This window comes from Mixophyes fleayi, chromosome 9 (assembly GCF_038048845.1).
Source record: "Mixophyes fleayi isolate aMixFle1 chromosome 9, aMixFle1.hap1, whole genome shotgun sequence".
Taxonomy (NCBI): Eukaryota; Metazoa; Chordata; class Amphibia; order Anura; family Limnodynastidae; genus Mixophyes; species Mixophyes fleayi.
Genome location: NC_134410.1, coordinates 112,047,563 through 112,335,920, shown reverse-complemented (window position 1 = coordinate 112,335,920; position 288,358 = coordinate 112,047,563). Strand labels below are relative to the sequence as shown.

The 288,358-nt window shown below is 41.4% G+C and overlaps 2 protein-coding genes across 9 annotated transcripts; one reads left to right on the top strand and one right to left on the bottom strand.

Annotated features, from left to right (window-relative positions):
- Positions 1 to 18,352: 18,352 nt before the first annotated feature.
- Positions 18,353 to 28,439, top strand: CCNQ (cyclin Q). The gene is made up of 6 exons (XM_075184959.1): positions 18,353 to 18,482; positions 19,316 to 19,411; positions 20,855 to 21,038; positions 23,201 to 23,333; positions 24,846 to 25,073; positions 27,206 to 28,439. Exons 1-6 carry the CDS (start codon positions 18,386 to 18,388, stop codon positions 27,293 to 27,295), a joined length of 828 nt encoding a protein of 275 aa, XP_075041060.1. The 5' UTR covers positions 18,353 to 18,385; the 3' UTR covers positions 27,296 to 28,439.
- A 17,792-nt stretch (positions 28,440 to 46,231) lies between these two features.
- ATP2B3 (ATPase plasma membrane Ca2+ transporting 3) lies at positions 46,232 to 266,111 on the bottom strand. 8 transcript variants are annotated; one of them, XM_075184951.1, is made up of 24 exons: positions 266,061 to 266,111; positions 265,914 to 265,980; positions 203,812 to 204,031; positions 198,066 to 198,406; positions 145,446 to 145,643; positions 136,770 to 137,027; positions 135,153 to 135,278; positions 131,586 to 131,711; positions 126,304 to 126,375; positions 123,322 to 123,363; positions 113,379 to 113,543; positions 101,803 to 102,017; positions 94,282 to 94,524; positions 90,785 to 91,026; positions 85,863 to 86,097; positions 83,955 to 84,134; positions 83,032 to 83,119; positions 79,018 to 79,124; positions 77,073 to 77,264; positions 69,863 to 70,076; positions 69,545 to 69,756; positions 67,549 to 67,656; positions 61,231 to 61,413; positions 46,232 to 49,230 (listed from the first exon to the last, which is right to left on the bottom strand). In XM_075184951.1, the coding sequence occupies exons 4-24, from the start codon at positions 198,265 to 198,267 to the stop codon at positions 48,910 to 48,912; spliced, it is 3,729 nt and encodes a 1,242-aa protein (XP_075041052.1). In that variant the 5' UTR covers positions 198,268 to 198,406; positions 203,812 to 204,031; positions 265,914 to 265,980; positions 266,061 to 266,111; the 3' UTR covers positions 46,232 to 48,909. The 8 variants fall into 8 exon arrangements, with proteins under 8 accessions (XP_075041052.1, XP_075041053.1, XP_075041054.1 ...); XM_075184955.1 differs by adding an exon at positions 55,334 to 55,487 and having other exon boundaries at positions 49,077 to 49,230; positions 265,914 to 266,096; XM_075184956.1 differs by lacking the exon at positions 126,304 to 126,375 and adding an exon at positions 55,334 to 55,487 and having other exon boundaries at positions 49,077 to 49,230; positions 265,914 to 266,095.
- Positions 266,112 to 288,358: the final 22,247 nt, after the last annotated feature.

The window sequence follows — 288,358 nt, the reverse complement described above, 5'->3', positions numbered from 1 at the left end:
CCACATGCTGCATGTGAAATCCATATGAAGCAATGAAATTGTTCTTTAACTGGTTCAATCATCTAACACTTCGTCACGTGTGACTCAATGTTCCCATCTCTAGATATTTTTAGGCATGCCGTTAAAAACCATACTCATAAGGAGAAACTAATCTAGAGATAGTGCAAAATACTTGCATTGTACATTTTTGTAAATCTAGGAATAATATTTCAACCTGTGAAACAGAAACATAACTAAAACTCTAAATGAACCAATTAATTTCTAAAACGTCAAAAGCATGTAAAGTATATTCCACTTAGAGATGCAATATGCACGTCTGTAAAGGTGGCGACTTTAGTTACAAAGCGTAGACAATTTTTCATTTTTAAAACAGAAAGGAAAGTAGCTCAATCAATTTATAGGCTAAACAGCAGGTGCTTTAAAGGGTGGGGTTATCCTGAAAGGAGCAAATACAGAGAAAAATCCCCCAGCACACTGCTCTTAACCAGTCACAAAGCTTCTACTTGTACATAACAATTCATGGAGAGTGCTGGTTCTATAATGCCATATTGTGGTTCTTAGTAACTTAGCTCTCAATTGACAAACACATATATGTATGAGATGAGAGTCAATGAGCATGGACAACACGGTGGCTTAGTGGTGAGCACTTCTGTCTTACAGCACTGAGGTCATGAGTTCAATTCCCGATCCTGGCCTTATCTGTTTGGAGTTTGTACGTTCTTCCTGTGTTTGTGTGGGTTTCCTCCGGGTGCTCCGGATTCCTCCCACACTCCAAAAACATACTGGTAGATTAATTGGCTGCTATCAAATTGATCCTAGTCTCTCTCTATGTCTTCTGTCTGTGTGTATATTAGGGCATTTAGACTGTAAGCTTCAATGGGGCAGGGACTGATGTGAATGAGTTCTCTGTACAGCGCTGCGGAATTAGTGGTGTTATATAAATAAATGGTGATGATGATGATGATGAGAGTCCCAAAAATAGGGACTCTGATTGATTAGAATTAGGACCACCCTATAAGCAGAAGCGCCATGAAGTGGCTGGTGGCTTAGCATACATTTGCAAATGTGTGTAACGAAGAATTTTTCATTTTAGTTATGTTTTTGTTTCACAGGTTGAAATATTATTCCTAAAGACAGACAGAGAAGTAAGAGTCTCCCCCCTCTCCAAGGCTTCCAGAGAGGAACACTGCGCTCCTCTACATCTAGTAATCTCCCCGCTGACCACGGACACTGCAGAGAGGAGGCTATATAAATAAATGTTAGTAACAATAATAATAATAATAATAATAATAACAATAATAATAATATTTCAGACTAAACCTATCCGATTTTGCCTCTTGTCTGTTTAACTTGTTTAAATTGGAAGAAATAGAGTTCATTGAAGATTTAAGCAAAACTGGTAAAAGGGTTTTTAGTATAAAGGAAGAAAGGAACTGATTTATTGCAGAACTATGGGGGGTGGAAGTGTGCGTACCGATATTTGTCGATTGTAGAGTTTTCCTTAAAAGTCTTCAAATAAATGTGCTGTAATCTTATAATCCTTATGAATTCTACCATTTTATTTTGATTCCTGTTATATGGGTACTAGCCCTCTTTGCTTTAGTAAATGTAGCTAAAAGCTTTCCACACTTATTGTTCTTTTCATAAAAGCATTTCTTCCAAGCTTTAAAGATTTTTTTGGCATTAGATTGCAACAATAATTTAATTTGTTTCCTTAGCTTGTCTAATTGTAGGAACATCGAGCTGCCTGCTACATCTATGGGCTTTCCCTAAGCGGAGAATAATCTCCTCTGATTTCTTCACTTCTTTGTCACTATTTCTTGTTTTTGTTAGCTCACCCTAATCATACATTTCTGCAATGTTCCCAATGTTCTACAATATCAGGATTGTCATTTATTTCCAAGAATTTTTGTATTGCCTTAAATCATCATCGTCATCATCAACACTTATTTATATAGCGCCAGCAAATTCCGTAGCTCTTTACAATTGGGAACAAGCATTAATAAAACAATACTGGGTAAGACATACAGACAGAGAGGTAAGAGGGCCCTGCTCGCAAGCTTACAATCTATGGGACATCTCCGGAAACCCTAGTGTCATGGTCGCAAGAGTGTTGGACCTTTGAGATCTGCCTAGCTTGGCTCTGTTCTACCCAGTGGTGCGGAATCTAACGAAGCAGATGGTTTTCGCCAGGGACCTCCGCAAGGAGGTATGGACATTGCGGCCTCTGCCTCGCAGGTCGCGGTTCTCAGAATGAGTGCAGGAGAGATCAAATAGGAGAACCCTGATGACAAGGAATGATGGAAGGACAGGTGACCGGTGGTAATGGATAAGAAGAGGTGATGAGCTGCCGTTACCACTGTGAACCATGGAGCAGGGATACAAAGGAGCAATGCTCTGCAGACAGGGTTGTTACCACTGAGGACAGTGGAGCAGAATACAAAGAAGCGATGCTCTGCATAAAGGTTTTAACCAGTGAGGGCAGTGAAGCAGCATACAAAGGAGCAATGCTCTGCAGACAGATTGTTACCACTGAAGACAGGGGAGCAGAATACAAAGGAGCAATGCTCTGCAGGTAGGATGTTACCACTGAGGACAGTGGCGCAGGCTACAAAGGCATGATGCTCTGCAGACAGGTTTTAACCAGTGAGGGAAGTGAAGCAGCATACAAAGGAGCGATGCTCTGCAGACATGTTATTACCATGGAGGGCAGTGGAACAGGATACAAAGGAGCGATGCTCTGCATATACAGAGTTGGAGAACACAGGATACCTGGAATGCAGAGGATCACTTGGAGCCACGTCTGTTATAGCTGGAAGCTAAAGACAAAGAACAGGCACCTTAGGGAGGTAAGCAGTGGCCTTAAATAGTGGTCTTAAATCCTCTAGTAATGAGAGGATAGGAAGAAGCTGGGGGAAACAGAAGAGATATAAGGATCGACTTGGCGCATACGCAGACCCGAGAAGCAAGATGACGGCCATCAGGGATCAATCACGGCACACAGCGCCAGGTGGAACGGGCAGGTAAGCGCACCAGTCCCCAACTAGCGGGACCGGAGTGTGACACCTAGAGGCTTTTAGAAGCGTATCGTCCAGCTTACACTGCCATTCTTTGCATGGGCAAACTGAGTGCCAACGAAATCAGAGTGTGGTCCAAGCATATAATACTCACCTCAAAGTTGATGTTCCACTAAAACCATCAAAGTGGGATGAGACCGGTATTTAGGATATCTCCTAACAGCACGAGGCGTAATGAAATAACTGCTTGAGCTCAGGCCTACTTCATGGTCACTACCATCACTCTCACTCACTTCCCTGTAATTTGATCTGTATTAATGTTTTATCTGTATATTTGTTTATTCCGTATGTTTGGTCTTTGTATTTTGCTCTTCATGATGTATACAAAGAGCAGTGATCCATTACATGATTCATGAACGACGCGGCTGACCTTTTTTGGCGCCTTATAAATAAAAGATAATAATAAATAATAATAATAATAATAACTGTGCATGGGAACTAGATAGGAAAGAATGTTGGTTACTAGTAGTTTGCATCAAGTATACAAGTGACAATATGGGAATGAAGCCCTTCTCTTAATAAAACATCTACCCAATTGAACTGTGGTCATCTGTTTCATAGAAAAGGTTAAATGGTCATGAATCACAACTCTCTTTTTTCTTTATTCGCTACTTAAATGGGTTTAAGGATAATCCTTATACTCAGGTTTCGGTTCAGAGCCCCTGTTAAAGTGTGTGTCTTGAATAAAGATTAGTCTCCCTTAAGACAACTTACACTCAGAGAATGCCTCTTCGAAGGCATAGTAAGTCCATTATTATTGTTTGGAGCTTAGCTGTTGTTATTAACTGCTTTCCAGATAATTGGTGATAAAACTTAATCGCACCATAATAGGAAAACAGGAAACCACTTGATTCAAAACTACAATGTTTAAATAAAGAATCAAAACATGTTTTATATAAGGTGGTATACCACCTACTCTCTAATTAATTGAATTCACAGGAATCGGACACAGGTATGCTGAACCATTTAACTGTTTATTAACAGTTGTCAGGTTGGTAAAACAGTTCCAACGCTGGTTCAGCAATTGTATCCAGAAACAGTTCACAAAAATCCCCACCACCTACATCTGGCTAGACATAACGTATCTGTCTGCAAGCCGGCCACTTACTGGCATCGGTGATCCCACCCACATATACAGTGTCTTTATCCTCCACCCCAAGCACTACAAACAAATCACAGCAAACCAATCACACCCATATGGAACACCTGTGAGTGTGTGTGTGCTAAGAGAGGAACCTAGGGAAAACTTAACCCTGTCTGCAGCCTGCTGCTGCAAACTAACTGTGTTCCTACCTTTTCCCTTATAGGGGAACTGTGACAAATATCCCTCTTTGCCACAATATATATATGTGTATATATATATATATATATATATATATATATATATATATATATATATATATATATATATATATATATAGTGGAGAGATAACGCTCTGGGTTGAAAAAAAGGTTCGAGACCCATTATCCAGACACAAGGCTATTGAGGGCTTTACGAGTCAAATATTCAACACGATTAGCAAGGTAAAAAATACTTAAGAAATGCGGCATCCAGAACATTAAACGTAGAGTATGAATTATCTCCAATTACTACTGTCCCCTTCAAAGAAAATAAAATTGTCCTAGGTGGTCTAGTGCTTGGGAATAAAGAATAATGCAGCGTTCAGGCCATATGGAATCACGTTTCTTATATCTGGAAATGGGGCTGTTAGTGAGATGTCATAGCAGGGAATTTTAAGACTGTGTACAGGACAATCAATGTGTAAGTTGTCTCTGCTTTGAAAAGTCATAAAATGTGCTGGGATGTTGGGATTCTAGGTGGAAGGCACCTTGATTCCTAGATTGGAGCAGGAGAGTGTCACGTAGAGAGGGGGGAAGCTCTGTCTGCAACAAGTTACCCCAAAGATTCTTTTAAGATCAATTTTATTATAGAGTACTAGGTATGAAGATGTGGAAAGCAAAGGGAATGTAATTTTCTTAAGTACATCAGGGTTACTCTGATAGGAATTATAATTACTAACGATAATTATCACTTTGCATTGCCACAATTATGGTAAATAACCAATGCTGCCCCTTTTTCCCTTCATATAATAAATTACGAAAAAAACTACCCTTAGATACTCAACATGTTTGAATTGTTATTGTTTACTAGTTTAAACAGCTACACAGTCAACCACTCAATACTCTCAATGTGTAGGCTAATTATTGGTAACATTTATACATTTTTACAAATGTTCCGAGATCCTCTGATTTTAATTAGCCTGTTCTAGTAGAGTTCTGCCGTCCATTCTTTCTTGCACAACTCTGTGGCATTGGGCCAGTCTCTCTTTAGTGGAATGACTAAGGAGAAGTATGGAGGTGGTAAGGTTCACCTGTACAGAACTTGCAAAAATTAGAATATTTTTAATATTAAAATTAAGAAAATAAAATTAGAATACGTCATATGCAGCAGTGTTTAGTTAATGTGTTGACATGTAACTGTCTGGCCAACTGGATTCTGGCTTTGAGGCCCAGGAAATCACGTGCTCCGGAAATGGGTGGAGCTTAAAGAAAGTCCTGTTCTAGAACCTTGCGTTACTCCTGTAGTCCTGATGTGATCATGGTAGGTCTCTCTCCTTCTCAGGAAGGATGTCTGTTCTATCTTCACTCTTTCCATACTATATCTCTACTCACTCATCTCTGTATGTTCCCTTTAGACCTAGTGTTTAGCTCAGAATATCCCCCCTTAGACCATCCTTGAACTGATTATCTTCCTCCCTCCTGTCATTCTCTGTCCCAATATACTCCTCTATCATCTGACGCTCTCTTTACCTCTGTAACTACTCGATGCTCTACCCCCTCTATGGACCTATAACTCGTGTACCAAATCTTTGGCATGGTACTTGAACACAGGTTCTGATTATTCTCCGGTTCCCTCCACCCTGCACTGGGGTCCACGGCTTGCTAGTTCCACCTTTCAGCCTCTGGCTATAGTAGGTACAAAAGAAACCTCTCCTGGCAAGATTATAAATGCAAGCTGTCTAAGCCACATTGGTCATTACTGTTCTCGGCCACTGTTAGACCGCAAGTCTCAGATGTGGGCATATATGTTGTCATGCACAGTACAAATTTTCAGACTTTACACAACACAGACAAGTGTATGTCGAACAGAGCATCAATCTGCACAATGTATCAAGTGGTTAAGGGGGACAGTGAAGTCACAATACATTGTCGTGCTGCAGCCTTCTCATTTTGCCCTTTTGTAAATGACCTTTTTTGAGTTTATAATTCCTTATGTTCACTAACTGACTGTAAAGTGTTCACTAAACACATTTTCTTGTATGGGCAAAAGCGATTTACAGTTGTAGCCAAAGTGGAAGAATGTCTTGAGTCATGAAGGTGAACTGTGTGAAATAATGCATGTAATTGTTCTGCAGCTGTTGCTTGGTGACATTGCAGATGTACTGTCATTTACCGAGAAGGGCAGAGAGGTAAGGATAACAGGTGTCATGAGCTTAATTCAAGAACAGACTTCAATCACACCGTGTTCCACAAATTAGCACAAGCAACGTGAGCAAAATGACTGGACGCTATTTAACAATGTAACAGCTGAATAATCTTCTATGTTGCCTTTTAATAATAAAGTCCAATAAAAGTGCTCTTTGCTTAAATAGTGCATGTTCGGTGAACTTTATAAGTATGTTGTTTTATAGGAAAAGTTTTCAGTTCTTTTTAAACTCTACCTCGCCTGCTCTTTAACTGCAGACTTACTTTACTCTCTTCCTCAAGCCACTTTAAAAAGTATGCCCCGCACTAACAGTGTAGGCGTCTATTCTGCGCTTCCAACCGATATTCATGAGAATGTAACCTACAAATTCACTGAAAACGGTGACATCACGGTATTAATGGGCTTTCTTCTCATATTTATTCAGTGCATAAAACAGTGCACTTTGCAAAGTGTAAAAGGCCTATGGACGTCCTACCTACTAAGTATTTCCCCTTTCATTGAATAAAAGTTTTCAGTGTTTCTCCCAAAAAATATTGCCCAGTTTAGCCCGCATCTATTGTAATGTAAAAAATTGTAAATAAAGCTTTCTGTATGAGGCCAGTCCAAGAGTCATACGGCCAGATCTCCTCCGATTTAGACGCCTACGTGAGTGGCCATATTGATCAATCATACTGTCGCTCAACTGTCTTCATACTAATGAAAGCTAAAATCTGATTGGTTGCTCTTTACCCAATGAGGCAAATAACATTCAAGACACCAATAGTAGTAATGAATGAACCCCTTACTTGCAGTCTGTCTGGTAGACTAGACTCCAAAGGAATAGCATCTCTAGTGGTTAATTGCCATATAACTAAGTTTAATATTTGAGTAAGTGTACCAAGCAGCAACTTTGATCACAGAACCTTTCAGTCATGGGGGCAGATTCGATTAACCGCAGTGTTCCTGTGCACTTTTACCATTACTATGGTAGAAATAGCCGCTACTTTTTCCTTGCACCTCTATGGGGCGCAAGGAAAAATTAGCAGATATTTCTGTAAAATTATCTGCTGCAAAGTGTCTGCAGCATGGTCGCGAAACACTTTGCGGCTAATTGAATTCCCCCCATGGAAGTACTTTAAAAAAAAAAAACAACAACAAAAAAACAACAACATACAAATAACAAAATGTTATGTGTTAAGAAGCTCCAAAGTTCCGCTAGTGTTGAGCTACACTTCTCTAGCACTAGGCCTAAGCACCTACCCAGGTATAGAAATGCTTTGGAAGTAGTGAGAATTTGCGTTTCCATAGAGGTAAGTGGGTGAAATACAGAGGAAAAGCAAATTAAAAATTAGCATAAAAACCCTAACAGTAATCTTACATCAAAATTAAACTGAATGTGGGAGAAGGAAAATACGTAACAGGTGAAAACCATTGATTAAAAGTACATTTCACCATAAGTTAATGGATTACTTTAGGCTACTCCCCAGCAGAATAGTTACTTATACAGACATCTGGTCATGTGGTCTCTTGTTATTTACAATGTTGGCCAATTACTCTTAGCTTAATCTAGGGAAAGAGAGGGTGGAATTGTCAGCACAGAATAGGACATGGGGGCTACACCCAAATGCATTAATACTGTGGCAGAGTAAATTAAATAACACAAGGCACCTGGGAATGTGAACACATTTAAATGTAGACACAGTGTTCCGTATTTAATGCCATCCTTCTTTATCATGCTACCTCTACACCTAACATTTATCAGCACTTAAGCCTGTTTTTCTGTTCGTGTCTACTGCACGGTTCCCTTCAATATGACCCGTATCATAAAATTACGCTTTTCATTATTATTAAATATAAGTGCTATTTTCTAAACTTGTATTGGGTTAAATAAAGATTTTATTCTTTCAAGAAAAAAAAAATTGGAAAAATTGTTTAATATTGGTATGTAGTCGTTGTACAATTTGAGTTTGTTGCACTTGGTACATGTAAGGTTTGTTTTATTATCATTTTTTGATGGACAAAATCTTCATCTGGCTCCAGCTCTCTCCGCAGATGTTCTAGGTTGAGGATCATGAGTAGTTGAAGGTCTATTCTTCACAATTTTACATGATTCGTCCATCCGTGGCGTATATTGGAAATACGGGGCTCGATGAGTGCTTTTCCAAGCTCTTCCAAAAATATACTCCTCTAAGCTTCTCATCCTTCCATTTGGGTTTTATGGAAGTCCAGAGGACAAAGGCATTGTCTGCAGTTACATCAATGATAAAATATTATCAGTGGCCATGGGCTCGTTTTTCACAAGTTGATCTAGGGCAGGGGTGTCCAACCTTTTAGCTTCCCTGGGCCACATTGGAAGACGACGAGTTGGTTTGGGCCGCACATAAGATACACTAACAATAACGATAGCTGATCATCCAAAAAACCATAGAAAACATAGATATATATATATAAAAAATCACTTTTTTTTCAAATCCCCCTAAACTTACCTTTCAATCGCCCTGTTCAAAAAATCCTCTCTAGTTATTATACTATAATCACTTTTTGTATTCTTTTGATGCAATATCAATAAAGTGCATTTAAGCCAGGCATTGTATATCAGGGTGCCCTGACCAGGCCTGCGGTACCTGACATATACATCACTGTGACCCCAAATTGTGACCTGTTTTGCTAATTACAACACTATGTTAGTTAAGGGATAACAACTTATAATGGGCCAAAGAGAATAATATATAATGCCCCATTAGTATTACAAGTAGAAGTATGTAGCAGGGAGATAAGGCCCATGATGCTCCAGGACCAGGTGACTTTTATTTACTGGTCAGCGTCCCTTGAAATAATAAAAAAAATCCCCCTTAACTTACCTTTTAATCGGCTTGTTCTCCTGTCCTCTTCTCTCCTTTTCTCCAATTCTGTGCTGCCGATTGTTCTTCTCACGCGGGTGTCTCCTCTGTGCTGCGCTCCGCAATGGATGTTGGGCGTGATGACATCACGCCCTACATTCACTGCGAGCACCGCACAGAGGAAGAGACAAGGGAGGGAGCCGGAGTGCCAGCTGACGTGACCGCAAGGTAAGTATTTTATTTTGCAGGATTTTTTTTTTCCCACTAACAGTGCTGCCCCCTTGCCACAACCAAAACTCCTTCTGGGCCACATTTACAGGCGTGCTGGGCCACATGCAGCCCGCGGGTTGGACAGCCCTGATCTAGGGTATCCATTGTGCCTTTTATTATATTATAGCCCAAAATTATTTTATTATTATCTTATTTTTTTCCAGAACATAATTCACTACCATTGTGTTTTCAGTGTAATAAAAAGATGAACGATGCACCTGCTTATTTGTGATGTCATATTTTTCACATTTGCAAATACAAAGACAGAAAATAAACTCACTAGACCTCAATACTAAGCTTTTTAAACTATTGAAGAACAGAGCTATAAGTTGTTGTTTTTTCTCAGTTCTGCAGAGTGGTGCTCACTGAGCATCTCCCGCAAAGGTAGCAGTACCCGGCTTTGTCAGCTTGTAGGAGACAGGACGATTTCATGTGCTACAAATAACTTGCCAACACCTGCCCTTGTATTCTATAGTCTTAATTGCCTAGAGAGTTCTGAACCTGAATGTGACTCAAGCAGGGTGTTAACTGAAGTTGAGTGGATGGCTGCCAAGGCTTGTCCAATTAGCTTCAATCAACACTGTGTTTGAGTCATAGCCAGTTTAAAAATTAATCTGTCTGTTATGCTTGTAAAATACATTATGTACAGGTGTCCCATCCCCTGGTACGTCCATGTAACCCCTGTTTGTATTAATTAGGGAGCCAGTTTTTGGGCAGTCAAAAGTGACTAGCATCTCATTTCTTACCAAAACGAGTCTTCTGTGGGGGTTTCCATATTGCCTGCTCCATCACTAATAAATAAAAGATTTTCATGATGAGCAGAACATAAAAACGGACACTCACATACCCAAAGACATTTGAATTTCAAACAACATTTTCCAAAGTAAACGACTGCAGTTTATGTGACCCTACAAAACAAATAATTCTACCTAGGATTATTTTGTTCCCGGGGCACAGAGATTTGTGATTACACCCCTCCCATGATTTTGTGCCACACCCCCTCTTCACCATTGTATGCCAACTGTGGCATTTATATATGTTATATACTTTGTTTCCAACATTGTTTAGGAATAGTGTAGGGCAGCACAGTGGCCTAGTGGTTAGCACTTCTGCCTCACAGCACTGGGGTCATGAGTTCGATTCCCGACCATGGACTTATCTGTGTGGAGTTTGTATGTTCTCCCTGTGTTTGCGTGGGTTTCCTCCGGGTGCTCCGGTTTCCTCCCACACGCCAAAAAACATACTGGTAGGTTAATTGGCTGCTAACAAAATTGACCCCAGTCTCTCCCTCTCTGTTTATCTGTATCCCTTTCTGTCTGTGTGTGTGTGTGCATGTTAGGGAATTTAGACTGTAAGCTCCAATGGGGCAGGGACTGATGTGAGTGAGTTCTCTGTACAGCGCTGCGGAATTAGTGGCGCTATATAAATAGATGATGATGATGATGAATATGGAAATGCTGGTAAATGTTGAAATAGAACTGAGTAATTATAGACTTTGATCTAAGTAGAAGCTTAAATGTACTAATATGATCAGCTGACCCATTCTGGGACTATATAAGTAGGGTTCCGTTGCAATATGGCTCATTCACTTGTTTGACTTTGGCCCCTTTAGACGTCCGAGCAGATGATATGCGTTGGGGCGTCCTAAAATTTGCTTTGTGGAAGTTTCTGGACTTTCTTGGTGAACTTCAGCCTCCTATTCCCCAATGCCCGGGGGCAGGAGGAATATGATATCTGGTAAAGGATTTCACTATAAACCCAGTTAAGCTAAATACACTTTTTAATGATGAATATTTATTTCTAGAAACCAGCACACACACACCCCCCTTACACCTCTGTTGAATGCCATTATTTTCTCCCATTTCTAGGCTTGTATACAATAACCTAAACCTCACAAGGCAGGTCTGATCTAATCCCTTGTTAAACTACTTCAATTCTATAGAAATATTCCATAACAGTTCTATATGATATTGCTGTATAGATGAAATAGGAGCAGACGGCACTGGGAAATGAAGAACCAGAAGTATCTAGAATGCTTCCTCTGGTCCAATTTGTGATTTAACCACATCCATTTTAAATTCTAACATTCTCATTGTCACGATCAGCACTCTCCTGAGCCTGGGTGACAAAGGGTTAATCAAAAACAACCACCTGGTCTGTCTAAAATGATTAAATCCATACCTATCTATGTCACACACTAGCTTTGACTTACCAATTATGCCACCACCAAGATTTTTTGTGAAGAGCTGACACTCTTGTTCAGGAAGCCTTTGGTTCTCCCTTAAAACTAATCTATCACAATTGACTTGAATCAGTTACCATGAACAACAATGTTCACTCCTGTTTCAGCTCTGTAGCGTTTTGACCAACTGTTGTGTGATTTCGTAAGAATGCAGAGACCTGAACTTATTAAGTGTAATTTAATATGGAAAATACATCTACAATGCTTAAGATAAAACAAATAATCAAACTTACATAGAAAAGTATAATGCAATGGCTTCTTGTAAAATAAAACAGATAAACACAGAATTGATAAGACTCACATATGAACAAGTTTCTGTTGCTGGGAGAAGCAGAAAATGGGACACTCTTCAATATCAGATTGACTCCCCAAAAGTGAACAATTCCTTAGAGTTACAGGACAGTTTTAAACCATGCTGCAGGGCCTACAGCCCCCCTTCCTGTGATGTCAGAAATAAAAGTCTGTGTAAATGCAAATTAGAGTTTTAAGACTCCTGGTGAAAATACCTTTTTCAGTCAAGTTTTATTTATCCTGTCCTAACTTCTCACTTGAATGGCTTACAAATATAATTGTACCTCCACACAAGAGGTCATAAGATTCCCTTCACCTGCATACCACATGCCTCCTGTAAGTACGATATTGGAGAAAATATGATAGGACATTTTCCTGTGACTCTATTCAGCTACACAGCTCCTCTGAGCCACATTAAGCTATTACTAGGACTTAATTCACAGAACACATATTTTGTCACGGGCACTAGGAGTCTTTACCCAGGGATCACCAGATGATGGACTTACCAGAGCAGTATAGGTGGTAATATGGTACTCTGGTAGCGGGGTGATCACGGAACAGGAGACAGCAGATGGTAGAGAATGCTCGTGGAAAGTCTATGACTAGCAGCACTGGTAATAAATAGATAACTGTACACGAGGAACTGGATGGACAAGGAAACGTGAGGGTAGTCAGTGGTCTGCGGATAGCAAGTTGTACCACTGCTATAGTGAGGAGGAATGTCCAGAAGTAACGAGGAGGTGATGAGAGTCAGCGGTCTGCGTATAGCAAGTTGTACCACTGCTATGTGAAAGGATACTGGAAACTGGTGAGTCAGGAAACAGGGAACAGTGGTCTGCCACTAGCAAGTTGTACCACTGAATATATATGTGAGGAGGAGCACAGGGAGATAAATGCAATGCAGAGTATACACGGGCACACTGAACTTGATCCTACGATGATATGCACAAAATAGTAATAACTGAGCAGCACTGCACTAATATACAAAGTCACAAGAACTATCCAGGCTAAAAGGTAACACAGTCAAATGATGGTAATAGTCTCAGTGGATAGCAAACTCCAGAGGAGAACAACTCAGTCCAGCAAGGTATGCAATACACCAGCACAGTCAATGAGAAGTATGCATACCGTGGTTCAGGAGAGCAGGCTGTCAGAGAGAGGTGCAGTGATACCTGAACGGCTGGAGGCCGGCAGGATACGAAGTTCCAGGAGAGTGGAAGCGGTAACCAAGTAGGTGCAGCGCACAGGTAGGTAGCCCAGCAAGGATGGAAACAATACTCAGGAAGCAGTAGTATATTGAACTGGACACCTGAAGAACACAGGAGGGTAGAGGTGGTCTAGCCGAGATGAAAGCAGCGGAGCATTGATCCAATGCAGACAGGCGAGTTGACACAAACAGGAACACTGTAGAAGCACGGAGAGCGGATCAGCTGGCTGCAGACACGAGGAGTACTGGAGGGTTGCGATGAGTAGGACACTGCAGATACACGGAGGCAGCGGATAGGAATCGGCTGGTGCAGTCACGATGAAACACGGGAGAGTAGAGGTGAGCAGGATACTGTGGAACACGGAGGCAGCGGATAGGAATCAGCTGGTGCAGTCACGATGAAACACGGGTGAGTAGAGGTGAGCAGGATACTGTAGAACACGGAGGCAGCGGATAGGAATCAGCTGAGCAGTCACGATGAAACACAGGAGAGTTGAAGTGGACTGGAAACTGTAGAAGCACGGAGGCAGCGGATAGGAATCAGCTGAGGTAGTCACGATGAAACACAGGAGAGTTGAAGTGGTCTGGAAACCACAAACGAACAACAGGAATCAGCTGGGCTGAATACACGAGGAAACACAGGAACACCTTCAGAGGCTCATGGGGAATGAGACTCCAAGATCAGGCAACAAGGAATAGACAACAGGTGCTTTAAATAGGGAGTGTTGCCTGATTAGCCAATTAACTAAAAGGAACAGGTACTGAAGGTTTGAAAGGGCTGCACATGCGCAGACCCTCAGGATGGTGGACGGCCACGGTTCCTAAACACACGAGAAGTAGCACTCACAGTCCGGTGAGTGACATATTTGCAGTTTTGTATGCCTAGAAATTAGCTGGCACTTGACACTAATACTTTTGGGACTTTCTAGTCCCTAATGGGATCTAATTCCTATATGAATATGTGACATGATGTGTGATATTTGATACATTTATGCAGGCTGATCATCTTCAGATATGTACACTATTGCTTCTTTTTTTGCTATTTAGCATTTTTATTGATTATTAAAAAATCTGTGTAATACGAATAAATAATATGTATTACTGGTTAATGTGGCTTCATTCATTTAACATATCTTTATAATTGTGTATTGGGAGTGCCTAGGTGTTTTTGTCTGCTGTATTTGGTATGACCGCGATTTCCATTTGCAACTGATAATTAGTCAGACCTAGCCTCATGCATTAGCAATGGTCAGAAATAAAGCATAAATCCACTGTAAATAAGGTTATAGTGGTCAGTCACAACATTATATTTATGATGTTATACACAATCAGGTACAGATTAATTAAACAGTAATGTTTAAATATCCTAACACCAATACATTGCACCTATCATCTATGCACAGTGGGGGCAGTCGTTTTATGGGCTGAACCAACAATCATGGGAGTGTAGTGCTCTGTGCTGTCACTGGCTTCCAGAAATATATAGGTTTCATTCCATTAAATATTCATTCAGCCCACAATAAGTCTGCTTCCACTATGAGCAGACAACAGGTACAGCTTAAATAACTACTGGATAAAGTTTTTTTTGTTTTGTTCTTTTAACTTAGCTGTAATGGGATGTAGTACATATTTGCTATTAGAGGAATTAATGCTGTGTTTAGATTCCATAACCATGTATCATCATTTATATAGCGCCACGAATTCTGCAGCGCTGTGCAGAGAATATCTATCATACACATCAGCCCCTGCCCCACTGGAGCTTACAGTCTAAAGGGTAAATTTATCAAGCTGCAGGTATGAAAAGTGGAGATGTTGCCTATAGCAACCAATCAGATTCTAGTTATCATTTATTTATTACATTCTACAAAATGACAGCTGGAATCTGATTGGTTGCTATAGGCAACATCTCTACTTTTTCATAATTGCAGCATGATAAATTTACCCCTAAATTCTCTCCCACACACACACACACACACACACAGACAGACACACACAGACACACACACAGACTAGGGTTAATTCAGCAACCAATTAACCTACCAGTATGTTTTTGGAGTGTGAGAGGAAACCGGAGCACCCGGAGGAAACCACGCAAACACAGGGAGAACATACAAACTCCTCACAGATAAGGTCTGGGAAACAAACTCATGACAAATCCAGGATTGCTGCCCAGTTACACCACTGCCTTCAAAGTTAGGCAAAATGTATCAATAATGCAGTGGCCAATCCTAAAGAGCTGCCAACAGGTCATGTTTTCAGGGTGTGCAGTGCACAAGGACCCATGAGTCAGCAGAGCCCTGCACCAGTCATTGGACCCACCTTGCACCGATGGGACCTCACTAACTGTTGCCTTTATCCAGCAGGGTTGGTCAGAAAAAATGACTAAACAGCGCTTCTCATTTAACCAACACTCTGATGTGTGTCTAATGTAAGCTAATGAGGGTTGAAGAGGGAGGAAGGAGGGACATGGGATAAATAATAGAGGTGGGGGTATGAAATGAGGCAGTGTGGGTGAGGGAGATAGTGAGATGTCTGCATTATATTGCAGATCTGGGTTACAGAAGATGCAGTCGTGGGGTGAGAAGCGATATCTGGGTTAGTGAGCAGTGACAGTTATCCACCAGCTTATTATTTACTGCCGACTGTCCTGATTCAGATGGGATGGTCCCAATTTTGCGGAACCGTCCAGCATAGTTAGGATTTGTTGTGAAGTATGTCCCATTTCATGCTGCTCCCCCATATGACTCATGCCAAATTCATACCACTCACCCATGAGGGGTCAGAGTGCAGCACTGCACACGCTGCTGCTCCATGATGTAAACCAGGCCTGGCCAACCTGTGGCTCTCCAGGTGTTGTGAAACTACAAGTCCCAGCATACACTGTCAGCTATTGTCTGGCAAAGCATGCTGGGTTTGTAGTTTCACAACACCTGGAGAGCCACAGGTTGGCCAGGCCTTATGTAGATGGTCTGTGCAGAGCTCCAGTGATATCAGCAATGGGAGTCAACAGCGCACTGCACAGAGATCTTTCCTGCATGGATCAAGCAGAGGCGAGAGCTGCTGTGAAGACCAGAATCTTTCTCCACTGGACAAAGTAGGAACTTGTTGGGGGCAGGGGCTCGCAGCACAAATGACAAGCAGAGAATATTTGGAAATCTCATGTGAAAAGTGGCAAAGGCAAGTCACATATGCACCAACTCTCCTCGTCACATATTTCCTCACCATTCTCCCCTTGTCACATATTCATACCTACCAACAGTTCCATTTTGATGGGCAGATGTGCGTGGTTTTGAAGGGGTGTTTTTAGAAGAGGCCTAGCACTTCCAGACTGCCGGGTAAACCCTGGGAGATGTGGCATGCTCCCAATGGGATGTGGCACAGCACCGGAGCAACATGGCCATTCCCCTTATGCTGTCCCAACTCTTCATTCAAAATTTTTGGGAGGCCGACATATGGTGGATGCACTAATCATACAAAACAGGCCCACTAATTTGTTAACACACCCTGATTGAAGAGCAATTTTAGTATATATATATATATATATATATATATATATATATATATATATATATATATATATATATATATATATATATTTATTTTTTTTTTTAATTAACTGTAAAACCCAAAATTATTTGACTAAACTGCTAACTAAAATGGGGAACTCCTCCCCAACCATGCTTTGCCCACCACCCACAGTTTGTTTAAATAAACCCATTCCGTAAAATTAAATATTCCTGATTAGCTTATTTATTCACTTAGCTGTACATACCAGTGGCTCACTTGTGTTGCTCTGTATATAGGGCTGTCAGATGGGTCTATTTACTAACATGCTGCAATAAGGCAGATACCCCCTCCTCCCCCCTCAACGCCATTTATTAATGAAATATCGCTGGAGCAACTAAGCAAAACTCAGCTACCTCTGTGATACTTTTCCCGAGCAATAAAGGTTAACTTACCGGTTTCCCAGGCCAGTCTGAGGGTATGATATGCGCATGGCCTTTCAGTTCCACTAATAAAAAAATAAATGAATTGTAAAATAAAATCTAAAGAAAAAAAGAAATACAAATAATTTAAAAACATTGACCATTGAAAAAATGTTTTACTCAAATAAAGTATTTTCTGATTCTTTTTCTTCTGTTATAACCATCCTGAGACACTAACAGAATAAGTATCTTGGATTCCCTGTAAGTTATTTCCAGTTGTGGCCCCTTGAAGTATAGGGTGAAGCCTTATTTTAGACAAAAACATTTTTGTTGGCCCTATGGTTTAAAAACCAGGACAAACACATCTGAAGGTTTGCTCTGTTAATAATACCCACTCCATACTTCCTTTTTGGTCCCAATAAGGTAAAACAGGTTTAAGTAATTTGGGTTCCCCATGCAGTTAAATCATGTATAAATAAGCACTGTGGGTTAAAGTCCTTATAATTTCTAGATTATTTATCAAGTGCACAGTGAGAGCAAAGTCTGTACCCAAACTGGTAATAAAAAATACAGTTGTTCTTCTCCCAGTGAAATATTTTCAATACATTGAGGACAATCTTTCAACCCTATTCTAATCTAAACCCACCTTGTCCAAGGCTACAAAGTACTCCAGAGATGAACAACTCTAGTTGCTGTAGAACTACAAATCCAAGCATGCCTGGCAGCCAACAGATTACCTCAGAGGAGGTAACATACGGGTCTACAACCCCAATAGTATTGTATATATGAGCCACAGCCATACCAGCTTGTTGCTTAAATTTGGCTCTATACAAGCACTGCAACTGAAGACATTTTTCATCATTTATACTGTACCATTTATAACCCCCTTCTAAAAAGCCGCTTAAACATCGCCAGCCAATCAGAGGTCTTATCCCATGCTCAGCTATAGGCCCGTTCTTTACACATTACCTATTGGGTCTGATCGCAGGCATGGGCGTGGCTACATCAGCCCTGACACTAGAGCACCGATAGACATCCGGTGCAAGCGGTCTCCATTGCGTGGTAAATGGCATGTGAACTCTCTTCTGTCTCTGGGAATGAAGCGCTGGAAAGTGTCCGTCCTTCCCGCAGCTCTCGTCTAGTCACAGCACCCTGTGTATCAGGTATATAGACCATACAGGGAACGTGTGACGCTTCAGCTGCTGTAGGACTACTAGTCCCATAATGCCTTGCCAGCTTGGGGACGGGTACACTGGCAGTGAGTGGTCTCTCAGCAGCTGAAGAGCTACAGGTTTGGTTTCCTAATCCCCCATAAACTGCAACCTTAATGTACACATCAAAATACACTAACTTATATTTATCTATTAATATTTTCTATAGAATGTTTGGTTAATAAGCATTAAGACTTAACAGATCTACTGCTTACTGTGTTCAGTAATTATGTGTTAAGTACCTCCATGTCCCATGCTTGCAGCCTTATGATAATATTTATTTGGCTGCAGACATACACTTTAACTTACTGTCCTGTAATTTCTCACATGGTTGCCAACCATTATTTTACAAAAATTATAGTACATTTTATAATCCATTTGTAAGGAAAAGTGTCTGTAAAAATGCAGTCTTCCTGATGCTACTATAATGTATATATAAGAGGTAAAATCGTTATATTGATATGCTGCTCATTATATTGATATGCTGCAGACTTGTTAACCTGTTTCCTAAGCTTCAGATCCTCTAGATGCTGTTGTAGCTTTCACATTTGAGAACATGCAGTATAACAATAGTATGTTTGTAAACAAATGCTTTCATTTTCAGTAAAGTAGGGAAAGAATAAGACTTAACATGCTGTGAAAATACTGATATTTGCTAAAACACTTTAAAAGTGACACCAGGAAAAAAAAAAAAAAAAGAATTGCACCTAGATCATTTTAATGGCTGTGGCATCATTGGGAAAAAATGTAGAAATCATACTCTTTAATCCTTTTTTTTTTTTAAGGAGTTGGAAAGATGGAGGTGGAGTCCAGCTCTGCTGCGCCATCCGATAAAGCCGTAAAAACACACTTTAAAGTGACGAGATTTATTATGGAGACAGGTGAGCTCTTTAGTATGTTGTATAGCAGTGCTTTTTAAAGACAAGATATAGGGGAATATAATTGTGCATATATTTGGTCCCTGCCGTGCTCATTCATCACAAATGCAATAGACCAGATGAGACAGCCTTATACAGACATGACCAGAGTCTGTCCACAAAATAATCACTTTGCTTGAGAATTATAAGACCACAATTGATCCATCGTTTTTGAGCATGTTTGTAAAATAGCCAAGCGTGTGACCTATATAGAAAACAGTAAGGCAAAAGGAACATTGCGCACGTACCTACAGTGTTTGGTCAATCAGGGTTACAAGCATGTCTTTTGTTTCCGGTGAAACGTTTTCAGGTCATTTCAGGTGGCAAGGAGTTAAAGAGTTGTGACCACAAAGTTCAAATATCAATCTTTTATTGCCAACAAGTAAAAATATAATAATCATACACTTAACTTCGGTAGTTCTCTTAGTAATATGTTTAATCAGCAATTATCTAGCTGATATATGTATATAGACCTATCCCTGCTTTGCCTTGGTTACATCAGCATTTCATAATACACACAATAAAAGTACCAGAACAATAAAATGGAGTTTAGCGGCCATTTTGCTTGACCTGTCACACCAATAAATGGTCTGAACAATTCCCTGATGCTTGTGTGGCCAGCATCACCTGTTTGATGACACTTCTGGAGGATGTGTCATTTTAGTCTTCCTTCTTTGGTTACGTTGGTTTGTTTTTTTTTAAATGAGCATCTTTATTTCTCCTTACTTTTGGTCTTCATCCCTCTCACTGCAAATGGAGGGTTAGGTATACTATGGATGGAGATGATATGGGAGCGGAGCTGGAAAACTTGGGCTTGTGAAATGGTATTGGTTGTGCAATCCTAGATTAATACTACAATATAGTGAGAGGTCATTTGTTTTATTGTAACCTGGAACTCAGATCACCATTCGGATATTATACAGATTCTTCATTCTATGCTTCAATTCTGTCCGTACATTTCAAACCCCCCAGCCCCGGCAGGACAAGATGGGATTCCTAAATTTCACCTTCCAGCTGGGTTTGCGCCTAATCCGTATGCATGTTTGGTATTCCAGTATTTGGGAGCATTAGTTGTTTAAATGTTGTGATAACCTTCTGGTGTTGCACTAATGGGTTCAGAGTAGTTATGGGAAGATTCACTAAGATTATATTTTGGTAGCTGTTTTTGCCTAATTTCCCCTTATAATGTATTAAAATAGAATATATTTGTTTCAGTATGTTGCCAAAAAATTAAAAAAGTTACTATGATGTACAAAGTAATATTGTCCTTATACATAACAAAACTGCTATGTAGAGTGGTGACATTGTGCTAGTACGGTGTTCATCAGAAGTATGACCACTGCAATGTGATGTTTCATCACTGATCGTTTCTGTATCTAGCACTCATTGTAATGTCTTCTGTTGCAGGTGTTAAGCTGGGGATGCAGTCCATCCCTGTAGCCACTGCCTGTACTATTTACCACAAGTTTTTCCATGAGACCAGACTGGAGGACTATGACCCATATCTGGTAGCCATGTCTGCAATTTACCTGGCTGGGAAGGTAGAGGAGCAACACCTGAGGACAAGGGACATCATTAACGTCTGTCACAGGTGAGGACTAACCATTCTCATATATTCTGTTCCATAGACTTCCTTCCTATAGAAGCTAGTATGTTTTTTTGAGATCAAAGAGTGGGTGGAGCTGACAACACTGCAGTAGTCAAGGGAGCTTTTATGTTTTAGACAAATCGGCAGCTGTGTTGATATTCTCTTTCCCAAGTTAGGAAAGGGGGCCGTGGTTTAAAAATAAGCCTGTAGGAAAAATTCATTTTACTTCTACGTCTTTCAGAATAAGAACAAATACTGAGATTGACGCCAGAATAAATAAATTTATAATGCACCAGTTTTTTTTTTTGTTTTTTTTTTAATCGTAGATACATAATGGGATAGTGCACTCTGCACTGTAAATTGCAAGTCACCTAGGAGTTCAGTCAGTAGTTACTAATATTTATTAATATGGTACCATCATATTTCATAGCGCTTTACAAATGACCATTTAATGGCACAAAGCAACAGGCCGTTTAAACAGACCATGGATCTCCGAGGTGACAGCTAATATGCGCAGTAATCTACGGTACTGGGTTACTTATAGTGGACACTGAAGTGATGACATTAGAACTCATCATATATACTCCTTTACTGGAGGTTACACATAGGTTGGCGTAGCTTATGTGTTGTAAGGCTATCCTCACTTGCCCTGCATTGGTCATTGAATACACACCCAATAAACAGGATTTCTTTGTTACCACAGTGCACACACCACAAGCAGCATATTTTGTAGAATCGTATTAACCATAATACCCAAAGCAAAATAAACAGACTTGTCTATATGTCTTTACTATGAAAATAACACTATCTTTTAGATTGTGTCTGTAGAAATATAGAAAGGACATGCCAAAACTCAGAGGTTTTAATTATCATTACCTCCATCTGTACTAAGCAGTCTTCTGTGTGCTGGAGTAAATGCAGATTTATTCACAGAAATGTCACTTTTTGGAAACGTAAGGATTTCTATATCATACAAAGTGCAGGGAATACATGCACATAACTGCGGCATAGAAACAAAGAATTTGGCGGAAGATAAGAACCGCTTGGCCCATCTAGTCCGTCCATTTCTTAACCTATGGTAACCTCAATCCCAATTTGATCCTTAGTACTGTGTAAGGATATCCTTATGTCTACCCCAAGCATGTTTAAATCACTCTAATGTATTAGCCTCTACCACCTCTGATGGGAGGCTATTCCACTTATCCACTACTCTGTGAGGTAATTTTTTCTCTGAACCTACTCCCCTCCAGTGTCAGTGCATGTCCATGTGTTCTAATACTTCTCTTCCTTTGTAGAATGTTTCCCTCCTGCACCTTGTTCTAACCATTGATATATTTGAAAGTTTCTATCATGTCCCCCCGTTCCCTTCTGTGTTCTACACATTTGGATTCATGTTCGCACAGCGGCACATTTTTTAAATTCCAGGGGAATGCAGAGTTTTAGGGGTGCCACGCTCAAGGATAGCACAGAGTCTTGGCATATTAGTTGGTGAGAGGGCTTTTTAGGTAGAACAAAGACAATGCATCTACCATAAAAGCTGAAATGTAAAAATCAGTGCTCCCTCCAAATACCTGTGGCTTAGAACACAACCCAATACTGATATTATAACAAGGGTTCTGGCGGTGTACTTTTAGTCAAAGAGTATACCTGGAGGTGAATGTATCAAGCTGCGAGATTCCGGGGCAGGTTTGTAGAATGTACTAAATAAATGACAGCTAGAATCTGATTGGTTGCTATAGGCAACATCTCCACTTTTCAAACCCGCCTGAAACTCGCAGCTTGATACATTTACCCCCCTGATGGTAATTGTGGATGGCATTATAGAGCTGTGTTCAAAGAACAAATGCTGTAGTAAAGGTATCACAGCCTGTGAAACACAGGGACATTTTATGAGTGGTGTAAAGGAAAAAAAAGCTTTTATAACCAGATTTTAACTCCTTTCTCTAGGGTAGTTTAGAAAATGAGAGCGAACGCCTGGCTGCTTTGGATACCTTTTTACTTTATATTTTCATAAATGTTCCTCGTTTTTCTAAAGACACTTTTTAATCTACAAATAATGGCTTGGATTCCAGGAAAAATCTTCTTGACAGATGGTTCTTCCGCAGTGTAAAAAGCAAAGTGTGACTACTATGTAAGTAATTTGTTTCTCTGTGTTCACCGGGCAGGTATCTGAATCCAGGAAGCGATCCGCTGGAAGTAGACTCCAAGTTCTGGGAGCTGCGGGACAGTATTGTACACTGTGAATTACTAATGCTCAGGCTGTTACATTTCCGTGTCTCCTTCACCCATCCGCACAAAGTGAGTGATTCAGAACAATCTGCTCCTATTTAATAGCAATGCACAATCGGGCCGTGGCCTGTAAACATATATAACAGCATGACTACCTATGTTCCAATAAAGTAATACCGCATGCTTAAGGGTAATATACCTGGGTAGTTCACTTCCACTTGTGACTCGTTGTAAGGTGTATTAAATGTAACATAGATACCCACTGAATTACTGGATGAAACCCATGAACACTTCACAAGATCTATATTCAATTCATTGTCTGCCATCAGTTACGTAAAATATTTTTATATTTATAGATGATTAGTAGATGTATATTTCTGCTTTTCTTATTATTTATACTTTTTTTTTTTCATTTTTCTTAGCATTTTAGCTTTAAAAATGTTTTGCAGAATCTTTTAAATAAGCGGCTACATCTACCCCATAGAATATTTGACACTTTAAAATTTGTAGTGGTGTTTGTTGAGCCTTGTTTCATGTGATATTTTTTTTTCTTATCTTGGTTATGTAGAAGATCTGTTCATTTTATATATTTTATTTTACGCTAGGATCAGCGGTGCTTATTGCAGGCTCTGTTAGTGCTGTGGGTGAGAGGGCATCACCTATGATTCAATTAAGCCTTCTGTACATATGTAGCCTTCAAATAAAGGCTATGACTCACTTTAATCGACACACTTCACCTACATACAGTGTAAACTGCAGCTTTATGGACTAAACCAGTATTCATAAGGCAGTGCAGCCTATAAATTCACAAGGAACTAATTTGCTTTGAGTCTCAGCGATGTGATTGCAGCCTTTCAATTCATGGGGGATTAATGTCCTCAATGTCGTTTCAGCCACATAATTAATATGTGCTTTTTTTTTAACCGTCTCTTTTCTATTTATGGTGGTATTTTCCATCTATTGTCACTGGCTCTAGTATGCAAATGAGGGGGAGGAGACAATCGACAGCACAGGGGCAGCATTAAGAGGTGTTTGCCACCACAGTGTTATGAAGATGTTGATAAGAAAATTAATTGGTTTTAAAATAGTTATGTAGAAAAGTCATCATTTTAATCTCATGACGGTACCAGTGTTTTCTTATGTGGGAAAGACAAACCAACGAAGCAAATATGTCTCGTTGGTTGTGTATTGAGCACGTTTGTTGGGTATTTCAAGACAATAATACTATAGGACACACAAACTACACAAAAGTCAGATATAATACAATCAAGAAGAGCTTCACAGTGGAGAGCACAAGGATTACAGTAAACTAAAAAGCCTTCAACTTTTGAGAATCCATATTATAGCCAATCCAAACGCGCCATATCCTCAAAATCATCACTATAGGTACCATAGCGATGCCTCGCCGATATCACTGGCTCCCAGTGACTGGAAGGGCGACTTTCTCATGCATGTTTATTCACCTCACAAAATGGCTGCCGCTACTTTACCTCAGCCAATCGTGTGGCTCATTTAATATATGGTTTGAATCATTTTGGGTTGGTTATGACTTCACGTGTGTTTTTGTTTTTTTTCCTGCAGTATTTGCTACATTACCTTGTTTCTTTAAAGAACTGGATGAATCGCCACAGCTGGGAACGCAATCCGATCGCTACGGCATCTTGGGCCCTGCTCAGGGACAGCTACCACGGGGACATTTGCCTGCGCTATGAAGCACAGCATATTGCTGTGGCTGTAATATACTTTGCTTTGCAGTGCTACGGGGTGGACGTTCCTGGTAATGAAAGTGCAGAAAATCAGTGGTGGAAGGTAAGGACCATATAGGTGCTATCAATATTTATAACTTGCCCATCTTATCCACAGCAAATACAGAATATGCATGAGCAGGGACGTTTGGGGGATTTGGTTTAAGGAATAAACTATTGAGCTTCATCATCAAGGAAAAAAGTTTTGTTTTATCTCCCAAAATATTACATACGAAAGTTAAGCAAGATGAGTGATTAGCAAAGCTCTCAGAATATCCTTCAAGTGTTAGTTTAACCAGATGAACTGATATTTGGTATATTTTTAAAGCACATATGTGGTATACCTATACAAGCTGGGTGTTGCTATATGAGATATGAGGTGCTTTTCTCTGGTCGCACTTGTCTGGTGAAAAAATGGCATTTTTAAAAAAAAAAAAAAATTTGGACTAATTTCTGATGTATTGTAACAAAAAGCCAGCAGGTCATTATTTTATGGTCAATGCAGAAAGCAGCAGGGCAGCCGTTCCATTTAATACTCCTGGACAGGGCCAGATCTGGGGGTAAATGTATCAAGCTGCAAGCTTCTGGCAGGTTTGAAAAGTGGAGATGTTGCCTTTAGCAACCAATCAGATTCTAGTTATTTTGTAGAATGCACTAAACAAATGATAACTACAATTTGATTGGTTGCTATAGGCAACTTCTCTACTTTTCAAACCTGCCAGAAACTCGCAGCTTGATACATTTACCCCCTGGTGTTTTGGTAGACAATAAGGGACTTATATGTCCCAGGACATGCTGGAAAACAAGAGGTAACTTAATGTATTTCTTTCTAGCAAACCATTTTATAAATAAAATGAAAGAATACTTATTGCATCCATGTTATCGCATGTATAGGTTTCAATGTGAGTTGTGATAAAGAATAAAGAAGATTATATATAACTGTACAGAATTCTCTGGATGCTGTTTACCAGTACACAGTGGCCTCTCAGAGTATGATAATGGAGCAGACAGACACGGTTGATAACTAGGTTGACAGCTAGGTTATTTTGCCCTAGAGTGTTTTATATAAATTTTATTTAAAATGCCGTCTAATAATGACACCGTTATTATTCCAAGGCTGATTAACTGGAGTTATACTGCCGTTTAAAAATGACATGTGTTTCTGTGACACAAACAATCACTACCTGCAAACGGCGAAGGTGACTTCTCGCTGTTAAAATAAGTAGCTGCATCCAGGTTGAAATAACGAACCTCTGCTTCTATCTCTAAACCTGTAGCCCATGTGTAATGTGATTTATTGGTAGTGACAAATTGATATTTTGCAGCTGAAGTCGATCTGTCCTTCCAAGACGGGATCTTGATGTCTTTTAAAATATAAGGCTTTAGGCTCAACCACTGTTTGTTTTATAAAGAAATAAAGTTTTATAATTACCTCTTTATATCCTCTCACCGCATCTACTTTTTACTATCTTACTTTTACAACGGTAGAATATAAATAAGGAATATTTCCCTTTTGGAATTAAGGAATTGGCGGTTAGGCCTCTACCCACCGATGTTAACAGGGGCAAACACAGGATTTGTAGAGGGGGGTTTCCACACAACACCGCCAGTGGGCGTGATCAGCATGCATGGGGGTGTGGCTATAATTTTAGACAGTGCTTGGCTGCTCTCCAACTCTTCCTATCCCCATAATATACATGGGCAATGCTGCATGCACTACTGTTAGGTGCACGCAGCTCTCCCTTTTCAAGCAGAGCCGTGTGAAGCGGGAGCAGGGTCCAGCCACTTCAATTATACAGTGCCCCAGGCTTGGAGGGGGGTTTCCAGGCACTAAGAACCCTCCCCCCCCCTGGTTTGCCTATAATTAATTACACATGCTTTTTACTAGCCTTTTTAGTGTTGCTATAAACACTAGCACTGTTACTAGTATTGCGATGGTCTTCTGTTTCCGTTCTGGTATTTGGAACCTATCCATGTGTGTTTATCATGGGTAAAACAATTTGGGGGAGCCTAGCTGAAGCACCAAATGAGTGTACGCCATACGTTAGTTTCCAACAAATATCAAACACATTTGCGTCTGATATGTTTATTCACTAGTGCTAAAAGGGCCACACCAATGGGTAACCAGGCTTTACGGTGTGTTTTGTTATGTCAACATCAAATCACATATATATATATATTTTTGTTTGTTTCTAGGTTTTCAGCGAAGATCTTACAAGAGCAATCATTGATAACATAATATCAGACCTGATACAGATATATACTATAGACACCGAAATACCTTGACTTCGCTGGGGTCACTTTTTTTTTTTTTATGCCTTGGACCTACCTGGACTGTATGGAGACAAGGGGCGAATTCCATTCTTGTATCAAATTTTGTTTGCAAGAGCTATTGAGTCTATTTTGTCATCTTTGTTTACGCCACTTGATTTCTGACTTTTTAGTAACATGTTTGTTATATTTATTTCCAAAATGGATTTTTTTGTAGCGCACAAAGGACATCATGGAAGACATTCTTAGTTTTGGGTATTGTGACCATGTGAGGGGAACAGGTGCCATCTCCTGGGGTAGATGGCAGCAAAACAGCAGCAATCAGTTACATGAATGCAGGGTTTTTGGTGTAACTGGCCTCAACCAGTTTAAGTAGCAGAAACAAAGTAAACAAAACATAAATAAAAACCTTGCCTGTCCGGCACTTACTTAAACATTTGTGGAGACCCTCTCTCCTGTGCAGGACCTTGTGTCCCAGACACATACAAAACACAGTAATATAGTTGCTTACTACAGCAGTGTCTCTCAGGAGGCATCCAAGGACTGAGACAGATTGAGGCAGAGCTGCAGCCTTTTGCAGCCATCACTCAGGTGCAGCTCCTAATTAGTCTGCTGTGAAGCTGCAGACCAGAAGACCTGGACTTGGGCTTTGTATGGAGCCCACCCTGCTATCTTCCTACAAAACACCAGGGACCCTTACCAGTTTTTTCTGAAGCCGAAGACTCTTTTGGAATCTCCTTCCAATACAAATCAATCTCCCTGGGTTTAAAAGCATGTAAATCAGACGGTCTGGGACATGGATACCTGCCAATCAAGCACGTGTCTGTCACAGTATATTTTGTTACACAAAGGAATAAACATGGATATATTCTCTCAATGCAGTGGTGATTTGACACTAATATTGTATCTTGACTTTAATGGTTCACATTTAAATGATGTGGGTCATTGAAATAAATGGTATCTGCATTTTAGGCATTTAAAACTTGTGGGAACATGCTAGGACAAGTCAGTGTTGTCCTCATTACTCTAACCATGTGTTAACTTTATTTAAAATGCTTGTTTGTCGTTCGATGAACTATTTTATCCATGTGCGTTTATCGTGTACTTTCATTGGAAACTGTTTTGCTTGTTATATAAATTAATTCTCATATAGCAGAAATGATTGTCTCCATGTAAACAAGTTCTTACCTTTTGTAGAACACAACTGCTTTGTAAAGGCCCGCCAATGTGGTGTCTTTATAACCATACCACCTCTTCATTGACATCACCCCTGGGCTTCCCCTGACCTAAAGTGAACGTAATCATTTACTCACAGTGGGCCTGATTCGTTAAGGAAAAGTTAAGCAAAAAATTGAGTAAGTTTTCTGGACAAAACCATGTTACAATGCAGGAGGTGCAAATGATTTTTTTTTATTTTGCACATAAGGAAAATACTGGCTAGTTTTTCATGTAGCACACAAATACTTGATAGCTTATTTGTACACTGAAATTTAAAGTTGATCTAGGACATTCCCTACTCCAACTATAAATCTACCCTCACATTTTAAGTTTACCTCCCCCTCCAATGCAACATGGTTTTGCCTTGCTTACTTATGCTTAACTTTTAATGAATTAGGCCCAGTGTGGCCAGCCAGTTTGTGAGCGAACATGAACACAGTGCTTCAGGGTTGTCACTAATTTTTCTTGAATAGATAAACTACCTTCAGTGTTGGATTGGGTATGTAGGCCTTGCAGAGACCAATGTACAAACTGATAATATTTTGAATATATTTAATGTGAAAGATATTTTATACCACAAATACACAATTATCTGCAGTATGGTCTTTGAAACTTGGTTTAATGATAGAGGGTTTTCTTGTATTGATCATACTATAGAAATTGTTGGAAAGTTGAACGCTAATCTCAGCGTACGTAATTCAGCCCGTTAAATCAAGTAAGTATTAAAAGCTGCGGATTCTAAGACGCTTTATAAATAAACATGATGATGTTATAAGCGGTCAGATGAGCTGTGAAAGGAAGTCATGAATGTCATATAATATTCTTTTGATTATTTGTTTAGAAACTGAGACTGTGAAAAATATGTAAAAACAAATAAACGTGTAATAACTGAAATATAGATTTACTGAAAATGTAAATGGATAAAAGGCAAATTAGTTGTGATATAAAACATTAAAAAGTGGAAAACACCTACAAGACCTACTATGGGTCCCTAAGCCTTGGCGTCCATCTCCATCTGAACTCCATAGACTTATAAAGGACGCGCTACTAGTGTGGGATAAGGCTTTGAAGTCTACAGGAATTATGACCCACCTCTAACCTCTCTATTCTAGCCCTGACAAAGCTCATTCCAGATCTTCACCTTAATACATGGTTCGCTAAAGGGGTCACCACTGTTAAATCATTGTTTTCAGACCAAACTAGATTATCCTTTTCGCAACTACAGGAACAGTTCCATATAGTAAACCAGGACTTTTATAAATATCTGCAGGTCCGACATTCGTTAACCTCACTACGATCTCAACGGCTCTCCCTACAGCAGCCTCCTTCACACATCCATGCTAGACTAACGACCGGGGCAAATAGGGCAGCCATCTCTTTCTGGTATACATTCCTCACCTCTGGGGGTGAACTAGTGAAGCTCCCATTTCAATGTGCCTGGGAAAGAGACCTTGGCTTAGTACTAGACGAGAATCAATGGGACCAAATCTTTCAAAATACACATAGAATGTCTAAGTGTTTGAACCACTCCGAGATGTTCTATAAATTACTCCATAGACTATACCTGACCCCTGATAGGCTCCATAAGATGTGGCCAGCACAATCTAAAACTTGTTGGTGGAACTGTGGTGGGACGGGAAATATCACGTACACGTTCTGGAGATGCCCCATTGCCAATAGTCTGTGGACTGCAGTATATGCAGTAGCCCAGGTTATTCAGACCTCAATTCCTTTTACCCCAGAGGTGGCACTTCTACAGTTATTTTCACCGCAGTTTTCCTTGGGAGAGCGATATGTTGCTGGTCATATATTTATAGCAACTAGGGCAGTGATTGCCCAAGCAAAGGTAATATTTAAAACTCAATTAAGTTGTGATATGGAAACTTTAGGCATCCCATACTCTTCCGCTGAATCCTCACCTCATATGATTTGGTTCATATGGAACGATTATATAACTCAGCGCTTGGCCCCTCAAGATACTGTTAATGCACCAATATCTCCCTCGTAGTAATAGCTCAACATGAGTAAATGTGATGATAACATGTATAATGCCATAGGACCACCAAAGTATACAATGTAAATGTTGGAACCATTTGTGTGTGCGTTCACCTCACCCTTCCTAACTCCCCTCCTTTCCTTCTCCGCCCTTTTACTCAATTTTTGATTTATTTTCATTTATACTATGTAAACTGTAAATTACAATAAAAATTATTATTGATAAATAAAAAAAAGTGAAAAACAGCGAGTAGTCTATTAATTCTCTATGTGGGGAAAACCGTACAATGGACTATGGTCCTTTGGTTTGGCCTCTCACTTCAAACATCTTAATGCACGGCACAATCCAATCTAAAGCTTGTATGTATAAAACTTACTTAAAATGTTATTGTTTATTTATAAAACTAACAAGGTTCAATGACATGAGACTGAAAGATAAAGATTGCCAAAGGAGTTCACAACTTAAGAGGTGTGGGGAACAATTGATGCATAAGATAGCGGAATAAAAGATGTAACTGTTGTTGGGCAAAGTGTCAGGCTACTGGAAGTCAGAAGCATTATCAGCCACCAATATTAAAGTAGTCATTGGCCTGTGCATTTTCTGGTCATGTGATTGGTTTGAAATGAGGAGTGACAGCGGAAGACTGCAGCTGCTGCCACCAAAGAGGCCAGAAATATCACCAAAGGAGGAGTTCGGCTGCCCATTGGTGCTTCGTCTATCACGTCGTCCAGAGGAGGGTGCATAGCTATAGTCCTGTAAAGATTGTGGCTGTGGCCATTTTTATTTAGGAAGTGCCTCAGTGTAAAATCCCTGCACAATCTACCAGGAGACACTTATATGTCCACTGAGTGAATGACAAGGGACAAGCCCACCTTCTGATTTGTGCCCACTGAACACATGACAAGGGACAAGCCCACTTTCTGATTTGTGCCCACTGAGCACATGACAATGGACACGTCCACTTTCTGATTTGTGCCCACTGAACACATGACAATGGACACGTCCACTTTCTGATTTGTGCCCACTGAGCACATGACAATGGACATGCCCACCTTCTGCTTTGTGCCCACTGAACTTACATTTTCTCATGATTATTATCAGTGTCTATAATACAGACATAAAACCATAAATAATATATAAATAAGTGGTGGCTGTTTGTTACTCCTTACTGGCTGTTTCTATTTGATGTTTTAGTTATTCATCCTGGAAAAAAAATATCAAGATAAAAAATCAGGTATGATGACGATGAAGAGAATTGTGTTGCTGCGGAGGAGAAGAGGTTGAACATGTCAGAAGAAAGGAAGAAAAAATATGGGACATCTTTAGTACTTTGTTATTTGCAAGAGTCGGGAATACAAATGGAAGCAAGAACATAGTCAGAACCTTAGGGGCAGGCCCATATCCTTCAGGAATGTGGCCTATGTTATTATTTTAATCCCAACTGAAACAAAGTTAACATGCAATGGAGATAAAGACATTGTGACAGTGAGAGGAAGGTGCAGTGGACAGAAGAGACATAGGCAGCAGACATGGAACAAGAGGTCAGCAAACAAGAGATGTGAAGAAGAGAAAGGAAGTAAGTATGAGGTAAAGGAGAAGGGAAGACTTCCTGAGGCAAACAGACAGCCAGTAGAAGAGACAATGGAGAAGATATTTAAGACCATGGATAAAGCTAGTAGTATGATATGGGAGGGCAAAGTGAAAAATAAGAAAAACACAATGGAAACCTCAATGCTGGAAGTGGGGGAGAGCCCCAACACTTTGGAAACGGCAAGCTTTGTAGGACAAATAGCTGAGCGCGAGGAATGTTTTATGTGTGTGTAGTCAGTATTAAGTCTGAGGGGTATATTTACTAAACTGCGGGTTTGAAAAAGTGGAGATGTTGCCTATAGCAACCAATCAGATTCTAGCTGTCATTTTGTAGAATGTACTAAATAAATGATAACTAGAATCTGATTGGTTGCTATAGGCAACATCTCCACTTTTTCAAACCTGCAGTTTAGTAAATCTAGCCCTGAGGTGTGTGGTGTGTGCAGAGAGTACTAGTGTAAGGGGCACAGACCAACAGAGGGGCCCACTGTGACCTTCATGCCCTGCTCTGTTATATTACTCTTATCAATATCAAACACAGCCTCATCACTGCCAGAACATGTAAAGTTCTCTTAGCACATGAAACCAGCACCCATAGTTTTATTAAGAGCTTGCCCCTGGGTGTTCATTTTCTATCTATATACAGTAGATCATTATTAAGAACTGTGGTTAAATTTACTGAAGACCTAAATAATCTTGCAAGTTAAAAATATGGACACCGCCGCGGCTCGCTCTCTGCTCTGCCCCGCGTCCCGTACGTCTCCTTGACGACCTGGACGTCACTTCCGGGTCCAGCCCAACCGTTGCTAGGGCAACGGTCGGATGCCAATCCCTGCAGTGCCGCGTCCCAGGAAACGGAGGGCAGCCGGATACGTGCGCAACTAATTCACTAGCCTGTGGGCTAATTAATGTCCTCGTTGTTTAGGCATACGCTGAGGGTGATTTCAGTGCTAGGCTCTGATTGGCCACATTCACTATTTAAGGCAGGGAGGGCTTAGCCTCCCTGACGGTTATAGCGTCCTAGTTCTGAACTGTTGCTGACCTGCTCTGGATATATGAATTACTGTTTACCCGTTCTGACCCCCTGCCTGTTTCTTGGACCTTGCCTGTTTGCCTGTGACCCTGACCTCTGGCGAGTTATCTGACTATTCTACCGTGCTAGTGACCCCTGACCTCAGCTTATGTTTGACCATCCATTACCATCTCTGCTGCCTCCAGGCCTGCCGCTGCGGTACTGTATAACGAACCTACACTACATTGGAGCGAACTCCTGGGGGCATCCGAGTACCTGTGAGCGCGTCTACCTCTACGGGAAAGACGGCTGCTATAGGTGAAGACCGCCGTCTGTCAGTTCTGCAGGTTCGTTATCTGACCAGGCAGCCTAACAAGTACTTCATTAAATGATGATGGAATATAAAAAAAGGTTGCATTATTATTGCTAATATTTCATTGAGTGCAATCACTTCTTGCTTTAAAGTTAAAATATACCATCAAGTCAATATAGTAACAATAGTAGCACAATATTTTCAGGTCGCTTTCTAGTCATGTCTTATGGAACATAAAGGTAAGAGTTGTGTGGCTGGATCGCTTATGAATAACTTATTGAATAAATATATTTAAATTATTAGCGCAGTGCGCTAATTTATATCATTGCAAATGTCACTGAAATCCATGAGAACCTCCTTGTGCTCTGAATCCTGTCCATGACAATGTGATTGTAATATATATGTGGACCTCTTTGATTGTACTACAGTGTCATTGTCTGCAAGAAAGAGGAACCTGCAGCAGGTTGATAATCCTTTATCTTGGATACCGTATTTCCCCATGTATAAGACGCACCTTTTTCCCCAAAATTTTGGTTCTAATAACTGGGTGCGTCTTATACAGGGGTAGTAGCACTTACCCTGTCAGATGACTCCTCTGTCCGGTAAAGTCTTCTCTCTGTCTGATCCTGATGCTGGAAACCCGATTAAGGTCCCCTCTTCGATGTCCGGATGTCCTTTCAGGACCTCAAGGTCCTGAAAGAATTGTCAAGGTCCTGAAAGGGCATACGGACATCGCAGACAGGACCTTAATCGGGTTTCCAGCATCAGGATCAGACAGAGAGAAGACAGAAGACTTTACCGGACAGAGGAATCATCTGACAGGGTAATTCAGAATTCACTATAGCGTTGTCTCTCCTCTGTATAAGCTGCACAAATACTCTGTGAAAAAATTGAGGATAATGTTTATCCTCAATTTTTTCACATGATTTATATAGGTGCGTCTTATACAGTGGAGCGTCATATACATGGGGAAATAAGGTATATTAAAGTGACCAGGAAATATTTGAGAGGTTAAGCAACAAACTTGTATTTAAACTAATGTTATCAAAGTGTTAACATTTTCCACGTTGTAAGGAATGAATTTGCTAAACACTTTAGACCTGATTCAGAGTAGAACGCAAGCGTAGGCGTAACTTGCAATTGAAAAAGTCTCACGTAAGGGAATTTTATACAAATTCCTGAAAGTCTGTATAACTCCCAAATCAGCAGCTTTTACAAAGCAGCAAATTTCCTAAATCCGTTTCAATCTGGCTATCGAATAAACCATTTACTGGTAATAACCCTATTAATTATCTGTAATGAAATTTAGTGGGAAAACAACATGGTTGGTTGGTGCAACATTCTTAGATTTTACAAAATCTTTTGACCCTATAAACAACCAATGTGTCCCAGACCAGTGTATGTCAATCTCTGGCTCTATCTCCAGCCTCATCGATACCTATGGGCTCCCTCAAGGCTCTGTTCCAGGGTACTGCAGTCTTCCACATGTATATATGACTTTCCCACAGTTCATAATCCAGCTTTTATGTATATTGAGGCAGATGATACATACGATCTTGTATGTGTATCACAAAAATTGTACTGACGTTAAAAACGTACTGCATTCTCATTTCTCACAGATGGAATATTGCACCAATTATACATGCCAAATCGTTACAAAATAAGCTCCGCCCCGATCTACCCCAAATGATAATTGTGGACACAGCTACACCCATTTATGTATAAGCCCCACCCCCTTTTAGTCTGGAAATCAGGACAGTTGGGATGTATGAAAATTTCAAACCGAAAACAAACTGTATTTAAACGCTGATAAAACACCATCCATGTTACAGAGGGTAAACTTGGGAAGTGTATTACACCTATCAATGATTAAGAGCACACTCCATACTAATCTGACATCAGTGTAAAAAATATAAATATTTGGGTTTATGGTTTGATCATAAGCTTTTGTTTGGTTTGCATACAGACACCCTGGCATCCAAACAGAGCTTGTTGTATAGAAATAGTCCCATGGACAGAAAGTGCATCGCACAACTGATGCTAAAACCTATTATAAACTATGGGGATGTAGTTTATGATACAGCCCCCAAAATTCACTTTTGAAAGCTTGATACATTTTATAACTCAATCTGCCGTTTTGCCTGCGCAACTTCATAACCCACCATTGTGACCTGTTATGAGATCTATGCTGATTCTTCCTGGAATCCAGACTGATTATTCCTGGAATCCAGACTGATTCTTCCATATGCACATGGCTGATTTATCCTTCAAAAGTTTTCTGTATCAATTACCCAAATACATGCACAGACTTCTTACCCCGGCAGAATTCAGCACTTACCAGCTAAGAGTTACATCCAGAAGCCAATGGTTCCTAATTTCAACAAGAAATCTGCCCATCTCTGTCTGCTCCCACCTAGCTCCCAATTTCTGGAATCAACAACCTGAGTCACTTAAATCTGCCACCTGTCTGAGATCTTTCAAAACCTCTGCCACTCGGTTCTGTAAGAAAGTCTGTGATTGTAATGCTTAATGTTCTCTACCTGTAACCATGTCACAACTGTATATAGATGTACCCAAAACATACCTCAAAACTAAAGGTGAGTATCGGGGGATGGGGGGATTTGATTCAGAGAGATGTACAGTAGGAGCCTTGTGGGGTGTTCAATACCTAAAACATTGCTAAGTTTTGCTTGCACCTCTATATAAATAAAAGACTGATTACAGGACTTTATATATGAGATTTCTCTATGCAAATTTAGAGAAGTATTATATTCTGTGCTTATAATATATTGATGTATGAAGCTAGGGTACAAATGTATTGGCATTTCATACAGCTGTTTCACCTCAGGCCCCTCCTACTGATTCAATGATGTAATGTTGCATTTTGACCTCATCTGGTGATGTCACTATGAAGTGGGAACATTATATAGGTGAAGCAGAGTCTAGTTACCAGTCACTAGTGTTTGCTTATGCTAGCGTGTATCGTATGTACTTCCCAAGTGACAGTATGCAGTCAAAGAAGGACTGGGAGACGCTGATTGCCCTGCGGAACACCTCCAAGGGAAAACTGAAATACCATACAGACTGGAATCCAGAGGAGTTGGATCGATTGATTGGCAAAAAGGAAGTGGATCATCACATCTCCAAAAAGTTAATGAAGAAGGAAGAAATGTCGCTAAAATTGAAACAGCAAAAATTCACACAAGCAAAAGGAATGAATAATTTTTTTGAAGAACGACAGTGGATGGTAATTAAGGATGAACACCACAGACGGAAGACGGATATAACTGACCGGTTTGGTAGGACATTTACTAAAATGTCCGAAAAGCAGCTGACACAGTATAAGGAAATGATGGCAATCCAACAGAGAGAACAGAAACAACAAGTTAAAGCACAACTGAAGAAGGGCCTGAAGAAGACCTTAGAGCACCATCAGATATTGAAGAACGTGGTTCATTACAGAGCAAAGCTCTTCAGCAGCCAGGATCCTGGGAGCATATTAGAGCGCTCAGTGCTGGAGATGCAGATGTTGGCCAGTGCTATAGGGCAGGAGGCGGGTGCTGCTGAGAGGAGGCGGAAAGCTGAAGAGATGAGAAGATGGTATATATAAAGGTATTGTCGCTCTAGATTTATTTAAAAGTACTATTAACTCTTTAATACCCAATCAATATTTAAATTAATTTACTAAATGTTCTATTTCTACAGATATCAGGTGCAAAACAAAGAGAAATAGAGAAAGAATGTCACGTCGCCGGGACCCTCTTGCCTGCGTCCCGGCCGTCGCTATGGCGACCGGGACGTCACTTTGCGTTTGCGGTACTGGCTGCTGGGGTTCCTAACAAAGAAGCTGTGTTTGGCTGTCACAAATACATTTAATTGAAATAAAAAGCAGCAAAATGTCTAATGATAAACTCAATAAAATATTTTATGTGATTCTAAAATTGTTGTGTGTGCACTTCGATCATTTATTTCTCACGTTCTTTGATCAGAGTTAGAGGGTTATTACACCTTGAATATATTTTATGTTCCCCTTAGTTATTATTCTGATTTAGATCTCCCTGCCAATAATCAGTAACATACCATACATAGGTTCTGATAATGACATACTGTCCTTATGATTCCCGGTCACTCATATATCTCGTTTATTCCCTTCAGATCAGTGACTTGTTTAAATTGATATCTCTAGAAGTACTCAAATGTCCTTTGATCTGCATTAAATCTTTATATGGCAGTGCAATAATACTCCCTCTAATATCTTAGAAGAGATTACTGCCGGTTAAAATACCCGTCTCTCTGCGTCAGTTTCAATGACGGGGGTGATTTGCTAACTGCCTATTTCAGCACTAACTAAAGGTTTGGGCAGTATTGTTTTAAAAGTCAATCAGATTAAGCTGGCAGGACATCGTTCTTGGTTCAGCATATTGTATAGTATAAATTATAATTATGATCAGTATTAAAGTAATTTCATAGTTTTTCAATAAGCATTGTCTGAGCGATTGCTTGTGTTTTCAAAGCACAAAATGTAATTTATTTAGCAGATGCAAAATTTAGCAGTTCAATACATAATTATAATACAGTACAGCCAATATCAAATACATACATACCGCGCCCGCATGCGCTCGCTGAGCTGCGCTCCACTGGTACCAGCTTACAGTACTTCACTCCATTTCGCTGTTAGCTTTTTCGAGGCGAACAATAAAGCAGCCCCCATCCTTTCCAATCCATTAAAATGAATGAATATATATAATTAATAAATTAATAAAGAAATAATGTATGAATTTATATATACATGTACTTATCCACATATAAAAAATAAAAATTATGCATGGTGTAGTTATCTGTATATATATTCTGCATTTATGGGTGTATGTCTGTGTGTCTCTATATGAGTGTATATGTGTATGCATATACATAGGTTCAGTGTTATAAAGGTCAGAATGAATGGAGTTATTGATGTTTTAATGTGGAAATAAAATAAATGTCATAATGCATGCCGGTGCTGATGACGTGTATCCGGTGAGTGTGACGCACGCAATGCATTTTCTCGACACAACCCGCAATGGGTCATTTTAGCACTGGGCCGACTCCTTAGACACAGAGCAGGGTCCACACACTCCAATGAGGCATTTACATGCTCGCCTCTCTTAGCTGGATATCATCAAACCTCACTAATCATGCTGCCGCACATTTTGAGTCTCAGGGTGGTCCATGGGTAAATAGTCTATTACATCCCTAATAATAGGTATCTGGATAGAGGCTTATAAATCTTCCCCAGAGTCGGATGATAGGCTTTTTTTTATATTTTGCAGTGGCCTACATAGAAATTGGATCCACGGCCGGCTAGAACATGCTTCGTTCTCTCCAGAAGTCCTTTTACTTATGAGAAGGAATGATTATCATGTCTGTATGGCAACCGCTGGGTTTTTACAGATGTAGCAATCGGTTCGGCTTTTATGAGACCCAGTAGAGTCTATGTGCTAGCAATGAGATGACGTTTTCTACACATGGGCGGTCCTCACCATGGGCAAACTGAGGTATTCAGCTTTGCGCCATTAGCACTAAGGTGTTTGAATTGAGTGGAATATTTCATATGCTTACATCTACATACGCACCCCTCTTTACTTTATCTCTTGACAATCATTCTGTACTTTTCTTAAGCATATTGCAAGGCTCACACTTACACTATGTGGTTTTACACAGACGAGTTTAAAAGTGCATTTAACATCATTTATTTACGTCATTCATTTTTAAAGTGTGGGTATCGGAGGCAGGTAGACTAGGTCCCGTCTGTTTAATGACTCGCTGGTTATGGGGCATTTCTAGTCTACAAGACTGAGACTATGCATGGGGCTTTTATACGTAGACTCAGGTCTAGCTTTGACCCCACGAGCCAGTGAACGTCTTTTTTTGCTCCCTTAACCTACAGGTACCCTAGACTGAATTTTATTTTGGGGGAGTGTTGTGCCATGATTTCAGGTGGTGCCATTAAAACGTGAGCATGCCCAAGTTCAGTTCACTTTACCCACTACACCACGCATGTAGAGTAGTAGCACTACCTTCAGGGGTTTACCAGGCTTACGGTTTTCCTGAGCAGGTACCGAAGGCTGTCGAGCTCATTAGTTAACATTCCAAGGCCCTTTAATGATTTGCTGCAACACAGGATTTAACTGGTGCTGATGTCGGCATTGCAGACATGTTTCCTGGGGTTATGCCACCTATACTGATTTCGTTCAGGTATCTTTTATAACATACAGTTGTGCATATAATGTTAGACTGGGTAGCGTTCTGAGGTGCTAATTTGACCCACAGCAATATATATGCTCGCTTGCATTTGCTGGCCCGTTAAATTAAATGATACATGCCGATTCAGTGTTCCTACCTAAATTTCAATTCAATTTTTATCGAAACGTTCCTTGGAATACATGAGTCTAGACCTGGCCTGTTACGGCACCCACTCCTTTAGGTTCGGGGCGACTATTGCCGCAACGAGGTGGGAGCTTCCATCGCAGCCATGAAACACCTGGGTAGATGGAAGTCAGAAGCCCATACAACCTACATGCGACCTAGGTGATGCAATGTTTCATGCAATTTTCCTCCCCTCTCCCTCCTTCGGCAACCCAGGGTTTGGCTGCTCATCACTTTTAGCGAGGGTATGAAGGAATTTTTCCCCTTTTTCTCCTCGGATCAAGGCCTGATTAGTGGTGAGCCTCCGGGGTTTTATGGGTTTTCACCTTCATATCGGTTACCGCACCCCCAACCATGATCCCTGCTGTTCCTTTCCCGTGGGACCTGTATGTTGGTGGCGGACGGTACCTGGACGGCTTTGATGGCGCTCTGATGTACATTACTCTGTTTGCTTCTAGGAAATCGTGTGAAGATACATATATGGGTGATCGGACACTCATATGTGCACTGGGCGTCCAGGCACCTGACAACTGGTCTGCATTGGCGCGCCCTGTAGTGAGATGGAAAGGTAGGAAGGGTTTTAGATTTCCGGCCCTTATGCCTTTCTTATCGTTAGAGATGGAAAAGGCTGGTCTCCTGGACATATTGGTCCCTCATTTAGCGGGTAACAACCTGGGGAATGGTAAGTACCTTGAGTTAATCATATGCTGGTCAGACGTAAAACCCAGGCTCACCTGGCGAGGTCAGATATCGGCCCCCATGATGCGGGGAGTCATTAAGAAACTGAACGGGTCCACGGGACACGTGGTATGGCCATTAGGAGGTTTATGCATTAATCACCCCTTCATCACCTCTGACCAGAAACACCTATATAGAGCGGATGGCGTCCACCTCACAGGGGAGGGTTTATATTTTTTTATAAAGCAGATTTATTGGAGGTTGAGGGTGGTAACGAGGTCACTTGGTGCGCTGATGGCCGTTAGAGGACTACAGCTTTGGCAGAAGGGTACTTGTGAGTCGGCGACTAATTCATACAGTGCTATCACTGATTGGCCGCAAGTCACTGCCCTCTTTGAAGTACTTTGGCTCTTAGTCCCTTTGTGAGGGCGACACCTTGTCCTGCTTTGTGTGGGCACGTCATTGTGAGTCCAGAGGAGGTGTAGTCATGACGACCCAAGATTTAGCACCAGCCAATAGCAAAGGATTAAATCCTCGGTCCAGTTAGTGTCAGAAGGCCATACACTGTTTGGTTCTACTATTAGTTGTAGCTTACTTACAACTTGCATTCTCTGCCACCATGTCTTGTTTAAAATAAACTGCAATCTATTAATTTTCCAACAAATCTGGTGTCCATGTTTTTATTTTAGCATTGGTTTAGTTAAGACTTAAAGTGGGAGTGAGGTTTGGTGCAGTGAAAATGATGCATCTACATTCTGCAGTATATGATGTACTTGTGTAACCTTGTGTTGACTGTGCTACATAGAAAGATAATGAGATGGTGGGAAGAGGGAAATGTCTGGTTAATCCAAGAGGGGACAAAGAAGAAAGCCCTACCTTGTGTTTCAGAGACTAATTCCCTCCTGAGTGTGGACACAGTTATACATGAAGGTTCTGTATAACAGACTGAACAGGCTTCTGCCTAACTAGGTCCACTAGGATCAGGTGGGGTTTGTCCCACCCAGGGAGACAAGTGAACATTCTTTAGGAGCTCTTAGTTTAACTAAAAATGCTAAATGTTATGGTCTCCCTATAGCTTACATCCAACATGGAGAAACCAGAATTATAGACTAATAGAACCACTTGGAAAGTAGAAGTTGGGTTATGCTTATAGAGGCATAAGGTTTTAGGCATAAGGTTTAGGCTAAGTCTAACCTTTTGGTCAGAGAAGATGCTAAAGTCTGGCTGCTCTCCATGTCTCCTAACCAGGCTTATCTTGTGGTTCTAGGACTCAATTATTACATATGGGGTTTTCTCCCCTCCCACCTCGCCTCAACTATCACTTACTGGTGTTAGTCATTTTCCTCCAAACAGGGAATAGAACAGAGGGCTCACTCCTGCTCCATCACATTCTAGAAGGTAATGCTTATGTCTCTGACCTGAAGGAAATATTTGGCATACATCCACTGGATCATATAAGATATACTCATTTGCAACATTATTTATCTTATCTTGTAAACCATCCACAGGGAAATGAAAAGTTGTCCATTTTCAAATTATTATGTCCCACAAACTGTGCCTCTAAACACTGCCTATAACATTACAATGTATTCCAAGCTCATGAGTCCTTAGGATAGTCAGCATACATCTATGATTGGGAAAAATAAATGGGTATTACTTTTTTGGCTTTCCAGAAGCAGAGGGTCCCTTACCTTGACCATGTATCCCCCATTTAATAACAGCGCCACCTACTGTCCCTCCAGTGTAGTCACTCAAATAACATTAAAGGCTAGATTTACTAAGAATCGTGTTTAGTGGTGGTTTGAAACCGCCACCCATCGCCGGCGGTTTATTGGTTCAAACCGCCGCATTTGCTATAGGGCGGCTTGAGGCTTCAATTTAAAACGACTGGCGATCTATGGCAGATTGAAAAAGCTAAACCGCCGGCGGTTTTGTCCAAACCGGTTTGGATGAAACCATCAAAAAGACAGGACAGGACAGTGTTAATACCTGCTTCAGAATGGCTTGATAGCTTAAATGTGCTGTTTGAACTATTTTGCCATTCAGAACATTGATAGTTTTTAGGTCATTGATGTTTTTACTTTGCATACCCATCTCAACCATTAATATGTTGTGCATATTGCTTGTACAGTCACTTCCCAAAGCAGACAGTTAGTTTGCTCAGCAGACAAAAAGTTGCATTTGTTAAAAAAATGCCACTACTGGGGGTAAATGTATGAACCTCCGATTTCTGCAAGTCGCCAGAAATCGGCAACTTTGCAGTGAAAATTTAAAGCGGCGATGGCTTGTAAAGGAAAACCATCGTCGCTTTAAATTTTACCTACACACAAGTTGCATGCTTTTTAAATACAGAATTTACGTCGAAGTTGCGTTCAGACATGAATTAGGCCCGTGTATTTACTTACTGTTTTGCCTAGTACAGAATGTTCCATAAGGTAGGCATAGTTTTATGCTATTTGCAACGAATTTGAGCAAACATACGAAGTTGTAACTCATATTTGCCTGAACTGTGACATTTTTACACCTGTACCTTACCACCAATGACATAAGGCTAGCCCCTTGCCATTAAACCATGCCCACAAGCCAATGTATTGTAAGACTATCTCAGTACATTATGGTGAATACGTTTTTGGAGTATAAAGGGTTTGTGAGACTGGGGCATGGGGAAGGGAACTTTATATAAGCTAAATAATATACTGTCATTATTTTTTTACATGCATTCGATAATGTTTTGCAAAACACAAAAAGGATGTAAACTTGGGTGGAAAACCCCCCCAACTAAAATAGTACACGCTGTGGGGGTTCTTGCACCCAAGTGTTTTCTGTGGAGGGATTGGTGGTCAACTCTGTAGCCAGTTATGAAGTGGGAGTATTTAATAATGTGTGGAAAAGTTGTTCTACTGATGGAATCATCTTCTCTCCAGCAAGATTTCAGTCACGCTAACCAACTCTCCCGGAATGTCTGGGAGACTCCCGAAATCCAGGTAGGTCTCACGGGAGAGCAGGCAAGTCTCCCACATCCTGCCAACTTTCTAGTGAAATGGGCAACCAAGTAATTTTGCCCCCCGCCACCCCACCCAGGGGCCAAATGTTGTGATTGACCATGCCCCATACCTTCTGCCCTCCCTCGACACCCTCTAACCGGCATCTCCCGGAGCTCCATCTATCAAAGTAGACAAGTATGATTTTAGGATTTAATTGGGCTGCTTGCCTTAATAGTCTCTGGGACCCAGCCCAGGCTAGCCCCAGTAACACGGTGCAGGATGAATATATGGATGTTCTAATTTGTACTAGAAGTATCCCCTTTGTTCTGGAGAGACTTGTAAGGGTATTTTTTCCATTAGTAAAATATGCAGACTCCCAATGTTATATCATACAGCAGCCATGCCCCTTTTATTCTTTAAATAGCAAGTTAACTACCTTTTAAGTCAGTTTTCGCAGCTGTCCTCCGACAAACCATTATCACCTTTCCAAAATCTCTCTGGACGGGAGTCCAGTATGGCTGCCAGTCACATACACACTCACAGCTCTTGGAATATCATGTGAGGTCAAAGGGAAGAGAAGGAGGGGAAGGACAGAGCTCAGAGGGGCGTTCCAAAGTCTCTCTGCTCACTACATCATGTGGTTGACATCTTAGTCACCGACACTGTGCATAATTATAAATTATTAATAGCATCCTGAAGACAAAAATTGAGGAAAAATTGTAATAACCATGATTCTTCTTACAGCCTGCCACAGTGTTTTATGTTAAAAAATACACTTCATATTTTTCATGGGGTTGCTACTTTAACCTCTCAGAATATTTCTCACTGTTGTCCATACTACCTTTCTTGACTTTAAAATCAAGAAGTATATTTACCCCTAAACTGTGGGTTTGAAAAAGTGGAGATGTTGCCTATAGCAACCAATCAGATTCTAGCTGTCATTTATTTATTGCATTCTACAAAATGACAGCTGGAATCTGATTGGTTGCTATAGGCAACATCTCCACTTTTCCAAACCCCCAGTTTAGTAAATATACCCCCAAGTCTGAATGTTGCCATCTGCAGCCTCAGCTGACATACCCATGTCCTTAAACTGTTATAACGTTAATAAAGTTTTAATTGTAGTTTTTGATTTAAGAAAACACAGCAATCCTCTTTAATTCTGTGTGTATTTTACTGTGTTAATTATGATCATTTAATCCATAAATTGTAGTAGTGTCTTCCAATAATTTACTGTTGAGATGGCAGACGAGAAAAATTTCAGAAAATGCCTGTGCCAAATTAATTCTCTCTAATTACTATTTCTAGAGAAACTTCACAAAATAAATAAATAAAACTGATCAAGCTACATTTCCTGCAGCTTGATCAGTTCTCCCAGGTGCAATCATCTGATATTTACTAAGGACCTGATTCAAGTCCGTATGTAAATTGTGCATAATTTCTGTGTTTAAAAAGAGTTGACAATTTCAGTTAAAAAAATAATTTTTAGTTAAAAAAAAAATATTGCCAACTTTTGCATAGTTTGGCCCATATTGAAGTCCATATGTTTCTTAAGATATGTTACAATTTGGGGTGGATATATGCTCTTTATAAATGCATACTTTTGGAAAGCGTAGCTACACATACAAGAATATGTATTATATTTACTACATACATATTTACAATGAATGCACGTCAGAACGCAAATCAAGAACAAAGTTAACTATAATTATTTTCAATATAATCCATATATTTAAGTATTTCTTTTTTACTTTCATCTATTTTAAAATAACTATCTAAATAAATAACTCTTTAATGCGTACAACGTATACAATGCGCACAGAAAATAATTCTTAATTGCGTACATTTGTTCTGCACTAGCTATTGAGACACATATGTGAAAAGTAGTTACCAAAGCCTTGCCAGGTCTTTCATTACTATCAACCAGCATCAACACCTGCCCTGTAGTAGGTGCAATAGATACAGCTGAAAACAAGCTAAATAAAGAATTGTAATTAGCCATATCTGCGTGAATAAGCCTAGAATGTACATGACCATCGTTAAGTCCACCCATTCCCTCCCTTGTTTCCCCTCTCAAATCATAAGAGGTTGTAAGTGTCAGGCGTGCGAGGATATGAATTTCTGGGCATGTGCAATGGGAAACCACGCAAAATACGCTGCTCAAGCGGGCGTACATCCTGATTTGAATCAGGCCCTAGATCTCTTATTAATTCTGCAAAATATATCTATTTTTCCTGGAGTGCAGCCCTTTTTCATAATGTTTGTAAACATTTGTCGAAAGGTGCAATTGTTCAAGGTTAAAAAATTATATATTTTACGGAATTGTTTAAATGTCCAATAAAACCTATAAATGTTCAACCACCCCAAATGTTATTGGATGCCCATGAATCCCTTTGGTTCTTGGGCAGAGGGTGTTTTGGAATAATGTATGTTGTAAAACACAATAGCTGGAGCTAATCATATTTTCACTAACCAGCCCTTATCCATTACAAAAAGACAGTTGTCAGCGCTTATCCTTTACACTGCATATCTGTGTGTGTCTAGCAAAATGGAAACATGAGGTATTAGTTCATATTTTGATCAAAACATTTAAGCCTGCATCCCAGCGTTAAGGGCACCTCATATGCAGCCCTTATCCATTACCTTGTAGATTGTATATTTCTATTACGTATGGTAAAAAAACATATTTTTCATGACCACAAAATATTATGTTTGTACGTATCGTTGAACCGAACAAAACACACATTATCAAAACTGAGCTTGTAGAATAGTTTCATATTTTTCTTTATACAGACAGAGTTTTTGCCTATTTAAATTTGAAATTTCGATACAGACTTGTTTATACTATACAGGGTGTTGTTCTTTCATATATAACTTTTTTGTTTTATAACAGGCAGGTAAAATTTTAACATTATGTAGCAATTTGAACAAAAAAAAAATCAGCCATTCAATACAGTATATGCTTCAGGGAGGCCTCCCAAAATGAGTGTTTAAGCCCCACCCTGAAAAAATGTACAAGCAATTTTTCTTTATTAAAAATAAAATAAAATAAAAAAACAGCATTAACATATTGCACTGCTCCCAACCCCCACCTACATCCCCCACCCAAGAAAATAATAAGCTAAGCACGCTTACAATTTGGCAGATTTATACAGCAGTAGTGGCTTTTTGTTATATTTTTTTTTTTGTGTTTTTTTATTTTTTTGGTTTTTAAATATATAATTCTTTGTATCATTTGTTCTATCAATATATCTACAATATTGAATGAAAAGAAGCCTGCAAATGAACAATATTACACATTTTTATATATTTTTTTTCAAATTAAACACCACTTTCTTTGTTTTTAAATATCTTTTGTTACACTCGTATGCTGAAAGAAACAAAGTTGCATCTTTTTTTACTTTGTTTTAGCTTTTTCTCTTTTTTTTTTGAGATTTTTATAATGGTATCATTTTTTTAAGCACTTACTTTGTTGCAAACTTTCAACATAAATGGCTTAAACCATTTAGAGCTGGTAGTTCTGAGTGTCACCATGGGTATTGCACAGATGTTAAAATTATAAAAAAAAAATCTTTAAAAGGAACCTGTCGTGATTTTTTTTGTAATTGAATATTTTGCTCCTGAAGTGCTACAGAAACAGACTTGTTTTTATTCACCTTGCATTAATTAGCAACTGCGAATTAAATTCCTTGTTTTTGTGCAATAACCCCGGAGCAGGAAAAAAAAGAAAGCTGGCATTTAAAATTCAGGATTTCCCATGGCTTATATTTAATGGAAAAAATATATATTTCAGTTCGAGGACGCATCCTTAAAAAAACAGTGGGGATGGAGGCTTAGCCTTACTCGCAAGCAGTAGAAGTTCTTTTTCATTTCAAAGCACTTAGTTACAGTCCACACTTTATGACCGTTGGGTCACATCAGCTGAAATTCCAATGAGTGTTGGGCAGGACGCTGTACAATGTATAACAATCTCCCCAGGAAATTGTTCCTTCAGCTTTATCACTGTCTCCATTGTCGTTTACAACCATATTTCATCTTCATTAATAGTTGCGATTAAATTAATTTTAAGTTTTGGGAGTTTTTACTATATATTCCAAAATCTTTTTTCATTGCAACAAAAAAAATGACTCCATATTGATATGTTCTTATTGCAGTGGTCATCTACCTCTCCAGACAACTAGGCACACAGATCTTATGTACTCTATTACCAAATTAAAGCAGATAATTCATGCAGAAAAAAAAAGGATTGAATAGACACAGATGATAATGATAAAATGCATTTTTTTTTACGCAAATGGTGTAGGGAGTCTAAAATTATTTAAAAATAGCAGAGATGTAAAAAATCCATGCAGTGTATGCTATAATACCTATAAGATTTTCTCATATTTCCTCTGCTATAATGTATAGTCTAATCTTGACTATTTCATGCTGTTTTAAGATGAATAAACAAGTGTCCTTAAAATGGTCTTACAGACAATTCTGCTATATATTTGCAGAAATAAATGAGATGATCATGTTTTCTTTAGAGGAAAGATTACGATTTTATATGATTACCAGATCAGAACTGTTTCTCGTCTAATAAATCCAATCCCTGATTTTTATTAAGAATTTGTGGGATTTGTATGTATGTAAATAAAGTTATTGCAGGATGTCATTAACAAAAAACTGTCTAGCTAATGAATTCGCTACATTCTTCATTCAGAGGTTAACCGTCCGACTACAAAATAAGAGGTAATGTTTTAGCACTTTCCCCATCTTCATGGATTGCTGCGCAGACAAAAAAAAATTAGAATAAATGTGCAAAAATTCTGAAAGACTTCACAACATAAATAAGAAAAAATGGCAACATTGGTGTAAGAAAATAATCGACTCTTGAACAATTTCAATCTAGTATTTACATTTGAGCTTTTCCTGAAAGCCCCAAATGTTTTCAGCTCGAACCGCAGGATTGAATTCTACATCTTTATTTGGTCCTGTTGGTTAAAGGCCAGTGTAGCAGATCACATAAGCATGGTGAGATTTTTATTATTTAGGGACACTTTTAAAAGGATGGACAGGACATTCTTTCCAAAACCATGCCCAAGTGGAGTAAAAATAACTTCACTGATGAACATTTTATTGTGTTTGTTTTATTGAAGGCTTTACAGGACTGGAGATTTTGCTGCTGGCTGCATAATATGAAGCAACTGATTAGCATGGATGCGTAAGATGGCCCCGGATTACTATAGTACCTTTTTTTCTTTTGTATGCAAGTATACAAATAAATAAAAGGGTTAGTCATACATTTTGGTCTCATTTAACCTTAGTGTTGTTTTGTGAGTACATTTATGCTATCTCAGCTGTAAATTTTGGCTTTGCTGACACAGCAGCAAAGGCGAAAAGTCCTACTGTCTTGCCGTTCTCATGGTTACCGGAGACTAGTTTGGAATTCTGTTAGAGAGACGTTTCCACGCTGTGCAAAGGACTTTCAGGATTGGAAGAGGCAGCCGACTTGCTGGTGTCTGTGGTCAGGTAAATGCCACTATCAATGGCATTGTTGTTCTTGTTGGGAGATGGGGGTGGAATGGACCACAGCACCTTGCCCGGAGGCTCCTCGTTGTCTTCTGCATCTGTATCATCAATAAGGGGTATGTTATGGATGTAATCGTTGATCAGGAACTCAGGTGTTGACATGAAATTGTGAATGGAGGTCTTGGATTCTGGTTTCTCTAGGCCTTCGTAGAGGGAACTACGGAATGCTTTCACCACCCGGATCTAGAAAGGTTTGGGTTAGGTTGATGCAAAGGGAAAACCCAATGACAAGACATGGGAAAGAAGTAATGGCAGAAGGAGTTGAGGGGGAAGTAAAGAAAGAAAGAAGTGTTAGTTTTTGTTTGCAGTTCAAATCAACATTTTCAGTCCACATTAATATGGGCATGTTCATTAATAATGGGAATAAATATATAAATATATATATATATATATATATATATATATATATATAAATAAATATATATCAGATTTTATTTTCGTACTGGACGAACAAGCGAAAATACTTGATATATTATTGTGGTCTGAAATATTTATTGACATATCACTAAGTTTGTCATGACTATTTAAATACTTAAATAATAAAATGCATATGACATATATGTATGTATATGTTTAAATATAACAGACATACATTTAGATGAAATAACACAAAAAGGAAATGGAACAAACAATTCATATGAGACAAGACTAACTAAATAGACTGTAAAAGGTACACCAATGCGTAACACTACTTAATAAAACATACATTCACTATAGACACTTGACAAATGCAGTAGCAGTGAAATGAAATGATAAGGGAAACTGCAAATGTGTAGAAAAAAAAATAGATGTAGATGATGTCTTACAAAATAATAAAAAAAATGTATTCATTGCTTTACTATTTGCCAGTGCATATTAAAAATTGATCAAACTATAACACTATGTTTTAATGTTTTAGTAACTAATTTATGTCTACATAAATTTATAAATTGACAGCTTGTAATGTGTTAAAAATAAAATTAAATACATTTTTAGTTAAAGGTTTTTGTTTAACACTTTGTTTTCTCTAAATTATTACTCAAATGGGACGGGGTGGTTAAACGTAACAAATTATGTTAAATGTAATATCTGCAGATTTAATTTGTTAATGCCTTTATTATTAAGAAAATGCCACAATTTCAATTATGCTTTTCATTATTATGTTTTTATGGTCTAAACCTTATTAGCTATTTATAACAGCAACATCTATAAATTATATTACCCAACTCATTAGAAGGTGAAGTGCAAAGTACATTATGATACAGATATTGTAAAATCTATTTTTTCTACTATTATAAATTAAATACATATTAAATCTTAAAATTTGAAGATCATTTTCTTTTGATACCTAATTTGTCTAATTATTAAAAATCAATAATTGCGGCACAATTTTTTTTAACACACCTTTTTCCATGTATTTCCATTATTATCATCATAAATCGAATAATAATATTATTAGATATAAATATAAATACACTTATATAATTAGCAGGAAACCCCAGAAAAAGTTGAAGGCCAGTGGGTTATGTTTATTTATATTGACTTTACCCATTTAATATTTGTTTATTACCATGATAGACCAATGTTTACCCAATCATTTTAATTTCATTAAACAATATACTATATTATTTATTTATAAATTATTTATTTTTAAAATTTAATTTAACTTGTTTCTTTGACTGAAAGTGTTTTTTAAAACTGACAACAAATATGAATATGTTATTAAATTATTTCACCTTAAATGTTTCATTGTTATCTTAAGTAATATAATAGAATAAAAATATCCAATTTTATGGAACTTTAATTATATGAACAATTTGTATTTGTAAATTATTTGTACAATTTACAATTTTGAAAAATGTACTGTATGGTCTATTTATAATTAGTTTAGGAATATATTTATGATCTAAGCCAAACATATATGTGCATTTTATTTATTCCAATTATTTTTAAATATTTTTCCCTATTATTTTTAAACATTTTGTTAAAATTAGGGAAATGTAACACATTAAAATAATATTTGACTATCTTTGCATATTCAAGGCAAAACATTTATCACTAGAGAGTCTTGGGTTACTCTTTGACAGTTTTAGACAACTTTCATCACTGCAGCTGTTGGTCAGAATGCTGGGAGGGATATGGCTGAACCACAGCTGGAGTGCCAAAAGTTGACTCTCAGTTTGGTGAGCTATTTACAGTACTGGCACCTTCTGCAATGGAGAGCTGAGTATCACTACATTCCAAAAAAAAAAACATGCTATAGAAAATACAAATGTTAAGAGCAGATGTGAACAGCATGAAGAGCCAATGAATGTTTTAAAAGAACCATTAAGATGATATAAAGGGAAATAAAATCAAGCTTTTCTGAATAATGGAAATGCACTCATGCTGCACTTGAGACCCAAAGGAAAGAGAACAAAAGGAGGGAAAAAGATCAAAATATTCTATCATGACTGTGTGCGGCGTGACTTTTAAAAATAAAACAACAAGAGGAGATTCAGCCCACACAGTGACACAGCCTTTACTGTCTGGAGTCAGTACTCCAATTCAATCATGCATTCTAGGCACAGTAAACATTCGAGTATTAAAGCCCATCGTTGCTGTATAAAGGGACTAGCTTTGATTGACCAGCCTTTTGTGGAACAAGGATTATAGCATGCAAGGATGTTTTGTGTTCTTCCATGCCTCAGGGTGGGAAGAAATGGAGACGGGGTAAAGGGTTTCGGGGAAAGGCCAATGAAACATAGAACAGAACACACCTATATTTGCCAGACAATTGATGATGATGATGAGAATAATGCAAGCCTACAAGCATAGCTTTTATTTATTTTTCTATATTTTTTGTGAATGTATGTCATCAACTCAATTTTTTTTTCCTTGCAAACCCCCACTATTTTTTACTTTTCTAATATTTTGCCATTGGGAACATTAGCTTAGACAACTCCCCAGTTAGCATGTTTGGTAAGACATCGGGGGTACTGACCAGTTGAGCTAGCCTAATGCCGCATACTATATAATGAGCACTGCCAAATTTTTAAAAGGAAATTATAAACAAGATTAAAGCTATCAAATTATCAAACAAGGCAGCTTCTGATACAATGTGATGCATTTAGATTTTTATTAGATTGCCCAACCTTTTTGTGGCTGAACAGCAATCTTAGATAATCTATACTTAATGTACTACAACCTGGTAATGTTATGAAAGGATTTTTCTTAGAAATTATTTTTAGAAACCTCAATAAATAGGTTTGATGTATTCAAAAGAGAGGTTTTGATGTATTGTAGGTTAAGATGGCTTTCAAAGAAATATATGGGTATGTCGTCATGACAGAAACAGGCAAAAAAGCTAAACGAAGAAATTGCACTTAATGATGAAACTAGGATGGCAAAAAACAAAAGAAAAAAAGAAAAAAAAAGAAAATAGGGGGGAAAACATTTCTTCTAGATCAAGCTCCATCTAGTGAAGACCTGAGTCCACCAATCCATTTGATGATTGAAATTCTGAGGGAGAAAAAGCTTGCTTTGTGCAGTAAAATTTGATAATGAAATGCAAAGAATTCTGGGAGCCCTTGGTCAAGATTTCATTTCAGGCTTTACTTCGAAATTTTACTACCATCATATTTTTTGGTTATATAACTGCATACATCCAACCTGCAGACATGTATAGGTTTTCTTTTGTATCAAAAAAGGCTAAAACATATTATAATAATATATAGTCCAAACAGGTTTTCTCTCGTATTGTAAAAACAGCTGGAACACAATAGGTTGACTAACCCTGCTCTAAATCAGTTGTATACCAATTTTAATGGAAAATTTAAAAAAATAAATAAAAAAAAATAGAATTTCTAAAATGTAAATAATAAGATTAATGAGAAATATAAAATACTTTTCCAATTGGCAACTTTGTTGGAAAAGTGGCATCCTGTTATTTTTAACATGGCAAAAATATTTACGCTAAAGGTAGCCTGGACAGATACGATGTCTACTTCAGCTATTAAATCAGTTTTAATAGGGTGTATCACTAAACTGAAAAATTTAGTAAAATTAATGAAATGGGAAGCTCTTTAAAGGAGATTTCCATTCCTGGACATAACCTTTGACTTTTGCCCAAACTGGCTTTTTAAGTAAGCATTCTATGGGATACCTTGATTACAGGCCCAAACTTGGGGAGTAGGGTTGGTAGTTTATTTTATATATTAATAACCAAAAAGAAATGGTCAGCACATCTGCAGTAGTTATCATTATTTTGTACATGAAATATTATACACTCACAGGTTTATTTAAATTCAAATGTTAGATTTATTCATATTTTATCACTATGATGTAAATTTTAAATTTATTATAATAAAAGACATGTCCAGTTACATTTCACATGTCCATTTTTCAGACTTGGTGCATCGTAGACTATACCAGACAATGGGATTACAAACATTTAAAAGGAAACAAGTGTTGAAGTACATGAACTTTTGCGCCAAAAGTGCTTTATTTGGAAATGTAAAAAAAATGCAATAAAAAGCTTCGTAGCAAATTAGGAAAAAATGTCTGAAATGATAAGTAAACTACAAGGGCTCCTTAGTGCAAGATGGCTTCCCAAGGAATCCTGATGGGAAAGAAAGTGTAGTTAATGGTTTTCTGCTGGTGTGAACATTCAGTGTTGTTAACGGCAAGTAGGAGAAACATCCTAAGCTGCAAAAGCAAGAAAGAAAAATGAAGTAATGTTTATATATCAGCATTCACTTTGGGCCCATACTCGAAGGTTTACTCTTTCCATATTGTGGTAACAATGTATGCCATATTCTCTTTTTGTGTGTGCATTGCTTTTATTTTTGCACTGTTTGATTGATTTAAATCTACCGTCTTGACTGACACACTGTATATTTGTATCACCGTTTTCTAAAACTACTTTATGTATAGAAAGCATTTCCATGGAAGAAAATGTGAATTTTCATATACACACAACACAAGGCCATGCAAGAAAGCCAAGTCATTTGATGTGTTGCAACCATTTGACACTCATATTTTTGGCCAATTTGTTTAAGAACATAGAAAGTAAAAGTTCTAAACAACCAACCACAAACACTAGAAGTCTTTCTGATCAAATACTTATTCACTAGATAGGTATTTAGTATAAAACAAAAAAACAAAAAGGATTAAAACTGTAGTACAAGATAAAAATGCATCAGTTGCAAATAGTTAAGGATTTTTAAAATATATATATATATATATATATATAGTTAGGGATGTAGATAATTCATTATTTACTATGCAAACAGTTCTTAATTACCAATATTTACTATTTACTTTTTAAAATAATGGATGTAATATTATGATAGTTCTCAGCCTTTTTCGTAAAGAAAATTTATTGTGATTCCTATTAATTTGTTCCTGCTGCTTACTTTAAATGTAACATGTTACAAAAAAAATAAAAAATTAAAGTAAATGCACCAAGAACATTTTTTAAGGGAAGGCCATCAATTAAAAGCCCTGCACCTGACAAGTAAAACCATGTCAGAATGGCACCATTAAAATTAAAATTTCTTTAAAAAATTACTACAATTTTTATTTAAATTTCATAATGATTTAATGGTATTCATATGAAAGTTTGATACCAGACACACTTTAATGTATATTTTTACACTGCATTTTTAAAATAATTTCTTACAAATGTCAAACTTTAGTTCCATTTTCTGATGGTGCTATGTTTCAGTACTATGTTTTTAAGTGATAACACATAAAAAAAAAAATAATTGTCATTTGTTGCAATATAAATCTTTTTCATTTTTTTTTGGGGGGAAATGGGCAGTATCCCCCTCATAATCTCTGCAATACTGAGGAAGGATTATCAATCTTGCAATAATATTTCACTTTTTTACATATTTTCCAAAAAGTCATGGGCAAACTGCATAATACATTAATGTACATGATTAGTGCTTGTTTTTATTTGGTACTACAGTTTTAATGTACAGGATAAAATGAAAACAAATATGGAAAAGAAAGCTGTACAGAAGCAGCAGCGGCTAGTTTGGTGGGTAGCAAGAACATAAAATATATTGCAAACAAACAAAGCGGAACTAAGTATCAAATAGAAGCATGGTACTATAGGCACACCAAATACTGAAGAGTAAAGGAGAATATGGCTTTGGAAATAATACACCACCTTGACTGAAAGAGACCAGACAAAGCAATAAACAAAGAAAAATCACGGTGAGCAGAAAATGCAAGACTGCAAAAAAGAAGATAAAATAACGTGTATAAAAGGTAGGTTTAATAAAATGTTACTGATGATCAGTAAGGAAATCGCACTCACTCCCAGCAGTGCTGGTGGCATTGGCGGCAGAGAGAATTACATGTGTGGGAGTAGAAATATTTGTTACATCATGGAGCTGGCTGAGGACCGAGGAACGCCGACGCACAGCACCCTGAAATGAACCGCTTCTCTTGAAGGTACTCACTACCTCCATCTGTGGGAGAGAAAATGAGATAGTTTCTTTTTCCTTTTATTATTGTTTTCATTTGAAATGTTTCTTCCTTGGGGACAGTTGAAAAATAAGAGAAGACCATTATTAACGTTGTAACAATGTAGGTATCTATGTAATGTAGGCTGTGGGCAGTGGTTGACAAGGACTGAATGTTGTAACTGGTTTTCACCAAGCAGATGAGCGAGAGATGTTCCTGAATGTGTGGATAGTGTCTTCCTAACTTGGATGTGGTTTGTAATGTGCAGAACTATGTCATAGTGTATTGTGAGCCTTAACTTAGACAAGAATTCTATATGTTTGTGTATATCAATAAATGGCTGAACGTGTAACCTGTTTAACTTTATAGACTATGCTTGTGCTATATAAATAACAGCAGTCCTCTAAGAAATCGTTTTAAAAATGTTAATTGACTGTGTAGGAACCCTTTTCACTCTTACTTTCATGTCTAACCTCGTCTGTCAAAATGACATTTGTCAACATTCACATTCGGAGACACATATTAGATAGTTAAAGTCAGCATCACTACAACAATAAGAAGAGATAAGATCGTTAAACTACTGCACTCTAGGCACAATATGCCACTTCTTTTTAGAAGAATAAACTTCTAGGTAATGCAAGGACTAAACACTTAGGTGACTAGGACGATATTCTGTATCAGTCAGAGGCGGAACTAGTGAGTTGTAGGCACAGGTGCAAATATTTGCTTTGGGCCCGGCACGCACACAAAAACGTATAGTATCTTTTTGGTTTATTTACTTTGAACTTCAAGTATTAGAAATATAAATATATAACATGTGCCCATTCTGTATCACACAGTGCCTCTGGCCCCCTTCTGCATTACGCTGTGCCCCTGACTTCCTTCTGTATCACATTGTGCCCCTTCTGTATCACACTGTGCCCCTTCTGTATCACACTGTGCCCCTTCTGTATCACACTGCACCTCTGGCCCCCTTCTGTATCACACTGTGCCTCTGGCCCCCTTCTGCATTAAGCTGTGCCCCTGACTTCCTTCTGTATCACACTGTGCCCCTTCTGTATCACACTGCACCTCTGGTCCCCTTCTGTATCACATTGTGCCTCTGGCCCCCTTCTGCATTACGCTGTGCCCCTGACTTCCTTCTGTATCACATTGTGCCCCTTCTGTATCACACTGCACCTCTGGTCCCCTTCTGTATCACATTGTGCCTCTGGCCCCCTTCTGCATTACGCTGTGCCCCTGACTTCCTTCTGTATCACATTGTGCCCCTTCTGTATTACACTGTGCCCCTTCTGTATCACATTGTGCACTTCTGTATCACACTGCACCTCTGGCCCCCTTCTGCATTACGCTGTGCCCCTTCTGTATTACACTGTGCCCCTTCTGTATTACACTGCGACCCTTCTGTATTAGACTGCGTCTCTGGCCCCCTTCTATCACACTGTGTTTTTCGCCCCCTTGTGTATCACACTGTGCCCCTTGTGTATCACACTGCGCCTCTGGCCCCCTTCTGTATCACACTGTGCCTCTGGCCCCTTCTGTATTACACTGTGCCCCTGACTTCCTTCTGTATCACATTGTGCCCCTTCTGTATCACACTGTGCCCCTTGTGTATCACACTGCGCCTCTGGCCACCTTCTGTATCACACTGTGCCTCTGGCCCCTTCTGTATTACACTGTGCCCCTGACTTCCTTCTGTATCACACTGTGGCCCTCCTGTATCACACTGCGCCTCTTGCCCCCTTCTGTATCACATTGTGCCCCTTCTGTATCACACTGTGCCCCTTCTGTATCACACTGTGCCCCTTGTGTATCACACTGCGCCTCTGGCCCCCTTCTGTATCACACTGTGCCCCTGACTTCCTTCTGTATCACATTGTGCCCCTTCTGTATCACACTGTGGCCCTCCTGTATCACACTGCGCCTCTGGCCCCCTTCTGTATCACATTGTGCCCCTTCTGTATCACACTGTGCCCCTTCTGTATCACACTGTGCCCTTGGCCCCCTTCTATATCACATTGTGCCTCTGGCCCCCTTTTGTATCACACTGTGCCCTTGGCCCCCTTCTATATCACATTGTGCCCCTTCTGTATTACACTGTGCCCCTTCTGTATCACACTGTGCCTCTGGCCCCCTTCTGTATCACACTGTGCCCTTGGCCCCCTTCTATATCACGTTGTGCCCCTTCTGTATTACACTGTGCCCCTTCTGTATCACACTGTGCCTCTGGCCCCCTTCTGATTCACACTGTGCCCCTTCTGTATCACACTGTGCCCTTGGCCCCCTTCTATATCACATTGTGCCTCTGGCCCCCTTTTGTATCACACTGTGCCCTTGGCCCCCTTCTATATCACATTGTGCCCCTTCTGTATTACACTGTGCCCCTTCTGTATCACACTGTGCCTCTGGCCCCCTTCTGTATCACACTGTGCCCTTGGCCCCCTTCTATATCACATTGTGCCCCTTCTGTATTACACTGTGCCCCTTCTGTATCACACTGTGCCCCTTCTGTATCACACTGTGCCTCTGGCCCCCTTCTGATTCACACTGTGCCCTTTCTGTATTACACTGTGCCTCTTCTGTATCACACTGTGCCTCTGGCCCCCTGACTATATCACATTGTGCCCCTTCTGTATTACACTGTGCCCCTTCTGCATCACAATGTGCCACTGGCCCCCTTCTGTATCACACTGTGCCCCTGGCCCCCTTCTGTATCACATTGTGCCCCTTCTGTATTACACTGTGCCCCTTTTGCATCACACTGTGCCTCCGCCCCCTTCTGTATCACATTGTGCCCATTTGTATTACACTGTGCTACTTCTGTATCACACTGTGCCCCTTCTGTATCACTGTGCCCCTTCTGTATCACACTGTGCCTCTGGCCCCCTTCTGTATCACACTTTGCCCTCCATCACAGTTTCCTTTTTATCACACTGTGCCCACTGCCTCTGTTCTTTTACTTACCATTTACTTTGCCCTCTTTCTTATCTTTCTCTTCTGTCTTCATGCTTGTGGCTCCTCTCTCCTCACTGAAAGTGCTGGATATGATGACGTCACGCCGACAGTCAGTGAGAAGGGAGCAGGGAGAGGTGAGCAGGGAGGAGGATACCAGTTCCCAGGCTCTGCCGGATCGGTAGGTATAATTTTATTTTTTAATAGACAGTGTGGCGGGCCCCGCTATCAGCATGGGCCCCGATGCCGTGTACTAGCTGCACTGCCGGTAGTTCCACCTCAGCACAAACCATTGTCATGCTCTAAATCCTCAGTTGATAAGCACTGACACAAATAACTTTAATATAAATGAAATTACCCAGAAGCCTATTCTCCTAAACTAGATTGGCTTATTTGCCTATTGGGAATAGCTTAAACGTCTCCATAACTCTTCTCATTGTTTCAATTCAGTTGTCTCTACACAGTATCACATGCTGACCTGAAAATCCTTTCCTGCACTGAAGAGTCTGAATAATGATGAAGCAGGCTGCATGCTGCTGGATTTTCTCTGTTTCTATGGAGTAGCTTAAATGACTCTTATTTCAGTGTGGGCACTCAACATGTTAAATAATAGAAAATCTATTTAAGTCCATAGCACCTACAAATAAGGAATGATTTACACTTCATATGAAAGTTTCAAGTTACTAGCTCCTCAAGAATTTATATGATGTATGCTCCTAACTAATGGCTCACCACATAAAACTGCAAACAAGTGCACTTTAAATGTAAACTAACAACACTATTGTCATTGTTCATTAAATGACACATATACTTGTATATTAATCATTTCTTAAAGGGTGACCCCTCTCAAAAACAGCTCCGGATACTTGTAACAAGTTTGTTGCTGCCATGTGACCGCTGTTGTTCATAACTGGCCTTCCACAATCATCTGTAACCATGAAAGCAAACTGTGGACTGCGCTGAACATGAAAATCAGTTATACGAAATGCACATATCAAATGTCAGCAACAATGTGTGTCTGAGTCTTCAACGGGTTATTTTAGTTATATGTCCTACATCAAGTATCAGGAGTCAGTTCTGGAAGTTGTAGCACCCAGCATAATGATTTAATTAGGCAACATCATTTTTGAGTGAAATGACCTTATAATGATTAAAATAGGGGTACACCGATCGATGTGAGATGCAACATTTAAATTGTTACCATTTTCTTCACTGTGCTCCATTACCTTATTATATAGCTTGCTGTTATGGCTGTCTACACCCAGGTCTGGTGATTAAATTATTTCCAGATATCAGAAAAGAGAAACTTTCTTTTAGATGCACATATAAGTAAATTTAATTATTGTAGATTGTTAACGTTTCTTTACTATTTTTTTTAATATGGGTTTGGATTTTGGAACAGTTGAAACATTGATGATCCACCAGTACTACTTCAGAAGCGTTCAGTGTTTTTCCACATGTCCGTTGTAGAGATAAAATGACACAAGATATACATATCAGTTTGTTTCTTTGGTAAAACAGTCTGAAAGTTAAAGGGAATCTATCACAAAATGCTGTACCCCATTTACATTCAAACACAGCTTTACCAGCACAGAGCCCTTTAGAAATTAAAACGTTGGCTTGGAACTGTAATTATGACCAAGTCTATATTCTGTGGCACAGTATTGGCAGTCTAGAATGCTATGAAGTCACTGGATCATCGGGGAAGAAGTCGGTGCGTATTGTCGCTTACCATCACATTTTTCTAACGATAACTACTTTTTGAAGAACATAAGTATCATAGATTTTTGTCACACTTGTCCCTATTCACACAAAAAAATTGTCTCTGACTGCTGTTGCTAAATCTTTTCTTGTTACTGTTAGCAACTGCAAGGTTAGGGGTTCCAAGAGAAATGAAAGCGTCAGACAGAGGTGTGTAAGTGAAGGAGGTTCCTGATAGGATGGCTGTGACCTCTGTTCATTCAAGTGTCACCTTTACTTAAACTCATACCTTGGAGGAGCCTGCAAAGACTATACAGTGTAATATAATTGTGTAGAGTTTTATCATAACTTCCATTACTGGAGGAAGGTAGTAAATAGTTGTACACCAAACTGCACTACAGGAACACCTACCTAGCCAGGCATAAAGGTTTGAGGAAAATCATTTCTTGTTTTTAACCTGATTTGGACACCAGGAGGTAAATATATGTAAGTCTGACGAGATTTGCCTTGAATTAGATTGACGTTTTAAATACGGCCTGCAAACTCAACGGAAATCAGTGATATGACAAACCCGGCCTTTCGTATATCTACCCCCAGATCCCAAAAATTGTTAGTGCGGGTGTTCTAATTATCATTGACTTCCAAGGCACTCGAGCTACGGACACGTTACTGATCTTTGGGTGCCAAATCATATTCACCATTTGTCCAACAAATTTTTACCAAATCTACTTAGAGATATGATGCTCTACTGTATTGGCTTCAATAACCCGGCTACATCGGTATGACTCAGGGCTAAATAAGGCTGACAATCATTTAAACCATGATAGATTCCCTTTATATGGTACAGAAGGGAAGAGTTTGCATTTCTGTTAACTAATCACATGTCTTGCTGTCCTTGCTGGTCAGTCTGGATAGAAAAGAAAAATTATCAGAACAAAACATTTGGATAATTAATGCATGCAAGGGCTTATCTCTCAAGCATTGTGAATAGATCATTAGCGAGGCATGCACTACAAATTCCCACTCCTGAGGACTTTCACAATAGCTGGTGACCATCAATGGCTCAAGGAGGCATCTTAAACCACAAAGCCATACCTGTGTTTGGATTCGGTTCAAGCCACGGAACCAAAGGATCTGACCGCGTCGGAGCTCTCGCTCTGCGTGATCGATTTCTTCTTCGTCCTCAGCCATCTCCTCATCTGTCATTTCGTCCTTCCCGGGCCCGTGCCCCGCTTCCTTCAAACATTTTAGATGGCTGGTGGGAACGGTCGAAATGAGCTAGACAAGAGAAAGACTGTCTGATATAGATGGCAAGTGTGACGCATCAAATTCTATTTACACATAGCTAATGTAGACAATCTAGTATATATATTTGAATAGTATATATATATATATATATATATATATATATATATATATATATAGTGTATCCCCTTACTGTAAAATACAAATTACATTAAGAGTCACCTCAAAGTATTGTAATTTCTAACATTTTACATTAGGGGGCTGATTATAGTAGGCAGTTAGCCTTTTACTAAAGCAGGGTTCACATCTACTATATCTATATGTATTTATGTACAATATGTATATAGGCCTGTACAACATTTGATATGAAGTTTGACAAGATGAGTAAAATGATATTTATAATATTACATTATACTACAACATTTGTACTATAACGTTTAAATTTGTACTATATCATTTTAACCACTTTAGCTTTACTTTTGTAATTCCCCATCCTAAATCCTTTGCTTGCCCTTGTTACTAGCCACAATTGTCTAGAAGTCAGCTTTGATCGTACAACTTTGCAGGCCTTGCTAAGCAGGACTACCTACATGGTGACTTAGAATATCCTAAAGACACCTGTGTTCCTTCCTTTGAGTTAGTGTAGATACAGCACCTCTGTGTTCCTTCCTATGAGTTAGTGTAGATACAGCACCTCTGTGCTCCTTCCTTTGAGTTAGTGTAGATACAGCACCTCTGTGCTCCTTCCTTTGAGTTAGTGTAGATACAGCACCTCTGTGTTCCTTCCTATGAGTTAGTGTAGATACAGCACCTCTGTGTTCCTTCCTATGAGTTAGTGTAGATACAGCACCTCTGTGTTCCTTCCTATGAGTTAGTGTAGATACAGCACCTCTGTGTTCCTTCCTATGAGTTAGTGTAGATACAGCACCTCTGTGTTCCTTCCTATGAGTTAGTGTAGATACAGCACCTCTGTGTTCCCTCCTATGAGTTAGTGTAGATACAGCACCTCTGTGTTCCTTCCTATGAGTTAGTGTAGATACAGCATCTCTGTGTTCCTTCCTATGAGTTAGTGTAGATACAGCACCTCTGTGTTCCTTCCTATGAGTTAGTGTAGATACAGCACCTCTGTGTTCCTTCCTATGAGTTAGTGTAGATACAGCACCTCTGTGTTCCCTCCTATGAGTTAGTGTAGATACAGCACCTCTGTGTTCCTTCCTATGAGTTAGTGTAGATACAGCATCTCTGTGTTCCTTCCTATGAGTAAGTGTAGATACAGCTCCTCTGTGTTCCTTCCTATGAGTTAGTGTAGATACAGCACCTCTGTGCTCCTTTCTATGAGTTAGTGTAGATACAGCACCTCTGTGTTCCCTCCTATGAGTTAGTGTAGATACAGCACCTCTGTGTTCCTTCCTATGAGTTAGTGTAGATACAGCATCTCTGTGTTCCTTCCTATGAGTTAGTGTAGATACAGCACCTCTGTGCTCCTTCCTATGAGTTAGTGTAGATACAGCACCTCTGTGTTCCTTCCTTTGAGTTAGTGTAGATACAGCACCTCTGTGTTCCTTCCTATGAGTTAGTGTAGATACAGCACCTCTGTGTTCCTTCCTATGAGTTAGTGTAGATACAGCACCTCTGTGTTCCTTCCTATGAGTTAGTGTAGATACAGCACCTCTGTGTTCCCTCCTATGAGTTAGTGTAGATACAGCACCTCTGTGTTCCTTCCTATGAGTTAGTGTAGATACAGCATCTCTGTGTTCCTTCCTATGAGTTAGTGTAGATACAGCTCCTCTGTGTTCCTTCCTATGAGTTAGTGTAGATAAAGCACCTCTGTGCTCCTTTCTATGAGTTAGTGTAGATACAGCACCTCTGTGTTCCCTCCTATGAGTTAGTGTAGATACAGCACCTCTGTGTTCCTTCCTATGAGTTAGTGTAGATACAGCATCTCTGTGTTCCTTCCTATGAGTTAGTGTAGATACAGCACCTCTGTGCTCCTTCCTATGAGTTAGTGTAGATACAGCACCTCTGTGTTCCTTCCTTTGAGTTAGTGTAGATACAGCACCTCTGTGCTCCTTCCTATGAGTTAGTGTAGATACAGCACCTCTGTGTTCCTTCCTATGAGTTAGTGTAGATACAGCAACTCTGTGTTCCCTCCTATGAGTTAGTGTAGATACAGCATCTCTGTGTTCCTTCCTATGAGTTAGTGTAGATACAGCACCTCTGTGCTCCTTCCTATGAGTTAGTGTAGATACAGCATCTCTGTGTTCCTTCCTATGAGTTAGTGTAGATACAGCCCCTCTGTGTTCCTTCCTATGAGATAGTGTAGATACAGCACCTCTGTGTTCCCTCCTATGAGTTAGTGTAGATACAGCTCCTCTGTGTTCCTTCCTATGAGTTAGTGTAGATACAGCATCTCTGTGTTCCTTCCTATGAGTTAGTGTAGATACAGCTCCTCTGTGTTCCTTCCTATGAGTTAGTGTAGATACAGCACCTCTGTGTTCCCTCCTATGAGTTAGTGTAGATACAGCTCCTCTGTGTTCCTTCCTATGAGTTAGTGTAGATACAGCATCTCTGTGTTCCTTCCTATGAGTTAGTGTAGATACAGCTCCTCTGTGTTCCTTCCTATGAGTTAGTGTAGATACAGCACCTCTGTGTTCCCTCCTATTAGTTAGTGTAGATACAGCTCCTCTGTGTTCCTTCCTTTGAGTTAGTGTAGATACAGCACCTCTGTGCTCCTTCCTTTGAGTTAGTGTAGATACAGCACCTCTGTGTTCCCTCCTATTAGTTAGTGTAGATACAGCTCCTCTGTGTTCCTTCCTTTGAGTTAGTGTAGATACAGCACCTCTGTGCTCCTTCCTTTGAGTTAGTGTAGATACAGCACCTCTGTGTTCCCTCCTATGAGTTAGTGTAGATACAGCACCTCTGTGTTCCTTCCTTTGAGTTAGTGTAGATACAGCTCCTCTGTGTTCCTTCCTATGAGTTAGTGTACATACAGCATCTCTGTGTTCCTTCCTATGAGTTAGTGTAGATACAGCACCTCTGTGCTCCTTCCTATGAGTTAGTGTAGATACAGCACCTCTGTGTTCCTTCCTATGAGTTAGTGTAGATACAGCACCTCTGTGTTCCCTCCTATGAGTTAGTGTAGATACAGCACCTCTGTGTTCCTTCCTATGAGTTAGTGTAGATACAGCATCTCTGTGTTCCTTCCTATGAGTTAGTGTAGATACAGCTCCTCTGTGTTCCTTCCTATGAGTTAGTGTAGATACAGCACCTCTGTGCTCCTTTCTATGAGTTAGTGTAGATACAGCACCTCTGTGTTCCCTCCTATGAGTTAGTGTAGATACAGCACCTCTGTGTTCCTTCCTATGAGTTAGTGTAGATACAGCACCTCTGTGTTCCTTCCTATGAGTTAGTGTAGATACAGCACCTCTGTGCTCCTTCCTATGAGTTAGTGTAGATACAGCACCTCTGTGTTCCTTCCTTTGAGTTAGTGTAGATACAGCACCTCTGTGTTCCTTCCTATGAGTTAGTGTAGATACAGCACCTCTGTGTTCCTTCCTATGAGTTAGTGTAGATACAGCACCTCTGTGTTCCTTCCTATGAGTTAGTGTAGATACAGCACCTCTGTGTTCCCTCCTATGAGTTAGTGTAGATACAGCACCTCTGTGTTCCTTCCTATGAGTTAGTGTAGATAAAGCACCTCTGTGCTCCTTTCTATGAGTTAGTGTAGATACAGCACCTCTGTGTTCCCTCCTATGAGTTAGTGTAGATACAGCACCTCTGTGTTCCTTCCTATGAGTTAGTGTAGATACAGCATCTCTCTGTTCCTTCCTATGAGTTAGTGTAGATACAGCACCTCTGTGCTCCTTCCTATGAGTTAGTGTAGATACAGCACCTCTGTGTTCCTTCCTTTGAGTTAGTGTAGATACAGCACCTCTGTGCTCCTTCCTATGAGTTAGTGTAGATACAGCACCTCTGTGTTCCTTCCTATGAGTTAGTGTAGATACAGCAACTCTGTGTTCCCTCCTATGAGTTAGTGTAGATACAGCATCTCTGTGTTCCTTCCTATGAGTTAGTGTAGATACAGCACCTCTGTGTTCCTTCCTATGAGTTAGTGTAGATACAGCATCTCTGTGTTCCTTCCTATGACTTAGTGTAGATACAGCATCTCTGTGTTTCTTCCTATGAGTTAGTGTAGATACAGCACCTCTGTGTTCCTTCCTATGAGTTAGTGTAGATACAGCACCTATGTGTTCCCTCCTATGAGTTAGTGTAGATACAGCATCTCTGTGTTCCTTCCTATGAGTTAGTGTAGATACAGCACCTCTGTGTTCCTTCCTATGAGTTAGTGTAGATACAGCATCTCTGTGTTCCTTCCTATGAGTTAGTGTAGATACAGCATCTCTGTGTTCCTTCCTATGAGTTAGTGTAGATACAGCACCTCTGTGTTCCTTCCTATGAGTTAGTGTAGATACAGCCCCTCTGTGTTCCTTCCTATGAGTTAGTGTAGATACAGCACCTCTGTGTTCCCTCCTATGAGTTAGTGTAGATACAGCTCCTCTGTGTTCCTTCCTATGAGTTAGTGTAGATACAGCACCTCTGTGTTCCTTCCTATGAGTTAGTGTAGATACAGCTCCTCTGTGTTCCTTCCTTTGAGTTAGTGTAGATACAGCACCTCTGTGCTCCTTCCTTTGAGTTAGTGTAGATACAGCACCTCTGTGTTCCCTCCTATGAGTTAGTGTAGATACAGCACCTCTGTGTTCCTTCCTTTGAGTTAGTGTAGATACAGCTCCTCTGTGTTCCTTCCTATGAGTTAGTGTAGATACAGCATCTCTGTGTTCCTTCCTATGAGTTAGTGTAGATACAGCATCTCTGTGTTCCTTCCTATGAGTTAGTGTAGATACAGCACCTCTGTGTTCCTTCCTTTGAGTTAGTGTAGATACAGCATCTCTGTGTTCCCTCCTATGAGTTAGTGTAGATACAGCACCTCTGTGCTCCTTCCTATGAGTTAGTGTAGATACAGCATCTCTGTGTTCCCTCCTATGAGTTAGTGTAGATACAGCACCTCTGTGTTCCTTCCTATGAGTTAGTGTAGATACAGCACCTCTGTGTTCCTTCCTAAGAGTTAGTGTAGATACAGCACCTCTGTGTTCCTTCCTATGAGTTAGTGTAGATACAGCACCTCTGTGTTCCTTCCTATGAGTTAGTGTAGATACAGCACCTCTGTGTTCCCTCCTAAGAGTTAGTGTAGATACAGCACCTCTGTGTTCCCTCCTATGAGTTAGTGTAGATACAGCACCTCTGTGTTCCTTCCTAAGAGTTAGTGTAGATACAGCACCTCTGTGTTCCCTCCTATGAGTTAGTGTAGATACAGCACCTCTGTGTTCCTTCCCATGAGTTAGTGTAGATACAGCACCTCTGTGCTCCTTCCTATGAGTTAGTGTAGATACAGCATCTCTGTGCTCCTTCCTATGAGTTAGTGTAGATACAGCACCTCTGTGTTCCTTCCTATGAGTTAGTGTAGATACAGCACCTCTGTGTTCCCTCCTATGAGTTAGTGTAGATCCAGCACCTCTGTGTTCCTTCCTATGAGTTAGTGTAGATCCAGCACCTCTGTGTTCCTTCCTATGAGTTAGTGTAGATACAGCATCTCTGTGTTCCTTCCTATGAGTTAGTGTAGATACAGCATCTCTGTGTTCCTTCCTATGAGTTAGTGTAGATACAGCACCTCTGTGTTCCCTCCTATGAGTTAGTGTAGATACAGCATCTCTGTGTTCCTTCCTATGAGTTAGTGTAGATAAAGCATCTATGTGTTCCTTCCTATGAGTTAGTGTAGATACAGCATCTATGTGTCCCAGAACCCATCCGGTTTAGTTGATTTATCGTTCCCTGTCAGGCAGCTGGTGGCTTGCTATCTGCCTCTCAGGCCTGCTACACAATACAGCCTTCATTGGCGTGTGCCACTTATATCAGGAAATGCCTCCAGGTGGATCTAGACACACCCCTGTGCGGGGCAGCAACTGTACCCGTCGGCTACACAGCACATGAGTGTATCTTGCATAATCCACATGAAATTATTTTTAAATAGTAGGCAAGGATGGGTTGCAGGTGTACATTAAAAGAAAGGAAAACAAGTCAGATGAGGGTGGCATTCATACAGTAATATTTCACCTGTCCCCAAACAAGCTCCCCCACTCCCACAAAGAGGCACCAGAGCCATTGCTGTGTGTTTAATGGCGAGCAGCTGAAGGGCTTCCCTCCGAACTGGACAATCAAAATCTAAAAGAAGGAGAAAAAAAAAACAGCCTTTGAGATTCGTCTAATATCGACTAACATGAAAAGCTCCTCAACCTAATAACAGTTTCATAATGTATATTTTAATGCAGCCATAAATCTATGGGAACACACAGCTGATATCAGGTTGCTGATACTTCTGACTTAGGACTGTATCCATACTTAGTTTTTGTTCTGCAAGTGCATGGATCATTTATCTTCATACTATGTACAAATGGTTCACAAAAGCATATATGTAAAATGGACTACGGACCCAGGTACACAGTTTGTGTTCCAGATATGCTTATATGATCCCTAGGGGTATTTTTTTACTAATCTGCGGGTTTGAAAAAGTGGAAACGTTGCCTATATTAACCAATCAGACTCTAGCTGTCATTTTGCAGAATGTATTAAATAAATGACAACTAGAATCTGATTGGTTGCTATAGGCAACAACTCCACTTTTTCAAACCCTCAGTTTAGTAAATAGACCCCCTAGATTTGCAGTAACAATGCTCCATCCGTGTTGTACCATGCACAGCAGACCACATACTTACATAGATTAACAGTTAAAAAGAGCCCTAAGACACTCATATTATATCAAATTATATTTGGTCAGGTGAGGAATTTGTAAAACCAAAACCAGAATAGAGAGGATTTACTGGAAAGGATCAAAGACTGATTTGCACTTTAAGGTGATTATCTTATCTAGCAGTGTAGTGACTATTTATTAAATAGAGCCAAGATATGTCAAGTGCAATAAAATGCTTCAACGCCTAAGAGGGTGAAACTAATCTGGCAATCTGAGTGCAGTCAACAGCACTGTGCAGCCCCCTAGTGGTTGAACTGTTCAGGTGACAGTCTGTACTATTCCATTGCTGACATACACACCCCCTCTGCATTTCTGTGCACTTTAGAGTTTTAAAGAATTAAGTTTAAAGTTACTTTGTACGCAAAGGCTGCAGAGGTTATGTTTTTTGAATAGGTAACATTTTTATTGCATTTTATAACTACAACAACAAATAATAACAATACAGCAAAACAGCTAAACCATCAAATCACATCCAGACGCAGCTCCTTTCACAGAAGAGGTGGAAATTACCAATATAATTTTTTTATTTCCTTCATTTTTACTTTTCTTCCTCCCTTTTATATAACCAGAAAAGTGCACCTGACCAACGCCTCCCGTGCATCTCTGCAGCCTAAGATTACTGTTATGATCTATTGCTGCAGAGATGCAGGAGCAACCTGGATGTTTGTCCCCATGCACAACCTTTCCTAGTATCCGAGCACCTAGGGCCAGGTGTACTGTGAATAGATCAACTGCAGGTCCGACCTTCACGAGCCCCATTCACTGTTTCCATATCTCCTGTCACTGCCAGCCTACATGTGCCTATGGTGACAATTAGTGGCTGCAATATTGTAATGGTGGTGGTAAGGGGTGTTTAGAGGGACATAGGCAAACCGAGAGGGGTTTTCCTAGTGCCTGGAAACCCCCTACAAGCCTGGGGCACTGTATAATTGAGGTGGCTGGGCCCTGCCCCCGCTTCACATGGCTCTGCTTGAAAAGGGAGAGCTGCACCTAACAGTAGTGCATGCAACATTGCCCATGTATATTATGGGGATAGGAAGAGTTGGAGAGCAGCCTAGAACTCTCTAAAATTATAGCCACGCCCCCATGCATGCTTGTCACACCCACTGGCGGCGTGGAAACCCCCTCTACAAATCCTGCGTTTGCCTCTGAGGGAGGGTTTCCTAACTAGCAGGGGGTTGAATAAAGGTGTCTATCCCCATAAATACATTACTGGTCCCCGTTTTTTTTTAATTGAACAGAATGCAAGAGAAATGAGTGATACCAACTCATTAGATGTCTTCTGCATTCATATTTTCTTACCTGGACTCCAAAAGTGCCCAACACTATGCTACAGAAAATTGGATTTGCAAAAATACCGTCAAAAACATTCCTCTCTCCATGGATTTTACGGGCATTTATTTCGTTAAATAACTGCATCATGACGAAGGTGTTAAAAATAATGGTGTAATGTTCAGAAGGGGGCGAGTGCAGTGGGGCATTTCTGCCGCTGTCAATATCAAAGATGATTTCACCTAGAGAGAAAACATAAGAAGATCTTTTTAGCGCTCAGCTCCTGCATCCAGGCGGAAATTCTATACTCGCCCCTCCATTGTCTGAACCAGCTTTATTGACACCTACCGACAAACAACAACGTAAAGATGATTACAAGCTGGTAGGCTGCGTGGCCGAGTATATTTTTCATCATGGTGCGAGATATGAGAGGCTTGTTTCTTCCGTAAGGTTTGCGTAGCAGCAGTGATTCCGTAGGAGGCTCTGTTGCTAGCGCCAGTGAGGCAAATGTGTCCATAATAAGATTGACCCAGAGCATCTGTACTGCTTTTAACGGTGAGTCCTAAATTCATGATACAAATTGAATAGTTAAGCAATACAATTATAATATCAATGTGTTATTATTATTTTTTTGTTATAGGCACCAAACAGCATTCAAAAGTCTTTGGGCTAGATTTACTAAGCTGCGGGTTTGAAAAAGTGGGGAAGTTGCCTATAGCAACCAATCAGATTCTAGATGTCATTTTGCAGAAAGCACTAAATAAATGAAAGCTAGAATCTGATTGGTTGCTATAGGGAACATCTCCACTTTTTCAAACCCGCAGCTTAGTAAATCTAGCCCTTTGTGTGTGAGCGAAAAAGACCAATCAGAAACCACAATCTCCGAGATTGTGGTTTCTGATTGGTCCTCCATAATGTGGGACACAGTACGGAAATTCAGGCACTGGTACAGTTGTTAAGGACCATTCCATAGCCACCAGGTTGGTGACTCCACCAACTATACAGGTCGACCCTGGCCCCCAGGCAGGCCTGTGCACTGGTACTTTGTACCTTCTGGCCCCCCTCTCATGGCCCCCGTGGCTCCTGGTCCCAGGAGAACACTGTACAGATCAGTCCCAAGGATCTCCTGAGAGCATGGATAATATCATTCATACATGGTATTGGAACTTACAGATGCCCCCACACCCAACATTTTTTTGCTTGCAATATGACCATGCTTGTTGCAATCTTACAATAACAGTTATATGTGTGGCACAGAAAAGGTCTTAAACTATGTAATCTCAATGACGAGATCTTTTGGAGACTTGATCATCCAAGTGCATCCATTTTTGGTCATCTAGTATGTGAAAACAATTATATGTCCATGTGTGTGTGGGCGGATCAAGCAATCCTAATGAAGCATAATGTTTTGGTACCTTTACCATTCACAGAAGGAGCCATGTTGTTATTAGCCTGAGTAGCATCTCCCAGACGTAAGGCCATGGACATGGAAAATCACTATATAGAATCCAGTATAGTGCTGAATATAGAAGGTCACTATTTTTAGTGATTAAAAGTTTATGACTTTGAAGTGGTAGATTTATTACAAGGATGATTACAACAGAAGCCTGGTCCTCTAGTCCAGTGTTTCCCAAACCCAGTCCTCAGGGCTCCCCAACAGTGCAGCTTTTCCATATCTCCTTGCTGGAGCACAGGTGTACTCATTACTGAGTGACACATTGTAACAGATCCACAGGTGGTCCTAATTATGTCACATGTTATCCAGAAAACCTGTTGTAGACGCCCTGAGGACTGGGTTTGGGAAACCCTGCCCTAGTCTGAACGGACCTACAACAAATTAATTTAGCCCTAGTGGTACAACTATGTACATGCAGAAGCTTCTATCCCTACCGGACAGCAGCAGTGCCCTCTGAACCCAGGTGACTAACTCAGTGGGTATCTCATATTTACTAAGTATGGGTCCGAGTTGAACAGAAGCCCATTAGCACCGCTGTAAAAACGCTCCTTGCAAAAAATTTGTTACACTTCGCATGCACACAACTTGCACACGTGATTAGAGTTGAGCGTATTTTATACTTATGGCCGGATGCAATTTTGCCTGTATGCAATTTTCCATTTAACTCTAAATCAGGCCCTATGTTTGAATATTTATGATTCCACTTGTTACATGTACGTTTTATTTTTGTGTCTGTTTAGATCCACTTTTAATAAATATCGTATTTGTTTATGCTGTAGAAGGAAATGTGTGCTTTAATACTTGATTAGCAGTGTGCTGCAGACATTAGATTTAATCTGCTGATTTAAAAAGCATTTGATTTAAGCTTACTGTACCATCCTGCAGAAAGGGGTTTTTGTTTTATCCCAGTGATCTTTATAATCACTTTATGTTGTTAACTACTGCCCTCTAGTGTACAAATCTAGAAATAGCATGCTGAAACGAGTGAACCTTGTACTACCATATATCCATTTACTATGAGGCTCATATTTTAAATGTTTGCCCCAAAGGATGCTTTTTGCTCCCTACCACCACCCTTGATCATTGCAGAGCTCCTTAGTTCCAACCTCCACTATGTCCAATATATTAAGGGCATTTAAGTTACATTTGAATGCACTTGATCCGCAAGTGGCCACAAGTGCAGGATCCAAAACATATGGATGGAAGCTTTGTGCATGACCAATAAGTATATCAAGCTGCAAGTTTCCGGGTTTAAAAAGTGGAGATGTTGCTTGTAGCAACCAATCAGATTCTAGTTATCATTTATTTAGTACATTCTACAAGATGACAGCTAGAAGCTGATTGGTTGCTATAGGCAAGATCTCCACTTTTCAAACCCGGCGAAAACTCGCATCTTGATACATTTACCCCCTAATCTCTTACTAAGGTCATATATGCACAAGTAACATGGAATCCTTTGTATAATTTGACTGGTGATTTGATATGAACCAAAGTATTTTGTATTTATTTATTTATTTGATTTAGGTGAAGTGAGCCTCAAATTAACACCTTTCAGTGCTTGATTCAAACTAATCCCCTCAATAGTTCACATACTTCTTTAGCAAAATTAATGTTGACTCTTCAATAACCTGGTGAGTTGTGCTGTAAATTATAACAACCAATTGGTTGCTATGGAACGACATACAAGACTGGTTACCATGGGTTACAGCACATTTGTGCACATAGCACCGTTTTACAAAGTAAGCCTGAATGTGTCCAATAAAGACATTGGGCTAGATTTACTAAACTGCGGGTTTGAAAAAGTGCAGATGTTGCCTATAGCAACCAATCAGATTCTAGCTGTCATTTCTTTAGTACATTCTGCAAAATGACAGCTAGAATCTGATTGGTTGCCACTTTTTCAAACCCGCAGTTTAGTAAATATACCCCATGGAGTGGTATAATTGTTTTCCTGTGTTATTTATTTATTTAATCAGGTTATCGTTATCTGCTATTAGGATTTAGGTCTCACACTGGTGAATTATAACAGGGCAGATGGAGCAACCAATTAGTAGGACTGCTCACTGCTCTGGCCTAGGGATGTGCAGTCGCCAGGGCCGTAACTAGGGCTGTGCGAGATGGACGGCCGCTCAGGGTGTAACACTGAAGGGGGGTCCAGTTTATGACTATTTTAGGTTCATTTGGTTAAAACCGAGGGCCAGGTGGGCAGCAGTTTCCTTCTCACCCCAGGTGCTGACATTTTAAGTTATGTTTCTGCCAGCCCACATTATACTTACAATCTAGTTGATGCTGAATGTTCCATGAACGGTACAGTATAATAACTATATATTACATGGTTCATATTTACAGCACAGCGTCACGGTGCCCTGCTAGCCTCAGGAGCTTACGATCTATCGCTTGAGTGACTATGAGAAAGCCACATCCATAAAGAGATACATTATTTATCTTAATCCCTATTCTCCAACTGCAGTGGCACGCATGCCATGTATACCCTCATCTTAAGCAATTAACCCTTTAAATGCAGCATGGCCAAGCTCAATAGTCTTGGCACTGCCCCCTATATGCATCACAGCACTGCAGGAGTTAAAGGCGGTGTAAAGGGGGCACTTCACAAACAGCTGGCAATAATAGGGTTAAATGTCAGGGGGGCACAGCCCTGGCACACTCATGTGCCCTCCCAGAGGCAACAACTGTCAAGGAGCCAGAGCAATGGCAGCCATGTGCCTGCCTGACTATGTCTGGGAGAACACCGCAGTTCGTGCAGATATGTCCTTGGCTCGTGAATTAGCAGAAGAGTAAGATGGATCAGGGGTGTTCTGCCACTGCCACTGCAATTAACTCTTTATTATCTAGAGAGAGAGCAGACATATTAGTGCAGACGCAAGTTTCCAAAACTACGTGCATCTCTAAATCAGTGTTTCTCAAACCCAATCCTCAGGGCCCCTAACAGTGCAGGTTTTCCTGGAGACAAGGGAAATAATTATACCACCTGTGGATCTGTTACAATGTGTCAGTCAGTAATGATTACACTTGTGCTAAAGCAAGGAGATATGGAAAACATGCACTGTTAGGGGTCCTGAGGACCAGGGTTAAGAAACACTGCTCTAAATCACCACCGCAAATGGTTGATCCACAGGAACATTAAGCAGATTTAAATGATACTGAGAAACATTGTGGCAGTAAGTACAGCTAAACCATCGGCATTCACAGTATGTCCAGGAAAAGTAGAGGAAAGATTTGTGTATCCTTCCATGGGGTATATTTATGACCCTTTGTATTTTCTAACCGTTAATTATCATTTCTAATCGCATTGATAAGAAATTAATTTATGTTGTAATTTAACAAAATTGTTCAGCTGGGACAGCGGCTCCTACAGGCACCTGCCCTGGTGAAGGGTCTATAGTAAAGTTAGCGCAATCACTTCACTTCCAGGTTCTGACCTGGCCTTTACACTGCGCATGCGCAGCCTTTACACTGCGCATGCGCAGACAATGGGTCCGCGCATGCGCAGTTCATGGGTCTGCGCATGCTCAGAATACAATTAGAGGTGAGAGCTAGGGGGAGGAGCAGGAAGATCCGAAGATCCTTCTCATTGTGATGCTCTCCCCATAGGTTAGAACGGCTACTGCCGTCTTCAGAGCTTCATAAACTGGTCCAGTCCGCAGCCCCATTCACAATTATGGGAACTGTGCTATTCTGAGATACTTATCTCTGATTCTCTGCGTTAGTCTTTTGTTATAAATGAAGGATACCAAAATATGCCTAAAGCATGCGGAAATGGTTTAAGCCTTAATAAATAGGCCCTAATAACCCAAATACTAAAATAGTGCTTTAAAAGTATGTACATTTGTCAGAAGTCACATTATCCTTACTTTATGTCCTTATTTTCACTGGAGAACACGCTGTGTTTATAATCCGCATATTTTCGGAAGTCCTGGTTAGCTAGAAATCAACTAATGCTTGGCCATCGTGCTCCCACGCAGTCCTAAAATGTTCTATTCAAAAGCCCATACAAAGGCTGCAATTATTTATATTGTAACGGCCGATAAAGGTTCAGCTGTAGCCGCCTGAGAACCAGCACTCAGCCTTCACAATACATACATTTTATACCCTGTAAAAAAGAACTAAATAAATATTATTGAAAAGTTCAGCTCACTTACTTGGCTCAAGCTGCTATCCAGATAACAACTCGCAGTTGTTATCTGGCTAGCAGCTTGAGTGCATGCTATCATCACCTACTGCAACCAAGCATTTCCTATCGTCACAATAACTGCTCTCAAAATAGTCCGCGCATTCCCGACCAGACTGCTAACACTCTAATCTTATATTATATTATTTTTCCTTTGTATTTTGCTTCATCGGATCAACGCAATTAGAATTATTAATGGTTGAACTCTAGGGACCTGTGTTTTTTTTCAACCATACTATGGAACTATGGATTTCTGTAATGTTAATATTAAGAATGAATGTGTAATAAATAGTCTTTGTTAGAAGATTTTATGGAGATGTTATTACTCCTGCTTACTTTACCACTAGTATCACCAAGACAGGTGAGTATTGCTATGAAGATAGGTGATTTTCTATCACCATGATAAGTGTCGATAGAAAATCTGTTTCATCGCTGGATATTAGTATTATCGTAGATATGTAAGGCACCACAGTGCTCCGCAGCACCGTACAGTAGGGAAAACATAACATACATAACACAGTGGTATACAAGGTAGAAAAATGTGGCTCAGAGTGGAGATTGGGATAGTTGTGGTATATTAGTGTGAATAGAGACGGGTTTTCAAAGAGCGTCTAAAGATTTGAAGGCTGTGGGAAAGTCTGATTGAGTGTGTTAGGGAACTCCATAAGTTGGGAGCAGCAAAGGAGAAGTCTTGTAGATGGGAGTGAAAGGTGGTTACCATAAATGAGACAAGGTGCAGCTCGGAGGTAGATCTGAGAGGGCGGGAGGGAGAGTATTTTGATATAAGATTTGAGATGCATGCAGGGGTAGTGTTGTTGAGGGCTTTGTAGGTAAGGGGGAGTAATCTGAATTTGATTCTGGAGGACACAGGGAGCCAAAGTAGGGATTTGCAAAGTGGTGCAGCAGATATGGAGCAGTGAGAGACGAAGATCAATCTTACAGCAGCATTTAGGATGGACTGAAGTGTGGATATGTGGGTGTCAGGAATGCCAGATAGCAGGTTGCAATAGTCAAGACGGGAGATGATGAGAGAATGGATAAGTGTTTTGGTAGCATGTTGAGTACGAAAATTGCGTATCCTGGCAATGTTTTTAAGGTGGAGTCGACAGGACTGGGAGAGAGTCTGGACGTGAGGAATAAAGCAGTGGGCTTGGGAGACTGAGGAAGTTGTGGTGTTATTGACAGTGAGAGAGATTTGAGGGCAGGTGGTGACTCTGGCAGGAGAGAAGATGAGCAGCTCTGTTTTGGACATGTTGAGCTTCAGGTAGCGTTGGGACATCCATGTGGAAATAGCAGAAAGACAGTTGGTTACATGAGATAATACAGAAAGGGAGAGGTCAGGGGAAGAGATATAGATTGGGTGATGGTACCGGAGGCCGCATGAATGAATTACTGCCCCAATTAAAAAAATAAAGGGCCAAGAACAGAGCCTTGTGAAATAAATAGACCCCTATATGTGAGAAAAATTCTAGCATTCTAGATTATTGATCCCTGTGTGAAAAGTCCCATACTCTTGTTTCATATATGTCCTCTTCTAGTTAGAATGTACATTCTCTCATCAGCAGGGCCCTCTAGCCTTTGTTTTCATGTCTGCATTTATTTTGTCTACCTCGTATGTCCCTGTTTTATGTATGTCCTGTTTTCCCCACTGTGTGGCGCTGCGGAGCACTGTGGCACCTTACAAATCAACAACAGTAATAATAATAATTTCTATAGGAAAAACAGATTGGGCCTATTTACAGCTAGTCTTTAGCTAATGCTGAATCAATCACCCTTCCAAGCAGACATAATATAATAATGTTTCCCCGTTTTCCTCGTGTCGGATCCGCTAGCAGGAGTATCACAGTAAGGCAGAGCAGTATTCCCCCGTTAACTGAGCCGCATTGTATTATTGGAAAGCAGAACACACTGACCTGAGTGATACAGGCCCCAGTAAATGCCACAATCACTGCTACCACGTTGACCGTCAGTTGAAATTGAAGAAATTTGGAGATGCTGTCGTAGACGTTGCGGCCCCACATTACAGCCTTGACTATGCTGGAGAAATTGTCGTCCGTTAAGATGATATCCGAAGCTTCCTTGGCGACATCAGTACCTGCCAATCCCTAGGTGGGGGATTTAAAAAAAAATTAAAACCTAAGTGATTGTTCTCTGATGATGACCTTTATTTACATCAACAAACACGAGTGTGACGTTGTAGGCTAATGAGCAAAAGTGTGCGTGTCTTTAAAGGAAACTATCATGTTTTTTTATGTATTATTTGTCGTTAATTTAATATTTAATGGTAAATAAATGTATCCAACATTTGTTTTTAATCTTGTCTATGGTGTAATATTAGATTTATTTTATACATGGAGCTAGAAAATGCAAATATAAAATACAGTATAGGGATTATTGTCTCTTATATATTAAGAGCCAACATATTACACAACATTGTTTAATATAAGGATCATAGCGTAACTTCACCGTACAAAATTTAAAAGCAACACACAACTTATTTGAATCTTATATCCCTTCGGGTACTTGACACGATAATTTGGCCACTATTCAAACACTACAACATGTACCTATCGGTTAGAAGATAACAATCTGGGGCCCGATTCATTAAGGATCTTAACTTAAGAAACTTCTTATTTCAGTCTCGTGGATAAAACCATGTTACAATGCAAGGGGTGCAAATTAGTATTCTGTTTTGCACATAAGTTAAATACTGACTGTTTTTTCATGTAGCACACAAATACTTGACAGCTTATTTGTACACTGAAATTTAAAGTTGATATTTGTGTGCTACATGAAAAAGAACAGTCAGTATTTAACTTATGTGAAAACAGAATACTAATTTGCACCCCTTGCATTGTAACATGGTTTTGTCCAGGAGACTGAAATAAGAAGTTTCTCAAGTTAAGATCCTTAATGAATCAGGCCCCTGTTTATGATATAGTGATAAGTGACAACAGAATATAGACTGGCACAGAATATTGTCTTTTTTAAAAATAATTAGTCAAAAGATGTAGAATAGCAAAATGTTAACTTTTCTGAAATGGTTTAGTTTTTACATGTAGGAATGAGGGAGTTGGGTCCATTAGATCGAGTACCAAAAATGAGGCAGACTGCCATCCAAATGCAATATCTAAAGAACAAAATTGTGAGCGCTGTACGATGACATAACAAGTTGATGTAAACAGATGAACTGCCAGCCTGGTCCTGTCTGATTCCAATGCAGCGCTGAGTGGTTCCCAGACACCTATCCATACATAGCTGGGCAGTACCAGTAAGGACACGGATAGACCGTGTAGACTACATAAGACTACTAATCAGAGAGCATCTACAGGGGTGTGTACAAGCTTTCTTCACAAATACCTGAATTTGCAATAAATTTATTATGTATTACACCTTTATTCAATTAATTAGCTGATATCTATCCAATGCACCATTGTTCTGTGTCCCCACTAAAGCGTGCCACAAAACCCATTAACGCTGGCCACACATAAGCTGACTGAAGGAATCATTGTCCAGTTTGGCAACACATGGAATAGCCAGGTTGGGCAAGACCCTGCCGATCTGATTGATGACCAAATAGGTGGGTCTGATCTAAGTTGTCCATCCACTCCAAGAACACATTTGCGCCCTTGTAGAGCAGTAGAAAGATGACTCTATACACAGGTCCATAGCAGTCATTGCCCAACTAGGTTTACGGGCATGTTTGATAACCATCCAAAAGATGATGGTCAGAACATAATCATTTAACGCCAATAGTTAGAAGATCATTTCAATTATTTTATGTTGTATGAATGCACAAACATCTTAGACATTATTCTACATATTCTGGATAAGCCAGCATTATAGATGTGGTATTACCATTGCAAACCCAACATCTGCTTTTTTAAGGGCTGGGCCGTCATTGGTGCCATCTCCTGTTACTGCCACAACTTGACGTTGTTCCCCAATTGTGCTGTCAATTATGCCTGAAAACAAAGCAAGATACAAGAGTTTATTCACAGGTGACTGAGACTTGCTGGGTTTAACTGTGTACAACAGTGACTAAACTGCTTTTCCTGAGCTAATCAAACACTAAGGTTTATTAAGACTGGGGTGGTCCCATACATGTTAATCCAAGATCCATTCACCTGGGCAGGGCTGCCTATCGAAATTATGGGCCATCTGACAATTTTTGATCCTAAGCCCACCTCAAATTGAGAAATTAGTTTAAAAAATGTCTCAACGTCTAACTAATAAAATAAATTTTGACAATAATTGTAATAATAGCAATGGGTCCCCTGAGATCATGGGTCCCCTGAGATCATAGGCCCTCTACGATCATGGCCCCCTGAGATCATGGCTCCCCTGAGATCATAGGCCCTCTACGATCATGGCCCCCTGAGATCATGGTCCTCTGAGATCATGGCCCCCTGAGATCATGGGCCCTCTGAGATCATGGCCCCCTGAGATCATATGCCCTCTTAGATCATGGCCCCCTGAGATCATGGGCCCTCTGAGATCATGGGCCCTCTGAGATCATGGCCCCCTGAGATCATGGGCCCTCTGAGATCATGGGCCCTCTGAGATCATGGCCCCCTGAGATCATGGGCCCTCTAAGATCATGGCCCCCTGAGATCATGGCTCCCTCAGATCATAGGCCCCCTGAGATCATGGCCCCCTGAGATCATGGGCCCTCTGAGATCATGGTCCCCTGAGATCATGGACCCGCTGAGATCATGGCCCCCTGGGATCATGGGCCCCCTCCCCCAACATGTGTCACGCATTCCTCCCCTGTGGACGGGCCTGCACTGGGGACTTCATCACCTTACAGCAGTGATGTCCGACTTTTTGAGTATTGAGGACCACCTTCTTTGGCCCTTCAAAAACAGTATGCTCAGTATGTACGTAATAGGTATACCCAGCGCATTGTGCAAAACATGGTGCAAGGTAAATTGAAAAAAATAAACATGTGAAGTAAATACTGTCCCATGTCCATCACCGCAGCCCAGTACCCAGCATAACTTACCTATGACCACCCTACATAGCTGTGTGCCCAGCACATCAGCTTCAGCACCACCACATGATGACGTGTGTCTGGCAGCCCTCTATGTATCCACCAACAGACCATTGGGCATCTGACACCTCAGTGATAATAAGTATTGTTTTTCTGCAGCCTTTTTTGGAGTAAAGACGTCTCAATACTTGTACATGGATTGGTGTGTTGACTACCTAGTATTTTTCTATAGCACTTGGATGGACTATATTAAACATTATTGGGCCGGGGACCCTACCTGGCTACTTTAATATATGTTGTGTAGTTCTTCTACTGTTTTGCAGGGTTATTTTATTGATGATTGTAAAGATTGTTGCTGTGTTTTTATATATATATCTATATATATATATATATATACACACACACAAAAATCAGGGATACTCTGCACTCTCCAAATACATAATCTTTGCTGTACTAACTACTTGTCCATATTAAAAACAGAGGATATTAGTTCCACATATTGCAATATATGTTAAGCTGACCAAAGTCTTCAAATTCTGGTTAGTCCTAACATGAGTTGGTCAGCTTAACATATATTGCAATATGTGGAACTAAGGTGGGAACCGGGAGTGGATTGATTTGACCTGGGATATATATTGGGTATTTGAAGAAGTGCAGTAACATCGGTGCTGTGGTTAGTCAAATTAGAAGTAAGGATATCCTATTAACTGCACTGATCATTATCATCATTATTAACATTTATTTATATAGCGCCCGCAGATTCCGTAGTGCTTCACAATTGGCAACAAACAGTAATAAAATGATACTGGGTAATACATACATACATAGAGAAATAGGGCAACCTAGGGTAATTAAGAGGGTGATAGAGGAATATTATAAGCTTGTCTGAAGAGGTGGGTTTTCAGAGAATGCTTGAAGTTTTGAAGACTAGAGGAAAGTCTTGTTGTGCGAGGGAGTGAATTCCATAAAGTGGGTGCAGCCTGAAAAAAGTCCTGTGACCGGGAATGGGAGGATGTGATGAGAGTGGAAGAGAGACGCAGATCTTGTGCATAACGGAGGTGCTGAGTTGGGAGATATTTTGAGACAAGTGAGGACATGTATGTTGGTGCAATTTTGTTGATGGCCTTGTATGTTAGTAGAAGTATTTTATATTGGATTCGTTGAAAATCAGTCAACCAATGTAGAGACTGACAGAGTGACTCGACAGACGAAAAACGGTTTGCACTTTGCAAGGAAAATCAATCTAGCTGCTGCATGCAAAATCGATTGTAGGGGTTTGAGTCTGATTTTGGGAAGCCCAGTAAGGAGGGAATTACAATAGTCAATGAGGGAGATGATGAGTGCATGAATTAAAGTTTTTTGCAGTGTCTTGTGTGAGATATGTGCGAATTCTGGAAATTTTTTTAGATGTATGCTGCATGATGTAAATATAGATTTGATGTGGGGAACAAAGGATAGTTGTGAATCAAGGATTACACCTAGGCAGCGAGCTTGCGGGGTGGAATTTATGTTTATGTTGTCAACAGAAATAGAAATGTCAGGCAGGACGCTTCTATTGTTGGGTGGGAATATTATTAATTCTGTTTTTGAAAGACTGAGTTTGAGTTGGCGAGAGGACATGGCAGAAAGATGAAATGGCAGAAAGACAGTCAGTAAAGCAGAAGGTGAGAGATCAGGAGAGGATAGATAAATTTGTGTATCATCCGCATAGAGATGATACTGAAATCAGTATCCTAGTTTTCCTAGAGAAGTGGTGTAGATAGAGAATAGCAGAGGACCTAGGACTGAGCCTTGTGGTACTCCAACTGATAAAGGAAGCGGAGTAGAGGTGGATCCAGAGAAATGACCACTGAATGAGCGATTAGAAAGGTAGGATGAGAACCAGGATAGGACAATGTCTTGAAGAACAATTTCGAATGCAGCAGAGAGATCCAGGAGAATTAGAAAAGAGTAATCACCTTTAGTGTTAGCTGTGATCAGATCCTCGACAACCATGGTCAGCGCAGTCTCTGTGGAGTGTTGAGAGCAAAAACCTGACTGAAGAGGATCCAACAGGTTGTTTGCAGAAAGGAAATGTGTGAGGCGAGTGTAGGCAATTCTCTCGAGAAGTTTGGAGGGGCATGGGAGCTGAGAGATGGGGCGGTAATTTGTCCCTCTGCTCAGACTTGTCCCGGGCCCTGCTGGTCAATAAAGTGCTAGCACTTTTTTTTTTGCATATTGATATATTGGATTTCATATTTATATTGGATCTGTTTTTTATTTTGAGTATTAAGTTCTCTATTGGATATGTTGCTTTTAATTGTTTTTATTAATTTTATTTTTGGGAAATGTTTCACAAAAGAATTGTAGTACTTACGTCTAACAGGCAGTTGTCACAGGCAGTTGTCACTGGTGCTAAGCCTCATGAGAGGCAACGCTACTAGGAACGGTAGGCTACAAGTATAATGTACAGGTCTGGCATCTGGAAACCCATTCACATGGAAGAAGCTGCTAGCTGCTTCTCCTTCATGTCAGCGTCCAGCGCTCTGTTGGGGGTGGCATGGGGGCATTAAAAACACTGGATGAGTCACTCATGTGTTTTAAGCTCCCTGTAACCATTGGCGCCTAAGGCAACTGCCTCGTTATCCTGATGATAGCACTAGCCCTGGAGGAACCCCTTATATGGAAAACCCTAAGTTCCACACATTCAGAATAATAGATCCTGAACATGTACAACCTAATAGATAGATAGATAAATGGGAAGACATACAGACAGAGATATAATAAAAATATATAAACATTTTAATCATATTATTTGTTATAATATTATTTCTTAATATTTTATTCTATACCGTATGTTACAATAAATTACTCTATAAGACCAGTCGATGTCTCTGTACCTTTTACCAGTGTGTGTTTATCCGTAGGTGAAGACCGGGCGAGGACCCGTAGCTTTGGCCAGATTTTATCCAGACGTTCCTGTTCTACCTAAGAAAAGTAAAACCATATGTAAAAATAACATAAAAATAAGACTCTACAGATTAATATAGACACAGTGTACAAATATAGGACATTGCTTATAATTTACACTATAACTGATTGCACTGTGGGTTCACATTAATGACAGTTATTAAAAAGTATAAAATTGGTAGAAATCATGAAGACGGACCGCTGTATGTTTATAAGTCATAGCAGATAATCAGACTTTGCTTTCATTAGCTTAATTAAAGCATAACTATGGGCTAGTAAAGAGCACTTGTTGACTACAGGATTGTCATGGCCAGCATCCCCAGATTACATTTGGTGGTATGCATGGCTATCCACAGGGGTCGAAATGTGGTGGGCGGGACCTTGACAACCTCCGGGATTGTCATGACAATTAGTAGCCACTTAACAGACAGTAGTTGTTTATTCTTTCATTGTTAAACTGGTGCCCGTACAAGCAACCAATTAGAGAGTCTTTGCTGCCACTGTACATCACCCTAATTGGTTTCTGCTGCTGGGAACTGTCCCCTGGGAGGAGGAGTTTGTATCTGCACAATGGTACAGAGTTGTCATTGAAACTTGTGGAGTGAAAAAAAATAATTTTAAATTTCCCACAAGTGTTGCACATACAGTATATATGTCCATATTAATAGTGCTCTTTTATATAAAGTCATTTGTAGAAAGAGTGCAGTGGTCCTTTAAACGCCTAGCTATAAATCCATCCCATAATAAATTGACCATATGGTGTTAACGACGGCACGGAATGTCACAGATGTTTCCCTATAGTAAATAGTGTGTATGTGGAATTATCCCTAGAACCTCAGACCGGAACACAAACCTCCCCTTTCTCGTTCCTGATACGTCGGTTGAACTCTTTTCCTTCCAAGCACAGGAAGTCCTCCCCTGGCTGGATAATGCCGCACTTGGCTGCGATGGCACGTGCTGTGTTGATATTATCCCCGGTGACCATTCGGACGGTGATCCCAGCGCGCTGACATTTACGTATTGCTTCGGGGACCTGTAGAATGTGCCAAAATATTCACCGCTTGTCATAAGAATGTTTTACTTCAGTTACACTTGTGAGACTATCGCTGATTCCTGACAATATCCAAATTCAATATTTCCCTAATTATAGAAATGTTACCAAGGTGTATACTCAGTAATGTTTACATACTTGATATCGCAAAAGTTATTTACAAATATTATATGTTATTTCTAACTCTCTATAAGAATAGTTTTATACACTTTTTGGGTATATCGAAGGGATCTTTTTAGATCTGTGGTTCTTACCGTACTTTGGTGGGGTAAAATTATGCCCATTGCTCAGTTTATCATTAACAATGATTTACCTTATACATTACTGTTGTCTACATTTAAAGCCCACTTGTCGCAATGCCACCTCTTTATAAAGGCTCCCTGTCTCTACAGATTATCTCCTGGAATATCACACTGCTGGCCACAAGCTGTATGTACCATATACTGCGTAATGGAGAGAAGGGTTCATGTGACTAAGATCAAGTGTAGTAATGTCCTAGGCGGGCGTGGTGACCCCTCCGATCATGGTCAGGCTAACATGGTCCTCTGGCCAGGGGCCGAGGTAGTGGAGAAAGCCTGAGGTCTATGCAGGGGCGGATCTAGAAAAAATTTCTACCCGGGGCGATTTAGGGGGGGGGCGATTTAGGCCCTGCCCCCTTTCTGCCATCTAAGGCTGCCGGCGGCTGCACACTATGTGCAGGTCCGTTCGGCAGTGACAATGTGCTGCCCGGCTGCTGTGATTGTGTTTAAAACACAATCAGAGCAGCCGGGCAGCACATTGTCACTGCCGAGCGGACCTGCACATAGTGTGCAGTCGCCGGCAGCAAGCCCCTATTAGGGGGGAGGCGATTGCCCCGATCGCCCATCCCCCCTGGATCCGCCACTGGGTCTATGTGCCTCCGGAGTGGTGGCTCAGGGGTGCCGTCAAAACACTGCGGGGGCAGGAACCTCACGTGAACGATTAGGGCACGGTGCACATTTTCTTTTGCCTCCTTTTGACTCAGCCTTATGGCTGGGTGGGGTAATTATTATAATAGCTCAGCTATGAGGATGGGGCCGTTAGCACTAATTAATTTATTTATCTCACCTCTTGGTTCGTCACCTGCACTTTTATTTTTGTGTTTTTTCCACTGGACGAAGGGGTGTGGTAAGCCCTAATGGACTCTGTACTCCACGATGATCAAGGGGGGGAGGGGGGGTGGTGCTGAGGCATCCCGATCAAGTGCATTATATTATTGTATAAAATACAATAAGAAACCGAGGAATTGTATCAGACAATTACTTTAAAATAGGATTAGTGATTGGTGTACTAGCTGGTACTACATTAATAGTTTGCAATAAGAGGATCGTGAGATCCACTCTAAATTACTGTGTGTTTGAAAAAAAGTGGACATGTTGCCTATAGCAACCAATCAGATTCTAGCTGTTATTTTGTAGAATGTACTAAACAAATGATAACTAGAACTTGATTGGTTGCTATAGGCAACATCTCCACTTTTCAAACCCAGAGTTTAGTAAATATAGCCCCAAGTGTCAACTATGTGGATATTTAAGGTGTTGCTCATAGTAACCAATCAAATGTTTGCTTTCATTTTGTAAATGGACTAGAAAAATGACATCTAGAATCTGGTTGCTATAAGCAACACCATCTTTTTTCTTTGAGCCAACTTGCATAAATGCCAATCAATGTCCTCTATTTTTCTAGGCCCACCTCGGGTCGCACAGGGTCTTCTATTCCCACCACAGCAATGCAAGTCAGGTCTCCCACAATCTCGTGTTCATTCTCCCACGCTGGCTCTGGAACACCCTGAAAATCTCGGTAGGCGATACAGATGGTACGCAGCCCGTCACATGCCATGGGCTCTATGACCTTTTTCACCATCTCATCCCGGTCTCGGGGCCGAAAAGTTCGGAGTTCACCAAGGCTGTTGAGCATGTTTGAACACCTAGCATAAGCAAAAAAAGTCATCATAATTAATGTAGAAGTCCACTATAATCACCTGTGTCACTCAGTGCATTAAACTGTTACAGATCTAAGAAAAAATACAACAGATCTAAGGAAGAACACACGTAGCCATAAAAAGACTGTTATTCTTGGTGTTGAGAGTACTGATCTTACACTGCTCTATCAACACTTGTTGTTCCACAGTTTTGCTTACCAATAGACACTGCTCTAGATAAGAAGCCAAAAGAGGACTTCATCACACTTGGCTCTACCACATGGGGGTAGATTTAAGAAGCCTTCTAAAAAGAAACGTGAAAGTGTTGCCTATAGCAACCAATCAAATTCCAGCTATCATTTATCTAGTGCATTCTAGAACATGATAGCTAGAATCTGATTGGTTGCTATGGGCAACACCTCCACATTTCCTTTTAGAAGGCTTAGTCAATCTACCCCATGGAGTGGAGTAATTAGCATTGGATGTTACAATGTGTTACACTGGCCAAAGCCTGCCCAAGTGTGCCTATATATCTGCCAAGGCACCTAGGTTTAGAGAGCAAGATGGAGTAGTGTGTGAGGTAGCAGGAGTCTGCACAGAGGTGAAAGGTTGGGTGGTGTGACGGTATTGTGCTTAATAGGACTAAATTTCTGCCTCTTTGTTGCACTGGGTAGTGATTTCTAGGTGCACTCCGAGCAATGAAGTAAAAAGTTCAACTCGCACAAAATTATTACATGTAATGAAGACAGTTCCAATATCCCTCACCCTCATGATCCGTGTAAGTCCTAAATGAGGCGAAACTGAGAACTACTTTAGGTAAAATACAGAAAAGTTAATTTTATTTAAGGGGTGCACCCCTTCAGAATTTCCCGCCTCTCCACACACAGAGGCGTACTTCTAGGCTGCTGAGAGGGGCGGCAGGTAAAACCAAGTTGCTTTGCGTTGCCATCGAGGGCATAAATGACCCCCGGTCACGGCAGCCATTTTGTGGACTGAACCAATATTCAGCCTAAGAAACTAGGATATCACTGAGGCACTGCCACTTCATCACTCCAGAATCATTCCATTTGTAACTAAAAAAAACAATGGGGAGCTGTATATATAAGAACAGTGTATTAAGATAAAAAAAATATATAATTTTCTTTATGTTTTCACCTTAGGCTTTTTGACCTTTATTGCTTCCCCTCTAAAAAAAATATCACATTTTCATTCCTTGGCTGTTGATTGAAAACCAGCATCTGTTGTGCAGTATCACAAAATAATCCCAACCATATAAATGCCTTTTATTGTCTGATCTGCCTCAGAAGATGTCCCCAATAATGCAGAACAGTGTTCGCAATATGCTTTGGTTGAAATTTATTTCCTCACAATATAACAAACTGTATGCTTCGTGCTTCCCCGCTGTCTTTAATTAAGCCTTCTCCACGGTCTCCAGAACTAGGAAATAAACTCATCCGGGTGTGTCAGAGCAGAGTATAAGAAATATAACTTTGTTTTCCAAAGAACGGATGCAAGTCACATATGGTCTGTGACTGTGACAGAGATAATCCACTGGCACGTCTATGATTTCCTACTGCCCAATCTGTGAAGCTGAAGGAACTTTCATTTTCTGTGCCAAATACCACATGCATAATATACTACCAGTCACTTGGAATGTATGAGATGGAGAGCCGTCTGTTTATGCAGAGTTTTGTACTCCTGACCTGTACACATGCTTTGTGCTTCCTCAACCAGTGATATCACTGATTAGAGAACTGACAGAGCTTAGAGAGCTGACAGGCTGCATTTCTATAAAATGGCTGGCTCCACAGTGGCTAAGTAATAGGTACACTTTATTCCACTGAGATAAATAGAAGCTCTCTATGTAGCTGTAAGGGAGAGGCATGGTCCGGCTTCCTGTTCCTATGCTGTGACCTCACACGGCAATATGATTCCTAGTGGCAGCACGGTGGCTAAGTGGTTAGCACTTCTGCCTTAGAGCACTGGGGTCATGTGTTCAATTCCTGACCATGGCCTTATCTGTGTGGAGTTTGTATGTTCTCCCTGTATTTGCGTGGGTTTCCTCCCACACTCCAAAAACATACTAGTAGGTCAATTGGCTTCTATCAAATTGACCCTAATCTGTGTCTGTCTGAGTGTGTGTATGTTAGGGGATTTAGACTGTAAGTCCCAATGGGGCAGGGACTGATGTGAGTGAGTTCTCTGTACAGCGCTATGGAATTAGTGGCGCTATATAAATAAATGGTGATGATGATGATAGTGGCTCCCAACATCAGGTAACATCAGGCATTTGCTACAAGAGGTGGCAAAGGGGATGGGTGGTAGAAAACCTCCCCTTTAAATCACATGTTACATTAATGTTATTGATGCCATCTAACACCCATTAAAATATTTTATTTTATAAACCCACTACTCTGCCATGAATATACTGTAGCTTAAACCCGTTTCTTCTGTCCTTGGTTACTTTACCCTATACCAAAACACTACGCCCCATACAATTACTGACAGTGCTACAGAGAGAAGCCAAAACAAGGAGTCTAGTTATCAATATTGGACGATATAGAGGATATCGCAGAGATAGAAAATCTTCTTTAGCCCCATCCATGAAAATGTCGCCAGGGCAGCCGAGCGATGCCCGTCTCCCCAGTGATAGTGGCAGTATGAGGACTCTTACTGCTTCACCAGCCAGTCCGGAGTCATTCTGTTCCAGATTCAGAAAAGTAAAAATAATACAATAAAATAAAAAATTGGAAAAGAGAGAAAACAAAACAAATAACTTTAATATAAAAAAACAAACAAAAAACTGTGGTCTGGAGTAATAAATTATATTTCCTTTGCTGGTCCCCGGCTATCGCCATAGATATAGGCGTACAACTTTGCCAGGGGCCATGGCGACAGTCTTTACCAAGAGGCTTTATAAATAGGGAGAAGCCCTAAATTCTTATTTCACCACTAGTAATCTACAATTGTCTCTGACAAGAAAAGAGCCACGGTAAAACATTATTGTTATTTATTCTTAAAAATATAACTTGTGTTTATATTGAAGAGCATAAACGCAAAATTATTTATTGTTCTGTGATTTACTACATTCACAGATGGCTAAATGCATCATTTTTATTCTCTCCCATTCCACAGAATAACAACCTGTAATTTCATTTTAATGTAGTAGACCTCTGTATAACCTCATTGATCTGTTCTAATCACCTTTGCTGAACTAATCTCAATATATGGAACTACTTGCTGGATTTGTTTGTTTTGGAAGCGGTGAAGTGAGTGGGAATCAAAACTGTAAGAATGTGAGATAACCCAGTGTTACTGCACAAATATTTCTAACAGTGGAAGCACAATTACTGGGGAAGGAGGAAGAAAACCATCATCCTTCTTCTACCTCTAAAGAAGCTGTACTCCTACTGTCATCACCACACTCCTTATCCAGTGTTCACAGGAAAAAGAACATAGTGTTTATTATATCAGTAATAGAGCTATTCCTCCTACTATTAACAGTTTTCCATATAGTTCTTTGGACACTGTTGATCACCCTCTCCTCTAACACACCCTTCACTCCTTTGGTCTTGGTGACACAATTCTTTCCTGGTTCACTTCCTTCCTATCGAACCGCTCCTTTTGTGTTTCTACCTCTGGCACATCCTCCCCTCCACTCCCACTATCTGTTGGGGTCCCACAAGGCTCTGGTCTTGGCCCATTACCATTTTCATTGTGCACCTCTTCTCTTGGAGCACTAATTCGGTCATTTGGCCTCCAACACCACTTCTACGCTGATGACACCCAAATCTATATCTCTTCCCCTCACCTCTCCCCTTCTGTACTATCTCGTGTAATCAACTGTCTTTCTGCTATCTCCACATGGATGTCCCAACGCTACCTAAAGCTCAACGTGTCCAAAACAGAACTTATTGTCTTCCCTCCTGCCAGAATCACCATCTGCCCTCAAATCTCCCTCACTGTCAATAACGCCACAATTTCCTGAGTCTCCCAAGCCCACTGCCTCGGTGTCACACTTGACTCCGCCCTCTGCTTTATTCCTCACATCCAGACTCTCTCCCAGTCCTGACGACTCCACCTTAAAAACATTAAACAGCCCTGTGGAGCATTGTGGCGCCTTATAAATCTACAATAATAATAATAAATTAGTTCCTGCTTACTGCGCAGCGCATTAGAGAATATTTAATCATCCACATCAGCCCCACTGGAGCTTACAATCTACACACAGACACATACATTAGGGTTAATTGCATTAGTAGTAGAAGAAGAAGTATGTATTTGGAGTGTGGGAGGAAACCCATGCGAACACGGGGAGAACGTACAAACTCCACACGCATAGGGTCCTGGTTGGATCCGAGCCCATGATCCCAGCACTGTGAGGCATCAATGCTAACTACTGCCCAATGGTGCTGCCCCTACAATCAATACAAAGTAATCTATGAATGGCTATTGGAATAAAGGCACTGGGATGAGAGGTAAGATATGCTGGGAGCAACGGGACACAGTGAGAACCTCGTTCCTGCATTCCTTATAATTCTGTTGCCCAAAGTTCTCAAACCTCGTGTTAGGATTAGCCCTGTATAACAAGATTTTAATTAATATTTCATTTCCAATAAAATAATTAGCAACATTTTATGTAGAGGGACTTTGAAACAAATCTGTTAATCTCTGATACAGTTTTAATACTCACTTTTTCAGCATGATCTCTGAAGCCCCCTTGCTGTACAGTCTGAATCCTCCATTAGGCAGGCACACGACGGTGCTCATAGACTTACGGACAGAGTTGAAGGTGTACACTTTATAGAGCGTCTCCTCAGGAGTCTGGTCTCGCACCAGCTGGTAGTCCCGTTGCAATTCCAGAACAAACCCAAGCAGGGCGCACTCAGTTTTATTGCCTACCTGCTGGGGAAGCGCTCCTTCTTTATCTGGAGGCTTGACAATGAAAGAAGACATGGAATCATTATAAACAATAATGACAACAAAGCTACTAAACCTTAAGTATCAGAGTCCGAACATCTAAAGGATAGCAATGGAAATATTTATTAAAATAACAGGTGACCCAACCACATTGAGGGCTGCCAATCCTCGACTGGGAATTACTTCCCCCTGATGTGGACATCTTGTTCTAGAATTGGAATTATTATTTATATCAATGATAAATACTGTATGTAGCTCATTTCTGTATGTAGCTCATTTCTCTGTGTAGCTCATTTCTGTATGTAGCTCATTTCTGTATGTAGCTCATTTCTGTATGTAACTCATTTCTGTATGTAGCTCATTTCTGTATGTAGCTCATTTCTGTATGTAGCTCATTTCTGTATGTAGCTCATTTCTGTATGTAGCTCATTTCTGTATGTAACCTATTTCTGTATGTAGCTCATTTTTGTATGTAGCTCATTTCTGTATGTAGCTCATTTCTCTATGTAACTCATTTCTGTATGTAGCTCATTTCTGTATGTAGCTCATTTCTGCATGTAACTCATTTCTGTATGTAACTCATTTCTGTATGTAGCTCATTTCTGTATGTAGCTCATTTCTCTATGTAACTCATTTCTGTATGTAGCTCCTTTCTGTATGTAGCTCATTTCTGTATGTAGCTCATTTCTGTATGTAGCTCATTTCTCTATGAAGCTCATTTCTCTATGTACCGGTAACTCATCTCTGATTGTAGCTCATTTCTTTATGAAGCTCATTTCTCTATGTAGCTCATTTCTGTATGTAGCTCATTTCTCTATGTAACTCATTTCTGTATATAGCTCATTTCTGTATGTAGCTCATTTTTCTATGTTACTCATTTCTGTATATAGCTCATTTCTGTATGTAGCTCATTTCTGTATGTAGCTCATTTCTGTATGTAACCTATTTCTGTATGTAGCTCATTTTTGTATGTAGCTCATTTCTGTATGTAGCTCATTTCTCTATGTAACTCATTTCTGTATGTAGCTAATTTCTGTATGTAGCTCATTTCTGCATGTAACTCATTTCTGTATGTAACTCATTTCTGTATGTAGCTCATTTCTGTATGTAGCTCATTTCTCTATGTAACTCATTTCTGTATGTAGCTCCTTTCTGTATGTAGCTCATTTCTGTATGTAGCTCATTTCTGTATGTAGCTCATTTCTCTATGAAGCTCATTTCTCTATGTACCGGTAACTCATCTCTGATTGTAGCTCATTTCTTTATGAAGCTCATTTCTCTATGTAGCTCATTTCTGTATGTAGCTCATTTCTCTATGTAACTCATTTCTGTATATAGCTCATTTCTGTATGTAGCTCATTTTTCTATGTTACTCATTTCTGTATATAGCTCATTTCTCTATGTAGCTCATTTCTCTATGTAGCTCATTTCTGTATGTTGCTCATTTCTTTAAGTAGCTAATTTCTTTATGTTGCTCATTTCTCTATATAACTCATTTCTGTATGTAGCTCATTTCTCTATGAAGCTCATTTCTCTATGAAGCTCATTTCTTCATGTAGCTCATTTCTGCATGTAGCTCATGTCTGTATGTAGCTCATTTGAAAGATTATGCATAATAATTAACAATATCTGAACTATAATCTTGACCCATAGTGAGTATTTATAACATCATGTACACCAAACTATATGTATGTAAATGTTTTTTTCTGGACGCATAATCATTTTTCATTTATTGTAAGCTGCGTTCCTACGGTATGTTTTCTTCATATTTCAATAATGAGTTTCTGGTGTTATCTCATAGTCAGCAGACTAGGAGAATTAAATGGCACGATCGACAGCAATTATGTACGCAAAAAAAGAGATCTCTGGAACATGTCCTTAGACTAACTCACTCCCAAAGGAACAACTGATCCATCTTTGTTGAGTTCGATCTAATTACATTATATGGACAAAAGTATTTGGACGCTTGACCATTACATCAACAGGGACTGTAATGACATTGTATTCAAATACATATACTTTAATATGGAGTTGGTCCCCCTTTTTCAGCGATAACAGCATCCACTCTTCTTGGAAGGCTTTCCATCAGATGTTGGATTGTTTCTGTGGGAATTTGAGCCCATTCATTCTGTAGAGCATTTATGAGATCAGGAACCGATGGACGAGAAGGTCTGGCTCGCAATCTCCAGTTCATCCCAAAGGTGTTCGATGGGGTTGAGGTCAGGGCTCTGTGTGGGCCAGTCAAGTTCTTCCGCACCAAACTCATCAAACCACGTCTTTGTAGTCCTTAATTTGTGCACTGGGGCACAGTCATGTTGGAATAGAAAAGGGCCTTCCCCAAACTGTCGACACAAAGTTATAAGCATAGCATTGTCCAAAATAACTTGGTATGCTGAAGCATTAAGATTGCCCTACACTGGAGATAAGGGGCCTAGCTCAAACCTTGAAAAACAGCCCCGTACCATTATCCCCCCTCCATCAAACTTCACAGTTGGCATAATGCAGTTAGACAGGTAACGTACTCCCGGCATCCGCCAAATCCTAACTCGCCCATCTGGCTGCCAAACAAGAGAGACGTGATTCGTAACTACACAGAACACGTTTCCACTGCTCCACAGTCCAGTGTCAGCGTGCTTTACACCACTCCATCCGATGCTTGGCATTGGCCTTAGTGATGTGAGGCTTGTATGCAGCTGCTCGGCCATGGAAACCCATTCCATTAAGCTCCCACTGCACAGTTTTTGTGCTTACATTAATGCCAGTGGAAGTTTGGAACTCTTCAGCTATGGAATCAGTACAGCGTTGGTGACTTTTACGCACCATGCGCCTTAGCAGTCGTTGACCCTGCTCTGTGATTATACGTGGTCTTCCGCTTTGTGGCTCAGCAGCTGTTGTTCCTAAACACTTCCACTTTCCAATAATATCACTTACAGTTGACTGTGGAGTATCCTGCAGGGATTAAATTTCACTGTCTTATTGCAGAGGTGGCACCATATCACAGTACCACACCTGAAGTCACTGAGCTCTTCAGAACGACCCATTTTGTATCACAAGTGTTTGCAAATGTAGACTGTATAGCTAGGTGCTTGATTTTATACACCTCTGGCAACGGGTCTGATTGAAACACCTCAATTCAATAATTAACAGGTGTGGCCAAATACTTTTGTCCACATAGTGTACGTCTGTTCAGCTGCTTGAAGTAAGGTTAGGCTTGGAGTCTAGTGCATGATAGTGAACCTCAAAATACACATAATTGACTATATAGCTTACTAGTATATTGGTGGTGTAGGCACAATTAATGGCAATGGCATTGACAAGCAGATCCAAGGCTTTGGAGTTGAGGCTGCTGGGATCCGGTCTCTCTTTAAAATGCACATCTCCGATGTAAGACTGTACGACTGTCATCCGGTTTGTTGTCAGAGTCCCTGTTTTATCAGAGCAGATGGCAGTGGCGTTGCCCATTGTCTCACAAGCATCCAGGTGCCGTACAAGGTTGTTGTCTTTCATCATTTTCTGAAAAGGAAAACACATTATTTTAAATATCTGAAAATGCCACTGGTCTGGACAAGAAAGGATGGAACAGCTGGAACAGACATATGAAGCGGTAACAAGCCCTTGCCACGTGATGTTTCCACAACACAATACTGGTCATATGTCTCTTACAGTGTGAGAAAGCACACGTCTCTTTTTTTTCTAACATACAGTATTGGTAACGGAATATCTATGTTGCTTAAATCTTTATTAAAGTGCTAACCTGGAAAACCTGAATAGTCCCCAGGTGCTGGGAAAAAACATTCAGCAGTGAAAGAATTCCTGAATATAAGCTGCCATTACATCTACAGATATGAGATGCCTCTTCCTTGTACAGTTGCTGTGAGGAGCACCGCTAAGCAATTTCATGAGAAGAAAAGTGCCAGAGGCAGTGTGGGAAATTACAGGAGTCATTTTAAATTAAACGAATATATTTAAGACGTGGTGCTCCAAATAATGTCCTAAATAATGTCACTGTCCTAAAAACCACAGTGCCCATGTCTGTATAAAGGGAAAGCAGTTTAATGCAGATGAGCCTGTTGTAATATTTTCTCCTACTTTAAAGGACCTATCACCTCCTTAAGGGGCTAGGAAAGGTTAGTAGTTTTGAGTCCACAGTAGGTTATAAGGAGTTAAGTTAGTCATAATAAGATGAGTGGTAGCAGGATTGAAGATCTCACTAAATGCATTTCTTGTCATATGTATGAACACTTGGAGCACTTGTTCCAAGGTATATACCTCTGTGAGAAATGTGAGCAATTGGTCTCTTTGGAAGCCCAAGTAACTGGTCTAAGGCAGACCATTGCAATACTGAGGGAGATTGCCAACCTGGAGCAGAGTTTACAGCTCACCGTTGAGACGTTAGCTGAGTTGAGTGGAGCAGAGACAGAGGAGGATGCACAGGTAGGCAGCTGGGTAATAGTTTCAAGGTGTAGCAGAGGACTGAGCAATCCCAGCAGATTTACCAGATTGGATGAAGATACTGTGGAAGGCAGTTCAGAATTGGTAGAGTTGGGTGAGACTGCTTCCACTGGCAACCAGGGGAACAGTCTCTCCAGCATATATGGGAACAAATTTACTCAGGGACCCAGGCAGATTGTGGTGGTTGGGATTCAATTATTAAGAATGTAGATAGGGCAATCTGTTACCGGGACCGTGCATGCCAAACAGTGTGTCGTCTCCCGGGTGCTCAGTTCGACATATTGCGGATCAGGTGGACAGATTGTTGGGAGGGGCTGGGAATGACCCAGCGGTTTTATGGTGCATGTTGGCACCAATGACCGAGAGGAATATGGGGTGTCCTAAAGAATTATTTCAGGAACCTGGGTTGCAAACTTTAGGCAAGGACATCCAAAGTAGTATTTTCAGAAATACTACTAGTTCCACGCACTAGTCCAGGGAGGCAGCAGGAGATTAGAGACGTTAATGCGTGACTAAGAGATGTGGAAGGAAGGGTTTGGATTCTTAGAGCACTGGGCTGATTTCTCAGTCAGATGCCATCTTTATTGTTGAGACAGATTGCACCTGAATGAGGAGGGGGCTGCTGTGCTAGAGGAGAGGATGGTTAGAAGGTCGGAGATTTTAAATTAGGCATCGGGGGGAGGGGCAAGTATTGCCGGGATAGACACTGAGGGATAGATTTACTAAACTGCGGGTTTGAAGAAGTGGAGCTGTTGCCTATAGCACCCAATCAGATTCTAGCTTTCATTTAGTAGAATGCACTAAATAAATGATAGCTAGAATATGATTGGTTGCTATAGGCAACATCTCCACTTTTTCAAATCCGCCGTTTAGTAAATATACCCGAGATTAGTAAAACGGAATTTAACAAGAGTCAAGGGGGTGGAGAGGGGGGAAAGGGAAGCATCACCGATAAGGAGAGGCCCTTGTTAAAACCAATAACAAAGCAAAAAGGAATACCGAAAGGATGCAATAGACTTAAGTGTATGCCTTCAAATGCAAGAAGCCTGACAGGTAAAATGGGGGCGTGAGAACTAGTAGCAATGAGTGAGCAATATGATGCTATAGGTATTACTAAGACATGGTGGGATGATACACAAGACTAGGCAGTCGACTTGGAGGGCTTCAGGAGAGATAGGGTAAATAAAAGTGGGGCAGGAGTATGTCTTTATATTAAGCCAGAGTTAAAACCAAGTATGCAGGAAGTTATTTACTAGAGTATTGGTGATAATATAGAGGCATTGTGGGTGGAAATATCCAGTGTCCCAAATAGTAGAGGAACCAACTAGAAACCAGAATATACTAGACCTAGTAATAACAAATAATGGACGTAATATCAAATATACAAGTAAGGAAGCACTTGGGAAACAGCGATCATAATATGGTCGCATTTGAAATTAGTTTCCAGAAACAATAGTATAGTGGATCAACTAGGACTTTAAACTTTAGAAAGGCAAATTTTAATCGGCTAAAGAGTCTATAAACTACATAGTCTCGGACACAGTTTTTGAAAGAAAAAAATACAGAAGAAAAATGGGGTGTCTTTAAAATGTTGTTGGAAACATACACTTATAAATTAATTCCTATGGGAAGCAAATTTAAAAAAATTAAGTCTATACCAATGTGGCTAAATAAAAAGGTAAGGGAAGAAATGCAAAGGAAGAAGCATGCATTTAAATTGTTTAAATCTGAAAGAACTGAGGAGTCCTTCCCTATCTACAAGGAATGTAATAAAACATGCAAAAAGGAAATTAGATTGGCTAAAATAGAAAATGAAAATGAAGAACAAGTTGCAAAAGAAAGTAAGACAAACCCTAAAATGTTCTTCAAGTATATAAATGGCAAAAGGATTAAAAAAGTCAATATAGGACACCTAAAAAGTGTGATGGGTGGATTGATTAATGATAATAAGGAAAAAGCAGAGGTATTAAACACTTTCTTTTTATTCAGTATTTACTAGAGAGGAACAAATGGTAGGAATAATACATAAAAATGGAAATGCCACCGTACTATTAAATAATACTTGGCTGACAAAGGCGACTGAATAAAGTTAAGATAAATAAAGCTCCAGGTCCAGGTGGCATACACCTAAGGGTTCTTAGGGAGCTAAACTGAGAAACAGCTAGACCACTATTTTTAATTTTCATACATTCAATTTCACCAGGCTCAGTACCAAGGGATTGGTGAATAGCAAATGTGGTGCCGTTGTTTAAAAAGGAAATGAGATCGCAAGCAGGAAATTATAGACCGGTAAGCCTGACATCAATAGTGGGGAAACTACTAGAAGGTATATTAAGGGATAGTAATCAGGATTGCTTGGTGAGCAATAAGATTATTAGTGGGAATCAGTATGGATTTGTGAGGGATAGGTCATGTCAAACTAATCTAATTAGTTTTACGAGGAAGTTAGTGTGAACTTAGACCATGGTAGTACAGTAGATTTGGCACAAGAGGTTGGTTTACAAAATAAAGGAACTGGGTCTAGAAAAAAAAAATTGTACTTGGGTCGAAAACTGGTTGGAGAAAAGGGAACAGAGAGTTGTGATAAATGGAACATATTCTAATTGGTCAAAAGTTTTAATTGGTGTACCTCAAGGGCCACACTGATGGTTTATGCAGATGATACTAAACTTTGTAAGGTAATAAAAGGAGAGAAAGATGTAGTTTCTCTACAGAGGGACTTGAATAAACCTGAGGATTGGACGGCCAAATAGAAGATGAAGTTTAACATAGATAAATGTAAAGTTATGCATTTCGAGATCAAAAACAAGCACGCCATATATAAATTAAATGGGATAATTTTAAGGGAATCTATAATGTGCAAAGATTTAGGAGTGCTTAGTAGACTTAGCAATAGTGCTCAATGTCAAGCAGCAGCTGCAAGGGCCAATAAAGTATTGGCATGCATAAAAAAAGGGCATAGATGCAAGGGAAGACGGTATAGTTTTGCCACTATAAAAATTGTTGTTAAGAACTCATCTTGAATATGCAGTACAGTTCCGGGCACCACTCTATAAAAAAGACATTTTGGAACAAGAAAGGGTTCAGAGAAGGGCCACAAAATTGATAAAGGTTATGGACACGCGGTCTCACCCTAAGGATTGGGGAGAGGAAGTTTCACAACCAGCAAAGGAAGGGGTTCTTTACAGTAAGGGCAGTCAAGATATGGAATTCACTGCCAGGGAAGGTTGTGATGGCAGATTCAATTGATATGTTATATGGTCCCTCATGTCTCCCTACCTGTTCTTCTGCTCCGTTTTTTGCATCAGCCTGCCTGGAGTTTCTGAAGTATTGGTATTTTTGTTTATTGTTTTGTACTGTTTCACCCTGTATAGTCGACTGTTTTGTACTGTGTACGGCGCCGCGGAAACCTTGTGGCGCCTAACAAATAAAGGATAATAATAATAATAATGGTCAAGAAAGGGTTAGACAAATTTTTAGCAGAAAAAGGTATCCAGGCTTACGGCAGTTAATTAAAATGAAGGACAGTAGTGGATCCAGGGAGAAATAAGACTGCAATATTGGGTTAAGGAGGGATTTTTCCCAATTGAAACAGATTGGTGGTTGCTTCATCTGAATTAATTTCAAATATAAGAGAGAGGGATCACAGGAAATCCAAAATGTGAATGTGATAGACTGGTGTCATTTTTCAACCTCGTCAACTATGTTGCTATGAATAGGCCAAAAACTGGAAACTTGTATTATGTACATTGATGGCATTATTGGAAGTAGTAATATATATTGTGCTAGTGGTTTTTAGTAGTTCAGGTCGAGATTTTGAAAAAAAATCATATATAAGGGCTCACGTTGAAAAAAATATTATATATTTTATATTGAGTCACCTGTATAGGTAACTGAAGAGCAGATCAGAACCACAGTTGAAAACAGCATACATATAAACTCCTCTTAAAACATGTATTCAGTTGACAAGGCAACAAGCTTTAATTATCCAGAGAACAGCCCCAGGACAGTGTAAGGATGGTGCAAATTCATATCATTGCCAAGTCATATTCCTCAGTTTTGTAGCTGTAGGGATAGGGGAAACTGGCAAAACTTTAGTGAACAATTCAGATCAGATCTTTGAACACCAGGTTGGGTGTCTGGTGTGGATGTGGGCTAGGTTAGATATATCTCAGGGATCTGGATTCTAACATTGGGTAAGGTACAGTACTTTTCATATTGTAATTATGTACACTTTAGGACTTTGGTGTAGGTGCAGGTTAGCACTCTGCAGCTAAGGTTTGGGGCAGGTCAACATTATGCAGATTAAGGATGAATGCTGGTCAGCATTCTGCAAGTCAAAATTACTTGCTATTTTGAAATCTGCAGATTAAAGTTTGGGTTAAGATTTTGCAGTTTAGGTTGAGTATAGGTCAAAACACTGCAGGTTAAGGTTGGTTGCAGGTCAGCACTATGCAGGTTAAAGTTGGTTGCAGAGCAGCACTCTACAGGTTAAAGTTGCTGCAGATGCACTCTGCAGGTTAAGGTTGGTTGCATATCAGCACTCTGCAGATTAAGGTTGGTTGTGTATAAGCACTCTGCAGGTTAAGGTTGGTTGCTGGTCAGCACTCTGCAGGTTAAAGTTGGTTGCAGATCAGCACTCTGCAGGTTAAGGTTGGTTGCAGATCAGCACTCTACAGGTTAAGGTTGGTTGCAGATCAGCACTCTGCAGGTTAAGGTTGGTTGCAGATCAGCACTCTGCAGGTTAAGGTTGGTTGCAGATCAGCACTCTGCAGATTAAGGTTGGTTGTGGATCAGCACTCTGCAGGTTAAGGTTGGTTGCGGGTCAGCACTCTGCAGGTTAAAGTTGGTTGCAGATCAGCACTCTGCAGGTTAATGTTGGTTGCGGGTCAGCACTCTGCAGGTTAAGGTTGGTTGCGGGTCAGCACTCTGCAGGTTAAGGTTGGTTGCGGGTTAGCACTCTGCAGGTTAAGGTTGGTTGCAGATCAGCACTCTGCAGGTTAAGGTTGGTTGCGCTCTACAGGTTACATTTGGGTAGAAATCAGCAACCTGCAGGTGAAGGATGGGTTCAGCACAGGATAGATCCAGGTCACGAACATTTTGCTGCTGAGCCAATTCACTGAAACATGTCATAAGCAGTACTATCTAGGTAGATCTTTGTGTACTAAAATCCCTGTCCTAAAATGTTTATTAAAATTGGCAATGATGTAACGTTTTCATTTCAACTTTTCAATAAGTATAAACTTATAAAGTTCAGAAATAAGAACAGATTGAGAGAACTTCATTCAATAAACAGAGTTAGAGGAATAATGGACATTATTCCATGGACAAAACTTTACAACCTGAAACTATTGGTAACTATGTATTAGATGGTTCTTGACAAATCACCTGAAAACTGAATATTTAACATAAGTAAAAATACAGGTACAGGATCCAATCATTCCCACATAATGCTTTCTTTGCTATAAATAAGATGTAATTTGCTCCTATTTCAACCCAGATTGTGTTTTGTTCGGCTTACCTTTGAGAACTGTGCAGGAAAAGGCATCGGTTATAACATGAAAATTTCCATTTCTTGAGCCAGTCTATTTCAACTTGGAATATTCTGGACCCAGGAAATGTCAACACATATAACAGTACCTAACTACTGTCCACTGACAGTTCTCTGTAGAACAACCACTCTTGTGAGGAAACACTAATGGGTGTGGCCTACTTAATGCATCCACACAGACTGACAGGAGGACTGAAAAGTATAAGAGCTGTTAAATTTTGCTAAAGAAATACATGAATTACAACTGATATCTGTAACCAATTTGTCTCAGGCGCATACCCTCAATACAGTAAAGAAACAACAATATTATTTTAAATTTGGGGCCTCCAATTGTTTAGTATAATACTGGTACATCCATAGATATGGCAAACACCATGCTTTCTATAAAATGGTGTACATTTAAAATGTTTCGTTTCTAATCAAAGTGCAAATTAGTTCATCTTCATTAAAAATGAAGATTTCCAATGGAAAGATCCCTAGTAATTTTGCAAATTAGGATTATTTTAGGATCAAGACCCTTCATTTTGGCAAGTTAGATCTTATCTAAAAAACAAACTGATTTATAATGTTTCTCAGAGAGAGCAAACCATTTGGAACGTGAAACTAATTTGTCCTTTCCCTTCCACTGGTTGAACGTAAAACAGATGTCTAAATGAAACAAGATTTCCAGCCATTCTATTGTAATTTAGACATTTTTGGGTCATGAGGTTTCCTATTGTCTAATACGGGCTAATAGAAAGATATTTTGGGGTTGTAAAATTGAGGTTTCCAAAGCTGCTACTGCTTACCTTGACAGAATAGGCTAGAGAGATGGTAACGGCTAGGGGCAGGCCCTCTGGCACAGCCACCACTAGGACAGTAACTCCAATGATGAAGAATTTGACAAAGTACTGCACGTAGACAGGGGTACACTCCGCTTGCCACACTTTGCCATCCACCACAAAGGTTTGAATCACAAAGTAGAGCACCAAGATGATAACTGTAATTGCTGACATCACCAGACCTGGTGGAGGAGGGGTGTTAAGGGGGTGGGAAGAAAGGACAGGAGTATAAGGAAAGAAGGGGAGGGAGTAAGTCAGAGAGGACAAACCAGGTTAATAAGGGACAGAGACAGAATACGGCAGCACACTGATTTCCGTTGCAAGTTTTACTTTACAACAGGGTTAAGCAAATCTGTGGTTGCAGCTACTCGTGGACTACGACGCCCAGTGGCCGGCAGAGCGTGCTGGTAGTTGTAGTTCACCTGGAAAAGCCACAGGTTGGCTAGCCCTGATTGAGTATGTTTATATAAATGTCATGTGTGAACATTGTACAAAATCAAGAAGAGTTAAAGGTGACATTGATATGTTTAAATAAAATGTTGATAAATGAGAGACAGGCATCGGTGCCCCCATCAGCTGTTGTTAAAATACTACCATCACCTTAAGGGTAGTGTCATACTGATGCTTTGTGCGCCACTGTTTGTGCAACCAAGTGCATTGACAGACTCAAAAATGCTGCATACACTATAAGACATTCATAGACCGTAAATGCTGCATATACTCTAAAACATTCATAGACCATAAATGCTGCATACACTCAAACATTCATAGACCGTAAATGCTGCATACACTCTAAAACATTCATAGACCGTAAATGCTGCATACACTGTAAAACACTCATAGACCGTAAATGCTGCATACACTGTAAAACACTCATAGACCGTAAATGCTGCATACACTGTAAAACATTCATAGACCGTAAATGCTGCATACACTGTAAAACATTCATAGACCGTAAATGCTGCATACACTGTAAAACATTCATAGACCGTAAATGCTGCATACACTGTAAAACATTCATAGACCGTAAATGCTGCATACACTGTAAAACATTCATAGACCGTAAATGCTGCATACACTGTAAAACATTCATAGACCGTAAATGCTGCATACACTGTAAAACATTCATAGACCGTAAATGCTGCATACACTGTAAAACATTCATAGACCGTAAATGCTGCATACACTGTAAAACATTTATAGACCGTAAATCAGGGGAGGGCTGCAAAATTTAGCCCGGGGGCCAAGACTCGACCCAGCAGCTTATTAGAAACATTTTAAAGGGAAAAAAATGCTGGTGGTCGAGTGACTCAGCCCAAGGTAGCCCACTATGAGACCGGCCTGGGTGAAGATACCCTCCTGCTCCCCAGCCATAAATGCTGCATGCACTTTAGAACACACAAACCAATGCTGCATACATACTACAGACACTGCTTACACTCACTAACACTCCATGGTCCTGATTCATCAAGGCACGTATCTGCGGAATCAGTGTGTACTGCACGCACAATCACTCTGCGCATACCCAGAACCAAACGCAACTAAACGCGCCAATGTTCACTGCATTTGCTACAACCTCCAATATTTGGGAGTGAACGGGGTGGGGAAGGGGCGTTCGCTCATAGTCAACGTACAGTAATGACGTGCAAAACGCCTGCACAGGCAGCCACATCTGAATCAAGCTTTGGGCATCTCAAAGGCACTTTTCTCCTGCCATATCTCTTGCTCCAGCTACAGAGCTAGTCTAAGTCCTGATCACTAGTGATGACAGTCTCGTATGCATGCTATAACATGTGTTTGCAACTGTAAAAAATTATTTTATGTCCAGTGGACATTAAAAACATCCTAACATTTTTAAGTTTTTATATTTATTTCAAATGTCCATGAATTCAATGGGAAAAATATATATATAAAAAAACTGTTTTGGTCTTTATCTGTTTCATCATTAATTTTTATTTTATTAACAAGTAACATTAATTCAAAAGTTGTTTTTTTTTGTTTTTTTTTCTTTTGAGAATATATACTCTACATAGGCATTGAATGTATCCTGCAGTGTCCTGTGTAGCAGAGCAGACCTATACCCGCATTCATCAGCGCATGTATCTTCAGATCCATGTCTTGTTAAATTCAGGAGTAGTCACGTTCCGCTCAGAATCCGTGTCCTGATGAATTAGGCCTCAAATGTTCTACATACACTCCATATGCTCTACAAACTCTTTCTACACTTTACAAAAACTCAAAGGGCCTGAGTCATTAAGGAGAGCAAAGCATAAAATAGTAGTAACTTTGCCCCTTGGCAAAACCATGTTGCATTGGAGGGGGAGGTAAATTTAAAGTGTGGGAATAGATTTATAGTTGGGATAGGGCATGTCCTAGATCAGCTTTAAATTTCAGTGTAAAAATAAATCTATCAAGTATTTGTGCGCTAGATGAAAAAACAGCCAGCCAGTATTTAACTTATGTGCAAAATAATAAACAAATTTTCACCCCTTGCATTGTAACATGGTTTGTCCCGAATCACATCTACTCCTTTTGTTTTGCCTTACTTTCCTTAATGACTCAGGCACAAAAACTCAATGCATGATGTGTACACTCCACAACTGCTGCGTATACTCTTCAAGGAAAACATTAAACAATGCTGGCTACACAAAGCTCCAGTCTGGCACTACTTTAAAGTTAATCTGTCAAGAAAAAATAGCTACGGTAACTTGATGTATGGATACCGTGAAGTACCATTAAAGCAGAAAATAGTCCACTTGGAGACACTGTTCGAGGTGTTGTAGGTCATCAACAGCTGAGGTACTTATAGTTGCCTATACATTTTAGATGTTTCATTAGAAAGAAAACATTAACAAATACTGTAAAAGAGGTCCTCTATTGAGATATCATTCACATAAAAATTGCAACAGTGAAATCTACGTTAGCTTGAACATGAAAAGTGCTTTTGTTAGGCCTATCGGAAAAAATAAGTAACTGACCTACAGAGAAAGCGCAATACAAGTTATTTCTTATTTCAGACTCTTCCCAGGCCTCACACAAGAAAAGAAGCATATTAGTTAAATTAAAGGGAGCAGGCAGACAGCTGTTTTATTTCAGGAACAAAATAGCTTTATACTGCAGACAATTGAGGGGTCAATTTCAAGATCTGATGGCTACTTTTCCCAGGGACCTCCTAGTGCACTGCCTGTAGACAGATATCTACCAAAGTGGACCTTCTAACCTTTGAAACGTCATCAGGTCATGTAGCAGCATCTTGCAAATGTAAAGTGGCCCTGTTACCTATACACAGTGGAGGCAGCCATTTTGTAGACGGGAGCAAAAACATGCCAACTTTGGAAGGCATCGTCCTTTTATTAGGTTGTAAAAGAAAAAATTTAATTGACCGATTTATTCTAAATTTTCATTACTCCATTTTTACAATAATTTTTCAACAAGAGAGTCACTTCTCTCAGAATTGATTTCCCCTCCATAGTCTTAAACATTTGGGTTCCACCAGTGTGGCGCCAGTTCATTTGCGTACTTAGTAATTTAGTTCTTTAATTTGTGGACCAGGATTGTTAATTGGGGCAGCAAATTATTTTGGCTGCTGGATTAGATGTTAAAAACTGGGATTACAAATACATATATATATATATATATATATATATATATAAGAAGGGAGGGATATATAGTGGAAGAAGAGAGAGCTGTGTAGGGATATATAGAGGAAGGAAAGAGAGCTGTGTAGGGATATATAGTGGAAGAAGGGAGAGCTGTGTAGGGATATATAGTGGAAGAAGGGAGAGCTGTGTAGGGATATATAGAGGAAGAAGGGAGAGCTGTGTAGGGATATATAGTGGAAGAAGAGAGAGCTGTGTAGGGATATATAGAGGAAGGAAAGAGAGCTGTGTAGGGATATATAGTGGAAGAAGGGAGAGCTGTGTAGGGATATATAGTGGAAGAAGGGAGAGCTGTGTAGGGATATATAGAGGAAGAAGGGAGAGCTGTGTAGGGATATATAGTGGAAGAAGAGAGAGCTGTGTAGGGATATATAGAGGAAGGAAAGAGAGCTGTGTAGGGATATATAGTGGAAGAAGGGAGAGCTGTGTAGGGATATATAGTAAAAAAAGGGAGAGCTGTGTAGGGATATATAGAGGAAGAAGGGAGAGCTGTGTAGGGATATATAGTGGAAGAAGGGAGAGCTGTGTAGGGATATATAGTGGAAGAAGGGAGAGCTGTGTAGGGATATATAGTGGAAGAAGGGAGAACTGTGTAGGGATATATAGTGGAAGAAGGGAGAGCTGTGTAGGGATATATAGTGGAAGAAGGGAGAGCTGTGTAGGGATATATAGTGGAAGAAGAGAGAGCTGTGTAGGGATATATAGTGGAAGAAGAGAGAGCTGTGTAAGGATATATAGAGGAAGGAAAGAGAGCTGTGTAGGGATATATAGTGGAAGAAGGGAGAGCTGTGTAGGGATATATAGTGGAAGAAGGGAGAGCTGTGTAGGGATATATAGAGGAAGAAGGGAGAGCTGTGTAGGGATATATAGTGGAAGAAGGGAGAGCTGTGTAGGGATATATAGTGGAAGAAGGGAGAACTGTGTAGGGATATATAGTGGAAGAAGGGAGAGCTGTGTAGGGATATATAGTGGAAGAAGGGAGAGCTGTGTAGCGATATATAGAGGAAGAAGGGAGAGCTGTGTAGGGATATATAGTGGAAGAAGGGAGAGCTGTGTAGGGATATATAGTGGAAGAAGGGAGAGCTGTGTAGGGATATATAGTGGAAGAAGAGAGAGCTGTGTAGGGATATATAGTGGAAGAAGGGAGAGCTGTGTAGGGATATATAGAGGAAGAAGGGAGAGCTGTGTAGGGATATATAGTGGAAGAAGGGAGAGCTGTGTAGGGATATATAGTGGAAGAAGAGAGAGCTGTGTAGGGATATATAGTGGAAGAAGAGAGAGCTGTGTAAGGATATATAGAGGAAGGAAAGAGAGCTGTGTAGGGATATATAGTGGAATAAGGGAGAGCTGTGTAGGGATATATAGTGGAAGAAGGGAGAGCTGTGTAGGGATATATACTGGAAGAAGAGAGAGCTGTGTAGGGATATATAGTGGAAGAAGGGAGAGCTGTGTAGGGATATATAGAGGAAGAAGGGAGAGCTGTGTAGTGATATATAGTGGAAGAAGAGAGAGCTGTGTAGGGATATATAGTGGAAGAAGGGAGAGCTGTGTAGGGATATATAGTGGAAGAAGAGAGAGCTGTGTAGGGATATATAGAGGAAGAAGGGAGAGCTGTGTAGGGATATATAGTGGAAGAAGAGAGAGCTGTGTAAGGATATACAGTGGAAGAAGAGAGAGCTGTGTAGGGATATATAGTGGAAGAAGGGAGAGCTGTGTAAGGATATACAGTGGAAGAAGAGAGAGCTGTGTAGGGATATATAGTGGAAGAAGGGAGAGCTGTGTAGTGATATATAGTGGAAGAAGGGAGAGCTGTGTAGGGATATATAGAGGAAGAAGGGAGAGCTGTGTAGGGATATATAGAGGAAGAAGGGAGAGCTGTGTAGGGATATATAGTGGAAGAAGAGAGAGCTGTGTAAGGATATACAGTGGAAGAAGAGAGAGCTGTGTAGGGATATATAGTGGAAGAAGGGAGAGCTGTGTAGGGATATATAGTGGAAGAAGGGAGAGCTGTGTAGTGATATATAGTGAAAGAAGGGAGAGCTGTGTAGGGATATATAGAGGAAGAAGAGAGAGCTGTGTAGGGATATATAGTGGAAGAAGGGAGAGCTGTGAAGGGATATATAGTGGAAGAAGGGAGAGCTGTGTAGGGATATATAGTGGAAGAAGAGAGAGCTGTGTAGGGATATATAGAGGAAGAAGGGAAAGCTGTGTAGGGATATATAGTGGAAGAAGGGAGAGCTGTGTAGTGATATATAGTGGAAGAAGGGAGAGCTGTGTAGGGATATATAGAGGAAGAAGAGAGAGCTGTGTAGGGATATATAGTGGAATAAGGGAGAGCTGTGAAGGGATATATAGTGGAAGAAGGGAGAGCTGTGTAGGGATATATAGTGGAAGAAGAGAGAGCTGTGTAGGGATATATAGAGGAAGAAGGGAGAGCTGTGTAGGGATATATAGTGGAAGAAGGGAGAGCTGTGTAGTAATATATAGTGGAAGAAGGGAGAGCTGTGTAGGGATATATAGTGGAAGAAGGGAGAGCTATGTAGGGATACATAGTGGAAGAAGGGAGAGCTATGTAGGGATACATAGTGGAAGAAGGGAGAGCTATGTAGGGATACATAGTGGAAGAAGGGAGAGCTGTGTAGGGATATATAGTGGAAGAAGGGAGAGCTGTGTAGGGTTATATAGTGGAAGAAGGGAGAGCTGTGTAGGGATATATAGTGGAAGAAGGGAGAGCTGTGTAGGGATATAAAGTGGAAGAAGAGAGAGCTGTGTAAGGATATATAGTGGAAGAAGGGAGAGCTGTGTAGGGATATATAGTGGAAGAAGGGAGAGCTGTGTAAGGATATATAGTGGAAGAAGGGAGAGCTGTGTAGGGATATATAGTGGAAGAAGAGAGAGCAGTGTAGGGATATATAGTGGAAGAAGGGAGAGCTGTGTAGGGATATATAGTGGAAGAAGGGAGAGCTGTGTAGGGATATATAGTGGAAGAAGAGAGAGCTGTGTAAGGATATATAGTGGAAGAAGGGAGAGCTGTGTAGAGATATATAGTGGAAGAAGGGAGAGCTGTGTAGGGATATATAGTGGAAGAAGAGAGAGCTGTGTAGGGATATACAGTGGAAGAAGAGAGAGCTGTATAGGGATATACAGTGGAAGAAGGGAGAGCTGTGTAGGGATATATAGTGGAAGAAGGGAGATCTGTGTAGGGATATATAGTAGAAGAAGGGAGAGCTGTGTAGGGATATATAGTGGAAGAAGAGAGAGCTGTGTAGGGATATATAGTGGAAGAAGAGAGAGCTGTGTAGGGATATATAGTGGAAGAAGGGAGAGCTGTGTAGGGATATATAGTGGAAGAAGAGAGACCTGTGTAGGGATATATAGTGGAAGAAGAGAGAGCTGTGTAGGGATATATAGTGGAAGAAGGGAGAGCTGTGTAGGGATATATAGTGGAAGAAGGGAGAGCTGTGTAGGGATATATAGTGGAAGAAGGGAGAGCTGTGTAGGGATATATAGTGGAAGAAGAGAGAGCTGTGTAAGGATATATAGTGGAAGAAGGGAGAGCTGTGTAGGTATATATAGTGGAAGAAGGGAGAGCTGTGTAAGGATATATAGTGGAAGAAGGGAGAGCTGTGTAAGGATATATAGTGGAAGAAGGTAGAGCTGTGTAGGGATATATAGTGGAAGAAGAGAGAGCTGTGTAGGGATATATAGTGGAAGAAGGGAGAGCTGTGTAGGGATATATAGTGGAAGAAGGGAGAGCTGTGTAGGGATATATAGTGGAAGAAGAGAGAGCTGTGTAAGGATATATAGTGGAAGAAGGGAGAGCTGTGTAGGGATATATAGTGGAAGAAGGGAGAGCTGTGTAAGGATATATAGTGGAAGAAGGGAGAGCTGTGTAGGGATATATAGTGGAAGAAGAGAGAGCTGTGTAGGGATATATAGTGGAAGAAGGGAGAGCTGTGTAGGGATATATAGTGGAAGAAGGGAGAGCTGTGTAGGGATATATAGTGGAAGAAGAGAGAGCTGTGTAGGGATATATAGTGGAAGAAGAGAGAGCTGTGTAGGGATATATAGTGGAAGAAGGGAGAGCTGTGTAGGGATATATAGTGGAAGAAGGGAGAGCTGTGTAGGGATATATAGTGGAAGAAGGGAGAGCTGTGTAGGAATATATAGTGGAAGAAGGGAGAGCTGTGTAGGGATATATAGTGGAAGAAGAGAGAGCTGTGTAAGGATATATAGTGGAAGAAGGGAGAGCTGTGTAGGGATATATAGTGGAAGAAGGGAGAGCTGTGTAGGAATATATAGTGGAAGAAGGGAGAGCTGTGTAGGGATATATAGTGGAAGAAGGGAGAGCTGTGTAGGGATATATAGTGGAAGAAGAGAGAGCTGTGTAGGGATATATAGTGGAAGAAGAGAGAGCTGTGTAGGGATATATAGTGGAAGAAGGGAGAGCTGTGTAGGGATATATAGTGGAAGAAGGGAGAGCTGTGTAGGGATATATAGTGGAAGAAGGGAGAGCTGTGTAGGGATATATAGTGGAAGAAGGGAGAGCTGTGTAGGGATATATAGTGGAAGAAGGGAGAGCTGTGTAGGGATATATAGTGGAAGAAGAGAGAGCTGTGTAGGGATATATAGAGGAAGAAGAGAGAGCTGTGTAGGGATACATAGTGGAAGAAGGGAGAGCTGTGTAGGGTTATATAGTGGAAGAAGGGAGAGCTGTGTAAGGATATATAGTGGAAGAAGAGAGAGCTGTGTAGGGATATATAGTGGAAGAAAAAAGAGCTGTGTAGGGATATATAGTGGAATAAGGGAGAGCTGTGTAGGGATATATAGTGGAAGAAGAGAGAGCTGTGTAGGGATATATAGTGGAAGAAGAGAGAGCTGTGTAGGGATATATAGTGGAATAAGGGAGAGCTGTGTAGGGATACATAGTGGAAGAAGGGAGAGCTGTGTAGGGTTATATAGTGGAAGAAGGGAGAGCTGTGTAAGGATATATAGTGGAAGAAGAGAGAGCTGTGTAGGGATATATAGTGGAAGAAGAGAGAGCTGTGTAGGGATATATAGTGGAATAAGGGAGAGCTGTGTAGGGATATATAGTGGAAGAAGAGAGAGCTGTGTAGGGATATATAGTGTAATAAGGGAGAGCTGTGTAGGGATATATAGTGGAAGAAGAGAGAGCTGTGTAGGGATATATAGTGGAAGAAGGGAGAGCTGTGTAGGGATATATAGAGGAAGAAGGGAGAGCTGTGTAGGGATATATAGTGGAAGAAGGGAGAGCTATGTAGGGATACATAGTGGAAGAAGGGAGAGCTGTGTAGGGATATATAGTGGAAGAAGGGAGAGCTGTGTAGGGTTATATAGTGGAAGAAGGGAGAGCTGTGTAGGGATATATAGTGGAAGAAGAGAGAGCTGTGTAGGGATATATAGAGGAAGAAGAGAGAGCTGTGTAGGGATACATAGTGGAAGAAGGGAGAGCTGTGTAAGGATATATAGTGGAAGAAGAGAGAGCTGTGTAGGGATATATAGTGGAAGAAGAGAGAGCTGTGTAGGGATATATAGTGGAATAAGGGAGAGCTGTGTAGGGATATATAGTGGAAGAAGAGAGAGCTGTGTAGGGATATATAGTGGAAGAAGGGAGAGCTGTGTAGAGATATATAGTGGAAGAAGGGAGAGCTGTGTAGGGATATATAGTGGAAGAAGGGAGAACTGTGTAGAGATATATAGTGGAAGAAGGGAGATCTGTGTATGGATACATAGTGGAAGAAGGGAGATCTGTGTAGGGATACATAGTGGAAGAAGAGAGAGCTGTGTATGGATACATTGTGGAAGAAGAGAGAGCTGTGTAGAGATATATAGTGGAAGAAGGGAGAGCTGTGTAGGGATATATAGTGGAAGAAGGGAGAACTGTGTAGAGATATATAGTGGAAGAAGGGAGATCTGTGTAGGGATACATAGTGGAAGAAGGGAGAGCTGTGTATGGATACATAGTGGAAGAAGGGAGAGCTGTGTAGGGATATGTGGGGAAACGAGGTTTTAATATCACCTCAATCTGTCAACTGCAGACTATAAAAACATATACCTTTTCTAGCTCTCTGGGTACCCATATTTCTCAGTCATATTTAGACTTGTGTATATTCTATTTTGAAAGTAGTAAAAGGTCTGCCAGCATGTATCGTTATCCGGCAGACTAGTCTATTGTTTCAGTCTAGGCAAAAGGGTTATTGTCCACCAGTCCTGTATGTACAGCACACCAGGGGTTCTCTTGTCTTTGTTTAAATGTGAGCTTGATGTTTAATTACAGAGGACTGCATTGTGTATTTAAATGTAAATGTGTCTGGATTGTGATCTCTCCTGTTTTAACAAACTGTTGTATAGCCACAAAACAATACTTGTCCCTAATTAAATCAGGAGTGACTGATCTGCTAACCCTTTGGCTGTATATTTACCTGTGAAAAGGTAATGACAGAAAAAAAACAATCAGGCAGGTCTTGAAATTGATGATGAGGTAATTTTTCAGCTTAAAAGAGAGCTCTAGAGAACAGCAAATTGGCATTCACCACCAAGTGATAGCTGAAGTCAGGCTGGCGTTGAGATATAGATCTCTGCCCCTGACAGGGAAGGGACAATTGGTCGCTGGAGTACTGCCATTGCCCTGAACTACCCCTCGAGGTCTTGGGGAGCCGTGTGTCCGCCGAAAGCGGAGTGACAGTGACTCAAGGCCGCTACCATTAATGGTAGCCTTAAAGGAGAGAGGGGGAGAAGCTTGAATTGATAGACAGCAGTTCCTGAGAGTGACTAGGATACTGGTGAGTTGTTTTCATTATACCCTGTATGTTGTGAAGATACCGGGCTTAACATAACCTTCTGCGCCGCACAGCTGGCCTACCCGGTACCTACCAAAGGTTCAAATAAGTTTATTTAACAAAATGGTAGCACAAAACAGCAATACACATATTTAAATAATAACTTGCAACAAATAACACTACAGTCTGGCACACCTTTCACTACTTTCAAAATAGAATATACACAAGTCTAAATATGACTGAGAAATATGGGGAATCAGAGGGCTAGAAAAAGTATATGTTTTTATAGTCTGCAGTTGACAGGTTGAGGTGATATTAATACCTCGTTTCCCAACATATCCCTACACAGCTCAACATAGCCTTCTGAGTGTTTTACCACTGCCACCTAGGGAAGGTTTGCAAACATAAATCATTTCCATTGTTCCATAACTCCTCATGAGATTGGAATCAGTAGAATACACATAGAAGAGTAAAGCATGGAAAGCTGCTGCAGAGGATCTTAATTGGGGCTTGCCATATCTTTCCTGTATGGAAGAGGTATTATATATCCATAATTAAAATATAAGAAAGTAGTTACATATCCCCATTAGGACATGTGTACTTTTCTGCCACACTGAATACACAAGTACCGTTCCTGGAACCTTTTTGAAATATAAAGAAGTCATTTTTGTACAAAGAAAACTTTCCTCTCCACCCTTTAAAACAGTAAACACAATTTCACTTTTCAATGTATGTAAAATTTCTTTGCAGTTATATGAATACAATTAGAAACAGTTCTTTTTATTGGTAGATCAGCTCAGGTGTATTCTATGGTTTGATTTAAAGTGGACTCATCACTTACTCACAGTGCAGAACAGCCTATCCATTCACTAAGAATTAGATGGCAACACTAGTCATGTGCCTCACATATCTGTGATGTCACTAGTTCGCAGAGAACTGATAGGCTGAATGGGAAGTCAGCTGACAAAATGGCTGCTTCCACTGTGCATGGGTGACAGGTCTATTTAGAAGGTCAGGGGTCTATAAATATGTGCACTGAATACATAACAGTCCAGATGACGAGCGTAGTAGTGCTCAATATTACCTGCTTTTCCTATTTGCACTGCCAGCTTGGTGAGTTTCCCTTGTAACACAGACTTCTCCTTTTTTGGGATGCTGGTCTTTTTCTTCTCCCTCTCCTCCATTTCCCCACCTTCCGCGCTCTTCAGTGGCTGCATCTCCATGGCAACTGCTCCATCCTGCTTTTTAGCTGGGAAGAGGAACCACAAAAATCCTGTCAACAATCCTGTCATCTCAGAGTGTAGACCAAAGGAGCAGTGGAATAAGTTCCCAGGATTTCTCAAAACTCCACTAACAAAAACCCTGGCATCTTAGGGGTAAATTTACTACACTGCGGGTTTGAAAAAGTGGAGATGTTGCCTATAGCAACCAATCAGATTCTAGCTGTCATTTTGTAGAATGTACTAAATAAATTATAACTAGAATCTGTTTGGTTGCCATAGGCAACATCTCCACTTTTTTCAAACCCGCAGTTTAGTGTTCAAGTGTAATTCTATGAAATATTCTGAATAATAAAAAAAGTTGCTGTTACCGTATTGGTAATCTTTTCTATACTAGGCTCTTTTTCTGCAAGTCACATGCATTTATTGTAAGGCTGATTTTTATTCTGTTCACACATATTATCCAAGGCGAGTGCCCAAGACTTGGTGCTTTTAAGGACAAGATACAGGACTGGAAACAATTTTATGCTGATTAATTTACTATGTGAAAGAAATTCAAGAGAACCCATCTATTTGGTATGATACCCCATGACCTAGATTAATGACGGCTACAAGACTTTGTAATGCAGGTGTTAACCAAACCTTAGCTCTCTGCCATTGATAAATTAGCACTCCTACAGAAATTTGGCAGGGCATGATGGCAATTTGAGATTCAATTTTCCCAAACATAAATCAGGATAGGGCATTTTACACTTGTATATGTAAACTGCCGGCAGGATAACGTTTTATGTTGGTTGCATCTGTAAATTAATTACCATGTTATTGAATTTATAGATCAGCAGGCGGTACTTGAGGGGTGATCTCACCCTATATATATGCTGCAGAGCACCTTAAGTGTGCTGTCCTGGATCTTCTATTCCTCCCACCTCAGGCTAGCATGTTATACATAGCAAATGCTGACCTTATGTGCACTAGTACCTTATTCCTTCAATGAACTCAAGCAGCCAATTAGAATTCGCTAAGCTTCAGTTACTGATTGTTGCTGGAATTCATTGACGAAAAAAGCATCCAGCACAGTCAATGACACTGTCGCTGCTTGCAGTTAGCAACCAGATCATCAGCAGAGAGCAAGAACAGACTGCTAGTGTCAAGGCAGATACTGTTTCTTCTGCTGTCAAATTCTATGGGGTTACTAAACTGCGGGTTTTAAAAAGTGGAGATGTTGCCTATAGCAACCAATCAGATTCTAGCTGTCATTTTGTAGAATGCACTAGATAAATGATAACTAGAATCTGATTGGTTGCTATAGGCAACATCTCCACTTTTTAAAACTCGCAGTAAATCTAGCCCTATGTTTCTATTATATGCCACTTTGTAGAATAGACTCTGCATTGTATACTGATCACTAGAATGTGCTCTGCATTATGTAAAGGTCACTAGAAAAGGATGTGCATTGTATATATATCAAATATTTGTTTCTGGCTGTCTTGAGAACCACTTTTTGCAGACTACGCACGCACCTTAGATAATATCTTTAACTCCCCAAATTAATCTCTTTAACTATTATTTGTAGAAGGAGAGATAAATGTTTGTGTAAGTTTAGAGTCAGCACGGAATGAGTGATACTTTAAGGATTACTGTTTTGTTGTTGTTTTGTAGCCTACACTATTGTAACTATTTCCCATTTCTCATGAAGGGAAAATGTTTATCATAATGGCCCACATGCATGCACAGCAGGGCTTGGGGTGGTGGACCGACACTGATGTGATGTGAACAATTCCTTGCCAGAATGTCACTAAAAACACATTTAATTAAATATTCTTACAGTGTTCAGTTCACACCTTGAAAAATACACTTAAAAATTTAAAAGTGCCTGTAGTAGACCTCTAGTGGGTGCGCTATGCAGTCAGACTGCATAGATTTCATTTTTCAACTGCAATCCTGCAAAACACCTATTAACAGAAGTCTCAGAATGAGCAGTAAGGGCGAAACAGAGAGGACAAGGACGAAGACTACAAAACAAGATGAGGAAAGCTTCTCAAGTAAGCAAAAAAAGAGGCACATACACAGAATGGGCGACAAAGAGGTTCAGCAATACAGAGGGAAATATGCACTAATGTGTGCTATGTATTCAACACAAAAAGACCACATTTAAAAAAAAAGAAAAAGTTATCTATTTTGTTACACAAAATAAACATTTTGTAATTGCACCTGAATAAAGCTTAAACCAGGGGCAGGGCAACACTTTTTTCAGGAGCTACCTTATTGGCCTTTGGGTGGCCTACAAGAGAACCATACTTTACCTTTGCACAGAAGCATCAGGTCTCATGGAAATATCATACCACAAAATGAAGTGTTCAATCACTAAAGCTGGGCACACACTACACTGTTTTCGTCCAATAATCGTCTCAAACAGCCGACATACGACCGCTCGTTCAAAAGTCGGGTCAGTGTGTACAGTTACACGATGGTCGAAAGTCTGCCCAAATGGATGATTGTCGCTTCATTTGGTTGGTCGTACCGTTTAATATTTTCGTTCCAATCGCGTTTCCGTTGTGTAGTGTGTATAAACTTCCGACCGATCCACAACAGTGAGTATGAAATTACAGTCATTGCTCACGACAACATGGCTGTAAAAAGTCGCTAACGGGACGTCCGCTCTTCCCTTTATCGTCCTAAACAAGGCTAGTGTGTATGCAGTCCATGGACCGAGCGATCGGACCATCCATCGCATGTAAAATCACTCTGCATAAAAAGTTTCTGTAGTGTGTACCCAGCTTTAGTAACCTATGGTCAGCTTGTCGAGCTGGGAAGACATCGCTTTCCAATCATGGAATAGTCTGCAATGGACTTTGTGAGTACACCATAGCTGGATCATCCAACAGGCAACCTAGACCAAGGGCCCTGTGGGTTCTATCTACCCTAACCTGTTTTTATGTTTTTTTTGCTTTACAAACTGAGAAGGATAAACCAGTACGTTGCTTTTTTCTCTCCTAAAGATGACGTTAAAGGCTCGCATACATTGCTAACGGCCTATCCCCACCTCTCCATGACTAACTCCACACCAACAGCGACTAAGACTATAGTGGCTTCTGCCTCCATTATATAGGAAGTGTGACTACTATTAAAAGATACTTTCAATGAACTATTAAAAAATTCATGCGCCACTTTAGTTTTTTTTTTCGTTTTAACCTTTCTGCTCTTCTAATTTGCGGAGGCACTTCCAGAGAGAGTAGACATGTATCATGATGTGTGATGGACCGACCGTGGAGACGTGCCAGTGTACTATTAAGGTGTTTAGCTTTGTGTGTGATCTTTGGTGGTATTGTAGGTCCAGATGCAAAAACGTATATTGGAAAGAGTATGACTGCACCTCAAAGTTTTGCTTGTCAACTCTCTTTGTTTTCTAATCAAAAACAATTGCTCGGTTCAGTCTTATTAAAGTTTTAAATATATAATGAGAGGGAACACAGAGACTGTCTTAATTACATGTCTCACAATCGTACATTTGAATTTGTCTATTATATTGCTTCTATAAATGCTCTTTTCCAGATAAAGTGTACCGCCTCCAAGGAGGAATAAAAAATCAAGTCCTTCTTCAGGGGGTAAAACATGCCATCTCCAGCCCCTAAAGCTCATTAAATATGTCTTCCTGGCAAGTTTTATATTTGCATGTGGATGCAATAGGAGGTGTGTGAGAGTGTCAGGCCTGTATCCAAGGATTCACTCGGTTTCACCCAGATTCTGCCAGAAGCTCAAAATTCTGAACCCCCCTGAAGACTCTGCCATACTGAAGTGCTAGCCTGGTCGATTCCCGTAAAAATGTGTATATATATATATATATATATATATATATATACACAAGTTAACCCGTGCATGATACTCATGCATTCTAGTCAAATCAAGCTACTTAAGGTGTTAAAAAGGTTCTTGTCATGCATTTGGGCCTAGCCCAGGCCTCCTCAGGGGAAGAGCGTTACTTCCCGACGCAAGCGCCCTTTTTTAACGTGGTTTTGTCCACATGTCACCACCTCATAATTTTTCTCCATCACCTCATCCTTCATCTTTAACGCCACATCCTTCATCAAGCTACTTAAGGTGTTAAAAACTCCCCACTGTCACCCCCGGCAACCACCAACCACTCCCAACTGTCACTTCTCCTTCAAGAAATATATAGGTCAGTGTATAACTCTGCCCAGCAGGTGGCGCTGCAGCTTGTTTTTTTGTTTTTTTTTCACACACGCCACTAGGCATTTATATAGTAGATATATATATATATATATATATATATGTATATATATATATATATATATATATATATACACACACACACACAGAAATATGACATCATAAAATGCCATCTGCGAGGTGGCTCAGCATTTTACATCATTGTAAGTGACTCTTAGTGATTGAAGTGGTCTTCAAGAACCATGGAGGCATGCAAAAACAAAATATGGTGCCCTTAAGGGTTAATACCACACTTGCCAACATGGGCAAGATGATTCCCGGGAGGTCCGGGTGCAGGTTGGTGTGTCTAGACGAGACTCAAAGAATCGTGTCGTTAGCCCCGCCCCCAAAACGGACATCACTACTCTGAACTAATAAAAGACAGGGGGTGGGGCCACGGTGCTAGGTCCATGACGTCACTAGGCCCCGCCCCCCTCCATTTAGTTTACACAGCCGGCCAGGATCAGGGAGAATTGCCTGCTCTCCCGGGAGTCCTACCAGAAATTCGGGAGTCTCCCGCAATGGCAACTATGGTTAATACAGAGCAAACAGGAGCACAGGATATGGAAGCAGGGATCAAGTTCTGAAATGTAAGACAGTTCTTTCACAGATAAAACTACTTTCTCAAGGTCATTATTAAAAAGAATTTTACATTTTTATAACAGTTCTTTTGTTTCCATAGCGCCGAGCTCCAATGTAGAAAAATCTCACTCCAATCTCTACAAATGTATCCAATGTTTTTACTGTACTGCCCTTTTTTTCTCTAAGCAAACCTACTTTAAGTCCCTTATATCCACTCAGTCAACCAACTTCCTTCATCTCTTGTCCACCTTCACCCCACTTCTCTGCCCACCACTGCCCATCTTTCCTGACTGCTTATGACTCTGCCACCTACTTCAAACTTCTGTCAAGGATTTTCCTCCCGCCAGATCCAGCATCCCACACTCACCTCCTCCTCCCCTTACCTACCCATCCTCAGCTATTGCGTTCTTGTTACTGGCACTTTGCCTTCCAAACAAGAAACCATTTCTTGACCCTACCTCTCTCTCCAGCTACCATCTAATGTCTTTCCTTTTGTTTGCTTCCAAACTACTTGAGTGGCTTTTGTACAACCGTCTGATCCACTTTTCATCCTATTGCTAAATCCTCAACTCTCTGCAATCAGGATTCTGCAATGTACAGTCATGGACAAAAGTTTTGAGAGTGACACAAGTATTGGTTTTCACAAAGTTTGCTGCTTCAGTGTTTTTAAATACAATAAAACCAAAAATTGCAATGGTCACCACACTTACTTAAAGAGATAATGCACTGCAGAGGGTTAAAAAGAATATAATTATTGATATTTAACACAGTTATCACATGCACAAATATACTTGTGCTCAAAATATAATAAACCACTATATAAACCACAATGATTGGTACAGTCGGTGCACTTACAAATGACCTAATAGCGCATATAAAAAACCAACAGCTGGAAAAAAATAAAAATATATAAAATGTAAAAAATGTAGAGATGGGATCCATCCAAAGTCCATGGCAAAGAGGGACTTTGAAATGAATTGCAATTCATCTGATCATTCTTCATGACAGTCTGGAGTATATGCAAATTGCAATCAAAAAAACTGAGGCAGCAGACTGTGAAAAATAATATTTGTGTCATTCCCAAAACTAGTGGCCATGACTGTACACTCCACTGTGACTGTCCTTACTAAAGTGACCAGCAATCTACTAACGGCTTAGTCGAAGGGTCACTTCTTCCTACTCATCCTCCTTCATCTCTTATTGCTACTGATACAGTCTTATGCTGGAAACCCTTCACTCCATTGGCCTTCGAGGCACTAGTCTCTCCTGGTTTACATCCTGCTTCTCTACATGAGTCTCTACTTCTGTCACATTCTCCCAGCCATTCTCTCTATCTGCTGGTGCCACTAAAAGCTGTTTTCAGCCCTCTGTTTTTCTCCTCTTATAACTCTTTTCTGGATGGACTAATACAGTCATTTGGCCTTCACTACCACCTCTATACAGATGGTACCCAAATCTACCACTCATCATTTTTTATCCTGTGTGTTAAATTGCTTCTCTGCTATGTCCACTGGGATGTCCCCAAACTATCTAAAGTGCAACATGCCCAAAATGGAGCTCATCTTCTTCCCTCCTCCCAGTGTCTCTACCCCTCCCTCCAGTCTCCCTCATGGTTGACAAGATCTCACTCTCCCCAGTTCTCCATGTCTGCTGCCTTGGTGGCATCCTCGACTCCAATCTAAGGTTTACTCCACACATTTAGTGCTGTCATATCACCGCCTTCATTGAAACATTGCCAGAATAAGCCCCTATCTCACTCTCGACATTACCAAAACCCTTATCAATTCTCTCACTATTTTCCATATTGACTACTGAAACCTCCTGCTATCTGGCTTTCCCCTCGCATTTCTATCCCCTCTGTAATTTGTCCTAAATTCTGCGGCGAGACAGATCTTCCTCTATTGTTGCTCCACATCCTCTGCACCACTCTGCAAATCTCTAAATTGGATCCTGTTAAATCCATAATTAAATTAAATTTACTCACCTTCAGCTTCAAAGCCCCCTCCCCCTCAGATGTCTATGACCTACTCATGCAGGACTCCCCATCTTGTCCTTTTAATCACTAAATCCCACTAGCTGCTCCTATTGTTAGAGCATAGCCCTATCTCTCTAGACCAGTGGATCCCAAACTTTCTCAGTTCGAGGCATCTTAGGGTCTTCATAATTTTTTCAAGGCACCCCTAATCCAAAATAATTGCCAAGTAGTCCACCACCTTGCTTATCACCGACCTGGCTGCAGCACCCCTGTGAGATCGCCTCTAAGCTCTCCGGCCAAGGCCCACTTTTCTCTCTGTTTCACGTCTGTACCTCTTACTTCAGCTCATATGTACTTGTTCTCTTTTTATATATAATTTGTATTTTTTATGATTTTTTTATTCTGACTATCTGGCTCTGCAGAGTTTTGTATCGACCTTACAAATAAACGCTCATAATGATTTGTATCAGTGGTCATAAACTGCTGTGAGAACATTTTGTCACTGGTACAGTACGTAACCTGGAGATGTGTGTTAGTCACCTAAGGAATGTACTTTAAGTACTGTGTGTCCAACCTGAATCTTTTAATACTATTTTAATATTTTTAAGCTGTAATTGCAAGCGTTCCACCAGGAAGTATGAACATTTTCAATTCTTCATATCCATTTTTAAGCTGCCAATGTGCCCTGCTGCGATTGTATTGTTGTCATACAATTATGCTGCTCAAAGGAGGCAGCTATTCGACCATCAGGCCTCTACCAAAACAACGCACCTGAAGAGTATAAATGCAGGCCCACAATAGAAGCCCTGTCATGCCTTATAGCTGTACCAGAACACACCCTGTTGTGTCTCATTCCTCGCTTATGAAGTGGGCAGGGAAGAATGGGTAGCCTGATTGGCTGAGGGCTTCCCTGCTGTGCTCAAACAATTGTTCAGAAATAAACATTTAGAAAGGGAAAAAAAAAAGCACAGCCCTAGTTTCATTCTGCAACTGTGAAGGGTTGATCAATAGTAGCCTATATTAAAATAATACACATAATACACTAATACAAATATGTAAATATATAATTACACACAGGATCAAAAATATATAAATTGATTATGCTACAATTTTTGATCCAAATGGAAGTGTGTGTTCTGCTTGCCGTGAGTGTCTTTCTGATAGGCTTTGTCTATAACAATAATGCAGCAATTACAATTAATATTCATTGTCACAGCCGCTGTCACAGAAAACGATGACGCACATTAAAAATATTGGTTTCTAACTGTGTCCAAGAGCGTGACACATTTTTATGCATACTTGTCTCCTTTGCCTACCGCACTCCCGGAGATGCGGAGGCAGTGGCGTATCCACCATGGCAGCAGGGTGTGCAGTGCACGTGGGCCAATGAGTCATGAGGACACCGCGCCAGCCACTTGACTTGTGGGCCCACCATGCACCCATGGGGTGGGCCTGTCGCCACCTTTTTTGTCCAGCCACAGTGAAAGACTTGTAGTTCATGCACCAGTACAGGCTAGGAGGCAGCTCCCAGTCACTCACAGAGAGCAGTCACTCACAGAGAGCAGTCACTCACAGGGAGCAGTCACTCACAGGGAGCAGTCACTCACAGGGAGCACTGCATTTTGATCTCATCGGTGACTGGAAGCCACCCCTTCACGTGATTCTGTGCAAAGATCCAGCTCCTTGCACCGATTCAGTCTGTCTGGATTGAAAACCATGCATGGACCATGGACAGCTGCATATTCGGTCCACCCCATATTATAACTTGGCACTGTTCACCACTCAGTGCGTACACAAGACACAAGATTGTGATTCAGTCTTTGTGTGTTCTTGTGTGAGTGGCTCTCAGTCCCTATGACACAATCCTTAAGTGCGCAAAGCTTTGAAAGGACGCTAGTAGAGGAGGGGAACGATTTTTATAGATGGAGAAGCTCTGCATTCTAAAACAATCACGTGACACTAACTTTACTGTAAACATTGTCGTTTTGATTTTTAAGACAAATTTGCATAATGTGTTGGCTTAAAGTAAAACACATTTTAGATTTTGCTATTCTGACCTATAATTGGTTTTCTGTAATGACGATGGGAAACTGAAAGAAAATCTGTCAAATATGGTCAAATTTGCCCCGTGTCTGATGGTTCATTGGTCAGGCTGAATGGCTGGTTCTGACCAGCCTGAAGTTCCTTGTTCCAGTTATCTGGTAGCACCATGTATGAATTAACCTGTATTATTGGATTGCCATAATCGGCATCTGTCCATGAATCATAATTTTATTGGACTGGATCATTACCAGATTGGCTGAACACACTATGATGATGGCCTAATTTAGTTGAAAGCTGACAAACTGGGCATCCTCTACGCATAAATTTGACTGAGCAATGCCATTCCGTAATGTATTTGTGAATTTACATTTCGTAGACTTTTTAGCCGATGAACAGGGCCGAAAAGTCATTCTGCTGTGTAGTGTTAAATATGATTTTTTTGTTAAGGCCTCATAAAGCCTTTGTTCAGCCATTTATTGTAACTTGCATAGAAATATTATTTGCTAAAAGAGATTATTCATTTTTCTGCTGATTTGCAGTCTTACAAGATGTGAGCCTATGGCCTTGAGGTTAAGCTGACATAGAGAACACCTGAAGAATCTATCAAGATATGAAAACAATAAGCAGTTTCATGTTCAGCTCGTAGTGTGGAAGCTGTGCCCTTGATGTTGGACATAGCATACCTCCAGCTCCCCTTGAGATAAAAATAATAGGCTCATCTGTCCTTAGAAGGGGGAGAAAGTAAACACCTCAAGAATACGTGAGATAGTTAATTAGTAGCGCTTCCCATAGACATTGTATGCATATGACGTAGGATTCATTTATTCAGTAGGCTATAAAAACTTGTATCTTTGTATCAATAAATTAGAGAATATTCCTTGTATACAGAACTTGGTCTGTGTCAATTAGAGGAACGGTCTTGTCCTTACAACGTGTTGCAGTTCTGTTGTAATTAACACTCTGAGCGTTTGGCACATTACCTTTGTTTTGAATATTCTCCACTGCCCCATCCTGCTGCTTTCCTACAAACAAAAAGAGGGATGACAAACACAACACATGAAAACAGACAAGACAGAGTGAGCACGGCAACAACACAGGAAGACACAACACAAGATGGGTAGCGGGATCAGCCAAAAGCAACACTAAACATGGAACCGTGAGGGACCGATGGAAAGGAGACGGAACACTGCCAAGTTCTAGCAATGACGGTCAAAGTGAACCAAACTCATCCCTGTTTTGAGCTTTTTCTTGATTTCATCTAAACCCGAATTTTATTGTCGTTTTCGCAGCTTAATACATACATACACAAAATCTTGTAACTTTTTTTTAGCATAGTTTCTAGAGTACTGTAGGAACCCTGGGAATTATTTCCACCACTTTCCTCTAACATCACGTAATCAGAAAATCAGAAAACAATTTAGAACTGTCAAATCAGGAAGCAAATTATGATCAGTAGTGCAACGGACAGGAGTCACATTGTATCTGTCAGTTTCTTCACGGAAATAATCGGTAGCAGAACCTATTTGCCTATCAATTCTGGGAATCTGTCATCTGCAAATGTGTTTAGTTTTCTGGACGGCCAACAATTTCTGCTTTTAATTGTTTAAAGAGCAATTCAGTAAAATAAATGCACAGTTATGGATCAATTGATAGCCCCTCGACACCCCAAACATTAGTGTTGTATAGGGGGACATTCCCGGTTCTGCTCGGCTATGACGGCCCTAACTCACTTCGCCATGAATTAACAAAATTGGAAGAACTCAGGATAGCTTTGGACCATTGAGGGGTAGCCCAATACAGCAGGGAAGTCTCCTCGAAGATGGGGGAAATCAAGGCAAGACGTTATTACTTAAAAGTATGACTTGACATCCGTCCCACACATGACCAATCCCGTCCCAGCTCTCTGTGCACACATGGGTTATTCCTACTATTGTACATGTTTAGGAGATAACCAGTCTCAAGAGTCATGTTCAAAGTAACATTTTTAAATAAAGTTGTTAGGATTTCACTTATGGTTTGGAAAGACTAAACTAGCTCAACTCCCCACCCTAACCCTACAGCTAAGGAAACTGACCAATATTACAAAAAAAAAAACCTAACCCTAACCACACAGTAAAAATTGTGTTTTCTCTGAAAATGACAGACAAGCTACCCTCTAGAGTGCAGCCTTCTCTCTTGTAAACACGTGCAGTGGTAAGAATGCCCTCAGGTGCATAGAGAGCACAGAAGCACATATGGGGGCAGCACAGTGGCGTAGTGGTTAGCACGTCTGCCTCACAGCACTGGGGTCATGAGTTCGATTCCCGACCATGGCCTTATCTGTGTGGAGTTTGTATGTTCTCCCTGTGTTTGCGTGGGTTTCCTCCGGGTGCTCCGGTTTCCTCCCACACTCCAAAAACATACTGGTAGGTTAATTGGCTGCAATCCAAAAAAAAAAAAAAAAAAAAAAAAAATTGACCCTAGTCTCTCTCTCTCTGTCTGTCTTTCTGTCTGTCTGTGTGTGAGTGTGTGTCTATAGTAGGGAATTTAGACTGTAAGCTCCAATGGGGCAGGGACTGATGTGAATGAGTTCTCTGTACAGCGCTGCGGAATTAGTGGCGCTATATAAATAAATGATGATGATGATGATGATGGGGGGCATTTCCTCTTTTCATATAACATAGGAACATTTAAGAGGTGTGATATAATAGTCCCTCCTGCTTCATTTAAGGCTGCCCATCAGATATGTTAATTTTGCCAGACCTCTCCATATGACTTCCTATACCTCACCGCTCCCACAAAGATAAGTTCTTCTGAATTCTATTTCAGCAATATAAACATTATTAAACTAAAATAATCAGTAATTTCAAACACAATTTTTTTTTTAAGTCAACTAGTTCAATTTAAATACAAAGTCTTATCTTTAAGGGCAAAAAAAAATCGTTGAATAGGATTTTATCTAATGTACAATGTTACGGGACTTAAACATCTACTACCTAACAATATATTTATGTAGACATTTCAAGAGCCTGCCAGAACTGAACGATATTTGAAACAGAGCAATGATCTGTGGCCGTTAATGATATGAAGATTTCCTATCGCTTACAGCGCCGCTTTCAATTTAAGCGCTGAAGACGCCAAACTCGCGGGTGTTGAAGAACCCGGAGCTTCATACATTTACCCCCAGGACAGTGACGCTCAGCTCCCCGGGCAACAGTGACCGGCCCCAGTAAGAGTATTCTTACCGTTTGCCAGGCCAGAACAGAGAGCCTATCCGCCCGGACTTCCAGTTCCAGATTCCATTTTAAAAATGTAAATAAAGTTATAGAATAGAAAAAAAAAAAAAAGTAAGAAAAAAAAAAAGAAACTTTTCCAATCTAATGTTTCTCCTTTTTAAAAAAATGAAAATAATGCTGTTAAATTTTAGGTGGATAGTATCATTTGGTTCTCTGTGCTATAGTGGCCTGTAGAGCTTAACTATACTTTGAATGTAGCTCTTGCCAGTGCTGAGTATAAATGAGTTTTATTATGGAAGAACACAAAACATATGGTCTCCCTTAAACAGTACATTTTATTTATTTTTGTCAAGATTGTTTTCTATGGCAATTCCGTTATCACACTTAGGTAACGTCACACATCTGTTTTTAAACCCAACCAAGATCTGCCTGTAAATGATGTCAAATAAGTAAGCAATTCAATTCTCCCCCAATATTTCAAGAGCTACTTCTGCTTGGTTAATATTAGTTTGCACATAAACTGACAAATGGAAATTGCTCGGCTAATCCTTATATTCTTCTTTTAGGGAATTGACGCCTAAATACAGGACAAAATGTAGTTTACGGGGTAAAGAGTCTGGTCTTATTGTACCCAAGGCAAGAAGCCTCCTTTGTGCTTGCCCGATGGACACCTTGTTCATGGAAACTATGACACATCCTGTTAGGACTAGAATTTTTTAGACACTTGGTTCCCTATGTAACACGTACCGTTCATGTAGCTGGATGTTAGGAAAGCGTTAGCGGCAGTGATATGGTGAGCTGAGACGGCAGATTTGGCAGCTAGGAAAAGACAGTTTAAACAAGGGGGAACATAGTGCAAATTGAAAGAAGTGGGATTGAGAGGCAAAGGAAGCGGAGGGTTCAATCAAGGTTGGAAATGTCCATGAGCAGATGAAGGAAGGAAAGAAGAGAAGGAGGTAAGAGAAACAAAAAATAAAAAAAAACAATGAAATGGGTTCTAAACATCAGTCAGGCCTTCAATGAGCATAAAAGCAGCAATACCACCACAAAACAAGATTAATATAATTGCAATAATTGAAAATAGAAACCTTTTTGTTTGTAATTCTAGGATAATAAGCGTTGCCCATTATTTAATAGTAATAGTACAATATCAGAATGTTCATAAAAATAAAATCTAGATACATCAGAAAACAATCTGAACATTGCAATAAAATACATTTGGTACTAAAAAGCTTGCTATGAATAATTTAAGGAGCAAGGATTGTAAAACCGAAAATAGAGAGCAATCAGTAAATCCTCGGCTGTACTGCTGCTTTTGACATATGCCGAAACTCAACAACATTGCACGGTTATGGCTAGGATCACAGGGACTGCTAGGGGCTACAATATCGTCCCAGTGGCAAACTCTGCATGGGTTAATGGAAAGGATATTGGTCAAGGGACATAGAAAGAAAAGATGCACCCTTTGATTTTTATGTCACAACGTGCATAAAACACTAGTGCTTTCTTTTATTTCTACATAATTGGCACAACTCAAAAACACATACAATTACAGCAAAATAAATGTTTTATATAACATGGAAAATGCGTCTCCATGTTCACAATCAACAAACATATAGCTTTGTATTGACATAGACTGTAATACCACAATAGGATAATATGTACTGAATTAGTCTTTAAAAAAATGCTACAATACTTGAATTATACATTCTAAAGCAATGTACACACATTAAAATGATACATAATATATATTCAAACACCCATTATGCTTTATCTGATTTTATACTTTCCTTACACTTATGTGTTCAAGGTCCCCTCAATCTCTAACATATTTAAATGGACCAATTTTCCAATTTTTTACAGTAGCCTGTCCTGTGCTTTACAACATAAATTTGCTGTATTTTGTACTTTTATACTTCAGTGAGCAGCTTTTATTGCTGCAAGTGTTCAGTAAATTGCAGTAATTTATGTTTTAGAAATGCAAAACTTACAAAATGCTGTGCACACAGTACATAGGGATATATATGTTTGGGTAAATGTGGATTATTAAACCCCCAAAGCTATAGCGAAACTGCCCTTGTTTATTTTCTGACCACTACATAAAGGGGAATTATACTCCCATGACCACTAAAAAAAAATAATGTATTTTTGGCTTCCAGGGAAAGCTAGCCTCTGTGCCATCCCAACTTCTTCATTAGACTTGTTATTTGTTAGAGCGGAGGAAGCAAATGTTTTTTTCTGGGTGAGAATGGGGATAGAAACAAGAAAACATTGTCTTTCCTTGCAGATTAATAGCACGGTAAGTGGGCCCATCACCTACGTAGATCGGAGGAAATCATTTTCACAAGAAATGTGCATTATGCTGTAATCATGTCAGTAGTTCTTACTAAAGTCATAGGCTACATTCTTATGAATACTCATATAGCCCAGTGGTGCTCAGCTTATTTTTTTTAGCTGAAACCCCAGGTTTCAGTTTGTCATTTTCTGGGTCTCCAAAAATATTCCTAAAAATGCAACCTATGAACGTATTTTGTAGCAAATGACTGACCGCAAAACGGACAATCTAATGACCCCAAAAACAGATTCCGGGACCCAATTAAGGGTCCCGATCTATACAACGTAGGTGTATGTTTGTATCGACTTTTATAAAGGCATTTTTTTCATTTATGTTTGGAACAATTGGTAAATCCACAATCATTTGTAAAAATATAATTGTTTTATGAACACACTAAGACGTTGGCGATAAAGCACATTGGCACATGCAGTATTGACGCAAAAACTGGACTATTCAGACTTAAAATTTGTGCTTTCTATGTTACACATAGAGCGATCAGTTTGCCCACAACATATAAAACATACATCTCAATGTTTGCAATGTGCTTTATAAACAAATTTAGTACCAAGCTACATTGATGGACTTCTGATGACATTGAAGACTGTTATTACAATATATCAGTTAAACATATCAAACATAAAAGGTTGATATTGCATATTCTTTTACAGTTATGTTGGCCACACTTGGGTAGATATGGCCGTCTGTCCCTATCTGCGAATGGCTGGTTCTACAGTATGACTGGCCACACAAGTTCCATAGACCTGTGAGGTTGGGACTTTGGTCAAATGACCAGATTGCAGGGAGGATAAATGATCAGACACACATGACAGATTTACCAACATGTCTAGAAAACAATAATACAATGGTAGGCCAATATGACTGGAATGACAAAGCCCATCCATGTGTGCCCAGCATTATCCTGAATTCTTAATGATCCTCCTCTTCCCCGCAGTCTGGTGCCACTCATCACTTCCGTACCTGCTTGGTCTCCAGGGGCAGGCTGGGCAGTGCCCGGGCCGGGCCCATAGTGGACTACCTTGGGCTGAGTCACTGGGCCACCTGCATTTTTTCCCTTTAAACAAGGCTGCCTCCTGGGCCAAAAATCACCAGCCCTCCCTTGTTTGTCTCCCTACTGCTCTGAACATGGTTTGAACTGTTCTCCAAATTGTGTATTGAGGGGAGGAAAGTAAAATAGCAAATCAAACAGCACCTGGCTGTGCGTGTTCTGTGCAATGAGAAAACCGCTGTTTGAATGGGGCGGAGGTGAATCATGTCGAGTTTTGTTTTAGGTGGAAAATTCAGTTTTGGGGTGAGTGCCACAAGTTATACATTACGGGCCTGATTCATCTTCGCATGTAAGCAGTCTCCATTGCGTTCCGTATCTGCAGTGAAGGTGCTCTCCAAACGCAAATTATACTTCCGACTGCCTACGACTTGAGGATGGAACAAGCAGGCCTGGCGCTCCCATTAGGCAAGGTTAGGCACTTGCCTAGGGCGCCGGGCTCTGGAGGGCGCCGATTTTTACAAAATGCCTAGGGCGCCATGGACCCTGGGAACAAGGGTGGGAAGGAGCAGACGTATGTAGCTAATATACAGTGAGTGTGTTGAGGTCAAGCGCACTCACATTCATCCGAGCCAAGCTCTGGGCATCTCAGAGCTCCGTGTTATTAGCTACAGGGCAGGTGTAAGTGCAGAATGATAGTGAACCACATGCCGGAACATGCCGAAACATGCAAGTAAGACAAACTGAAAAAATGCATTTTATGTACAGTACGGATTAAGAACATCCTGATTTATGTACTTCATGTAAAAAAATATATATATTTAAATCTATTGTTATTAATGATTATAGTATTAATAGTTGTTAATGTATTTATTTATTTTTCTCCAAGTGTTCTGATAGACCTCTATACTGCACGTATGCAGTGTATTCTGTCTGTCTGCATATGACAAGCCCTGTATTACAGAGCGTATTTATACCAGTATTCAAGTGGAAATGATTCTTGAGACCTGCTTGTACTTGAATACGAGCACAGGGACAGTTTATGTCCAATTTAAAAAAAATGCAAATTGCGCTCATATTGTGTTTGAAGGTGAATAAGACTCTATGGGGTAAATGTATCAAGCTGAGAGTTTTCCAGCAGGTTTGAAAAGCCAATCAGATTCTAGTTATCATTTATTTAGCACATTCTACAAAATGACAGCTAGAATCTGATTGGTTGCTATAGGCAACATCTCCACTTTTCAAACCTGCCGGAAAACTCTCACCTTGATACATTTACCCCCTATGTGTCTGATTTAGAATTGGACAGAAGTACATTTACAAAGTTTTAAAATCTCCATATTTTTGTGGCCAACTTGTAATGAGGTTCTTCATGGCTGTTTAAATGCTCTTTAATGTAATAGCTTTGCCCCTTTTATCATTATATCTCGGCTGAATACAGACAGTATTTATAATTCTGCACACTGTGGGGTTTATTCAAAAACATGGCACAAAAATAGAATTGATGTGCTGGAACCCAGATCAACCAATCAGATAACGACTTTCATCAGTCTGATTACACTTGATTGATGAAAGCTGATATGTGAGGGGTTGCTATGGGTTACAATACATCGTTGCTAATTGCACCACATTGTTAAAAGAGCCCCTCTAATGTATTTGTCTTTATAGTAGTAATGTTATATTCCATCCAAGCTGATACAATACCCACTAAGGTGTAATGTGGGTGTTAAGGTAGATGGAACTTTGCTTAATATAGAGGTCATGGGTTATTGGTTCCGAATGCTGTGAATTAACTTTACTCAAACTTTTACCTTTATGATTTTTATTTTGGCAAAAACAGATGTATTATTAAGATGTACGTGTGTATTATATTACTTAATAGGGATTCAAAATATGTTAAGAGAGAGGTACATGTCCATGCAGCTATGGCACAGCGAGTTAGGAGATTGCAAACTTCAGGTTTGAATTTATTTGTGAATTGTAACTTTTTTTTTTCCATTTGCAGAAACTTTTCATGTAATTTTTCAGATGAACTAAAAAATTGCGCATTGCAAAGTACACCGGTTGGCTAGACACAATGCGGTTATCTCAGGATGACGATAACACTGAAAGCCAAACTTTCTGCACAAACTGGACTAGTAAAGCAGTAAGTTGACCCTTACTGCTCCAAACCGGGGCCAGTTGACTATTACCCGGCTACGATATTTTTTTTTGTTAAACCCATGTAATGATCCCAAGCCCCTTATATGACTACAATAAATTGGTTCCTAGTGGCAGCACTAGCCTCTATGCCAGTGTTGGCTAACCTGTGACGCTCCAGGTGTTGTGAAACTACAAGTCCCAGCATACCCTTCCAGCAATAAGCTGCTATATATTGGCAAAGCATGCTGGGACTTGTAGTTTCACAAACACCTGGAGTGTCACAGGTTAGCGGCGAACACTGCTCTATGCAGTTAAATTTTATAAAAGTGCTTGGAAATCCACTATTTTATTTAAAATAAAAATAAAAAAATAGATATTTGTTTGGTGTTGAGTCACGTCTACCATGGTGCCATTTGCATATTCTCTCCGTAGCACTGGAAGCTCAGTGCACTATAGCGCTCATGCATGGAAACGTGGAAACTGCAAATTGAATTTTTAGATATGGAAACATGTATACACCAATTCAGCAAATTATTCCATGGCATTTACCTTTCTTGTCTTTCTTTTCTTCCTCCTCTCCACCAGCTCCAAGCAAGGTGAAAATGATCCCGGTTTGTGAGTTTACACCAACAGCTGTCACAACCATCCTGCCAGACCCTTCCATGACGTGGGTACCTGCCAATACATGAGTCATGAGTAAACTCTACTACACAGCACGGCCAGACCACAGTCCTTATCCACCTCCTGCCTGGTTCATGTAAGGTCTCAGCATTATGAATTACGGCACAGAGCTTATTACTAGGCTTGCCACAGTGACAGCAGTACAATTATGCTTTGTATGAGCTGGCCCAAGGAAGGGAGTAAGAAACAGGGTTCCAGGAGCCAGTTGTGGGGTATCACGTAGTGTCCATCTGCTACCTTGTTGTATCTAATCCCATTGTATCATTTAGACCGGGGCTCCTCACAATCTTTTATAACCCATTCTGGCTTATTTAATAAGGCCGGGGAACAGCTAAGTACAAAACACGTTCATACAGTTAGCAGGTAGCAGAATTCAGAGGGAACAACTTTAGGAGCTGCATTTGTTTGCTAAATATGCTCAGCACTTATATCCTGTTTACTCATAGGGCCTGAGTCATTAAGGAGAGCAAAGCAGAAAATAGGAGTAACTTTGCACCTGGGCAAAACCATGTTGCAATCGGAGGGGGAGGTCAATTTAAAATGAGGAGACAGATTTATATTTGAGAAAGAGCATGTCCTAGATCAACTTTAAATTTCAGTGTAAAAATAAAGCTATCAAGTATTTGTGTGCTAGATGGAAAAACAGTCAATATTTAACTTATGTGCAAAATAATAAACTAATTTGCACCCCTTGCATTGTAATATGGTTTATTCAGGAGCAAAGTTACTCCTTTTTTTTTTTGCTTTGCTCTCCTTAATGACTCAGGCCCATAGAGTCCACTTTAAATGTTTTCATTATGACATTTTCAGTGCTTATATGTTAATAAAGATGTGGCTTATACATTAAGTTTTACACTTGTTGCATACTCGTCGCTAGCAATTATCACTGTTAATAAATAAATTACTTTTTTAGTCCCCTTATTCTCTTAATGCCATCCGGAGATGTTGTGTTAACAGGACAGGCATTGTGGCATTTTTTTTTACCACTGCGATACTTAGGCAAAAGCGCAGAGAAACATACCCTGGTGAGAGCCAGAGCTACTTAACACTAGTTGGGTTACTGTCGGCAATAAGTGAGTTGCATCGGCAGATCTATACACCCTTAGTGAAATTACAGATGATTGGAATCAAGGTAAACCATGTCAGACCTTTTCCACCTTAAATGTAACCTTGCAACCAACAAAATTCAATTGCAATTTTTTTTATCTTATCCTACACGACTTATCTTGATTTAAGGCTTTACATCACAAACACCTGTAAAATTTTAACCAGCAAAAGGGCTGTCCGTCTTTTTATAAGTCGGCCCCTATATTTGAAAAGTCTACATTTAGCGCTTTAAGATATTTTAGCACTATTGATCGTTCACAGACACAGAAGAAAAACCTTGCACATGAATTGTCCTTTAAACTGCCCTATTTATAATTGCTATGTCACAATGGAAAAGACTATTAGGATGTGTGTACACCAGAGACATTCTTGCTATGAGGAGAGATCCTCACTTTGGAAGACAGAGAACCAAGGGGGAAGATGCCAATTATCACTTTATTAAGAAATGAAATAAAGTCTCATCTATGAAAACCAGCTTTTAACAATTCAAATGCGCACCAATCATAATACATCCCCCAGTTGTCAGTCACCGCCATCCATCAGACACTAGTGGGAATCTGGCAGGAGGTAACTGGTCTGTAAATGACTCTATCACTGCTTATTATCAGTGTATGGTAAATGCACAGGTGAGAGCAGGGATAGAGGAACCTCACATACACCACCAGGAAGGAGTGCATGGTATCAGGTCATTGCATATTCATTCTGTCAGGAGCAGTGGTGACTGGTAATTAGTATTATAAAAAAGGAAGTAAGATGCACAGGAACATATGTTTTTTTTTGCCCCCTGAGATGATAATATTGGAGGGAGCGGTGTGGCAAGAGAGCACTGGTGTAGTTAGTACGGTCAATGCAGTTAGCACGGTCATCCTATAAACACGATAACAGATCAGGAACGGAGGAAACTAGAAAATGCTCTACGTTGCCCTATCCCTGCTCTGTCATCTGCCTTGATAAGCTGTGTGCGAGCCAGATGTGTTTATCCATAAAGATAAATAATCTGTACATGAGTTTCCATCTCTCTGCTGTTCACCTGTCAAAAACAGAATGAAGGAGAGACAAATGTAAAGAACATTCATGTGCACAACCAGTTAGGATGCTCAGAAAATGAGTCTTGAGTCACAACCTTTGATATATCTATACAGGCCTGTCAAACCTCCCAAGCTTCGCTCCAACACTCTGATATATCTATACAGACCTGACAAACCTCCCAAGCCTCACTCCAACACCCTGCTCTATCTATACGGACCTGTCAAACCTCCCAAGCCTCACTCCAACACTCTGATATATCTATACAGACCTGTCAAACCTCCCAAGCCTCATTCCAACACTCTTATATATCTAGTCAAACCTCCCAAGCCTCACTCCAACACTCTGATATATCTATAGAGACCTGTCAAACCTCCCAAGCCTCACTCCAACACTCTGCTATATCTATACAGACCTGTCAAACATCCCAAACCTCACTCCAACACTCCTATATATCTATACAGACCTGTCAAACCTCTCCAGCTCCAACACTACTATTGGCATGAGGAGTGCAGAGTGTGGGAGGGAACATAAATATGTATATTTTAGATTTATAAAACCATTTATTAAACAGCACCTAGTGTACATTACATTTAAGTAAGGCTTCCTTTATAGACTATTTTCTTTGAGTTTCGCTCTACTTTCTGCTTTAAGTGTACATACCTACATATATTGCTTTAAGTGTACATACCTACCAACTGTTCTGATTTGAAGGGGCTGTCCCTCTGGCTCTCCAGCTGCCACCTTTGCCCCCATACTGGCAGGCATACCCCTGGTCACCATGGTGAGCTTGTGCCCCTCACACCTGATATTTGTGCATATGGCAAGTCAAAGGTCTTATTAAGGGAGGGTTTGGCCGATTTGGCCTGGGACCAATGTTGGGAGATATAAATGTCACCTACTCACAGTGGAGCCATCCATTTCTAGGGCTGAACCTAAATTCATAATAATACAGGATATCCATTTCCTAGTAACTAGTGACATCACTAAGGCACAAGGCATGAATTGACTCAGTCATGTGACTAGTTCCTAGCGAATCCAGATTCTGAATATTGGTTCATCCCACAAAATGGCTGCCTCCACTGTGAGCAGGAACCAGGTGCACTTTCAAGGCATAGCAGTTGCTGACAAGTCATATCTCTTAAGCTGCTGCTGACCCACAAGCCCATTGCATGAATTACATAACACTTAGAGAAACAAAGATTTACTTTCCACTCAATATAAAAAATTGTTAACATTCCAGAAACAATATAACAACAGTTCTAATTCTTGACATCCAGTGCGGCCTATAGGGGTCCTCACCGGAAAGCAGCATTGGGTCCTTTTCTACAGACTTGCGCACGTGGTCCGATTCTCCTGTCAATGAGCTCTCGTCAATTTTTAGATCGTTTCCCTGGATCAGAACTCCATCTGCGGGCAGCAGGTCGCCTGGAACATCAGAGAACATTAAAAATATGAATGACATTCACTTACTCCTGCAATATTAATGCAGCTCCCAGCACTGAGCTATAGGCATCTGTGAGTCACTACTACCGTGGGGAATCTTGCATAGTGGAATGTGTCACAGGGCAAAATGCTGCTTTGGAATTATTACAATTTCAAAGTCGCTGAAAGCGTGTTTGAAAACGTCCTCATTTTTAGTCAATCTTCCTCCATGTTCAAGATAAGAGCAAAGGGAATACCAGTCACTTTATCTACAACACCCCTAGCAGGAGAAACGTAAGCTGCAATACTACATCTATCCACTTTGAATTCTTTTTATTTATAAATCAGGAACACACCACGGAGGTTGTAGTTTTTACAACTTTCTTTATTAGTATTCTCTTTCTGTCTCAATTCATTTACTGACACTTTAGGATATTCTTGAATATTATCAGTTCCTTTTTTATTTCTTTTAATCTTAGTTTAAAAACAGTATGGTAAAGTATGACATTAGTCAGGTTTTCATTGGAGGTTGTCCTTGGCAATTTGATTGACAATTTGATTGTCCATGACCTTATACTCACTTATTCATGGGTTGAGAACTGGCTGGACTATGCTGCTGACAGTCTGGCATATCTAGAATCAAGGACAGTATCTCATTGCTTCAGAATCACGGAGACCACCAATGGCAGCTCTCTGTCAGTACTCATTTACAAGAGAGGGCAATTCATTGGATAGTAGGGTGTTGGTCTTCAATTTCATTTATGTCAAGGGTGCAAGACTCCAACTCATAAACTCTTTACTCTCTCCCATAATTCTCTCAGCTCTGCCAACATCTCTGTGGCTTTTATTTGTTGTTTTACATCTATACCGAATCAATCTGTCCACTATGACTCCTTAATGGTACATAAAGACGTGTGTGGCAGTTGCATGAAGCAAAGGATTCTAATTAATAGCCTAGTCCCAGGCACGGAATAGCTAAGGGTAGCACTATGTATTGAACCCACCATTCCCTACTCTAAGTAGGTATATTAGATGTCTACTTTGAGACATACCTGAAGTGCACATATCCTGTGCAGGGGCAGACGCAGAATTTGTAGAGCGGGGTATCCACACCACGCCACAAGTGGGCGTGACCAGCATGGATGGGGGAGTGGCTATCATTTTAGACAGTGCTTGGCTGCTCTCCAACTCTTTCTATCCCCATAATATACATGGGCAATGCTGCCTGCACTACTGTTAGGTGCACGCAGCTCTCACTTTTCAAGGAGAGCTGTGTGAAGCGGAGCAAGGTCCAGCCACCTCAATTATACAGAGTCCCAGGCTTGGAGGGGGGTTTACAGTCACTAGGAAACCCCCCGTCCCCTTCGGTTTGCATTTGCTGTGAAGTGAATACTTCACATGACTAATGTCTGTGACTTACTACTCTTAATAATATAACTAATAAATGACTAGGAAACAGTGACAACTCCGAAGCTTTAAAATGCCCGTCCTCACCATATTTTATCTGGGCGATGTCTCCCACGATGAGCTCAGCCACAGGGATCTGTATGACTTGTGCATTTCTGATGACAGAGAATCTTTGCTCTTGTTCAATGCGACTCTGCAGCCCCCGAAACTGCTTCTCCTTACTCCAGTCATTGAAGGCCGTTACCCACACCACACAAATGACAGATAACAATATGGCCGCTCCCTCGATCCACCCGGCTTCCGACTCTCCCTCATCGTGCCCTCCAGCTTCCACAGTCTGACAGTCTAAGAGAGATCAAGATAACACAAGACTTAAAAAAGCGTTTCTTAGCCAAACATCAATCAGTTTGTAGAATCTCATCACCAAAGAGTCTTTCTTTCAATTTACTGTAACTAGACCTTCAAATTAACTATTGTCTCTCCCCCACAGACACTAAAACCCTCATTATGGTCATTCTTTTATTCAACCATTGATTCCTTGGTGGTAATGATTTGACGGGTCTGTAGACCTGCGTTCCCATGAGGTTCTTCTGCCTCCCCAATATACTCTAACGTACTAAAAACACCAAAAATCTGCAGAAAACCATTGATTTTCACAAACCGCAGCTTGATACACCTCCCCCTAGGTGTTACTAATGTACATAATACGTATCAGAATATGTAAGCCTGATATATGAATTAGCAAAGAGAGTAGTTTACACGGTGTTCTTGGAGGTATTCCCTTCATGTGAGGGACTGTAAATCTTTCTCTTAGCTCAATTGAATCGTTTAAAAAACAAACAAAAAAGACAATCTATCCAACCCGACGGTCAAATCAATCAATAATGTGACTATTTTTTGGTGGAAATTTTTTATCCAAAAGGATCAGATTGAAGTTGAGTAAAGCGCGTGTATTGTAAATGTGCAATTAAAGCATAATGATCCTACAGCTGTCCTACATTGTGCTTCCACCAAAAATGTCTTTCTACTGTCAGGTCACTGATTTTTCAACAAGCAATCTTATAAAAAAATGGCAAAGCTTCCAACATTTAAGATTTCTAAATTGGGGCACGGCCACGACCCCTCCGAAAGAGGGACGTAGCTGTGTCACTTTAGGGACGTGTCCATGGCGTGACCACACCCTGGTGGTTCAAAAAAAAAAAAATGCTTTATTTATAAAATATATGGTAGCTATAATATATGCTGTATAATATCTACCCCTTCTCCCCTATACTTGATAAATAGGGTCCAAAGCTGCCCAGGTTATTGCCAGCGGTAACCTATAAAGGGTGCAGTGTAATTGCCGTAAAAACAACCGCTTTGGGAGTATCTCCTGTGCAGAGCACACTGGTAGAGTTATTTACTGCATTTATCTAAGGGGGAATATGCTCTCTGTCAATCATTTATTATGGTGTCCACTGGCTCGTCTACTTTATTGTATAAGCTGACACCACTTAACAATTCTTCTTACATATAACTGTAAGAATCCTCCTACCCCCCATAGGTTATACTAGTCCATCCTGTCTCTCTTCGGAACATGTGCGGAGGTGATTGTATGCACAGTGTAGTCCCATTTGGGTTGTCAGTCCGGAGTGGATGGAATCAAATGCGTATACCCCCCCTCAGAGTTTTGCTATGGGACTTGATGATCACATGTTACACCCCTGGACCTAACCAATACCATATCCCGTTTATATATCAGTACTATGATGCTTTACAGATAAATATAAATTAAATGTACAAAACCAAAGGAATACAAACAACCTGCAGACATTTAAGATACACAGGGAAAGAATGGACGATTCGTTTCCCCTTCGAGTTTACTGCCCTTGGCCTGCGAGTGTTCCCCCTTTCCCCAAATCCAGCTTGTGTACATGCCTGCTAGGGAGTAGGATAAACACTGAAATTGCAAAGTTGATGGGAAATTCCACAATGAACATTAAGGGGTATATTTACTAAACTGCGGGTTTGAAAAAAGTGGAGATGTTGCCTATAGCAACCAATCAGATTCTAGCTGTCATTTTGTAGAATGCACTAAAAAAATGACAGCTACAATCTGATTGGTTGCTATAGGCAACATCTCCACTTTTTCAAACCCGCAGTTTAGTAAATCTAGCCCTAAGTCAGTTGAGGATGACTAGCGCATAAGTGCATGTTTTACTGGTGTACAACCGCACACTGTATGTAGGTTTGTAGGTCACGCAAAGCAATAAGTGATGAAATATGCTGAGAATTTATCGCATTATTATGAACGAGATGTCTACCTTGTTGAGCTTGCAATTTTATGTCCTATTTCAGTCTTATTTATCATTATTTTTTTATTTTTTTTTAAATCTCTTTATCTTAGGTTTTAGAGAAAACAGAGAAAGGACAATTGGTTTCAAGTTATACAATTACGAAGAACAGTGTTATTTCGTTATTGACACTTGTAGTGGTTGTGACAAGTACATATTGTCCACAATAGAGGGATAATTTATAACAATCAAAATGCTGTTTGTGGGTTTTTGGGCCTGATTCATTAAGGATCTTAACTTGAGAAACTTCTTATTTCAGTCTCCTGGACAAAACCATGTTACAATGCAAGGGGTGCAAATTAGTATTCTATTTTGCACATAAGTTAAACACTGTCAGTTTTTTCATGTAGCACACCAATACTTGATAGCATATTTGTACACTGACATTTAAAGTTGACATTTGTGTGCTACATGAAAAAACTGACAGTATTTAACTTATGTGCAAAATAGAAAACTAATTTGCACCCCTTGCAAGAGGTCCCTCTACCTCTGACCTGTGCTTCACCTCCTCTCTGATAACCAGGGCCATCTTAACAACATTATGGGCCCCCGGGCAAAGCAGTGCACCGGGGCCCCTAGATATAGATATAGATATATACAGATACAGATATAGATATATAGATAGATAGATGTACTTGCTCAGTGACCCTTGAAGGTTTTTTTTTTGCAGGTTTTTTTCTTTTGCAGGATTATTTATTCTCATTAAGAGCCCTGCCTATGGGGCCCCCTTGCCCGTGGGGCCACCGGGCAGCTGCCCATCGTGGCCAATGGAAAAGATAGCCCTGCTGATAACACCTCAACTCCTGCCTCCGAGACTTCTCCCACGCTGCTCCCCACCTGTGAAACTCCCTACCCTGTCTGACCAGATTCTCGCCCAGTCTTCAATCTTTCAAACACTCTCTCAAAACCCTCCTCTTCATTATAGCCTATACTACCCCCACCTGATACTACTCCCCCTACTTGTTCTACCAGCTATAATTCCATCTCCACTCTGAGTCCCACTAGCTTCTATTATCTCAGCATTGCCCTCTCCTTCTAGACTGTAAGCTCTCATGAGCAGGGCCCTCTCCACCCTCTGCTTCAACTCTTTCATCAACTGTGAATATAATTGTCCTGTTTTTGCGTGTGACCTGTATTTGCATGATTTGGCATTGCCTTACAACAATGATGATGATGATTATCCATAACAAAATGGTTAAACTAAACTAAACTTGAAAGCTTATTTAATAATGTTTTAAATAGCGCAACAGACTATCACCCATGCACGGTGGCTAAGTGGTTAGCACTTCTGCCTTACAGCACTGGGGTCATGAGTTCAATTCCCAACCATGGCCTTATCTGTGAGGAGTTTGTATGTTCTCCCCGTGTTTGCGTGGGTTTCCTCCGGGTGCTCCGGTTTCCTCCCACACTCCAAAAACATACTGGTAGGTTAATTGGCAGCTAACAAATTGACCCTAGTCTGTGTGTGTATGTGTTAGGGAATTTAGATTGTAAGCTCCAATGGGGCAGGGACTGATGTGAGTGAGTTCTCTGTACAGCGCTGCGGAAATAGTGGCGCTATATAAATAAATGGTGATGATGATGATCACCCATAGCTGCCAATCATACATTAGCTTTCATTAACCTAATTTGCAGATCAAAACTAATATTTGATTGGCTGCTCTACCGTACTACACATTTGTACCACGCAATTAACTAACAGTTCTGGAAATACAACTGAACACAGGAGAAGGTTACTCAGGTGATGTATAGGACTAAATGAAGCATTCTGATTGGCTGTATGAGTCATGGGAATAGAGGTGATTAGACAAGGACCTGAAGGGGCCACTAAAATAAATTATGTTTAAGCAGAAAAAATGCTGCATCCTAATTCCCAAGACTCATTAAAGCTCAAGGGTCTCAATAATGAGAATTATATCAATAGTTTCCTGTCTCCAGATAGTAGTATATCACATTATTCTACATCTTTACGTCACTCTTGTCATATACATTCATGAGGTTTTAATGAGTTAGTATAGTTAGTAACCATGATTTACACATAGGCATGAATGGAAGATATTGATAACTAAAGGTTATTTTCGCTTTCGTTTTATATAGCTCCTCAGTAGACCATACAGACATTGACTTTTCAATTTATTAACATGAATGGGAGTTGTTGTAGTCATTTTATGATCTAGATAGAATTAAAACTCATTCTTAAGCTGGCCACACCCACTAAGATATGCTTGACCTGCTATTAAAGGGCCTGAGTCATTAAGGAGAGCAAAGCAAAAAAATGAGTAACTTTGCGCCTTGGCAAAACCATGTCGCATCGGAGGGGGAGATACATTTAAAATATGAGGATAGATTTATAGGTTGGATAGGATATGTCCTAGATCAACTTTAAAAGTCAGTGCAAAAATAAAGCTATCAAGTATTTGTGTGCTATATGAAAAAACAGCCAGTATTTATCTTATGTGCAAAATGATAAACTAATTTGCACCCCTTGCATTGTCACATGGTTTGTCCAGGGTCAAATTTACTCCTTTTTTTGCCTTGCTCTCTTTACTGGCTCAGGCCCAACATGTGTGAGGACAACAATCTGCCATTGTGTCTCACCGTACTTACCAACTTTTCATTTCTCCCCTCCAAGTCAGGTGGCAAATGCGGAAGGGTCTGTGGGCCTGTTGCCATTTGCGCCACTGCGCTACATGGGTGAGACTTAATGGCGCAAAGTGCATCATTAAACCCCGCCTCTGTGCCTGCTCTTCTGAGAGTACTCCATGGAATTTCCTTGTGGACATTTCCGGGAGATTAGGCAAGTATGTGTCTCACTAGCACAGATTTTGATTGGGCACCACTGAAAGCATGTGTGAGGAATGCATCTGCAACTAAAACTATGACAGTACACAATAATATTGTTCTACTCCAAGTATTCCTACATTCTTGAAGTAGCAGATGTTCTTCAACTAGGAACTATAGCGCACTGTTCAAGAACACACATAAATACGTAAAATAAGGAAAGCATCTTAAATCTTAAAGGCATAAAAAAAACTTGAATAAGAATTCAGTACACCAAAAAACAGCTTTATATTCTCTTAACCGTGGACTTCTCGGCTTATTGTCTGTATGTTTCTATTTAATACTTAACTAGCCACACACATAATTTTTAACTTTAACTTGTTCGTTGTTATAGCTCTAGTTTTGAAGTGGTCATGGACAGATCCACTAGCCAATCAGATCAACAGAATAACTATTTCAGGAGATGAATGTGGGAGGCACTCATGTGATTGAAATGAGGACAGGGCTGCATGTGACACAAGGGGAATGGAGGCAAGCTGGAAGTCAAAGACAGAGTTTGGAACGATCAGAGTCCTCTTACAGCACAGAGTATTAATGTGAATCTCCTGTCAAGCTGTTGTGGGAAGTTTGCGGTGTGTCAAATGCACCTTTGTATGAAAATGATTTTTTAACCCAAACATATTCATTTTTAAATTGCACTGTTTGGGTCCAAAACTAATGCTTAAATCAGTCAAAACTTGATTGGAAGAGCAATAAAGCCTGTCCACCATCACTTGTCCCTTGACCGCCCCTCTGTTGGTAATATCTCTAGTTTTGGCTAATGGCATGGGTATTTTAGAATAAAATGATCAATTATAGCTCCCTGAGCATGCAAACAGGCTACATTTTACTATCAAAGGGTAGGTCCACTGTTCCTCACAAGTAATCTATACCATCCTGCACACCAGTAAGCACTCCGTCCTCTTTTCAAACCTGGAACTGATAGCTGTCAAAATCGGCTTCAGCAATGGCGGCCAGGGCCGCCGAGAGGGGGGGGGGAGCGGGTACTAATTACCCGGGCCCGGCATGTCAGGGGGCCCGGCCCGGGCCCTTGCGCTGCTGATTTTTTTTAATTTTCAAATATTTTTTTTCAAAACGTTTTTTTTCCTTTTCTTTTTTTTTTTTTTTTTTTTTTTGGCAGGGGGGGGGGGGGGGGGGGCTCGGTCGTTGGTGGGGGGAGCAGGCTAGTTTAAAAAAAAAACAAAACATACTCACCTGATCGCGGAGCCGGCATCCCTCCTCTCTGCTGCTCTGTGCTCTATTCAGACTGTCTGAATGCTGGGTGTGATGTCATCATGTCATGCCCAGCATTCAGTCAGTCTGGAGCAATGGAGCACAGAGCAGCAGAGAAGACCAAGAGAGGAGAAAAGGTAAGTGAAGGGAGGAAAACGAGGGGGGCACAAAGGGGTTAAAAAACGGGGGGGCAGCATGACAGAGGGGTTAAAAAATAAGGGGGAGCACAGAGGGGTTAAAAAACGGGAAAGCAGCATGTCAAAGGGGTTAAAAACGGGAAAGCAGCATGTCAAAGGGGTTAAAAACGGGGAAGCAGCATGTCAGAGGGGTTAAAAACGGGGAAGCAGCATGTCAGAGGGGTTAAAAAATTAGGGGGAGCACAGAGGGGTTAAAAAACGGGAAAGCAGCATGTCAAAGGGGTTAAAAACGGGGAAGCAGCATGTCAAAGGGGTTAAAAACGGGGAAGCAGCATGTCAGAGGGGTTAAAAAATTAGGGGGAGCACAGAGGGGTTAAAAAACGGGAAAGCAGCATGTCAAAGGGGTTAAAAACGGGGAAGCAGCATGTCAGAGGGGTTAAAAAATGAGGGGGAGCACAGAGGGGTTAAAAAATGGGAAAGCAGCATGTCAGAGGGGTTAAAAAATGAGGGGGAGCACAGAGGGGTTAAAAAACGGGGAAGCAGCATGTCAGAGGGGTTAAAAAATGAGGGGGAGCACAGAGGGGTTAAAAAACGGGAAAGCAGCATGTCAGAGGGGTTAAAAAATGAGGGGGAGCACAGAGGGGTTAAAAAACGGGGAAGCAGCATGTCAGAGGGGTTAAAAAATGAGTGGGGGCACAGAGGGGTTAAAAAATGGGAAAGCAGCATGTCAGAGGGGTTAAAAATTGAGGGGGAGCACAGAGGGGTTAAAAAATGGGAAAGCAGCATGTCAGAGGGGTTAAAAACGGGGGGGGGCAGCATGACAGAGGGGGTGAAAAAATGAGAGGGGCACAGATGGGTTAAAAAACGGGGCAGTATGGCACAGTGGGGTTAATAAACAGGGGTCAGCATGGCACAGTGGGGTTAAAAAATGGTGGGCAGCATGGCACAGTGGGGTTACAAAGGGGGGGGAGGCATGGCACAGTGGGATTGAAAAAGGGGGGGAGCAGCATAGTATAGTCTGATGAAGGGGAGCCAGATGAAGGGGGCAAAAACAGCATGGAGGGCACAGTGTGATCATAAGGCATGGCGATGATGAAGGGGCACATTATTGTAATATTGGAGCTGGAGGAAGGCCTAATTATTAATCGTGGATGGTATTGATTTAACGCCAGGGTTGTTTGGAATTATCTAAATGTAGCTATTTTTTTCCAAATAGGGCCCCCAGCATTCCAGGATCCAGACAAGCCGCAACTAAAGAAACATGCAGCCACAGGTGGAGAAAGTGAGAAGAACAGGTAGGAGAGAGCAGGACAGTATGTGAAATGTTGTGATTCTAGTAGGGACAATACCAATTTTTGGTGAATGTTGTGCCCAATGTAAGGTGTAGGCCAAGACTGAACTGTTTGTGTACACACTGCATTGTTTGTATACTACACTGTGGTGGTAGATGTCCTGAAAGTCAGGAGTGCTTGAACATATGTGACGCTCCGGCGAATTGAGAGCCTAGTGGTTTTTATGTTAGCCACGCCCCAATGGCACGTTTGCCACGCCCCAAAATGCATGACCACACCTCCCAAAATTTTTGCACCGCCGTTTGGCTAGCTACGCCCCTGAATGCATGACCATACACCTAAATTTTTTTGCGCCGCCGTAAGGCGGCGCAAAAAATTTTTGGGGCTTATTTGACTATGAGGGGGGGCCCCATGAATTTGTTGTACCCGGGCCCTGAATTCTTCTTGGCAGCCCTGATGGCGGCTGAGCATCCCTTTAAAGCAGGACCATGCTTAACCATGCCGAGGCCTGACCAGGAAACTGCATCATTCTCCAGCGATGATTCTCAGGCAGCATAACATGACAATACTGTAAATGGGGAGCGCTGTGTACCATCAAACCATATAATTTCTGCTGTCAAAATACTGCATGCGGTTCCCTGACAGCGGGATCGCTATGGAATGTCATGTGATCAGTGTTCCGGAATCACGTTCATGATACGCTGACTAAGTAATTCACCTCTTCAGAAAGCTGAGCTACATCATTTTTTTCTTTGATAACTATTCTAAACTTTACGATTTCACATAATACAATTATATAAAAGAAATGCACACTAAACACTAAAGAATCCAATAATATAGCACTAAAACACTGAAAATGATCAATTATACTGAAGTGGGAAATAAACACATAGGAACATTATTTAACGTTAGGTACATCTCAGTAATTGGAAAGAGCGGTTCACGTACTCTCACTCTGATCTCCTGGCGGTGCATAGAATGAAAGGCCCAGGGACACGATGGCTGCGATTTCTAATATGATGAGAGTCACGTCCTGGAGTGCTTCCCAGACTAATTGCAGGAAGGTTTTGGGTTTTTTGGGAGGTATGAAGTTCACACCATATATTTGTATTCTCTTCTCAAAGTCTGCAACGTTCTCAGACAAACCTGCAAGCAAAAACAGAGAGAGGGGGGTAATGTAAATAAGCCAAGACCACAATAAATAGACATAATAGTAAGCTCTTTTTTTTAAACTGTAATTGCTAGGTCTCATGTTGATTAAAGCAAAGTCTGAGATGTCTTGTTCCAAATGTATTGTTTGGTAAATCAAAGCAAGTATTCTACCAGGATAACACAGATAAAAGGTGCCTAAAGGTGCACTTACACAGGGCGATCAATATGACCTATGAGAGGTTGGATCTATGTCAGATTTAGCTACACATGATGGCCATGTCATCATCGTCATCACCATTTATTTATATAGCGCCACTGATTCCACAGCGCTGTACAGAGAACTCATTCACATCTGTCCCTGCCCCTTTGGAGATTACAGTCTAAATTACCTAACATACATACACACACAGACAGAGAGAGAGAGACTACGGTCAATTTTGATAGCAGTCAATTAACCTACTAGTATGTTTTTTAGGAGTGTGGGAGAAAACCAAAGCACCCAGAGGAAACCTACGCAAACACGGGGAGAACATACAAACTCCACACAGATAAGGCCATAGTCGGGAATTGAACGCATGACCCCAGTGCTGTGAGGCAGAAGTGCTAACCACTTAGCCACCGTGCTGCCCGACCAAACTTACAAAAATATCTGTTTGTGATTTAATTCATAGCGGCTTACAGGATCTCTGGTTTCCAATCATGGGTTAAAAGCTGAGAGGGAGAAACTATATTACAATACTATCCCGTGGATTGTGTTTAAGTTCTTGCGCTCTACCCACTATGTATTTATGTACAGAGAGATCTAGTTGTGTGTTCTTAGCTACAAAATAGTGCCCATAAACAATTGATGGCACAGGTCATAAAAGCTAAAACCTCTGGGAGTCTCTCTTTAAGGTTATATCAATATAATCAATAATATCCAACAACAAACTCCCCACATTGTGGTTCTGAAATATCTCAGGACATCGCAACTGGGTTAAGTATGAATTAGGGGAAACAAGGTCTTTTTTTAGGATATTTTCTCAAATATCATACTTACATCATTCCTGTCTGGTATGTAAATGAAGGGAAACTTATGACCTGTTGTGAGGAGGTAATAGCACATTTGTAGGACATTCTGGTAAGAAGTTAGGCCAGTATGAAGAATCCTTAAGTAGACATTTTTTTTGAAAAGAGAGTCGTAACCTGATTTGTAAACTAGTAAATCTAACAGATTTGTTCACTTTTGAGAGTCAATTTCATATCAAGAAGTGTTCCAGTGAATTCATGGTTTCTCCGCAGGCAGAAATCCTTTTATTCGTGAGTGTACAATTTTTCTGTTGTTTTTATTTTACAAAAAATTAATTGTATGATATCTATGTATGTCATTTTGTTAACTGATTTGCATATTTAGCACCGTGGAATCATTTTCCATATTAAATCACACTTAATAAGTTCATGTCTCTGGGTTCTTACGAATTTATGTGTCATACTTAGCTTGGTATTAGAATGCTACATAGATGAAACAGATGAGATCATTTGGTTTATAATAACTCTGGGTCATTGGAGATTATTTGGTTTATGATAACTCTGTGTCACGACCAATTGTGGAAAAACAGGATTTCTACTATCAGACAGAATTAGCTTTGAGAAAAGATATTATGCAGGCCACTTGGCTTTTTGTGATGGAAAATTCCCTGGGAGCAATTCAAATTTAATGGTGCATTGATTAAAAAATACTCAGCATGTCTTGGGATCCCCGTCAAATATTGGGGGATTAGGGATACAGGGCTGAGTGGGTTCTATGGGAGGTACAGCAAGTTCTTGTACCAGCATAGAAGAATGGGGGATTGACAAAAACAAAACCAGACAACACAACAAAATACATGTTCAATTACCAGAATAATATATATCATCCTCACCATTTATTTATATAGCGCCACTAATTCCGCAGCGCTGTGCAGAGAACTCATTCACATCAGTCATAATAACTATAGTTTACTGTGCATATGGATAAGTTTGAAATCAAATACAATACTTTGTGAAAGTCAACTGAAAATCTACACAAAATGGCCCAAAAAAGTGTTTTGTTTTGTTTTTTATTTGAAATTGCAAGTGAAGTAAAAGCAATGCGTAGGGCTTTTTTTCTAAACACCACCAAGAAATACTTTGTGGTTCTTGCTTTGGCATCAATCCAAGTTTCCGAAACTGAAAAAAGAAGGATTCTACACCTAGGTTTTCATAATAAACTCTGCATTTGAAAATGATAATGCATTTTTTTTAAAGCAATGCATAAAATGTGTAGGAATAATATGAGTATCCCAACAAGGCGTAACATTTTTAAAAAATAACAACATACTCCTCTGAATGAGGTTACCCCAAAGATTATTGAAGCCAGGATGGGGGGAGATATGGGCATTATATCTGAACGTCTTAACACTTTCCGTAGAGTAGGGTGTTATTGTCTGGTCATCACCAGACAATAACTACTACAGGGGCCCATAACTTGAAAGAGGGGATTATCCTCTTTCAAATTTCTTGTCTCAATATATAAATCAGGTCCTATGATGTTATTTGTTTTATTACATAATGCCTTGTTCGCCTGGGAGAAAGCATTTTATCCAGCTTGCTATATTTAATGTGTGGTACAGAGGAAGCGGGCCCGCTGGTGCATAGTGCAGACTAAAAAGTTGACCCCACAGGCTGCCTGCTGAGCGGGATCGAGAAAGTCTGCCTGAGACCAAGCAGAGTCATAAACAGCAGCTTCAATAGAATGCTCTCTCATATGCAGGGATACAAGAAAGTAAGTTCAGAAGACTTGTGCCTGGTCCTCTATAAAAATATACTTGTCAACTTTTGTATTCTCCTCTGGGGATCTCCCAGAGGGAAGGTCACGTGGCCAGGGCAGGAAGGGCAAATTGCAAAATTTGGGCCCGAAATGTGATAACGTGGTCACTGAATTTTGAAACAAACTGCATCATTGAGGTCCTGGAAGTGGACAGGATCTGGAAGAAAGGTCTGCTCTCTCAGGGTCTGGGGGAGTTACCAGAAATTCATGAGTCTGCTGGATATTTTGGGAGGATAGGCAAGTATGTGTAAGTGATATTGGATAGGGACAGACTTTCCCAAAAATAAGAAAACATAGATTGAGCAACTTATAAGATCCTACTGTGCAATTTGTTTAGCGAAATAAAAAAGAAAAAGAAAAAACATATTAATCAGCATGGCTTCTAGCTCAAAGAAGAAGAGTCTGGTGTTGATAATCGTTTGCCTGTACCCTGTAATCATCTTTATGCTTTCAGTAGAGAATAATACCTCTTCTTAATGCTTTAAATGTCAGTATTTTAGGTACAGTACAGGTTTTCCCCTACTGTTTTGAACAGAGATCTATTTTAGACACTTTTGACAATAATGGAATTAAAAGAAAAAATGCAACCTACATTTTAAATGTCACAAACAAAGCATCCTTTTAGAGAGACTGACTTTCTGAAGATCGATCTAAGATAACGCATCAAATGCAGAACTGCAAACAGGCATTGAGCTGAATGGTCTTCAGGTAAAACTTTCCTGGGGCTGCCAATGTGGCCACTACTTCTCTTAACCACCAGCCAAATCGAAGCAGTTGCGTCAGTTTCAATGTTTTTTTTCTCCAACTGGATTACAAATAAAAGAAGAATTTCCCATTGAATTATGATGACTGTCTGGGGTTTATTTCTTTTTGTTATTGTGGAACTACATGCACTGGCAGACATTGACTATACTTCCCAATGGTCCCGAGGTCATCCCGAGTCGCAGAACGCAAAAGAGACGGGGCTTAACAGGAAAGCGGGTGGATTTTGCCCAAATTTGTCCATTTGTGGGTGGCATTTGGGCGGAAGACGGTGGGGCTTATTATGCCCCGCTTTTGGGATTCTAAATGTTGGGAGGTATGCATTGACTGGAGGGTATGCTGGAGCTTGCAGTGCACAATTGCAGGCAGTAGTCCCAAACAACAACACCTCGGGAGTTAGTGCTGTTTCAAAATTACATTGAAATTTTTCTTGTTTTGTGTCCAACAATCCCACTGATCGCAGCCCCTTATAACAAACATTTCTGACTTCGCTACCATAGCACTACTGATCATAAAGAAACAGATGCACCTGTAGCCCAATCCCTGTAATCTATAAGCAGCAGCAACGGAAAGGGGGAGGTTGGGTTTTGACCACACAAGTACCCGCCAGCCCGATATTGACAATCCCCAATCTAATGTATAAGTGTAAATGATTTGGATTAATTAGATAAAGGGACAAACAACAAATATATCTATATTATCTCAAGATAAATGTATCAATTCATAGATCTGTCCTTATGGAATATTTACAAAGGACATCACAGAGCAGCCGAGGGAACGATAATACTGTATTCTGCAGTGGTCCCCATTCTCTTTCTCTCTTCATCTGCAAAGTACGCTGAACCCAAGTTACACAATTAACAGGTTATCTCTGTTCTATCACACAATCATTTATTATACCCCTTATTAACAATGACAGTTTTGCACTACTCTTAAATACTTGTTAATGAAACTTTAGACATTATGGGGTCTATTTACAAAACTGCAATGAGCCAAAAAAATCTGCGGAGAACTGCTGCTTTCTCCAGAGAACGGCAATCGCAGCTCGTCTGTGATTTCTATTGTCTTCTCCTGTTTAACGCTGATCACTGCAGCCCCCGTAGACTTCTTTGGGGACTGCAATGTGGCCTAATTTAACAAGCGGTGAAAAGCTGACGCAGCTAACAGAGCAGTTTCTGTGCTTTTCGCAGCCAGCCTTTAAAAATGACATTAGCATTAGAGGCATTAGCTGCCTCTTTTCAATGGAGTCCTAGGGACTCCATCGCCAAAGGATAAGCTTCACTGCATCCAACTCCGAGCCCCATCCAGGGGCGCAAGCAGGATTTTAAAAGGAGGGGTTTCCCCCCGGTTTCTCCCCCCCCCCCCCCGAAAAAAAATAAATAGAGAGAGAGCTGCTGCACGTGCACAGCAGCTCCATTTCGGCGGCACTGTATTGTACTACAATATAGCACCGCCGCGGACGCTTCTTTGACAGTGCCGTGGCTGCTGTACAGTACAGTCCCGCTATGTAGGGGCACTGTTTAGCCCCCGATCTTCGCGGAGGGAAGGGGTTTCTGGAGAACCAGAAACCCCCCCTGCGTGCGCCCCTGCCATCACTGTACATATGTGCGACCTTGCCACGCATGCGCAGGAGCCACACAGGGAATGCAGTGATACAAAATGATTCTTACTGCCGCCCACTAGCCCCCAATGAAATAGACCCCTAGGGGTATATATACTAAACTGCGGGTTTGAAAAAGTGGAGATGTTTCTTACAGCAACCAATCATATTCTAGCTGTGTTTTGTAGAATGTACTAAATAAATGACAGCTAGAATATGATTGGTTGCTATAGGCAACATCTCCACTTTTTCAAACCCGCAATTTAGTAAATAGACCCATAAAGTTTACAATGTCCCAGCAGTTCTTCATCTAAACACTCGTTTCTACTCCAACAAAATAGTAACTAACATTTACTCCTACTTCCAACCATGCCACAAACTCCTAAATATTCATCACAACTCATCCCCACTAACCTATCGTTATACTTTCAGATATAAAATCACACTGGGGAATGACCTGTGGCAAACATGACTGCATTATATTGTATATTCTCTACTTGTGATGCCGTTTAAGCTGCGCGTTGACCTGGTGCTCATAAAAAAGTTGCAAAGGGCCATGACACAAGAAAATTATGAATTAGTGATCATGGCCTTTCAATCTTTCCGATGAACTCTGTGCCACATTCTCCTTGGGGATCAATTATCCACATTGTAATAACTTGGAAGCTACTTTCACCATCCAGCTAAACACAACTCTGACTAAGCGGACCATGAGTGTATTATAAGCATAATGTGTATGGAGCGTAAAGCAACAGAAAACAAGGCCCCGCCCTGTAATGTCATGCGCTCACTTCCTTGCAGGAATCTCTGGCTCAGTGAGTTGAGAGGTTGGGAGTTTAACAAAACAGGCAGGGAAAGCCAAGGACACAATATCATCATCATCACCATTTATTTATATAGCGCCACTAATTCCGCAGCGCTGTACAGAGAACTCACTCACATCAGTCCCACGCAAACACGTGGGAGAAAATACAAGCTCCACGCAGATAAGGCCATGGTTGGGAATTGAACTCATGACCCCAGTGCTGTGAGGCAGAAGTGCTAACCACTGAGCCACCGTGCTGCCCATATATACAGCTCTTCTCTCTACAAGCAAGGACAATGGAATAACTGCTAAACATACACTTTCATAGGATGTAGGTAAAGTCTGATTCACAGGTTATTAACTTGTGACCAAAACATGGACTAGTGCATAGATGCAAACTCTGATAATTGGATTTTGTCTCTCTATTTTATTACTTTGGTAATTATAACACTGCATGTCATTGATTTCTAAGTTTACTTACTCACAAGACAGGTATAAGGGAAAAGCAGACAGAGGGCTAGATTTACTAAGCTGCGGGTTTGAAAAAGTGGGGATGTTGCCTATAGCAACCAATCAGATTCTAGCTTTCATTTATTTAGTACCTTCTACAAAATGATAGGTAGAATCTGATTGGTTGCTATAGGCAACATCCCCACTTTTTCAAATCCGCAGCTTAGTAAATCTAGCCCAGAGTATCTCCAATAAATGTAGATCAGAATCCTCCCTGTGAGCATTGTCTTCTCTGTGTGCAAGCAGTAAAAGATGAGGCAGGTAGTCTTTTACTGTTTCGGGCAGGAGTCCCCCCTGCCATTTTTCTCAACCTAGAATTCTGCTATAAGTTTGATCCGCCCCGGAATTCTCCCTCGCTGCACCTCAACCACACCAAAGAGCAGAATGAATGGACACCGCCGTCGTCCCAGCACTATTTATATGAACTCTGCGAAACGCGTCATTTACAAATACGGCAGAAGCACTCTCTATGCTCACTAAATAAGACAAACTAGTGAACAACGCAATGCAATGTAATGACAATGTACACCCTGTGCTTTAAAGATGTTTTTGTGAATGTAAACAAGGGAAAATCCCATTCATACTGAGCATTACTAATATACCAATGCATTTCCATACTACAATGATCATCATCATTTATTTATATAGCGCCACTAATTCCGCAGCGCTGTACAGAGAACTCACTCACATCAGTCCCTGCCCCATTGGAGCTTACAGTCTAAATTCCCTAGCTCACACATACACACAGACAGACTATAGTCAATTTGTTAGCAGCCAATTAACCTACCAGTATGTCTTTGGGGTGTGGGAGGAAACCCACGCAAACATGGGGAGAACATACAAACTCCACACAGATAAGGCCATGGTTGGGAACTGAACGCATGACCCCAGTGCTGTAAGGCAGAAGTGCTAACCACTGAGCCACCATGCTGCCCACAATTTGTGCAGACCCTCTGCTGTTCGATTGGCTGATTTAACTTCGCCAGCTTGACGGGAGCAGTCAACCAGCCATGACAAAACATTGATAATAGTTTTGATGGTAATATTTGTTTCATAATAAATGTATCTTACTTTGGTTACATAAAGTGTGGGCTGCATCTGAATTAACTACAACGGCTCCTGCGATCCACTTGCTCAGTATATTCTACCAGGATGTTAGTATCATTAGATGTATTCTAATGTAACTCGGACATAGGTCTCTAGTTACCAGAACCCACAGTGAACATATTTCTAGTTTTTAGACATTATTTTGCACTCATAACTACTACACTATAAGGGAAATTCTTTACCCCCCCTCTGATTGCAACCATGGATACAGCAACAGACATATATAGTAAATGTGGGATGATTATAATGAGCTAAGTAATAGTTAGTGCATAATATTACTTGATAGTTCGTTGATCCTGGCAGGAGGGCTTCATTAGAAAGAAACTTTCAACTTAAAAATTCCCTCCCTTCTTTAATAATCAAGAATCTCTGATCATTAGTTCCTGTATCAAAATGAGGACGGTGGTTACGCAAACAGCAGTACTAAGGGTCTGAGAAAAATGCAAGAAATAATTCATGCACAATTTCTTGCACTTCTCTGACTTACGCTTCCAGCTGATTTTCTTTTGTTTTCATCCAATCAGAACCCCACATGAGGAAACTTGAATGAGTCCTTAATCTAAATGAATCCAGTAAGTGCCTTATGCCTCGTTACTAATTAACTGTCCACCGTAATATTGGTACCGCTCTTAACGGTAAGTAAACAACTGGTACGCTTTAAAGGGTATCAAAGAGTTAACATGTCAAATAAGCCAAGTCAAAAGCATTTGAACCTTCCTTATTACAATTCAATGCTTGTAGTCTTTAATTATATCAACCGTGCTACTGGACTAAGCAGTATAATGACATATAATACCGTCCATCACTTAGCTGGCTGCTATAATGACATGAAAATCTGGGATGGCAGTTTTTATACACAGCTTAAGTCATTGTGGCAATCACCCCGCCTGACAATGTCATATTTCTCTATGCCTGTGTTATCATTCTTTCACACTCTAAATAAGAGAGCTGGGTGACGCATTGACTTAATCGGATATTAAATCTCCATCATAGACTTTAACAAACTCTTTCTTTTCTTTCAAGTGTCTTGAGAATAATTACACCATAATCTTTTAGAGTGAATTAGTCATCCGCACATAAACAAAATAAGAATGTAAAACATTATTATACACTTAAACATGATAAAAGTAGGTGGTACAGATCTCTATTTACTGAATTGCCATGCAGCATACACTGAAGTAGCGAACAGAGCAGTTTCTATTGACTTGAGCGGGTGGACTTTATCAACAAGCAAAGGAGTTAAACTTGAGCTAGCCACATAGGAGGTAATGTAGTAGCCGATGTTGGGTAATTGGCTTGATATCACAGTATATGTGCCTGGAAATGACCTTGAAAGCAATAGGGTCCACATTAGGTCTGGTGAAAAATTATGATGACAGGTGTGATGTCATCTTCCAACCGCATCAAAAGGCCACAGTGATGGCAGAAGTAATCCAACCCAGTCCCAAGTAGAGACAAGTGAAATCGAGTCTCGTGGTGGAACAGGCGCTGGTGGTCTGAGGTTCTGCCGATGAAGTCTTTGAGTTCCGCTTGAGCGTCACCATTCCATGGAATGCCATTCCGCTCTACATTTGTACATTTCAGTCATTATATAGTCTATCAACAGAAGTGGAACCACATTGGTCAATTGGTTTTGCTGTGTGGTGTGATTGGAGTAGGACTAGGGACACTTCAAGCTAATTTCCAGCAGAAAAAAACATGTAAAACTTTATAGCCAAATGCAGAATAAGTCGGATATTTAGTGGAACAGATCTAAAAATGTTGCTCTCTAATCCCAGACAGTCAGATCTCTTCTGATTTGGCCATCACTGTATTTACCACTGTAAATGATAATCATGTAGCTTGGATAGGCGAAATATTATTTTCCTACAAAGCAAACTGCAGACATACCTGGCAACTGTCCAGACTTTGCCGAACAGTCCCGATTACTAAACGTCGCCTGTCATGGAAAGGGATGTGGCTTCAATGTAAAAGGGTATCTATCGTAAGGACAGATTGGGGGCCCGGACTCATGACTAGGACTCTTATCATTTTAATATGAAACACCCGGGGGTCTATTTATCAAGTCCTAAACCATGCGTAAACTGCTTTTCCCACATGGTTTATGCATTTTTATGTAAATTGTCTGTTTAAGAAAAGTCTAATGTAGGAGATGTTGCAGCTATCTCCTGCAATAGTCAAATTAACGCACAGAACCTTAGCACTTCTGCCTCACAGCACTGGGGTCATGAGTTCAATTCCCGACCATGGCATCATCTGTGAGGAGTTTGTATGTTCTCCCCGTGTTTGCATGGGTATTCTTCGGATGCTCCAATTTCCTCCCAAACTCCAAAAACATACTAGTAGATTAATTGGCTGCTAACAAATTGACCCTAGTATGTATGTGTGTGTGTTAGGGAATTTAGACTGTAAGCTCCAATGGGGCAGGGACTGATGTGAGTAAGTTCTCTGTACAGCGCTGCGGAATTAGTGGCACTATATAAATAAATGGTGATAATGACCCTAGTCTGTCTGCGTGTTTGTTAGGAAATTAGACTGTAAGCTCTATTGGGCAGGGACTAATGTGAGTGAGTTCTCTGTACAGCGCTGCGGAATTAGTGGCGCTATATATATAAATAAATGATGATAATGATGATGACTCACCCCATCAAACAATCATTTATTCTCATCTGCTGCCCAGGCATGTAATGCATATTTATCCCTGCTTGCTCCTGGAGTCCCTAGACATCACTCAAGAAGCACTGCTTAACCACAACAAACTAACCAAGGCATAATGCATATTTTAGATGAAGCTCAGTATTTATTCTACAACACTGATTACAGCTGCCTCTAATACATCAGTTAGCATAATGTATATCTCCTTACTTGACACCAATCTCAAGCCATCACTAACACCAAAAAGTCTCCTAGCAAACCACAGTAGTCCACAAGTACAATGCCTTTTAAATCTGTACAATTGCCACATTTCACTCTGTGCTGCGTTCTTAGCATATAGAGCCTATTGTGACCAATATAGTAAAACATTTGAAAGCGACTTGTGGCAAAGAAAGGTACATTTTAAACGATACTATAATAACGATTTAATGTCAAAGCCCTTTAATACATTGCAGACCTTTTCAGCACTGGAAGTGTGACTAATGGAAGCATTTAGTAAGGTCAGAATTGACTGTTCTTGCAGAGAGCTGTAGAGTCAAAGCTTCTTTTTTTTTCCTTTCTCACTGAGGAAAGGACTGACATGGGCAATGCAGACATAATCCCTCTTCACAACAACAACCCACTGCTTTGTATCACACTACTAAATTGCATTTAAATTGCATTTAGTAGAGAGTTATCTATAGCAAATGGGCTCTGCTTGATTTTCCATAACCCCATTAATGTTATAAATCTTATTAAGATGCTGAACTACATCCCCTAAACTTTTAGGGGTAAATTTATCAAGCTGCGGATGCGAAAAAGTAGAGATATTGCCTATAGCAACCAATTCTAACTGTCATTTTGTAGAATGTACTAAATAAATGATAACTAGAATCTGATTGGTTGCTATAGGCAACATCTCCACTTTTTCCAACCCGCAACTTGATAAATTTACCCCTTAGTGTCTTGTTGAATTATGTTCTGTCCATTTTAATAAAGAGGCAGGAAAAACTTTTGTATAGGAAGATAAGTGATCTCTCGAGTTAGATTTACCAACATTTCTAACAAGGAAAAATGGCGGTGTTACCCAGAGCAACAAATCAGATCCTAGCCATCATTTTCTAAAGAAATAGATACATTTGGGAGGTATTTCACTGCTGCTCTGCTTGGCAGTGACTGATAACGTGGCTATGTCCCGAAAGGCCTAAAATATGACAGAACAGGCAGAGAGGTGGTAGACACATGGGGGTTTATTTACTAAACTGCGGGTTTGAAAAAGTGGAGATATTGCCTATAGCAACCAATCAGATTCTAGCTGTCATTTTGCAGTATGTACGAAATAAATGATAACTAGAACCTGATTGGTTGCTATAGGCAGCATCTCCACTTGTTCAAACCCGCAATTTAGTAAATATATCCCATAGACTTGTTATAACCAGCACAAGAAAATATAAAAATAGATTAAAAATAGATTAAAATATATATATAAAAACAGACATTTAAAGGATGCATTTTTGTTAACAATCTCTATTTGTTATTGCTATGCTGCCGTGGAACAGGGATTGCGGCTGAGAAACTAGGGAAATAAGCTTCACATGCAAAGGGAGGCAGAAGTGTTAACGCCGGTAGTAGCTCTATGTTTTGTAGGGAGAAGCAATGAAAAGCCCCAACGCTGACGTAAAACGCCCGTTTTCACCAATAGGGCCCTTTTTTGCCTTGTGATAAATCGGCCCCTAGGTCTTGCATACAGTTATAAATAAGGAATGAAATTATAAAATATATGAGGTTACATTGTCTCTGTCTCTTTGATTCAATTATCCTCCTTCAGCTATAAGTACTTGTACAGACATTTAAACCTTGATGGTGTTGTCATAGTAACCAATCATGATATTGTGAGAGTAACATGCTATACGCTTATATCATGACTATATGACGTGGTCACATTTTTTTCGATGTAATGTATTTTCCGTTACCTAAGGATCTGCTCTTTGCCTCTACTCCATCAGAATAAACAATTGTTATCTGCCACACACTAACCATTAGGTTCTGGAGGAGGGAATACACTTACAACACAGTTGCATGTACCCACATGTAGGAATGGTAGTATACGGGGTGGAGCGTATAATGAGGCTATCTGGATAATTGTATGCATGCCTTGAAAGATTACTGTAATGAGATAATTTGCAATGTGTGTTTCTTTAATTATAAACTATTTAAAGCTCCCTGATTCTATACTTGCCATAGAAGGAGGTGTCAGAAGATTTAATTATATGGAAAGCATACTATTATTCTATCATTCCAATTATCCAATTATGCTATAATGAGACGTCTGAATGGGCCACTTGTGAAAAGCTTATGGGGGAATGTACAATGGCATGCAAGGTGTCTACAGATACCATTGTTTCATAAGATACACCTTTAAAATAATGCATCCCTGTCATTGGAATATATAATAGGGGTATATCTGATCTGGTATCAGAGGAGTCCAGTAGAAAGGATCTGGAACAAGCCAAGGTCAGTGCAGGCAGAAGGGGACTGTAGTTAAGCAAGTCGAAGTCAGGTCGTGGATAATCAAGTACAGAGGTAATCAAGGACAATACAATTTGGTACCCAGGTAATAGTGATAGGCGTAGCAAGGCAAGATCACAGGTACAACATGCAATAATCAGGCTAGGGAAGCAGGAAGCTGCTAGCTTTAAATAAGCCAGTGCTTCCCCTGATTGGCCACTGATTAGGAACAAGAGCTGCTCATTCCGTAATTACAAATTCCTGGGAATATCCTCTCAAGAACTGTAGTCCAAAGAATAATTGTCTCAGTTGAGACAGGAAAGGCAACTGACCAACAACACTGAGGGCTAGATTTACTAAGCTGCGGGTTTGAAAAAGTGGGGATGTTGCCTATAGCAACCAATCAGATTCTAGCTATAATTTTGTAGAAGGTACTAAATAAATGAAAGCTAGAATCTGATTGGTTGCTATAGGCAACATCCCCACTTTTTTAAACCCGCAGCTTAGTAAATCTAGCCCTGAATCTGTAGTTCAAGGCCCCAGCAGGTTCAGTTCCTGACAAGGGGCTATGTTGGCATCTTTGCCACGTCCAAGATGGTGCAGTTCAGGTTTCAGCTAATGACATTAGTGTTTACTATATTAACATCACAATAAAATATAAAATACAAGTTGTTTCATATCAAAAGAGCTAATAGTACACACTAAAATATCAGGGCTGATTTATCAATGGGTGAAAATCCTTATTGCTGGTGAAAACTTCAAATACATACAAGAGCTATATATAACATTGCTATTGCCTGTGATAAACGAACAGTGTGGTGTAGGGAAGACTATTTAACAAGTGTTGTGGTGGTACTTATACCTGTTCTCAGGATAATGGGGAGAAGGTGCTTACTGATAAATTGGATCCAAAGATACATGTTTCAGGAGCTTTATAAACCTAAAGTTATTTCAAGTTGAGGTGGAAGGATTTCTTCCTATGTACATCACACTTCCTGTCTTCAAATCTATGAAATGAGACTTCAGGGCACTTTATGTTTGGTTCTTTGAGGCTTTGCCCCACTGACTGACCATGACATGGCTTATATGCAGGGGTTAGCTGGTAAATTTTAGCCTGGGGGGGGGGGGGAGACTTGGCTCAGCAGCCTGTTAGCAACATTTTAAAAGGAATAAAATGCAAGTAGCCAAGTGACCAAGCCTAAGGTAGCCCAGTATGGGATTGGCCTGGGGCAGATGCACTACGCCCCCCCCTTCCATCCCAGCTAGCCCCTGCCAATATGCTTTTCTTTTGGAGTGGTTTATTTGTAATCTCCCAAACTTGTTGCTTTAGTGAGGCTTTCTGTGTAGTCCTTGCAGACATGAAAAGCTATCCTGCACTGAAGAAGTCAAATAAAGTGAAACAGGTTGTCTGTAGGTGTCGCCATAAGCCTGTGTCATGTTCTCAGAACCCAGGGGTCAGGGGCAAAGTAGAATTTGTAGAGGGGGGTTTCCACACCACGCCGCCAGTGGGCGTGACCAACATGCATGGGGGCGTGGTTATAATTTTAGACAGTGCTTGGCTGCTCTCCAACTCTTCCTATACCCATAATATATATGGGCAATGCTGCGTGCACTACTGTTAGGGGCACACAGCTCTCCCTTTTCAAGCAGAGCTGTGTGAAGCGGGAGCAGGGTCCAGCCACCTCAATTATACAGTGCCCCAGGCTTGGAGGGGGGTTTCCAAGCACTAGTAACCCCCCCCCCCCCTTGGTTTGCCTATGGGGGTGGAACATGGACTCAAAGTCTTACCAAGTAAGTGGTATGATACAGATGTCTATTCTCCTTGTAGAGTGGCTGATCTGAGGTGGCCTATGTGGGTAGGTAGCGAAGCCCCTCCAACACTACCTCAGTAAGTCAATTATTGGGATGGGCATTTCTTCCTTATGGTTGCTGGTAAAGAAAGTACTATCACCATAATGTGGAAGCCAATCTGATTGACACAATATTGACTGTTTATGGTTAAAATTGTATCAATATTGCAATACAATATACTTATATTTTAGTGAGGTAAATAAGTGTGACCAATTCTGTTCTCTCCAGAATTCAGCTGGAAGGGGTCAAAAGTTGACATGGTCTGAACAGATGTGTTCTTAGTGACAGCTGGACAAACGTATTTACCTTTAGGTTTAAGAAAGGTCAACGAGAAAGGTCAAGGCAAAAAAAGAAGGTGAAGTAAGACTTACGATGTCACCACATACACGTTAAACAATGCTGACGTATGCGTTTTTATATCAAGGTAGCCAACGTGAATTAGAAACTTGTTTATCATATTAGGAAACTGTAAATAAGAGTAAACATCATTACACTGTGTAACATACTTTGTTAAAAGGTATAAAAGCTTGTACTTGTCTGCACAAGGACACATTTATCTCTGCGCAAGAAGTGTTCGCATCTGGTAGCAAATGTATCAAGCTGAGAGTTTACTAGCAGGTTTGAAAAGTGGAGATGTTGCCTATAGCAACCAATCAGATTCTAGCTGTCATTTTGGAGAATGTACTAAATAAATGATAGCTAGAATCTGATTGGTTTTTCAAACCCGCCGGAAAACTCTCAGTTTGATACATTTACCCCCTGATGTGAATAGAATAAAGACTTCATATTTACTCCAGAAGACTTTGTAAGACTGGGTACACACTACAGAAGATTTCTCCTGATGCGATATCGTTAACCATTTTACCAACGAATGAAAGTCCCGATCAGCATGGCGATTCATGTGTACTCACTATACACACAAGATTTAGCTTCAGATCCGTGCTCTTCATAACTATTGGGCTGAAAAGTCTGTGACTCCACACTTCATAGAAATCTATGGACACTGCCGGTCCTGAGTGCTTACACACTGCAGGATTGGAACGACATTGTTCCATCGCTGAACGACATTTTTAGTTTGGTTTAAAACTCAAATGAAACGACGATCTGATGAGCTTTGGAACGATAAGTGTTCATTGTTGGAGCGTTCACACTAATGCGATATCGGGCCGACTGGTTATTTATCATCTGATTGGCCCGATAATTGGCTGTAAAAACCTGTAATGTGTACCCAGCCTAAGACTTCTTGCCTCACCAACCCCTATCATGCTAATTAACAACTATCCTCCTAAATGTTCATAGTTCTGCCTAGAAAAAATGTTCACAGGCCCATTCCGGTACTAACGCGTGCAGGGCTGCCAGTATAAACTGTGGGGCCCAGTACTAATTAATCTGGCAGGGCCCCCTCTCCCCATACATGTGCCGCCCTCCCTCTTCGCCCCCTATTCCTAATCACAGTACATTCCCCCCACTCCCCCATCACAGTAAATGTTCCCCTCCCCCAAAGTAAATGTTCCCCTCTCCCCTCCCCGCAATCACAGTTAATGTCCCCATCTCCCCCAATCACAGTTAATGTCCCCTCCCCTCCAATTACAGTTAATGTCCCCTCTTCTCTCTGCCCCTCTCCTATAAAATGAATACCTAATTAACTCACCTTCTTCTCCGCAATGTTGCAGCTCCGCCCCCCGGTCACTGATACACACGGTGCACAGTGAAAACGTCACTGCGGCACGCTCCCAGCCTATCAGCGTCTGGGAGGCGGAGCTGCAACATCGCGGAGAAGACGGAGCAGCACGGTCAGTCACGCTGAGAGGGGCCAGGACAGTCCAGGGTGCCCGGACAAACGGAGAGGTCTGTCCCGGCCCACTAGTCTGTCTGGGCCGCTCACAGCAGTACTGGCCGTACTCCCCTGATGGCAGCCCTGAATGTGCGCTCTCTCTCTTTCTATACTGCTTCGCAATAAATGTTCTAAAGTACGTTAGTTTATGCAAATCTTAAGTGTCCCACTTTGGCATCTGAAATGTTGTGAGGTATAGAATATGAGCCTTTTAACTGTTGGAATATATGTTCTGAGCCAAATTACATTCCTCGCAGTACAAAATGTGGCGAGAGTATTACAGTATAAAAACTCGCACATTCCATAGCTCCGTTCAACTGGAATTATAAGCTTTTAAGGATTGCGTCCTTCCTATAAATGTGACATGTACAGAACAACTCACCTACCGTGTGAGTGAATGAATACAGACCTACAATTAAACTAAATACTGTGCCCTGTTACACCCACAACCTCTCATTTTAACAGAGAAGGATTAATGGGTTTATGTGGAAAGGATAAAGATTTTATCCTGTAACGCAGAGTGAAGGTTTAGCATTTAGCTCAGTCTTTCTGAAAGGGACAATGCTGGTACAAAACATTTGATCTGTTTATCTGAGGGCGATACTTTTTTACTTGCTGCATGAAAGTTACCCGACCAATTTATAAACAATTTTGTCTAGATTATAAAATTCTAAATGTGTAATAATAATCTAGAGCAGCAGATCAGTTGTATGCGGGTGTGAACACAACCTTACCAAGGCTCAGTTATGAAGTGGGACAGTGCCTTGCACCATAGAGAGGTATAACTTGCTACAGGTATGTAGTAAACCGAAGAAGAAGGAGGAGAGTAGACACCTGAGTGATAATTAGCTGTAACAGGGTGGAGCGGTGGTTTTATGGTTTTTCGGGAGGGGTAAATGGGAAGAAGGGGTCAGGGGGTGAGGATTGGGGTGGGTTAGCTCAGGGGTAGGGAAGGGGCAGGGGGTAAGTTGTTCATTCAGGTAGTCCCGGGTTCAGGAGAATGATGCTTGTTGAACCATGGTGTCCACACCTCCCGAAATTTGGGTACAAAAGAGCGGTAATATTTACCTTAGAGGAGACAAACCAAATGCGATCAAGTAGTTCTGTACTGGAAAGTGAAGTGGGTTGCTTCCATGCCCCTGCAATAAGTAATTTGGACGCCTGACAAATGCGTTCTTTTTAGGTCAGGGGTCTACAAATGCCCCCTTTCTACGGGGGAGGGCCAAGATTGCTGCGTCTGCTGACGTTCATAAGTTCCTAGCTGAGTTTGGATTAGGTGTATAAGTGCACCCACATTGGCCCCCGCATGTAAAAATGAGATTTCGGTTTGAAGAATTACGACAAGAGAGGCCATAAGCCAAACGCACGTAAGATCATGTCTTTGTGTCTGTCTAAGCACTTACCTATTCGGGGTTAAGTCTCCTGCATACCCAGCCAATAACATCCACTGGGAGTGTCCAGGCCATATATTCTTACACCGGTGGCTGCTGGGTGTTTTCCTCCTGCACCAGATACCTACCTCCCTCCCACCCTACTAATGTCATGATTTTCCGTGCTTGAACTAACTCTCTCTTTTTCCCTGCACAGAGGAGGCACAGTTGGTAGGAGAGCGTCACAGTCAGCAACTAGTAAGCAAATGGATTGGCCAGCAAATGTATTGGCCACGGGTCACTGTCCCCTATAAAGCAACCAGACTCTTGCTAAACTGCGGATTTGAAAAATTGGAGATGTTACCTATAGCAACCAATTATATTCTAGCTGTCATTTTGTAGAACGTACTAAATAATTGATAACTAGAATCTGATTGGTCGCTATAGGCAACATCTCCACTTTTTCAAACCCGCAGTTTAGTAAATATACCCTTTGATCCTTTTGTGAGGAGGACCTCTAAGCATTGGCCAATAGCTAAGTATTTTTTCCTGGGTCAGTGGTGAAATGGTCTGACATTCCACCTGTATTGACTTTGCATTTAAGTGACTGACTGTCCTGCTCTCGCTGCCACAGTTTCAACAATTTGTATTATATGCTAGAAGGAGTCTGGGTGCATGAACAGAGGACATCAACACTCTGCAGTGTTCCTTAATATGCGAAGGGGCACACTCCCATTCTGACCCTGGCGAAGGACTTTTGTACCAGCACAGAACTGTTGGAGGGCAAGTCTTGTCCTATACTTTTAATAGGATCCGTTTGTGCCGGCATGTTATTCCAGGCACACTGTGAGTAACAAACTTCACACACATATTTGCCACCAGCAATAAAGACAATTCCCCTGCATATTGCACTGTTTAAAGTAAAAGAACAATAATAATATTTCACTAGAACAAGGAGACAACACCAGGCAGAGGTCGGTCAATTAAGGGCTGGTGCATAAATGGGGAATGGAGATGGGGGCTGGGGGGCAAAAAAAACAGCAAGAAAAATACAGGGGCTCTTCTTGGCCCCAGGAAATTGAGTAAAGGTAAATTGAGAATATATTAAGTCCATTAAAAGAAAACAATGTTCTTCTACATGTAAATGGATCTGTAGAACCACTTGAAAAACAGGCTTTCACATTGATTTCTCTGCCGTGAGCCTACATGACACAGGTATAAATAATTCATGATAGGTAGGATTATAGTAATCTCTGCTACTTTTATTTCTATTACCGGGGCCACAGGTGAATGAATGTAATAAAATCAAGCAGTCGTAGGGTTAACAGAGAGGTCAAGTAAATCTGAACACATATGAATTATGCATGATGGAGTCCATGTAGCCATACATGCAGAGCCGTAACTAGGGCTGTGCGGCAGGGGCGACCGCCCAGGGCGCAACGCTGAAGGGGGGCGCAATTTGGGAATATTTTAGGTTAATTTGATTAAAATTGAGGGCTAGGGGGGCGGCATTTGTCTTTCTCGCCCAGGGCGCTAGAATTCTAAGTTACGGCTCTGCATACATGTATGACAGTGTAGCCACCAGGGCCGGACTGGCCATCTGGCACTTCTGGCATTTGCCAGAAGGGCCGATGGCCGTGTGGGCCGGTCCGGCTCCTGGCGCTGTTGGATCCCGGCACTTTAAGTTTTGCACGGCCGCGCGACGTGACGTCATGCGCTGCCGCGCAGGAACTCTTGCAATCTGTGGTTCAGCTGTTGAGGACGGAGAGTGGATGCCAGCCAGCAGGCTGATTAGGTAAGTGGTTTCTTTTTATTTTAGTATTTTAATTCCGGGGGATAGGGACAGTTACTGGAGGGGGGAGTGGGGGATAAATGAACATAGCTGCAGGGGAAGGGTTGAGCTAGTGAACATAGCTGCAAGGGGGGGGGGAGAGTGAACATGGCTGCACGGGGAGGAGTGATATAGTGAACATGGCTGCAGGGGGGGGGGGGGAGAGAGGGAACATGGTTGCACGGGGAGGGGTGAGATAGTGAACATGGCTGCAGGGGGGGGGGAGAGTGAACATGGCTGCAGGGGGGGGAGAGTGAACATGGCTGCAGGGTGGGGGAGAGTGAACATGGCTGCACGGGGAGGGGTGATATAGTGAACATAAGTGCAGGGGGGGGAGAGTGAACATAGCTGAAGGGGGGGGAGAGTGAACATGGCTGCAGGGGGAGGGGTGGGATAGTGAACACAGCTGCAGGGGGGGAGTGAACATGGCTGCAAGGGGGGGGGGGTGATATAGTGAACATAGCTGCAGGGGGGGGGCAGAGTGAACATGGCTGCAGGGGGAGGGGTGAGATAGTGAACATAAGTGCAGGGGGGGGAGAGTGAACATAGCTGCAGGGGGGGAGTGAACATGGCTGCAAGGGGGGGGGGAGAGTGAACATGGCTGCAGGGGGGGGGGAGAGTGAACATGGCTGCAGGGGGAGGGGTGAGATAGTGAACATGGCTGCGGGGGGGGGGAGAGTGAACATGGCTGCAGGGGGGGGAGTAAGTGAAAATGTATGTTAATAGAGGGAGTGTGTGTGCTATGTTAATATAGTGTGTGTGTGTGTGTGGCCGCAGCAATTCAATTAGGCATGAGTGTGTGTGGCCGCAGCAATTCAATTAGGTGTGTGTGTGTGTGGCCGCAGTTTTTTAATTAGGCGTGTGTGTGGGTGGCCGCAGTATGTTAATATGGCGTGTGAGGGAAGGATCTTAATATAGTGTGGGAGGTAGGCTATTTAATGGTGGAGTGTAGGTAGGTGCTAATTATTTAAGGTGAGGTGAAGAAACCTTTAATTTCATGCCAGGGTGGTTTAAGGTTATCAATTGAATATGGGGCTGATTTTGGGGAGGAGGGCTATTTATTAAATGTGTATATGAATTATTTATTCTCGGGAACAGTTGTGGAAAATGGCTATGTTTATTAAACTTTAATGCTATTTAATTTATTGTAGGGACTGTTTGGAGGGAGGGAAATATGTTTTGAGTAAATTGGTATACTGTTAATTTAATGTTGGGGCTGGTTGGAGGGAAATAGGTCTACTTATTAAATGTGAATATAATTATTGTTGGAAATGGAGGGAGGCCTAATTATAAAATGTGAGTGCTACTGATTTAACACCAGGGCTGGTTGTAGTTTTCTAAATCTCATGTACCCATTTTTTTCAAAATAGGGCATCCAATATTCGAGGATCAAGACAAGCAGGAACTGAGCTAAAAAAATCAGCTGCTACAAGTGGTGAAAGAAACAAGACAGGTAGGAGAGAGCAGGACATTCTGCAAACTGTCCTGAATCTGATGGGACAGCCCTGAATTTGGGTGGCTGTCTCGCTTAGTCAGGATTTGGTCCGACTGCAAGGACAGTTGTGAGGTATGTCCTGCTTCACTACGTACTGCTTGTGAAGGCAGAGCTGTGTGCATCTAACAGTAGTGCACACAGTATTGCCTGTGTATTTGTCTAAAATGATAACCATGTTACCTAATAGGGGCCCTGCTGTCTTAAATACCCTTGGTCCCCCGAGCCTTAATCCAGCTCTGATTAGGGGAAGGGAACTGATAGCTGCTCCCAGTTCCCGGACAGGACACAGCCTGCAGAGCAAGCCGAGGAGCTCTAAGTATCACAAGATTTGGTAATCTCGTGAGACAAAGAGCTTCCCTACTCACTCTACAGGAAGTTCCCACCCTTATGGATGTCAGTAGCTCCAGAAGCATAGATAAGTACAGTCGGCTGGGGTGTCATAATGTGGCTGGGAGGGCAAGATAAATGTAATGTTTTATTACAATATATATATCAATGTGCCATGTTGACCACACCCCACCACAATGCGTCCACGGCCTTTTTGGTGCCGCCGCTGTGCAGTTTATTTGCTAATCGTCTATGGAGGGGCACCAAAAGTTCCCAAATTTCTCTTGCTGGTCCTGTACATACCATTAGCTGATACTGGTAAGCTCTATGCTACAAATAGAGAGTCAAGCTGTGACCTTTACAAAAAGTACTGTCATATTATTATCTGGAATAGAGGTGGGCCTGTGTGCTTTAAATGCCAGGGCTGATTTTTAGTCCCAGTCCGGCCCTGGTAGCCACAATGCATGCAGCATTCATCATCATCATCATCATCATCTATTTATATAGCGCCACTGATTCCGCAGCGCTGTACAGAGAACTCATTCACATCAGTCCCTGCCCCATTGGAGCTTACAGTCTAAATCCCCTAACATACACACACACACCAAGAGAGACTAAGGGCAATTTAATAGCAGTCAATTAACCTATCAGTATGTTTTTGGAGTGTGGGAGGAAACCCACGCAAACACGGAGAAAACATACAAACTCCACCCAGGTCGGGAATCGAACTCATGACCCCAATGGCGTGAGGCAGAAGTGCTAACCACTGAACCAACGTGCTGCCAATGCATTCACATGTATCAGGCTTGAAATGGCTCGGCTAAGCTAATACTGATATGAATGTAGTACGTATGTGATCAGCAGTCCACTGAAAAGCCAGAAGGGTAAATTATTCTATCGTTGGCGTTCTGTTCCAACCAGAATACACAAACTGTTTGCTACCACTCTCAATACGTGCAGGTCACAGACATGAGCACCTGTCAGACAGCAGCTCCCTCTCCATCATTTTACCAGGATGCCTTGAACAGATCTCTAATAATTAATTTAATTCTTGAACTGACGATTCTTCATTAGCAGCCTAGACACCTGCTACATCTTTTTTCCTTTTGTTTCCCCTTTTTTCCGTTCTCCCCTCCCAGTTACTTTCTTGTCGACTCCATCCTTTACATTTAAACCCCCCTTCCTTGTGTCAACCCTCCCACCTCTTATCCTAAATAAAAAAGGGTTCTATTCACGGCTTGCAGGTTTTATTTAAGTGTTTGCCGTGTACAATGCAACTGTGTATCTAGCAATTTATTTTCACATATTTTTAGCACCGCTGTTACATACCTCTCAACATGTCTGTCCCAGACAGCGGGAAAGGGGGCATGGCCAAGTCACGGTGGGGAGTGGCCAAGCAGCGAGAGCTGCTTAGCGCTGGTTGACCATTAGATCCCTCCCTTCCCCCAACACAAACCTCCCAACGAGTCATGGTAGTGCTTCATGTAGCATAGCCATGCCCTCTTCTCAAGGCATGGTCACCTAGTGGAGAGTTGGCTGTAGAAGGTCGATGAAACCATACATACTAAAAGTCAAACTTGAGATTTATTGAAATCCCTAGACTAGAAAATGGACCACTTTCCAACCACCGTATGGGAGGTACAGATTTAAAAGCCTACGATTTGGGATCTCATCTTCACAAAAATTATTCCAGAAAAGCCACATGAAATAATAGAGGTTTACATGGGGTGGAGGTAATCATTGAGGATATCCTGGTGCCTGGAAAAACAAGGCAGAATCCAGCCAAAACGCAAGTCGGACCACCAGAGATTTAGAACTTTGGGCACAACACTTAATGCATGTGTACAACTACAGAGACAGACAATGGTGTATCGCTCAGCTGCTTTAGCCAGATTTTGCTTCTAATTCCGGTTATAACGGATATTTTTAATCGACCATGGTAAGTGTTGTTATGAAAAAAACTCAGACTTCTCACCGCAACTAGCTGCAATCTGTATTTCTTTGATATCAGAAACGGTTCTGTGATTAATATGGATGCATCACAAGCAGGACTAGGGGCAGTGCGCATTCAAGAAGGCCAACCAGCCGCCTATACGTCACAAGCCGAGACATCCACGCAGTTTTGTTGGCTGTAGTAGCGGGATGTGATAAATGTCATCATTACATTTATGGTCACAGAACAGTGGATGAAACAGAATACAAGTCATTGAGTAACCCTAACCTACAAAGGATGATGCTGACAAGGCTACAAAGGTTGATCCAAATGATACCAGAAAAGTAACTTAAAGAGAAATGCAATAAATACATAAAGGGAGAAAAGGCAACAGGAGAAACAACAAAAGAACTTCAATAAAACTTCCAGGATACTGTCCACTATTGACCTAGGACGAAACTTTAGATGTAGAACAGATGGGAAAAAAACGACTAACAACAACTGTGGACAGGAAAAGATAAATGCCACAATCTTACTACGCTAGAACGCCAACTGTTAAACAGATACGGAGAAAAGGAATTCATCAAAGACAGATGTGACCACCAATGCTGCTCAAAGCAATGGAACAAGGGAAGACAAACAGGAATTGCCACAAGGGAACTTCTCTTTGCTCAAGTGAAACCAACCAGGTTCAGGAAAGTATCAAAGGGGACAACATCAAGGACACTTTCAAATGTGAACCAAGTATTTTCCATAAAGCAGCACACACTGACAACGACACTGCCACTGCCGCAGGTCAGGAGTCTGCATAGTGTTACGGTGCAGGAAAACCGTTCCTGCCAACAGAATGGGGAGAGATTATAGACAGCTAAAAAAAAGAACACTAATCAGAAAAATAAAAAAAAAGGAATAAAAGAAGATTTATTTTAAAAGGAGGGAGGTGTAATATATTTCACTGTAGCTCACTGGTATCTGCTGCGATCCTCTCAGAAGTAGCCTTGTTACTTAAAAATGCTGCTTCGGAGATATTTACCATGATATGAACCTCATTGAAGTTTCATATTTAGTGTTCTCCCCAGAAAATGTTTCCAGCCGGGTGACAGTAAGAAGCAGCCGGGTGCGGGCAGTTGTAATACTTTGATATAATAATGAAAAATGTTGGAGGTTATTGCCCACAGCTGCCAGGACTGGTCAGACTGGTGGTCAGTGGTCTAACACACACTGCTGGCTGTAGTGCTCACATAGTGCCTGTTCTAATAGGAAAAACAATGGTTTATTCTATTATAATTGGACTCTGTTGGGCTCCAAAAGCCGGATGGCAAGTAAAACAAGCTGGGTGGAGCACCTGAGAAATAGGTGCTGGGGAGAACCTATTTACCTACCTACCCCTACCTATATATATATATATATATATAAATCACTTTTTTTTAAATGTACTCGCTCAATCAAATCCCCCCCTTCACTTACCTTTCAATCGCCCTGTTCTCCTGTTCTCCGTTTTCACACCCTTCTTCTCATCCTTTTTCTTATTCTGTGTCTTCTGCTTCTTTGAATCCTCGCTGTCACTTATTTCTCCGTTGCTTCTCACGTTGTGGCTCCTCCATGCTGTGTTTCTCAATGATAATGTCTGGCATGATAATGTCAAGCCCGACACTCAGTGCAAGTGCAGCACGGAGGAGGGGAACAGGGAAGGAGCCGGATCGCCTACTGACCTGACCGCATGACCGCAAAAGGTAAGTTGTTATTTTTTTGCAGGAATTTTTTTTTTGCAGGTTTATTCTAATTAAGAGCCCTGCCTATGGGGTCCCCTTGTCCGTGGGGCCCCCGGGCATCGTGCCCAATGGAAAAGACAGCCCTGCTCCAAAATACAATTTCAACTCATAATTCAAAGACATTAAGTCACTAAAAAAAAACACTTTCAGCAAGAATATAGAATAATGAAATGAAAACTTGTTCCAGCAGATTACAATGAAGGCAATTGTGCTAAAGCGTAACTTCTCCATTTCAATCACACTGTTTTACTTCATTCATTTTCTTTTTTTGCATTTCATTCACAGAGAAGAGATACATGGGTGTGAAGGGTGAATGAATAATGGAATTCTGAATGTCCTCATTAGTGTGGCTCCGGTAGCCCCAGTCACCAGCATCTCAGGATCAGTGTTAATGACTGTGAGATAGCTAGAACTTAAGGGACCGAGTGACTCCCTGGTAAATTATAAATGTTATGTAGTTCTCAGTCCAGCCAAGGAAGGTGAGCCATCACCTAAAATATGCGGGGGCATCCTATCAACTTTTCTATTACATTTTTCTAGTTTCTAGAAAATACACCAGGGGGTATATTTACTAATCTGTGGGTTTGAAAAAGTGGAGATGTTGCCTATAGCAACTAGAGATGCTCAGGCTCGGTTCCTCGGAAACCGAACACACCCGAACTTAGGGGATCCGAGTACCAAGCCGAGTTGGGTCGGAACTCGGTACCGAGCCGACTCAGTAAAAAAAATGTAAATAAAAAGCTTGTACCTTTTTAAAGAAAAAAGAACCTCTTTAAAAAAAGGTGAAAGTTTACTGTAGAAAAACATAAAATTGCCAAGATACCATTCTACCCAAAATATTACCAGGCATACCAGCATCAGCTAGCTCCCTCCTCTTAGCTAGATTTCAGCACCTGCTGCAATCTAAACTGTCATCATATTCACCCTCATGATTGTGTACATCATACTCAAACAACACTAATTCATCCCCGCTGGAACTTACCATTACAGAAGTCTGTGTACTTGCCGATAATGGCCTTCCTCATGGAATTTGTAGTTCATTTGATGGCAGAGCTGTCACGATTTTTGGGCAATTCTTTTAGAGCAGAGCAAATGTCAAACTGTTGTGCTGACTCATCTGCATCACCAGTGAGTGTCTTGGGAAAGCTAAGTTTTTTTCTGAGAAGCAGTTGCCAGAGAAACTGAAGGAGGAGATGTCATTACAAGATGTTGATAGCTCTTGGATCCTGGCGAAGCGAATTAAGTCCTTAATCTACAATTACAATATAGCTAGTGGATTTGCTTAGTTTAATTTCCTCCTTCAATTTCTCTAGCTGCTTCTCAAAAAGTATAATTAAGGCAATCACTTGACTCAAGCTAACCGTGTCTGCACTCTCTTCACAGGTGACTACTTCGCTGGACTTAAGTACATTCCCCCTCAAATTCTTGTCTTCTTGCAGCTGCTGCATTCTCCTACATGCTGTTGCAGGATCCTGAAAATGACCCTAAATTTTTTGGTCATGACATTGTCATTTTTTAAGAAGTTCTGTACCACCAAGTACAAAACAGGAAATGTGATAGAATTCCCCCTGCTGTAATGCTCAAGCAATATTGGTGGCGTTATCAGAAATCACATATCCTCAGGAGATTCCAAGCAGGATTAGCCATGTTGCAATGACATCCCTTAGTTTTTGTAACAGATTGTAAGCTGTATGCCTCTTAGTGAAGCCGCTGATACACAGAGTAGCCTACTTTTGAAAAATGTGACATACTTGGATACATGCTGCTGCTGTTCCTGCTGGTGAAGGCGAATCACCAACCCAGTGGGCTGTCACAGTCATATAATCTTTAGTTTGCCCAGTTCCGTTTGTCCCCATATCTGTGGTTAAGTATACAGTGGGTAGAATGGCATTTTGTAGTCCAATAATTAAATTTTTTACGAACCTTCTGGTAGAGGTGAAGAATAGCTTTTCTAGTAAAATGATGTCGTGATCGAATTTGGTAACGGGGACACAAGAACTCAAGTAATTGTCTAACCCAAGCTGCATTAATAGTGAATAATGAATGCAGATCTAATACTAGCATAGTCCCCATGGCGTCTGTGATCCGGGTGACCGCTTTCTTACTTTCTTCCTCTAGCAAGTTTAACAGTCAATTGTTGTGAGCTACTAGTAGTCTTCTGGGTTGAAGATCCACCCCAAGCAGCAGCAGCAACGGGACTAATGCTCAATAATTCTTCAGAGGAATCATGGTTAGTGGAGGAGTCATCTAGCTTTAGCATCTTGGATGCAGGACTAACTCCCATCACTTGTGAGGATATTGATGATGAAGGTGTTGGGGGTGTATATTACAGGTGTTGGGATCTAGATGAGAGAAGGGAGCTAGCTGATGCTGGACTGCTTGCTGTTATTTTTTTAACACAATTTTCTGATTTTCCCAACAGCTTTCCATGAACCTGCTTCAAATGGCGTAACATGGATGAGGATCCTAGATGGTTAAGGTCCCTACCTCTACTGACTGCGGCTTTACAAACGCTACAAATGGCTAGACAACTGTTGTCAGGATTTGTGTAAAAATAACTGCACACATAACAGATTTTTGGTCTTATGCCCAGGCATGACAATGGCCTTTTTCTTATCACTGTCAAGAACTGCTGCAATCTTTGTTTGAAAGTGTATAAAAATAATATTGTGACCTGTGAGGTGATCGAAATTCACTGCAAATGACTTGAAATTGGTGTTATTGAGGTTAATAATAATAATAATGTAGGAACACAAAAAGAGCAAAATTATGTGATTTTAGCATATCTTTGCAATTTTTATAAAAAAGAAAACACAGATCCAAAACCAAAACCAAAACACACGAGGGTGATTTTGCCAAAATCAAAACCAAACCACAAAGCTAATCCAGATCCAAAACCAAAACCACTTCACAGGGGTCAGTGAGCATCTCTAATAGCAACCAATCAGATTCTAGTTATCATTTATCTAGTACATTCTACAAAATGACAGCTAGGATGTGATTGGTTGCTAAAGGCAACATCTCCACTTTTTCAAACCCGCAGTTTAGTAAATATACCCCTTAGGAATATATATCTACGAGAGCTTCTAAAAAGGAAAAGTGGAGGCATTGCCCAAGCAACCCGGTTGCTATAGGCAACATCTCCACATTTTTGAACCTGCAGTTTAGTAAATACACCCCTAGGGAGCATTAAGTAAGTACACTCTGTTAACCAAATTAAACCAACAATGTATAATAATTATAATAATAATAAATAATAACATGCAACACTTTATAGATTTGTATTTTGGTGTAGCTGCCTGTTTAAAAAAAATGCACACTGCAAACTCTGCTTCATGTCTTCATTAGAGCAGAGGGAGATACATTAATTAAAAGACGGAATTGTGGCACGAACATGATCTCTGTGCCAGTGAAAGTGAAAAGGAATTAAACAGAAAGCACTAAACGACATCCATCCAAATACCCATGAACCATCTTTGTGCAATCAACAATTTAATTTAACTGTGCCAATAATCAGCCAGGAATTGATGACATTAGTCAGAGGTTAGATCATTCCTGCACATACACAAAAAAACGCAATTTCTGCCTTCCCTCGGGTCAATTGGTGATTATGTTGTTAGCTGACTAGTGACTGTCAACCATGTTTTATGTAGAAAGAATACTTGTATTCTTACCATATTTTCGGTCCTTAACTCCGGTTCCACTGTTCAGTGCTTAGAAGTCTGTTTTCCGTTTCGTTCTCTTGTTTCTTCCCACAGACAGCAATCTAGGATAAAGTTGTGTGGAACCTTTGGAATGCAGGTGGACCACACTCTGCGTCCTGGTACAAAGGTCTGTAGAGTTTGAGGTTCCAAAGGCTCCACAAAGCTTCTTGCATAAAATGTTGGGATGGTATGTACTAGTTCAGCCTACAAAATCATTGCCTGCACTGTGAGTAGGTAACACTTACTGTTCAAGATAGGGCAGCACGGTGGCTCAGTGGTAAGCACTTTACCTCACAGCACTGGGGTCTTGAGTTCAATTCCCAACCATGGCCTTATCTGTGTGGAGTTTGTATATTCTCCCCGTATTTGCGTGGGTTTCCTCCGGGTGCTCCAGTTTCCTCCGACACTCCAAAAATATACTGGAAGGTTAATTGGCTGCTATCAAAATTGACCCTAGTCTCTCTCTCTAGCTGTGTGTGTGTGTGTGTGTATGTTAGGGAATTTAGACTGTAAGCTCCGATGGGGCAGGGACTGATGTGAGTGAGTTCTCTGTACAGCGCTGCGGAATTAGTGGCGCTATATAAATAGATGTTGATGATGATAGGTGAAACACCAAGCATCAGACAGGCTAGCCAAACAAACCAGGCTGGCTCTCAATGGTACAGCTGCTATCAGGGTTTAAGATTACGATTTGCTTTATTTGTTTTTGCAGAAAAAAATGCTATTTCATCAAACAATTGAAGTTCAACCTATAATCTTTTAAAGACAATGAAGAGCAATGTTATGTGTTAAAGGAGATTGGTTAAATCATACCTCCCATTTATCCTGTTTTCGAAGGGAGAGTCCCAATTTGTCCCGACTCGCAGAAGTTGGGAGATATGTCTCCAATTATGATAGTGAGTGGGTGCTGGACACAACAATGGCGGGTGCCTTTGCCGAGTACGGTAATTAAAGGGTGTTTTGCAAGGGGTTGGGGGATGGCCTATATTGTCATGACCTAATATGTTCCAATTTCTCATTCAGACAGTTTAGAGGCTGTGAAACCAAGTGGTGCGATTTTTGGACAGTTGCGATCCATCGTCTCCTACTGTGTACTGTCATCGATTTGCTACCTTACAGTTTATTGTCATTTGTTGTTCCCATGCACTGGTTAACATATATTTTTGTATGTCATGCGTATTTATCTTAATTGTTATATAAGATATTCTTCAATGTCGCCAGGTGGAGTGTTTGATCAGGTATAAGAGAGAACAAGTCTTTGTCAAACAATTATCATATAAATATATAATACTATCAAACTGTTGATGTTTAGCCAACAAAATCATTGTTATACAGTTCCCTGGATTAGACTCCTAAGGGTACATTTACTAAACTGTGGGTTTGAAAAAGTGGAGATGTTGCCTATAGCAACCAATCAGATTCTAGCTATCATTTTGTAGAATGTACTAAATAAATGATGACTAGAATCTGATTGGTTGCTATAGGCAACACCTCCACCTTTTCAAACCCACAGTTTAGTAAATGTACCCACTAGGCACCTTCTTCACAGGGAGCCAACGGTCCCCATTCATGGGGGAGGACACTGAGGGGTAAGTCTTATTATTTTCCCACCTATCTCATTCTGTGTACCGCCCTGATCCGCCCACCACTAGCTCCACCAGCGTGGGAATATTGAAGGGGATATAACCTGTGTTTGGGAGTGTAATTGTGGATTGGTGAATAGGGACTGTGCTTCAGTCACATGTGTATACTGTACCTGTTAGGAATCACATCTGTCTGGTAATTGCATATCTGCATATCTGTATTTCCACCTACAGAATAAACTGCATTTTAACTGATCCTGCCTAGGTGACTTCAAAGAACTTCCTAGGACGTCCGGTGCTCACAGAGGCACGCATACATAAAATTACCTTAAAGATCTCTTTTGCACACAAGCTTCAATCAAAGTGTTTTATGTGGCATGGGTAAATCCTAGGTACTAAAGCAATCAATAGTCTCAGTTTGTTAAGAAATAAAACAATTTACAGCTCGTAACTAAATTAATGTCGGATAGATCAAAGTGATGGAACCAAAGCACAACTGGTTAAATAATCCATTTTTTTACAGTGTGAATATTATATAATTGTAATAAGTATGATACACTGTGAAGATTATATCACCTATCAATCACCCAGAACAGAGGCAGCAGCTAGACCCTCCATAATGGCAATTAGTATGCTGTAATATTGCTAGAGGCACAACCCCCAAGCAATGCTGGCAGTCACATGGTGCCACAGGCTTCCTACTAGCTGTAAACTGAGATGCGTGCATAGATGTGGATGAGGGAGACATTTTGTTGGAGCTCACAGGACATAAGAGACACAAAAGAGGGAATAGAAATTTGCCCTGAAACTAAATTATTTACACTCCATTAGTACTCAGCTAAATTGTCCCCCTTGGGAATCTAGCACATATCAATAATGGTAGTTAAAATGGATAGTTATGATTACACATACTGTGAAATATGTACCTAAAATAGACTATGACCTTCTTATTCTATCTTATCATAGCAATTTTTCTGTTTATTTCTATTTATACCTTAATTCTCTATATTCCTCCTTTGTTCTTTATTTTCTTAATTCCCACCTTATAAAACCAATACCAGAGATCTAATATCATCATCATCATTTATTTATATAGCGCCAGCAATTTTTTTTATATTATATAAATTTAGCATTTTCACAGTAATCCCCAGACAACATTTGAACTCACTACTGAAACTCTGCCCAGTGCTTAGAATACCCAGCCTTTAATTATATTATTGTTATATTATTATGTTATCTACCTATTGAGCATTCAGTGGAAGTGCATTCTAAACAGACATAGGGGCTTAATTATTCACTTAAATAAATGTGCAGAGATGCACAGTAGCCTAACCAACCAATTACAGTCTATAGTTTATCTAGTACAATTAAAACAAATATAACATCTGACTAGTTGCTATGGGTTACAGAACATTTGTGCACACGCTGTTTGTGTTCTTAATAAGCCCGTTAAATTGCCAATTAAAAAGCTAAGTAGAGTATTAAACAATTAGTTTTGTTAGCTTAAGATGTGCCTAGATGCTGAATCCAAAAACTCATAACTAGGCTACTAGATTGTTCATTTTAATATTCTTTACTATATTACCATAGCAAGGGCCAGTGGTCGAAGTGGGAATTTAGAAGAGGCGGTATGGAAAATGTAAGTTATTGGAATTAGTTCTACAATGAAGGCAGTAGGAGAAGTGGTGATATGGTATATCACGTGTACACCTCCGCTTCCACCACTGGTAAGGACAAGAAGTATAAGGTCATGGGCACACAGCCATTGTTATTTGTCTCTCTTCCATTCAGAAGTGACTGTTACCCGCATAAAGAGCAACTGATCTCTAAGGAGTAAGAAAGTAGATGTTGGCGCTGGAACAGGGAAAAGAAAAACAAGTAAGGCAGGTTACCAGCTGGTGCTAAAAAGCTTGCTTTTACTAGTGTTTTTTAACATCAGTAAAAGCATGTAAATGGGTATGGGGATTAAACTTATTGGCTCTAATGGGCACATACCCACTTTCGCTTGTGGTCGGCAGTGGAGGCCCAGGGCATGGTCTTTTAGTCGCTGCTTGCTCCGTTTACTCACATTCATTGGAAGGAATGCGTTGGGGTCCACGGATTGCCTGATCCATTCCCTTCCCCAAGAGCACATGTGTAAGTGTTGGCTACACACTACGGACCTGAGTCATTAAGGAAGGTAAGGCAAAAAAAGGAGTAAATGTTCTCTGGGATAAACCATGTTCCAATGCAACATGGTTTTGCCCAGGTGCAAAGTTACTCCTATTTTCTGCTTTGCTCTCCTTAACGACTCAGGTCCTACATGTCAATTATGACATGCTGTGTTACTGGCATTTTCTTTGTGTATGTGGGTAACCAGCCTTACGCCTTCCCCCTCCCTGCTCCGGCATACATCTATATGTCATTATCTGCTATTTACATAGCACCGCTAATTCCGCAGCGCTGTACAGAGAACTCACTCACATCCGTCCCTGCCCCATTGGAGCTTACAGTCTAAATTCCCTAACACACAGACCGAGAGAGACTAAGGTCCATTTAATAGTATTTAACTAGTATGTTTTTGGAGTGGGGGAGAAAACCCACGCAAACACGGAGAGAACATACAAACTCCACACAGATAAGGCCATGGTCAGGAATTGAACTCATCATCCCAGTGCTGTAAGGTAGAAGTGCTAAACACTAAGCCACCGTGCTGGCCAATACATGTAGATAAATTATAGACAGCAACAACGAATCCATTTATTCTTATGTCATATCACTTTACATCTTCATTTTCAGATATTACTCATTCTCACATTGGTAATTGATTTCTCCCAATTCTCCATAACTCATGTCATGACTAGAATGAGACACTTTATCTGCTGTATAAGGGGGCTGACAGAGGAACGTCGAGCCCAGAAAGTCGTGTTCTCCAAATCAGAGCTATCAGTCTGCAGGTTAAGTATCTATTAACCCAAGATCCGCTGTATGTCCCTCATTTCTGGGATCTGAGGCACTAGGATGAGGTGTGTTTGGGAACAAGAGCGGAGATTTAAACACCAGGTCCCGTGATTAAGGGATTTGTATGTGACAGTGAGGATTTTGAATTAGATTTGGCAGAAAATAGAAAATCAGTGAGGGGATTTGCATAGCAAAGTGGCAGATAATGTGCAGAGTTGCTTCGGCAGAACGGTCGGGTGTGATTTGTAAAGAATGCAGTGAGGACAGAAGTGTATGTGGGCTATTGACATATATAAAACTAAAAATATATACATTGCATTTATATACATGGCAGAAGATTTTAAAGGAACATCTGGTACAGTTGCAAGTTTTGTTTTTTATTTCTCTAAATGTACAATAAAAATATGCATGAGTCTGCAAATTAATTGCTCTACGTAGACCGACTTGGGCTGATCATTAAAATGCTGCTTTTCTGGCTAGAGGCAGCTATTTTTCCCCCAATATTTATCAGAATGCAACAGCCATTAATTCCCTAGGAAGCAAATAGCATCACTGAGTCATAGTGAATGAAGTTCCCCATTGGACTGAAAGACTAGGTAGCTAGATAGGTCGAAGCTAGGTAGATGTTCTTAAGACAGATTAGTTTAGATATAAGTAGCCTGCCATATTACGATTGGGACCTTACAGTTTTTTTTTATTTCTCTGCATATAAATATCAGTTCAACAAAAAAGTTTTGACTGGAATATCCTAAGATTTCAGTATCACACTCATCTACATCATCAACTATTTATATAGCGCCACTAATTCCGCAGCGCTGTACAGAGAACTCACATCAGTCCCTGCCCCATTGAAGCTTACAGCCTAAATTTCCTAACATTCACACACAGACTAGGGTCAATTTGATAGCAGCCAATTAACCTACCAGTATGTGTTTGGAGAGTTGGTGAAAACTTGGAGCACCCGTTGGAAACGCACGCAAACACGGGGAGAACATACAAACTCCACACAGATAAGGCCATGGTCGGGAATCAAACTCATGACCCCAGTGCTGTGTGGCAGAAGTGCTAACCACTAAGCCACCGTGCTGCCCTCACTCACACAAACACACACACAAACAAATATTTTAAGATTTAAGTTGTGAGATCTGCAAATGTGTTTTCTTTAAACAATGTGTTTATTTAAAGACAGTGCAAACAAGTGCATATGCATGTTCTGAAGATATAAGAACAGCTCCACTTTCACCTTGACGCGTCCTTGAGACTGCAGCAGAATTCTCCTTTATGTTGTTGCAACTCCCTGCTTTAACTGCATTTATTTTCTTCTACAAACTGAATGTAATCCAGATAAGAATTGAACCATGTTTTCATTTAAAAACACCACTGCACTAATAGAAGTCTAGGCATACATTTATGTTTTGCAAAATGGATAAAAAAATTAAAACTGTAATAAATAAAATAAAAGGCAGCTTATGGTGTTTCCATGTTTCAATTACGGTGCAGCCAGGGGAAGGGCTGGCAAATTTTAGACTGGGGGGCAAGACACAACTCAGGAGCCTATTTTAAAGGTGCAAAATGCAGATGGCCCAGTGACTCAGCCCAAGTTAGTCCACAATGGGACCGGCCAGTGGAGCAGGTGCCCCCCTTGCCGCCCAGCCCAGCCTGCCCCTGGGTGCATCTCTGCTTAAGTGTTTGAAAGTTCAGAGGTTTCTTTAAACTGTAAAAGACTGACGTTCTGTCAATGTCTAATGTTTAGAACACTTCTCTTTTACAAACCTTATGCATAAAAGGTCATAAGCTTCTCCTGCGGATGAGCTTGCTCTATAGAAACTATGAAAAGGGGCAGAAATATTCCTTACATTCAGCTAGACTTGTGGAAGATTGCAGAAGATAATTGCAAGCACTCAGCTTAATTAAAAATAATACATACAGTTTTAAATAACAAGGAATTAACTTGTCATTGATATTCGTGAAAAGCATCCTACAAGATTGCATCTGACAGAATGTAGCTGGGGCAATTGAATAAACAATAGGTAGTGTTGAAGAATGAAATCAATTATAGGTATTTCGCTTATACTGTGCTGCGGTGTTACATATATGTATATTTCATATGAAGGAGGAACGTCAAGGGAACCTGTCAAGTCTTTGGAAGTGCTGAGCGCCTGATGGATCAAGACAGGGATCTATTTGCAGCCTAGGAAAAGTAATCTGTAAAGAGGGTTGTATTTACTGTACGACTTGTGTCAGAGCCATAACTGTAAGCCAGGGAAGAAATGGCAGAGCCTGACAGGGGAGGAGGACAAGCAGCAGGGAGTGTGAATAGAAGGGATAAGGTGAAGCAGAATTATTTACTTTTTTTTTTTTGAAGAATGAAGGTCCAAATTATGCCCATTTTAACACATATCTCCCAACATTTTTCCAACCACAACTGGGACAAAATAAGTCTCACCCACAAACGCTCAAACGCCGCCCCAGTGTGGCTAATCGCACCCAATCTTATCTGCATCTACACCAGGGGCGGATCTAGACTTTATGTTTAGGGGGGGCGATTTTGCATAATCACGCCCCTCCTTTGCTCTGATTGGCTGCCCCGCGTTAAACCCCGCCTTCCGCCCGCGATTGGCCCTGCCCCTCCCATTTTGACCGCCGGCTGGGACCACTCTGATTGGCTGGCCCAATTTAGCCCCGCCCCCGCTTAGCCCCGCCCCTCCTGTTTTGATCAGCGGTTGGGACCTAGCTTTTTGCTGCCACTGATCTACACCTACTTATTGGTTCCATCTCTTTTGGGGGCCAAATTATCTAGATTAGGTATACCGTAGTCCTGTCATTTTTAATTTCCTTATGTTTTTTTACCTAGTTATTAAAGGATGCCTCTATAAAAATAATCTTGTTATAGTACTGTATCTAGTATCTGTGATGGCACTAGTGCCTGCTAGTTACCCCATAAATCCCTATAACTTCCCAGATCTCTCCTGAGAATCTAATTAAGGTATGTTAATCCGCTTACAAGACAATATCTTGGGAAAGTGGAATAATGGATAGGAATATGTGTGTAGCATCACTGAAGCTGGGGTTAGATGTCATTGTAAGCATGGCCTGGAAAGGTCAGAACACATAACACAGAGTAGACAAAGAGCAAAATACAGCCCTGGGGGAGAGCAGTAGATGAGGTTTAGTAACATGAGTAAGTGGGATTTATGCACTGGGGTGAAAGAATATCTTTGGCAATGGGTCATAGTTTAACAATGTGCCTCCCACCACCACCTTTATCTACTTACTTTAGCATGCTGTATACCAGGTATCCTTTATGCTCTTAAATATAATTTTTAATGAATTTATTTATGTGATGTTGAATACTCTCGGGTCAAAAAAGACAAAAGTATTATAGGAGTGATACCTTTATAGGACAACAGCAGGGTGCCCCTAGTGGTCACTTACAATCCCCACATGAACATCTTGGGGAAAATTGCTGCTGATCTTCAGCCCATATTTCAGAAAGACAATAGACTGAAGGAAATATTCCCAGATTTACCTCTCCTTTCATACAAACAACCTCCGAACTTAAGAAATCTCCTTGTTAGAAGTGCCCTCCCATCACCATCAGAGACTGGCACCTTCCCTTGCAAAAACAAAAAATGCAAAACCTGCACCCATGTCCTACCAACAAACACAGTCCACATACCCAACACACAACGGGAATATAAAATCACTGACACATTCTCATGTACATCCTCCAATGTGGTGTACAATAAAGAAGACTCTGGACACCCCGGTTGGTAAACACTTCTCTGGACCAGGATACAGTATGACAGTTTTAATAATTATTCTTAATAATGAAAGGATTTTTTTTTTTTAAAATGACAGGGAGAGAAAAGTCTGGGAATTCAAGCTGATAAGAACATTCCAGTCATTGACTCAAGGACTCAACCTAACACCTGGATTCAGAGCCGTAACTTAGAATTCTAGTGCCCTGGGCGAGAAAGACAAATGCCGCCCCCCTAGCCCTCAATTTTAACCAAATGAACCTAAAATATTCCCCCCTTTCAGCGTTGCGCCCTGGGCGGTCGCCCCTGTTGCACAGCCCTAGTTACGGCCCTGCCTGGATTTATGACCCACTACATGGACACACTTCACACCCCACAGCAGAGTGACTTCAGATCTCTGAACTCTTAGGACTTTCACTCTTCCATCTGTAATGAAAACCTGTTTTATTACTTTAGCTTATTTTTATGATGTAGTCCCCCCCCCAAATTTTCTTGATGCAACATTTCTTAATTGTTGTGCCATTTCCTCAGTCATTCATTTGTAAACTTGCCTGATGAAGGGGCTTCTGTGTCTTTTGGTTAGCCCAGTGGTTCCCAAACTTTTGCAGTTCGCGGCACCGTTAGAGTCTCCAAATTTTTTCAAGGCACCCCTCCAAAATAATTATTGAGCAGTCCTGTTTTAGAAGTAGTTGGGTCAAAAAATTGTAATAAGTATTTAGGTCAGGACAGAAATACTTATTTAGTTGTATGCAAAAATGCCCCCTCTGCATCCAGACACACTGCCCCCTCTGCATCCAGACACACTGCCCCCTCTCACACTGCCCCCTCTGCCCTCTGTCACGCTGTCCCCCTCCTCTGCCCTCTGTCACGCTGTCCCCCCTCCTCTGCCCTCTGTCACGCTGTCCCCCCTCCTCTGCCCTCTCTCACGATGTCCCCCCTCCTCTGCCCTCTCTCACGCTGTGTCCCCCTCCACTGCCCCTCTCACGCTGTGTCCCCCTCCACTGCCCCTCTCACGTTGTGTCCCCCTCCACTGTCCCTCTCACGCTGTGCCCCTCCTCTGCTCCGCTGTGCCGCCCCGCTGTCACCCTCCTCTGCCCCGCTGTCACCCTCCTCTGCCCGCTGCCCCCCTCCTCTGCCCTCTCACACGCTGTCCCCCTCCTGTGCCCTCTCACACGCTGTCCTCCTCCTCTGCCCTCTCACACGCTGTCCTCCTCCTCTGCCCTCTCTCACGCTGTCCCCTCCTACGCTGTGTCCCCCGCCACTGCCCCTCTCACGCTGTGTCCCCCTCCACTGCCCCTCTCACGCTGTGTCCCCCTCCACTGTCCCGCTGTGCCCCTCCTCTGCCCCCCTCCTCTGCCCGCTGTGCCCCTCCTCTGCCCCGCTGTCGCACTCCTCTGCCCAGCTGTCGCACTCCTCTGCCCCGCTGTCACACTCCTCTGCCCCGCTGTCACGATCCCTCTCACTCCTCTGCCGCGCGCCAGCCATAGAAAAAAAAGAAAGAACACAGAAACTTACCAATTCGCCGGGCGCCGGGACCCAGCATCCACCTCTCTCCCGCAGCTGTCACTGACGTCCATATTTAGTGACAGCTGCGGGAGAGAGGAGGCTGCTGGGTGCCGGCACCCGGCGGATTGGTAAATTTCTGTGTTCTTTTTTTTTTTTCTATGGCTGGCCCGCGGCACCCCTGGGAGCCGCGGCACACAGTTTGGGAACCGCCGGGTTAGCCAATAAAGCTATCACTCCTATAATACTTTTGTCTTTTTTGACACATAAGTAGTCAACATCACATAGATTTTTCTGTCTGACATGGCACTGCAATCATTTTTTATTTTGCTATACATTCTAATGAATTTATTGGAAAGGGCTAATTCATATACAGTCATAAATATTTGCAAATAACAGACCCATGACAACAGTGTAAGTATAGTACATTCACATAACGCCTAACACTGGCACTGTCCAAATCAGGCTGTGGGCGTAAGCGTAAGCGCTTCACGTATGTTATTTGTATGTATTTTTGATGGTAGAAGTGGTTGACTTGATGAGTAGTCCGATTGTTTTAGGCCTTCCATGGCTTCAATGTCATTCTCCCCAGATTGACTGGCGCACTCCTCAAGTTACGTCTTGGGGAACTGAATGTCATCATCGTTGTCTCTCCCAAGTCATTCTTCTTAAAATACAGCAATCTTCCATTTCACCTTCCTCACCGGGACTTCCTCCTCAGTATGCTTCATTTGCCGATGTATTTGATAAAACTCAGTCTAAACGTCTTCCTCCTCATCGTTCATGGGATTGTCCGATCGATCTTCTACCTGGCAAGACTCCTCCTAGGGGCCGTGTGTATCCACTTTCTTTACCTGAAACTCAAGCTACCTCTGAATACATCCAAGAGAATCTCCAGTGAGGATTCATTCGACCTTCCATTTCTCCCGCTGGAGCCGGGTTCTTCTTTGTAAAAAAGAAGGATGGATCACTACGCCCCTGCATAGATTTTCGTGGACTTAACGCCATTACTATTAAAAATCGGTATCCCATTCCTCTGATCACTGAGTTATTTGATCGCATTAAGGGAGCTCGGATCTTTACCAAGTTGGATCTTCGTGGTGCCTATAATTTAATTAGAATCCGGTCCGGTGACGAATGGAAGACAGCTTTCAACACCAGAGATGGGCATTATGAATATTTAGTAATGCCTTTCGGGTTATGTAATGACAGGAGCTTGACTACTTTGTGAAGACCCCTCTGGTTGTCTGACGACTATGGCTCCGGCTACCTGGCGGGTATGGACAAATAAAGACCAGAGGACCCCCTTCCTGCTATATACAAGGATGTTTTTTAAAGACTCCGGTCCTACGTGATATTTTGAGCCCGGCGCCAATCGACCACTCCACCACAATGACGCAGCTGTCTGTGTCACTCTCCCTCAGCTGCCGTCACCGGGAGGTGTATGTGTGTGCTTGCAGGCTTTACAAATGCAACTCAATTCTAGAGCTGCCATACATGGGCTGATTCTGCCACTCGGCCTGAGCGCCAAGATCACTGTGCAATCTGGCCACCTATATTGGTATATAGGTGGTAAATTGAACGATATATAGCCAAACTAAGGCTGAGCAGCTTTCCCACCTCACTGGGGCTGTTAGTGTGGTCGGAAGACGACTGTACATCCATGCTGACAGCAGACATCTTCCACCCTCATTTTCCAACATGCCCAATAATGTTTTTATTGACGTAATCTACGCTTTATCCGATTCTCATTATTTTTAGGGCCGCACATGCTGCAATACCCGGCCATCTGACCGATACCAGCTGTAATTCCAGCCATCTTTATTATAACCCGCCACTCAGGCTCATGTGGGTGTAGGTAGAGTGAAGGTGTCGTACCAATGAACGACAACGGAAGATGTGGTGAGACGGGTAGCTCCAATGTGGTGCAAAGTTCCAGTGATACAATCTGCGAGTTACGTTTTTGTTTTACCATTCCGCGGAACACTATTCAGCGCTGTAAAATTGTATTTGTAAAATTGCATTTCGAAGAAGATGATTGTCTATGAATAGCACTGATACGAGTTGGCCAATTCATTCTGCTGTGTGGTATGGGAAGGGTATGACATTTAAAGCCAAAATAGCCGGGCAAAATGTGCCAAATTTTGCTGCCAAAATGCAGAGTGGATTGAATAGTTGTGAAGATTTTGCTCATCACTAGTCAGCACCTTTATCAATATATTATAAATAATTGCAAGATCCTTAGATCCTGATAATGTTTTGCTTTTTAGATAAAGAGGTCACAGACCTCCGCAAATAATTGGCAAATTACACTCTCTTGCATCAGGTTTCTCTGTTCTAACATCTAAGGCTTCAAAATTTCCAAAAGCAAAAATTGCAGCTTTCTCATGACACGAAGAAAAGATCTTATACTTATTTCTAGGCATCCTGCTATCCAATGTCAATGTACACGGCTTTCAGTAATACCTTTCATGCTGTTTTCCTTGCATTGCAAGACAAAGAAATCTGAGTGTCTAGAAATTATGTTCCAAATGCCCACAGGCAGTCAGATAAACAGAACATGTACCCTGGAAATGGAAGCTCTCTTCTGTACAGGTGGTTTACAGAGACAAAGAACTCCATCTTCTCTGATGGTATACCATATGATCTTAAAAACAGAACAATATATTTTCCGCTATTATCTCCAGAGTTCTTTAAACTACATGGTCTCAGCTGTGGATTTTAACGTTACTTTCCCTAGTAGAGATTCTTGAGAACTGATACGGTTCCCGTGGAGACCACTGTTGGCCATGGTTTGGTTCATGGATGGATGTAAAGTTGTGGATAAATTGAAGGGTTAACAAACTAACGTGTGGCTTATTGGAATATCAGTCGAGACTAATTAATAAATCTGATTCATTAGCAACATTCAGCCACAAAGAACCTTTTCTCCTAGTGTTAGGGTAACTGGATGCCCTATGTAGATACACTCAATGACATTACTCTTTAGATTCAAGCTGATGTATCAGATATAGCAATATAATATTATTATTATTATTATCTTTAATTTATAAGACGCCACAAAGGGTCTGCAGCGCCGTACATGACATATACAGAAAACAGTGACTCAAGACACAATATGATACAGAAAAAAAAAGAAAATGAAGAACAAAAATATACACACACACACACACACACACACACACACACACACACAGTTAACATGATAATGCAAATCAAATTATTTCTGGGACAATGAGTGAAAATGATGGTAGAAATCAGTGAGAAGTAGGCCGAAGCTTAAGAAAACAGGTCTAGGGAAGCAGGCCAAGAGGTACAGGGGGTGACGGAATATTAGAAGGCGCACACAAGGAAAGAGGGCCCCGCTCCTGAGAGCTTACATCCAAAAGGAAAGGGGGAGACACAAATAAAGTGGTATTAACTGGGGTAGAGAGTCGGAACAAGGGAGTTAGGAGGAGGACTGATAGACTTGAATAACAAGAAATGAATCTTAAGGGCACGCTTGAAGCCTTTGAGGGTAGATGCTAAACTGATGGAACGTGGAAGATTGTTCCACAGCAGGGGAGCAGCCCGGGCAAAGTCCTGGGGACGGGAGTGAGAAGAGGTGATCAGTGAAGTATTGAGTGAGCGGTCACAGGTAGAGCGGAAGGGGCGGCTAGGAGCGTAGGTAGAGATGAGATTGGAGATGTAGGGAGGGGAGGATTGATTAAGAGCTTTAAAAGTGAGGGTGAGGAGTTTAAATTTAATTCTGTAGGTCATGGGGAGCCAATGTAGTGACTGTTGGAGGGAGACTGCAGAGACAGAGCGGCGGGAGAGAAAAATGAGGCAGGCAGCAGCAATGAGGATAGACTTAAGAGGGTCAAGGTGAGAGTCAGGTAGGCCACAGAGAAGGAGGTTACAGTAGTCAAGGCGAGAGACTACAAGCGAGTGAACGAGGGTTTTCGTAGCTTCCGTGGTGAGAAAGGGGCGTATCTTGGATATATTCTGAAGGTGGAAGTAGCTGGATTTTGAGAGGGACAGAATGTTAGGCTTGAAGGAGAGGGAGGAATCAAGTATGACCCCAAGGCATCGGACTTGAGGGACAGAAACGAGGGTAATATGTAATCTGAAGTACTAACTGAACTGTCCTGAGAATCCTGGCTGAATATCGCAATACCCCTTACCCTGCTTACCCCCAGTCATGTAGGTATTGCCCTACCTGGCGGTCCTGTTCGCAGGTTCTTAGCCTATCTTTGAAGGACCCCAGTTTGTCTTCCATGCCCTAATAGAACTATATTTAACCTGCAATGTCTAAATGCCACGCTGTAACGTCTGTGTCCTGCTAATCTTCTATGCTCATAGAAGAGCGTGGCTTTATTAGGAATAGTAGGCCTTACTCCAGGAATAAACCTAACGAACACTGAGCTCTAACCTGCATGGTTCTCTAACGCAACACTCACTAGGGCTCAAGACCATTTGTCCCAGCAAATGTTGTAGGGCTCATTCACAAAAGCGCTGTTGTGCTCCTTTAATCACAGTTGTCAACATGTACAGTGAATTGTAGGGACATTTTCTTGTTCCTGACCTTGTTGCAATACACCCACCCCCATCGTGGCATTTTTACTGTTCTTGATTACTATGCCATCTTTTGCATTTATAGGGGAAGACTCAATTAAGAGCGAAGTCCTCAAATGAGTCTGGGAAGGAAGCGGGAAGGAAGCTATATACGAAAGAACGGAAAAAAGTCTCTGTGGAGGAGGGGGGTCCTCTGCGGGGGTCAAAGAGCAGTCCCGGTTTGGTAATACATAATGATTGGTACCATGCTGAATTATTAGGCCGCTATGTGTTTGTCCATTATATTTGTTCATTTGTATATGTGTTTGAGAGTGATATATTTGGACATTGTGGGTCATATGTAAGGTGCAGAAGGAGACTATTTAATATGGGTGGACAGGAGGGAACATAGTATAAAATGGAGGTAAATACGATTGGAAATTGCATGATCTACTATATAAATGCCTAGTGGCGTGTGTGGGGGAAAAAAAACCAAGCTGCAGCGCCACCTGCTGGGCAGAGTTATATACTGACCTATATATTTCTTGAAGGAGAAGTGACAGTTGGGAGTGGTTGGTGGTTGCCGGGGGTGACAGTGGGGAGTTTTTAACACCTTAAGTAGCTTGATGAAGGATGTTGCGATGAAGATGAAGGATGAGGTGATGGAGAAAAATGATGAGGTGGTGACATGTGGACAAAACCACGTTAAAAAAGAGCGCTTGCGTCGGGAAGTAACGCTCTTCCCCTGAGGAGGCCTGGGCTAGGCCCAAATGCATGACAAGAACCTTTTTAACACCTTAAGTAGCTTGATGAAGGATGTGGCGATAAAGATGAAGGATGAGGTGATGGAGAAAAATGATGAGGTGGTGACATGTGGACAAAACCACGTTAAAAAAGAGCGCTTGCGTCGGGAAGTAACGCTCTTCCCCTGAGGAGGCCTGGGCTAGGCCCAAATGCATGACAAGAACCCTTTTAACACATTAAGTAGCTTGATTTGACTAGAATGCATGAGTATCATGCACGGGTTAACTTGTCTATATAATATGTTTGGACTTTGGTAATATATGGATGAACATAGGAGCTATGCAATCTGGGTAGATATGCAGGGATCAATTAATTGATATTGGGATGTCTATTATATTGTGTGACAGATGCTATTCAGCAATGATCATTACAAAGCTCAGTATATTGAGCAATCACATGATGAAGAATCACAACCAAGGAATGATTGTGGATATCAATAAATGAATGATTATTATAATAATAGACTGTTTGGCCTTATCATACAGTAATCGTGGCAGACGCATGCAGAGATGTGGGCCGAAGTGGTGCCGATGCCAAGGCTGCTTTTTAGTCTCCGGCTCTGACTGCCAGCAGCAGATGTGAGGGTAACACTACTGTGCCAGGGTACAGTCATAAACTAAATTTTACAATTCTTCATGTAATGCTTGCTGAGACATGACAAAGAAAACAAACACTTCCGTATTTATATTCCCATTTTTGCAAGTTATGCTTTGGTAGATCTCCTCTACAGCGAGCACTTGAGCCAGTGAGAGCAGAGCGTAGACCGATGACTCCCCACCAAAGATGGAGAATTGGAGATGTCTGCATACCTCCCAGCATTTACTCAGGGAATATCGGGATAAAATCATCCAAGCTGCTGACCCATGTAAGCGACGCCCCCACTTTACACAACACACATCCTAATACACACAACCATGCCCACTTTCCAAGGAAGCTCCACCCACTTCCCCATAAGTCCACCCTTATGGGTTACGGGACTGTTTCCTGAAGCAATAGAGACAGTTGGAAATGATGGCTCTTTACTGAGAAAGAGTGCCGACTGCAAGTGACTGCAGCCTACGACTATTTCACTAAGAGCAAGGCTAGAAAGCTGACGGAGATGTCCAATTTTACAAATTTTTGAGAGTGCAGATCAGCCAACTAATACTGCCAGGTAAGTACCAGAATTGCTAGTCAGGGCCTAAAACATTTGCAAACTTTACTTCTTCCAAGGCAAATGGAATATAATACAAGCTAAGGGGGAATTCAATTCGCCATGATGTTCCTCCAAACTTTGTGGCTGCACACTTTATCTGGTGCTAGAGCACCTGAACATCGCAGATTTCTCCTCACATCCCTATGCCGCGCAGGGCCTTCGCGACCGTTCCGGAGTCACTCAGCGGATAATTGCATACCGTCCTTAGGGGTATATTTAAGAAAGCACGGTAGTGCACTATCGTGCACTTACCGTGTAAATTAGGCCAGGATGTGCACTCCGCAAATTTATTAAAGGTGCATCGCAGCAGATATCATTGATATCTGCTGCTTTGCACTCCTGATCGTTTTTGCGAGCAGTCACCATTCAACAGAATGGTGACTGCTCCTGGCCGCAATCTAACAAAATATTTTTTTCGGGAACTTGTTGTGTTAATGTACGCCAGCTGCTGGCGTACATCATAGGAATTACTTGTAAAAGTTGTGCTCTTCGGTATGTCCAGCTCTGCTCTGGAGAGCAGAGCTGGACAGCGCATGCGCAGGGAGTGATCTTGTGATCCCTCCCTGTCACAGCCTCAAGTTCTCCGGACGACACATGCGCAGTAGCATGAAGAAGAGAAAGTACACCGAAGAGGAGGAGATCCGGAGCCAGCGCGACCGAAGAGGCAGTGGTGAGTATGGTTTTTTTTATCACAGAAACAGCAGTTTTTCGGAACTGCTGTTTCTGTGATCCATTTTTAATAAATTTGAGAAATACATCAATCCTTATCCATGCGATAAGGATTGATAATTTTTTCTCGTTTTGTCCGATAAATGATAAATGTGCCCCTTAGAGTGAATTCTGAAGATGGTCTGTTCTTTATCTCTCTCTCCTCTGAAACTAACAACTATCTCTATATTTGTACAATTTCAATAATATGGAAGCTTACACAAAATACCAAGGGTATAACATGCAACGTACATGACACATACTTTCTTACTAAAAACAAATTCAGCATACACAGAAACCAGCAATATCCTTCAATTAATTTCAAATAATCCTATTCTACACATACATTTTCAATAGTTATTGCAGGTTGTGTGTCTACAAATCAAATGGAACTTCCCAAATGATTCAGGACAATGTGTGTTAATTGAACAGCCATGTTCTACAACTTATAGACATATTAAATTTGATATTAAAAGTAAGGCATACAAAATACTGCCTTATATTTTGTGAAGCTGGACAGCGCATCTAAGCACGTGATAAATGGACCTTTGTGTATTAGGAAACCCATAATTATTAGAGATGCTTGGGCTCGGTTTTCTGAAAAACGAACCCACCCGAACTTAGGGGATTCGAGTAGGCTCGCAAGCTGGCTCGGTACTTTCGCGTGTTCGGATCTAAATCGAGGCAAAACGTCATTGTTGCGTTGTCGGATCTCGCAGGTTTTGGATTCCATAAGTACCTTTTTCCCCAGGAGATCCAGCACCATTGCTCATACAAAAACAGGGGTAGCACTGTTCTCGTCACTCTCCAGTCTCCAGTGACATTGCTAAGTGCCATTGCTCACACAGAAACATGGGCAGCAGTATTCTTGTCACTCTCCATTCTCCAGTGACATTGCTCAGTGCCATTGCTCATATAGAAACAGTGGTAGCAGTGTTCTAGTCACTCTCTAGTCTCCAAGTGCCGTTGCTCAGTGCCATTGCTCATACAGAAACGGAAGGGGTAGCAGTGTTCTTTTCACCCTCCGTTCTCCAGTGACATTGCTCAGTACCATTACTCATACAGAAACAGGAGGGGTACTAGTGTTCTTGTCACTGGACAAAAATTGACTGGAAATTAATTTTATTGAGGTTAATAATAATGTAGGAATAAAAAAAGGAGTGAAATTATGTGATTTTAGCAAACAAAGTAGGGATTTTAGGGGGAAAAAATAGGGATCCAAAACCAAAACACGCGAGGGCGGTTTTGCCAAAACCAAAACACGAAGTTAATCCAGATCCAAAACCAAAAACCAAAACACGGGGGTCAGTGAACATCTCTAATAATTATATGTCTACTTGGCTATAATGTAAGTGTTTGCATTTTAATATAAGCTTTTCAACATATAAACCATACAAACCGCCAGAGAATAAGAATAGTTCATGTTAATGGCTGCAAAATGCAGAATAAGAAGGATTATACTTTGATCAATATTGAAAATATGGACACTTCCAGGGACAAACCTTTAAAACCTGTCACTGTCCCTGGAAATTAGGGACATTTGGTAACTAGCGGACAATTTAAAAACAGGACAAAATGGTCTATTGCCTGCGAAAACAATTTTATTTTCCCAGCAGCTTTAAATCGCTTAGCCCTATACAAGAATCAGTTACTATAATTCCCAGCGGTGATAAGATTGGCCAGCTTTCACCGGCAATGTCTTCCCTTTGACTGAAGGAAGCCTATTTAACAATATGGCGATGCCTATTTAGCAATTTGATAGCAGTGTTAATTCAAAGAGTACTTCTGCTCCTACACACACAGCTACTGATTTCACATAAATACTGCCAGGTCGCACGGCCCAAACAATTTGGAGAAATGTGGTACACATGTGATATAGGTTAAACATAATAAAATACCTAGAAATTTACAATGGGGGTAAACCGTCAAAGGGATGTTCCAAACAAACTAACAACTATACAGATCCTTTCTTGGAAAGTACTATTGTTTAGTGGAATTTGTAACATACATGCCAACTCTCCCTGAATGTCAGGGAGACTCCCTGAAAAGGGGTGATCTCCCTCACTCCCTGAAGAGTCCGGCATTCTCCCTGATGCTGAGCCAGTACAAGACGTGGTTGGCTTCACCATCTGTGGCATGATGACACAGTTCAGTAATTGTGTCCTATGTCCATGTATTGATGCCTATGGAGGTAGCCATTTTCATGGAGACCAATATTTAATCAAAGACTGACAGGTAAGACAACATGACTTCAGTAATGGAGACAGAAATGTAAAAGACACTTCAGTCTCTAGAGATTCATTAGCTGCTTTTCTTTAACGCATAGTTGCCTACTGTCCCGGAATGTCCAGGAGACTCCCCCATTTCTGGGAGACCTCCCAGACTCCCGGGAGAGCAGGGCAACCTCCCGGTTCTTGCCCCCACAATAGATTAGTGGCCCTGCTGTAATTGGCCAAAATTGTGACAATCGGGGCCAAAATTATTAAATTTGTCAACCCCCGCTCTCACCTCCCCCGGGATCTCCCTGAAGCCAATGAGGAAAAGTTGGCAAGTATGTATTAACAAGCATTCATATAATCTATTAACAAAACTGTATTTAAGCTATTATTGATGAGGAAATTGTGTTATGTCTCTCTATAACTGAATACTTGTGTAGCTTTGTAAGTGACTAGAGGGGGCAGAGCCTTGAGAGGTAAAGCTTGTGCAAGGCCACTGAGCGACACAGGCTCACCAAGCTGTCTGACATTTTTAATATTTAACCACACTACTGATAAAGAAGCAGAGTGTCCAGCAAACACAGGCAGATGATTTGGTTTATGTTCCTGATATAAACAGAGTCTAGGAAATCTATGTAATGCAGCACATGCATACGTGGAATGCGGGTGTGTAGACTCCAAAGCAATACATAAACAGGAAACTCCCACAATCCCCTGTGCTATAGGCTAAATTCTTATCCGTTATTAAGCCATGAATTCTCTCATTAGGCCACATCGGTAAGCAGAGGGGTAGTGCTGTATTTAGAGGTTATGTACAAAAAACAGAATAAGGACAACATTTCAGCTACCATACTCTGATACACATGAACCCATGTGGCTATGGAGTACCAATGGTTCCCAAGCAGGGCTTCTCAGTGAAGCCCTGCATGGAGAGAGAGGACAGTGGTGGATATATTGTAAGAGGAAGACTTTACTGGTGACTGAAGCTGTGTACTCACGCATCAATTGTATGACTTTTAATTTAACAAACTAATTAACAAATGACTGGGCAATTGACACCCTCACAGAATGATTAAAAAAATGATATTTTAGTTATTTCAGTAATGTCATTTTTTTTGCCACTTAAATTAATACTCAAGGTTCTGAAAATCATCTTTGAAAACAGATTACCGATTATGAATCTCATTTCTGATCTTTCGGGTCATAACGCATTGAATGATCTCATTAAACATGATGCAAGTTACAATTGTAGTGTGTCTTAAGCAGCTCTGCTGTCTGTCCAGAGTAACTAACTACCTTTCATAATGTGTGCAATTATCATTTTAGACATTATAATCTTCGTTTCAAAGCTCAGAAAAAAAAATCTAATTTAACTGGCCCCTAACATATAAAACTGTCTTATTGGCAAAGTTAGACAAAAAAAAAGGTATTGATTTATATCCACAGTTGTTCTGAATGACTTCCCTATTTCTAAAGCTGGCTTATTCCAAGCAGTATCCATCACAATGTGTTTCTTTTCCTCCGTGATTAAATGCGCTCCTCTCCACAACGGAGAAGAGAAGCTTCTCCTAGTACAAATGTTGTTTGTGTGCAGAGGGCATAACCAATTATAGGTGAAAGTGGGACTACACTATCTGCAGAATGAAAGTGAGATGCTCTATTCTCTCTACCGCTTTCATTCCCTTCGACTAGGGGGAAAATCAATTGCTGGCGTTGTGGCGAGCAGACATCATTGCCATGTCCGGCAGCGCCCGTTGTCGGCAATTATGGTAGGAATCTCCAATCATTTTTCTGCGCACCTCTATGAGGTGCGAGAAAAAACGAGCTGAGATTCCTGCCATAATATCGGACATTCCGGAGACACCTTGGGCCTGATTCATTAAGGATCTTAACTTGAGAAACTTCTTATTTCAGTCTCCTGGACAAAACCATGTTACAATGCAAGGGGTGCAAATTAGTATTCTGTTTTTGCACATAAGTTAAATACTGTCAGTTTTTTCATGTAGCACACAAATACTTGATAGCATATTTGTACACTGAAATTTAAAGTTGATATTTGTGTGCTACATGAAAAAACAGACAGTATTTAACTTATGTGCAAAACAGAACTAATTTGCACCCCTTGCATTGTAACATGGTTTTGTCCAGGAGACTGAATTAAGAAGTTTCTCAAGTAAAAACCTTTAATGAATCAGGCCCCTTGTGCCAAATTGATTCTCCCCCTTAGAACACTAATACTAATGCATACTTGCCAACCCTTTTAAAGTTCTTTCCGGGAGATCCTAGGCAGGGGGCGTGGTTGGACGGTGGGAGAGGCGGCAAGATGCCGTTTGCGGGATATTTGCCTGCTCTCCCAGGAGTCCGGGAGACCTGCCCGAATTTCGGGAGTCTCCCGGACATTCCGGGAGAGTTGGCAAGTATGTACTTAATGAGATCAGAGACTTTACATTGATCACTGATGCAGGCCTGACTGGGGACACCTGTTATTGGCTTGTCTACTTTTATGCTAATATATTGAAGAATAATTCAGTGCATTAGCACGACAGTACATAAGCCAATAGCATCGGGGTATGGAGTATGCTCCTATGCTGTTATAGAGGACAGCTTTTCCTTGCTTTCTGGTGTAGGTAAGAAAACGTAGTGATAAAGTCTATGATATAGTGCAGTGCACAGATTACCTGTTGCTCAGTACCAACCATAAATATTATACTGTAAGTGAGAGACAACTTCATTAAGGCACCAGTTTCATGATACTTTAGGGACCTGTTGACATTAAAGACAACTCCAGTTTCACGTTTAATGTTACTCAAGCTCCTATCAGTTCTGCTTGTCTTATTTTATCATTGAATTATACAGACAGCGTACATCCCTTGATGACAGTCCCTAGGGACTGAAATGTCTCTTTTCTCTGTGTAAGTCATTTATTACACAAATTTATATTGGTGTTCTAGCTGAGAATGTGTTCTCTTTGCTAATAAACCTGCTTTGTTTATGAGTCTTCTGCGGTAGTTCTTGTCTCCCCGAGGGCTGGATATATAGATGCCGCATGAAATGCTACAAGGGGGGATACCATAATCACTAGTATGTGACCCCAATATTGCATGAGATAACTGGGGTGTGTGGAATGCTGCACCCAGTAAGGCTGCCTACACCACTCTCATGCAATGCTGACAAATGGGGGTTATATTTACTAAACTGCGGGTTTGATAAAGTGGAGATGTTGCCTATAGCAACCAATCAGATTCTAGTGCTCATTTATTTAGTACACTCTACAAAATGACAGCTAGAATCTGATTGGTTGCTATAGGCAACATCTACACCTTTTTCAAACCAGCGGTTTAGTAAATATACCCCATGGTGTCAAAACTGGCTGTTTAGTGGTAATAGTCCAGTTTTTGACAGGAAAGTGACGGTTTAGGGAGACCAGAAAGGGGTGTTACCGATAATATCAGGGTCATGGATTGGTGGATCAGGGGGGAGCTTATTGTATCTGGATTTTATGGGGCAGATTCAATTCGGCCACTTTAATCTAGGATTAACGCGGCGTTAGTAGTATTACCTTTAATACAGTAATTTAACCCAGATTTTTATTCGCAGCCCCGACAGGCGCGAGCAAAAATCACGTTTAAATTACTATACTAACGGTAATAGTGCGCAGGCCGCATTATTCCTAGAATAACGCGGTCGAATTGAATTGGCCCCTATGTGTTGATATGTTTGTTCGTTAATGCCCGAGTAGACCTGTGTTCTTTACCTGGCGGTATTAAGGGGGAACATTGTAAGTAAACACTGCTTGTATATTTCCACTTATATTAACCACATGATGATCACACAACATATTAAAACGGTACAGTCGTGACTGATTAACCCTGCAGTAAAGTTTTAGAAAGGTAGCCAGAATATGGCGTCAGTTCTCCTGGGATCGTTGGCACCATTAAACTGGCTGGCATCGGGAGCTGGGGTAGCCAGAGAAGGAGATAGGAACTGTTTCATTGACTCCTGGAACTCTAATCGCTTCTGACGTGCTGCTTCCTCATCTATAAATCTTGTGCTCTCGCTGCAGTGATGTCCCTGAGTAGCACAAGAAGGACCTGTAACAGGTTTCTACTGCCTGCTATCTCTTTTAGATCCCAGTACATTGAATGTCAACATTTGACACCTGCCTTGATATCCTAGGTGCTGTATATATCTTTTCGATACATTTATTCTACACACCAGTCTTGACCGTCATTAGATACTCCAGACTGGACACTCCCAACAGTTGGAATTTTGCATTAGGGTAGTCATGACATAAAGACATTACCTTCAGTGGGGGAAGTCTTCAGTCTCCTACACAGGCCATGGACATCACTGTAACTATCTTGTATTTTTTGAATGGCCTCAGCTCCTCGCAACTCCATAAGAGAGCGCAGCTCCTGCAAAGTGCAGCCAAAACCTCCGGCATGGTTCTGCTCTCTCCGCTGGTTCTTTGGGTAAAAATCCACTGAGCTGTTCAAATCTCCCATCCTGATTAACTGGTGTTATTTCCTGGCCCGGGGAACGTAGGTATCGGTGTGAGTGTGAGTGTGTGTGTGTATTCTGTTTTCCCAAACTGGCAGCCGCAGTGTTCGGACTTGGTATCAGTGGGCGTGTCGGATGATGGGCCTGTAGAAACAAACACAATCGAGGATTACATACACTTAAATGGCCAGTAAACATTATACATAACAACTATTCATGTTATACCTCCTTCCTTGTTTATCTCACTTTACTTCCCCTTTGTTCTAAAACTACCACATTTGGCCAAAACTGCCCCTGCCCTATCACTGGTAGCATATATATGTACATATATATATATACACAAGTTAACCCGTGCATGATACTCATGCATTCTAGTCAAATCAAGCTACTTAAGGTGTTAAAAAGGTTCTTGTCATCTTCATCGCCACACACACACGCCGCTAGGCTTTTATATATTAGATAATGCTAAGAATTTAGTAGGTCAGTGTAGTATATAACTCCGCCCAGCAGGTGGCGCTGCAGCTTGAGCACTCTGTCACCCGGTAGTTTTTTACACACACTAACACACGCCGCTAGGCTTTTATATATTAGATTAAGATGAGCCAACTGAATGTAGTATAAAATGAGTGGAATGAAAGAACTCTCGTTACCATAGAAACCAATAGTCTGACAAAAACCACAGAAAAAGAGGGAAAGTATAACAATGATTTATCTTTAATGGTTCAGCAATGGGACTCATGCAGTTTTACATGGCCCACATGCACAGCATATCGAAATTAGAGGAGAAAGTCTGCATATGTATAGTGCACCTTCTCTGCTCCATGTTAAATAATGACCAAAAAAAGTTTCATTATTCTGCTGTAATACATCTATCATTAGTTATATTTTTTTATTATTAATTTGATGGTAGATCTCTTTCTTTAAAGATAAAATATAAATAATCTGTGGAAGTTGAAAAGTTTCTGTAGTTAGTCTGCCATCAGGATAATTTAAGGTCACATTCTAAATAACATTTAGAATGTCACATTCTAAATAAAGACACCTATTCTGATACCCATAGAAAGGTAAAAGTGCAATTCATCGGCAGAACTACAGAACCGTAGCAGCGGAGACATCATGGAGGTCCTTACTTTGAGTTGGCTTGCTGCAGAGGCACAGGGAGGAAGGGTGGGGGTGGAGAGAAGCACAGAAAATTGTATGCAGATTAGCTCACCTTTGACACCTAGCCACCAGACAAGGTCAACATTGCCTACTAGCCATTAGATTGGGTCCAGCACCACCCACTAGTCACCCAATAAGACCCAGCCTTACGCCACCAGTTTGAGCACAGCCTTGCCCACATGCCACAAAATTGGGCTCAGATTTGCCCATTAGCCACCAGATTGGATTTAGCTCTGCACATTAGCCACCAGATTCAGGTCAGTTTTGTCCACTAGGTATTAGAATGTGCTATGTTTTTCATACTATACTGGCCACAATAATTGGCATTATATACTACTCCCCAGAATAAGTGTAGCAAAGCACACAGGTGGGGATCTAGAAAAATGCATAGGGGTAGACTCAAATTCGGCACCAAGGCCACAAGTCTTTATATTTTTAATTGGTTTCCCATTTAATTGATGCTAAAGAGTTCGGTAGGGCACCCTTGTCTCGAAGCCTCACTGCTACCAGAGAATAATTATTGAATTGCACCTTTTTTAAGAGTCCCCCACTGAACTACTTTGTAGCAGGAGCACTTGGTGAAGGCAAGAAATCCTGAATTGGAAACCCCCCTAACCCATACTTGCCAACTCTCCCGGAATATCCGGGAGACTCCCGAAATCTGGGTCAGTCTCCCGGACTCCCGGGAGAGAGAGCAATTCTCCCGATTCCCGACCGGCTGTGGAAAAGTAAATGGAGGGGGTGGGGCTTATTGGCGTCATGGACGCGTCATTGTGTCCCCACCCCCTAGTTTTATTGGTCGAAAAGGGTGGTGACAGCATTGGGGGCGTCACTAACGGCCCAATTCCTCAAGATCCGCCCCCACACATCCAGACCTCCTGGGACACAAGCTGCCAATGTTGGCAACTATGCCCTAACCTATATATTTAGACTGCTTTATAAATGTTTAGGCTACCTGTAATTCAGCCCTGACAGCTACTACTATCTCAACAGCTGGAATACCACCAGTTGTATATCTCTATTTTTCACCAGTCACCAATTGGAGTTCTGTATAAGGCCAGAGAACAGGAGAACTATTTAATTGCATTTCTGCAAAGCTACAGAATAGCTGACTGTTTTCCCCAAGCAGAATACAGATCGGAGAAGCAATTGCCTTGTGATCTGTGATAAGCAAGCCGGTGAGAACCGTAAACAGCAAGCACTTTTCTAGGATTTCCTACCAGCAAAGTTAATTGTCAATGATAATTACCCTTTAACTTAATCACTGTCTGTCTATACTTTTCCAAAAATAAACAAATACAGATCAGTTTTGCTAAATTGAGTCGCGATGTTTGCATCCTATTATAATTATCCATCTCTTGTCTTAAAGAGACGTTACAACACGTTAGTACATGCTTGCCTACTCTCCCAGAATGCCCCGATCACGTTGGAGGCGGGAGCTTGATGATGAAATTAGCGTCATCAGGCCCCGCCCCCAAGCATTAAATAGCTTGGGGCAAGGTCACTGTGACACACCCCCTCCCCTAGTATACATTGCTATAAAGCATTACTTATATTAAATCATGCTTTGTGGAGCTAGGCTTTATTTAGTAATTATTGCTTTATAAATCATTCTGTAACAGCAGAGAATATTTATCTTGTCCAACCAAGTAAGCAACACTGCTACACTCACTTTGTATATTAATGAATGCAAATATTATTATAAGTGTTTATATAGCGCCAATCATATTACCCAGCGTTGTACAGAGGGCATGTAACCATTCACATGAGCCCCGACCCATTGGTGCTTACAGTCTAAATTCCCTACCATACACACGGTCCATTTTGTTACAAGCCAATTAACGTACCAGTATGTTTTTGGAGTGTGGGAGGAAACCCACGCAAACACAGGGAGAACATACAAACTCCTAAACAGATAGGTTCTAGTACACATGAGCCCAGCACTGTAAGGCAGCAGTGCTAACCACTGTGCCACAGTGATGCCCACATATACACAGGGCTGTCAGGGCGGTATTTAGAGTTGACATGTTATAGGCATTGTGAGAAAAAAATAAGCATAAAAATAAGCATATATATCGCCTCCTGACAAATGCTACCCTAGGCATATGTCTAGTTGGCCCACATCAGAATTAGGTGACTAAATCCCCTCAATCGCTGGTAAGCTACAGGCTGCCTTCGCCCATCTGTATGGACACACTTAATAGGTCCAAATGGGACACTTAACAGAATCACAGAGATAATAAATAAATAAGCTGCAATGATCTAAATGTAATGTCTTAATATAAAGGAAAGGGCAGCACGGTGGCTTAGTGGTTAGCAGGGTGGCTCAGTGGTTAGCACATCTGCCTCTCAGCACTGGGGTCACGAGCTCGATTCCCAATCTGTGTGGAGTTGGTATGTTCTCCCCGTGTTTACATCAGAACACATAGAGCTTTTATTTGATCATTAAATACAATAGTAGCTATTCTCAGTATAATCATTTATATAAATATTATTTCTATATAAATATAGATAGATGTTTTTTTTAATATTAATTACATAAATAGAGATGCTTTCAATGTGTATTGAACATACAATTGTTTATATAGTTTATCTTAGTTGCATACGACCGTTCTGTGACAGCTAGTTGCATGCATACATGTAGCTTTTAAATCAAAGACTATGCCGTGACTGTAATCACTATCAGTCATCAGTTACATCTGCCCTGTAGTGGGTGCAGATGATACGGCTGAAAGTAGACGTAATTGTGTGAAACTGAGGACATGAAGGGGCTGCATCTGTGCAGGGACATCCGTACTGTACATGGCCGACCTTAGTCCTCCCCTTCCCGTTCCCGTTCTGCCTCTCAAGCCGTAGGGAGTTCTAAGTGACATTTGTGAATTGAGTTCATTGCCATAATGTCTGTTTCTGGCACGTGCGGAGCTATTTCCCACAAGAAACGCCATGCAAACAGACTTACGTTCGAACATGAATCAGGCTCTAGGGGGTAAATGAATCAAGCTGAGAGTTTTCCGGCGGGTTTGAAAAACCAATCAGATTCTAGCTATCAATTATTTAGTACATTCTAAAAAATGATAGCTAGAATCTGATTGGTTGCTATAGGCAACATCTCCACTTTTCAAATCCGCCAGAAAACTCTCAGCTTGATACATTTACCCCCAGGTGTCTAAGATTGATAAACAGAGGCAGAGGAGTTTTTCAGCAAGGTGGGTATAAATTCTATTTCATAGATCTGCCAGATGTGTTGGATAGCCACGGAGAGGGTGGGGGGTGGCGTGGTTCTTTCCATAAGTCAGCAATGTGGCAGGAGTTTGTACTGAAAATGTATTCAATGGTTTATGCATCTCCGGTATAGGGAGGGGAAGCAACCTGTATTTTGGGACAAATAACAAGAAGTAATATTTAGAATCAAACTTTTAGCCCCTTCCTAGAAGCTTTGCATTCCAGGGCAATCCCATCAGATGTGCAAAAAGGACCTTTTATTGGTGACGTCATCTCCAATATAATTCAGATATGTTAGGAACATGCTGTGTACTCTTATAGGGACATAGTACCAGTTTATATGCATTTTCATTTTACAGACATGTATTAAGGATTTCACCACTCCTGACCACATGTCAGAGCAAGTCTCCAAGACATCATCAAAATCTGACTCCCACATTGTATAGATTTGTCATAAGGCCCTTGGAGGAATCGTTACTGAGGCAGCAGCGTAGTGCAGAGGCAGTACGTGACAGATTGGAAGAAATGTCTCACTTGTGGGAACCATACCATAGAGAAGCCGTAAGACGAATGGAAGGAGGATTCCCAATTTAGTCATTCAAAGATGCATTATTTGCCTTCGACCACCTTCAGAATGCACAGGGAGAGAATTCCCGGGGGAGAAGCCGAGTTACTCCAGAATAAAAAGGGAAGGAGCCGAGGCATAAAGCTTATCTCATATAACCAAACACAAATTAATTACAGTATTGGGATTGTCTAAGGCAGGTGTTTGTGTAGGGTGCAACTAGAGGAAAGACCAGGGAGGAGTTGTGGAGTGAGTGGCTGCCTCTATATACACCCAAACTCTAGATCCAGGGGTAGAATGCCACTGTAAACTCTGGGACAGCTGAGCACAATACTAAAATTTACTAAAATTAGGAACAACCACCCCCGGGGATCTTGTTGGTCGTTGGATGATATGTGATGCACTCTGGGTCATTTCCTAGATAAAATGGGCAAAGATTTTGGTAAAAAGGGAAAAAGTCTTAGGGGCAATTTAGTTTAGATTCATTTTGATTGGGACTATTGAATCCACCAGTGATGCCCAGAGCCCAGCTGAGCCCCAGTACAGCCCAATCACATGTTAGATTTACTGGTGGGCAGCGCATACACCGCAGGAGACTTACCTTTTTAGGATCTTGTTGTAGGCGGTGTCATAACACAACGTTCACTGGGGATTTCATTCATGAATGCAGCCACATCTAACAGTCACAGGCACCACTGCGAGTCCCAGCTGAGCGAGGGGGCCAATCCATGGACGTTGTTGTTTCCAGTTTCAGTTGCAAACTGCTGTTGTGACCCAGTCAGGGGCAAGCACACCTTGTATCTCCGCTGCACTGAGGAAACCTGTATTAAAGAGCATAATTTCAGTTAACTACAATGATCAATGGTAGTGCTGCAGCTTCTGCACCTTTACAGCCTAGGTTATAAGAAAGAGAACCTTTACACATTACAGCATATAGCGGTGTAACTTCTCCACTACACTACTCTACAGACACTACACTGTTACTACACTGCCACTCTACAGACACTACACTTACACTACATTGCCACTCTACAGACACTACACTAAACTCTACGGACGCTACACTGCCACTAAACAGACACTACACTGCCAATACATTGCCAGTATACAGCCACTATACTGGCACTACAAACACCACTGCACTCTACAGACACTACACTGCCACTCTACAGACACTATACTGCCACTCTACATACACTACCACTGCACTGCCACACTACACTACCACTACACTGCTACTCTATGAACCCTACACTGCCACTAAACAGACACTACACTGCCACTACACTTCCACTCTACATACACTACACTGCCACTACACAGACACTCTAAGGACACTACACTGCCACTACACAGACACTCTACAGCCACTACACAGACACTACACTGTCACTACACAGATACTCTACAGCCACTACACTGCCACTCTACATACACTACACTGACACTCTACAGCCACTACACTGCCACTACACTGCAACTACACTGCCACTACACTGCCACTCTACAGACACTATACTGCCACTCTACAGACACTATACTGCCACTACACTGCCACTCTACAGACACTATACTGCCACTACACTGCTACTCTACGGACACTATACTGCCACTCTACATACACTACACTACCACTGCACTGCCACACTACAGACACTACACTGCTACTCTACGGACCCTACACTGCCACTAAACAGACACTACACTGCCACTACACTTCCACTCTACATACACTACCACTACACAGACACTCTAAGTACACTACACTGCCACTCTACATACACTACACTGTCACTACACAGACACTCTACATACACTACACTGCCACTACACAGACACTACACTGTCACTACACAGACACTATACTGTCCCTGCACTGCCACTCTACGGACACTACACTGCCACTCTTCAGACACTACACTGCCATTACGCTGCCACTACATTACCAGTATACAGCCACTATACTGTCACTACACTACCACTGCCACACTACAGACAATACACTGCCACTACATTACCAGTATACAGCCACTATACTGGCACTACACTGACACTACACTGGCATTACACTGGCACTACACTGCCACTCTATGGGCACTACACTGCCACTACCCTGAGATTTTCCTGCACAATTAAGATATATATCCCAATTGTAAAGTGCTACAGAATTTGCTGCCACTGTATAAATAAACGTTGATGATGATAATGATGATGATATATAAGCAGCAGTGTTCAGTGACAAAAATATATTGATCCTGCATCAAACAAAATCTATGAGTGGAAGGTTCTAACTAATTTGGAGGAATGTGTAAAATTTGATTGTAGAGGTTTTACATCATTTGTGAACTCAAAGGCAGGGCCTGATCAACCAATAGGCTGATCAGGCTGCAGTCTAGGGTGCTGGGACCAAGGGGGGTGCACAGCGCCGGCAGTGTTGCAAGGGGGCAGACAGTGTGTGCTGCAAGTGGGGGACAGTGTGTGCTGCAAGGGGGAACAGTGTGTACTGCAGGGGGGACAGTGTATGCTGCAAGGGGGCAGAAAGTGTGTGCTTCACGGGGTGGAACAGTGTGTGCTGCAAGGGGGGACAGTGTGTACTGTAAGGGGGGGACAGTGTGTGCTGCAAGGGTGGGGACAATGTGTGCTGCAAGGGGGGGACAGTGTGTGCTTCAAGGGGGGGACAGTGTGTACTGTAAGGGGGGGACAGTGTGTGCTGCAAATGGGGGGGCAGCGTGTGCTGCAAGGGGGGACAGTGTGTACTGTAAGGGGGGGACAGTGTGTGCTGCAAGGGTGGGGACAATGTGTGCTGCAAGGGGGGGACAGTGTGTGCTTCAAGGGGGGGACAGTGTGTACTGTAAGGGGGGGACAGTGTGTGCTGCAAATGGGGGGGCAGCGTGTGCTGCAAGGGGGGACAGTGTGTACTGTAAGGGGGGACAGTGTGTGCTGCAAGGGTGGGGACAATGTGTGCTGCAAGGGGGGACAGTGTGTACTGCAATGGGGGGATAGTGTGTGCTGCAAGGGGGGGAAAAAGTGTGCTGCAAGGGGACAGACAGTGTGTGCTGCCAGGGTGGGGGGACAGAGTGTACTGCAAAGGGGAACAGTGGTGTATTCAAGGGGCAGTGTGCTAAGGGGCACAGTTAACTAATGGCTGGTCATGAATTGGCCACTGGGGGTTAAGAGACATCCTTTACACTAATGTTATAAATTGGCAAGTGGAAGGTGTGTGTGTGTGTGTGTGTGTGTGTGTGGGTGTGTGTGTGTGTGTGTGTGTGTGTGTGTGCGTGTGAGGATTTGAACTCCCCTACTCTTAAATACTGCACCCTGTTCACAGCGGAGCAAATTCATCAGTCCCATCCACACGAAACTGTTGATATGTGATACAAGCCATACATGCCAAACATGCCACGATTCTGCCCGAGAGACAGGATTAGAGTCTAATCTGAGGACTTCGCCATTTTGGGCTACATTATCATTATCATCACCATTTATTCATATAGCGCCACCAATTCCACAGCGCTGTACAGAGGAAATGTGTCATTCAAACCAGTGCCTGCCCCATTGGAGCTCACAGTCTAAATTCCCTAACTCGTACAAAGACAGACACACACACACACACACACACACACACACACACACACACAGACTAGGGTCAATTTGTTAGCAGCCAATTAACCTACCAGTATGTTTTTGGAGTGTGGGAGGAAACCGGAGCACCCGGAGGAAACTCATGCAAACACAGAGAGAACATACAAACCCAAAAGATATAAGGCCATGGTCGAGAATCCACATCATGACCCCAGTGCTGTGAGGCAGAAATGTAAACTATCCTTCAATTAATTAATTAATTAACATTACCCAATATCATGGTGAAAACGCATGGTATGTGGCCAAGGGTGATACCTACTGCTTAGTGAATCTGAACTTCAGTATTTGACTTGAGATTATTGGTACAATTTTTGAAAATTACCTAAATAGTATCATTCCAATATTTTGCTGCCAGCGCTCACAACTTAGCTTTACTTGGAAATAGACCCGGGTGACTTTGATATACGACACCATTGTAAATTCCCCTTCTTTAGAAAAAGATTTCTTACCATGAGTTAACTTTTTAATCAAAAATATATGGCTACTGTTGTACAATAACACCAATGACTCAAGATGACTCATGAGTAGTGTTTAGCTCACAATATTCATTTGCCTATTATAATAATTATTATTATTATTATTATTATTAAATATTATTATTATTGATATTCTTTTTTATACTATATGTATTTTTTTAATTTAAAAAAATAAAATTCAAAAAACATTTATAAAAACTTGGACTTCATGATTTATGCTATGTTTGTTTTTATTCATTTGATGATTTAACTCCACTTAGAGTATGTACCAAACAGAATTGGTAACTATATTTCACCAATTAAATTGAATTATTTAGCTTTATTGCTGCTCATTATTATTTCAAACCTCCCACTTATACATAATCTGGCGTACAGTACATTAGTAATTCAGTACCCACAGAACTTCTGGTACATTAAGCCTGCAATTCCCCAAGTACTTAATATTTACAAAAAAAATGGATGCATATTTAATCAAGGCTCTTTCTTTCTATATTTTTATTTATAGGCTAGGATAATGACAAAGTTATTTGCGCTTGAATATTTTTGTGATATTAATCTGACTTCATTATTTAGCATTAACTTGTATTAGTTTTCACTTAAAGTATATATATATATATACAGTGGGGTGGGGGCAGACATTTGGTGGGGTAAAGCAATGTTGATAAGTACAACCTACCTCAAACTATGACATCACTAAGACATAATGCACTTCACGATAGAATAGCTGTGTGAATACTACTGCTAGACAACTGCTTAGTTGGTGTATAGCACAGGTACCAAGTTATCCGATTTAGCTCGGGAGAGTCCCAAATCTTGGCGCTGTCCCTACAGCCTGGACGGTTGGATTTTGCATTGTATTGGATACCTCAGATGCTCTAGGCACGCCCGCGGGTGATGTGGTAAATGGCTCCATAGTGAAGCTGTTAAGTTACCATTGTGACTTAACCATCATGAGTGTCACAATTCTGATACGAGGGGTACAAACCAACGTTGGTGCAGCTCAAGTAGAGGTTGTGGAGTCTAACGTGCCCCCTAGTCTTCTCCAGAAACCCCCCAAGGAGGTACCCCTGCAAGGAGGTATGGGTTTTGCGCAGGTCGCGGTTCCTTACTGAGCCGTAGAGCGAGGTACAAGAAGTCAGTAGTCAGGTGAGCCAGTTCGGTAACGTGCTAGCAACGGAGGTACACAGGGAGGAATCCAATAGAATGGTCAGGCAAGCCGGGTCAATGGGAAACACTGAGGAGTAGGAGAATAGTCAGAACAAGCCAAGAAATACACAGGAATGCTGGAGCAGGAATGACCCAATACTCTGGCATCAGCATGGTGGCAGAGTCAGCTTTAAATAGTGCAGGGAGCCAATGAAAAGGTGGTGGCGGCGTGATGTCATCAGCCACCGCCGGGGATGCGCAACAGGGCCGGCGGAAGTATTACATCTGGTTGCCTGGCAACCAGACGCAGGGAGGGAAGTGACAGCTGGCCGTCCTGAAGGAGTAGAGGGATGGCGCCTGACAGTATACCCTCCTCTCCTCTCTGTCCGTGGTTTACGAAATTCTTTGAGTAACCGAGGGATGTGTAGATCCAATTTGTCCAGACTAGGACCTCTCCTCAGGACCGAAACCCCTCCAGTGAACCAAGAATTGCTGGCAACCATGCAGTGTGCGAGAATCCAAGATCCGACTAATCTCATACTCCTCACCAAAGGAAGACTGGATGGGTGCAGGGCTTGATGGAGGCTGGAAGAATTCATTGAGCACCAATGCTAGTAATAAAGAGACATGAAAAGTGTTGTGGCACTTGAGAGAAGGAGGTAATCTCAGCTTGTAACAGACAGGATTGATAACCTGTGAATTGGGGTAAGGTCCAATAAAAATAGATGCCAGCTTCATAGAGGGTACTTTGAGTTTCAGATTTCTGGTGGATAGCCACACCTGATCCCCTACAGAAAGCATGGGCATAGGTCTCCGGCGATGATCAGCAAATGTCTTATGATGTTGGGTGGCTTTAAGTAATTTTGCTCTCGTCTGAGACCAAATAAGCGAAAACTTGGGACAGAATCAGCAGCGGGAACAGAGGAACCTGAGGAAACAAAAGGAACCGGAAAAATAGCATGGGTCCCAAACACAATATAGAAGGGAGAAAATCCTGCAGACTCATGGACATGCTGGTTATGAGAAAATTCTGGAGGAGAAATCAAGGGCAAACATCTAAGAGGGCACTTGGGACCCCAGGCAGTGACCTGGCAATGACCCCAGTCAAATTGAGGGGAATGCATCCGAAGCCAGGGCAAACCAAATATAAGTGGATTAATGGACTTGGGCAGCACCAGAAACTGGATCGTCTCTCTATGTAAAGCTCCTACCGTCAGCCCAAAAGGTGAAGTAATGTAAGAGATGGAACCATTTCTGACAAGACTACCATCTACTGCCGTAAGAGAGAGCGTCTGAGGCAACGATTGCAGAGGAATCTGGAGCCAAGAAGAGAGAGCTGCCGAGATGAAGGTTCCGGAGGAGCCGCAATCCACAAAAGCCGTGGTAGGATGAGATCCTTTGGGGGTATCCAGATTGACAGCCATAAGAAGCTTGGAAGTCTCCTTGGAATAGGGAGCAGAATCTCCTAAGGCGGCCTCCCCTCTATCGTCTTAGAGGAGGAGTTTCCCGGTCTCTTAGGACATGCATTGAGAAGATGACCAGAGTCACCACAATAAAGACAGAGCCACTGCTTGAATTGCCAATCCCGTTCCTCAGGGGACAAACCGGAACGTTCAATTTGCATGGGTTCAACCAAGGGTGTTACCGGATTCTGGAACTGGGGTGCCAGCCGCGGAACAGGCAACCAGAAGTTGCCTGGCAAACAGAAGTTCCCCTGGCAGGGGAAGAGACAGGCGGCCGTCCCAAGGAGCAGATGGATGGCGCCTGACAATGAGGTGGCCATAGAAACATAGAATTTGACGGAAGATAACAACCAACTGACCCGTCTAGTCTGCTCATTTTTGAACATATGGTAACCTCAAACCCTATTTGATCCTTTATTCTTTGTAAGGATATCCTTATGTCTATCCCAAGTCTGTTTAAATTGCTCTTCTGTATTTGCCTCTATCACCTCTGATGGGAGACTATTCCACTTATCTACTACCCTTTCTGTGAATTTAGTTTTTTCCTCAAACTTCCTGAATGTTCCATGTCTCCACTTCTCACTCCCGCCTACAAGACTTCTCCCGTGCTGCTCCCCACTTATGGAATTCCCTACCACGCTCAATTAGACTTTCCCACAGCCTTCAAATCTTTACACGCTCTTTGAAAACCCATCTCTTTTTTAGAGGTCATCTGATCCCGATAACACTATTCACACTAATGCGCCCTCACAACTATCCTAATCTCTACTCTGAACCACATTTGCTCCTCTTGTTTCAGCTGTGCCCCCTTCCACTTAGAAAGTAGCTCTCTAATGAGCAGGGTCCTCCATACCCTTTATTTTCATGTCTGCATTTATTTTGTCTTCCTTGTATGTCCCTGTTTTATGTATGTCCTGTTTTCCCTACTGTACGGAGCGCTGTGGCACCTACGATAATAATAATAATAATAATAATAATAATAATTATTATTATGTCCCATTCTAATGGGAGTAGCTCATTGGGAGATTCTGATTGGAGGTTTCCTTTGCTAACAGAAATTATAGCATGCCTTGCCACAGTCCGAATTTTCGAGGAACATTCATGATTTTTAGAACACAAAAATGGTGTTATCTATGGTGATTGGAGTATCGCTTTGGTAAAACGAGATCACGGTTGGGTGACTCGATCTTTCTAATGTTGGGAGGTACTGTATGTTATAGTCAGAATATTAAACCAGATACAACTCCAAAACATTTATTAAAAATGAATTTAAAAATATTACAATTCTGTATAAACAATATAGCACTTCATTTATATAGTCAGTACAGTTAGTACAATGTAGAATGATGCGTCACCTGCATCAAAGATCCCGCATTTAATGGCGTTGCATTTTAGCTGCATCTTGCCATGCTCCTTCTGTATGAATTCTAATATCCGTATAATCTGCAGAAGGTGATCATTTATCTTATCTACAGCTATATAGACTTTACTTGAAAACCTACCTTCCCTTAGGTCTGCAAACTGTGAATTCACAATGGGTTGAATTCCAGAGTCACTGATTCCAAATGTAATAATGTCACCACAAAGATCATGTTACTGAGGTCTTGTCCTTTCTAGATCTATGCAATAAAATACAGAGGTCAGAGGAACGGCCTTTCCTGAGGAACATGTGGGTTGGGGAAACCGTAGCCTTCTGTTACCTAACCTCACAAGCGACAGCTAAGCAAGAAACCAGTTTTAGAGGACATGCCCTGTCAGAACAGATGTATGTAAGATGCGGAGTTAGGGTTCTTTGGGCCGTTAATACAAGGCCAACTTGGCAGGAGAGATGTAAACCGACATCGCCTGCACACTCCGACTCTCCATTATAAACATCAATGAATAATAACTTCCTGCCATTAGTCTTAATAATGTTACTCTCGTGTAATGTGCATTTCCACCCAGACAATGTCCATCAAAAAAAAAAAGCTTCTGTAACAAGAATGTTTGATGCACCTTGAGAAATGGCAGCAGAGTGGAGCTTATTAATATTTTAGTGGCACCATCACTGCAGCGTCTACGTTGGGGAAAACTGACTGTTTATAATCTACGCTGCCACCACCAAACACTTGCTTACTCCCAGCTCAGCATTCTCCAAAGAAACACATTTGTAGATCCAAGAAGCTCCAGCTGTCCAATCTCGCTATATTTCAGGCTGCGCGGCAGCAACAAGAGAAACGTCTGCAGACTCTCTGAAAAGGGCATTTAGTGTAACTACGTAACAATGAGCTCTATCGGGTTGCATTACCCAGTCAATTATTTTTTTAGGATTTTGTTGCAATAACCTCTCCCCACTCTCAAAAAAACCCATGAAGGTTATATTAACATATTATCCTACAGCAACTACCAAACCCCCAGAGGGTGTCCTTTAACATACCCAAATAGTTACATCATTGTAATAAAATTATAAGACTTGTGGGTCAATATGGTGTCATCTTTATTCTTATACATTTGGTCATAAATCAGGGATGGCATCTCTGGGAACTGTAAAGATCTGACCATTTTTGACACATTTTAGGAATTCAGAGATTATGGCTATGGACCTGTTTAATCGGTCCATTTGTTTTAATGTTTTATTTGTTAAAAACAAACATAGTCGGATTTTACAGGGCACAGGTTCAAAGACAGAGGAGGAAAAACGTAAAAAAATCGGTTTATAAGTACATAAATAAGTAGATAATATACTGAAATAATTTGCCTTTGACGCCAGATTAAATCCCAAAATATAGAAATGACAGAATTTCAAAGACAAAGAACTGGCTTCATAATAAAAAAACAAGTATTTATTAAAATGTAAATAAAATCAATAATTAATTAAGCTGAGATAGTGATTATAGGAGAACTGATGTAATACATTTAAAGTAACCGCTGTATATAGAAATATAAACTGATGCCCATCATCTCACATAATCAGGTGTGTGTTCAATCCTATACAGAACTAAAGGTCATTACAGTTTAAAATAATGTAAAATAATGAATAGTATATAGTATAGCACCATTTGATACATTGGATTTAGTAACAGAATTACCCTTTTCATCTCCTGGACTGACGCCTGTGCGTCTCTATAGGCCCAAACCGAGTGAATGGAGATTAACTGAATGAGTAGCTATAGAAACGTTCAAAAGCCAACTCACCTTCCAATATGGAAGTTGTCTCGTACTCCCAATGGAACAGCGAAATGGAGACAGTGTCTGGGTGATATATTTTCTCAATTAATAACGGACAAGTCCTATGCCGATGAGAGATGAATGACCTTCTTAAGCATCGGCGGTCAATGCAGAGTGTCTCAAAAAGCATAGATAGATCTTTGATATGAATAGTAGAGGTCGCTCACCAATCAGAGTTCTGGGAGTTTGTTAAAATCTGATTGGTGAATGACCAGTGCTATCTACCACCTACAGTCCTTAGAGCCACCTAGTGAGTACGAAGTGGTTTGTCAAAGAGACAGTAAGGGTCCACAGGAGATGTATGTAAACTGGAAGCCTACACTGTATCAAACAGAGATGGGGGGTGGGTAACATTGTATTACCACCAGAGATATGTGGTCTGCCTTGTTTTGCCACTATACAATTAGAGCAAGTATTGTATTGTCAACAGAGATTTGGTGGGGTCTACATTGAACAGCCACCAGGGATTTGGGTATCTGTGTTGCAAAGCCACCAGTGGGCTAAGTGGTATTCTTCCTATTTCCTATACACATATATGTATGGCCCAATATAGGGACTCACACTATTTAGAGTTAGGACCACCCTATTAGCAGAAGCGCCGTGGAGTGGCAAGTGGCTTTCCATACATTTGCAAATGTGTATAACTGAGACTTCCGCATTTTTATTTACAAGTAGAAATGGCGGCTCCTTTGGTGATAGCAGTGTGCTGGGGGATTTTTCTCTGTGTTTGTTCCTTTTAGGATAACCCCACTCTTTCAAGCACCTGCTCTGAACCTATAAATTGATTGAGCAACTTCCACTTCAGCACTGTATTACCAGCAAAGACCTGGGGGTAAATGTATCATAGTCCGGTTTTTGCATCCCGCGCGAGATCGGCGAGATGACAGCTAAAATTTAAAGCGGCGCTGCCTTGTAAAGGGAAACTTGCCTTTACAAGGCAGCGCCGCTTTAAATTTTAGCAGTCATCTCGCGCGGGATGCAAAAACCGGACTATGATACATTTACCCCCTGAAGTCTGTATTGTACAGCCACCAGTGGGCTAAGTGGTATTCTCCCCATAGATTTGTGGGGGTCTACATTGTATTACCAGCATATACCAGGGGGTAAATGCATCAAATAGAGATTTTTGCAAATCGTCGATATCCGGCAACTTTGCATGGTAAGTTTAAAACGACAATGGCTTTAAAGGTCACCGTATATCAGCGATTTGCAAAAATCACTATTTGATACATTTACCCCCTGGAGTCTGTATTGTACAGCCACCAGATGTTTGTGGGGAAGAGGGGTTGTGTACAGATTTGGGTGTTAGCAGTGGGGTCTACATTGTAAAGCCATCAAGATATTTTTTAGGGGGGGAATATAGACGCCAATGGATTGATCTCTGTCTGCCACTGACTTTAATACTCTTGTCAACAATACAAATCTTTATTTACTATTGGTTTTAATGTCAATGATCAAAAGTCTGCTGGTGTATTTAGGAAAAGTATTGGTCATACATGTCCAATGATGTTTTGACGGCATTATGCAGTGATGAGACAGTTGGGCAGAAATTAATATAGGCTTATATACTGTATGTTACAGATCAAATATCTGAATCTTTAAATATTACAGGCTTTTACCATTAAGAAATGAATATGATATCCCCAGTCTCATGGATTCTGAAGATATTTATCTATTGCCGGTTAAACATCTAATAATTATTTAGATATCTGAATTCAGGTATTCCGGTTATTGTAAGGCTTTAAATCAAATCTCTCTTGATTCGCTCATTTCTACACAAATACCTCTCCTTGTCTGCAGGATGGAAACACTACTTAATGTAATGCGTTTGAGGCCTCATGCACTTACAGGAAATAAATGAATAAATGACACAAAGTGAGTATGTGTTTAGAGCGTGCACTGTACAAAAGACAGGCTGATGGCAAAGTGTCTGTGTCTCCAGCTATTGACAATACAAAGGCGGGGGTGTTGAATAAGAGCAAATGACACAAACACAGGTCACTAAACACTACTAAATTGTCAAAAGACATCAGAATGAAGACCACACTTCTTACGTCCACCATGAATTGTATTTGATTGCTCTTAAGGTATTTAGAAGGTAAAATAAAATAAAATTCACAAACCACAAAATGCAGCAATGCTACATCATCTAGATGTGACACCAGAGCCGTAACTTAGAATTCTAGCGCCTGGGGCGAGAAAGACAAATGCCGCCCCACAAGTCCTCACTTGTAACCAAATTAACCTAAAATATTACAAAATTGCGCCCCCCTTCAGCGTTACGCCCTGGGCGGTCGCCCCTGTCGCACAGCCCTAGTTACTGCCCTGTGTGACACTACACTATTACTAGATTGAGGATCACACTGCCTAAAGCAAGATGCTGTACTGTTTCAGTCTACAACCAACCACCACATGGGCCAATACTACCATGGACAACCAAAATGGACAGCACTTGGGCCATATGGCATCAAAAGATGATGAACTTCAGTGTTCTCCCCAGCACCTGTGCTCCATCCGGCTGTTTTTACTTGCCACCCGGCTCTAGGAGCCCAAAAGGGTCCTAGTATAACACAATAAACCATTGTTTCTCCTATTAGAACAGACACTATTTGAGCAATGCAGCCAGCAGTGTGTGTTGGACCACCGACCACCAGTCTGACCAGTCCTGGCAGGTGTGGGCAATAACCTCCAACATTTTTCAATATTATACCAAAGTATTACATCAGCCCCCCACCTAGCTACTCCTTAATGCCACCCGGCTGGCAACATTTTCTGAAGAGAGCACTGGACTTACCCAGACATTAGATTGGTTCATTATCAGAAATCATCTTTGTGTTGGAGCCAAACATGGTGATATCAGACCAATCTGCTGATATCGCCAAAATTATCAACTTTGGTTTTTGCAGCATCACCCGCCATTAATATAGCATTACTATCCTGAGAAGCAGGGGTTAGGCAGCCACATTCTCTCTCTAAACCAGTGGATCTAGATATGAAAGTGTTAAAAGCTTTCTCTCAAGAGAACTCACCCTGAAAGGCTGCATTGAGGGACTCCTGCTCTGAACAAGCGTGCACAGATGTGTAGTTCATTTATTTCCCGATTCCTCAGCATTATCGCCCTATCTTATGCCCCACACACACACACTAATGCCTGACACCACCACACATCAGTTAGACAACTTGACAATATCTTAAAGGAAGACTTTTAAGCTAGAGCCAATAATAAAGGTGCTCACATAAAGGTGTTTTGTCATAGATTATACAAAAACACCTTTATTTCAAGGCTTCCAATACACAGGGCAATACAAGGCACACATTGCACAGGTTTATGGAGGTACAACTCACCCAGAGCAAACAGTTTCAATTATTATACCCAGATTTCTATTTGGCATTTGTGTACAGCCCACATGGGGTTACGTTTATTCCATAATGTGTCTAGAGCGCTAGAAGCAAGGCTTTGGGTTCACAGGGAGCTCTCATTGGCTGGTATTTAACCAATCCTGTACAAAGGACAGGTAGTAGGTTGAGCTGGGGTAAACGATGAGCTGTTCCTTTTGAACTTAAAGCAGCAATTCCAAGAAAACAAATAGGCGTGTTTTATTAAAAAAACATAAATGCACTGTAGCAAGCTATAAGAAGGATGTAGGTATTTACCATTTACCTTCATTTGTTTCTTCAGGCTTAATGATTTATAATGCTGCACAGTGTCATGGATTCCTAAGGCAACCACAGTTGCATTTTATAGTGGGCAGAGAAGCTTTGAAATGCCCCTGAGATAGGTGTACTGCTAAATCTTCCACTTCCTCCCCACTCTCTTCACATGAAAGCTGTGAGCCTGTATCTGTGTAACTGGCAGCCATATTTTGCAACCTCCTGACAGATTTTGAAAAGGAGACAATGAATTTGTAGAAGGACAGCTAAGAAAAATGTTGTCTGCCCATTCAACATACATATATGTCAACTACAGAGATTTTTAGATATAACAACACTTTTTACTAATGTTACTGATTGGAACCCCCATCCTTTTTGAAACAGGCTTTAAGTCTTGCTGCTACAATTGACTCCAAAGTTATTTCTTTACAACAAATTTTGCCAAATCAGCTCTCAGTGCATCATATATGAAAAACTGTGAATGTGATCTGAATCAGCTGATTTTCTAGAGGATTCTCATTGAGAGACTTGTTTTGTCAGGGGCAACAAAACCATCCATCCAAGTGGGACTGCTCAGGAGATAGGAAGGATGAGACACAATTCTTGCTATTCAACCAAACCTTGAAATGTTCTCTGTTGCTGCTTTATTAGAGACGGAGTTTGACTGACTGGCCTGAGTTGCTTTCAGAGACCACTGGAAAGAAGGAAATCTGGAGAGCGCTGCCCTGGCCATACATCCCACCATAAAGTTAAACAAAACTGTTAATCCATTCAATTGTAGATGGTGGGGATCTTCAATGATAAAGAGTGACACCCAATACCTTCCCTGGCCAAGTAGGGAGCCTTCAGCTGTTATCTGTCTTGTTTTCAATAAAGCTCTCAGCAATTGAACCTGTCATCTACATATAGAGGCGGCAGCCATTTTTTGGGCTGGACTAATATTCATGAGAATGCAGCCTATCAATTTGCTAGGAACCAGCACCTCTTATCAAATTGAATGGCTGCATACTAGTGCAGCTCACAATAGATGCCTCCATTATATCATACTTGCCGACTTTTGATATCTGTCCCCCTGGGAGGACAGCAGGCAGGAGGAGGCGTGGTGATGTCGTCACGTCACTATAGCTCCACCCCCTACAAGGAAATGACGAGATTCACAACATTGAATAGCGGGGGCGTGGCTTTATGACATCATTAAACCCCGCCTCTGCTATTCAATGCCATGAATTTGGGCATTTTACAGTGAATGCTGTCAGGATCTGGGACGCTGCCTACTCTTATGGGAGTCTGGGAGGACTCCCGAAAACTCCGGAAGAGTAGGCACCCTCTACTGAGCTCTTATGTCACATGAATATCTCAACAACAGAACTTCCAGCTACAGAAGACTTATCAAAATAGTGCTTGTAACTCACACTATTTCAATATATTTAAAGAGAGAACTAAAGTCTCCCAATTGAGGAAGACCAGTCAAAGGATAAGCAGTATGGACAGGTCTTCAAAACATGGGAAAGTCTTTAGAAATTAAAGACTGGGTGCAACTACAAGAGGTGGCCCAAACGAGGCACCAGAATAGTAGACTATATAGCGGATTCCCGCTGCTGGCAGCTCTTCCACCATGCTCCAATGTCAGGCAGTCCATAGCGCTGCGAAACTTACATAGCAGTAAACTGCTATGAGCATGCGATAGTCATGAACGATGACTCTGTGGCTGAATCATGTCCGTGGAGAGAGGAGGTGGGGGAGCAGAAGAAAGGGGAGGTAGGATGAGGGGAAGGAATGCTTGAATTTCAGTTGCTATGACGACAAGAAGTGGTTCTGCTGCAGTGACGATCTGCTGTTGTTTTTTTGTATACAGACGAATAGAAATTATTTTTTTTATCCCCCTGGTTGCAGTCTATTCCATTTAAACAGAAAGGAGAGTGCAAAACATGCAGACATTTATTTAGCAAATGAAGCCATGCAACCATCTCATTTAAATAAGCCTGTGCAGTGCTTTTAGTCTATGTCTGGTAAATAAGCTGGTATATTCAAAGTAGAGAGACTTAGAGGTTTACTAAACTGCGGGTTTGAAAATATGGAGATGTTGCCTATAGCAACCAATCAGATTCTAGCTTTCATTTATGTAGTACATTCCCCAAAATGGCAGCTAGAATCTGATTGGTTGCTATAGGCAAAATCTCCACTTTTTCAAACCCACAGTTTAACAAATACACCCCCTGGATTCTATTTATTTAAACCAAAAATTCCAGGAGTGTATCCCAACAACATAACACATGGGGATTTATTATGCATCCTTTACTACAGCTTGAAAAAAAAATGTTAACATAGGGATTACTGTTTTTCATAGTAAACACTGACACTTTTCCTGATAGACATAGAATGATAGTAAATACAAGCAGTTGCATTTCTGGTCCATTTGGAAAAGTGTCAGTGTGCACTAGCAATGCATTTACTATATGTATTGATCATCCCTTATTACAACAGCTGTGTAAGCTGCACTAATTTTAGTTCATCTGGAATGCTCACCCTGAGCACAGGAAGAGCGCCTGTGTATGACTCCTAGAATGGCTCAAGCGTGCCTGTGTATGACTCCTGGAATGGCTCAAGCGCGCCTGTATATTACTCCTGGAATGGCTCAAGTGCACCTGTGTATGAATCCTGGAATGGCTCAAGTACGCCTGTGTATGAATTCTGGAATGGCTCAAGCGCGCCTGTGTATGAATCCTCTAATGGCTCAAGCGCGCCTGTGTATGAATCCTCTAATGACTCACGCGTCTGTGTCTGAATCCTGGAATGGCTCAAGCGCGCCTGTGTATGACTCCTGGAATGGCTCAAGCTCGCCTGTGTATAAATCCTGGAATGGCTCAAGCGCGCCTGTGTATGAATCCTCTAATGACTCACGCGTCTGTGTCTGAATCCTGGAATGGCTCAAGCGCGCCTGTGTATGACTCCTGGAATGGCTCAAGCTCGCCTGTGTATGACTCCTGGAATGGCTCAAGCTCGCCTGTGTATAAATCCTGGAATGGCTCAAGCTCGCCTGTGTATAAATCCTGGAATGGCACACAAGCTTTTTACATTGTGTGATTCCACGATGTTGTTTACTATCCTCCACAATTTGTTTATATATGATTCTCCTAGGTTTTTAAAGTGCGCTTGACTATAGTTAGAGTACTAATTTATTTTTATTCTCTAACTCCAACTCATCTGGTTGCCCCCAGTTACAAAGTGTTGGGGAATAGCAACTCAGATCACTAGAATGTATACAGTGGTGCAGAGTATTTCAGGGGACAATTGTTCTAATCTTGTGGGAGACAGTGACCTTACCACTAGTGTCATTCTGTTAGCATGTACATCGTTCTGTGTGACAAGGCAGTGCCGAATTAACAAAATGGGCTTTCTGGGCTATAGCTCAGGCAGTTGGGGGCCCTAACAAAGATTTTCATGTGGCAGCGTTAAATAATTTATTTACTTTTTCTTCATAATGCAATCGATTGGGTCGGGGGCGTCCCCACCTCCCACTGTCACTGTATGCCATTGCCTCCCACTCATTCCCATTAGGCAGGCGCAGTTAATAGCAAGTCTGATGCTGTTAGCTGCCCTGCAGTCAGTGCGGCCGCGGTGCGCAGTGTGCTGCTTACTGAGGAGGTCTCGTGAGACTATGATCTGACCACACTTAGCAGAGCACAGAGACCATGGCCGCACTGAGGGCAAGAAGAAAGAACTGCCGACCAGAGCCTGCAGCGAAGAGGAGTGGACCAGAAGAAGACAGCAAATAGGGAAGTGCTTCTATTCTCTATATCCGGGGGGAAGAGGAGGAGCGGAGGTGATACATTGGGGCTGGGGGATCATAACTAGGGGGAGGGGAGATGAATTGGCTGCAGGGAGGACGGGGGCCTTTTCAAATTTCTGAGGGCCTCACAGTACCCTTAGCCCAGGGGCCTACATTATCATATTTGCCTACTTTCAGGCAGTGCAGGCCGGGAGAGGGGTGTGACTAGAGGGTGGGAGGGCGCGGGGCGATCGCGTCATTTTGACCCTGCCCTCCACGATGGAAATGACATTGTTGTGGGGGTGGGGCCAAAATTACGCGATTCACCGCAAATCGCGTTATTTTGGCCAGGGAATTGCGGGATGCGGGAGCCTTGCCTGCTGTCCCGGGAGTCCGGGAGACCGACCCGAATTTCGGGGGTCTCCTGGGCATTCTGGGAGAGTTGGCAAGTATGACATTATCTTAATCCGCCCCTGAATAGGGGCAGTGTCATATACAATTTATTACCTACCTGCTGTGCCTACCAATAGAGAACGTGTTTTAAATGAGTAACTGACACAAGTGTTTAGAGCCTATAACTTAAGATCCAATGGGAGCAGCAGGTAGGTTAGGTCCAGGTGGGCAACATATTCAGCCACTATTATGTTCCTTGATTGCAACCAAAAAGGTTTTACTATAAGAGAGAGAATGAGTAGCAATGTTGCAGCTATGGTAGGGCAGTGTGACACCTGGGTAGAGTTCTCCTTTATGACTGGAGCTGCTAACTGGTGGCTCTGGCCAGGTAGAAATGATAGAGACATAAAAAGAACATGAGTATGTACATGCATTTACGGTGCGTTCAGGCACTTTAAACCCTCTGCATATACATACGACATACTTGCCAACGTTTCATTTTTTTTCCCCGGGAGCTGCTAGTAGGAGGTAGGCGTGTAGGGGGCGGGGCCCCGAAAATAGCGTCATTTTAGCCCCGCCCCCGTTACGGTGAATCGCGGTGTTTGAACGTATTCTGCCCACTTCTGGGCAGATCAGGGAGATTGCCACACTCTCTCGGGAGTCCGGGAGACTCCCGCAAAATGCGGGAGTCTCCCGGACGTTCCGGGAGAGTTGGCAAGTATGACATACGATAATGCAATCAGTTAAAAGGGGATTTGTATTACAGGATTATAAAGCATTCATTGTGCCATTCTTATGTAACATTATAGCGATGTGGCATGGATGTAAGTTGATTTTATTTTGTTATACTTTAAAAAGTAATACAACCAGAGCAATGGTGCCAAATGTGCTACAATTGTATTTCAAATATGCTTTTAGAGGGCAACTAATTCCATAAAGTGGAAGTTCTATCCCTGGAACATGGAGGAAGATACGTTATTCAATATTCCGCTGATATTCCGCAGCTGCTTTTAATTCCCCACTTACAGTGGAAATATTTTAAAGTTACCCGTCACACCCCATATCTTAATTATAGAGGTCCCTGCACTGTGCTGCCCCCTCCTCCCTATCAGTGTGATGCTTGCAGAGAAGCTTCCCTTAACCTCTTATATAAAAGCCAGTTAAAATTTAATACATTTTGCACAGTATTTGTATTTTCTGTGTAGCTGAGATCACACTGTTGTTCTCTGCTGAAACCATTTTCTGCAATAGGTGGCTACTGGCATTACCCTTCAATGAGATTACAGGAAGCTTGCAATGTGCAGGAAAAATCATACATGCTGTCATTCCAGGGGACGAGTTATGCAGTGTCAGAACCAGGTGGGGGGAGTGCGATTGGGACATTCTTCTAGGCTTCTCGGCCTTTTGGCTAAGATCAAGTGCAGTTGTGGCAGAGCTGCACTTGGTCCTCTGGCCAGGGGCTGGGATTGCTGCTTTGAAAGCCTGGGACAAATGTGCCTCCGGGAGTGGCGACCCCGGGGGTGCCATAAATAACTGGTCATAGCACCTTAAACACGTGATTAGATTGGCACCCACGCACTTTTGACCACTTTCTTTTAAGCACTCACTCTATTCTTTGCCCTGGCCTTATGGCTGGGCGAGAAAATTTTTAGGCTGGGGCCGTAACCACTCGGCACTATTTATTTTTCTTCACGTTTTGTCACTTTTTCTTTTGTGTTCACGTTTCTGGATTTTATTGGGTGTGGGTAGGCCCTTTTGGGTTCCTGTCCCCGAGACTATCTAAGGGGGGTTGTGTGGCCCTTAGGCTCCGGCCCCCCTGAACACCTACGTAGGTCCTCCCCTTAGGGGGTGGACTAGTTGTTGAGCCCTGGGTGAAGCTTCGGCGGATCCCAGGGGCTAAAGGGACCCCCCTAGCCTCGCAGCGAAAGGGGGTCTGAAGACCCTTGCCCCCTACGGGACCTTTTTGCTTCCGGCCGTCAGGGACCAGGGCCCTTTCTTTTTAAAGAAGGGGCCAGTACTGCACCCCTTGTGCACTTTTTTATGTTTTCACACCTTTTTTGGGCACATTGGGTTTTTGATTGAACGTTCCCAGGCTTTCAATAAAAAAAATAAAAAAAATCTGTGGCATGATGACACAGTTCAGAAATTGTGTCCTATGTCCATGTATTGATGCCTATGGAGATGGCCATTTTCATGGAGACCAAGATTTAATCAAAGACTGACAGGTAAGACAACATGACTTCAGTAATGGAGATAGAAATGTAAAAGACACTTCAGTCTCTAGAGATTCCTTAGCTGCTTTTCTTTAAAGCATAGTTGCTTACTCTCCCGGAAGGTCCGGGAGACTCTCGCATTTCTGGGAGACCTCCCGGGTGAGCAGGACAACCTCCCAATTCTCGCCTCCGCAATAGATAAGTGGCGGGGCAGGGCTTAATTACGCAAATATCACGTCATCTTAGCACCGCCACCTGCTGTAATTGGCCGACAGTGTGACAATCGTTTAGGGGCGGGGCCAAAATGCTGCGATTTGTAAAGCCCCACCCCTGCACACCCACCTCCCCCGGGATCTCCCTGGAGCCAATGAGGAAAAGTTGGCAAGTATCCCTTACATATAAACCTTTGAGACAGACAGATATGTATACCCAGAGGAAGATATAAGATTGCCTTGCTTGCTGGAACTTCTGGTATGCTCACAATAAACCTCCTCCCCCTTATCGGAACCTGTTTCCATTAAGAAAATGTGACCTCCAGCTGTCACTTCCCAAAGTCATCTCTGACTGACACTCCTCGTCCTGATATGGACCAATAAACTGAATGTACTGTGCACTGCGGGCTCTTGTCTAGATGTGCAATTATGATTTGTTTTAACTGCTATAGAAAACATCAGCAGAAATCTTTGTTCCAAAAAAGCACTTATGAGAATACACTTATGTGATAACACAAAACAGTCGCTGCTGATGTAACCATAAATAAATATATAACTAAATAAGGCATCCTTTTTTTTGGTCAATGGCCAGAGTTGCAATGTGAATTCCACAATGATGGTGTTGGAAATGGGATACACTTGGCTTTCTATTGATCCAATAGATTAGCGCTCTTAGTGAACATTTTTAGCTGTTGTATAAAGCTTATACCATCACTTAAGCTTCAATTATGCAACAATGATTAAAAATTAACACTGCAATAACTGGTTTTCAAATCAGTCAGCATGGGCCAATGGCAGCCAATATGTGTAGATGTCTGAAAACAGTTGGGCATTTAAATCGGCACATTATTAAAGCATGAACTATTATGAAAACTGTGTGCTTTAAAAATCATCTATATTATACTGTATAAACTGCATACTGTTGATTTCCCTCTTCATTGCACTATAACTTTATAATGGTTAACTTAACACTTTAAGATCTTATCTTTGAAATAAAGACACACTAACAACTTGATTTTGGCAAAATAAACAGGTCACAGTTTATTAATTACAAACTATAAAGGGTGGCGGCGAGAGCGATCCAATCAGCTAACGACTAATAGCAAAACCCAGGACTTAGTCCTTTACGATCGGCCGGTGCTAAACCTGGCGTCATCGTGACTAATCCCGTCTGGGCTCACAAGGACGTACGCGCACAGTGCAGGTCGAGGGGTCCTCGTACAGAGGTACCAAGAGCCGGGGTGCTTCGAAAGGAGTAGCGACGTGCGGCCAATCAGCGGTAGCACCGCGTGAATTAGCCGATGATTGCAAAAGCTCTCCCACCTACTGTGCCTCCTTCAACATAGGAAAAGAAATATAATCAACTAAAATTCCATAACCGGGAGGGTGGGAGGGGATTCCTAAAGTCAAGAGGGAACACGCCCAGTGAGGAAAGAATATGTAAACTCAGCCGAGTCCCACCCCCTTGCATCCATAGGCTGCAGCATGTCACCTGACTTAACCCTGTAAAGTAAATGCCTGATTCGTGACAAACAGATTAGTTTATCTGCAGTCAGCTTAAGGCCTCATTGTTCATAAACCAGGTTTGGCAAAAGCCCCTATAATAAAGATTATGAAAGGCCAAGTACTGATGTATGTCATAAGATTATTTTGGCGCTAGATAAAAATGGGAATTTTTTATCTGTGCAAATTATAGAAAAACTGATTTAAAAAAAAATCAAAAAAAATCACCGCCCCCCTCCTCCATGATTATCATTACCAAGGATTCTATTGCCTGAGACCTTGGCAGTTCCCAATGTACTCATCCTCATCCTCCTTCATTTAATGATACCTTCTCCAGGGATTAACACCCTGGAGAACTTTAAATTAATACAGCATGCAGTGCAAGTGGATTGAGAACACTGACTGAATGGCAATCGGTGTTTGGAAAAATATGTGCACTTCTTTTTATATTCAAAGTTGTCATGGGTGTCGATCCCCAGAGAATTAGCCGTTGACCGGCCATGGCAGAGCTGAGTACAGCAGAGGGATCCCCAGTCAAGGAAGTACTGTGGTTATGCTAGTTGGGATGAGGATGACTGTTTCATCAAATAAAAACAAAGAAATCATCTGAGTGATGTTCTTCTTGGTGTCTGATCTGAATTACTGAAATAACATGTTTGCTGCTCTTTAATGGAATTTAAAGAAAAATATATGATCTCGGTGTAAGTTAAGAGTACTCGTTTTATTTTCATCTACAAGATGATGTTCATGTGCATTGTGATTAAAACTAGCCACTGCGTCTGTCCAATACGACCGCACACATGCATAAGGTCTGGCTATTGGCCGCTTAGGTCAGTTAATGTGCTCACAAGATGACCACACACAAGAGGCCAGTAGGGGTCATCTTCCAATCACATTCACTAACATGCCTGATAGTATGATCAATTGAAATTGGATTTTAATTGGATTATTAGCAGACATTGGAGTTGTTTTTAGTGTACACACACTGTGATATCAGGCCAGTTGCCCAATATCGGCTTCAGAAGTCTTCCGGGAGCAATTTGCCAGCTAGCTGCAATTTCCTAGGAGTCCTGGACAATTAGCAATCCCTAAGCAATTGATATACAATAACAGCCACTGTTCAAGACATCAGTTTAAAGTGGGTTTATTTACAGAAGTTAATAAAGTGGATACTTCATTCCAACAATAAAAGGCAAGTCCTAAAGAGAGGTATTATTGGGCATGTGTTGCTTTATTAATTAATAGTATAGTATTTCAAGCCAGAAACACAATATGTATATTTTCTACACACGCTGAAACATAATTTCTAGGCTGCTGGTGGATAAAATGTAGCATCTGGGAATTCACTGTTAAGAGGTTACATCCACCAGACGGCAGGAGGCAATATAATTAACAAATACGCATTTTATGCAACAGTATAATAGACCCTTACACAAGTCTTCAAATTTAATAATGAAAAGGAAGGATTCCTTGCTGCATGCTGTATGAAGACCAGAATCCTCTGTAACTGAATTTAAAGCTGAAGACAAAAAAAATCCAGATTCAGCACTGAGACACACAGCCTCAAGCATCACTGTACAATACCCCATGGGGGAGATTCAACCGCCGGCGACGTGTCACGTGGACATGGCGCCACGCACGTGGCCGGCAATTACGGTACAATTCTCCACTCATTTTCTCCTTTATGCAGGGCCGGATTAACCCGAGGTCTAACTGGGCTACAGCCCAGGGGCCTCGGGCATCCAGGGGGCCCTTGAAAGTGTTCAGCAACATTGTTTGGGCCAGGGTCGCCCGCGGCCCTGGCATTATAGTCCTTCCCGTCCTTCCCCAACGCTTAGTAATCTCCTTACTGGTCGTGAGAGTGAGTCTATGGGGCATATTCAATTGTCGTGCGTTACAGCGTAGGAACGCCCCCATCACTATTACCGGTATTACGGTAATAGCCTAAGACCGGATCTTCAGCTCGCCCGCGAGCTGAAATCCAGCGAGAAAAGTACCGTAATACCGGTATTTACGCGCACTATTACCGTAATGACGGTAATAGTGCATGGGGCGCGTTACTTTTAGCTGTAACGCCAACAATTGAATATGCCCCTATGAGTCTCACTCTCATGAGATCTCCTCCAGAAGGAGTTTACAGCGCGCCGCGGAAGGACTACAGTGACAGGAGAACAGAGAGGTAATCGCTTGGGGGGGGTGGCGGGCGGCTCACAGGGGGGGCCTCACGAGGGATTGGAGGTCCTCTTAGCCCAGGGGCATCCCTTCCCTTAATCCGGCCCTGCCTCTATGGGGTGCAAGGAATCATGAGCAGAGATTTCTGACAAATGTCCGCCGAACCGTATCTTGCGGAATTTTGTTTTATATAGCGGGTGTTCCACACTACAATCTTCATACTAATCTGTGCTGCTAGGGGAGCTTGCTCCTTTCCAGCGCTATCCTTGTCCAAGGTCACAAGGAGCGAGCAACAAGATTTAAACCAGGGCCGTTTCTTCGTTGTTAAAAAGTCATTAACTACATCTTCTCGTTAACTTCTTTAGTTGTTAGAAGTCAAATGACATCTCAATTAGATAACGGCTAATGAAAAATGAATTCGTAAAATAGTTGTTTTTTTAACTTTATACACCTCATCCATTCCTTATATACACCTGCTGCTTTATAATAAGAGGGAATCTTATAAAATATTTATAGTCCGCTTGGACCACCAATGAATTCAGGCTATAACTGGTTCAAAGGCACAGCACTACCGTCCCTCCAGCGTAGGCTAAATGGTGAGGAGATGTATGTCTTGGAGACAGTGTCTAGGCTAAATAATAGGAGGGCTCCTACTGTAGAAGGGCCTGATTAAGGATCCATGCCACCCTAGGCTAATAAACTCCTAGCATCCCCTCATCTACCATGCCAGTTTAATACCCCATCGGTAAAAAAAAACATCCTTAAATTTAAAATTGGGCTTCCTACACCCCCATCCACCAATGTTAAGCTCCTGTGTTTTCGAAAATCAGCTCCACTTGGCTTTTTAAAAGGGTCAGGGAAATCTTTGTCACTCATTTAGTTTTCATTAAAATCACAACTGTATAGTTTATATACAGTTTATATCTCTCCCTGTTCCAATTTTGCAACTTCAACAATTTTGGCTCCCCCATAAAGACTCCAGCCCTAGGCTGCAGGCTAGTCAGCCTATTGGATAATCAGGCCCTGTACTATAGGCATCACCCCCATAATCTTAAACATGGGTGAGGGGACGTAGTGGAGGATTATGACCCTGAATGGACATTACCCTTTAATGGTATTAATACAGTGTTTGGAAGATTTTGTGTCTCTGGCTTATTAAAAGTTAATTGTGCATAATAACACATGGTTTACTGAAGACATATAGGGGCATATTTAATTAGGTCCGGCAATCGCAATTACATGTGGCCGCACATGTACAGTGACAGTATGGTACCGCAATATCACGGATCACCCTTCGTAAACCTTATGGGGTGCGCACAGAAATTCACGATGTTGCGGTAACGTGTTGTCAGTGGGAGCGCGCATTCGCGATCTCTAAACCTAATTGAATATGGCCCAAAATAACCTATAATTATATGCCAAATATATTTACGCCCAATTACATTTCGAACTGCTAAGAATGACATCAAGTTTTTCCAAACCTGTCTTTTAGCTTTATTTTTCCTTTCATGTAGTCATTAAATCTAAAACAGGAGTTGATCCAGTTTGAGATGACATATTACAATAATCAAAATCTGCACATGCAACTTCCCATACCAAAGACAAGGTAGACTATTAAACCTAAACTATAAATTGGTCTATAGCAGAGAGCTAATAAGACTATTCATAAACCTGTGGATAAAGCTTCCAGATACGTACCAGAACTAAAGATACTGTAGTTGAATAAAAATGCTTTAACAGAGGTATAGGCATTTAGGGGTTGATTTATCAAAACTTCTAAAAAGGAAAAGTAGAGGTGTTGCCAATAGCAACCAATCAGATTCTAGCTATTATTTATCTAGCACATTTTATAAAGTGATAGCTAGGTTCTTATTGGTTGCTATGGGCAACTCTATGGGCAAAAGTAGAGGTGTTGCCCATAGAAACCAATCAGATTCTAGATATTATTTATCTAGTACATTTTGTAAAGTGATAGCTAGGTTCTTATTGGTTGCTATGGGCAACTCTATGGGCAAAAGTAGAGGTGTTGCCCATAGCAACCAATCAGATTCTAGATATTATTTATTTAGTACATTTTCTAAAGTGATAGCTAGGTTCTTATTGGTTGTTATGGGCAACTCTATGGGTTAAAGTAGAGGTGTTGTCCATAGCAACCAATCAGATTCTAACTATCATTTAACTAGTGCATTCTAGAAAATGATAGCCACAATCTGATTAGCTGCAATGGGCAACATCTCCACTTTTCCCTTTTTGAAGGTTTGATAAATCCACCCCTAAATCCTCTGCGCTTCTAGCCAGTAAGCCTATCAAAGGACATTGCATAGTGCCTATCTGAGACTACAATGGCTAATACATTGCAGTGACATGGGAAACATGCAATGCCAAATATCTTAACTCCTGTCCTGGTATGGTAACTGCAGAAGCAGCTCTTATCTCATGTTGATGGGGCATATTCAATAATGACCACACACACTCATGTCAAACCAACTTGGTCTAAAATGGGCAAGAGAACCAATGAAATGACCACTTTTGTGGTGAGATTCAGCCAAGGTCAACATACACGATGAGGTAATATTCAGTAGAAACCTTGGCGAGCAGCTCTCTAAGCTCTTTAATTCAGAAAAAAAAACCCACAACCTGTCTTCTCCACAAAACGTCAGAGACGTCTGCGCCGATAAACAACGCCGTATCAAATAACCGGAGATGGCAGCTCCCCCAGAAGAACTTAAGAGTGAACGTAGAGCTTGTTACGCAACCGAGTCAGTATGCAGACATTTGTATTGTTCCTCTTGACGTACAAATATCAATTTATTGATCCAATAACCTCGCTTCCCTTGCTGCCGCTGCAGTCTTGGAGAACTATAATCATGGAGAGTAGATACATAGAAAGAAAATTGCAAACAGAAAACAGTCATCACAGCAGATTGCCACACAATGAATTTCCCATGGAGACGATTCTGCTAGCCAGAAAACCACTGGGATCTGAACAGAAGATGACTCTCTCACTCTCTCTCTGTTTGACCTTATGGCTCAACAAATCAAACAGACCCCATGGGAGATGCCTGTAAGATGTCCTTCAGCACCATCCTTGGGTATCATCTATCACTCCACTGTAAAGATCGGGAGGGCACCACTGCCTTATTAACTCATTTCTATTCCATATCTTTACAGCTCCAGGAAGAATAACAAGGAGAATGTTAACTTGGTTCCATAAAATGTACAGGGGAGAAATAAGCCATAAACAACTTTTAAAGTGCCCTTGATGTTGAAGTACAAGCAAAATAGACTGTCAACTGTACCTTTGTCATCTCTTACTGTAAGCCCGTAGTATCAGATTCCATTAAAATTTAAAATGGGAGAAATATAAAAAAAAAACAATAACAACAACAACAAAAACAACAACAACAACAAGAAAAAAAAAAAAGATTTATTCTTCTAGTCCTGAAATGGTCTTTAGTCATCGAAGTACAGTGGCTGTACTTGTACAGACTCCATCTAGGATAACTTGGCCCCCAGCGGAGGCTACCACCGCCATCAGAGACAAGGGGGCTTTGATAATCCCAATTGTAAAGCGCTACGAAGTCTGCTGGCGCTATGTAAATAAATGATGATGATGATAAATAAGAAAATCCCTAAATCTGCTAGTGGTTTTCTTCTATTGATAAATAGAGCCAGTGGGCAGCACGGTGGCTAAGTGGTTAGCACTTCTGCCTCACAGCACTGGGGTCATGCGTTCAATTCCCAACCATGGCCTTATCTGTGTGGAGTTAGTATGTTCTCCCCGTGTTTTCGTGGGTTTCCTCTGGGTGCTCTGGTTTCCGCCCACACACTGCAAAAACATACTAGTAGGTTAATTGGCTGCTATCAAAATTGACCCTAGTCTGTCTCTCTGTCTGTCTGTGTATGTGTGTGTGTGTATGTTAGGGAATTTAGACTGTAAGCCCCAATGGGGCAGGGACTGATGGGAATGAGTTCTCTGTACAGCGCTGCGGAATCAGTGGCGCTATATAAATAAATGGTGATGATGATAATTCTGTACACCATTTGTATAGAAGACCCATGCTTTATACATGGCATTGTATATCCTTTCGATTTAGAAATACTCTTCTGTTTAAATAAGCTGCCTTGCAGAGCTGTCAATAACCTTTATATATTTGTTTTTACCATATCACCCCAGTTTGTCCTCTACATTCTACACGCTGGGCTCTTTAATTCTCTTCTGATAAGTTTTATTTTGTAGCCCATATAACATATTAGTAGCCCATCTTGGAACCGATTCTAGTTTAAATTTAAACCACTGTTGTACTTTATTAAGCACCCAAACAAAAGGCCGCGCAAACAACAAGAATCTCTGTTAAAAAAAACCAACAAACTGTGGACCCTTTAATAAAAGCACCCATTAGACCCACCCACCCATCATTGCATACACCATTATCTAAAGATTCTAAAAAAAGCACCATCCTGCTCTTTAACATGGAGAACATTCGATGATGAGGCTTATCTAAGCAACACCCACTCTTATGGACGAGATAATGGACCTCAGTGAGAGGCAGAAATACACCCATTACTACAGCCGCCTTCTCTCTAAACAGTTGACTGAGCAGCAATTACAGAGAGCTTCCAATATATTTTGGTCATTTAACCTTCCTAGCCTGCATTCTATAAATGTTCTGCTTTTCTGCTTTCAACTATCGGGCCTGTTCCAGGACATTATACTGAAAAGAACACATGTATATGGTGAAAAACACTCATTGAGGGAGCCAGAACATTTGCATTCTTATGATGACATTTTGATATCTCCCAAAACCTGAGTCAGATGCATGTTGAGGATGTTAGGAACACAGTCAGCTAGAAGCTGCAATATTGCACTTTGGCAAAACCATTGCGCTGCAGGAGGGGGGGGGGGGGGGCAATTTTAAAATGTCTTGACAGTCTTAGCGTTGGGAGGGGGATGTGTCCTAGTTCAACTCTAAATCACAAGGCAGAAATAAAGCTGCCCAGTATGTGTGTGCTGTATGCAAGAGCAGCCAGTATTTTTTAAAAAAATTAATTTAATTGCTACATTGTTTGTCAAGGTGCAAATCTTAACGCTAAATAAGCATTATTCCTCCGCTGTGAACTGCACATTCAGAGCTGAAGCTTTAGAGTCATCGGATCTGAAGAATGTTCCACAACCAGTGTGTAGTACCCTAAATTTCAGCCTAATGGGTTGGGTACCTTTTAACGATGACTGCAATCCCGACAGTAGAATGCCCGCCCGACTTGAACATTCTGAAGATGTCATGCCTGTCCGAAGTACAATTGCGACCGTAAACAATAATGACGTTTTATAACAGCAACTATGCGAGATCTCGGTACTAGTAAATGACATCACTGGAAAAAGCGACGCTGCTATTAAGGGGGTATAGAAGAAAGCGCCGGCTGTACAATGTAGGAGTGTTTGTAAAAAAAAACCATTGTACAGCCGGAGCTTTCTTCTATACCCCTTTAATAGCACTAATAGTAACATTGTAACATAGTTGATGAGGTTGATAAAAGACACCAGTCCATCAATATCAACCTATTTTGGGTTTCCTACGATCCTTCACTTATATTTGAAATTGATCCAGAGTAAGCAACCGCCAATCTGTTTCAATTGTGAAAATCCCCTCAGACCCAATATTGCAGTCCTATTTTTACCCTATATATACTACTATCCTTCATTTTAATTAACGGTCGTATCCCTGGATACACTTTTCCCTCTAAAAATGTGTCTAACCCTTTCTTAAACATATCTATTGAATCTGCCATCACAACCTTCCCTGGCAGTGAATTCCATATCTTGACTGCCCTTACTGTAAAGAACCCCTTCCTTTGCTGGTTGTGAAATTTCCTCTCCTCTAACCTTAGGGGGTGACCGCGTGTCCTGTGTATAGTCTTTGGGGTAAAAAGATCCCATGAAAGTTCTCTGTATTGACCCTTAATGTACTTGTACATAGTAATCATATCATGGTAGCGTCACGCTTTCCAGTGACGTCATTTACTAATGTCATTATTTTTTACGGTCACAGTTATACTTCGGTCGGTCATCTTCGGAATGTTCAAGTCGAGCAAAATATACTGACAGGGGTGCAGTCATCGTGACAGGGAGCACCACTTTGGTGACATATACTGGATGTCACCAAAGTTTTTGGTGGAATTCTCCTTTAAACATTCTTGGGAGAATTTTGCAGGTCAAAATAAGATTTCCATAGCCCTAAATAGGCTACAAATCCAGGGGCTTCATTAATGGTCTGTATTGCATAAGAAGTGTGTTCTTTCTAGACAGCTTGTTCCAGATAACCAAAAAATAATCCTCTAAGTAGCCTTAGTATAACAAGCAAGAAATGTATTCTGCTCCTATAAATAACGGAGTAGGTGAAAGACATTTAAAAACTGCATAAAATGTACATACTTATGGCCATTTACATACGCTGAAGAAACTGCTGATACGGCATTTGCTGTAACAAATGACAAGAATCATTTATCAAATTGCATCTGGCAAAGCTCAGCAACATTTAATACACTTTTGCCTTAAATTCAGCATTTTGGAATACTCATGTTTATTCATCAAGTAATTAAATAATAAAAACAGTACAGCAAAATAAGTAAAAAAATGATCAAAGGACGCACTTCATACAATCCGCCGTGTGCTGAGGAGACAAATGGGAAACTCTAGACCCCAGTCAGGGGCGCATGGAGGATTGTCGGGGGGGTTTCTCCCCGCCGATTCCAAAAAAACTCTTCACAACTCTTCACAATTGATTCAAATGGCGCAATAATGAGTATTCAATCATCCATATTTCTATAAAATTCAATTCTCGCAAACCACTCTTTAACCGCTGGAGGAGAGGGGACCTCCAATGGATTGAAATAACTGCTTTTGCAGTACTGTTTAAGTGTTTTACCAAGCATTGGGCGGCTGGAAGGAGGTCAGGTTTAACGACCAAAAGCTGAGAGTACCCAGTGGCGGATACAGGTGGGGGGGGCCAGTCGGGACAATCGTCCTCCTCCCCAGCAGGGGCGTTCTGCCTGCGGCCGCACACTATGTGCTGTAGGTCCGTGACGGCAGACAGACAGTCCTACCCAGCTGCTCTGACCGTGTTTCAAACACAATCAGAGCGGCTGGGCTGCAAACTCCTGGTGTGCGGCCGCAGGAAGTCCACAGATAAAGGTAAAAAAAAAAAAAAAAAAAAAAAAAAAAGGGGGGCGTGGTCAAAACCCCTTCCTCTAAATTTCTAAATTTAAATTCTGGATCTGCCCCTGGGAGTATCTGGAATGTCACTCTGCAGAATTTCTTTAGATATACAGATCACCCCGTCCCAAATTGGTAGTAGTCTTAAGCATTTCCATCAGGAGTCCCAATTACATCTCCAACAACTGTTAGGAGTTCCAGGATACATTTTGGCAACTAGACTGGGACACCTTGTAGTGAGCTAGTCTGGGTTATCTGAAAAATTTTGTTCCAGGTATTTTCTGGGGTTCAGTCTCCCAGGTCTCTTTCCCAGCCCTTTAGAAGTTTAACTAAACCGCTAAAACAGTTTTCAATTAAGAGCTTATAAACACATGATAGTGTATGTGTGGGGAAAATTGAAGCTGTGCACATGGGGGTATATTTACTAAACGGCTGGTTTGAAAAAGTGGAGATGTTGCCTATAGCAAACAATCAGATTCTAGTTATCATTTTTTTTAGTACTTTCTAGAAAATGACAGCTAGAATCTGATTGGTTGCTATAGGCAACATCTCCACTTTTTCAAACCCGCAGTTTAGTAAATATACCCCATGGCCTCAAATGGTGTGAGTTCTCTGCCTGATTCTTGTCGGGAGGGTCTGTAAGAGGTATAGGATCCGTGGGGCTATGTTCATTTTAATACTATTTGTCCCCCCGGTTCACTAGAAATTTTTATATCATCACTCTCTTAATTCCTTGTGCAATTTATTTAATATGGGGTAAAAGTTGACATTAAAGATTTGGAATATGTCCTTATGGATGGTCACCCCAATATTTGACGTGTGTTGGGTGCCATGTGAAAGCAAAAGCATGCTTCAATCCCCCCACAAATTTTAAAGGAGTGGATGGGTTAAGCGCAAGTGATTTTGAGTAGCGTATTTTAAAGTTGGAGAGCTCTCCAAATTTTTGAAAGTTAATTATTAAAATTGTCACAGAAATTACTAGGTTGGTAAACACCTCCAAAAGGTTGTCTCTAAAAAGGGCTACATTTGTGGTTGATGTTACCAACTTGCATCCCTGAAATATTTGAGTAGGCCCTGATGGAGCTTGTCATGGCCAGCACAAAGATAAGTGGCCAAAGTGGGCACCCTTGTCTGGTGCCATAGGTAATCATCACTGCAACTTAATTATAGCTGTGGGATTCTTGTATAATGCAAGTATCCTATCCCAGACTGGCCCAATCCCAGGTGATCCAGGACCCCCCCCCCCCCACCCAGGGCCGGATTAAGGGAATGGAGGCCCCTGGGCTAAGGGGGCCTCCATTCCCCCGTGAGGGCCCCCGCCCTCCCCCGGTGATCCGAGCCGCCCCCTCGGCACTTACCTCCTTCTCCTTCCCTGGTGCGCTGTACACTCTTTACTGAGGAGATCTCGTGAGAGTGAGACTCACAAGATCTCCTCGGTAAGGAGAATACAGCCCCCCGGGGAAGCACTGCAGTGGCAGTGAAAGTGCTCAGCAGCACTGATCGGGCTGGGGGGGCCCCCGACTGATCAATACTGCTGCTGAGCACTTTCAAGGGCCCCCTGGATGCCATAGGCCCCTGGGCTGTAGCCCAGTTAGCCCTATGGTTAATCCGGCCCTGCCCCCACCCCACATCAGGCATCAGCTGGAAGTGTAACTTTTTTAAAACATATTTTTTAAAATGATTTTTAAACGTCTTCATTGATTGACATCTCTATGACTTTTGCCATAAGTTAAAAGTAATAGAAAGTCCCCCCATCATTTGTTACCAGTCCATGTTCCATTTATAATCATCATCATTTATTTATATAGCGCCAACATATTCTGTAGCGCTTTCCAATTGGGATATAATATAATATAGTCATTAATAAAGCATTCTATAAAATCTGTAATACAACTGTTTTTCTCAGACTAGATAAACCTGGCAAGATAAGGAGATGTGTATTAAATCTAAATTAGTATTACAATGCCTTTTATTAGACTCTAAAAATATTAGACGCACGGTCTAAAGACAATGAATAGAACACATTACCCTTTGCCTGCCCTACAGATCCCCCTCCTTTTATTTTTTTAGGCTCCTCTGAAGACTAAAGACGACTGCAGTACGAATGGCGAGACGGGGAGCGGCACGACAAAGAGGGCCTATACCCTGTGCTGACGATGAATGGTAGTGGGCGAAATAAAAATAATAAAATGAGACATTTTGATGGGTTTATTGAAATCCTATTGCCAGACTCAGGGATGCTTGCATGTGGTCTCCCACCCACCAAATTAATGTTTTGTACTTTCCTCTTACAGGTACATTAACAGAAAATGACTTCTTTTTTTTTATCCAGGCTTAAGTGGCAGGATTAAACGAATATGATTAACCCTTCCCATGGTACAGACAGGCCATGACTGTATTCTACTGGTGTGTAATCAAATTAGCAGCAAACTGATTCAGAAAGGCCACCTATACTGACTGCTGGAAAACACACACAAGTCATTACAGATCAATTTACAGAGTCATAGCATAAAGACATAGGGATTAAAATGGACCTGTTACCATGACTTATTATTTGATTCAATAATACTAATACGAGCTGACTATACAGCATTTGGTATAGTTACCAGTCTCTGCTTTGTCTTACAGACAGGCAGACATTTCACTTATAATTTCTTTATAAGTAAATACGGTGTAGGTTGGATGTCATAGTCAGTGGCATCCTATGCAAAGGCGACCGATTCAGCTGACATAGTAATAGTATAACCCATACTTGCCAACTTTTCCACGTTGGCTTCAGTGAGATCCCGGGGGAGGTGGGCGTGCGGGGGCGGGGCTTGACGAATCACATCACTAAGATATTTGCGCTATTAAGCCTCCCCACCACTTATCTATTGCGGCGGCGAGAACCGGGAGGTTGCCCTGCTCTCCCAGGAATGCCGGGAGGTCTCTCAGAAATGAAGGCGTCTCCCGGACATTCCGGAAGAGTAGGCAATTATGCGTTAAAGAAAAGCAGCTAATGAATCTCTAGAGACTGAAGTGTCCTATACATTTCTGTCTCCATTACTGAAGTCATGTTGTCTTACCTGTCAATCTTTGATTAAATCTTGGTCTCCATGAAAATGGTCGCCTCCATAGGCATCAATACATGGACATAGGACACAATTTCTGAACTGTGTCATCATACCACAGATGGTGAAGCCAACCACGTCTTGTACTGGCTCAGCATCAGGGAGAATGCCAGACTCTTCAGGGAGTATGGGAGATCACCCCTATTTCAGGGAGTCTCCCTGACATTCAGAGAGAGTTGGCAAGTATGAGTATAACCTATGACACCTGCACTGTCACACTGTGTAGAGAATTGATAAGGTAAATACAAGTTATTTTCCGTTTTAGGCTAGCCCACAATTACCCAGACAAATCTTTATTGAGATGACATGACATCCTACAAACAGTTGAGGCAGCCATTTTGTTGACTTCATCAATATTCACCCCATACCTCCCAACCTTACCTCTTCGTCAAACAGGGCAGAGGGTGTGACCCAATACAAAAGGGGGCGTGCCCACATGCCAATGGGGGTGTGGCTCCCCCCTGGGGGTGTGCCTGGAGCTTTTGAAGTGCTAGGATGCCCTGTTATCTCCTCCCCCTCACCTCACAACCAATCGGGTCGCAGGGATCTTGTGATTTGCTAGACAAGCTCATGAAAATTGGTTCAGCCCACAAAAATGGCAGCCTCCACTGTGTGCAGGTGACCAGGGATGTTGTACCAACACAGTGCACGTTTAAAGAAGACCAAACCTGCCGTTAATAAACGTCAGTTTATTATACATAGCAATCAGTTTTTACGTGCAGTCTGATTTATCAAAACAATTATACGATTAGATGCTACTGGTTACTTGGACAGAGCCGTTTAGTTTCCAACATGCTGGTACATTAGTAAATAAAAAAGTAACTGAACAAAAATATGTATGTGTATATATATATATATATATATATATATATATATATATATATATATATATATATATAGTGTAATAGCTAATTAATGCAGCACTATTTTAGCAGTATTTGCTTGTGGAAGGAGGTTTAACTATTTGTTATTTTTCTTACATTAAATTTTATACAACAGACAGAAACATGATGGTAAAACAATTAAGATACGTGGGAGGGAAAAAAAAAAGTGGGTACATCATGTATGCAATTATGCATAAACTAATCATAGCACAATAACTAATCATTAGTTCCTAATTATCAAGTAACAGATTATAGATGACTGCCAGGGGAGCTAGATAAACAGGGTTCTGAGACATTCCAAACGTGTTGCCTGTTGTCACTTACTATACTGCTTATTTTCTCATTATAACAATGATTGTTTTGTTTGCGCCCATGCTAGAATTAAACCCTGAGCCTTCCATGCAGGTGCTGAGCGTGCTTCTGCTTCGTTACAGCTTACAGGTTAATTTTCTGACCTCTCTAGTACATTGCAGGTCAAAAAATGCACATTAACCCTTAAGCATCAAAACTCTCAACATGTCTTAAACAGAAAAAACGTCAGTAACTAAATATATTCATATCTCGTTGGACTTTCTGAGGAAATGAAAATATTCCCATTACTGGAAGATGCCTATTATTTCATTTAAAAGCACTTGTTGCTGCCTACACACAGTGACGGCAGCCATTTTGTAAGGCTGAATCAGCAAGCATGAGAAAGCATCTTACTCATTCAATGTGAACTAGTGTTATTTCCAGTTGTTATTTCAAGTGCATCTGCCGCCTACACATTTGTGGACTGATCGATATTAACAAGAAAGCAGATGATTAATTTCACTAAAAGCCATTGATATCACTAACAATGGAGGCACTCTGTGGTTGACAGAGGACAAAAGTGGGCTGAACATCTAGCAAAAAAGATGACTGGGTGAAAAATGTTTTTTTTAAAGGAACTGTTGCTAGGGGACTTATGTTGACCCCACTCCTCAATGTCAGCACTCCCAATGTCCCTGATTGGTAAGAAACGCTGGGGAGTGCTGAAAAGGATGAGGGAGGATTAGTGCTGCCCGTCTAAGATATTAAAATAAAGAATTTGGTTATCCTGTCCTAGTTCTCCTGGTGACAAGTCCTATTTAAGCAGTGGACAACCCCTATAAGTTTATGCAGATGGACTGGACATAAATGTATACTCTTTTAAGCTGGTGACACACATGAGGTCTGGTTGGCCAATTTTCTTGCCACCGAATCAGATGTCAGCCAAAAGTGGTAATTCGCCACAATCAGTTTTCAATCTGGCTTACTGGAAAATTTGATTGGTGTCAGTGTAATTCCCAATAAACCAAAAAAGATTGAGAACCATTGGACCGAATTTCAGGACTGTAGTGTAAGTGAGCACCCAAACACCAAAACGTTTTCACTTGTGGCTCCCATTTACTGGTCACAGACGTCCAACATCTTTATTTATATGTAACTGAATTGTTGTGTGGGTGTAATTCGTTGGGGTCATCTACAGGCTTATCACCCATTGTTATTATGTGATAATAATGATTGATTACATAAAAATTCACCCCCTTGTGTTAATACTTAGCAGAAGCACTTTTAGCTGCAGTTACAGCTATGAGTCTATTGGGGTAAGTCCATATTATCTTTGCACATCTGGATGCTGCAAATTTTGACCATTCTTGTTTGAAATATTGTTGAAGGCCCATGAGGACCATTGGGATGAACGGTGATTTTCAAATTTTTCCACAAAATCTTAATGGGACCATAGTAACATAGTTGATGAGGTTGAAAAAGACACCAGTCCATTAAGTTCAACCTATTTTGGATCTCCTGCGATCCTTCACTTATATTTGAAATTGATCCAGAGTAAGCAACCGCCAATCTGTTTCAATTGTGAAAATCCCCCCAAGACCCAAAATTACAGTCCTATTTTTACCCTATATCCACTACTATCCTTCATTTTAATTAACGGTTGTATCCCTGGATACACTTTTCCGCAAAAAAAATTGTCTAACCCTTTCTTAAACATATCGATTGAATCTGCCATCACAACCTTCCCTGGCAATGAATTCCATATCTTGACTGCCCTTACTGTAAAGAACCCCTTCCTTTGTTGGTTCTGAAACTTCCTCTCCTCTAACCTTAGAGGGTGACCGCGTGTCCTGTGTATATAGTCCTTGGGGTAAAAAGTTCCCATGAAAGTTCTCTGTATTGAGCCTTAATGTATTTGTACATAGTAATCATATCTCCCATTAGACGCCTCTTTTCTAAAGTAAACATGCCTAAACTGGCTAACCTTTCCTCATAACTTAATGACTCCATACCCTTTATCAATTTTATCGAACTTCTCTGAACCCGTTCTAGTTCCAAATTATCTTTTTTATAGAGTGGTGTCCAGAACTGTACTCCATGATTTGGGCTTTCACTAGATCACTTCAGGACATTAATTTGTTTGCACATAAGTCACTCCAATGTGGCATATGCTGTATACCTTGGGTGAAAGTCCTGTTAGAATATAATCACCGTATTTCCCATGTAGATGCACCTTTTTCCCAAAAATTTGGGGTCTAAAAACTGGGAGTGTCTTATACAGTGATAGCGGGGATTCGCGGGGGGGGGGGGGGAGGAGGGGGGGCAGCGTTACAGTGGCAGCAGGGGGGGAGGGCGTTTGCAGGGGCTTGTTGCCGGCGGCAATCTCTGCACACTTTTGACAGCTACCGTAATATATTTTTTTTCAAATTTCGGGGCCAAAATTAAGGCGCGTCTTATATATGGGGGCGCCTTATACATGGGGAAATACGGTATTCTCCTCTTACAGACTTTAAACACATTTTCCTCCAAGAGTGGTCTACATCTCGTGTACTGCCTTTTGCCCTCTATTTTAACACATTTTCTAGCCGCTGAAGCTTAGAAGAATACCCATAACATTCTACACCTGTCACGGTGCTTCACACTAGGGATGGAGTTCTTGGGATAAAGCCCAGAGTTAGACTTGCGCCAAATACATTTTCAGGCCAAAATGTTCACTCTTGGGCTCATCAGAGCATATAATCTTCTTCCACTTGGTGTGTGAGTCTCTCACAGGCTTTCTGCCAATCCTACACGGCTTTCATCTGAATTGTCTTACAATTGTCTTTTTGCCACCTTCCTATTATTGAAGAACCGCGGTCAGTTTCTCTCATTTGACATATGGAAGACTATTACTATCGGAGTTCCTACAGGACAAATGTGCCACAGGGGTTAGCATTGCTACCTCACAACACTAGCGTCATGAGTTATTCTGACAAAGTAACAGATTTGAAATGAACTTTAAATGAATAAAAGGCTCCCAAAAATCCTTGTTCCCCACATTATTAATAAAAGAAAAATTGTTTTGCAATCCTTCATTCTTGATCCAACATAGGGCAGCAAGGTGGCTAAGTGGTTAGCACTTCTGCCTCACAGCGCTGGGGTCACGAGTTCAATTCCCGATCATGGCCTTATCTGTGTGGAGTTTGTATGTTCTCCCCATATAAGCTTGCGAGCAGGGTTCTCTAACCTCTCTGTCTGTATGTATTACCCAGCATTGTTTTATTAATGTTTCTTCCCAATTATAAAGCGCTACGGAATTTGCTGGCGCTATATAAATAAATGTTGATGATGATGATGATGATGTTTGCGTGGGTTTCCTCCGGGTGTTCCGGTTTCCTCCCACACTCCAAAAACATACTAGTAGGTTAATTGGCTGCTATCAAATTGACCCTAGTCTCTGTGTGTGTGTGTGTGTCTGTGCGTGTGTGTTAGAGAATTTAGACTGTAAGCTCCAAAGGAGCAGGGACTGATGTGAGTGAGTTCTCTGTACAGCACTGCGGAATTAGTGGTGCTATATAAATAAATGGTGATGATGATCCAACATAGTTGAGATGGGAAATAAAACCAAGGGGTCTACTTATTATTGCATAGCGATATGGAGTCTTCCTTGACGCTATTTACCATTAAATGTGATACAGGCTAAGGCTTACGTTACCGCTTCGCCAGTGGAGCCTATGTGCATGCGTGAACCAGCTTGTCTGTTTTTTCCATTCAAATTTAAGTAAGGTTAAACATTTTTATAAGAAACTCCGAAAAAAATATTAATAAGTGAATTAAAACGAAAACAAAAAAAATGCTTCATTTTAATAATAACGCACTGTTTCAGGTGCTGCCCCCCTGGTTATATTGATAGGATAGTGACAGTACAAGTATTGTCGCTGTCCATGGTACATAAGCTTGGCATGGAGAAGCCTGTTCTGCAAAGCTATCACCGGGAGGGAAGGTTTGGGAAATAAGGAGAAGTCCTAACGCCTCCTTCTCCTGTCCAATCCGAAGCCACGATCACTATACAGACCAGGCAAAGGTAAAATAATGTAGGATAATGTTAACCCCCGTCTCCATTGGAGGGAAGGTGTGACTAGCTAGCAGTGGTTATATAAAGGTGTACCTATCCTTTAATAAACTGCAAATCATGTGAGTAGCGGAGATACTCTGCTATGACGTTCTGCATAGCACCTGTGTATAAGTCAATATGATTTATTTTCATTGGAACGGAAATCTGTATCATAACAAATATCTTATACTCACAGATATAATGTTTAAATCAATATTTCACAAGAAAGCCAATGGTGTTGGCAATGTACTATATATACTACAGTTTATTTCAAACGGTGTCTTTGATTAAATCACTGGACAATTGTCTTCTATTCTGCCCTGCGTTGTGCACACAACATTATGCAGAGGAACCAAGAATAGACCATTTATCCAGTGATGTCTGCTGCTATCTCCCAAGGCCAAATGCTTGCTGTAAATGACTTATATTACTCATGAGTGAGTGAATTAGTCATTCATAACAAGGGATCCAAAAAACACATATCAGAAGGATTACATTTCCCATATGTGAATTTAAGAGGGGGAAAAAACAGCAAGTGGGAGCAGATCCAAATGATAAAATTATGCTTTAACCCTTTCTATATATCTTTTAGAATTGATGTACTTATGTTTTCTGGGGATCTTATATATGTGTTATTTATAGAACAATCTATGCCTATAACAAGCCTCATTAATTACCTCTTAGCAATCAGCAATAAAGACTGACTATGCATTATACAATAGCAATACAATAACTCCGAAACCATATAAAGTATTGGCGATAATGAGCAAGTCTTAATATGTACTAAAAAGCAGCCCCATACAGGGGCAAACGCAAGATTTGTAGAGGGGGGTTTCCACACCACGCCGCCAGTGGGCATGACCAGCATGCATGGGGGCGTAGCTATAATTTTAGACAGTGCTTGGCTGCTCTCCAACTCTTCCTATCCCCATAATATACATGGGCAATGCTGCGTGCACTACTGTTAGGTGCAAGCAGCTCTCCCTTTTCAAGCAGAGCTGTGTAAAGCAGGAGCAGGGTTCAGCCACCTCAATTATACAGAGTCCCAGGCTTGGAGGGGGGTTTCCAGGCACTAGGAACCCACCCCCTCGGTTTGCCTATGCCATAGACAGGGGCGCAACACTGCACCCACGGGTCCCATAGCAATTTTGGGAGGGGGGAGGGGGTGCAGACCACCCTCTGCAGCCCCAGCTCTGACCTATAGGGCCCTGATTTGGCTTCACTGTGATTGCTCTGAGATACAAGCAATGACAGTATGGCCACTGTTGCAGGGAACGTGGCACGTAAGTTAGGGGAAGCCCGTTAGCACAGTGAAGCCGCCACTTCCTGTAGTACTTGTCCGTATTTTGACAGGAATAAAGGTACCGTATCTGAAGCGCTTTGATGGTTCAGATAAACTTCTAAAAACACTTTACTCACTTGAATGTTGTTTTTAAGCAAAAAAAACTTTCTTAAACGCTTTTCTTTTATTAAAGTTATAGACAATGTCTATCTTCTCCCCACCCCCAGCCATGATCTCCCCTTGACTCCAGTGTATCACCTCCACTCCTCCTTCACCGTCAATACATAGAAAAACAGCACTTTCCTGGATCTCTCCTCTTCGCTGCAGCATGCAGGCTCCGGGGGTACCTCTTCTTTCTTCTTGCTCTGCAATCAGCTGCTTAATGAGGAGGTCTTGTGAGTCATAGTCTCGCAAGACCTCTTTACTAAGTAGCGCACTGCGCACCGCGCCTGCACTGCTAGCAGGGCAGCTAACAGCATCAGATTTGCTGTTAGCTGCACCTGCCTAACTTGAATGAATTGAAGGCAATGGCAGTGACAGCCGGGGATGGGGCCGCCCCCAACCTGATCGCCAGCATTTTTAAGTAAAAATCTTTGTTAGGGCCCCCAGCTGCCTGAGGCCCCTGGGCTTTAGCCCAGAAAGCCCATTATGTTAATCTGGCTCTGGTGATACCGCAGTCAGATTGCCCTATGTATCAGAGTATACATAGTCTAGTAACAGCCCTAGGGGTAAATGTATCAAGCTGTGAGTTTGAAAAGTGGAAATGTTGCCTATAGCAACCAATCAGATTCTAGTTATCATTTTGTAGAATGTACTAAATAAATGACAACTAGAATCTGATTGGTTGCTATAGGCAACATTTCCATTTTTCAAACCCGGCGGAAACTCGTAGCTTGATACATTTACCCCCTAAGCAGTTCTTTGCTTGGTTGTTAAAACATTTTGTTTGCATTCACCTGGAATTCCACACTTTATGCATTTGTGATATATTTCTAAGTAAAGAAATACATGTTTTGTTACATTGATCTAAAACCATTAGTACAAGATTATAATACTGAATTCTATTCAGTATTATAATTAGTATTAATTAGTATTAAGTGTCAGGGGCAAAGACCAAACAGCATTGCATATTTAAATCCATTTTCGCATTACCTAATTTATTACTACTATTTTAAGTGTTTATTAATATTTGTAGCAACTTTTATATCACTACCCTTGGCCCAGTCCCCAGGATGCTGGCACTGTGTTGCTAATAGCTAATGGTGTACAGTGCTGTCAACACTTCACATCTAATGAGACTGAGATAAAATTAGCAAAGTTTTTCTTTTATGAATTATTATCTTCTTGTGTTCCCCTTGCAATTCCACTGTTTACTATATCTTACTTTATGTTATGTCAATTTAATGTATTTTTATGTCCTTTTTACAATGGTCTGAGTTTTTTGTTATAAATCTTCATTTCCTGTTTGTCTGTGTTCCATCATTGCGTCCTTATCGGTGTAGAAAGGGACATATTGATAATGTGTTACAAGGGAGGGGTGGGGAAGAAATATGTTATTATAGAGGTGAAGGGGGGGGCCACACATGGCCATGCCCCCCTCTGAAGATGCCGCTAAGTAGCGGCACACACTATTCTATCCACTTTATCACATAGTTGCCTACTCTCCCGGAATGTCCGGGAGATTCACGAATTTCTGGGAGTCCTCTCTGACTCCTGGGCGAGCAGGCAATTCTCCCTGATCCTGGCCAGCTGTGTAAACTAAGCAGAGGGGGTGGGGCCTAGTGACGTCATTGGGGAGTCATCGTGGCCCCGCCCCATTTTTATTGGTCCAGAGTAATGATGTCCGTTTTGGGGGCGGGACTAATGACGCAATTCTTCGAGCCCCGCCCCCACACACCCACCTGCACCCCGAACCTCACGGGAATCATCTTGCCCGTGTTGGCAAGTATGCTTTAACAATGGTGATAGCTATGGCATGACTGTAAAGAGGTTCCTCCTGGTACGTTCAAGGTATTTTATATTTTTATGCAAATTGTGTTCTATTTAATGAATACAAATAGGGCTCTCGGATCAAAAAAAGGTGGTCACCCTTGTTTTGAATGGAAGACATCAAAGCCTTTATATCTGGTACAAGTCAGAGGTTCTAGATGGCACATGTTGGAGGTTCGAGGTTCTAAAAGCACAAGCAGGGGCGGGCTGGGCGCTCAGTCTGACAGCTGTTTGGGCCGGATACAACATTTCCTGAATATTACCGGCGGCTGCATCACAAGACACATGATGCGGCCGCATCACGTGTCATGTGATGCGGACACCTGTGCGCCCCCCGTGCTGAACTTTGCCAGCCCGCGCCTGAGCACAAGACTGAGGATCTAAACAGTATGATGTTCAGCTTCAATACAGTCTCCTCCTTTCAATAAGCAGATCTGCTGGTCACTACCAAACACTTAGAGGGAAACTCAATTCCCCATGATGAGCCACCAGACATCACCGCTATGTCAGGCTGTGCTATTTCCCGGTACTACGGTACCCGAACATCACACATTTTCCTGCACACCTCAATGCGGTGCGAGGATAAATCTGTGACGTTACATCGCAGCGGAGTGCGATCCGGAGACGCTCTGCATCACATTTCTCGGGATTTTTGCTACATATCGAAGCCCCCAGGCCGGTGAACTCTATGCATGGGTACCGCCAGTTGTAGCCTTTGCAGGGGCATCCGACAAAGCTTCCCCATGCAAAGCAAGCACAGGAACAGCCACTGTCCTCCGAATTGCTACTGCGAGGATAGGCTGGGGTCACTGCCGCAAAAATACTTTTACTATTAAAAGAACACATTCCTTTGTTTTATTAATAAAGCTGTTTTATTTCTATTGTTTTTTTATTTAACTTTATTATTTCTATGTGTAATAAATCTACACCTGGCTTCCTGTTATAGTGAGCGTGCGTGAGGCGGTAAGCTCCTCCGCCAGCCAGCATAGCCGAGGCGCTGAGCATCGCTCTGGTGCTCCGTTGACAATTTATTAATAATGCCGTCGAGGGGAGGGTTTGCGATAGAATATCTTCATTTTCTGAGGGTCCCCACAATGTTGGTCAGCTGTAAGTATTTTAGCTGTTTTACTGCCTCTCCTACTGTTGCCGGTAGACGCTCTCCACTCCAATTCACATCTCCTAGGAGATTTCTGCATGTGTGAATACCCTTATGCAAAATGCTCACTGCAGAACTGCATTGTAACCACTGTAGACTTGCACTAGGCACTTTTTGATAAACATCCCCTATTAAAGCGTTGATATGGCAACACCAAGTGCACCTCACTATGGCAACAGAGTGGAAGAAATGCAAGGAGTATATTTGATGTCCTGGCTGGAAGTTCTATAGCACTCTGATGCCATTTACTGCTACATCCTGCGGTACCATTTATCCTTCTAAGGAGCCTATTTATAAAGCCCCTAAGAGCTGACAATTAACAGCATTATTTAGGTAACACTGTTATCTCCGATACCTGCTGCGGTCCCACTGTCTTTGTGCGCAAAAAGCAGCCCCCATAGGGTTTTACAGGGACAGCTATTTTGCGTGATTTACCAAGTACTAAAAATCGAAGCTGGCGTTAGCCATTGAAGCTTTTGGGGAGATCATAGTGGTAGAGGGACGTTCAGATCCCTCACCGCAAGCTACCTGCTCTCCCCTTCGGTTACTACTATTGCAAAGCAATAGTAACCGGAGTTTTAAGGTAAGTAAAGTAATGGCTGGGACAGCCTCTTATCCCAGATTGATTTTTTTTTTGGTCCCCCCCCCAAAAAAAAGAATTGTGATAATAACTAACGGGGCAAAACGCAGTCAGCTGATAAATATGCCCCTTAGTTTCTAAAGTTTTTTCGAGACGTCTCTATAATGAATTTAGTTCCAGAAGTGACACTACTTGGAACTTAAAAGAATGTCACATATCAGTGTTTAGGGCATACAGTGCATTATGTAAGTGTACAAAAAAAAAATCAGAGCTTGGCCCGCTCCCCTGCGTGTGAATGAGCACAGCAAAACATCACATGCTGTGAGGCAGTGACTTAAGGACCTATTTATGAAAAAGCAGTGATAAGAGTGATTTTTTTTTATCCCGGCGATAACAAATCTAATATAGCAGCAATTTATCGAAAATAAGTCATTCCGAGGGAGCTGAGCGATAAGGGTTTTTTTTTTTGGGGGGGGGGGGGGGCGCAACATTTTTGGGTGTGCAGAATTGAGACAGGGAATGGTGTATAAACTGAAATGAATTTTAAAATAGAGGATAGTTGTTCTCCAAAGTAAAAAAAAAAAACATGAAAGAAAAATGTAGCAAGGTTTTAATCTTGACGTATTCCCATGGTAAAGGCTAAAGATAATGGGTCATCCTTCAGTGGGCGCTTGAAGATAAGCAAGTAGGAGATACAAGGGGCGGTGACAGGCACAGGAGTGTCAGCCCCCTCCACCTTTACATCTTCACCCTCAGTAGTGCTCGTTCACGTTCTGCTTTACAGTCCTGATTTTAATGAAAAAATAATGAGTGACAAAAACTGCCGTGAGCCTTTTTAAAAGCCAAGTGGAGCTGAGCTTTAAAAACACGGGAGCATAAACATTGGTGGGAGGGTGGGGGGGGGATGAAGGAAGGCAAGTTCATTTTTACCTACCGTACATTAGCCTGGCGTGGAAGGTGATGGGGCGATACGAGCGTATTAGCCTAGCACAGCCAGAACCCTTAATCAGGTCCTGATGAGAGCGATGGCCAATGACAGTTCCCTACTTAAGTAAAAGACCCCCTTGCGCTCGAGAGGCACGGAAGCGGAATAATGCAGAACGTGGGGTGACTCTCACGTGAGTCCCCACCTTTGTCTACACATCGCGGCTTTACTACGCTCTCCTCTGATCAGAGAAGCAAAGAAAAACTCTGATTTTACTTTTGTACGCTAAACATTAAAGTAGGTGCTACTGTAGCGAACAGAAATGTGACAGGTCTCCTCTAAACGGTTTTTCACCCTCAAACGACACTTATTACCTTGTACATGCCCTCTTGCAACTTTTACTAGATATACTTATCCTTTCTGTCTTTCCTATGCGCCTGTTGTGCATTGATACCTTCAACCAGGGTGACAACACATCTCTGCATTGGATACTTTTGTGAATCCCACAAGCACCAGAATCCTACAGGCAACAGAAACAACTGTGCATATAAAAATGTCAGGTAAAAGCCATAGATTAAATAGATTAAAGTCATCTGGAGGTGGAGCACACCTTTAAGAAATGTCAGAAACCACTGCCAATCTAAATATAACGAAAACAGGAGGCACTTCCGTTCGAGTGAACCATTAATTAATCTTAATTAGATAGCAATAGAAAACTTTCCAGTACATCGAATTGGCTAAACTCATGGCAAAAAGACACACGTGCTGCATAATGTATTTAATGGCTGTTGGCTTATGGCCAACCAGTTGGGTCACTGGGATGCACTGGAAAGTTTCCTACTGCTGATGATTAAAGATTAATAAGAGTGTACGATGAAGTGAATTCCTTCCTTCTGTTTACTTTACATTTAACAAAACGTTTTTCTTACATTTTTCAGAGAAAGAAGTGTTTACAGGCAATCGCAGTTTAAGTGACAGCTGAAAGCATCAGGTATCAAACACAAATATACATCAAACAAAAAAGACAAAACAGGGGATGTCACAACCGGTAATAGCCTTGTTCCCGAACATCACTGCCCCGACAATAGTCATGTTCTCGAACATCACTGTCCCGAGAATAGTCATGTTCTCGAACATCACTGTCCCGAGAATAGTCATGTTCTCGAACATCACTGCCCCGACAATAGTCATGTTCTCGAACATCACTGTCCGAAGAATAGTCATGTTCTCGAACATCACTGTCCCGAGAATAGTCATGTTCTCGAACATCACTGTCCCGAGAATAGCCATGTTCTCGAACATCACTGCCCCGACAATAGTCATGTTCTCGAACATCACTGTCCCGAGAATAGTCATGTTCTCGAACATCACTGTCCGGAGAATAGTCATGTTCTCGAACATCACTGTCCCGAGAATAGTCATGCTCTCGAACATCACTGTCCCGAGAATAGTCATGTTCTCGAACATCACTGTCCCGAGAATAGTCATGTTCTCGAACATCACTGTCCCGAGAATAGTCATGTTCTCGAACATCACTATCCCGAGAATAATACTGCCGGCGTTCAAAGTCACGTGATTCTGTGCTGGCGGCATGTTAAATGGTCGCAATGATTGCAAGTCAGTTTTTTAAACAATCGATATGAATAGTATGTCGGGGTTCCGAGATTCGCTGTGAAGATTTCGGGGTAAGTGTTGTTGTGGTAGTAATGTTCACTGCTCAGTACTCAACCTGTCACAACCTTCAGGAAAGAGGCAAGGAGAGGAGAGGGGAGGATGGGAAACGTCACCAGGAGCCGCTCTGGCAGAGGAGCCGTGAGACATACGGGAGATCCTACGTTTAATAGGTCAAAAGTGAACAGAGAGGGGCCCTATTGAGACTTAGGAGACGTGGCTACAACTGAATGAGTAGCATAATAATCAGACCAGGTGAACCACTTCATCAGGGAGGAGGAGTCTGAAGCAGAATACTTGAAGCCAATAGTTTCCATCATGTGACTATGCTGGACTTTTGCTATAACTTTGGAGAGATGTGGGGGAGCCAGGCTCTTCCACTGCTGGGCAATAGCCGCTCAAGTGGCAATTAGGATATGACCCACAACATACTGGTGGTAGGCCAGAAAGTCAGTCGGATATAGTTGGAGTAGAGCCAAAGTTGGCTGTGGTGCAATGACTAATGAAGTTACTTCTTGAATTAAATCATACACATCATCCCATAAAGGTTTAATTTTGGGGCAGGTTCGGAAAACATGAAAGAGGGAACTGGCTTCCGCACACTCCCTCCAACAGAATTGAGATACCGTGGGCCAAATTATATGCAGTTTAACTGGAGTGTAATATAACCTGTGGATCATTTTTAATGAGTTCCCAGTCTTCCTCCGTTAGGCGATGACCAAGATCAGGTTCCCATTGGATCTGGACAGGCATCTTACTTTGTTCAGGCACAGTTAGAATACACTGTTACCCAGCTGATATACCCCCAGTGTGGGAGCGTGAGTAGGTCAAAAGCTTGACTAGTGGTGGGGGGGATCGTAGCTAAGGTGAGACAGACTTCTGCGATTGGATCCAATGGCGTACCCGGAGGTATTTGTAGAAATCAGAGGTCGGAATCTGGAAGCGCTCCTGGAGAGAGGAGAACAGCACCAGGACACCCTGCTCCTAAAGGTCTGCTAGCCTATTGACTCTCTGGGAAATCCAAAGATCCAAGCGCAGGTCTGTGATCAGAGATGCCACAGCAGAAAGGGAAAGGAGGGGGAGGGAAGGGAAAAGGCCTGAACCTCCCTTACCAACTTATCTCAACTAGTTAAAGAGTCTTTTACACTAGGCAGTATAGACACCATGGCTGGTCTGGTCGTCCCCTCCAAGAAAAGCAAGTCTTCTTTTGGAAGTGGAGAAACAACATGGTCTTCAATAGAAACCCATGGTTTGCGAAGATGGGGAGCCGTCCAGTCCCCAAGCTGATCAAGCTTGTTGGTAGAGTTCCAAGTCAGGAGCAGCAAGGCCACCTCTTAACTCAGGCCGAAACAAACATGACCAGGCCAGCCTGGGACACCTGCCTCTCCAGAGAAATTACAAGGCACTCGTGTCTGTTTATTTTATATTTAGATTGCTTGCAAAACTCCTAAGGAGGGCACTGATGAATGGAGAGGTAGAGCCAAGAGATTGCTGACGTGTGACTCCAAGTGCATTATCGCTATCACAGCAGAAGAAACTCAGTGTCCGCCTGTGTGCGGTTGCAATTGATCTGATTGAAATCAATATTAATGGATATAAATGCAACATACATACATTTTAAAGCTGCACAAATATTCTAGCCTCTTAACTGCTTCTCATCCCCACGTCCCTGTTTAGATCAGGCCCCAGTGCTGAAGACAGTACTCTCCCTGCACGAACCCTGGGAACTGTGCATCCACTATTGTGTACTCGCAAGTAAGGGCAGGGAATTATGGGGGTGCCAGGCACTAAATTACTGTGTCAGCAGTGCCAGCGTTGCCATTGGGTGAACTAAGGCGGTCTCCTAGAGCGGCAACATTTCTGGGGCGTCTAAAAACATGGAATGACATAATGTCAGTTTATTTTTCCTGGGGCCCCTGCACTGAGCGCTGGCTGGCTCAGGGATTTCAATTAAACACGCCACTTCCTCAAAACCTGACAATGGGGAATAGGGGGTGTGTTTAATTATTTCAATTAACTTCAGCACTACCTGTGCACTTCCTCTCGTGTCTGGCGATGCTTCCGTCTACTACGTGTGAGAGTCAGATAAGAGCAGCAGCTAGCAGCATCACAGGGAACGCTCTCTTCTGCTTGCCGCCCCTCCTGCTTGCTCCACACACAAAGTATGAAGCAGGAGGAGGCGCAGTGCTTGAGGGTGCGCGGAGCCTGGGGTGTCTTACATTTTCCATACCACCACTTCTAAATTTCCAAATCCACCACTGCATGAGTCCATGACAAAGCTACTCCTCTGCCATAATATAGATCAGCATGTATGGCCTGTAAATGTTCTCCGGGACAAACCATGTTACAATGCAAGGGGTGCAAATTAGTTTACTATTTTGCACATAAGTTAAATACTGGCTTTTTTTTTCATCTAGCACACAAATACTTGATAACTTTATGCTTACACTGAAATTTAAAGTTGATCTAGGACATTCCCTACCCCAACTATAAATGTGTCACGACATTTTAAGTTTACCTCCCCCTCCAATGCAATTTGGTTTTGACCAGGTGCAAAGTTACTCTTTTTTTAATCCTTCTGAGGTCTGCGATTCGGTAGGGTCCCGCCGATATCAGTACAGTTAGGAGATATGCTATCTTCACATCACTGGTACCTCTACATATTCTGCCCTCTTATGTTATGTCCACAAAGCAAAAGGATTACTAAAGCTAGGTACACACTACACAGTTTTCGTCCAATAATCGGCTCAATCAGCCGACATACGACCGATAGTTCAAAAGTCGTGTCAGTGTGTGTTGTGACACGATGGTCGAAAGTCTGTCCAAGTGGACGATTGTCGCCTCATTTGGTTGGTCGTACCGTTTAATATTTTCGTTCAAATATCCATTGTGTAGTGTGTATAAGTTTCCAACTGATCCACAACAGTGAGTACAAAATTACAGTCATTGCTCACGACAAGATGGCTGTAAAAAGTCGCTAAAGGGACGTTCGCTCTTCCCTTTATCGTCCTAAACAAGGCTTGTGTGTATGCAGTCCATGGACCGAGCGATCGAACCATCGATCGTATGTAAAATCGGTCGGCATAAAAAGTTGGTGGAAAATTCTGTAGTGTGTACCCAGCTTAAGCGTTTAAATGCTCTACATATAATTTGTTGTGATATTTCCTTGACTTGTTCAATCGTCTGATTTACCACTTCTGAATGTAACCTGCTGTTAAAAATACAATGGTTTTGTTTTCTTTCATATGCTTTTCCTAGAAGTTCTTCTTTCTTCCGTTTCGAATTAGATATTCCCCGTCTTGTACAGTAGATGTGATATATTCACACCACTCGTGTTTTATGAAATCTATCTATAACCAGCTGTGAAAGATATCTTTATCTTTGTCAACCTCTAACATCACTAGTCAGAGATAATATCGTCTATTTCGGTGGCCATGTTAAGATAAACCTCATCCATGACAGAGAATGACAAAGATAAAATGCCTCAAATTTGTTCGTGCACGGTGTATGAACAATACCTATTGCTTCTTTGCTTCATTCCACACTTACTCCACCAAATTTACCTCAGCTAGACATTACACATTAGTCCCAACAGACCCAGCAAAATCTCTATGCAGCAACCTGTCAATGAATCCTCTTGCAAAGTATTGCTGTGTGACATGCTGATACCTTTGCTTTTTCTCAACGATATATATACCAAAACATAATTTAATACAGTAGTAATAAAAATACTAACATGTTTTACTTATAACTGTCTACTTTCCTGGAATGTCCAGGAGACTCCTGCATTTTTGGGAGCTCTCCTGGATTAATGGGAGAACAGGGCAACCTCCCGTATCCTGCCCGCTTTGTTGATGAAGAGGCTGGGGGCGGGGCCAATAGTGTCATTCAGGTTCCGTCCCCTGCTATAATAGGCCGAAAATGGTATTCTATAGCAGGGGGTGGAGCCTAATAACGCAATTAGCGTGACCAGGCCCCCAATACAGGTCCAACTTTGGAGATCTTCTGGAGGGTTGATCTCCAAAGTTGGCAAGTATGGTTTTAATTTATGTGCCATAAAAATACATCTAATGTATTACAAATAATAATGCACCTGCTAGTGTGAAATATAAAAGTAATAGATGCCACTTTTTGGTGACCTACATAAAATATATGGTCATGGGTCTCCTCAATGACTACTAACATCCTTACATTTTACTGTAGGGTTACAGGATTATCCCTATAATGGGCCTTGTGTCCAGAGAGTGGACGATTGTCACTTAAACAACTTTCCCAGAGCCGTAACATAGAATTCTAGCGCCTGGGGCGAGAAAGACAAATGCCGCCCCTATAGCCCTCAATTTTAACCAAATGAACCTAAAATATACCTAAACTGTGCCCCCCTTCAGTGTTGCACCCTGGGCGGTCGCCCCTAACGCATAGCCCTAGTTACGTCCCTGAACTTTCCGCAGCACTAGGGCTGTGGATGAAACCAATATGGCACACTGAGTTCATGTTCTTCACGCTGTAGTGTATCATGCTCTGCTGTTTATTTAACTCGCTCCATTTGTAAGTACCATCCTTTTTAAACTAAGACTAAATCTTGACATGCACAAGACAGTTGGCACTTTGTAAACACGGGTGGGTGACCCGTACATACAGACCAATAACTTGATTTCAATTTAACTATTTACGGACATCAGGGATAATGGTCCAATTGATTTCAATTGAACTATTCACAGAGATAATGCTTGTTTGGGGCTAATTCATGAGGATAATTCATCAATTATTATTATAAATTAATTTTTATTTATAGGGCGCCACTAGGTGTCCGTAGCACCGTACAGGGACAAACGATTACAATACGAGGGGAGACAGCACGGTACAGTAAACAATAAGCACAGTAACTCAGTAAGCTTGAAGCACAGCTAGAGAGGGGGTGGAGGGGAGAGGGAAGGTCCACATACAATGGACCCCAGAGGAGTGAGGAGAGAGCAAGAGGGGTCGGAGGGCAGAGGGTCCTCGAGGAGGTGGGTTAGGTAGCTGGAGAGCAGAGTTAGAAGTGGTGGAAACAGGAGGAGAGATGACCCTGCTCAAGGGAGCGTACAATCTAAGGGGAGGGGTAGCTAGACAGAGACACACAGGGGTGAGGGGGAGAGAAGGGGGAACGGAGGCAGATTCAAGGAAGGGGGATGAAGGGGGGGAGGCAAAAGATAAGGTAGGTAGTTAAGTGGGAGATTGGAGGGCTTTTAGAAAAAGGTGGGTTTTTAAAGCCCGTTTGAAACTAGACAGATTGGGGGATGTTATGATGGAGGAAGGGAGCTTGTTCCAGTGGAGGGGGGCAGCGTGGGAGAAGTCTTGTATACGCGGGTGAGAGGAGGTAATCAGGGGAGAAGAGAGGCGACGGTCATTGGCAGATAGGAGAGGGCGGGATATTCTTGAGTGCGTGAGCAGCTTAGGTCACTCCTCTATGCAAAACTGGCTCAATTACCTTCTGTTCTGACAGGTTTATGAAGCTGGTACATTTAAATTTGTGAATGCTGCTAGCAGGGCTCTCGATTTATGGCAACTTTTCCTTTAAAATTGAGTTTTCCCTTTAAATAAATGAATAACTACCTAAGATAAGAAACGTTAAGAAGCTACATAATAGTGTAAGCCATGGATTAATTTGAGGTCTCATAGCCTCCGTTAGTAGAGAGGACAAGTTTACAGTAATACTAAATTCATCATGAGGCGGAAGGATTATCCCCCAACATTGGCAGCCTGTCAATGCACACAGCTATATAGCAGCATTCAGGATAAGCTGTAAAGTACATAGACGTGAGCAAAAATAATATTCCTAAAAGACCACTAAACCTAACATGCAAGCTACGATAGATAAGAGTGCAACTAATAGCATTTGCAAAACTTTCATAAACATGTCAGAACAAAATAAATTTAAGAGAAAGGTTTGATAGTGCGGGAACCACATTGTATAGTGTATTGAAGACAGTGATGTATTTACCACATAGGCAAACTTGCCACATGTCTATGGCAGACTGTTTAAAGGGCAAGACAGAAATTGTTTCATGCAATTATACTTACTTTCATGGTTTTGTTTGGTTGCTTCTTGGTGTATACCAACAACCTGTTTTCCCCAGCTCTTCAACTATCTCCGCTAAATTTCTGGAAGTTCTCCTGGACCCTGGAAGAGTAGGCCTACCTTCCAGATCTCGGCGGCTGTTCTTGCAAAGTGGGCGGTGGGGAGCCACGATGATGCGGCTCGCTGTGAGTGGCATCATCATTGCCAATCACAGCATTGCACAATGGGGGATAGGACAGTAATTAATTGCGAGGTCAAGCTCCCCAAACTTGCCCTCCGGACCTTCCCTGGTCTCCCAGGGGGTCGGTATAAAAAGTAGACAAGTATGGTAAAAATAATCGAGGCAGAGATGAAACTGGATAGAGAGTATTTGGGATTTAGACAATGTAATCAAGGATTTATCGGGCATTTACTCACAACGCCTAGGGGCAACTACAAATATATTCAATATTGGTTGACCCTGCTTGGTATACCAATAGTGCTGGCACATCCAGGCTTCCCACCACACAATGAGTTTTCTCCTCTTTACCTCTGCACCGCGCTTAGAACTGTGCCTGGAACACCTCCATGAGTGCGGTATACACACTAAATGAAGAACACTAAAAGCTACTCAAAGAGTGCGGGTGAAGAATGTGGTGGGATGTAGCTCATAAAGACCCATTTAAATCCATGGGCAGAACGGTGGCTCAGCTGTTACTTCTACTTCACAGCACTGGGGTCATGAGTCCGATTCACGACCATGGCCTTATCTGTGTGGAGTTTGTATGTTCTCCCCGTGTTTGCGTGGGTTTTCCTCCGGGTGCTCCGGTTTCCTCCCACACTCCAAAAACATAACCGGTAGGTTAATTGCCAGTTGAGCTCTGCATTATTGTTGCCATGGGATACGGCACAAAGCTAGTTCCTGGATAGAACTGTGTTTAATGCAGAAAGTACATTATAGCTGTGTTCTATCCAGGGCTCTGACAACAAACAATTATGTCTGATGATATAAACACTTGGCTGAAAAGTGCAGAGGGAAGCCGAAAAGATGTATTAGACAGAATATTTACTAAAAGTTGCAGGAGTGTATGACAAGTCAATAAATGAAAGTCATCTGAAGGTGAAGTATCCACTTAATCTGCGAGTGAGTAGCTGTGAGAATTCTATGAACTCGCAGAAAAAAATCCTACTCTAAATGTATTCTGTCCAAACACGCCTGGCTCTGCACTGACATGTTGTGCAACTGTTGTGACCCTGACAGAGTTTTTGCGGTTACAGTATATTTAGATGCCAAGATATTCTGTGTCAGGGACAAGGCACTGAGAGGTTTAATAATTAAATCATCTTAAAACACAGTCACATAGACATTGATTTAATAACATCCCAGCAGACCACCACTAAGAGGAAATGAGACTACAGACAAAGTCTAATTCGAGCACCGCGAGTTCCGGTATGTCTGAATTAAACCCTAATTCTTGGGAGGCTTTGCTTCCTTTAAGACTGATCCTACCGGGATGTGATTTAACATGTTCTCTACGACTTGAGATTACTACCTCCTCTGCTTTCCTATGAATGGGTCATCCTTTGTCACAATGTCATTGAAGTCATGTATTGACCACTGTCACCGCCATGCTAAACTGTGCATCTATTTTATAACGTTTGTTTCTCATTTGTCCCTATTTTACTTAGTGCTAATGAATCAATGAACTGCAGATGCTACATGAAGTGTGGGCTGAGTGCCAAGAAGGCAGAACATTCAGACATATGCCCGCTGTGTCTAGGCGTTGGAAGGTCATCGCAGGCGCTGGAAAGTAAAACTGGAAATGTAGATATCCGGGTTAAAATGGGAGCTAAAAAGTCTTCTTTATTTGATATTAACATACTAATCACATATTATTAATACAGTACTACAATTTGCACAGCTAAAAAATATTAAAGCGCTTAGGGGTATATTTACTACACTGCGGGTTTGAAAAAGTGGAGATGTTGCCTAGAGCAACCAATCAGATTTTAGCTGTCATTTATTTAGTACAGTCTACTGAATGGCAGCTAGAATCTGATTGGTTGCTATAGGCAACATCTCCACTTTTTCAAACCCGCAGTTTAGTCAATCAAAAGACAGGTAGAGTTGCATTTCTTTTTTAACGCTAGTAAAAACACACATGAAAGTGCGTGTCTAACTCAAACGTGCTTTGTAATATAATAAACAGAGGCTGTCGTATCATTTTATTATAAGATCTATCCTGGAATTAATTAATTTTAAAGACTACAGAAGATGCGTCTTTATTTAAATGCAAACGCGTCTCGCATGCGTTTTGTTGATAGCTTTTTAAATAGCTTAATTGGAGCTCACTGCAAGCTTCCGCAATATGGATAAAACAGGATGTATTCTGAAAACTGGAACCCAAGTGGAACTTTATAACATAACATTAGCAATTGTTTATTACAGCAATAGTGAGTTTGGTGCCACAATAGTGTCCAGTGTCATAGCCATTTACGTATAATTTACTAGCCTTCAAAAAGCTAGTAAAATGCATTTAATTCACCAGTGGTACAAGACATAAGAGTTATATTTCTAATAGCTGGGCTTGAGTTCACTGGAGAAGTCAAACCCAGAAGGACTTACTATAATTAAAGTCAAAAGACACGTGAAACATAAAAGTATTGTCTTTAAGCTGCACTACCACACAAAAATAAATGTTTTCCTAAAGTGCCCCCCCCCAGCTGGATCCTTGGGGACTGTGACGTGCAGCCGCGTTTCCTGGGTCTCCTCCGTTACACTCCCAGTATCAGCCAGTACCAGGGGGGTGTGAGCAGGAAGACCAGTCACAATCTGCAACCTCCTGTGATTGGTTCTTCCGCTCACACCTACCTCTCCGCCACCATTTAAAGATGGTGAGCTCTAGTGATAGCCCGCTTCTGTATTACAGAATCAACAGAGCCTTGTGAAATGCGGCAGCGTGTAGCAGCGATTAGAGTCTAAGTGGAGGGGACACCCTTGGAAATTATTTTCCTAAGTGATTGTGCAGCTTTGAGAAGAGTGGAGGAATCTTTGAAGGATAACTGAAACCTGAAGACAGCGATTTTATGAATTGTTACTCATGACAATGGGGAATGCAGCCTACCAGCACTAGAAACCAGTAACACCAAAGACACAGACTTTTTCAATTAACTTAGAACTGTTTTCAAAACTCCGAACAATACTAGCATCATTAAAGAATAATGAAACCCTTACATTTAAATCTAAAAAACGAAACACAGATTTTCCACTGTAACTTTGTTTAAAGTAAAGGTTAATTAAGTATTTCCATTCCCCATCACAAACACCTATAGCGACTCCACTCAACAGTGTACAATAGATCAAATGATAAAGCGTACCATGTCAGTTATGCTAAATGCCAGATCATGGACTCTGTGCATAAGGCTGGCTACCCCTGACGTTGAGTTAAACACCTGTGATATCATATTTCAAATGCAAATATGCTTGAAATGTGGTGGTAACGAACATTTGTACTTCTGGTCAGGATGAGGTACACAAAAAAAAATACAGAATGCAGTATCCAAAAAAAATAGTTACGAAAAGTAAACATTTTTGGCTACAAACGCAAATGAAAGTGGACATGGGGTCCCTGGAACCAGTAAGTGTATTATGAAGCCAATGGGTAATGGGGTCTAAATCACCAAATGGAAGTTTGTAAAGAACATTTATTTTAACTGGGAGACTAAGGGGGGAATTCAATCCCCCACGAAGTAGTGCAGCGTTAAACCTATTACCGTTAAATATGGTAATTTTACCATGATTTCTGGCAAAATCCAGTGTTAAAGATTACTGTATTAACGGTAATAGGGCGCACTAATATTGGTAATAGTGCGTAGGCCACCTTACTGTGGGCAGTAACACGGCCAATAAAATTCCCCCCTAAGGGTTTGATTTATCAAGACTCACGTATTTTGAAGATTTTCTAATGCTGCCTATTGTTAACTGGTACACACATGGCACTAGATTTGGAATCTCGGACTTGGGCTTCCAGTTCCGGATTCAATTTTTTAAAAAAACTTAATAAAGTTATTTAAATTTAAAAAAAAAAATTGAAAAAATTAAATAAACTTCATTAAAACTAAAAAGATAACATGGTTTATTTTAATACATACTTGCCAACTTTGAATGATTGAGCTGGATAAGGGGCGTGGTGGAGGGTGGAAGGGGGCAGAGCCCGACCGATCGCGTCTTTTTGGAACCGCCCCCGACGCAGAATCGTCATTTTGTCACGTGGGCGGGGCCAAAGAACGTGAATCGCCACCAATTTCGTCATTAGGGCTTCTATCCTGCCTACTTCACTAGGAAGTGGTCAGTATGCAGAAGAATTGCCTGCTCTCCCGGGAGTCCAGGAGACCTACCCGGATTTCGGGAGTCTCCCGGACATTCCGGGAGAGTTGTCAACTATGTTTTAATAATGAAGTATTTCTTCCATTGCTGACCTCTGCAGTACTTGTACCGCCGCTGTTCATGATAAATAGGCTGAAGCTTTACCAGATGGAATTTGGTCTTTCTTGATTTGTTGCACCGAATTTCCGGCGCTGTACAGTTTTGTGGCACCTTATAAATAAATGATGATGATAACGATGGTACATAAAGTAGTGTCACACATGACCATAGATAAGTAAGTGTGAATGAGAGGGTCCTGATCAATTGTGTTAAAAGTCAAAGGTCTTTAAATCCGAGTCACAGTTCAATAGCAATTAAAGAACAAAGAAAGTCAGTGCAGTCTGTATAGAAGAGACCTAATATCTCATACCCCACTTATTGCTAACTACAGCTGCAGAGCCACAAACTAAACGAGATTAACAAGAGAGCTCTCGAGGATGCTTCCTCCGACCCCTCCCCATAATTATGTCCCCCAGATCCTACAAATAAAAACAATCCTTCTAGCAAGCCTTCCAGGTAGGAGAGCGAAAAAAACAGTGATTTTGGACCTTTTATTTATTAATACTGTATATCTGCTACAGAAAGCATCATTTGGTTCCTACTGTTTTGGACACGGAACAATGATCTAGGTAACCAATTCCAATACACACAGGACACTCAATTAGGCTCTTCGCAAATAAAAAACAGATATGGGGTCAATAAAATCATCCGCTGTGACTGCTCCTGAGACTACTAATGTTTTATGTCAGGGAAACAATTTAATTAAACGGAAGGGCACCTAAGCGCCAAACTCTCTCCAATTGGATACAGCTTATTTACTACTCTCTATTCCCCAACGCCTCTAGAGGTTGTCCTGTGTAGGCAGATATAAAGCTCATGGTTAGACTCATCTAATCATAATGCCACCAGCATCTAGCTTTGGAAAAATGGTGCTCAGATAATATGTGAATGGTGGATGGATGAGTGTCTTGCCTCTATTGGTTTGTGTATATTTCTGGTTATAAACCTATAGCCAAAACAATATGGGCCACTGTCCCAGCTCCCAGTATGGAGAGGACAAAGGGGTCTGCAATACCACCAAATTCCCCCTCTCGCCTTGCTATAAAGTAAATCTTGATTTTTTTTAAACAATGTCTTAGGTTAAATAGTTCCATTGGCTTTGCAATGCTCAATAAAGAGGTTTAAAAGCTACAACTGTGTACCTTAAAATTCAAGCATTTTATCAAAAATGACAAATATTTAGCATCTCCAACTAGGAGCTTTACATGAAAGTAACACACACAAAACAAAATACTGTATAAAATAAATACATTATCTTGTATGATTTATTATTATTATTATTATTATTATTATCATCATCTTTTTCTACCTATACAGTGGTCGAAGTAGAAATTTAAAAGTGGCAGCATGGAAAATGCAAATGGATGGAACTACTGTCAGTGTAGCCCGGAGATGAGGGGTCCCTGTACCCCACTAGCACTCCCCGAGGCCCCATCTCTCTTCTGAAATGAACGGGGTGGAGTCGTCTTCTGAGCGATACACAAGCCAGAATGCACATGCTCAAAAGTGACCTCCTTGCTGTTCTTTTTCAGAGCCGAGCCAGGGGTCCGGGAGGCTTCAGCTGCATCACTGGGCCCCTACCCAAGTTTTGTTATGGTCTCTCCCCTCCAGTTACTATCGCAAAGTGGCTTTGCGCATGTGCTACCTAAGGTCACGCATGCGTAAAGCCACTTTGCGATAGTAACTGGAGGGTAGAGCAGGAAGGCTGCGGTGAGAGATCCAAAGATCACTCTACCGCAGTGCTCTCCCCGTCCGTAGGGTAGAACGGCTAACGCCAACTTCAGATGGGGTTAGCCAACCGGCTCAAGCACTGATAAGCTAGGCTTTTTGGAGCTTGTTATATAGCCCCAGACCGCAGTCCTTATTGAAAATTATGTGGAATGCGGTTTAATGCGAAACTTAGCCTAATGCAGTAGATATCTATGATTTCTCCTGCGGAAGGCTTTTGTTAGATAGCTAGAATACTTAAAAATGCCTAAACCATGCGGAAAAAGCCATTTCCAATTGGTTTATGTATTTAATCAATAGGCCCCTTAATGAGCTCTCCCATAGAACTCCAGTATCATTTACCAAGTGTCGAATTCTGCAGCAACATTGAAATTAATGTAAAACAAAACAAACAAGGCAAACACTTGTCAGAAAATGTGTGTGTACAGGTCCATTTGCTTATATTATTTTCCAAAGTATGTTCACCAGGCTTTAAGAACGTGTGTTAAACAGCTGATCTTAATGCCCATGTGAATGAGGCAGAAGGCATCAAAATCTTTTGACCCTTGTAGTTACTTCTACTTATCATAATATTCTATTACAAAGCACTACATAAACAGCAACATGCATGCGTAATTCAACTCTGGCACTACGTCTTTGAATAAATGTGTATATATTATATATATATATTATGTATGTATATATACACACACAGTGGTTGAAGTAGAAATTAAGAAGTGTCGGTAACTGTAAGTGAATGGAATTTGATCGTTCTAAAATGAGGGCAGTAGAATTGGCGATATGGCAAACCACCGTATACCAGGCCACTTGGACAACTGTATATATATTATATATATATATATATATATATATACACACAGCATATATGTATATTATAATTAATGAAAACAGTACAGTGGATAATAGAGAAGATGGATTTTCACTGTATAACGTCCTCATTGCACATTAGAAAGTAGTCACTCTGCCCTACAAACGGCAGGTGAATTGAGTCTGCCAATCAGCATTATTTCTAGTAACTTTATATTTCCAAACCCAATAAAAAATAAAAGCATAATTTTGGGACCCCATAGCGGAGGACCAAGTGTGAGAGTGTGTGAGAACACGATTCGTGTAATCATGGCCCCACCCTTACTGTAAATTTCCATCATTCACCGGGCAATGGGGCATGATGGGGTTGGGGGGCAGTATGATGACGCTAGGAGCAGCAAATTGCGTCAAAATGGCCCCGCCCATTTCGCAGGATCTGTCATGTTCCGGGAGTTCTGGAGAAGTCCTGGACATTCCTGGAGTGCAGGCAAGTGTGGATGAACAGGTGTATAATAACATAAAGTGGATGATTGTTTATTGGTCAAGGCATGCCCGGGTCATCTTTGCAGTTACAATAGTAGAATAGTACACTGGCAGAGCATGCTGGGATTTGTAGTTCTACAGCAGCTGGAGAACTACAGGTCACCATCCTTCCCCCCAAATGCTCAGTGATACCACTGCAGCAAATGTGCGATGCCCATCCACCTAAACCACCTTCAAGTCCCTGCAATGGATCATGGGTAATCGTCAGATGCTGTCGCACCAATGTTCTGTGCACCTTACAGGGAACTGCTTTACAATATATTTTTTTAAATCAAGGGCCCTTTACAAAGACTTAGAAACGAAAAATTAAATAAATAGATAACCCAAGATGCTTGAAACATGTTGCAAACTGTTGGTAGCTGTTGTCAAAATGAACTCTAAATGACATGATTGCTCAAAACATGGAATGCTCCAAATTTCTTTTTTTTAGTGTCATTGGATCTCTCCTTTTCTTATCTTACCTACTTATACACTGCAGCTAGTGCCCTTCATTCAGTACACACAGAGCATCCACATAGCGGCCAACTGTCCCTAAATTTCACTGATGATTTCAGCTTTTCAAAAGATTTGTTCCCTGGAAATTTGTGTTCCTGGACGTATCCCTATTTTTCAATACTAACCGGCTGCGTAATACAGTTCCTCTTTTTCTGCATGTTAGCGGCAAATCTTAACATGTACACTTATTCTATAGGTTGTATAAGAGAGAAAACATGATCCATGCTGGAATCCTGTATATCCATCAGAAAACTAAAGAGCAGTATACAGTATTTAGTGTAGTAACTGACCATATCTGCAGATGCTACTGAATACATGGAGATTGTGACATAGCAGCTATGGCCTAATATAATTGATGGGTGTGGAGGAGAATTTAAAGTCAAAGGAATCAGACAGGTCGTCAGCTGCTTGACATTCTCGTAACGTTACCAGGGAAGAGGAGCACATCCCAAAAACCATGCCCAGTGCAGTGCAACAAGACCTCTGTCCCCTCTATTCCTCCCCTCCCACCATCCTTTTAATGAAGTACTGCTGAGATACCCCTCTGTCACTCTGTGCAAACCGTCCAATCAGGATTAGGGACAGGCTGCTTTCTGAGCAGGATCCCTCCCCCTACCCTGCAGTTGAATAAAAAGGGGAAAAAAAAAACCACGACATTGCAATGCAGCAATAGATCAACTGTGGTATATAAAGCAGGTGTACTAACCTGATTGTCAGTCCTATTCCCAGCAGCCCACTAAGCATTCTGTATACTAAACTGTGCATCCCCACAGCATCTGTGCCTCGCACCTCATTCTGTGTATGTGCTGAAACCCATTACTGCCTATGCTTCATCTGCAGAGTCAGCCAGCAGAGTGGTATCATCCACAGACCCCTGCATTGGGATGGGTGCTGTGTGACCTCCTCTCCATTCTTAATTGAGTCAGGAGAAGGGACTGCAGGTACCAGGCTCTGCATAGCTCACTCCATGCAGAATCATCAATGTCCCAGTCTACCTCCCACTTCGCTAAACAGTAACTGCACTGGAAAAATGACATAACAAGGACTCATTATGATCTCCTTTGATGCAAGACTGCAAGTTCTCCCCATTGCAGATGAAGTGTTTCATGTTATCACCAGCTCATCCCCCTCTCGCAAAACCTCTGTTCCATTTCAGAACAGGAAAACACAACCTTCTGATCAACCCAGGTACAACACACTCCAATCCAGCAGCACACACACTCCCAAATTCTTACCACTGTGCACTAAGGTGTGTACATTATACTGTGCACCTATACAATGCATGCCTGTTGCAGTGGACAAACAACTGATACACCAAAATCTAATCATTATTTATAAATGTGCTAAATAAAATAGTATATTTTTCAGACTGGAATATGATATTATTCATTATTTAATCATTAAATAAAAACAGATCACATATGCATGGCAGAATAATAATGCAAATACGATTCTAGCAAGAATAATACATGCAATAATATATATATATATATATATATATATATATATATATATATATATATATATATATATATATATAAATGCTAAACAAATAAGTCTTACCAGGCCATGATAGGAGGAGGGAGGAAAGACAGGAATCCAGGATAGGCTTTTCTTAGTTTTCTTTTGTCTAAATCAAAGGAAGAAAATGAAAAAGCTGGAAAATGATGTAAAATTGGTTCCAGCAGCTGATACTGGAGAACTACATGCCTCATGGATGGAGCAGGAACTCTGTGCTGAGTCCATCTGCAGATTTCAGCATCCCAGGAGTGCGGAAAGCTGGAGGGATCAGGGGGGGAGGTTCAAGGACGGCTACTATTACACAAAAAAACAAACCAAGCAGCAAAACTGCTCTCCTTATTCACCCCGTGAAAATGTGGAATTAATATTCAGTAAGATGCAAACTAAACAAGTGATTGTTTATGCATGGCAAGGAAAGAGGGGTTCTTTCCATTTTGGTTCCCCCTATTCATGCGAGTGGTACAGTCCAAGCCCACTTCAACAGTGATGGCACAGTGCTATCACTGATTGTACCTGCAATAGCTTTTCTGTCTTCTGCAAAGCTCACACTGATAGTATTAACAGCCCCCAGACTACTTTCCTCTTAGGCAGCCCCCCTTTCATCCCCTACTAAACTACTATCAATAAAATAACCAGTGATTGCAATCCAATATAAGGACATCACATACTGTGGGGTGTTTAATGTATGGAGTGATGAGGGGGGGAAATGAATGGGGGGGGGGGAGTTCTTGTTAATGTGAAAAAATAGAAATGTTAGTGGAAGGTGAACTGGAAGGACAAGTTAACCCCTTACACAGTAGAGACAGAGAGAAATTCAGGCTATGCCCAAGAGTGCAAAAACACCCTATGATGCCCTATCTAAGGACAACAGGGCACAGGAGATGGCACAAGATGTACAAAGCTGTCTTGTTTGTGCTACTTATATCCAAGACTCATGTCACAGCAGAATCTGCATAACCTTGGGCAGGTCGCATCCACTCTGCCAGCACCTGAAGTATTACCATGTATAGATTGCTGCTGGTCTGTGCAATAATATAAGATAAATACTGTTTTTTTCTCATTTTCAATAAAAATCAGTTTAATCTACCTAGCACCTATTTATTGCACGTCTGTCTTCCAGTTAAGGTGCCTTCAATAGGTAGGTAATGATGTGAGCCCAAGTGCATCACCAGAACCTGCAGCAATGTCCTTGAGGGGTGACCTTCAAAAAAAATCAGCTGTACTATACTTGCACACTGGTTTCATTCATAAACAGAATGGCAGGATTAGAACTGACTTCAGTACTATAGACCGAGGAGGCCAAGATAGCTCACGCTGTGTCCAAGACACAGTGACGCATCCTTCATTATCGTGCATTTATTGTGCATATGTGTGATGAAGTGTCAGAGCACTCGTTTGCCTAACAATTGACGTGCCTAAACGCCTGTTATGTGTACAGATGGCAGTGTTAGGTCTCTGCTGCAAAGTGGATGGTGGATCTGCAGAAATTGTCATACACGTCATGTGTTCACACTCAATTAATACACATTACATAGTATGTATTATACATATGTGTTTATTAACGGGGGTGGGGGAGAGTAATCACTTCCTGATTATTGAAAAAACACTAGCAAACTTACTTGTTTCCATGGTAATAGGGCCAGATTAACTAGACGTCAGAGGTAGCTACAGCGCCAGGCCCCAATAACATAGAAGGTCCATCAGCTAATGTCCAAATGAAACTTAAATAATAATATTTAGTGCTCTCTCAGGTTATTGTCGATGGTGGGCAATCTTTTCCCCCAGAGAGAGTGCTACCAACCTTGATGCAGAGAGGGGTGAGACCCCAATCGGGACAGGACTCCAAGGAGATAGGAGGCATTAGGAATGGTATTTATTGGGGTGAAAAAATAAAGATTTTGGGGAAGGGAGAATCCCGGGGAACAGAGTAAAATCACTGATAACATTAATCATAAATCAATCTGTAGACTTCAATATTTGTCGCTTTGCAATCCTCTCATGTTAGTCATTATCTATTCATATACTAACAATTAATTATTCAATAAATTAGTCTCAGTATAAATAAAATCTAGTGCATTAAATAGGATGTAACTCTGTTTCCTAACTATGTAGATGGCTATTAGACATTATATTATCAGATAGTGAAATAATTTGTGAATTAATACATCGGCGTAAGACAGTTAAATATTTGGTTTCAACGCTATATCTGTTACGCTGATAGAGGGGTTAGTCCAGTGACCCAGGCAGGGAACCTCAATGTCCTGTTCATGGATTTTAATGCAAACCTGCAGTTCCTAAATTCTCCCTATTTCCTTGTCACTAAATATCTGAAGATATGTTTACAGTACTTTTAGGAAATTCAATTGGCCAGGACTTAGGTCTGCACTACAAATTAGAATATGTAGCAACAAGTCAGTTGTCTGTGTCTGTGGAGTGGTGTAATGTAATTGGGCACTGTCTCCTGGGTAGGCTTGTTCCTGCAGGGTTCCGTTTGGTAAACCTTGTTCTCCGTTTTGATACTTTCTGGGCTGACATTGAATTCTCTAATGATATGCAGGTTTGTAATTGTCTGCTCTTCTGCTCCTTAATCTTCCTACTTTAACTCTGTCTTTTTCCTGCACGCTCACTTTTTACGGCTTACTTTCTAAGCCTGACTCTCTCTCTCTGGGGGTATATTTACTAAACTGTGGGTTTGCAAAAGTGGAGATGCTGACTATAGCAACCAATCAGATTCTAGCTGTCATTTTGTAGAATGTACTAAAAAGGTGAAAGCTAGAATCTGTTTGGATGCTGTAGGCAACATCTCCACTTTTTCAAACCCGCAGTTTAGTAAATATACCCCCTGGTATCTTCTTTCTCAAATTCCTTCTTTGCGTTACCCTTCTGTCTGTCATTTCTCTCTGACTCTCTTTTTGCTCACTATAATCTTCTTCTCATGATGTTTCCTGTCTATCACATCCCTTTCTCCTTACTTGCTAGAATATTCCTCCAGTTATGCCTCTTTACCTGTCACTTCTCTTTCTGACTGAAATCCTTTACCTGTTAGAGTCTGTCTTCCAAGTTCCTTCTCTACCTGTCCATCGACTATCTAACTGACTTTCCTTAATTACTATAATCTGTATTTTAAGTTACTCTGATACCAACCACTCTTTTCTCTGACTCTTCTATGATCTATAGTTTCAGCCCCCATTACCTCACAACCTACTGTGTTTCTCTAATTACTTTCCCTTGCTTTAATCTCTATCTTTAGTCCTTACCGCCTGTTGCTCTTTCCCTCTGTCTTATTCTCTTTCTCAGTCAATTAATTATCGGTCCAATCAAAGGACAAACGACCGTTTGGCCCGATATCGCATCAGTGTGTACACTGCAACGATGAACGATCAACATTCCCGAAGCACATTAGATAGTTTCATTTGTTTTTAGACCAAATTAAAAAAGTCATCCAACGATGGAACAAAGTTGATTCAATTCTGCAGTGTGTCCATAGATCTCTATGGAGGGTGCAGAGTCACGATCTTTTCAGCCGATGGTTAGGACAGATGAATGGCACAGATCTGACTGTAAATCATGCAAAACTTCAGTAGTGTGCATTCATTAATCAGCATGCTGATTGGGACTTTTTTTTTCAGTCGTTGGTAAAATCGTTAAGGACATCGGAAGAAATTTCCTGTAGTGTGCACCCAGCCTAACTGTTGGGTCCCTGTACTCTCTCGCTAGTTTCCCTCTGTAGGCTCTCACAAGTCCTATCACTCCCCCTTTTCACTCTGCGCTGGTTACACATGCGGGACTGAGCCGTTAAGGAGAGCAAAGCAGAAAAAGGAGTATGTGTGCTCCTGAACAAACCATCTTACAATGCAAGAGGTGCAAATTTGCTTATTATTTTGCACGTAATACTGACTTCTTTTTTATATAACTCACAAATACTTGATAGCTTTATTTTTACACTGAATTTTAAAGTTGCTCTCTAGGACATGCCCTATCCAAACAATAAATCTGTCCCCACATTTTAAATTTACCCCCCCCCCCCTCTAATGCAACATGGTTTTGCCAAGGTGCAAATTTGCTCCTTTTTTATGCTTTGCAGTCCTTTGTGACTTAGGGTCTGCATGTCAAACGAGGGTAACAGATTTAAAAGGTCAAAGGGCTCACTCTTGAGAGCATAATACTCAAGGCATACTCCAGGCATACTGTGCTATTGGGTCAGTGCATTTAAAAACATCATGTGTGACATGATATTGACAGGCCTTGGAACACTGCAATTGCCAACAGCCCAAGGAAATTGGGGATAGTTGGCAACTATGGAGCGAACTCAACACTGAACTTTCAGCTTACTGGTAACAAAAGACCCAGAAGACACAGAATTACTTCTCACAGGTGCATCAAGTCCTAATTCACTGCCCTCTTCTGGGTGCGATACTTCCCACCTAGCTCATAGACCTGTAGATTGGCATCCCTACCTCTCTCCTATTGGTACTATATCTCCTACACACAGAGGGTGGTCTCACTTGGTTTGACACCCTTTTGGTGTACAGTAAAGAGTACTCACTGCGCATTAGCGCCCCCTAATGGCGGAATCTAGACGATCAGCCCTTGCCATGTTTTAATAGTTGCTGTAGTCTAAAGGAAAGACGCCCTATTGGAACCCAATCTCTAGCAAACAGCAAAATATACATTTTAGAGACTCTAGACAAGCTGTTCCTTAAGTTCCATGCTATTACAATAGCAGAAGAGCCCCAGAGTCCTAAACCTGGTTCTATTATTCCTTCCATCATCAGTTACATATGAACGCACAGAAACCATAGCAGCCAACAATCAGTAGATTTACCGATAATTAAGGAAAAAAATAAAAAAAAAATATTCCAGTTTGCTGTGTGTTATTATATCCGTAGGAATATTTATGCCCAACTGTTAATATATAGCTATGATACATTGATTTTTTTTCTTTTTGGCCAGGAAAGCTGTTGTGATGTTGGCATGAATCTCCATCGAAGATGCAATATTAAAGATTTACAGCTGAGAAAAAAAAATATTTTGTAAAATTATACAACTATAGTGGTCTGCTATGGATTTCCAGAGAGACTCGGGGTGGTGTCACACGGGCGTTTTCACGCTAACACTTAAACAGCTATAGAAGTGCTCATGGCTAATTTTATAGTGTTTTTGTCACAGTTGGAAAAGCGTTGCACTTTAAAATCTCAGGTCAGATGTAATAGTTTTCAGTTTGAGAGCTTTTTTATTGAGCGCTTTGGATACTTGACCACAATACTGCTGTCAGTGTTTTAACAACTGGTCCAGTGATTAAAGTGTACATATGACATTATTTCTATTTTACTATTACAAATCCTAGACCTTTGGGTGGTCTTAGGATATCTAACATATTTAGGTACTGCATTGTGCATAGGTGTAATGTCCTATGTCTGTATAGTTCATAATAGAATTATGTTATGATCATGTCCTGTAGTCAGGTCATGTTGGAGGTGTAGTGTCTTATGTCTGTATACAGTGTAATAGAATTGTATTATTATCATGTCCAGTGGTCAGGTCATGTTGGGGGTGTAGTGTCCTATGTCTGTATAGAGTGTAATAGAATTGTATTATGATCATGTCCAGTGGTCAGATCATGTTGGGGGTGTAGTGTCCTATGTCTGTATAGAGTGTAATAGAATTGTATTATGATCATGTCCAGTGGTCAGGTCATGTTGGGGTGTAGTGTCCTATGTCTGTATATAGTGTAATAGAATTCTATTATAATCATGTCCAGTGGTCAGATCATGTTGGAGGTGTAGTGTCCTATGTCTGTATACAGTGTAACATAATTGTATTATGGTCAGGTCTAGTGGTCAGGTCATGTTGGGGGTGTAGTGTCCTATGTCTGTATATAGTGTAATAGAATTGTATTATTATCATGTCCAGTGGTCAGGTCATGTTGGGGGTGTAGTGTCCTATGTCTGTATACAGTGTAATAGAATTGTATTATTATCATGTCCAGTAGTCAGGTCATGTTGGGGGTGTAGTGTCTTATGTCTGTATACAGTGTAATAGAATTGTATTATTATCATGTCCAGTGGTCAGGTCATGTTGGGGGTGTAGTGTCCTACGTCTGTATACAGTGTAATAGAATTGTATTATGATCATGTCCAGTGGTCATATCATGTTGGGGGTGTAGTGTCCTATGTCTGTATACAGTGTAATAGAATTGTATTATGATCATGTCCAGTGGTCAGATCATGTTGGGGTGTAGTGTCCTATGTCTGTATACAGTGTAATAGAATTGTATTATGGTCATGTCCAGTGGTCAGGTCATGTTGGGGGTGTAGTGTCCTATGTCTGTATAGAGTAATAGAATTGTATTATGATCATGTCCAGTGGTCAGATCATGTTGGGGTGTAGTGTCCTATGTCTGTATACAGTATAATAGAATTGTAATATGATCATGTCCAGTGGTCAGGTCATGTTGGGGGTGTAGTGTCCTATGTCTGTATACAGTGTAATAGAATTGTATTATGATCATGTCCAGTGGTCAGATCATGTTGGGGTGTAGTGTCCTATGTCTGTATACAGTGTAATAGAATTGTATTATGGTCATGTCCAGTGGTCAGATCATGTTGGGGTGTAGTGTCCTATGTCTGTATATAGTGTAATAGAATTGTATTATAATCATGTCCAGTGGTCAGATCATGTTGGAGGTGTAGTGTCCTATGTCTGTATACAGTGTAACATAATTGTATTATGGTCAGGTCTAGTGGTCAGATCATGTTGGGGTGTAGTGTCCTATGTCTGTATATAGTGTAATAGAATTGTATTATGATCATGTCCAGTAGTCAGATCATGTTGGAGGTGTAGTGTCCTATGTCTGTATACAGTGTAACATAATTGTATTGTGGTCAGGTCATGTTGGGAGGTGTAGTGTCCTATGTCTGTATATAGTGTAATAGAATTGTATTATGATCATGTCCAGTGGTCAGGTCATTTTGGGGGTGTAGTGTCCTATGCCTGTATGTAGTGTAATAGAATTGTATTATGATCATGTCCAGTGGTCAGGTCATGTTGGGTGGCTATAGTGTTGTATGTCTGTATAGAGTGTAATAGAATTGTATTATGCTCAGGTCATGTTGGGGGTGTAGTGTCCTATATCTGTATATAGTGTAATAGAATTGTATTATAAATCATGTACAGTAGTCAGGTCATGTTGAGGGTATAGTGTCCTATGTCTATATAGAGTATAATAGAATTATATTATGGTCATGTTCAGTTTAATTCATTGATAAAATGCTTTCATTTAGTTGTCAAAAACCTCAAGAGTTCTGTAACCTAGTGCTTTTATATGGCCATGGAATTCCTGTGCGACTTCTCATATTTCCCAGGATGCATTGTCCCCAATCATGTCTGATCATGGTTGGGTATGTGTAGTGTCCCATGTTTGTATAGACTGTTCCACACACAATGCGTAGACTGTCTGCCCAACGGCAATGTGATCAAAAATCTGTAACTTGTGAAGGCCCCACATATTTCCAGGAAAGCATATAAGTGATCTGTTAATATAGCACTGAAGCCACAGGCAAATCTAACATTGTCTGATGGTTTAAGAAGCTTCTACCAACCAGTCATGGACTATTTTACAGCCTAGTCTGAAAACATATTATACTTTTAACTTCTTTAAAATCTGAACCACTAGCAATGGGCACTAATTGGGCAAATAACTCCTGTTCATGAGGACCAGATATGAGTCATTAGGCTGTCGGTCCTCTTTCACCAATCTATGTGTTGGTGGAAATGATTAAAATATTTGAATTTTTTTTTAATTCATAGCAATTCATATATAATTGTCACTTTATTTTGCTAGAAGAGGCTTGATCTTATGAGTATACCTTTCATATGGGCCCTCAATAGGTACCCAAGCTTCCAGAATCATTAGTATATAAACCATTATAAATATTAATAGTGGACTGTGATTCTACATAGATAGCTTCATTAGTGGCCAAGCCATTTCCATTGGTCTCCACATAGCTCTGGAGGAACTAAGCTATATGATTGAGATTGAAGCTTCCTGATCTGTACTGGACGGACACAATATCAGTCATATTAAAGGAAGGGAGATAATAGAATTGGGAATTTTAAGAAAGAGAATCTGTGCTGTAGAACTTTGTTAAGTCCTGCTCTTAGATTTTCCCCTGGGCTGATAAAGGTGACTGTGAAGGATTGTAGACATTCTAGACCTTTTAATGGAGCTTTTAAATGTAAAGCTAATGGCCTATATGTGCAAACATTGATTTACTGTACAAGGAAGAGAGCACTTGCCAAATGTATAATAGTTAATTCTTTATTAATGCAAATGCTGAGATGCTTTCTGTAAAAGGATTTCCTGGGGAAAAGCCCAAAATAATATGGCAATATATATATATATATATATATATATATATATATATATATATATATATATATATATATATATATATATATATATAATATGTAATATATCTATATCTATATCTATCTATCTCAGCAACATCATTGAAACCGCTGAGAAGGGAAGTGAATAAGGGGTGGGATATATTAGGCAGCAATGGAACAGCAGTCAGTTTGTGAAGTTGATGTGTTGGAAGCAGGTAAAATGGGCAAGCATAAGCGACTTTGACAAGGGCCAAATTGTGATGGCTAGCTGACTGGGTCAGAGCATCTCCATAACTGCAGGTCTTGTGGGGTGTTCCTGGTATGCAGTGTTTAGTACCTACAAAATTGGTACAAAGAAGAGCAACTGGTGAACCAGTGACATGGTCATGGGTGCCTAAGGATCATTAATGCGCGTGGGGAGTAAAGACTAGCCCATCTGGTCCAATCCCACAGAAGAGCTACTGAAGCAAAAACTGCTGAAAAAGTTAATGCTGGCTATGATATAAAGGTGTCAGTACATCAGTGGCGGATCCAGGGGGGGGGCGATCGGGGCATTCGCCCCCCCTAGCAGCAAAAAGCTAGGTCCCAGCTGCCGATCAAAATGGGAGGGGCGGGGCTAAGCGCGGGGGGGGGGGTGTGGGGCTAAATGTGGGCCAGCCAATCAGAGTGTTCCCAGCCGGCGATCACAACGAGAGGGGGCGGGGCCAATCGCGACGGAAGGCGGGGTTTAACGCGGGCCAGCCAATCAGAGCAAAGGAGGGGCGTGATTATGCAAAATCGCCCCACCTAAACATTAAGTCTAGATCCGCCCCTGCAGTACATACAGTGCATCGCAGCTTGCTGCGTATGGGGCCATGTAGCCGCAGATTGGTCAGAACGCCCATGCTGACCCCTAGATCATGCTACCTACAATGGGCACGTGAGCACCAGAACTGGCACCTAGATACACTATGAGACTATGGGAAGAAGACAAGCTGGCAGAGTCAGTCTGATTTTCTGGGCAATGTTCTGCTGGGAAACCTTAGGTCCTAAGAGAAAACACTAGAAAACACCATCTCTACTCTACCTTAGAGTGCCCCAAAGACACATTAGGTGTTTTTTAGTGTTTTCTCTTAGATTTAACAATTTGTGTGGGTGCACCTATCTCTAGGTGTTGTACAATGTATGATATTTGATCCTCATTTCAATATATTTCTTCACTTGGAGTTTCTAGGATTATCCTGGTGCGATCTTAATAAACCTTAGGTCCTGGCATTCATGTGGATGTTACTTTGACACGTACCACCTACCTAAACATTGTTGCAGACCAAATACACCCCTTTATTTCAACAGTATTCCCTGATGGCAGTGGCCTCTTTCAGCAGGATAATGCGCCCTGCCACACTGCAAAAATTGTTCAGGAATGGTTTAAGGAACACGACAAACCATTCAACCTCCAAAGTCCCCAGATCTCAATCAGATCGAGCATCTGTGGGCTGTGCTGGAAACCAAGTCAGAGCCATGGAGGTCCCACCTCGCAACTTACAGGACTTAAAGGATCTGCTGCTAATGTCTTGGTGCCAGATACCACAGGACACCCTCAGAGGTCTTGTGAAGGCCATGCCCCGACGGGTCAGAGCTGTTTTGGCGGCATGAGGAGGACCTATACAATAGTAGACAGGTTGTTTTTATGTTGTGGCTGATGGGTGTATATATATTAACTGCTCAAAATCAACTTGGGGGGTTTATGAAGTTTACATTCAGAATACAGAATAAAAGGATTTGTATTGTACAATTAGGGCCATTTCTATGGACAAAAAATTCCAAGTACAAATCTTTACTTCCCGAATCTGTCCTCGTTGTGGTTGCCCTATGCAGCTGTCAATACCCAAAGTGTAAGAAAAAGGACTATACTTACACTTGTATCCAGCCCTGACCACATTACACCACCGAGTAATATCCAGCCCTGTTGTTTTGCAACTGGAAATTCTGAAAGTTAAATAATAAGTATAATTTTTTAATACACTTGTTTGCCTGTAATTTAACTGTAATTTCCACTATATCTAGATACAATTAAACAGTGAAACAAAAGAGACCTTTCATGTACTGATTATTCTACTGAATTAAAACAAAGCAGCAGCCATACAGTCCTATGGATGCCAGTGCTGGATACATTATCATTTCATCAGGTCAGTGACATTTTTTTCCCTATGATGACTAACAAACGGTTGATATGTACAGACCACAGAGTAGGAACTGGAAGGATAATGGGGGCATCTTGTCTTTGATTAACACACTTAAAAGTGCAGTATTAATTAATTAACTGGAACTGCCATACCCCATACTTGCCAACATTTTTTTTTTTTTTTCCGGGAGATGCCGGCTGGGACGTGGGCGTGTAGGGGGCGGGGCTGCGAAATCGCGTCATTTTGGCCCCGCCCCCGTGACGGAATGACGCAAATCGCGTCATTTTACAGTGGGGGCGGGGCTAAACGCCGCGATTCCGGGTGAATCGCGGCGTTTAAACTAAATTTTTCTCCCTTCCTATCAGGGAGATTGCCACACTCGTCCGGGAGACTCTCGCAAAATGCGGGAGTCTCCCGGACAATGCGGGAGAGTTGGCAAGTATGCCATACCCTAGAGTAACACTTGTAAAAATGTTTGTTTAAAGAACCTGTGTAAAATAGAGCAGCCGGAATTGAATGTGCAAAAATGCCCTACATTTACAGAAATGCACAACAACAGATTAATATTAATGCATTTATAAATGTCCCCCCCCAAAATCATGCTTGTTCTATGCCAGGTGTGAACTGCTATGGGAGAAGCACCATTTGATATTGCATTTAGTCCCCTTTGTTGTGCTAAGGAGCAGAGAAGCCAGGAAAAGGTATAGCGCAGGCCTGGCCAGCCTGTAGCTCTCAAGATGTGGTGAAACTTCAACTCCCAGCACACCTTGCCAGCTATTGACTGTCTGTCTACTGGCAAAGCATGCTGGGGCTTGTAGTTTCATCACAACTGGAGAGCCATGGGTTGGCCAGGCCTGGTATAGCACTCTATTCATACTTGCCAACTTTTCTTTCTTGGCTTCAGGGAGATCCCGGGGGAGGTGGGCGCGCGGGGTTTGACAAATCGCATCACTTTGGCCCCGCCCCTAAACAATTGTCACAATGTTGGCCAATTACAGCAGGGGGAGGGGCTAAGATGGTGCGATATTTGCGCCAATAAGCTCCACCCCTCACCACTTATCTATTGCAGGGGCGTGAACAGGGAACGTTGTCCTGCTCTCCCAGGAGCCCGGGAGGTCTCCCAGAAATGCGGGAGTCTCCCGGACATTATGGGAGTGTAGGCAACTATGCATTAAAGAAAAGCAGCTAATGAATCTCTAGAGACTGAAGTGTCTTTTACATTTATGTCTCCATTACTGAAGTCATGTTGTATTACCTGTCAGTCTTTGATTAAATCTTGGTCTCCATGAAAATGGCCACCTCCATAGGCATCAATACATGGACATAGGACACAATTTCTGAACTGTGTCATCATGCCACAGATGGCGAAGCCAACCACGTCTTGTACTGGCTCAGCATCAGGGAGAATGCCAGACTCTTCAGGGAGTGAGGGAGATCACCCCTATTTCAGGGAGTCTCCCTGGCATTCAGAGAGAGTTGTCAAGTATGACTCTACTAAAAGCCATAATTGCTAAACAAATTTTCCTTGGCGCTGAAGTTGACCTCCCCTGGTCTGTTTTTTCTTTAACAAAGCAAAGAATAAGATTGGGAGCAGGAGGCTCGGGGGCCCCAGGTGAAGGCCATCTGTTGCCCACCCCTGGCCTAGAGTGCAATGATCGCACGCTTAAAGGGACTGTCATTATGATGATCAGAAAACCAACAGTCAGAACTTTTTAAGTAATTTTAGCTCTACACTTTAAAACTAAGAATATATAAGGGGCGTATCTATTTTTGAGATGTGATATAATAATGCTGCTATTTTAAATATTGATGTGATTGATACTATGAAGTACACACTAGATATTGTGGCCTTGCCTGCAAAGTGGTTTCAAAATTGTTTTTTTTTTACTCTTCCATATTTTTTCCAGGCTGAATATCTATTGATCTCATTGATCCTATACATCACTGCAACCTTGAAATACTCCGTGTTAGCATTTTGTCTGCATCTGAAGCCTTGTAAGGAAAATGGACCATGTATAGCTTTGTTGTCTGCCTGTATCTATGTAATATTGCGCACTGAACATATTGGCACAGTTCTATTGTCTTCTATACCAGTGGACGGATAAATCCCTTTATTCCTCACTATTGTCAGGAGGCAGCGGGTGTACTTGGCACAAGACAGCACCATATGATAGGATGTGAGCCAGGCCAGGTACACCCCACTGATGCTGAGCAATCACATTAAACAATAGGGATGTGCACCGGCGACTTTTGAGGTCTCGTGTTTTGTGTTTTGGATCCGGATTTTCGTTATTTTTGAGGTTCGGATTTGTCTCGCAAAACACTTGACGAAAGGTCTCGGTTCGGATTTAAGGTATTGGATTCGGATTTTTTTTGAAAAAAACATAAAAAGTTTAAAAATCAAGTTTTTGGGCTTATTTTCACTCCTAGGCTATTATTAACCTCAATAACATTCAATAACAAGCATTTCCACTAATTTACAGTGTATTCTGAACACCTCACAATATAGTTATTAGTCCAAAACGTTGCAACAAGGTATCTTTCTGGACTGCGTAGAGGAGTGGGTCACCACAATATATTAAAAACCCTGAACTTTTATGAATCGCACCAATAAATGTACCTGGACTGCGTAGAGGAGTGGGTCACCACAATATATATAATAAGAAAACCATCAACTTGTTTGATTCGCACCAATAAATGTACCTGGACTGCGTAGAGGAGTGGGTCACCACAATATATTAAAAACCCTGAACTTTTATGAATCGCACCAATAAATGTACCTGGACTGCGTAGAGGAGTGGGTCACCACAATATATATAATAAGAAAACCATCAACTTGTTTGATTCGCACCAATAAATGTACCTGGACTGCGTAGAGGAGTGGGTCACCACAATATCTTAAAAACCCTGAACTTTTATGAATCGCACCAATAAATGTACCTGGACTGCGTAGAGGAGTGGGTCACCACAATATATATAATAAGAAAACCATCAACTTGTTTGATTCGCACCAATAAATGTACCTGGACTGCGTAGAGGAGTGGGTCACCACAATATATTAAAAACCCTGAACTTTTATGAATCGCACCAATAAATGTACCTGGACTGCGTAGAGGAGTGGGTCACCACAATATATATAATAAGAAAACCATCAACTTGTTTGATTCGCACCAATAAATGTACCTGGACTGCGTAGAGGAGTGGGTCACCACAATATATTAAAAACCCTGAACTTTTATGAATCGCACCAATAAATGTACCTGGACTGCGTAGAGGAGTGGGTCACCACAATATATATAATAAGAAAACCATCAACTTGTTTGATTCGCACCAATAAATGTACCTGGACTGCGTAGAGGAGTGGGTCACCACAATATATTAAAAACCCTGAACTTTTATGAATCGCACCAATAAATGTACCTGGACTGCGTAGAGGAGTGGGTCACCACAATATATATAATAAGAAAACCATCAACTTGTTTGATTCGCACCAATAAATGTACCTGGACTGCGTAGAGGAGTGGGTCACCACAATATCTTAAAAACCCTGAACTTTTATGAATCGCACCAATAAATGTACCTGGACTGCGTAGAGGAGTGGGTCACCACAATATATATAATAAGAAAACCATCAACTTGTTTGATTCGCACCAATAAATGTACCTGGACTGCGTAGAGGAGTGGGTCACCACAATATATTAAAAACCCTGAACTTTTATGAATCGCACCAATAAATGTACCTGGACTGCGTAGAGGAGTGGGTCACCACAATATATATAATAAGAAAACCATCAACTTGTTTGATTCGCACCAATAAATGTACCTGGACTGCGTAGAGGAGTGGGCACTGGGCACCACAATAAAATATATAAAAAACCTTCAACAGGTCTGCATTACACTACACATACGGCTGCTCCTCCATCCTCTCCATCATATACATGTTGGAGTTTTAGCGTGTGACAACCTCTTGTTTTTGATAATGTCAGTGCATTTTGAATATTTTTCAATTTGCCCCACACCACTGAATGTACTTTATCTATGATACGCATCTATCTATCTTGACTGCGTAGTGTGGTGGCCCCGGTACACAATTTGGTACCGGGGCCACAATAAAATAAATACACCCTCCACGTGTCAGAATTCCACCAAACAAGTATCTGGACTGCGTAGTGGGGTGGCCCCGGTACCCAACTTGATACCGGGGCCACAATAAAATAAATACACCCTCCACGTGTCAGAATTCCACCAAACAAGTATCTGGACTGCGTAGTGGGGTGGCCCCGGTACCCAACTTGATACCGGGGCCACAATAAAATAAATACACCCTCCACGTGTCAGAATTCCACCAAACAAGTATCTGGACTGCGTAGTGGGGTGGCCCCGGTACCCAACTTGATACCGGGGCCACAATAAAATAAATACACCCTCCACGTGTCAGAATTCCACCAAACAAGTATCTGGACTGCGTAGTGGGGTGGCCCCGGTACCCAACTTGATACCGGGGCCACAATAAAATAAATACACCCTCCACGTGTCAGAATTCCACCAAACAAGTATCTGGACTGCGTAGTGGGGTGGCCCCGGTACCCAACTTGATACCGGGGCCACAATACCTCCTCCAAACATGCTACAGACAATTCGTCATTGAGATCCCATTAAGTATGTTAAAGACAGACAGGGTCCAAGTGTTATTAGTTGACTTTGTAAAGAAAAAAACTGTCCCTGTTGCACATAGTCGTGCAATGAAGACTTACTTTTTCATTTAAAGGCACGATCTTTCAAGTGTAGTGTTTGTAAGTCTAAGTCATATTATACTTTTGGTAAAATTGGTTTTTTTGGTTCCTCTTTATGTTAATTAATTAGTAATAGAATTAAAGTAGGAAATAGAATTAAATAGAATTAAAGTAGGAAATAGAGTGGTATAGAGTTGTAGTGTGGTATAGATAGAGTGGTCCACACAATATAATAATAAAACCCTCAACTGGTCTGAATTCCACCAAACAAGTATCTTGACTGCGTAGTGTGGTGGCCCCGGTACACAATTTGGTACCGAGGCCACAATATAATTAAAAAACCCTCCACGTGTCGGAATTCCACCAAACAAGTATCTGGACTGCATAGTGGGGTGGCCCCGGTACCCAATTTGATACCGGGGCCACAATACCTCCTCAAAACATGCTCCAGACAATTCGTCATTGACAGACCCCAGACAGACAGGGTCGTAGTGTTATTGTTTGACTTTGTAAACCCAAAAAAATGTCCCTGTTGCACTTGCACATAGTCGTGCAATGAAGACTTACTTTTTCATTTAAAGGCACGATCTTTCAAGTGTCAGAAAGAGAGAGAAGACACAGGAGAGGAGAGTTGTAGCTGGGGACCTGGGGTGGAAGCTCCCAGGCTCCCCCAGCATTGCCTGGAAGTCTGAGCGTGGTGACTGAGCCAGGGCAAGGAATGTGTGCCCTGGATGAGGGGGAGAACTCCATGCCACTATAGTGAACCCAAGAGAGAGGGGGACACTGCACATGGAAGAGGCCCTGGAGTGAGGGCTGCTACAAGAGGCATGGTAGCTGTAGTGTCAGATCCTGAGGCTGAGAGTACACAGAGTGACGTGTCAGAGCACAGGAGACATTATCCCCGCAGAGGAGGGATGAGCTGCAGTTGAGAGGTCTGCTGTTGAAATAGGACATGCACACTTTAACAAACCAATCATTTCAGCGACAGGGCCTACCAAACAACTTTGACTGAAATGATTGGTTTGTTTGGGCCCCCACACCAAAAAAGCTATTCATCTCTCCCTGTACAGACTAAACAGGCTCTACTGAGGCAAGATGTCGTCCTCATCCTCAACCTCTGATTCCTCTCCCCCTACAGTGTGTACTTCCTCCTCATCACACATTATCAATTCGTCCCCGCTGGACTCCACAACCACAGGTCCCTCTGTAGTATCTGGAGGGCAGTGCTGTACTTCATTGAGGAATTGATTATTCATTTTTATAAACATCATTTTTTCAACGTTGTGAGGAAGCAACCTCCTTCGCCGCTCACTGACCAGGTTCCCCGCTGCACTAAAAACTCTTTCCGAGTACACACTGTAGGGGGGACAACTCAGGTAAAATAGAGCCAGTTTGTACAGGGGCTTCCAAACTGCCTTTTGGAGTTCTACCACGTCACTACCTCTAGTTAATTTAGATTGCAAGGCTTGTAAATATAAATACTTTGAAGATAAAAAAAAGCAGGCTGCACAGACTGTGGAGCTAGAAAGTGAAATTAAATGGACCACGTTACTTTGGTGGCTATCTATGCCCCCCCCCCCCCGCCCTACACTTGTAGTTGAATATAAATAAAGCAGCCTGCATAGACTGTAGAACTAGCAATTCAAATATACAAAGAAATGGACAAAGGCAGTTTGGTATCTGTCTGCATCAGATCCCCTCTCCACTAGGAGTAAAACAGAAAACTTTTCAGCCGTTATATAATCTAGAATATAAATAGAAATTGAGAAATGCAATTTGGTATCTGTCTGCATCATAATCATCAACATCCTCCTCAGCGCCAGCTACATCAATATCCTCCTCCCAGTGCACAACATTCACACCTTCATTAGCCAAATCTGTAACTGGACTGTGGGTGATCCTTCCAGCATATGCAGAGGGCGTGCTGCAAATGCTGGATGGAGTCACCTCTTCCCGTACAGTGATGGGAAGGTCAGGGTTCACAACCAACAACACCCTTGGACTCGCCTTGGGGATTTGTGATGTCATCTGTTTAGAAGGCAGAGTTCTTTGCTGTTTTGTTGTTGTTGCTGACAGCATAACTCTCTTAAATTTTTTGTAGGGGGGGGGAGGAGGGCTTTGATCCTTGGGTGAAGTTGGACCACTAGTCATGAACACGGGACAGGGCCTAAGCCGTTCCTTGCCACTACTTGTCGTAATTGGCATATTGCCAACTTTACGTTTCTCCTCAGATGATTTTAAGTTTCTTTTTTTGCTGTTTTTTGAGAACTTGGGCTTTTTGGATTTTACATGCCCTGTACTAGGAGATTGGGCATCGTGCTTGCCAGACGACGTTGATGGCATTTCATCGTCTATGTCATGACTAGTGGCAGCAGCTTCAGCATTAGGAGGAAGTGGGTCTTGATCTTTCCCTACTTTATCCTCCAAATTTTTGCTCTCCATTATATGTAGCACAAGATACTGCAGAATGTGTGAACTTGGTAATATTGCAGTACCAATGGACTTATAATGCTGGATTGGTTTTGCAAATTTGGTTATAATTATTATATATTTTTTTTTTTTTTTAATTTTTTATTTTTTTTTACTTTTTTTTTATTTTTTACAAACTTGGGAATAATGGGGAAATAACTATGCCCTTAGAAGCACAGAGCACAGGACACAGCACCACTGGACTGAACAGGACACGGCACAGGACCCAGCAGCACTACGGAACTCAGCAGGACAGAGCACAGGACACAGCACCACTGGACTGATACTGCAGAATGTGTAAACTTTGTAATATTGCAGTACCACTGGACTTTTACTGCTGAATGTGTGAACTTGGTAATATTGCAGTACCAATGGACTTATAATGCTGGATTGGTTTTGCAAATTTGGTTATAATTATTATATTTTTTTTTTTTTTTTAATTTTTTATTTTTTTTTACTTTTTTTTTATTTTTTACAAACTTGGGAATAATGGGGAAATAACTATGCCCTTAGAAGCACAGAGCACAGGACACAGCACCACTGGACTGAACAGGACACGGCACAGGACCCAGCAGCACTACGGAACTCAGCAGGACAGAGCACAGGACACAGCACCACTGGACTGATACTGCAGAATGTGTAAACTTTGTAATATTGCAGTACCACTGGACTTTTACTGCTGAATGTGTGAACTTGGTAATATTGCAGTACCAATGGGCTTATACTGCAGGATTGGTTGTGAAAATTTTGTGGTAATTAAAAAATATTAAAGTAGTTTTTGGTATTTTATAAAAAAAAATTTTTTTTATTTTTTTAAACACAGGGGAATATTGGGGAAATAACTATGCCCTTAGAAGCACAGAGCACAGGACACAGCACCACTGGACTGAACAGGACACAGCACAGGACCCAGCAGCACCACTGACCTCAGAAGGACAGAGCACAGCACACAGCACCACTGGACTGATACTGCAGAACACAGCACAGCACAGCACAGCACTAAACAGCACAGAACTAAACAGCACAGAACTAAACAGCACAGAACTAAACAGCACAGAACTAAACAGCACAGAGGACCACCTAACACACCCTCCCTCTACCCTGATCAATGCCCGAGTGAAGATGGCGGCGACTAGCGGGGAATTTATAGGATCCGAGTATCGCGAGATCCGACAACGGGATTATGAGTCAGAGCCTCAGTTTCACTTTTGAATTTGGCGCCAATACCCGGATCTGTCTCGGATCCGACTCGGATCCGCAACGTTCGGGTGGGCTCGGATTTCAGAAATCCGAGCGCGCTCATCCCTATTAAACAATGTGATTATACCAGGGATATCTATCCACCATAAGGTATGACAGATTTATTTTGATCTGTAAATTTATATTTCATGTAGTGGGGTAATCTGTGTAGAGTAAGTTAGACAAAAAACATACCCCATTCTAAAATCATGCTAAAATGTTAATTAGACCAGATTAAAAAAGACACAGGACCGCAAAGTGCCAGCTTTCATGAACTACTGGATTGATCCAGAGAAAGGAAAAAAAAAAAACCCCAGTGTGACGGAGGTGTGTGAGAGGGAAGGGGGGTGGGGGGGGGGGGGGGGTTATTTCCTGACCCCTAAAATGGCAGTTGGATAAATTCCATATGTCAATCACCCCTGTAATGTTTATTAGTTATTTCAGCGTTCAGGATGCATCTAGATCTGAATTGTCACGCCTGAAGACCTGGTCGTGTCTCTGGAGTTATGCTGGTGACTTTGTACACAAAGCTGGGTGGCCTAATTATAGGGTTGGCACAGGTGGTGATAAACAGAGGAGAACAGGCAAGAACTGGAATGCTGGACCAGACTTAAATCGGAATACTGGACTGGACTAGAACCGGAACGCTGTAACCAGTGTGCAGACTGCCCTGTCTCAGCAGGAATTATAGCAAAGACTGTAGACTGCTGGAAACCAGGTTGACATTTGAAAATTCAGCATTTCACTAGCAACAGGTAAGGGCTCCAGGAAATCCTTTTATATTAACTGTTGTTTCCTGATTGGAGACTGCGGTCAGCTGGGCTGAAGCAGCACTCTGAGTTGCTGAGATGGATCAAGTGACTAGATCCAAGATGGCAGCTCCCAGGAATTGGTTTTGGAGGGAAAACCTGGAGTGGAGACTGCTGTCCCCTGATTGGAGGCTGCTGTCAGCTGAGCAGCACTCTGACTGGCTAGGAGGGGTCATGTGACCGAATACAAGATGGCAACCGCAATACACTGGTTTTGGAGGGATCTCTGGAGTGGAGACAGACTGGGCAGCATCCTGCAGAGAGACCTGAGACCAGCAGAGCCTGTGGACACAGGGACAGCTTAGAAAGACAGTGGAGGGTTATGTAACAGGACCTGAGAGCCTGGTGTGTGACATTAATGAGCAGCAGATGCGTGAGTTGACCACAGACACAGCCCTCAGATGCTTATATCCATCTTGCTAATATACAAAGGCTTTTATTTTATATGTTACAAACATAACTGCTATGAAGCATCATTTAAAGTTGAATAACCTAGCTAGTACATCAGGAACAATTTCTCGACATGCGTACAACATTTTTGAATTATTTTAATCTTTACTACAACACGTTGGCGAGTCCTAATCTATGGCTGAGAAACTATTAATGTCTCAATAAGTGTCTGCAAATCATTTGCAAACTGAAAATGTTATATAATGGCCACATATGGCTCAAAGGCTTTTCTGTGCATAGTATCCTTGGGCCTAAACATTTGAATGTGTCATGTGACTGAGGAGAAGAGGAAAAAGGTAGAGAACACCCTAACCTTCATTATATCTGCTAGGGATAAGTTGATCAAATCAAGATATGTTGATAAATCGGAATTTGGGTTGTCCTTTCTATGCTCCACTGGATCGCCATTGCATTCCAAAGGCATATTATAAATCCTTGGTGGACAGTAATTTCTTCCACCTGGTACGTGACTATCCCAAGGAGTGTGTGTTCTAACTGCTCTTCCTTTGAGCTTGGGAGTTAATGTTTATAGTAATAGGGGCCTTTGTAGGCCACAGTCCAGGTCCTATATGATGTTTCTCCATAATAGTTAAAAAGGGGCAATAAGGTGGAGGGTTACTTCACAAAGTTTTCAATAAAAAGCCTTTTCAGTCCTTAAACTGCACCCAAAACAATTCTTATAGTTTTGGGTGGAGTGGTTTTTTAATTCTATATCTAATTGGTCAGATGTAGACAAACAACTATAAGCAATTCTGTTTCCAAGTAGCATCATTATATAATGCCAAATAAATGTTTTTGTCCTACTGTTATTTTTAGGGAAGCTCTTTTGTTAAATGTTATTTCAGGCTGCAGGAAATGCCTTCACTTAGGTCTGAGGAAAAAGGGTTTTAAATCCTTGCCTTCTATCTTAATTTCTTTAGGGCTTTAGAATTTTTCCTAAAGCCAGGATCCTAGACAAGTATCTATCTGTCTTACTTGCACAAATGTGCTTTCGCAGCAAAGACACTTACAGCAAACCACGTCGTGGGATATACTGAAGTGAGGCAAACATTTCCATTAAAGTGTTATGGATGAAATGAACGCTAGAAAGCTCAATCTTGCTGTATAATAAATGTTTTTTTGTGCACTTTTAAATAATCCCTGAGTACACTTATGGGACTTTGTTTAGGAAAATTCACTGTGTAGAACTAAATAGTTTAGGCTTGGTGGATAATAAGCAAGCAAAAGTGCAGCAAGTTGTTTTTTTTTTTTTATTTGAAGGGCATTTATTACTCAGTTTTAATTCTGACAAAGGGCTAGATTTACTAAGCTGCGGGTTTGAAAAAGTGGGGATGTTGCCTATAGCAACCAATCAGATTCTAGCTGTCACTTTGTAGAAGGTGCTAAATAAATGAAAGCTAGAATCTGATTGGTTGCTATATTCAACATCCCCACTTTTTCAAACCCGCAGCTTAGTAAATCTAGCCCAAAGTCTCTTCTTTGTTTGCCAAATGATATGGTCCCATCTTTCCTGACCCAACCTTTATTAAAATACAGTCTGAGAAATATTGAATTCAATACAGAAGTGGAAGTTGCTCAATCAATTTATAGGTTCATAGCAGGTGCTTGAAAGGGTGGGGTTATCCCGAAAGTAACAAATGCAGAGAAAATCCCCAGGCACACTGCTCTATCCAGCAAAGGAGCTGCTATTTCTGTTTGTACAAACAAAAAGCAGAAATCTCAGTTGCACACATTTGCAAATGTATGAAAAGCCACTTGCCCTGTCAAGGTGCTTCTGCTAATAGGGTGGTCCTAACTCTAAACAATAGAGAGCTAACTTACCAAGAGGTACCCCAAAAAGTCTCCAAATGCCACCAGCACACCCCATCAGTTACTAATACCAAGCATGCCTCTCAAACAAACAATATAGAAGTGGAAGTTGCTCAATCAACTTATAGGTTTATAGCAGGTACTTGAAAGGTGGGGTTATCCAGCAAGGAACAAACAGAGAAAAATCCCCCAGCACACTGCTATGAAGTGAACACTTGTCAGTAAATGTGTTTGTGTGTAGAGATTCATTCACCTGTATTACTTTTTGGACAATCGGTTCTAAAGGACGTTTACTAGGTGGTCAAGAACGCGCATTAGTTGTATAATATTAACGCTGTGTGTATGAACACTAACTTTCCTTCAACTTTACTTCATGGTCATCTTGTTCTGTTGCGTTTTAAATCTGTGAGGATAGGTGTTTG

What these genes read in the sequence shown, in the direction of transcription:
- ATP2B3 (XM_075184958.1), bottom strand. Translation starts at nt 198,267, where the DNA reads ATGGGAGATTTGAACAGCTCAGTGGATTTTTACCCAAAGAACCAGCGG. An exon ending in TCAGGAACGAGAAAGGGGAG is followed by an intron (nt 83,120 to 83,954) that starts GTTTGTGTTCCG and finishes TACTTTTCTTAG; the next exon opens with GTAGAACAGGAACGTCTGGA. An exon ending in GGGAGCTTGTTTGGGGACAG is followed by an intron (nt 61,414 to 67,548) that starts GTGAAATATTAC and finishes TCTCTTGTCTAG; the next exon opens with CTCATTTCGACCGTTCCCAC.
- CCNQ (XM_075184959.1), top strand. Translation starts at nt 18,386, where the DNA reads ATGGCATGTGAACTCTCTTCTGTCTCTGGGAATGAAGCGCTGGAAAGT. An exon ending in CACAGCACCCTGTGTATCAG is followed by an intron (nt 18,483 to 19,315) that starts GTATATAGACCA and finishes TTTTTTTTTAAG; the next exon opens with GAGTTGGAAAGATGGAGGTG. An exon ending in CAGAAAATCAGTGGTGGAAG is followed by an intron (nt 25,074 to 27,205) that starts GTAAGGACCATA and finishes GTTTGTTTCTAG; the next exon opens with GTTTTCAGCGAAGATCTTAC.